Source organism: Hesperophylax consimilis, chromosome 1, assembly GCF_061612785.1.
Source record: "Hesperophylax consimilis isolate HC1 chromosome 1, BYU_Hcon_1.0, whole genome shotgun sequence".
NCBI lineage: Eukaryota > Metazoa > Arthropoda > Insecta > Trichoptera > Limnephilidae > Hesperophylax > Hesperophylax consimilis.
This window is the reverse complement of record NC_142836.1, coordinates 7,421,483-7,709,840: the sequence shown is the minus strand read 5'-3', so window position 1 is coordinate 7,709,840 and position 288,358 is coordinate 7,421,483. Positions and strand designations below refer to the sequence as shown.

The window sequence follows — 288,358 nt, the reverse complement described above, 5'->3', positions numbered from 1 at the left end:
TTGTTTCGGCGCTTTCTGACGTCCTTCCTGTCAAATTCAATAAGTACTTACCCCACTATAGGAGGAGAAGTCATCCAGAATTAGGTTGGAAATTGACTCCGACTGAAACCGTTTGAGCTGACGGAGATCGGATGATTTCAGATTCACGACCTGATGATTCCAGTATCCCTGATCCTTAGCGCCGGAAGTCGAGGATACCAATTTCTACCATTCTTTGATATTTGAAGCGAACGGAGGGTAACAAACGATAGAGCGAATGACCATGACTTTGAAGTGGGGTAAAATCTCCCGTCTAGGGAACATTCGTTATGTCGGATGGACGCCCTCATCCAAATTAAATATTGACATGACTATTTTGAGTGTGGACGAAAGACTTGAAGTATGTTCTGTATTGTACATATGATAAATATGTGTCATTACCTCTACTGGAACGAGAAGCTGTATAGACTGGAGCCAGGAGCTATTTGGAATAGCGTGACTGCAGAGGCGAAGTCGAACAAACTGAAGCTGAATTCATCATTATCCTTACGAGCGTAAACCAGAGGGGTGTTCACGGGACTCCCGAACTCCTGACGTTGCTGATGCAAACCACTTCAGTATATGTTTATGTTTGAGGTTAGTAGAGTGGACTCCTAATTTTCGGCATGCTGGCGAAGCTCAACTCATCATCGATTTGGGGGAGGTTGACGCGACCTAAACCTCGCGCTACCCACGTGGCCCAAATGGTTCCTGACACCAGGCTATCATGCCACCGGACCAGAGCAGCTCCTTGTACCTAACGGTATAAGATGAATCTTCATCATTCATCATCAACATCAACATCAACAGTTACCACCAAGGACCCACATTCCACCTTCATCACCCTCCGGCAGGAGGCAAAACATGTCATTATTTCATCTGTCGCTGAGCGATATTCAATTCATTTCTGGAGGTGTTGGGATTGGACCATCAACTTGGCTGCTCTCGAGCTGGTCACGTTGATGAATGGGATTTTGACGGAGACCAATCGAAAGCAACACATGTTTTGTCTCTAGCTATTCCCGAAAATACCTACTCATAGAAATAACTCACAAAACTAACAATCCATAGTCAAATCATTAACTTAGCATCTTGTGCATCTTGAATTGAATTGTCTATAGTGAATTTAATGTACTTAATTTGTAATTAATTGTCTCATTATATTAGCACATTATCAACTGCAGCAACCGGAAACGTTTGGGCGAGCAAACAAGGTAGGAAAAGGTAGTTAAAATCAGGGTAGTCGGTCATTGTCTTATTTTCAAACCATACAGAATGTAACACGCCTCATCTAAAAAGAACCAAAGTTACCACAACCAATTAAAAGGATCCTTCAATGAATTAATCACTGTCGAAACAAAAAATTACACAACGTGACATATTAATTCGTTAAGATTGAAGGGTTGATAAAACCGCGAGAAGAGCCAAATCAAACGAGAAAAATATTAATCCGTTAGTAAGGAAATAGGGGTGACGGGGAAGACATTACAGTAGAAAGGAATCATGATCCAAAGCTCGTGCTAAAATCGTGAGTGCAATATTTTTGGATTTATTATTATTTACTACAGCCGAGGTGTTTTCAGAAGCGAAAATAACGAGGTGCATCCAACTGTAACATTAACAAAACCAGTTCCGAGATCCCAGGATCGATATTGCTTGTTTTGGTCATGGTAGGAATCTCAAAAAAGTTGTCTAAATACAATAGCTATAAGTTTTAGGAGTACGGCATATCGTCATAACAACAATACTGACCCACCTCTCGCCAACAGTTTTAGTATGTGTCTGGATTAACACTATTTTAAAACGTAAAACTCGGTGAGCCAAAACAAACACAATATTAATTATGATTTTTTTGGTAAACTAATGTTTAAGACGAGATTTTTTATGCATAGCACAAAGGGTAACAATTATTTTATAAGCAATAATTATTAGCCTGAAACACTAATCCACATTGAAAAATCTCCTGATAAAAGATACATGACGCCAACGGGACTTGAATCCGTGTCCTTTCGATTTCCGGTCGACAGCTCTGACCACTGATCTCTCTTATCCGCGAAATAATTCAATATATACTAGTGTTTCATTCAATGATTACTGCTTGTTTCAGGTGAAAAAAATGTAACAAGCAGTAATTATTGAATGAAACACTAGTATAGTTGAATTATTTCGCGGATAAGAGATAAGCCGCCATAGCTCAGTGGTCAGAGCTGTCGACCGGAAATCGAAAGGACACGGGTTCAAGTCCCGTTGGCGACATGTAGGTATATTTTATCAGGAGATTTTTCAATGTGGATGAGTATTTCAGGCTAATAATTATTGCTTATAAAATAATTGAAACACAATATTATATATATTAGCAGTGAAATTGTAATTTTTTTTTATTTTGAGTATGATCTTAGTCAATCCCATATATTCCGTATTTTTCCTGTAATTTATAATTAATTGTCAAGTTGTAAAAAATAAATATTCCGATTGCGTTTTCCACTAGAGAGATTTTTGCATAATATGGCAAGTTTGCAGAAACTTTTGAGCGATTGCTTGCGATATGGGATAAGCGTCGAAATAAATGTGGATTCATTGGCTTTAAACCGCAGTAAGTAGTTCAAATGTTTCAATATTAATATTTTGAGAAATTATATTAATAAGATAATATGGCAATTGCTCGAGTGGTCATAGCGAGCGAGACGCTGCTTCGGTGGCTATATTATATCCGTGGGCAACTTTTTATGGCACCCCAAATTGTGGGGAAATATTTGATAAAAGATTAAACTAAAGGAAACTAGCCACAACAAAATATCTACGGCGTAATAATTATCCTTGCAAACACTGGGTCATTCCTGATAATCCTGACCTAAGAGTATGGATATTAATAGTTCCATGATCCTGACTCGATGTTTTAACAAAATTTAAACCACTATCATGTCAGTAGTTTAGTAATGTTGATTACTCTGACTTGACAGCTTGCAACATTCGCAATGCTCATGCGCATGAAAAATGACATAGAAATTTTATTTATTTTCTGTCCAAGTTACCAATCATCATCATCAAATATACCAATTTCGGTTGTGGGTCTGTCTACGTAACTCTGGTTCAATGGCCTCGAATTTGCTTTGGATATAGTGTCATGTTTTAAAACTGGAACTGATTTCAGACAAGCGATAAAGTACATATCGACAATATAATATTTAACACAAATTTATTTTAAATGTCGAATTTAAAAATTGGATCTGAAATTCGCCAAGAATTCAGACAAGCGGGTACTTACCAATAATGCAATATGTTTTTTATCAGAAACACATTACTATCATCACGGCAGGATTTACCGGATAAGGAATACACAAAAAAATTTACGAAAGACAAAGTGATTGAGTCAAAGTTTCGATTCTGAACAGAAGTAGCTCACCAGGGCGATGCTGAAAGTATATTCCGCTCTGGATCGAAATTTATACGAAGTTTCGCATTGTTTTTTTTTTGTATTACGCGAGATATAAGGCGATTATTAAAAAAAATACACTGAAGGAAAAAAATATATAAAACAAGCGCTATATGAAGATGTGCAATGCAATGATGCAATTACAAAAATATAATAAATTCTTAGCGCGTTTATTCCGACTGCACACAGAGAAAAATAACTCAAATAAAATATTGCTAATTTACAAAAAAACTGGTCAATTTATTCATATTCCTGTTAAAAACAGAATTGCAGGCCTTTAACGAATAAATTGACAGGTATCCTAACAAGATATTGAAACACGTGTCCATAAAGATTCAAAAATTTCGTCCTTATATTTTTAGGAAAAAGATACCTGCATGAACACGTGTTCCGAAATATTCTGAATAGACTAATATTTTATTGGGAAATAGATTACATTCACGTTGTTAACAGGATTTCAATAAATGGCCGTATTTGTTTTTCTCTCTGGACAAGTGATAAATTGCAAATCCTTGTTTTATTTGCATGGTATTATTAATGAAAAAAGTTTTCAAAGATTACTTCATCAAAAATGTCATTGATTAGCTAATGATTTAGGACTGGTTGTTACACAGAATTTTAACAATGCGTCAAACTTCAAAGTTGAATTTCAAGTTCAGTGAAAAGTCTATTAAAGTTCTGTAAATATTTCAGTTTTGTGTAACAACTGGCCTGTAGTAATATAATAACAGAACTAAAATAGAAACTTCACAGATCTTGAAAATCGGAATTTTATGAATTGTTCAAATTCTATGGAACAACCCATCCACAGTCCATCAGCTATCTGAAACAAGTTAGTTTTCAGTGATATCAGCTATCTGAAACAAGTGAGTTTTCAGTGATATCAGCTATCTGAAACAAGTGAGTTTTCAGTGATATCAGCTATCTGAAACAAGTGAGTTTTTAGTGATATCAGCTATCTGAAACAAGTGAGTTTATGGCACCAATATTTGGATATTTTTGGTCAAACAGAAGTCATATAGGAAAGTGACGGAGAAACGGAGAGGAAGATTGGAATGTACCTACGAAATCGATTATTCCTACCTCCTTTCTAAATACAGCTGGATTTATTATTTGAAGCAACAAGTCGACCATTAAGAGAGTTCCCTCACTAGGGAGAAACTGAGTGGAGTTATTTTTATTTATTTATTAATTTTTTTGAACTCAACTACACCAACTTGTGGTGGATTAGTTCCTCTTTGTTATACTTTACTGTGTTCTTCTGGTAGATATTTAGTTGATGATATTTGAGTTATTCGGGACGGATATACTTAATACAAAAAAATAGTGTAGGCACTCTATTTACGGTTTATTGTCGCACTACTGGTTAAAAAAGCTTACCGGTAAAAAGACGAATAAGAAAGTAGATATACCCATTGATACGTTGGCATAATCATGCTATCTTTTTAATCATTTTAGACAAGCGTTAATTACTTTTTCCGATCTGGCGCGCAATTATGCATACATAAAATTCTACGTTATAATTAAAAACATTACAGGATATAAACCTCCACATTGATTACAAGCGATCGATCGAAGTCAAGAAACAATGATGTTAACCCTGTGACACTAAAGGTTGACGTATGACTAATTCAATTTTGTAAATGTTTTCTTTTCAGATTTAAATTATTCTCTTTTCAAAAACCAAAGAATTGCCATGAAATAGGTACATGACATTGAATTTGTACCTATTTTCTGTACAATCATCATCAACACCACCAAAAATACTAATTTCGGTTTTGGGTCTGTCTGTGTAACTCTGGTTCAATGAACTTGGATTTGCTTTGAATTTACGAATCATTTTCCAAATTGGAACTAATTGTGTGAAGAATTCAGTCAAGCGATAAAGTACGTACCCATAATATAATATTTTAACATAAAATTATATTAATTGTAAAATTTCAAAATTGGAACTGATATGGCAAAAACTCGGATAATCGATGCAGTATCTACTACCTATAATATAACATTTTTACTAGAAATATATTTTAATTCTAAACCTGAAATTTAATTTAAAGATCTTGACAAGTGAAATCATATTTTGTGCTTTTAAAGGGTAAACGCTTCTTAGCTAACATGAAATGATTTAGTAAAAATAATAAAACTAGAAATGTTAAGTATGAGAAAGCGAATAATTTACAATACCCTAATATTCATATTTAGGCTAGAAAATAATATGGGCCCGAAATACATGTTTAAAAATGATAATTTTAATTTCGGAATAAATGGCTACCCCACAAGAAAATGTTGAGATTTTAGACTTCCAAAAATAAATTTGTCGGGAACCCAAAATAATCTCTATTTTAAAGGATTTACGATTTTTAATGAATTACCGACAGATGCTAAAGAAGTCTTGTTGCTTTTCGTGGGTTATGCCTAAATACTATAAAGATGAAGTTTTAGATGTATTGTGAAGTGTCTTTAATGTAATAGAAAAAAGTTGTTAAAAGGTTTATACTAGATATTAAAATGTTTTTTTTTTTATAACTAAATAAAACTATCATTACTACAATTATGACGTCATGTGATTTTTCACGGGTTTGTGCCAAAGAAATAAAACGTTTTAAGTTACGTGACTTGAAAACCTCATAACCACACAGCAAAAAAGATGATTTTTCGCTACGGTTCTACCAAAGCAATTGAAAATAAAATAATGTATAGTATGTAACTTGTATAGTATGTGACCAAAGACCAAGTCCAAACAGAGCCGAGCCACCTACCTGGTTTCAACTTTCATAATGGTAGCGGACAAAACCGGGCGTGGCCGATCGACTTATCTCCCCTCGGTTACATCACAGCATCACTGCGGTATCTATTCTCGCATATCTCCGCGGTGCAATGTCTACCGCCTGCGCCTTGCGAAACCACCATTTGCGATATCACCATCTAAAAATTATATGTACAGTCATGTTCAGACGTCTGGAAACCTACATGTAAAGACAGGGAGAAATAATAATATAAATGATAATAATAAGTTTCATAATGTGAATTGACTAGATGATCGTGTGTGGAAGGGTTTAGTTTTTCCTATTGGGAAGATTGGAAAAAAGAAAGAAAATTTACAGATTAAGGAAATGAGCTTAAAAAAATTGGCATTTTCAGATTATAAAAATATAACCATTTGTTATTTCGGCTACCTAGCTATCTCATTCAAAATTTAGGCGTATTAGATCTGTCAAAGAATTTATATATAAAAATACAAAAATCCGTACATATATCCGTAAATACGTGTAGGATTACGAAAGATTTTTAAAATATTTATATTGAAGGATCAGTAGGATTTATAAGTCCAAACTCTGAATCGAGTGAAAAAGGAGAAGAAATGATCTGGGACTGAATGTGACATTTTAGATTAAGGTATAATTCGCACGTTCACTTATTTCTCATCGAATCTGCGAAACTTGATTTCAGGATAATAAACACTTCAACTGTTCACAGGTCAGGATATAAGGGATCACATTCATCAACGGCCCACCATTGTATTTGGCTTGGGTAAATTTTATAGCGACATTTTTAGTGAATTTTTACTTCACGAAGGGCGCTTAAGAAAACAAAAATAACTGGCCTATTGTTGAAGGAAATGCAATTAAAAAAATACGCCAAAAATATCGAAACTAAGGGCGGCTTGCATAAATTAAATTTGGTTTAAATATCATTTTAAACACATTATTTGATTTATGTTGACTTGGCGTCTTGCACCACAAAATTTAAGTCATTAAATGCTTTTAAAGAACTGTCATAGTTAAATACCCAAAAGGGGCTGTTTAAGGCGATGTCATAAGTAGTAATGCAAAATCATGTGTTTTTGGTTTGAAAATTTGGTCGCCTAGAAATGTTTCAGATGCTTTAATTAAATAATGCGAGTAGAATACATTTAGATAAGTCTTTATACAAGCCCAAAAAAAATGTAAAGGCCCATGAAGACTGCTTTAAAGTTCGAAATCTCCTACTTACGAACCCATTTTCGGTTATGATTTTATTGTATAATGTGGAAAATTAAGTTATTTATAAAATGATCGAGAAAAATTTAAATATTTATGCCTGAACATTAACAAATAAAATAAACGGCACTTTTTGGCCATGTTTTTTTCTGGCATAAATCAAAACAGGCGGATGGTGTTTATGTGATGGGAATTTAAACCTTATCGCCATCTACGTAAGGGTTGTTATTGATAGCGGCTTAATTTAAAATATTACACGACGTTGTGCATCGCCTTAACCGAGTTAAACGTGTTTAGCCCTACTCATAAAGAAGTACTAAATTTTAATTTTTTTTAGGTTATCCCTTCGGTTTCTAATTGTGGTTAAAATCGATCTCATTTTAATTTATATTCACAATGAATATTTGGGATTTGTATTCTGACGATGATGAAGAAATTATAGAGTTTATAAATAGACCGTTTATAGTCAGAGAAGTAAACACCAGAACAAATTTATTTGAAACATTCAGTGCCAAGAACTTTTAAAGCAGATTTATTATGATTAGATTATGCTCAAACCAATTATATGACACCCCTTACAGAAGGTACTATACAAACGAGAGGACAAACATTATACCAAGAGTCACAAATAAAGACAAGAAATGTTGTTGAAAGGGCTTTTGGAATATGGAAAAGGATATTTCCAATATTATCTATGGGAATAAGCCTAAACCTATGTAGAGTACCAGGCATTATTGTGGCTACAGCTGTACTTCATAACATAGCCTTTCAACAAAAAGATAATATCCCAGAAGAGGATCCTGAATATCCAGTGCTTGAAGAAGATAGGATTGCTCAATCTTCAACATCAGCACAACTCGGAGCAAACACTCCTTATCGAGGAGTACTTTGCAAGGCTATAAACTTCTAATCATACCTACAGCATTCTTATAATACTTTAAACAATATAATATGTAAAAGAAATAAAAAACAAAATTACTCGGATAATTGTTTATTTTTAATTCCAACAACAGAAGCTCTTTTTGTATTATTTCATCATTATGTCTATTTGCTTTAACTTTTTCTTCATAAAATAAATGAACACACTATTAAACCACACACAATCATAAAATATTTTGACACTTCAAGTAAAATGAAACATCGTAGCAGTTTTAACGACGCGTTAATGGCGGTAACCACGCGGTAACTGTTTTACCGACGCGTTAATGGCGTTTAACTAAAATCGCCACCCAACTGCGTGGTGCAGGACGCAACTAAACGCACTTAAGTTAAATGTATTTAGGGTCTTAAATTCGTTTAGTTGAATAAAATTTAAGATAAAATTTTGCGATAATTGGTGCAAGCCGCCCTTAATCACTAAGCACCTTGAATGTGTGTGAGAAAAAAGAAACTAGTTATTTAAAAGAAAATTATAAAGCCCCTTTCGATAGTTTTATTAGACTTCTGAAGGTAAGAAAAAATTATATTTTTCAAAATTATACTTTACCACTTGGTTCATCCAGACTTCGAAACATCGCTGTAGGTTATTATTAAATTAGACATATAGACATATTATTTAAACAATATACCTATCCAACTGTTACGTGAATAGAGAACTAGAAACACTTGAGTGACTGCTGTTAGAATTAAGCGATCACTTTCGGTTCAATGAGTTCGATTCGGGAAAAAATCATAAACAAAAAAGGCTAATTTATTATCATGCTCGGGTTTTTATACATTTTTTTTTGATGATCGCGTGTCTTATTTGGTTAAGTTTGTATAAATAATATTGAAATTACAACTTTAATGTTGTAATTATGCTAAAAAAAACTGCTTCGATTACACGAAAAAGTGGTATTTAAAATTGTACTATGGAGAATTGCATAATTTAAGCATTAAAATGAATCATCAACATTAAAAAGTGTTTTTTTCAACTTTGAGGATTTAAAAAAAAAAATCGCATGTTGCGCCACAATACGAAGTATGTCAAAGAAATACAAATAAATAGTAGTATATCTGTGTGTTAGGATAGAATGGCCAATCTTATGATTCCAGAGATAGCCTCATTTTTAATGTCAGTGCCATAAAAATTTTTCTTAAAAAAATGATAACTCCTTCATTTGTACACGCAATTGCTTCGTACGAAATTTTATAGCATAGTAATGATCAGCAGAATCCATTTCTAGCCAAAAAAATACCCTAGAAAATTCAAGTCTCTATGTCTATGAAAGGCGATTTTCAGCACACTGTGCGCCGGACAATAGGCAGTTACTCCACGCGCACGTATCTCGGCTCTCGGCACTCGTATTTCGGCTTAAAAATGTCGCTTAAATGGAACACTACAATACATCTTGCTAAAAAAGACCAATAGAAAGGTAATATTTTTTGCGTAACGCGCATCGTCGTTTATCCATTTTGAAAGCGTTGAAACTACGATAGAATTGTTGTATTTTCCCATTGTCCTGCATTGCGTGGTCGATGCTCTTCACAGGATATTATTGAATTGCCTTCTGAATTGTTCTTGTGTGATACTGGCACTACTGAATTAAGTTCAAGCCACACTTTAGTCGTACAACTCAATTTGATCTGTAGTTAAGTTTGTGCATTTTGTTGATACTTTCGTTTCTCTTAAGTCGAACACGTGAATTAGCAGACCCGTGAAAAAATCACGAATACTCTAAATTCTTTTTATTACTATTCAAATATATTTCTCTTAAACATATCATATTACAGGTAGGTAATAACCTTCTTTATCGCGTTTCAAAATTATTCAAACAAAACGTTCAAATTTTGAAAAAGACACTAATTCACATACAACCAGGACAGACACAACCGAAATTAGTATTTTTGATAATTGATAATTTACCGTAAAAAATTTTCGAATTCGGAAAACAAAAATAATCCGTGATGTGAATAAAATGAAATGCGCTAAAAAGACTTAGGCATATTTTTGTTAAATTGTAAGGGACATAAAAGTACATCATGCAAATGGCTTGTGTTATGAATAAATCATTTTTAGCACAACTTGAACGAGTTAATCTTAAAGAGACTGCACTACACAAGCTCGATACAATTAATTAATTGAATGAGGAAATGTATCTCTCGTTTGGGCCGCCGCGATAGGGCCTCGGCTATTTTATCGTCGTTTGTCGTTAAAAATGTTAATGATGTATTTCTCCGCTATCTGGTGCGCTGCGCTGTACCACTGGTACACTGGTCCATTGGTCCATTGGTCCATTGCAAACGTCGTCCCGTACCCCACAGCCTCCGCTACCCGGAGATAAGAAGAGAGAAGTGGTTATTTATGTTCGAGGGATCAGGTGTAATCATGATTTATGAGAAGGAGCTCGAAGAAAGTTTGCGGGCGCAAAGAATTCAGACGGCCAAACAACAAGAGAACGAATAACGTGATGTGCGCAGAATTTGCCACATAATTCGCTCTGAATTCTTTTTTGCACCAATTTTTCAACAGGTTTCATACTTATTTTCAACTTTTTTTGACTGCTTTTGCAACTGCTAGGGACCAACTTACTGCATAATATAATATACAGAGTGTGCGGAGAAAAATGATCCTCTTAAAAAAAAGTGATAGCATGCAAATATCCTGATAAAATATAAGTCATTCAGATTATATAGAGATCATGTGTTCTTTTCCTAATCATAATCATGACGGAATGCGACAGTATCAGAATATCAATATCAATATTTGTATGAACACATGTTCCGCGGTCCTCATAAAACATTCGCTTTAAACTGTTACTTTGTTAGGAACTCAGATTTTTAATAAATAAATAGTACGTTTTCTCTGTGTGTTAGGAGATGTACCTGACTTACTTTAACCAGTAATTCCTGACGTTACTTGTAGTTAAATAATGTAAACGTTTTGTTGTTTTTATATCATTTTTTTTCTCTGCCGAGTAACCACCTAATACCTCACCCCGACTCTAACTATCCAAAACCTAAAGTAACCGGAGACGAAAATATTTTTTGACTCGAAATGACGTCAGGAATCACTGGTTAAATTGAGTCTCTTAACATCCTGTATATTATATTGTCATGAAAAAAATATGTTCAACTTTCATTAAAAAGCAAAATGTGGACGGAGACATATTAATTTTTATTTAATACCACACAAATCTCCCAATAATTGTGTAGAGTCAGCGAAACAATGTCATTCCTAACATTAATCCAAAGTCTCCAATGCAATCAATGTCGAAGTTTTTAAACGTAGATGACTTCTCGTGATCTGCTCAATATGTATTTAAGAATGGTCAATCATATGAAGTAGTGATATTAAATGCAATTCGTAATTTTAATTGGGTATTTTATTATATCTTTCAACTTTCAATAATTATTATAGAAATATCTTTTTATGTGTTTAATTTATAAGTAAGTTTGTAGACCTCTGCGGTAAAATAAGTTTGTGGTAGAAAGAGAGTCTGAAAAACCACACGGAAAAAAATGGTTTTGCTAATTTATTGAGAATCTCTTTCAATTATTCGTAATATGGTTGAAAACGGGATTGTAGGCCGTTTCTTGATAAACTTTTAGTAAATTCATTCCAATTTTCGGTCTCTTTTGTTTGAACAGGAACATGAACCGTTTTAGGTATTTCTTCCAACCATAAACATAACTTTATTGAATTTTTATCATTTATCTATAATAATTATGGACTTATATATTTTTAATACATTTTGAATTTATACTTCATTTCTCATTTATATTTTTACATTAGCTTCACACACGTGGCCCTGAGGAAAATAAATCCTATCGCGGCTTAAGTTTTCTTTGGGGATGCTGTATGGATAGACTTTTTAGGAAAGGAACGAGAGAAATTTTTGGGAAGGAACAAGGTATGAGATAAGAATCTAAGGGTCAGTGTGTCTAGGAGTGACCGTCATGCGTCCATCTCTCCCAATGCGGTGCAAGCCGATGTTCCTAAAGATTCCTGTAATGCCACGCAGTTCGTGGGCAGACACATTCGCCACCAATACCCGGATAAACCTCACCACACGCACCCGGGCTTACCTGCTAAGTCACAAGTCATAAATTTAACAATTATTAAATTATTATATTTAACATTCATAAGATTGTGTGTTTGTTCTCATTGAAATGTCCATCCCACCGATGCCTGATGAATGCTGCCATCGGCGTAAAAAAAGAATGCTAGATAAGATGACGTCCCCATCACAAAAAAAGGCCTCGGGAATGATTTCTCCAATGGTTGAAGATGAGGAATCTGACGGAGCATCGGACTATTCCGACGTGTTTGAAAATGAGAGTGAAATCCCAGTGTCCTCAGTCCAGATACTGAACGACACTGAAGCAAGTCTAAGAGCACTCCAAGATGTCCTTGCTGAAAAGCAGTCAAGAGTCTCAAAGGATCAACAACTGCGGATAAGCGCATATGTATCCGCTGTATTCAGATCAGTTTCACAGCTGTTATTGGAACGAGAGGGCTTCAAAGCTGATCTGGCAACAGTCAATGCCAAATTAATAGTGGCAAAGGGAGAGATCGCGATTGAAAAAGCAGAAAACCAACACAGGTTAGAAAAAATATTGCAGTTGGAGTCAGATCTAGGACCAGTGATGCGTAGAGTAGCCGATGCCATGGAAGCAAGCCTATCGTTTGCCGATATTGTGAAAAATGGCCCACAGAAGATGATACCATCAATCAACCGCTCAGGACTTAACGTTGGGACCCCCAAACCTGCTGTATGCATCTTCCCAAAGCTGGATTCTACAAAAGATAGCGACGATACGAAACAGCTACTAAAAGATACATTACGACCATCAGAACTTGGAATCCGTGTGACGGGCATTAGGAGTATCAGAAACAAAGGTGTTGTAATCCATACTGCAACACAAGAAGATCAGGATAAAATACTGAAAACCCCATGTCTAGCAAACTCGGACACTCTAAGCGCTCGATTACCAACAAAACGGCTTCCAAGGGTGATTTTCTTCAACGTTCCTCGTGACCTAACGGACGAGTGCTTCCTAAAAAATGCCTTAGCAGGAGCCCAGGACAAAGCAGGCCTAGATTTCGCAGTAAAATGTTGCAAGCTAAGTCACCTTGCTGGCGCTCGAACTGGATCAACTTGCCACCGGGTCTTCGAGGTTCCTGCCCACATTCGTCACGTGCTGGTGGAGCAGGGGAAAGTCTTTGTGGACTGGAATGTGTGCCGTGTTCGTGACTTCATTGGACTTACAGTGTGCTCCAAGTGCCAAATGATCGGACATTCCTTCAAGTTTTGCAAGGACCAGCAAAGATGTGGACACTGCGCAGGCGAAGGTCACGCCCGGATAAACTGCCCAAAAGCCGCCGCCGAGCCTGTCTGCGCCACCTGTACAAGATTTGGGAAGCCCGCTGCACATCCGACTGGAGACAAGGACTCCTGCCCGGCCTACAAGGCTGCCCTTGCCAAGGACTTTGCAACTATTGATTATGGCGTCTAATTACATTGAAGAAGATGACGAGGTAGATTACGAAAATACTCATAATTTCTGTGATTGGCTAAAGTTTCATAGCAACTACAATATGGAAAATATTAATATTGTTCAGTTGAATGTTAGATCGATTTATAAATACTGGGATACTTTGAATGTCTACTTAAATACTTGTTGGAAGCATATTCATGTGTTAATGTTATGTGAAACGGCTATAACACCGAATCTTGTCTGTCTGTATAATATTCCTGGATTTAATTGTTACAACTATTGCCGAACTAAAAAATCTGGAGGAGGTATATTGCTATATGTTCGAAATGAATTCACATTTCAACAGAAAACAATAGAAACAAATCATTTTGAATGTGTGCTTGGCTCTATGACACTTCCAAACAAGAGTATTTTAAACATCATAGCAATATACCGCCCCCCCAACTCTAGCCAACCACAATTTCTTAATGAAATATCTGCCATTCTGCATACTATAAGCCCCAAAGAAAATGTTTTACTTATAGGAGATATTAATCTAGACTTGTTAAATTGTCAAAACCCTATTATTATGGCATATGAAAATATAATGTCGGATAATTATTTAATCAAATGTATTTGTGACGTAACTAGAGAAGCAGTTTTAGCAGGAAAAGTTACTCGTACTTGTTTAGACCACATATTTGTCCGATTTAACAGTGGATGTAAACAAAGCGATTCTCTTTCCTCATGTGTATGTAATAATATTACTATAGCGGATCACTTTTTAACTGCAGTTAATATTAAATATAGTGCAAGGAAAGAAGCCCCAGAACACGGGGAAAGAATTTCGTTTTTATCGCAAAACAAAATCGACAAAAACATTCATAATTTTAAGTGGCACTCCTTGCTTGAGGAACAAGATTGCAATATACTATATAGTAAAATTAAAAACAACTTTAAGAATTTGTATGAACAGAGTAAAATCGTTATGAATTATAAACCCAAAAAAAGACCTCTGTCAATAAAACCTTGGATAACTTCTAATATCTTAGAAAACATTAAAAAAAAAAGATTCATTGTACAGAAGGTGGAAGAATTTTCCTAGCAATCAATTCTTTGAATTGGAATATAAAACTTTCAGAAATAAGGTGACAAAAGAAATTATTAAATGTAAGTCTACCTTTTTTAACAATAAATTCAAAAATTATTTTGGAAATACAAAAAAAACTTGGGATAAAATAAATAAATTATTAGGACGCAAGTCCAAAAGTAGTTGTGACGAAATAATCTCGAAATATATGTTAAATACGAATAATGAAGAAACCGTAGCAGATAAGTTTGTTGAATATTTTACAAATAGTGTTAACTCTATGATACATAAATGTGATTATTTAGCATCGACCGTCAGGCCAAATGAAGTGCAACATAGTATGTACCTACCCAGAGCTACCTGCCAAGAAATCAATATTATTGTTAGCAAATTAAACAATTCAAAGTCACCAGGGATTGACAACATTCGAATGTTTGACATTAAGACACATATTAATATTTTAGGGCCTGTTATAACACACTTTATCAATTTAATTTTATCGCAAGCAGTAATACCAGATGAACTAAAAAGTAGCATCATTAGGCCAATTTACAAAGGGGGCAGACATACAGATATTCAAAATTATAGGCCAATAAGCATATTGCCAGCCCTAGAAAAAATACTTGAAAAATACATTTCCATAAAACTTAATAAATATCTAGAATCTTTCTCTTTGTTGGATCCCAACCAATATGGATTTCAAAAGAAAAAAAGTACGGAAATGCTGCTTCAGGAATTTTCAAATCACATAAATTATGAATTAAATCTAAAAAAACAAGTTTTGGTTTTATTCATAGATAACTCTAAGGCATTTGATACCATTGATACAAATAAACTATTAGAAACACTGGAGGCAATAGGAATTAGAGGAAAGCTGCTAGTTTTATTAAAAAAATTACTAACTGATCGACAAATAAGAGTAAAAATTCTTAAAAAATTTAGCAAAAGAAAATATATCTCAACAGGTGTTGCACAGGGGTCAATTCTAGGGCCAACCCTTTATATTATTTATGTCTCAATTATGAGAAAATTGTTTTCATTTGTTAAACATTTTGTATATGCAGACGATACGGCGCTCGTAATATCGCACGAAGATCTGGTTACTGCAATGAACCTTATGCAACATGATTTTATTGCCCTACTGAAATGGTCGCATGATGCAGGCCTCTTTATAAACGCCAAAAAAACTAAAATTATGCACATCAGATCTCCACACGCCAGATGTAATGTAATTCCTTCATTATATACACACACATTTGACTGCATACATAAAAATGTTGCACAGCCCTGTTCATGTGAAACCATTGATTTTGTCAAAAGTTATGTATATTTGGGTGTTACTATTGACTGCTACATGAAATGGGATGTACAAATTGCTAATGTTTGTAAACGTCTACGAGCTATTGTGGGTAGGATTTATAAAATAAAATATTTCGTGCCTATAAGTACTTTAAAGTTAATCTACTTATCTCTGGCTGAATCCACTATACGTTATGGAATTACTGCTTGGGGACATTCTTGTAAAACTAATATAAGCTATATACAAACATTACAAAACTCCATTATAAAATTGTTAATCCATAAATATGACAATCAACACAGAAGTAACATTAAATTAATATACAAGTCTCTGAATATTTTACCTGTCAGAGGATTATTGTTTTATAATATTGTAAGTCAACATGTTATATTGTCTGATTCATTGTATAGGGAAAGAGTTTGCCATAAACATAACACAAGATTCACTCAAAATGAAGGACTGGTAGTTCCGAAATGTACTAATAAATATGGTGAAAGAACTTTAAACTATATAGTACCCAAAATGTTTAACTTATTACCAATGACAATTAAAAATAATAACATGTATACTGCTAATGTTAAATATAATCTAAGGAAATGGTTATTGGATAATAATGATCTATACTGATGCCCCTGAAATGGAATTCATATTCTTAGAAAATGGAAAAACAATTATTTTGTAATACCTGACTACCTACCTCTATTTATGAAACTATTGATGTACTTGTTGATAATACTAATTTGTTCATACATTTATTTTTACTTGCTTATTTTATAAGGCTTTTATGTTTTATGTTGATAATACTAATTTGTTCATACATTTATTTTTACTTGCTTATTATATAAGGCTTTTATGCTGCTATTTAAACTTTTCTGCAATGTAACCAATTTATGTAATTATGTACCGTTCAAATTGTATCTTATGAGTGTATAAATGTTGTCTCTATGTCCCTGCTGACAAACTACACAAGTAGTTTAGCGGTTTTAAATGTGAATAAATAAAAAAAAAAAAAAAAAATGATCAGTAGCAAAAATCTTGAGTAAGAAAGACTTATGTTCACAGATTTTTTAAAAATTAATTGTACTAAATACGCTTAAAACAGTGTAAGTACTTACGTAAAAGTATAGGAAATCGTGGCTGTATTATAATACATAGTTGTGTTATAGCCTCATTCATACACGTAGATAGATACACTTTGGTTTTTCTGATACTTGATATGACCCAAATCAAATACCAATTTGATTAACTTGATCTTGCCAGGTCTTCCAAGCAGAAGACAAAGATTCTCAATTAATAATGACGACCGCTTTGCAGGGAGTATGTGGGAAGTTATTTGTGGGTGCACAAAATAAGCTAGAAAACGAATTTCCAATACAAACAACTCGTACATCGTTATAGACATTGTATCGTAAGACGCAACATAACTGGATAAGAGAGAACAGTCGTTCGGGCAACGTCAATTAATCATAGCCTAAGCAAGCTATGATTTTCGTCAATTACAAATAATCTTCTCCGTACATCACAATCAATGATCGTATCAAATTACCTGACAAAACTCTAATAACTTAATTAACCGTTTACCCCGTGGTCCGCTTTGTAACCGTCAAGACATTTCGTCATAGCGCCCATGCGCGATTCTGACAGCTGGCAATATGTCACGTGCAAGTTTTGGCGCGAATTGATAACGTCAGATCGATCGGCTGTCGGGGGGTTCCCCGCAGTGCGCGCGCAGCTCTTCCCGCCTGCTTGATTTGCCGCCATATAAATCTACGCCTGCGCTCATGAGCCTTAATGATTATATTCCAGAATTTAACAGGCTGTGTGTTTTTGTTCTAGCTTTATATAACGCTTTCCAAAGTTTGCCAAAGTGCGTTCTGAGAAAAACTATTTGAAAATATTATTATTTTTTTTACTTCTTCCCAAGGTAATGAATGATGGCATATATTAATACGTCCATCCGGCTATTAAATGCATAGTAGAACTTTGTATTATGATAGGCAGCCTGTGATAAGAGAAGGCATCAGAAGAGTTTTTTTATGTGACTTGTACAATCTGTACAATTCTACTCTAAAAGAGTTCAGCTTAAATTAACTAAGCCTGCAGTCAATGAAATCGATCACGTTTTTGAATAGTTATGAAATAATATTTAGTGGTCTATGAGCGTAAACTCGTGAATTTTTAATGCATTTGACTGGAGGGAAACTGATAAAAAAAAAATTGAAGTCAATTGCCAATTTTCCTCGAAAAACGAATTTATTATGTAGTTTTACATATAACCTGTTAAACCTGTGGTGCTGAACACATTTCTACAGACCCAAACGTGTTTTTTGTTCTTTATAATCTATTTCACTGATCCCTAAATAAAATGTCTACAATAAAATATTATAATTCTATTCTAAAAAATACAAAACTTCTATACTTGTATTTACTTACTGAGCATAAATAAATCTCCTACAGTGTGCCCCAAGGAAGTGTTCTAGGTCCGCTCCTATTTCTCATATATATGAACTCCATATTGAATGTGAACATTGACGGTAATATAATATCTTTTGCAGACGATACGGTTTTAATATTTACAAGTAAAACATGAAAAACATCAATAGAGAAAGCTAATTGTGGACTGAAAAAAATGAAAAAAAAGTAAATAACTAACCTCCTCACACTAAATGTTCAAAAAACTCAATTCATTCATTTTTCGATCCGTAAATTTAAGCTCCCAGAAAACCTTCCAAGACTAATCATTCACACTTGCTCACAAAACGAGACACATCTCCACTATCTCTTAACAATAGTGTGCAATGTGCATGCCAATTTCCATTATTTATATTGAACAGTTGTACCGCCAGAACATTCAACCACCATCTAACCACCCAACCGCCAACCAAGTTGAATAGTCTATAGCGTGGTTGAGAATTGAACCAACAGTCTTCCAAGGGAGCTGTGCGTATTGTGATTTATATTATATTTGTTGAATAATTACATTTATTATTTGTTTTAAAAAATATTACCTCATTATTATTACATAAATCATGTACGACTTCCATAATACGGGCATGAGCCTAGTATGGTAGTTGAGAAAATTTTAATTTATATAATAAAATGAAAATAAATAAAATCACAGGGATGATGATGATCGTGAAGTTTAAACTTGATTGTATGATACTATAATTAATGATATACCAAGAGCGAAGCTCTTGTGATCCTTTTGCAGCAGATCATATTTATTAAAAATGATGCAACGAATGAAACCGTACAGCAATTTTTTTATACTTTTAGTAGCATCAGATGACTGATTTTTTTTTCGTTCCATGAGCCATTTTTTTGTCCAAGTTTGTTTTTTTTTTTAAATTTTAACGTTTAATAGTTAACGATGCTACTAGAGCGATCACAATTTTTAGTTTTTTTATGAAGTAGGATGCACACGGAAAAAAAATAGTATTGCTAATTTATTAAAAATCTCTTCAAATAATTGGTAACGGGAAAAACACAAGATTGCAGGTCTTTAACGAATGAATTAACAGGTTTACCGATAAACTTTTAGTAAAAGACGTATAAATCATCACGATGTCGTAACACGCGTTCGAACCCATGTACGACATCGATTATCAATAATTTTAAGAGATTCTTAATAAATTTTTTTTCGTCCATGCTGCTGGTATTCTCCAGAGATTGAATCAACCATCGCATCGTCTATAGCACTCAACGGTTGAGTGGTCTGTAGGGTGTTTTAAGACCAACAAAGACACAAAAGTGAATGTTCTCTCAGCTTGATGACAACTTATAAAATACTTTTGTAGCGATAAAATATGCATTCCAATTCACTACGAGCGGGATGCATAAGTTTGTTATAATTTATAATCCATGCGTTATTTCCTGGAAGGCTTACGCGGGAAAAATCCTCCATTGCTGGGCGAGGCAATAACTTTCGATTAATGTGAATCAAAATAATAAATTTCGCAGCGGCGGACAGTTCGAGAGCAGTTTATAGACTTGGTGTACAATATCTATGGAACATAGACAAATCCTGCATGTACAGAGATTAGGAGCGTGTCTATGGTTTAGAAATGCGGAGGATTTCTCCGGCCAAACAAGATTTAAAGATGTATCGTGTGTTTCATGACGCAGATACCCTGTATATAATGGCGGAGGTAGGTAGTACTTGATTCATTGTTTATTTTTCGTTCTGTTTTTAAATTAAAAAAATGAAGTATTCTTCATGAACAGAATGAATAAATATAAATTAAAATAAATTAAATGGTTTCTTCGTTATGTGATTTGTACAAATAAGTAGATACTGCCACTAATCAAAAGATGTTTATAATAATAATCAAATGAAAATACCCAATCATATTAAATTAATGCGAAAACCTGTGAAAATGACGTAGGTAAATTCTCGACAAATCAATTCCAATTTTGAAAATAGTGATTAAAATAATGTTCTATTAAAAATTATACTAAGTTAGTTGGGTACTTTAAAACTTGTCTGAATTCTGTAAAAACACCGGAGCTGTATATAGATAGAGTCACATTCAAAATCTGTATTTTAACTTTTTTCCAAGTATCCAAGTATCTTCCTATGCACAACATTTCTACTAATCTGTTTGACTTGATCCTTTTTTTGAGACTAAGTGTAGATACCTACCTACAATATTAAAAAAATTAAGAAACTTATATTTTAAAATCAATTCAAATTCGATGTTTGCTTTCCTGTAATATTTTTCGATAGCGAATATATTTTGTGCTGCTTTTGAATAATTATTTAAAAAAAAAAACTGCTTCATTTAACCTATACCCAGGAAATTACGCCTGATAGTTTTATTGCGTCCCAAAAGTTTTTTTTCCCAACTGTCAAACATATTTTCGTCAGACCTACATAAGTAACTGAACATGAATTTTCAGTAATATTTTAAACTCAAATAACGATTAGCAGCCGAGTAGACAAATGCGTAGGGATCCCACCTAGGCGGCTATCCATCGTTGCATAATAATCATTTATAGTTTATAATGATAGATGTAAGAGCAATAAAAAATTATCATATAAATAGGAATACAATGTTTATTTTGTTTTTTTTTTTAAATTAAAAAAAATACGGTCCTGACCAATGTGAAAATTGCTACTAATTTCGTTTAATTACGGTAAACCCTTAAAGCAACAGCTATTTTCAAATATTTTATTTCCCTATCAGGGCTCAATTAATAAAAATATCTATCTTATAAGCATCGCAATCTGTGCTTCTATTTAATCCAAATAGCTCTCCAAAGAATGCATGTAGTTATTTTCAATCAAAATACATATAATTCGATACATAAATCTGATTGGAACTGCATAGGATCGAACTGGTATTCCAGGCACCTCATCTGTTGCACTCGCCGAGCACTGCAACTTTATCTATGGATATTATTGACATAGAATGGACTAGGCTCCTAGGTGCACGATAGCCTGATGGGTAGGACGTCAGATTTTCGAAAGCTTTGAACATTCTCATTTATATAAAATAATGTTTAAGGTTAATTATAACAGAAAGTGTTTCTTACAAAAATTGCTTGGTTAAAAAAAAACATAAAAAAGTTTTACATACTTTACTAACACAGATATTATCTTTGAAATGTGGTATTTTTTTAATAAAAATCACTGCACATCACTAGTAGGAAGAATCTTTGTACAATAATGTGTGGGGCAACTGCGTCTACTGTATTATTAATCACTATCAGCGGTATTAATTATAAAATCAATACATACATCACAAACTGCAATTCAAAATAAAGGTAGTCACCTAATTACAGCGTCCTAGCAACAGAGGTTATTGAGATATAAGGTGAATTAAAAATACACACTACTCGCATGTTGACGTCAAACAACTGTCATAATTTGAAATTGCGTCGCAGGTCAGCCGATGCTCGGAATAGCACCATCGTTTTGTGGGAACTATTTATAATGTTTTTTTCATAAATCTTAATAGATTGCGACCCTGGAATATAATTTATAACAAAGTTAAGAGGTTTATATGCACTTACCCTATGTGTGCACTTACCCTCAACTTACGTAAATATTAAATTTAAACCATAATAATAATAAATGTAAATAATGAATTAAGGCCGAAAATGGTCGCTTGCGGTAATATATAGGTGACTGAATGAAGAGCTGTAGTGTACGAGGATTATCGGTCCAGCTCGTCAACGCTAAGTCGTCAGTCAACCGACGGCACGCGTAGCACTAACTAAAAGGATCAAAGCCTCAAATAACATAATAGTTGCATAGCCATAGTGCAAAACAGAAAGATATTTACAACATTATTAACAAAATAATAACGGATTTGATACTAAACATTACAGAACAGAAAAAAAAAATATATATATATATATATATCACCTAAAGATACATAGAAGAAATACAATACATTTAAATAGGTTGGTAGGTACAGAGTTGGTTATAAAATTTGTTAACAGCAATCATAGAGCTGGCAATATTGCAAAAAGTAGGTGCTTATTAAATGCAGCAATGTAATGTGATTCTTTCATCTATGCGCCAATGGGTAGATAGGTACTTTTGTATTTTATAAAACAGTAGGTAGTTATGCGTTTTGGTGGATTTGCGTATGTATAGAGCTATAGTAAACATAAACATTGTTGTCATGACTTCAAGTACCGAAAGCGAATGTATGAAAAGGTTTTTTTTTTAATATAATCTATTTTAAAATGTCTTTTAAAACTTTTTTTGGTTTGACTAAAGATTGAACCTTCCTTCCCAGGAACTGAAATCGACAACTCTACCGATATTGCCAAATGCCCATCAGGTAGGACCGAAATTTATTTCATATATTAAAGCAGTAATGTCATCCGATTTTAGAGAAATGCGTATATATTCGCGTGTGTACGTGATTACCACCAAAAGTTGACATAGTGTATTTTTATCTGTAACAAGTCTATCTGCCGAATTTCAACTCGATAAGATGTCGGGCAATGGGTTGGTTTCCACTTCCAAAATTTTAATTAGATTCTATCCTTTCTCCTTCACTTCTCTCATTACCTATATTACAAAAACGACCACCGGAGTGAAATAGTCCATATATGAAACGTGTACAAAATACATTATTGAATCTTACTGAATTTCAAAAACTTGTTACCTACAGATCTCTTCAATTTAACTCTAGTTGTACAAGGCGACTTTTGTTATTCTTTCATCTTAAATTGCATTTACATTGTGATGCGTAGCGAATGCTTTGATTGTAAATGGATTGCAAGATATTATTATAACTGGAACAGGGACGTAGACATTCAAAAGTAATATATGTTAAATAATTAAAAATAATAAAATCATTATAATTTGACGTCACCGAGGTCAGTTGTGAATATTCGGTTACCCCCTGTAGGCAATGTTGACGTCAAAATGAAGTGACAGTGCGAAATCATATGTGCGTGAAGACATTTTTGCATGTCACATTTTTTTTACTATATTACGTAAGTCATTAATGACCAGCTGGTCTAAGCCAATTAAAAATAGAAATAATTTGATTCGTTTGATGGGTTTATGTATTTTCGGTCTAGGATAGCCCGAGAAGCTCAAAAAGCTTGCTAGTATTAATATACTTTGTTCAAGTTGCTTGGGTAAATAATCACTTTTTATATTCAACACAGCATTTATCATTATTAATCGTTACTAAGGATGATAGCAGATTGACTATAGAATATTTATTATCGGAATTTTCAAATGGTTAGAGGTCCAGTTAACTATGTAAAAGTATTAAAATTATGGCTTAATGATTTAGGTGTTAAAAAGCTGTTCGTTTACATTTTTTAATACCTTCATGTTTCATTTTTTACCTAACGTTATCATCACTTCAAAATTTACATTATTTGTATATATTTTATTTTTACTTTCACTTCTTAACAACAAAATTACATTACTAAGCATTATATTTAAAATTTAAATTACAATTTGCTTGATGAATTTTATTTTGTTTAAAAAGTTTTTTTCTTTAAGTAATTTTTTATATTACCCACTCACAGGCGGTGCCTTTTGGGTTCCATTTTTTTTACATTTTATACGTGTGTAACTTTTTATTCTAAAAATGTGTGTGTGTTATAAATTACTGGAAAAAATCCAATAAATGTTGGCACAGTTTGACAAAGTATTGTAGTATGACCGACCCGATCTAAGAAGTAGAGAATTTTCCTTTCTATGCCGGCCCCTTTTGATGCCTACGTATTTTGTTCCAACCCAGAAACAAAAACTAAAATAACGAACCATTTGTTTTATGACTATAAGGGCTCATCTAGCGGATCCTATATCCTTGCCTACGCTATACAGTTGCTGCCCATAGACTATAGATCATCACGCAGCTACGGGCATAGGCTATGGAGCACCGCGTACATCTAGATCCCGTATCGATACTAGTTCAGGTACTAATTAAAGACGAGATACTACGGCCGCATGCTCCGGGTGGTTGCGAAATACCGATCTAGTTTTTTCAATGAGCCCCGCTTCGACATTTTTTTAATGACTGCTCCTACCGCGGGTTGCGTAAGGCTGTCGTCTGCTGGCCGCCGCGACCGCTTATGATTGATTTTAACCCATTGCCGGCGGACGACGAGCCTCAACTGTGCAACTGTTCATTATGTTGTCGCAGAATTACGTAAGTGATTCACATCGACAAAAAAAAACCGTGAAATGGCTTTATAGTATTTTAAATAATGTGAAGTTACTGTATCAAAAAATGGTACAGTGAGAGAGATATAGTGTGACACTTATGGTTTAAATTTTTATTCTTAATTTCTTAGACCAAAATACGTGATTATGCGATTTAGGCATAAAATATACGGACTGCTTCAAGCAGTGCAATCGCGATATGCTGAGTAAAAATCTGAGGGTCAGAGTGTCCAGATTTCAATGACGTATGAATCCATTTCTCCCACTGCGGTGCAGGTCAATAGAGTCCTTTTGGAGAGGTCAAAGGGTCTCGTACTCGTATTTAAAAAATGTTCATTCCACGAGAACTGCAGATCGCCATGCAGTCACTGTCGATGTCGACTGCTGTAGCAGTCTATGTTTTCCCAGCTTTAGAGACATCTCTAATATTATTATCATTGTTATTATCACTGCACTGAATAGACGAATTATTAATTGATAAATAATTTTAAAAACAGAAAAAATTCTTGAATAGATTGTCAATTTATTTTACCTGTGTAAGAGTGTATCTTATTTATTAGATTGCAATGTAGGTGCATTTTTTATGCTAAAAGTTATATTAGATTTTTTAGTAAGATTTAGTAATTTTTAAGCGAAGAATGATGGCATTCATCTTATCGGCGGCGATTGACATTGTGTATTTATTATTATAGTGTCAAAATCAAAACCCTTGTGCAAACCTATCTTTATTCCAATTCACGAGGAAATGGCTCCAGTTTTAGACACATCCACATCCTACGTAAATTGATAGTGACTTTCTCACATATGTTAAAGCTAATAATTACGCTTGAACTGTCTAAATTATGTGAAATCGACCCATTATCTCACTCCAATACAACTAAATATAATATTTTTGCATAGTAAGAAAATAGCTGATTTAATTTTAATTTCCGACCCAAAAAACGCTTCATCCCACTGGAAAGCCTTTAGCAATCCGTAAGCGCGTGTATTACAATGATTAAATGCCGAGAAGTCTGATCCTCACACAACCAGGCGGGAGATTACGATGAAATTGAGACATGGCGATCTGAACTCTGGCGTATATCCGGTAAGGCGCGATGATTGAGTTGGATTATCACGCCCACTGGGGCGGGTTGAGGCTGTTTTTACAAGGGGTTTATCTGCGAAACATGCATCGAAAAGCCAGCTCGATGGTGATAATAAACAGCTTACAGTACTGTTATTTTGATAATATAATAAATTGAGTTGAGATGAGAATTAAATTTCTTTAATAAACGCCCTTTATATTTTTAAATACAGCGTGTTAAGGGACGTATCTGACTTACTTTAACCGGTGATTCCTGACATTACTTGGAGTAAAAATTGTTAATTAAAATTTCCTCTGGTGATATTTATGAAGTTGTTTTCAACTAAAATATTACCGCTTCCAGTTCCAGGGGTAAGGCTCTCGACTAGCAAGCCAGAGGTCAGGAGTTCAAATCCTGGCGTGTGCAAGAAAATTTTATTTGACCACTTTGTGTTATTGTACAATTTAGGTACTTATTTAAAATAATATATACTCCCCCAACTTCTTCTTCTCCATCTCCTTACCCTCCCCACTATCTTCAGTTTCATAACATACCCAAATTGGGGATGCCATAGTCGCACTGGCTCCAGATGATTGGGAGCAGTTGGGTCTCTTGTGCGGTATATATATACCCCGTATAAATATGTTGGATCGGTATAGAATGATATTTTTTAAAGTGCAATAGCAATGTGGGGAAGTGACTGGCGTTAAGATTTGATAAAGGATTTTGTGACCAATTTGTGACCGTCATTCGAAATTTAACTCCTTTAATATGAATTGCAAATATTCCAACATACTATGTTTTCTTAATATACCTAATACATGAATGATTACGCAAGTTACCTTGAATTTCAGCGAACGAGAGTGCAACAATCGGCATTTTGTGTCAAAACTTGTAATCTCTTATACTTATTTTATAAAACAACTCAGTTTCAGAACAAGTTGCCAGCATTCGTATTTGCTCCTTAATTTTATCTGAACCCCTTAGAGGAACGGCCGCACAGTCTTTTTACACAAAACTCAAATTTGGTTTTGAAACCAATATACCCAATCACACTGAATAATATATTTTTTAATCAAAAATATGTGCTAATTTATTGATCTGTGTTTTAAATTATAAAAATATAGGCCTTTAAAAATTTAATTTTTCATGATTTTAGAGGCAACTTTGGCTATTATTTTTGAGTTAATGTTGACTAACTAAAAAATAATAATTTTTCTTCATTTACCATGATAAATGTTAAATTAAAATTATAAAAAAAGGTTTTTGACTGGCGTAAATTTTAATTACAAACCACTGATTTACATAAGAAACAAATTTTTCATATGTAAATTATGGTTCCATAATAATTCAACAAAGTGATATAAAGTCATTAGAAACGATGAAAAAAAAAAAAAACCTAACCTAACCTAACCTACATAACTCTGTTAATAAATTTATTATTTCATCACTTTCCATGAATTTATATAACTGTTTAAAGATGTGATGAATTATCATTTGGATGATTTATTATTTAATTTCCACATTTTTATTATTATTATATTAACACAGTATAAAGGGTAATATCATTTAAAATAATAATATTAAATTACAAAAAAATTACAACTTGTCTCTGAAAACACGTAAATTAGAATTTTTTTAATGGCTATACTAGATGTTTATATACATTAAGATTTAAAAAAAATCATTCAGTTTGGTTGGCTACTTTGGCCACAAATCCAAATTTAAGTTTCGTGTAAAAAGTCAACGCAGCCGATGTGGCATCCTAATCGGGCAGCAATATTATAATCGTTGATTGAACCATGTAAAAGCCAGGAGAGCATTTATAAAGATAAAAAACGACATTGTTAAGAAATGTTTATTTATCCATAAGTCTCAATCGCATACAAGCAGTTAGAAAATTCGCCTGGGCGCTGCTTATGATTGATAGCAGCAGTCTCCGCGCGTATAAGGCAACAGACTCCATTTCGCAATTTCCCAATTGGATGAAATATGCAAGCTGATTATATAACTCGCCTACTTCCTCCTCTTCTATCACAGCCTCTGCACTTGTCTTCTTTGAAGGTATCCATTTCGCAATTGGTTTCATGTAGCTAGACACTTTGATGGCGAAAGAAAGTGGTAGCTAATGGCTAACCAATTGACAGAACTGGAGTAACTGCCTACAGTGCCTACGCCCGACTTATATATCTTAAATATACAGTCCCAAAAACGTTTTAAACATTTAGTACCTAACCAAAAATTGATAGCTTCTGTTTGAAAAATGTTTAGATGATTATGAAAAAACAAGTAAAACAAATTAGTCATTATAGGTACATTTTCACTTATAAGAAACGGTTGCGCAGCCTTTATCATATAAAGTTTCAATTTGGATTTGAGGATAAAATACCCAACCAAATTAAGAAGTTATATTTTTAACCGAAAGATATAGCAAATTTGTAGTACGAATATGAGCTACATTATTTATTTGTGTTATAAATTATAAAGTACAGAAGATTAAAGAATGCTAGCCTACATTTTCAAAAATCTTAGAAACATATTGGACAAAGCTACATTAAAAACTGTATATTATGCTCTTGTTCAATCAATGCTTTCATATAATGTTGTCTGTTGGTGTTCTTGTAACAAGACTACCTTAGAGCCTTTGAATGTTGCGCAAAAATTAATTTTAAAAATAATGTATAAGAGAAATTTTATGTATCCATCAAAGTTATTATATAGTGAAAGCAAAATTATGACAATAAGGCAGTTGTACATAATACAGGCTCTCTGTAAATTTTTCAACAACACTATTACTGCTAAAAGATCTCAACAAGTGCGCAGCACTAGAATGGGTTCTTCTTTAATGTATCAGCCGGTGTATACCAAAACATCCTTCGGACAAAGGAGTTTTTCATATAAAGCTCCGTTGCTATATAATATGCTTGGAGAAAATATAAAAACTATAGGTACGTTAAATTCATTCAAGAAAATGGTCAAAATCTCCGTACTAGCTGAGAGTGATGATTTTGGATCACCCATGTTGTCGCTTATATCATAATTCCTTGTGGAAGCTCTGTTTCGATACAATCCTTATTTACTTACTGCGCATGTACTTATTTACTTCTAAAATAACTTTTGGTTATTTATTATTATGTTACTTATTATTATTATTATCTACTTAATTATCGTATTAATATTTACTTTAATTATTGTCTAGCTAAATTATTTACTAACTTACTTTTTATTATAATATTATCTACTTACCTATCGGTTATTATTTACCTATTTTTATTTAGTTATTTTTATTATTTCTTATAATCTATTATTCATACTATCCATGTTGTAATTGTTAGTATGGTTACCCTATGCTTGTGTCTGATAAGCCAGCACAGGTACCTTGTACTTTAGTTAACAGAAGAATATTATTAATAATAAATAAATAAATAAATTCTTTATTCCAGGATGTGGGGAGGTTAGTGCAATCCCACACATCCCATAGAGGATATAAGTACAGATAATATTTACATAAAGTAAAATAAATAAAAAGGGATTAAAAATTAAAAATTAAATTAAAGATGAAATTAAACCAGAGAGACACGGGAATCCATCGGATCTAAGATTGTGGGAGCAAGTATCTTTCTCCAATGGTCTTCAATGCTCGATCCTGAAGTCAGATGGGATTCTATGATAAGAATGTTTCTGGAATGGTTTATCCTTCCCCTCAGTCCTGCAATCCTGGTTCTTAACAGAGCTGCAAATCCTGGAACTCGCCCTTCTGTAAACATAGAGGAGGCACTGCAGTGCCTGGGGAGTCCGAACATCAATCGGTAAGCGTTGTTATATTGCACCCGAAGCCTTTCTATTGTTCTTTTCTTGAAATTAGCCCAGAGCTCGCATGTGTACAGGGTGGTGCAAAATGCTATGAAGAGCGTCCTTTTCACTCGTGGACTACAGAGCCCAAATCTTCTACTGAGCATGTTACATTTTATACTCAGTACACGCCTCTGCCTGTCAATATCTTCATCATCCGTTAACTTGTTGTTGATGACATGTCCTAGATATTTTGTGGTTTCTACTGTTTTCAGAATCTCACCATTCAAAAAGACAGGGGGAATGTTTTTTGGGCCTTCTCCGTGTTTTATGACCAACAGTGCTGTTTTTTTCGCATTATAGATCATGTTGGTTTCGTGAGCAAATTCTTCACAGATTTTCAGGAGAATTCTCAATCCCCGTATTGACGGTGCCATCAGAACCATATCATCTGCGTAGCTCATATTATTAACACATAGACCTCCGATGTGGCAGCCCACTCCAGCATTGTTTAATCTGTGGGTTAATTCGTCCATGTATAGGTTAAACAGTACTGGGGACATACATCCTCCCTGTCTGACCCCGCTTTTCAAGAAATAGGGTTCTGAGAATCCGTCTTTCCACTTTACAAGGTTTTCTTGCTGACGGTGCCATGATTCGAGAATTTTTACCACTTTCCATGGTATCCCTCTTTCCTTTAGTTTTTTCCATAATAAGGGGTGGGAAACTCTGTCGAATGCCTTACTAAGGTCCAGAAAGCATGCGTAAGTTGTTGTTTTCTTCTTCCTGTAGTATTCTAACGTTCTTTTTACGCAAAATATAGCTGAGTCAGTAGAGCATTCTCTCTTGAAACCCATCTGATTATCTTTCGTTGTCATATGGTATCCGACTTGATCTAAGAGAACTCGTTCAAATATTCTAGCGATGGCCGTGGCGATGGATATCGGTCTGTAGTTTTCCTGTAAAGTTATGTCTGCCAGTTTGGATTTTATTATCGGTATAATAATTGTCTTCGTCATGTCTTTGGGTAGATAGCCACTCTTTATGATGTCGGTGAACAGTGTTGCCAGAAGTCCCATAATCGTTGACCCTGCATGTTTGACGTGTTCGGTGCTTAAACCATCATGTCCTGCAGACGTTCCAGATTTCATGTTACTAATGGCCGATTTTATCATGTTAGTTGTGATGGTGAGATCGATATAATCATAAGCAGTTAAATGTGATTCACTTGAGTCGATAGTCGGTGTAGTAGTTGCAAAATGTTCTTTAAAAATGTTTGCAATTACTTCTGGATTTGTCTCTCCGTGTATGTTGCACGAGATTTTAGAACGCATGTTTAACAGTTTATTTATTTATTGTTGCCAACTTACTTACTAATGCTTCTTTTGTTGACATTTTGTTTTTATTTTTTCATACATTTGTTACTAAAATTTTGTTTATTTTTATCTACCGGTCTCGAAACGTCCGTGTCATAAACTTTTCTTTTTGGTTTAAATTTAATTAATGTTGTTATTATTTTAAATTTACATATATGTATTTTTTTAAAATGATATTATTGTAAAGCAGCACATCTTGATACAGGAATGCCCTAGTGAGATGTGCAGAGTATGCTTTTTATGTAAAAACCGTTTTTTGAATGAAATAAATAAATGAATAAAAAAATAAAAAAAATAATAATAATTTTGATGGTTTTACAGGCAACAATTTTTTGTGAGATAATTAGTTAAAAAAATCATTTAGCCCAACGTACTATATAAATAAGAACGTCATAAAAGACGAATATTTATCGATATTTCAAATTTACGTATGGAAAATTTTTGCTCTGAAATAAAGTTACTTAAATTTAAGCCCATCAAATTGCTTTATGAAATGATTATTTTATTTTCTATATTTTATCATTTCATTTGATTGATTTGTATTATGTATTTCACAATTTAATCATTATATATAATATAAAGTATATAAGCGGCACGTTCCAGAGTGAGAGACACTCTCAGTATCGCCCTGGTGTAAGACCACCCTTCAAAATGGAAACGTAGCTTGAAATGGTTGGTGACCAGATCTGAATAGTCACATTATATTTACTTATAACATTATGATACTTCCCCACCTTTATCTTTCCCATCTCTTTTCCTTTTTCACTGCCTTCAACCGCACCAAATACCCCATCTGGGGATGCTTTAGTCTCAGTTGCACTCTTGTGCGGTGTTGAAATAAAATAAAAATAAAACATTACAGAAGACGGATATATAAAATTTTTTAAGTAAATTTATAGAGTAATTAAATTTATTTTCCGATTTAGAAATTTGATGCAATAGCACTATTTCTTTTGTCATGGTATACTTTATAGTATCTCAAAAAACTTTTTTGACGACTCTGTCTGAATTATTACCACACATGTGAAATACCGTAGATAGTTGATTTTATTTCATTTCTTATTCAAATATGCAGGGAATCCTGAGATTGATTTGTGCAGGATACAAAAACAGATTACGATGTGATGAACACAAAACAAATCTCAAGGGCAGTTTTGTTTTGTAAAATGATATTTTTTGCATCGTCATTGAAGGCGATTAAATTGGAAATCCCCAAAACCCCCGGCTCTGAAATTTCCAAACTTTGCTCTCTTTATTTTTGGATCAAGCGTTACGTAAATGTAACGCCCATCTCGTTGTTCATCACAAGTGAGATGATGAATTGCTTCGAGAAAAAACAATGTTCGAATAAAATTGTAAAAAAAACTTATGCCGATAAAAATACAGTGGATGGTAATCAATTTATTATATGCTTATGGCAAAATAGTTTATAGCTTCAAAAAATTACCCGGACATCCGAGGTTCAACCCACCTTACAGCATATAATTATGACAGCACGGATAGTTAGAATATTTTCGAACTATCGAAAAAGTGATAAAAAAATATTATTTTAGTAATAATATTGTGACTGAAACTGAACAAATTAAACCAGTTAAATTTAGTTTTTAAAAATCACATAATAGTTCACAATAAAAAGAAAAATACAAATTTAAAACTAGTAGTTCTGTGAATAGTAGATTTGATTACTTCGACTTGGCAGTTCTTAAAGTAACAAAGATCAAGCGCTCTGGCAGAATAAAAAATATACTCTTAAACATCACCATAGTGACAGGATTGACAGGACACGGAACGCAGAAACTAATTTACGGCCGTAATAAAGTGGTTGAGTCAAAACAGGACCTCAGCTACGCTCATTCAATTAATTAATCGATATGTGTAAGATATTTTAATTTGTCGATAGCTTTGCTCTGTCGGGATGGCTTTGATTTTAGCTTCGAGCTTTGATTTTGGTAGTTCGATTTCTGAAAGTGAACGACAAACAAAAATATATAAAACAGTGAAATGAAATACACTTTAATTTAATTTTCATGTAAAGGGTCGATGACGTCAAAAGTTATGTACTTGGACGGGTAAATTTCATACATTCCCATTATGAAACACATTTTAATCATTGACGAATATAATAAATATAAATTACTCTCAATGAAAATGTGAAAGAGACAGATACAGAAAATAAACAGGTAACGGTTGTAACTGAGATACGAACACAGATCTTCTAGTCTTATCGGGGTTGGCACTTTACCAACTGAGCTATTGCCACTTTATTACGTTTCGTCATTTTTATCAAATCCATACTTCCATTTATGAATTCTAATATTATCTTCAATTATTTTCCAAATTTTTGGCTTTTACATTTTTTGGTGTGAATGCAAATATTTAAAAAATCTAGATGATGAGAATGTTTGTATTATCTTTTTTGTGTATTATTTTTGCATTAAATACTTGGAATGAAGTCTCTGAACTGTGTGTCCTCTCTTCACCAACAATAATCTCATTAATCTTGTTTGGTGGGCGAGCGGGTTTCGCGCTTTACCTAACGCTCGTTGCAGTCCCCCAACCGACCCAGCTGGACCGGAATGCTGCGCGAGGCATCTCGTAGTGCCGAGCCTGTATTTCAAATATAAAGCAATTCTTCCTGAATTCATAAATATCATATGGCGTATTTGACTTAGTCCTTGTGCAAGAATTGAGTTCAAATTAGTTTATGTTGGCTTATTTTTTTTCAATCACGTGAAACTTATTGTACACCTTATATTATAAATTATACCTATTATATCATAATATTTTATTTTGAGTATGATTAGAATATTGATAGTCACATTCTGATAATTTCAAGTTAACATTTACAAGTATTTAGATTAAACAATATGAACGTTGTGACAATTAAACGGATAGGAAATACATAACTATGACTAATGATGAAAATTACCTGAAAATTTTTGCAAACGCCCATAATAGCGGTCCGCAAACTTTTTGGAGATATGAAACAACAAGCTTTTTTTAGCGACCTTGGAGGAAAAAATCGTCAATGTCATAGATGTATTTTTCATTATTTAATAAAAAATTTTTCAAAAATGATAGGAGAGCGGACGGGAAAACATTACATTTTATATATTTTTGTCAGCAAATACTTCTTAGCAAAAAATTTTGTTGAATTTTTATTAATATTACCATTCGGGACCCCATTTGTGATCGCATCTCCGAGGTTTTCAAAATTTAAAAAAACCCACCTCGGCTAAGCTATGATATGATTCGTAGTCAGATTTTTATATAACAAAATTTGGACTCCACTGCATTGATTGCCCTATGTTTTTTTTTATAAAAAAGCGCTTATATTGCCAATTTGTTATCCTAACATTTTTTGTTTGAAAAGTTTTCTTTTATTTCGACTGAATAATATATTTATAGTACAGACGGTGTAAAGAGAAAACTTATAGAGGTTTAAGTCAAAGAATGTCAAACGGTCGGTGGCTGAGTTGACCAGCCGTTGTGTGTTCAATTCCTCAGCTGGCTAAGTCCTCCATCACAACCCAAACATTTTCCGTTTACTGTGGTGGTGGTAGGAGATTTTCAAATATTGTCAGGTTATTTGTAATCCGGGAATGTTTGTCTTTCTTTTAAAATAAACAAAGGAAGATAAAAATTTGACTTCAATAATGCAGCAGACGAACGCGTTTTATGATTCCAGTTGAATCCCGAGTTTCTATGCAAAACTCAAATGGGACGGACATTATTTCTTTGCAGATTTACGACTTTGAACTCAAGTCTGAGGGATGTCGGGAAGGACATCGATAGTCTGGTGGTATCTCGGATCAACATTGTTTAGGAGACGATTCTACGACTCAAGAGGCAAAGATATTCATCGACTTTATTAGATGCTAGGGCGAAGGACTCAGCAATCGATATTGTGTTATTATTTTAGCTGGTTGGTGGCACTGAGAATGGGGTTAAAATAAAAGTTTTATAATTTGTTGACATAATTTCATAAAAAAATTGCGAAATGAATGTCTTAGCGAGACAATGAAAAATAATATATTTTAATCTATTTATTTTTTCAAACCTTAAAATAAATAAAAAATAGTATTTTTTTAATTTATGCAATTATATTAGTTTTTATTGTTGTGGTAGCTGTTTCAGCGTTCAAGTCCATTATCAAACTGTTGGTATGCAAAACTGAGAAAACTTATTTACACATTATTTTTAGAAAATCAATTTTTTGAGGCACTTACCGTAAAAAATGGTTTTCCACTCTTTTGATGTCAGGTTTGTCTTAATTGTTTTAAAATGACAGGAATACCATTATTTAAGTCAAAAATCATTCGATATTACCCGGAAATTCTGAATTATTTTAAGGAATTATGTTGTTTCGGTTTCTTAAAAATTCTAAAGTGCGGAGAATAGATCATTTTTGTTATTATTGATAAAAGAGATTATCTCTGTTTTATTGGAGAAATAATCCTTCACAGCTTGTTATAACTGCGAAATCAAGATAACCTATTAATTCACGCCATAACCGGTGACACCACCTTATCTCCACGAAAGCATGAATGAAGTATAAACGATTATTTAGGAGTATATCGTTCTACCCGACCACACGGCATATAAATACATCCATCGGGTACCAGACCCGGCGACGGGCAGGGCTCACCTGGTTTATTACCCCGTTTATGCGGAGGATGATGTGATGAATATGCATATCATTCACGGTGACCAGAGTTCATCGCTGATGAAGATTATCCTCCGTCATCGGGGCTGAGATAATCTTCACATCATCGTATATATCAACGCGATACGTGCATGTATGCATTTAATCATTAAGATGTTGCTTTAAAGTTGTACATCTATATAAATTTGATATATTACAAAACATATTAAAAATCATCCCTTATAATCTTTTTTCTGTGCTTCATTCATTTTTATTAAAATATGTTTTTTAATGTTATCAAACCTTCCTCCCTAAGGACTGGCTTTTAACTGCGGTGAACTTTTAAAATGTCTAGCAAAAAAAACAAAAAAATAATAGTTTGACTGAGGATTGAAACTTCCTTCCCAGGGACTGGTGTCAACATCACTAAAAACGGAGACAAACCCCGATTGGGTAGGACCAAATTTTATTTCGTACTACTAAGTGGCAATCATGCATACATGCGTGATTGCCACTAACAGTTGGTAGAATGTTTTGTGTTCGACAACGAGTCTATCTGTTGAGTTTCAGCACGATTTTGGAAAGTGGGTTAATGTCCACTTTCAGGATTTCCATTAATTCTTTCACGAAAACAAAATCAAAATTCAAACAGATGTATTCATAACCAAAATCGCGGATACCTCCGTGTTACAATTTTATTGAAATGTTATTAACTTATAGGGTTTATTAAATATATACGGTTTCACTCACCTTGGGTTAAGTGATTCAGGTGATTCACAGTCCCGCGCATTGTTTTAGTATTAATAAATAATCTCCACGCACATGAAATTAATGCGAACAGGTTACAATCATTTGCAAAAAAATCGTAACATTTTCTCCAGCGTGATTTTTATCTGACATCATCGACAGGCCATTTTTATAGGCTGATAAATCGATGCGTACTTTCACGAAAAATTAACGCCTTTACGTTGAGCACCCACCTTATTTTGTTATTCAGATAAATTAGTCTTTATCTGGAGCAATTATTTTTCGGTGAATTAGATGAAAAAATATAATTCATCTTCCTTTCACCAATCACAAAATATGGTCGCCGTTGTCGTAAGAGACATTTAGCGATGACGTACATGCAGGGCCGCAATAAGGGTTAGAGACAAAAAAGTATGCTACAAAAAGCCTCCTTAAATAAGTACAGAACACAAAAAATTATCCTGATAAATCATTTAACAGTGTATTAATAAAATGAGCTGTGACAAGCCATTAAGATCTGACAGACGTATATAAACGTTATTCGAAAAATTACTTCACGTCAAATTATAACGTATCGATGGCTTATAGTTAAAGTGTTGTATCTGCATATAATATAGTATTGAGAAAACTGAGTTTGAAGGTTTGCAAACCTGGAAACATTACATTTTGTAATATAAAAATTAAAAGTATAGTATCTGTATCTTACGTAAGGACAATATTTTAAGGATAATATTAGTGTTAAGGAGATACAATATACATGCTTTTAAAAACGTTTAAATGAGGATTTCCAATATATTTTAATACTTATGTACCTTAATATATTGCACTTGAAACACTTTACAGTTAATTTTTGATTTCCCTCAAAAAGGGTATGGCGTTCCAAAGGTTAAAATGGTTTTGCAATTTATTTTGATCTTCTTATTCGGTAAGATACAGGCAGCTGAAAAATTTTCGTTCAACGATTTTGAGATGAATCTTCACGGAAACGATGCTACAAAAATCATTAAAATATTATTATTTTTTTAATATCCTTAAGAAATTAAGAGAGTCTGAATAAAGAAACAACAATTTTTTATGAATTCCGACGATAATGTTGCAGCGGGTGCACTGACGAAAATTAAAGTAGCCGCCACTAGGTTCGCCCGCCCACGTGTGCCGCATACATAACATATAAGAATGCGGCGCCCCTGCACATATGGTCCCATGCGATGCGCAATATAAATCAGCCCATAACAGAATAATTCAAGACTGCATTCATAATTATTATTATTCAAAGCGCTGCAATTCGAGAACTGCATATTTTAAGGTCAATCTTCACCAAGTTCAGATGTCACTAAAGATAGCATCAATCCAACGGCCTTGAGTAAAAAAGATTCGTTATCTATCGTATCTGTACACATAAATGTTATGCTTTTTGTAAAGGTGCCATTGGACTAGTAATAAAGTTGGCTATTTACAAGGATCAGGCTAAATGTCCCCTGAGTGCATTCAATTGCCGCAATGCATAAATATTATTTGCATATCGAGAAATAATTACACGTATAATGAGGGTGTTTACACGATATGCCAATAGTCAATATAGGATGCAGCAATAGATGCGATGGTGCTCTATATTAAGACTTGCTTTCGTACCCGGCTTTGCTAGTGTTTTATTACTAGTTGTATCGCAAACGTAAACACAAAGCATAACAGCCATTGACGATGTTTTTGTGTTTTTATTTTGATCTGCCAATTATTGAAAATTAACTTTTTTCATATTAGAGTCGCTTTCCTTGTGACTGCAAAAAGCTACACGAGTTGAAATTGTAGAAGTATATACGCATAGAAAAGTCATGAGAAAAACTCCAACTGAACTTTCCCATCTGAAACGTTGGTTATTACCACCATCAATAAAAAAACTGCCGTATACATGATCCTAGTTTGTGTAAAATGACCAGAAAGAAAAATAAAACAATATTCTTTACAAATAATGATCAATGATACGATATCGTTATTCAAATCCTAATGCTAAATAAACATGAATTCTTTGACAATATTTAATTTGCAATGATGTAGCTAAAACTAACCATCAAGCCATTTCCCCATAGAAGTAGGCAAAAAAAAGGACCGCCGAACAACTCTCTCTTAGTAGAAACTTCTTGCCTCCTTCTGACTCTTGACATGGTCCGACTCAAGTATTTAGTTCACTAAACTTGATCGTGCCGTGTCTTCCTCGGGCGTCCCAGAGTTATTCTATAATTCTCTTTCTCGTCACATATTCTCATGACACTCCTTTCTACATTCGTTTGCTTTACAAATCTAAACCATCTAAGCGCTACTTTTTAATTTTTAATCATTAAACTTATAAATGCCTAGCATTATTTATGAATCTCAACATTTCTCATACGATCATATATGGTTTTTCCACACGCCTCAGGGATCTCATTTCTACAGCATTTTCACGTTTTAACTTCCATTCTTCCTCTGATAATTCAATGCATCACTGCCATACGTCAGGTTAGGTACAAGTACACCATTGTGGACTGTTCGCTTCTTTGAATATTTTTTTGTTAGCGCCAACCGCGATTACTCCTCCATGAATGGAATATCTATCATTTACCGATCCTACAGTTTTAAATTTATATCTACCACAGCTGGATAGATACTTGATAATCCACAGAAAATCATAGTTTTACTGTCAGAATAGTATGAACTTGTTTTGCCACTTTTTGAACTGCATACCATTATGGCTATGGAAGATATAATTGAAATGTGGTTTCAAAGAGTGCGGCTCGTTAGCGAAACTTTTAACGCCAGAATTCTACACTCACCCGACATAGTTTTTGATTTGATCAAGACATAAATGAATCAAACGCCAAACTGAAGTGCTCGCTATTGCCATATAAGTCTTATTCCCAATTAATTAGAGATCTGCATCTGCGTCTCATTACAAATTGCATCACTCGGCTTAGAATCAAAAGAGATCTCTGACATCGAAATCCAATCTCAGATGTCGATGATGTACTCGATAAGAGGCTGGAGTCGGTCATATAATCAAGATCTGTACCGCAGATATGGAAGGGAGTACAGCTTCGTGTAATATGTAACGTGATGCTGAAGGAATGGACTCCAAGACTCTCACATATAATATAACCGACCGTATTGCGTACAGTGCCGGACGTAAAATATTTTGCTCCCTGCAGAATGTAGACCTCTCCCCAACCGAATGTTTAATATAACTCATCATTGAAGAAGAACATAACATTAATAAATCTAAACGAAACATGAAACAGAACAAGACATAGAAAAAAGTAACGGTCGCAACTCGTAACTGGAAATCGAACCTAGGATCTCTGTCTTACATGGAAAAAACTTACTGATATAAAATATTGATAATTTATTAAAAATCTGGTGAAATTATTCGTATTCCTGTTAAAAATGCGATTGCAGGCCTTTAACGAATTTATTGACAGGTTTCCCAATAAACTGTCGGTAAATTACAACATTAATGTGTTATAGGGATGTCGGATCACGTGCTTACATAAATATTGTGATATTTTCGTTTACTTATTATGATAAGTGTAGCTGCGTAATAACGTGTTCGAGTATATTCTGAATATAATGATAGTTTGTTAGGAAAAGGCGTGCCGTTAGGTCTTGTAATGATCTGCCCTTTCTACTTCAAACTTTTTCCTTCTCTTCTTTCTACGATAATTTTTCCTTTAAGTCCCATAGGTAACTTTTCCATAAGGCTTTGGTTATGTATATATCCGGGGTAGGAAGATCCTCCCTGCCGTCTTTCAATCCCTTGCCTCTCTCTTTATTACACACCCCTTCAAGTGTGTACATCCTAGTTTGTCTACGTGACGTACGACCTTGAACGTACTCATTTCACGTGACGGATCAGTATAAAAAGGCTTCACCGAACGTTGTGTTGGTTTTTTGTTTCTCGGTTTAGAAACCTAGTTATCTATGTATGTGTGGTATCCCTTGGTTCTTTTGAGATAGAGTGAGTTGAATTCATTACCGCTGTGTTTTAAAGCCATCTCATAAACCTGATTTTTCTGAGTCGCCTGCTCTTCAAACTAGCTACGTGAGTCTACCTGTCATAGGATTATGTGAGTATAATAAAGTGCTAGATTTTATATATGTGATATACATACGATAAATTTATGGTGTTAGTTGTCGGCGCCATCCATGTATATATTTTGGGAGGGGAAGGAGAGGAAAGGGAATGATTTTTTTTTCAAGCTAAGATTGACTCCTCCTCTTACCAAACAAAACTGATGGATGATAATTTGAGCAAGGCGATCGATATCTGCGTGTCTGGATATCACAACCGGCCGGGTCTCCCCTTGTTCCAAATCGGCAACCTTCACGCCAGAATAAAGAAAACCAGGTCTCATCACCAATTTCAGAACTGCCCCAATCTCATACACCTCCAGGATAACCTACTTTACTGAGTGTAGAAGGGGAAAGCCATGACATCCCTTGTCACGAATCTAGTCGCGAAAATGTGACACGTAAGGTCCTAAGTTACGAGCCACCTCTAGAAAACGTTGTAACTCCCACGCCGTCGGGGATTTACATCCCTTTCTAGGTCAATACATAGATAACACACGACGATCTTGTCGACATTTAGCCTGCTTTTTAACGATAGGTTGTGTGCCTACCCATTCAGCCAATTATCATGTGAGATATATGTAAGGTCTACTCGAAATGCCAAATTTAGGATGAGGACTGTCTGTATTTTAATATTCGGTTCTAGTAATTATTTTATGAGGTTACTAGCATCCTCGTGTATTAGGTATGGGTAACTCCTACTGAATACCTATCCTCTCAGGTAGGTATAACCGGATAATTGGTTTGATTTTTGCATTTAATTTAAAGAGGCTGCCTACCTCTCGAAAGGTACCTGTTGAGAAAAGTTGTTCGGTTGGTAGTTTTATTTCGGAGATTACCATCTCCCTCTTTTGACTTTAGATTTGTTTTTGTGCATCCCAATTCGTAACTTAGAAAGTCAAACAATAGATGAAAAGTATTAAATTAGAAAGCCAAATAACAGAAGAAAAGTTTTCATTTTGTTCCGTCTGGTTGCATCCGATCGCTTTCAATTTGGGACGGCATACGCTAGCAAAACTTCCCCTTTGACTGACTGTACACCGCGCCTCTCGGCCTATATATGAAAAGGTCATTGGCCTGTCTCTCACTCACAGCTGATTGACAATCCGTCTAGGGTATTCCATTTAATGATAACATTATTTGGGCGGCAGGTGTCGTAAACTTAGTTCCTGTACCTCGGTTGTATCCGTCTTTTAAGAGGGGTCCTCTGGAATTTAATAAATAATATAAAAAACTCACCCAGTTAGTCACCTCTCATTCTCAGCGTGAAGCTTACCTGGTTACACTATATAGCTAAATCACTTTAATTTTCGACCTCCTCCCTACGCTTATAAAAGGGTAATTAAATATTCCTGTAAATAAAATTGTACCTCCCTAATCTGTCAGGATTCGAACCCACAGTTAATAATCTATTTGATTCTCTGGTTTTCGGTCTCCGTGGACAGAATGCCATCTCGCCAAATCAATAACCTAGCCCGATTAAACACTTCCTGCCTTTATATGTTCACTCTGTTTTAAAAACGCAATCATTATTTTTATCATTTCCATGTTTTTAAGACAAGTCACTTAGTTTGAACTACATATTTACGAAATCACGTTTAATCTAACACACTTTCACTTCACACAAACACCGGATCAATAATCTTTATCTTTAAAATTAACTGTAATTTCACATATCACTTCTGACTTGTATTGATTTCTTGGAGCTGTCAACGTATCTAAATTCAAGACTCGACTGTCTCTCCGATCTCTCCTTTCCCGTGGGAACATGGCACTTCTAGCCCGCCTGTCAACAAATCCCATCTGTTAGCCCAAACAAAATTTTTTTTTGAGCACGTTCGTTTATTATTTATCGTTTATTTATGTGGATGTTCAAAACATCACAGTCTTTAACACGATTTTCCGTGTACCGGGACAACGCCTGTAAACACACGGCCATTAAAACCCGATTATTTCATATAAATTTCAAACTATTCCTTATGCGATATAAACCTTTTAATCTTTTTTCATTAAAATTATGAATTTTTCATTTATGTCAATGGGAAATAAAAATTTAGAATTTAAATAATATAAATGGTTTTTTACATTGGCTAAAAATTAAGTTGTATCAATATTTTGATTTTATTTTGTTAATTCTCATGTCGTACAAACAGATATTACAAATAAATACCCGGATGCTAGTACTCATGCTTACTGCCCAAGAATAAGACATCAACATGTCAAATTTACTAATTCAAAGCGTAAGAATTTCAAGGAAAACTAATGAAAATTTGGGTATTTATGTGATTGTGATTTGAGTTTTGAGTTTATAGTTAAATTTAATCATAATAAAAGTGTCAATTAATATTTGAATAAAATTTATTTAAATTCCAGAATATCAATGAGTTCTTTTCAGTATTAATGATTTCAATTTAATATTATCTTTGAATTCTTTGAATTCCTTTAAAACCTATCCCCGAGTCCGGCCCCGATTGCAGGTATTTTCCTATACCTGGAAGGAGTCATTGGCGGATGGTGAATGAGGATACATTGTCGATAACCAGGAAGTGATTGACTCCTTGTAACAGGATTAGAAATAAATCTTGTTAAGGTCGGTGTGATTCGGATCTTCTTGTGAACATTCCAGGCTTTTCAATATTTTGCAAAATTCAGTTTTTTCAGTTCAATGAAATAGCAATGTTTATCCACTAGCCGAGACTAAACAAATCATATTTTACACAAAGGAATTACATTTTTAAAATATCCCGGATATCTAGCTGACTAATATAATGGTTCTAGATCGAATGTTAAATATATGCAAAATATATTGGACTTTAAATATTAGAAAACTCCAGTTTAGCATCGAGGGGATAAAATATTTAACAATATCTAACTGGTTTTCTGAATAAACAATTAAATGTCGAATGAAAGATGAAAGACGTGTGTCACGATTATTTCGAAAATTATGTGGCCGGTACTACGAGTCTCGTACTATAAATATTCCAGGCTGAAAATTTTCTCGAGAGGGCACCAGAAATGAATACCTCTAACATTTAAAAAAAGTATAGTTTTAAGTTTATGGTGTCAACGGATCGTAAACGAAGAAAAAAGAGAATTGCTAACTTATTAAAATCTGGTTAGAAGCGGGATTGCAGGCTGTTTCCTGAAACTTTTAATACATTTCTAATACATCGGAATACGTGTTCTTGCACCTGCATTTTCCTTCAAAATTTTTTAACACGAAATACTAAAATATTATGATTATTATAAACACGTGTTCCAATATCGAGATAATACATTCCTTTGTTACTAAAAGTTTAACAGGAGACCTATGAATACATTCTTTAAGAACCTGCAGTCCCCTTTTTAAATGGATTACGAATAATTTGAAGAAATTCTTAATAAAATATTTGAAATCGCTAAGTTTTCTCCGGGTAAATGTGGAGAGGAAATTGTCTTTTTTAATGAAACCTTTAATCTGAAGGAACGTGCTACGCAAACTATGTATGAGAATATAGATGACCCATAATTACTAACTAACGACGGTGTTTGTCCATTAACTGCTTATGGTTTTATTAGAAAACTGATCAGAAGGTTGTTATTAAACCATCCAAACTAAAGTTCTATTTTACTTGATTAAATTTTTAATGCCTATTAACGCGTCCAAAAATGACTATATTTAGAGAAAATGTATTTATGTTTACCAATTCTACTTGAATGTAGGTTTTATTTACATCTCATTATCAATTTGATAATAAATTAATCTGGCACCTACATTGTACCATAATATTCTACTTCTCCGGTAACCCTATTCTTCAAACAGTCAATACGACCATCACCAAACCTTCTTACACCATTTAAGGAAAATGATGATTGCCTCCATGGTCGATGGGTAAGGCTCTCGATTGAATCCGGAGGTTGCGGGTTGGAATCCTGGCGTGCGCAAGTAAATTTAATGAATTTGTGTTGTTTGACGATTAATTCATTAAAAGTAATGTGAAGTTTATTTGCGGCATATTCTTATATTCCAGAGTGGTAGATACTCACCCTAGTTAAAAAAAAGTGATGGTGAACAGATCTAAATAACCAGGCACTTCCCCACCTTCCTCGTCTCAATCTACTTCCCCTCCTAGCTACTTCCAGCCTCACTAAATATCCAATTTATTGGGATGCAGTGGTCTCACAAGCTCAATATTTAAAATAAAGAAGAAAACCATTGAAAAGAAGAAAATGGTTTTTTGCCCAACACTCTAGATATTTTCAAGTCGATATTTTTTCTCCCAGAATATGAATCTAACTTCTTTCACACAAATTCAGATATTTGCCAGAATATTTTTACTTCAGACAACCATTTATTAAAATTTGTATTAATTACACTTATCTTTTTAATACATAAAAATCACGTGTTCACTGTGTTTGTACACGCTAATCTCCGAAACCGCGTTGTGATTGGTTGGTTCTAGCTTGAAATAAAGAATAGTTTTGAACTAGGTGGCGATAGGTGGGATTGTTGTCGAGATCTAAAAAATATAAAATAAAGAAAAAATGTCTTCAGATTTCTTATTCAAAAATACTTACAAACACAATTTTTAACTTACATACATAGAATGCGGTCTGTTGCAGGAAAAAATCTGCCCGGACCCACTAATATATTTGTAAAAGTTAGCTATCTTATGTTACGGAAAAATCTAAAATGCTAAAACATTGAAGCTTAAGCTTTTGCGATAAGATTTATTGAGTTGACGATAAAATGAAATATAGCTACTTCTGCCAAAAGCCTCACATTCACCCTAGGTACCTACGTATTTTCTTCGTTCATTGCTACTATTTGTCTTTTATTATTTTATTTTGGAAAATTAACAGTTATAATATTTTATAATTATTATCTTGTATTGTAACATTCCTCATTGTAAACTTGGTGTAATATGTAATGTTTTGAAATTGGACATGGTCCGTTAGTAAATAAATAGATATTGAATAAGTATAATCATTAAACCACTAAAATATTATGAGTGATGTATCTTAATTAGTGAATATAAAAGAGAGAAGAGTTAAGTAGCATATGGGGATGGAATGGCGGGAGGGAGGGAAAGTGGATGGATCTAGTCTTTATTAAATAAAATGTATTGTGTGAATGTTATTTATTGATTTTAGATTTGAAAAAATGAGGTGCTGTGTTAAACAAATCGAATTTACTGTACGAAGTGTAAAAAATGTAGGAATCAAATACAAGCTTTGTACTGTGTTATTATTGGAGAAAAGTCTGTAAACAAATATAATAAATTGTATAAATATTAGTTAGAAAATTTAATTTGTAGCATGGAGTTAATAAAACGTGAAGGACATAAGATTTAACATTAAGAATATTAATACTTTTAATGCATGGTACCGCTTCTCGATTACTTAATTACCCAATGCCTTATTTGCATAGCAAATTCTAAAACAGTAAGGTGTGTCTTATTTCACTTTACCAATCCCTACAGAATATGGCGTGTTAATAATTTAGTTATTTCTGATTGTAAGGCAACTATCGATTGGCAGGCGGCAAAGCCTTGCCCCGAGGGTAGTCGATCTAGTTGTTCATATCAATTATCCGTGAATTAAAATCTCTGATAACACTACTTAAGATATTATGCAACGCTCTTCGCGACTAGTCTATGGTGTGATAATTATTTTAAGTACGTTATATGGAGACTCGTTTCTTTAGAAGTTAGCAAAACCGATCGATAACGTATGGATTAAAACGTTACCTTTGAGTTGAAATTAATAAGCAAGTGTGTTTATTGATTATTTTGGAAAGTAACTTTCCTGTTTAAATGTGTAATATCACTTTGCATTCGAAAACTTCGTCAATCAATCTAATTTATAATCCATCTATATTTTAACAAGAATTAACGTGACCAACAAGCAAATATTTAGACTTTTGATATTAAGATCTGCTCTGCGTTTAACAACCAAGAAAATATCGTTAAAAGGCATTGAATTAGACCCCCACTAGAAATAATGAAATAAATAATTACGAATATAGTTAATTTTAAATATTAAACATAATAATATATATCTTTTGAAATTAAAATGTCATATTTTGGGACGGTATGTGGAGGGTCTTTTTATTGAAAGGAAGGAGAGGAATTTCCGGGAAGGTAAAAGGTATGAAGGGTGGGTTGGAATCTAGGAGTCAGTGTGTACGGGAGAGACGGACATATGAATTCATCTCTCCGGCTGCGGTGAGAGAGGTCAGAGTCTTCCTAAACTGGCCTCTCTAAAACAGCTTGCGGGCAGGTGCTTCCGCCGCCATGAGCTGAACACATCGCACCCGATGAAACCGATGTTTTTACAAACAATTTAGTTGATTCCGATGCTTTCCCAATAACTTCAACTGCATGTCTATAAACTACCCTTCTGACTTATGGCATAATATATAGTTTTGTAGCGGCTTATCACATCGTAAGTAGTCGTAGAACTTCGTAAGAGCCCTGCGCACATTGCGTTTTGTAAGTATGCCAGTGGAGCTCATCCTCATCTTCACGTCTACTTATCATACTTAATACTTCTTCCTTTACTCCATATCATCATATTGGTTTTTTTGTCGAATGTTAAACTTAATATAAATAGTGTGATAATCTGTCCCTCCAAAACTTTTAATTCACTCCTCTTCTTCATCCCGATGATCACTTTGTATGCCTTATTCAAGTGCTAATAGCTTCCATTCAAAGTTCTGGTAAACCCGTAACTCTGATTTGGATTCCTGGATACGTTGGCACGTGGGAAATGATATTGCGGGTTGCTTGGCAAAACAAAGAGATTCCAACCCTCATAAACCACATTCCCCTATCCGACATTTTTTTCCATCGTCAAAGATAGCAATGTTCGGTCAGAATATTAGCACATTGCTAGTCATTTCAAGGGAGCCTGCTATGCCTCAATACAAAGGACTATCCCGTCAAAATCGTGGTTTCAACAATTCCCCCATTTCTCTAAACAATAAATTTCCTCATTTATTAGAATGAAAATTGGACATTGTTCCGAACCTTCTCATATTTTTAAAATGCACGTGCTTGACTCCTCAGATATACATTCCGTGGTCTAGAAGTGGGAACATTAGATCAAATTTTTTGGCTATCCCGCTCTTATCTAAAATTTCCTCCCCTCCATTCAACATCTCAACTCTTTTAAGTCTGAATTCGACTTCAATCTTCCATAAAATTTTGAAATTTGCCCATTTAAATAAAATTGATAATATAAATTAATTAATTCACATACCCTCACTCCATAATTTGAAATGATGGCCTAGAACACCATTGCAGGGTGGAAGCTAGAAACAATTGAAAAAAAAGATATTCTGTGGTCATGTAATTGAAAATTTAGTCATTTTTAATGATATACAAATATTTATAAGACAAGTTTTTTATGCATTTTACAAGGAACAACAAATTATTAAACTGGTTATTTCAGGTTATCAATTTGAACAATTTGATAATTTTGTCAGCTACCTTGGCCGCTTCAGCTTGTCTCTTACTGGGCACCTCATTTATGTAAATCGGTCTATTTTTACACATCTGCTGGTTGAATTAAATACTTCTCTTTGTTTTAAATACTCTTATTATTCCGACTACACGAGCAAGATGCGCTGATGGTCGGGAACTGTTGAGAACTAGATTAATTGTAGATCTCTTAAGGATATTTAGTAAAAGTTGAACTCCAAAGACTGACGAAGATAAATTTCTTGAAATGTTGATACCTTTTAATTAATATTGTTATAAAGAGATTTATAATTTATCTTACTGCTTATCTTGCTCCATTTCATTCCTCCAATGGTTTTCTGCTTATAATGAAGATCGTGTATCAAATATCAAATCACTGTGATAATAGATTTGATGCTCTCGCTACTTATTTTGCAAATATATTTTAGAAGGTAGAAACTAATTGGAAAGTGATGATTTCACATCAACGATGTGGCTTCTTATAGATCATCAATCAGTAATAAATAATTATTGTTATAAACAGTATCGATTGTACTTTTACTTTAGCAGAAACAGTTCAATAAAATTATACCATTACTCTTGCATATATTATTTGATTTACTGAGTGTAATGTTTTACGATTACTTTCATCAGACTTATAAGGCAGGCCACAGTAATAATACGATGTTTAAGTTTATTGCGTAATGTTTTATTGTTCAATATAAATTCTTCTATATGTTTTGTATAAATGTTTTCTAATCTTTAATCACTTAATAATAATAGTAGTTGGTAACAAACGTTTCGCTTTAAGGCAACATCTTATGTTTATACAACGTAAAAAAATACACATTTGCATTGTTCTTTTTACACATCTTACAGGTATAAATAGGTAGGATTATATTACACTTAATCATAATTTGTTACGTACAAAAGTGTCTCTACGAGACGCCCGCGGGTTCCGCGGCTATAATTAATATAGATTTAATCTGATATAAAATATATTATAACTACGGTGCTCAAATAGGAAGATCGACTTTTATATCTAGGTAAATACACGATAGAGAACAATTCTGGTAAGACCTTGGGTGGTGGGAAACTAAGGTAGCTCGATAGGGCTAGGTGTTGTCAGGCGGGGAGGCGGACGACCGCGTCTGAGAGGGAGTGTGTGCGGGGCGGGCGAGTCGGGCGGCCGTCACCTTCCCCATGAAGGAGCGGATCTCTTCGAAGTAACAGTCGTCAGGGGGTAGTCTCGTGGCCCCACCCGCGCCCTGTCCAACTCCTGCGCCCTCCGCCTCGTGCTTCCGCAAGTGGCGGTCTAGGTTTGTCTGTTGGCCGAAACACCTCTCGCACAGCGCACACTTGAAGGGCTTCTCCTTATTGTGGATATTTCTGACATGGCGCTGTAGGTTGCTCGAAATGGAGAAGGACCTCTCGCAGTACTTGCAGCGGTAGGGCTGCTCGCCCGTGTGGGTGCGCAGGTGCCGCGTCAGGTTGGCGCTCCGGGGGAACACCTTGCCGCAGAACTTGCACGCGTATCTGTCACGGGGCCTGCTGGGGGGCTGCGGCACGGGGGGAGTCGGGGGAGCGGGAGGGGTGCCCATAGGACAGAAAGGGTATCTAGGAGGGAAAGGAGGGTACAGAGACACGGGTAATCTTCTGACGGCCTCCAGCACGGCGGGGTGCAGGGGGGGAGGGACGAACATGCTTCTCGGCGGCGTGAGCATAGTTCTAGTATCTTCCATGTGGTCTTCTGTCTTGTCTGGGGACGGTGATCTGAGAATGAGATTTTGGTTTTCATCTTCCATCCGCCTGCGGATGAGGAGGAGGGAGAGTTTCTTCCTGTCGACGCGCAGGTCGAGGGGCTCGTCGGAGGCGTGCAGGTTGAGTGGCCCGCGGGGGGGCATGTGCGCAGGGGAGAGCGCGGGTGAGCAGCGGTTGATGTCTCGGGGGGCGCGCACCTGCAGCGGGCATGGGGGCGCGGGGGGCCCGGCTCCCGCGCGGGGCGAACAGCGCCCGGACACCATCTTGCGCGGGGAGTGGTCCTTCTCTCGCATGGCGGGCAGCGCTCCGGCCGCCTGGCTCATGGGAACACCTCCTGTGAACAACACAATAACTTTCATTAGCCACTTGAATAACGTTTTATTTGAAACAAAACATACAACTTTAAAGAAATACATATCACAATTAAATCATATTGAATCTCAAAGTAAAAATGGTTCATATATTCTAGAAGACGTTTCGCAAGGGACGTAAAAATGTTACGCGGTTTGTAACGTTTGATTTGAGACCTCTTATAAAATAATTTCGAAGAATAACACCAATGGGATTTCGACTTCCAGACAATTATTTGTGTAACGTAATGTTGCGTGATGACAACTTTAACAACTCGCAACTGCCATTGCGAACATCTACGTGACTCGATCTAGTGAAAATCACACGTTTTGTTGTAGAAGTAATACCATTATTTAGAATAAAACTACTAGACTTTCTAGTACAGCCGTGATCGTTGAAATTACTTGTAAAAGACTGAGAAATATTCGGTTGAAATATATTGCACATTATTTATCGGTTGTTGTTTAATGAAAACGATATGCCATTGAACAATATATACGGTGTTTGAACTTGTCGGTTTTAACAGAATAATAAATTGATACAATCAAAGAAAACTAATTCCTCACACTGAAAATACAACCAACCTGGCTCGTAGATAGTGTATTTAGGAATTGATATCAAACATAATTCATTTAAAAAGACGTTTCAAAATTACTTTACAGCTAACTCAGTGATAATAAAAATCGTAATTTTTCTGATTTTTTTAAATATTTAATATAATATTACATTGTGTAATATCCTTGATATCAGTGTAAGAGCTCAATTATAGATGGCACTAGATTAGTCGAATAGGTTACCCATAGATGGCGCTGTCGAGTATTGTAGAGACCGAGTGTATTATAATTAAGGTGGGAACCTCTAGGGGTCCATATTATTACAACCGCCTGCACGGAGAAAAATGAATAGGGTTTTTTTTTATCAAAATGCTGTTCTGCGTGATCATTTTCCAATAAAGTATTAGTCATTCAGAATATATCTGAACACGTGTTCATGCAGATGCCCTTGTACGATTACATATAATGGACGAGATGCAAAAATATTATTATATTTTTTAGAACACGTGTTCCGACTTCCTCATAACATATTCGTGCTTTCCTGATAGTTTGTTGTGAAATTTTGTCAAATCATTCGTTATATGCCTCTTGTCCCATTTTTTCATAAAACCCGGAGATATAACACATTGTATCAGAGATTTGGTAATATAAGGTACATTTTGTTCATGTTTCAGACATCCTTTTACGTAAATGGCTCTTTTGTAAGGAAAATCGTTAATCCCATTAGCTTCTTTCTTTCACTTCCTGTCCAGTTTCACCGTACGAGATACGCACAATAAATCCTCTGTTTTCACTCTATGAAGGGACTTCCTTGTACTATCGAGAGAGGAGGGTAAGAAAGTGATACCATTGGGTACCGTTTCCAACATGAGCGACAAGTCGTTGTCATTCGTCTTTGCGGTGGCCATTCTGTACGCACGGAGAGCAAATTAGACCATCGATCTGCGGGCACAATGGGCAGCCCGTAATAATGAACCTCTCCTACCTGCTATTCATACTGCGTAAGTAGGTATGAACCACGCTCACTTATTTAGCAAAAGAGCAAACGATACATTGTATGTACAGGATACGATCAAAACTTTGACATAATTATATATTTTTTAGTCGCTGCATTTAAATGGATTCGTTTGGCGTCTTGCAATCTAAAAATCTGTGGGATTACGCCAAGTTTGAAATCTACTGAAGAAAGAACATTATTACTTCTGTAGACTTGTAATAATGGAGTAATTTTATAAGTCATGCTAGTCTTTTGTGGTTATAGGTAAACAATAGGTGTTTATTTGCATTTTCTGATCTAATCAATATTTAAAGTGAGGAACTAAGTAAGTATACGCCAAGAAAGCTGGATGGTCTTTATCATGGCGTTTAAATGATAATTTAATTACACAATTAAATATGCAAAGAGCACATTCACTTAATCAACAATAATTAATTCCGTCAAGTTGAAAGCCAGTCAACAATGCAGAAATAAGTGAATTAACGAAAATGGATACGAAAAAATATCATAAACGTTTTTTGTATAAATATCACAATACTAATTTTAGACAATATAATTTAAATTCATCGATTCAAATGGATCGCGAAATAAAACGCTTTATTTTGACATCTGTAAATATAGGTCAACATCTAAAAGCCCAAATAACGAATTTGGTTTTAGGTGTCCAGTATCCAACACATTCGGAAAAAACTATATAGTTTGCCGAGATGTTATTAGACTAAAAATTAATGCGAGATACATCGATAGTTTAGGAGGTGTCGGTGCACAGAGAAAATGACGTAGAAATGTCACGAAAAAAGTCGTGTCACGAGAACAAGCAATGATACCAAAAACTCCCGAGCTACCAGTCATGGATCAAACAAGAAACAGATAATAATAATAAAAATAATAATAATTGGATAATTTGTAGAGCGCCGTTTTTGTGAAAAATCACCTCAAGGGCGCTGTACAACCCTACATTTGGCGATATTTAAATCACAGCAAAAAGTTAGACATTTATTACGCTGAACAGAGGTAAAACAATATTTGCTCGGTGAAAAGACTTAGAATACCATTTTGATGGTGCATTCGTTGGACATATTCCTTCAGCTACGATACTTACTGTCCAGCAAACATTGTATATTAAACAAAATCTAGAAGGTTAACATTGTTTTCATGCATTAACATATTGAGTTATGACAAGATAAAGCTTGCTTGGTTTCCGCATGAGTTAAACCTCCTTACTTAAAAGCCAATTCAAATAATCACTTTTCAAAATCGTAAAGGCTTTAAACTAATAATAGGTAGTAAAGTATTGATGGGTTGGTACTCAAAATACTCTATAAATTTCTTAAATGCAGAAATAAATGCTTTCAGACAAAGCGGACCGTATTATGTCCATGACGTATGCTTGTACTCAAGGAATGCAACGTATTCATATGCGTAAGAAGAGATAGACATTAAGAGTAATCTTTCTTGAGTCTTGAAGAGACAATGATGTTATTTAAACCACAACCTCTGTCAGGCAGTATGAACAGGGAAAGGTTAATGCCTCCACAATAAATAACTGAGGATTCTCTCAACATTACAAGGATGAACAGTGCTGAAGGCTGCAGAAGGATTTGACAGATTTTTTTGTTTAACTGCAAGTACTACAGGTTAATATAATAATCTCACAAACGGATGAATAATTATGAAAGCCCCTGCTGGGTGTAGGTGAACCGAACTGAACTTAAATTCCCCAAGCTGTTTGTAATAATCCTTCGGAAACATTAACTTTAAGCTTTTGATGCTTTGACAAATGAAAGACATAAATCGCCATAATTGGCCAAAAATTTGCATAGATACAGTAGTTAATTTATTGTTTTGTTGACGGCAGCCGATAGTTTCGATAAATTATCTCATCGAATTTAATTAAGGAAAAACTGTTGATTTACCGTGAGAATATGTTAATGTTTCAAGTATTTTTAATTAATTTTTTAACTTAAGTGTCTTGTACACATGGATACTGGTTTATACAAGTGAGACTTCTGATCGGGGAAATCTGAGAGTTCTTTAGAATTCAGATCAGCTAGTACCTACCGCTCCACGTGAATCTTATATAAGAAACCGATGCACGATGTGATATTTCGATAATTACCTATTATACTACGAGAATCTTGAAAATAATTTTCGTTTAAATAATTTTTGAGACTTTAGGGAAGAGTTTGGGGGACTTTGGGTGTTTCCGTTATGCTTGGGTTACAGAAATCCAAAAATATTACTAAATTTGTTACGTAACTTTCTTGGGACAATACTGTAGTCCTTCATTAGTTAAAATATTTAGTAGATGTCCTTGAGATAGTAAAAGTTATCGCAAATATTAATTGCAAAATAAATGCATGTACGAAATTGAAAATGTGTTCTGTTTGATTAAATCTCATCTCTGGTGTATCGTGGTAGGTATAAGTATCAATTATTTTTGGTAGATTAACCCAATTTCGAATTAAGCTCGTCAATCAAAATGTCAGCAGCAACCAGTATTTTAGTTTTCATCACTTGTCCAATGATACGTAAAGAATTATCACAATTTTTACAAGAGAATTTGCCGCAAATAACCTGGATTTTTTTCCCAAGGAAAGGGCTGATTTCCTCGCTGGTTATCGCTTTCACATATTATACGGACTGGTTCACACTCGTCACATCAACGTCCGCCGATCGGCGTCATCTCCTCGTTGGGTTTGAATGACACTCGGACCGCCCCCCGCCGCAGACCGCCCCCTGCCACCGCCCCCCGCACCCTGACAGTTTCGTAACTTTCATTTTATTACCGATCGTCTAAAGGCCTGCAATTTGTATGAAATATAGTAATCTGCCTGTCCGTCCAGGCCGCCGCACGCAACGTACAATTTGCGGATGTGAAACTGTTTCCCGCAAATCACAGTTGGCGAACATCACAATTGGGGAACACCTGCAAATTCCGTGAGGTGGCCGCTGGATTGTACAAGTACCTACCTAACTGCAGCCTACTTCATATTACAACACATTGTAGTCTATCTTTCAATAGATCTCTTCAATAATATTATTTTACTATGGTATTAAGATTAACATTAATAGTTTTGAAATAACTGTCTTTTAATGGAAGAGTGTTACAGAACAAAATAATTCACAATAAGATGATGAGATTATTCTACCAGTCAATGACATAGGATTTCTAAAAACTTAAATGACGTAGGAAGTCAATTAATTCCGAATAGATGTGCCTCTGGGAAACTTGTGGAGTGGACATTCTACTCAGATAATGAACATACAATTATATTCTGCAGTTTGTATGTTTCAAACTAATTAAACCTAATTCAAACAATTCAGAAACGAGAAACATTAATATTTTCATCATTTTAACTCATAACTCATGACGCTGATATTGTGGGATGGAAATTATACTATTCACCTAGAAGTTCAAGACGATAAAGTTTAACAATTTTTTTGCTGCTTCATAGTAATATAAAACTTTGCATGTTGAAAATCTCAACAATAATTAATTATAAAATTGTCTGTAGAAATGGTTGCTGTGAGATCAACTATTATGTATAAACGTGCACTATTTATTTGATTACTTAGTGATAATACTTTTTTATAGGTTGATAAATTATTTCAAGTAATGATTATTAAAACCTACTTTCCACATAGTGAATATGTGTTTTGCTTTTCAAAGTTTCGTATAATAAACCGTTTAATAACAACGTGTTTAATAGGGTTAAATAATGTTCTACACAAATAACTAGTAGAACATAAATATGATATTTAAAATACATAAAATAATATTAAATACATATCGACTATTGTTAGGTACCCAGTTTTGTATTGCTGGTAATTGCACAACATATAATATTTAGAACCCTAGCAAAAATCGTAAAAATGTTAATTTTTTTTAAACTTCTTTAGAGGTTTTTTGCCCTCTCTATAATATGAATTGCTATGAGATGAAAACACAAGCAAATCAAGCTTGGTCATAAAATTACCATAATTCTATTAAGTGTTCATAAAAGTTATTTACATTTTATGGAAGATGTAGTTTAATTGAAATGCTCTGTGTGTGGTTACATAGAAACAGTAAATATAAGTGATACTTATTCTGTACTTACATATAGATATATATATATATATATATATATATATATATATATATATATATTGAAATTTGTGGTGTGAGGGAACGTAATTCTTTATTTATTATTTATTTATTTCTTGCTAGAGCAAACCCGATGAGTTACAAAATACATTGTAGGACGAGAAGAACTTACAATGCATAGATGGGAGTTAACAGGTACAATTTTACATTGGTATTTCGTTATAAAAAATATAAATTTTACATACAAAACAGTACTCAAATATAAAAAGGGAGGTTAAGTAGAACAAACAAGAAGAAACAAAAAAGGAAACAGACAGGGATATACACATAAGCACAAGGAGCCAAGGTAAGAATTTAGAAGAAGGTACTTACCCACTAATACATTGGTAAAAATAGGTTATGCTCAATTACAAATACAGGGAATCGAAAAGGAGAGAGAAAGAAACAACGCAAAGAACAACACGAAAAGAATTACGTATATTTGTTTTATATGTTTTTGGAAATTTTTAAAGCATCACTTTGAATTTTCGGATTAGGCTGGCTGTTTTTATACATATTCTGGAAGAGAGTTATAGAGTGTGTAGGCACTAAAGTTAAGAGATTTTATTACATATTTTGTAGTGTGTGTTAGAAGAATGCGGATTTGATTGTAATTCCGAGTATTGTGGTTGTGGATGTCTTGATTGTAAAGTAGCTTGATGTTAGTGTGAGTTGATTGTTGGGTAATTTGTAGGTACAATAAATATTAGTGATATTTACACTGCAGGTAAATCTTCAGAGACAACTTTATACATTTGTTTAAAACAAGGACGTCACGTAATTCTATACCTGCTGTTAATTAAATATCCCTAAATTACACATTTTTGTCCATTTAAAAAACGAATCTGTTTAACTTCATGTAAAGCGTCGTAAAATGTATTATACATACTAAAAAAGTTAATAACGACAGTAAACGTATGCCGAATAGAAGGAAGTTACATCAAATGAGTCAAATGTATAGTTTGATGAATTCGAATGTTCCTGGTAATCTGTTTGACAGATTTCAGTGGCCCCAATGGGCAAAATTTGATTTTGAAAATTTGAAATTTGAAAACAAAGAGATGATTTTTAGATGACCAAATTACATCAATGCAGTGTCCTTATGATTACCGTGCACACAACACACGTTAAAGAGATGATTTTACTCGTTCTCCCAGACATAAAACTGATGTATTAGAGGATAGTTATAGCTGTTCATCAATAATAAAACTAGGAGTGTTTATCCGAGACACCATCTAGGTTACAAACCAATTCTTTAGGAAAAGATCCCGGGTTCGTTTCCCAATTGAGAGCGTTATCTTTTAATTTTTCTGTTTCACGTTTCGTTTAGATTTATTAGTATCATTTTCTTTTTCAATGTTATATTATTACATTTAGGTTTATTAGTATTAATTTCTTTTTCAATGTTATATTATTACATTTAGATTTATTAGTATTATTTTCTTTTTTTCAATGTTTTATTATTACATTTAGATTTATTAGTATTATTTTCTTTTTCAATGATATATTATTACTTTTAGATTTATTAGTATTATTTTCTTTTTCAATGATATAGTATTACATTTGGATTTATTAGGATTATTTTCTTTTTCAATGATATATTATTACATTTAGATTTATTAGTATTATTTTATTTTTCAATGATATATTATTACTTTTAGATTTATTAGTATTATTTTCTTTTTCAATGATATATTATTATATTTATGGGTATAACATTCAAAAGACATAAAACATAGAATTTGCTTACGATTTAAATAACTTTTTTGCGTACTTTCAACGAATTGGTATCATAATTCAGTCTAGTTTCGTTTTGAATTATTTGGGAAGAATTGGATCGGGCATTAAGTAGTAGGAGAGGATGGCAAACGCTACCCACATCGCTCGATTCACTCGACTGCGCAACGATACGCTGTAATTTGTAGTGATAAATGATCCTTAAATGCCATTAAGTGTCTGACCAGCCTCCGCCCCAAGGATCCAAGCACAGCCTTAGCTTAAAGCTGTCGTGAGGTTCCAATAGGATAATCGAGGAATTGTTAAGAGGACACGCGAATGCGGAGATGATGAATGGGTAGATGAGTCGTTTATCTGGTTTATTCGTGTGCGCAGTCGGCCGGGTATTCTTGAATTATTACCTCTTGTATTGCATAGTTTATTTGATACTAATCAGGGCCTCTTTATAAAGAGGAAACTGTGAAATTACTGCTTTGATACACAATTTTTTAAATATGTTTTTCTATTTTTAAAACTTTTTATTCATAGTGGAAACCTTATTGTAAATAATCTCGTTTTTTTTTGTATTCGTTCATTTTGACTACCACGAGGAAGCGCATCAATAGAACTACGTAATATTGAAGTGATTATGTTATGTGCAATCGCATAGATGGTATAATAGTTAGTTAATGGTCATAATTTTTATTCCCATGCCTTATTATTCTACAGTACTTTCGCAGCAATTGTAGATGTGTTCAACTGTACGGAATAAAGTTACAAGAAGGCTATAATAACATACAACAATAATAATAATAATTGAGGTTAGTAAGTATTACTATTATTTTAAAAAGGTTCTATATAATTATAAATGCAACTTTTACTTTATGTACATATCACACAAGGGCGTATAATAAAAATGAATAATTACACAACCGCCAAATGGAAAATATGGAAAATTAATGCATACGCCCCTTTGATACTGCACCGATAAAATTAACAGTGTTAAAACGGATTTCATCACTGATGAAAAGTAAAATAGCCATGTTTATACTGAAAAATAAGGTATGGCAAGTATAATACTTTTCTACGGAAAACAAATTTTACAGAAGCTCCAGGTATTTGCTTGAATAGTTCCATGTAATATGTTTACCTTTTTAGATCAAATACGTGTCTAAAAATAAAGCGTTTGATGCAAACAAGACTTTTCTTTACATAATACTAACATTAATACATTGTATCGATCGAAATTTGCTTATATCCATATTTCATCTCGCCATTATTACAACGGTTCAGCGATTATCAAAAGGTGGGCTGGTCTGGACAAAGTGATTATTGTCAGATGGTGGGTCGATAATGAGTCGTCATTACCACAGGAATATGGTGTTTATGGAGCGATATTTAGATGGGTGTATGAACCCACTGATCTTGATGCTGGACCCGATACGGGAGAGTCACTCGGACAAAATAACACGTGCACTGAGTTACTGCCACCTGCTTAGTTTTACCGGAAACTATTGAAGAGTGAAAGTCAGAGAAAGAAAAATGAAGTCATTGATTGAATGCGGGAGAATTCCTTTTGGCGGTTATTTTTATGCGAATTTTTCAATGCCTTTCTTTTGATCTCTTACTGATAGCACAACACAACATTTTTAACATATTATTACCAGTCATAATCGGGCTACTTTTGTATGAAGGAATTCTTTCACCGTCGTTGTAATGTCGAATATTGGCGAAACATGCAACGTAACACATTCTTACATATCTCTTCATTGAGATTCAGTCATCTGTTTACACTTAATATATGACTAGACAGATCAGTCAAGAATCATGAAATATTATAATTTCAATTTTGAAAAAGATGGTTATTATTTTCTATTAAAACATTATTAGAGAAATAAGATAAGTACATATAAAATAGGATTAACACTAGGTTTCTTCATTCAACGAGATTTTAATACTACTCTTCAATGGAAGCGTTACTTTGTGGTTGGAAGAGGAATGTGCAGTACATTATAGTAGTTTTTTAACTGTAATTAATAATATTATAGGTACATGTGCTGTACTAAGTAAATTGCAGTGAGAAAGCAAAAAAATAAATGTTTGGTAAATGTAAGTGGTTTACTACTAATAGTCATAACTTATCTAAATTAATGTAATTAGTAATCGTGTACATATTTTCGGAAGAAACTGTCATTTATTTTATAGGAAATAATATTAATGTTTCTAATTTCTTCCATTTCAATTGGATAAAGTTCTTGCCTAGTACAATATTTTTTGAATACATTTAAGTTGGGTATAGTTTTCGGTAAAGAAGTGTATTCGTCTTTTTTTTAATGATTTTTAATTAATTTTAATTTGAAATTATTGAATTTTGAATGTAAAGAACTTGAATAAGCGATCGCATGGGTAATCGGAAGACTTTTTTTTGAATGATTTTATTTATTATTCTCGGTACAGCTCTCAATTGGGAGAAGTTCTGTATGTGGAGCTTCAACCAATGACAGAATATCTAATTGCTTGTTTAAATTATTGTTCACACGATCAGTTCTAATTTTGAATATAACATACAAAACAAATTAGAGTTCATTGAATGTTAATAATTTGACGATGGAATAACTAATGCATCTCACTCACATGTCTTGTGAAAATTTTGTTTTTATTTTCTTTGAACCGTGTTTGCAAGGAGTTCTTTATAGTACACAAATCAACAGTTTCTCTGAACCGTGTTTGATAGAAGTGCTTTACAGTTAAAAAATCAATAGTTTCTCTGAACCGTGTTCGAAAGAAGTTATTAAATGTACAAATATCAATAATTTCACTGAACCATCTTAAATAGACTTCTTTACAGTTCAAAAATCAACAGTTTGTCTGAACCGTGTTTGAAAGAAGTACAAAAATCAACAGTTTCATTGAATCAATACTAATAATAATAATTTAAAGTATTTGCAACAAAAAGTTCCTCATGCGTTCGCAGCAAGTACATATCTATATATTATGCATAAAAATTGAATTATTAGATCAACGCACATGTGATTCTTGAACATTATGAAATAAGCGCAATTTTTACAAACACAATGTGAAGTATTTGAGCCGTGAGAAAACGGTTCTATCCATATTATTGTTTATTCACTATGTGAAAATCGTTACATTTTTCCATTGAAACTTTCGTTTACGTTTGAATAATTGATACGTTTATCTGAATTGTATCGGAGACTTATGACATGATGTGAACTATCATAACATCTCCAGATGAGCAGGTACTCGTAAGTACTCAGTGGGATATGATATGACGGGAAGGATGCGACACCATGGGGTAAATATTCAATTTGTGGAAGTAATCATTTTTTTAATATTCAGTCTTAAGGTGGCGCACCACGTCGTGATATTTGAAATCGGGATGCTAACAATAAAACTCTTTATGTAGACGGCGATAAGGTTTAAATTCCCGCTTAACACCACCAACATTGACGTATGAAAAAAAAACATCGCCAAAAAGTGTGATTAATTTATTTTGAAAGTTCAGATATAAATAAAAAAAAATCTAATGAAGTTATTTTCCACATTATACAATAAAACAATTAGCGAAAAGGGGTTCGTAAGTAGGAGATTTTGATTTTTAAAGCAGTTTTTATAGGCCTGATACTTATTTTTTTTCATTTTAAAGGTGAATATGTTTTCTACTAGCAGTATTTAATTGAAGCATCAAAAGTATTTCTACGTGATTATATTTTCAAACCAAACACAAATGATTTTGCATTACTTCGTAAAGTTTCGCCTTGAGTAATATTTGTTAAAAAATGCTTCTTCTATCTCATCGCATTTTTAAGACTTCTATAAGTAAGTCAAATTTCAGTCTTGTAATAATGTTTGATATTTTATAATTTTAGTTGCGCAAGATTCTAAATGACATTTTTGTTTAAAAAATACAAAACTATTTCTTTTGCTATTCTATGTATAAGAAAAATAACTTTCAGAGCCATCTGTGTTAATTTTTCCACAGAAAATTATATGACGAAGTTCTAACATCACGTTTATAAAGCTTCCATTTATTATACAAGGTTCTATAACCACTTTGAACCTTTTTTTATTCACATTTTGTTTTTATATGACAGTTGTTTGTTTTTACGATTTTTTAGATAGGGTCAAAAATGATTTCTCATAATCTATTTAACATTATTTGATTTTGAGGTTCAATCAAGTGAAAAGTATTTTAGTTTAACATATTTTAAAGGAAAATATTTAATCAGAATTTACCTTTGTTCTATCTTGAGTCATCATGGAACACATTATTTCTTATTAAATTAAATGCATTTAAAACAGTATGTTTTCATTCACTCTATTGAAGAATGGTCTTCTGTTTAGCTTTCGTGATTGATAGTAGCAGTAATAATTGTAATTGTCTGCTATACCGAGTTTTTTACCTACTTCTCCATTTTTACCTTAAATAAATGAAATCACCATGGCATCGCATACCTGCGCAGGACCGACTACCATCTGTGAGTATAATAATAAGTGGCAGTAGTTACCAAGACGTCAGTCACCGCGGAAGAAGTAGTGCACCTGTTAATGAGTCTGCGACACGCATACGCCATTGCGACACACCTTAAATCTTTCCTCAGAAAACGCTCAATACAAAAACGGGAGAGAAATAACTACCGCAACTTGCATGAAAAGAGTTCACATTACCTTTTGAAATAAGGCCTTTCAATTTACAAATCGCTGCCTTAGTTCTTGTATGTTCAATAGACCATTTAGCAAATTTTACAGGAGACGTTTTTTTTGTTTTTACAGGCAAATTCTAAAAAATTCTCGATTTTGGTCATTTTGTTTAATACATATGTGTAACAGGAAATTATTAAAGATCATTTTTCGAAGATTGAAGCTATAATATGCCCATATTATGACTTTAAAGGTGGACGTTGAACATGGCTTGAAAATGATAAATGATTATTTTGGATATTGAACATATTGTCTGGAGATTGAACAATTCGGCTCCCATAAGTTTGAGGTATTTTTTGTTCAATTAGCCAATTAGTGGTAAATTGCATATACAGGGTGATTTTCAGATTTCGAATACTTTACTTTTATCTTAGTTAGTAGTTGACTTAAAGTATTACTTTAAAATATACAGAGTCCTTGAGTTGATTTTTCACAAAAACTGCTCTATATAAATCATCCAATATTTTGGAAGTTTGAAAACAACGCACAATTACAAAGGTACCTACCGCTAATATACCACTATCAGTTGTCGGTGCATGCGTGATGTGAAATATTCTCACATCATACGTATTACGGCCTCCGTGGTGTAGGGGTACTCTTGACTAGAAATCCGGAGGTCGCGGATTCAAATCCCGGCGTGCGCAAGTAAATTTTATTTTACTCATTTATGTTATTTTCACAAATTATTCATTTAAAAAACATATAGTCTATTTGCAGCATGTTCCAGAGAGGAAGATATGGTGTAAAGACCACCATAAGAATTGAAATGGCTTTAGCCGTGTTTGGTGATCAGATCTGAATCACATACCATCTCTCTTCTCCTTCATCCTTCTTCCTCTCTTTCTCCTCTCCATCTCCTTCCCCTCAGCACTACCTTCAGCCTCACAATATACTAATATACCCCAATTGGGGATTCCATAGTCTCACTGGCTCCAGATGGTTGGGAGCAGTTGAGACTGTGTGCGGAATTCGAGAAAAAAAATTCCGAGTGATGCGTAAAATTATTGAAGTTCAATTTTCACTTGAAAATTTGTTATTTTTACTGTTTCGATACCTACATTTGATAAATGATAATTTTTAAAGTTTACTTACTTTAGAAAGATTTTTTTTTCTTTCGGAAGGTCTTATTTGCCGTGAGCTTTTTTATCTACGTTGATTATCGTGACTAAAATATTATTTTTTTAAATACTTTCAGCTCTTAAAATCCTAAAATTATAATATCCCGCGATTTGGGTTATGGGTGTGCGCTATTTAACATTAAATTTATTGTTGTTAGTAGCGGGCCTAGTTGGTTTTATTGTAGTTCCTACATAAGAATATGTTTATTGTTTTTTATGTGACTAAAAAAAACAAAATCAGAAACTTTTAATTGAATGAATTCAAAATTGTAATATTTGGACTTCGTTTTCATCAGTGATCTCAGCAGTGATAACGGACTAAATATGTGTCGTAGATGTCTTTCAATCAGACTATGAGGACAGTCGACTTTTTGCACATTTCCATGTCCTGGCTCTTTTGTTGTATTTCTTGAATAAAAATAAGTTTTAATGCACTAATATAATTTATTAATTCTCATTTTAGGTAAAAGTCCTAAGTTTGAAAATAAATAATTGAATAAATAAATAATAAATGAAGCATCCTGTATATTTGCCTAGCAAATTCAAGTAGTACATGTAAAATATGGTGAAAAAGCCTATAAATGACATAATTTTAAGACTTACCTTTCTATTTGAGCTACTGTTCTAAGGTTTATTGATTCTGGAGTCGGTGAAGTCATTTTTTAGTTCAATAACAGTATATATTCGCAATTAAACGTATTTTTAGTGGAACAATATCGTTGTTAGAAAACAACTAAAAATCAACATGGCCGCACATTTTAACTAGCCGGCTCCTGATTGGTTGACAGTGGAGATTGAACATTCAAGACCTCAACGTTCGGCGGGATGTTGAACAAATATCTATGAACTTTTTAAAAATATTATATTCATAACTTTGAGTGTTTGAATGTTCAATATCCAAAAGATTGAACAAATAAGAACTGAAACATTATTCCGTGAGTGGATATTGGCACTCGAAAAATGCTTAAAATGTCACTTAAAAACCAAAAAAATTGTTTTTTTTGAGCTTCATTAATGCGCAATAGGCTAATGAACATATTGGCATTCATAACTCAGTTTTGCAAAAAAAGGTCTATTGAACATACAAGAACTAGGACAGCGAAATATCAATGTATATATTTACGCCAGAGTTCAGAAAATGATTAGCAGTACAACGCAGGTAAGACCCATAAACAAGGTGGTGTAAAAGTCATCAGCCTATCGGAAGTTCCTATAATTTTTATAAATGACGTCTTACGTCATCAAAATATTGATATTTGTGAATTAAAGAAAAGCAGAATACGTATTTTTTTTATGTGAATACTGCAAAAGAGTCCTGACTGCTTCTAACCGCTTGGAGCCAGTGATACTCTTTTCAGTGATGGCTTTCACTATTAGGGTATGCTGTTAAGCTGAAGGTAGTAGAGATGGGAATGAAATGGGGAAGAGAAAGTACCTGGTTCTCAGATGTGGTAACCAAAAACAGCTAAACCCATTTCAAACGATATTTTAATTCTGAATGGTTGTCTTACACCAGGGCGATACTGAGAATGTCTTCCACTATGGATAACTTTGATAAACCTTGGACATGCTCTTGGTGAACGCGGAATATTTATAATATGATATATTTTTTTTATTTTCAAATAATAATCTTCATTCTACTGTTTGCTGGCATTTAATGGAATGAAAGATATTTTCCATTTTTTGTTTTTCGTAAAATCACAGAAAAGTCTACTTTACTGCGTGTCATGATTCTACCTTAAGGCTATGCCATGCGTAATAATGCAAATTCATGTTTTTTTGGTTTGAAAATTTGATCACTTAGATATGTTTTAGATGATATAATTAAATACTGCAAGTAGATCACATCTTGGCCTACGTGATTATCTAGTATTTTTCAGATAAGTCTTTTAATAAGCCTAGAAAAAATAATGTATCAGGCCTATAAAAACTGCTTTAAAGTTCAAAATCTCCTACTTACGAACGCATTTTCGGTTAGTTTTTATTGTCTAATGTGGCAAATTAAGTTCTTTATAAAATGATCGTAAAAAAATTAAATATTTGTTCCTGAACGTCCGCAAAATAAAATAAAAGCCACTTTTTTGCGATGTTTTTTTTTGTATTTATCAAAAAAGGCGGATGGTGTTGAACGGGAATTTAAACCTTATCGCCATCTACATAAGGGATGTTATTGTAAGCGGCTTGATTCAAAATGTCGCACGACGTATGGCATCGCCTTAAAACAAAATGAATTATAACGGTACTTTAATCGTTTAGCAGCGACGAATAAGAATATGAGAATATGCTTCATTAGTCGACATCGGATTATTTGCACAAATAAATTCCGAAATATGTATGCAAATGAGCATAAAGAAGAAGGACAATAATTTTCTTAACGAATTTGCCATCTTGGGGGAAGCTTGGTGGAGGGTCTTTTGAAGTAAAGGTAGAAAAAAGGTTTGAGGGGTGGTTAATAATTTGGTGGTCAGTTTGTCTAATTTGGTTTGACAAATGAGAAAGAATTTATCCCTCTCATTGCGATACACTTGAAGGGCGAACGCATCCACTGAGAAGACTTTGACAAACCTCACTCTATAAACTCAGGCACCCCTGCCAAGTTACCAAACGTAGCGAACTGTTTGGAATGATCTGTGGCAGAGTTCTTAGTTATTCCATGAATGGTTCCCTAATAATATGACCATATTATTCATGCTAAAATGTTCGGATTTAATTAATGTTTGACTTCATGGGAATGAGGGTGGGTTTAGTGTGATGGATAATTGTAACAACTTGTAATAACGACCAAAAAGGCTCAACTATTTATCCACGTGCGTGTTAGTAATTTGAAAACTATTATTCAGTAACAAAAATATCAAACTCGAGACGTTAACTTCAGTGCTATATTCGAGAGATAACGTTGTTCACAACAATGTTGATATGCACATCAAATTTTAATGCGTACAGCACATTATAATTTAACTTTATGGTCTTTTCATCTCGTTTAAATCACTCAAATGACCAAAGTTTAACATGCTTAAGTGTGTACAAAATATATGGCCGTATTAAGTATTTATATACGTAGGAAATTATAAGCCGCTGACAATGCAAATGCATGAAGTAAGCAGTTAACAAGGTAAGGATAAATTTAACTATACAGCGTCCTAGGTTCCAAATGTTACTTACTAAAATACATAGTACCTACTCGTATAAACTAAAGCTCACATATTTATTACTTATTTTGATAGACTCTTAATTCAAAGTACGATAAACAAGGTTCTTATTTACTACCCAGACTTAGTGGAAATTCCATACTCTTTTTTGAAAATAATAATTAAACAATTGGAAAATAATGATCAAGAAATATGATCGAACTGAAACTCGGCAGATAAACTCATTGTTGATGAAAATGCTTTCAATCAAAATACACATTTGGACATACACACAAATCCCTTCGAAATTTGTATAGCGCCGTTTTTGTGACAGAACTCCCACCCAACCCCCAATAGGGATTTGACTCAGTTATTAGCGCGGTTGACTCTAGTCTCTCGGGAGGAAGATTGAATCCTCAGTGCAACCATTTTTGAAAATAAAAAATAAAGTTTTAAAAGGCCTTATCAGAGTTCACAGAGTCAGTCCCAGGGGAAGAAGGTTCAATCCTCAGTGAAACATTTTTTTTTGTTAAAATACATCAATTAATAAAAATAGATTTAGTATAGTAAAAATAAGTTGATTTTTACGGGTTGATTTGTCCAGTGACTGAAATAGGTAGTTTTTTTTTCTCTTCGTTCTGTTAACCATCCTCAGTAATTCTGGATATTTACCGCGATATCGTTTTAAAGCTTGATTTAGATGAGCTTATTATTATATAACCTATTTGACAGAATGTACTTTACCTCCAACATGTCCCTTTTATTGGTTTTTTATAAATTTATTAAATCATTCCTCGATCCTTAAAAGTTAAATCAATTATTTTAATTTAGAGCGAGCACGTGTAATACTGGCATGTCTACATGGCGTACTCATTATCATATTCATACATTATATATTTCCACCAATATAATCAAATTTGGAAAAGAGAATTTTAATACGGACAAAATTAAAATGTAAATATCAATTTAACAGTAATTTTGACAATTATTTTACCATATTATGACACAACGCCGGGTGATTTAACGCAGTGGCAACTGAAAAGCTGAAATACAGCTGCGATATCGTCTCAAAATTATGTTTATTAATCAGCTGCCAATGGAGTATTAAGGTAATACCAAAAACAGTTAAGCGACGATAAAAATCAACATATTTATCGGTTCTCTTTTAATTGCCACGTAAGTTATTTGCATTAAAATAATATATGGGAGAACCTACATAGAACGCTCAAATGTATTTTCTCATTAATGGTGCCATAATGAATTAATGAGGCTGAATAGATATTCCTGTGGAATAATAAAGTTCGATACAAACAGTATCAGTTCAAGAGATTCATATGCCGAGTTTGGAAAAACCAAACCGGAAGTAAGAAAACTGTTCATATATATAAACAATAACATCGACTGTACAAAAATTCTGTCCCTTATTAATTTTAACATACCTTTGAGAAGCACATGACATACAGTGATATTCTAAACGCTTAGTTATAAAAAAATGCATCATCTAATTCGCCAATTAACCGAACTCTTCATAATCTAAATGATATTTGTCTAAACTCAAACATTGACATTTTTTCGGATTCACTGCCTAAATTCAAACGTGGCATCATGTCAATAAAATAAAACGTTCAATGCGCATACATTACACACACACACACCTATATACTACACACGTCACCTGGTAATTAAGGAATAAACATACCACTTACCAACATGAAATATAATTTCTGTATATTGTTTCATCACATTACTTCATTTACTGTTAACAATTATTTTTTTTTTTATTTCATGCAAAAAAAAACTGTACGTTTGAAAAGTTTTTTGTATTATTTCACCAGCCATGGTAGAGATGTCCCTCTGTCCCTGGGATGTGTGTAATTTGGCTGGTGAATTATAAAAATTGAAAATTTTCATATTATGCATGTAATATTAATAATTGATATAAAACTATACAATTCCGATTTAGCTATAATTATTTTATACGATAATTTAATCAAGAAAATTGGTTGAGGGCGAGTAGTAAAGATAGATTGGGTGGTTACAAGAAATGTGTTTTATAAATTTTAAATGGAGTTGACGTATATTTAAGACAGTGAGGCAGTGAGTCAGTGGAGGCATATCTTGTCGGTTGCTTGTTCATAACACGTATTACCATTTTTGTACTTTTGTAGTGGATCAAAAATAGTTATAGAGTACAGCCATCCCAAATAACGATACTGTATGCTAATAGAAATTGGCAGAGAGTATAATAAAGTGTTTTAAATGTTGTAGGAGTAAGAATATTTCTAAGTGTTTGAAAACGATAAGAGAGATAGATTGATTTCTCTTTGAAAATTGTAAATTTGAGTGCACTCTGTCTATTTCCGAATAATTATTCTTGTGTAGAGTTTTAACAATGCTACATCCAATAATTATAACATGACCTCTCTTTTATCGCAGTGCGGAAATGCCATCTTGTTGGTAAATGCGATTCTCAGGAACGTGAATATATATATACACTTTTAAAACTATACTTTTCTTTGTCAGGAGATCATTAAATCTCTCGTCTTTCACGTCGTTACATTATGAGTTATGTATGTTTATTTTTTTAAATTAATGAATTTAATCATTGACAGTCAAACAGAGCTCTGCTTTAAACTTGCTTTTCGAGCCCTTAAACATCCAAACATTACGGAACTGACAGATAAAACATGAATGTATTTTTCTTGAGCCTACTTAAATCATTATCACAATTGGTTTACTTTGTGTAAGTATACATCGTAATAACGATAATGATAATAAAGCCAATCTCTGGTGAAATTACACGACCGTCGGTTTGGACGACAAGATCTGTAGTCGTAAGTAAGGCGTCAATGTTTTTCATTAAAGTTTGTCTTGCGTTCTAGAATAAGAGCAAAGAAATATTTTACCAATTAGGTATTTCTGTGTGCTCAAGCGTTTCTGTTCCCTTTCGTACTTTGCAAGTCAGTAAACCAGACTTTGCGATGCTGTACACAGTAATTAAATAGAAATTATAAGAGGCAAAACGGTGTACTGAGAGGCATGCTGGAGGTACGTACAATATTTAACGCATTATATAGCATCATAATATATCGGTATTTTAATGAGTGCAATTCTTAGAAAGTACATCATAGATGATTTTCTTGGGGGTATGAATTGAATTGTAAAGCAATTACAGGTTTCGTGCTTACTTCGTAGTTCATAATCTGGTTTGTAGATATTATAAATGATATCTTTACGATCTGTTAAGATATTTGTGATATTGTATAGTATGTATGCCCCAAAAACGTATAAATCTACTGCTTCTTAAATATAGACTGCCAGGGGATAGTTTTCAATGTAAATCTTCAAAGCAAACTTTACCCCGCGAACTGCAGCTTGAAACAATTCTGCAGAATTGCACTCATACCGTTCAAGCAAGTTTCGTCTTATTCTCTAACTAGCTGACGAATACTCGGCGATGCTCGACTTTTCTATACTTTCTATAAATATAATATGCATTTATTATATTTATAAACCTTCTGGAATAAATTTTCTAAATGATAGTGAAAATCCTATCAAAACTAAGCGCAGAGACAGACGCAGATATCGACTTCATTTTATACTGTTTATTATACATTTTGTTTTAACAAACTGTGAAAAAATACTTCTTTTATCTTAATGAAGTCTACACGTATGATTTCTTATATCTTGAATCCAATTTGTAGTTAACGCAAGTTCCCAAGTATTTATACAGGGTTTTCCAATAAGAGTCGTTATTTTGATATTCAATCATAAAAGATCAATAGTTTCGTTGCTTGTGTGGCATGTAGCGCCGTTTGGTTGAAAATAAACGTTGTCCAGATTAATACCATCCAATTCCGGCCATAAAAAATCATTAATCTCTCGACAACGCAATCCATTCACCTTAACTGTTGCTCCAGCCTCATTTTCAAAAAAGTAAGGTCCAATTACTCCACCAGACCATAAACCGAACCAAACAGTCACACGTTGAGAATAGAGAGGTTTTTAAACAGTAACTCTTGGGTTTTCCGAACCCCAGATGTGACAATTTTGCTTGTTGACGAAGCCACCGAGGTGAAAATGGGCATCATCACTCAAGAAGATTTGCATTCGATTCACTCAAGTGGATTTTAATAATTTCAATGCATTGTTGAAGCGTATATCGTTCTATTTTTATTAACGGCGTGGTTTTTACTTGTCAAATGTCAAAAAATGACAGCTTTAAAAGTAACATCTACCGAAATAGTGGGCTATTCAAAATAACACCTCTTATTGGAAAACCCTGTATTAAATTTTTTGTATGATATTTTGTGCACAGGACTTGTCTAGGAAATACTATAAGTTTTGTTATTGAAACATTTATTTTAAGTATATATTTATTACAAGCTTTTTTAACAATTTCCAATATTTTTACTATTAGCTTAGTTAGATGGCAAATCGACAGAATTAACTGAATATAAGTACCTTTTCTTGTATCTATTATTTGTAGCCAGCAAACGTGGAGTTGAATAATATTACACTGCAGGAAAATAATAAAAAAACACGCGATTAAAACAAAATCCCTTATGTATTTTCCGACGTAATAGATTTCCTATGTAACCAATTGAAACATTATTGACATTTTTTAAATATCAATCATCAACGAGTTATATAGCGGTCTTTGTCCCATACGACGCATCACACAAACTCAACTCCAAACGATTACAATAAAGATTTGGTCAATATTGTTCGCATCTGTCATGGGTTGTTTTCTATCTCTGCTGTGTATGGCCAAACCTCATGGAAAATCTAGACTAGAGCTAGAAGGAATATGGTTTAATGCAAGTAGAATATGGATCGACGTTACATTCCTGGAGTGCCTTTGCTCGTTGGGTTCTCAGCAGAATGTATTAGAGGCAATCTAGCAGTTGAAGCACGCGGTACGACTAGCATACAAAGCAATTAGATCTAGTTAGACGACAGAGTACTGATGATCAGATTCATCGATGGCGTATTACATTAAAAATCAACGTTTATGATGCTTTATTAAGACAGATACATGAGACATGTTTATCTGTGACAAGTGGTTCAAATAGTATATCTGATTTTGGGTATTAATGTTGCTGTCCAATAAGCTTCATAAATATAACAGTTTTCAGAAAGTACGGGATATTTTATAGTCATAATTTTAGCGTTTAAGTTAAATGGAAGTTATGCAGTAACAAAATATTATCTTTTGTTACTTAGCTGATATTTATCATATATAAACTAACGGAAGCGTTGTCAGGGCTTTATGCTGAGTTTTTTGAAATCATATCTAGACAGTAATTTATTTTTATTTTGAACGTCAAGTAGTGTGCAGAATTTCATCAGGAAGGATCAAAAGCTTTAGGGGGTGAGAAAATGGGATAATAGTGGGCGGTGCTTTGTAAAAATATCACGTAGATAATGACCTTCCTCTTGTTTGAAGAAGTGTGCAATTTTTGACCAATCTTGGAATAAAACTTTACAAGTTCCCGCCACAGATAGTCTTCTTTATATAAATAGATTTAATGCATTTTAAACTAAATAAACGTGTTTTAAATTTTACATAGCTGATAAACAACGACTTATGTATCGATAACGGTTGTTGATCAGTTGGGTAAAGTTGAAAACATGTATATTAGTAAGGCTGTCAGAGTTGAATCAATATATATGTAGGTAGAATAGTTATTGGCAAAAATAAAGGCTAATTGTTAGTTGGCAATATTTTCCTAATAACCTAGAATTTTTCGTTAGAGCCTTCAATTCTCGCCTTTCTTCATGGGTTAGGTTAGTAAAGGAAACTGTTACATTGCAAGGTAGGTAAATATAGTGATCTCACTTTATTTGATCGAATATTTGTCTACTAATTAACGATTTACAAAATAATTAATAATATTTTCATTTTAAGCTCTCGACTAGCAAGTTCAAATCCCAGCACGCGCACATAAATTTTATTTGATTAATTTCTGCTATTTCACAAACTATTCATTTAAAATAATTAATTTTATAATAGTGGCATTTTTTTCAGAATTAAATATTCTCTCAGTATCGCCCTGGTGTAAGACCACCACTAAGAATTGAAACTTTGCTTGAAATGGCTTTGTCCGTGTTTGGTGACCAGATCTGAATAGCCAGGTACTTCTCCACCTTCTTCATTCCCATATCCTTCTCCTCCCCCTCCCCGCTACCTTCAGCCACACAACACACCCTAATTGGGGATGCCATATTCTCACTGATTCTGGTTGGAAGCATTTGGCACTCAAGTGCGGATTCACATAAAAAAGAAACACGAGAACGTGATAGCAGAGAAGATACTATTCTTTTCTCCAAAGATAACGTCTCTCGACACTTTCTAATTATTTTGATACATTGGGATCAAATGTGTTTATATATTTTATCAGAGAATCGAAACTTGTAGATACTCTTGTTTAAACACTAAATAAATCATTCCAGTAAGCGGCCATTTGTATCGCCACAGGCGTACAAAAAAAAACAAGTTAAGATTTGTTCACAGAACATCGTTGCTTCTTGAATTAGCCGAAACCGAATTAAAAAAAACTTTGATCTTTGACATATAAATAGTTTATCAGTGTTCTGACAAGAACCTCTCCAATAATTTATTACTGACACTCGTTTTATTCGGTTGCGTAAAGTAAGGAACGAGTCGAAAAACTAATGTACTCGTAATCCTTTTGTGTATTTTTACTGCATATTGGAAAACATCCTAAAACTTTGATGTGTCTCAACAACCAAGGTTGGCATGTAATTCATGTTAACGATGTCATAAAAGCAAATTTAGCTGCAATATCTTTAATTGCATACAAATTTAGTGCTGTTCTAATCATTTTTAAATGAACCTCGTTCTTCACTGACCCAATTACCTGCCCAGTAAAATTTAATTCTTCGAAAACTCTGGCAATACATTATAGCTGATGTAAACAATGCAATGACACAGATTTATGATTCCGCATAACACATTACGAGCTGGTACTTTGACTTAATTAAATTAATGATTTTGTTTAACGAATGGTTACCGTAAAGTCTTGAATGAAACATTATTAATTGATTACAATTAAAATTGGTTTCATTTTGATTCATAATGCGCAAAATTTTGGATGCAGCTCCTTGACATTTAAATTAAATAGTAGAACACAGTTTCTATTGAAGATTACGCTATAACCTTTGGTTTTAGGAGCAAAGCCATTTTAATTAACGTTTTGAAATATAGTTAAAGGTGGATGCCAGTCAGACGGCCCCTTTGCGAAGAGGTTAAGCGCTTGTTTCCCGTTCGGGAGGTCACGGATTCAATTTCCGTCGGATGCAAATTATATTTCTTCGGATAAGATCTTTTTTACATACTGGTTTTAAAGTAAATATCCTCTGAAGTGGCGTAGATAATCGTTTTCCAGTCTATAATCCTGCCATTTTAATTAAAAACTAAACTGTTATTAATAATATTTATGAAATATTGATTAGGTACGTAAACTAACCACATTTAATTGTACATACTGCAAATGACCTAAATAGTGTATGATGAAATATTCATCTTTTAAAATAGTTTTCACCAATTAAACTATGGAACTGAAATTTTGTTTTTTTTTTTTAATTAAGAAGAAAAACCTACTAATAGGTAAGTAAATACCGGTTGTGTTTTTTTTTGTTTCTAGTTAATTATTATCTTACTTATTCAGACCCGTGAAAAGCGACGGTCTGAATTCTTGAAAAATCATTCCAATTTCAAAAATAAAAATCATACCAATTTTCTGTTCAAATTTATGTTATAGGTATCTACTTTATTGGTTGTATAAATTTTTCCAAAAATCTAACTGAATCCATGCCGTGGTCCAAATCGTCAGATTCCAGCCCAGGCGTCGCATGTTCAATCCTCTGAAAGCCAAGTCCTTCATCATACTAGCAACATTTTCCGTATATGTTGATGGAATTAAAATATTGTCAAGTTATTCGCAATCCGATTTTAATTAAAACGAAAGTAAAATTAATTAAAAAGGAAAAGAAAAAAATAGAAGTGTCCAGAAAGTCTAAAGGTATTGAAAATAGCACATCATACAATTATCAAGAAAGGCCCTTTATAAAAGTTCAAAATTTAAAAGAAACATAAGTAATCAAAGTACCTACGCATATTAATAAATAAATTGCCCAAGCATACACGAGCGCCCTTCCAATGCAAACGAAGACATCCAATAAAAACTCCATCGAAACGCTCTCGTAAATAAGCCAGGAAAATGAGAATAAATATGTTACGCACCAGGCACAAAGCACGTACGCAACATCAATGGAAGAAGGCCGTTGAAAATATGCGATAAAAATCTCATTTCTTTTTGGGCTTGATTCAGATATAAAACATTGCTTTAAACTGCTCGCAAACAAAACATTGAAGGCTTATTTAAATGGTCACTATAAATGGAAATATGAAATTGATATACATTTTACAGCAAGAATAAAAAAATAATTTTCTTGTTGGAAATAAAAACAAACGGTGAAATCTTTATTACGAGCACACCGCCATCATCCTTCAATGAACGAACAGTTATCACTGTTCGTTTTAGGGCTAACCTCCGAAACTTTACCTAATCCACTTTCCAGGTTAACTTATAAGTGCCTAATAAGTACATATATTCGGGAATGGTCACATATACTTTTGTATGCTCCAAAAGCGAGGATTGCATCAACCAATAGAGCGACTCAATATTTTGCAGTGACCATCGACATTTTCAACGTAACTTAAAGACAGTTCAAAAGCTTCATTTTATCACAAAATAGTATAGCTTCAACTTATACTGTTAAAAATTGACTTTTGTGCCGATTTTCTGTTAAAATATTAGCTGTTCTGAATATACGGAGAACACGTGTTCTTTTCCCAATAAATATCATGAATGCGACAATTTCAGTATGTAAATATCAATATCAATATTTTTATGAACACGTGTTTCGCCGTCCTCATAAAATATTCGCTTCCGATACTTTGTTGGGACTTCCATCAAGTACTGCAGTCCCGATTTTAACATGAAAAAAAAAAATTGTCTTCATTTTTTATAAATTAATAGTGCTTCATATCAGTGAGTTTTCCCCGTGTATTTAAAAATCAAGTTGCAATTGACCGTAGACAGCTTTAAAATGATATTTACTGATTATATGTCCTACAATGATTCACCTTAAGAAATAGGTTATTGACAAGTACCTATGCGATGATGATTAAATACGTGTGATCAAATCATTACATATAAGAACGATGTAAGACCATTGAGAGATTAAAAACTTTTATAATTTAATTACAATGATGCATAATCTGTGAGATAAATATGAATACCTACCTTTATGAAGCACGTTATCTCTGAGAAAATACGATGCTATAACATTGACTCTCCGTAAATGATGTAGGTATTCGTAAATACATTTCAAAATAAGAGAAGTATGTAAAGAAATAATAAGACTATCATGAAGAAGATACTGAAGGCAACGTGATATGTCCCATTTAAGGCTGTTTCAGAATTCTTTGCTCCAATTAAGGCTGTAATTGATTAATCATAATAGGCAAGTACTGCCGTATTTGATATTTCCGTGGGTCGCACTTAAAGGCTGTGGATACAAAGGTCACCGGTTGATCTTTGTGGCTTGCAATAATCTAATTGCATACCTGATATATACGTAATGAAGATCTGTAAACAAAAGGTGTAAATGAAACACCTCGTGCCAGCTAATCTCTTCGCTTTATGACGGAAAATTGCCAGGTGTTCAATCAATCTGCGCAGAAACGTTACAGTACGTAACCGAGTTAATCGTTTAATGCGATTTTAGTAGTTACTTATGACAGCTGTAACCTTTACTTGGTAGGTTAAAACTTATTTAAAATTTAATGATTTTCAAAAAAATGACAAATTTACTGAATAGGTTATGAATTCAGAACCCAGAGAGTAAAAATATCAATTTTTATTATTTCCCAATTTAATCAGTGAAAAAATATAATTGAAAGGTACGTTTGGAGCACGTTTCGCTGAGGAAGATACTCTCAATATTGCCCTGGTGTAAGACCACCATTCAGAATTGAAACGTTGATTTAAATGGGTTTAGCTGTGTTTACTGACCAGCTCTAAAGAGCCAGGTTCTTCCCCACCTTTCTCTTCTCCATGTATTTACCCTTCCTACTACCTTCAGCCTCAAAAAATACCCTGATTGGGTATGTCGTAGCCTCACTGAATCCAAACGGTTGGGAGCAGTTGAGCCTCTTGTGTGATACACAAATTTTAAAAAATTATATTAATTTTCACGGTACGGAAGAGAATTTTGTATCAGTTCGTAGCGTTTATAATAGTACTAACAATCAGATTAGAACATATTTGTGAAAAAATTGTGTTGCCTCTTTTTACTCCACCATTTCTTACCTCCTTCCAACATTCCCCAATTTGGATTCTCGTAGTTCCAACGCTCCAGTGAATTTGTATTTCTTGTGGTATTTACATAACCTCGACCTCTGAACCAATCTGAAGTTGCTTTAATTGTTTTGTAACGATAAATGCTACAAAAATTCAAATCGTTTTTATTAAAGTTTCTCTTTTGATCATACACCCATTCATTATTTTTCTTGTTTATGGAAAACATCTTCTCAGCTTGTTAGATCTCGTAGTACATAACATCTCACTTAATATTCGTAATTTGCTCCGTAATTGGTTCAGGCAAGTCTCATCGCAATCACGACAATTATTTTCAATAACAACTCAAGGCAAGATGGTCTCCGATCATCGGTTATAGTATGTATATACACTAATAATTAAATAAACCATTTATGTAATTAAACAAACAGGAAAAAAGAGCACCCTCTTGGAGATGGCCAGTTTTTTCAATTGAGGTTAATCAATAAATAAACACAATTTTAAATAAATTTCAAATAAACACGTTTTGTTTGAAGTTAGATTCTGTGAAGACTAAAGCAGGTATGGGTAAACCACCAAAAATTTGACATTGAATCATCAGGATTATTATAGATTTATTGCGTCCAGTTGCTATTGAAATTAGATTGGATTGTCCTGTTGATTGGCAACCTCCGATAGGAGGACACAAGAAGAAGCAGATTCTGGGTTAAAAAAGAAGATTTCTGAAAGAGTAGGTAATTTTAAATGAAAATGCATTGACCGGTTAGTGACAGCGGCATTGCGTTTGGGTCCCATCCAGGCGTCGTGTGTTCAATTCCTCGGCTGGCTAAGTCCTCCATCATAAGTCATAACACAAGCAACATTTATCACTTACTGTGGTGGTAGTAGGAGATTTAAAAAAAATTGTCAGTATTAATAAATACGGGTATTGCATTGAATTTTGAAGATTTAATGCATTGTAAATATTAATACTTCAATCTATATATATCCGAAAATTATTTCTTCTCAGTTTAGAAAGCATACGTAAATAAAAGGTTTATTTTTATTTTTAAATAGGTAGTTAAATAATTGTTTCAAATGTTTGACAGTTTATGGATATTTGAACGTTTCACAGTTCTACGTGGAAATTAGTTTCATTGATTCAGACAGAAAAAGCTGTACAAATTTAATGATGTCTGTTCTCTCTTTCATCATGTTTTGCTTATCGGTAGTTCACTTTATACTGAAGATTATTTCTTGGTTGGATGTTGGATTCGGTATTACTTATACAAAATTGATTTAATAAATACGATTTAATGATACACCAGTGCGTGATTATGAAGAGAGAAGACGTCATGATGATAATTGTGTTGATGTGATAAATCACGTTAATCGTTGATTAAATGATCGACAGATCTTGTTAATCGAGTAAACACTTCACACACTTTAATCGAGTAAACACTTTACACGTAATTTTGATGTTACGTCGCATGTTATTGAATGCAGATCTGATGACAGCATTGATGAATTAAAATAAAATTAAAGGTTTATAATATTAGACTCCAAGTATGTCCATTCACAGGAATTTTTATATGATTAATAATGATAATGTAATTTAAAAAATGCAAAAATCAGTGATTTTAAATACATGTAGGAAAACGAAAGATTTTTTAAATATTTATGTTGAGGGATCAGTAGGATTTATAGGCCCTGTTAGGAGTTCTACCGAGCTGAACCCTCTGATATGAAAATATCTGGAGTCGGTGAATTATTTTCCCATTTAATCTCTGATGAGTTGACGTGTTGTTCTTGTATTTTTATGTATTTATTTTGCTTATATAATGCACTTGCATAATGTTGATTGACTAGATCAGGGGTCTCCAAACTACGGCCCGCGGGCCGCATCCGGCCCGCCAGTGTCTTCCATCCGGCCCGCGACATCTTATGACCAGTGTCATCAAGGACCCGCGACAGCTAATGGCTAAGACCTTGCTCAGAAGGGGCGAAAACTCCGCGAATTTTTTCGTGCGAATAAATAAATATGCTCGTTGGCGAGGTAGGTATTGCGTCCACAAGTGCGCGAATATATCGAGAGGATTTTTTTGAAAAATCTTTATTTGATTCGCAATGAAATCAAGGTCTGAGAAACGAGTATCAAAAATTATCTTCAAAGCTACGTTATCTAAATCTATATTTTCATCCCTGAAAATTCTATTGTCTACCCCCCCCCCCCCCCTAGGACAGAAAATATGGGTGTCTAGAAATTAAAACGGTTTTGGCCCTCTGAACTCACTGGAGTAGTCAATGTGGCCCTCCGGCTGAAAAGTTTGGAGACCCCTGGACTAGATGATCATTTGTGGAAAAGTATGTGGAAGGGTTTAATTTTTCCTATTAACTTCAAAGTGCGTCAGGTACGATTAGACCATATAAATTTGGAATAGCCCTCACAATATCCTGACAAACTTAAAATTGCGTTAGGTACGATTACTCAATATGAATTAGGAATAGCCCTTACAATATCCTGACAAACTTCAAAGTGCGTTAGGTACGATTAGAACATACAAATTATGCCGACAAATTCAACACCTGAATGTCACCCCTGACAAAGGTTTTCTACGTTTGGTGACTTAGCAGTCTAGGTCTTTTGGATCAGTTTGTGTTGGTCTTGGCAGCGGATGTGTTTGACCGCCTAATGCGTGGCGGGCCGGATCGGGAGAGAACCTTCTGTTCTCTCCAGCCGGACTCTATCTCGACACATCGCTTTGCGGTGGGAGGGATGGATTCATACGTCCGTCACTCCTGAAAACATTGACCTCCAGATTCCTACCCAATTCTTCTAGAAAACCTTCCTCTCATTTTACCCAAAAATACCCTCTACGCAGCATCCCAAAAGATGACATAGACCCTAAGAAATTTTTTTTCAGGGCCTGTTGTGTGCAGCAAATGTAAAAAAAATACAAATTTTATGAAAACGAAAAAGCAGAAGAAACTAGAATGATGACGTCACGTTCGACCTCTCTTTGGGACTACTTCTTTCTCCTTTCTGCCACGAGTTCGCCGGCATCTATTTAAATATGATTCTCTACTTGCTACTTAAATTTTAAACAAAATACTTCATTACAAAAACATTCTACCATTCAAAATTTTTATGACAATTTAAATTATGTTAATTTATCTGTTGAATATTGACGATAAAATATTTTAGAAAAAAAAAGTTAATGTCTTTACTATTGATACAATTTAGTGCAATTTTAGTTTATGTAATTTGATTATTATTATCATCGATGTGAATATATTATAAAAAGATTGAAATGTAATTAATATTAAGTATCGAGTGCAATGTGAGGTACGTAGGTACAACGTAATGTGTTTATTTATTTTTCAAGGATGACTTGTATTCTTATTGGCCTACGCCTTCGCCTGAAGCTACTTTGAACGAGTCATCGTAGTCATCAGAAGCCAATAAAATTCAGAACGGAATACCGATCAAGGTCTTGGCAGAATAATTATTATATAGTAGAAACTAGATTGGTGAGAATAATGATAGATAATTGATTTCAAATATGGAAAATATCTTAGCAACTTCCGGATACAAGCAAAAAGCTAGAAACATCCGACCGGTCGATGTATTGAAATGTAAAAAAATAATTATATTATCTTAATGTTCCATTGTTGAAGAAAGTTAATATAAATCAAAGATAAGCGCATCTCTTTTTTTACGTTAGATTCATTGGTAAGGTAAAGCCGGTCTTCAGCCTGGCTTAAGGCCGTTTTAAGCATGCAAACTGTTCTGACATATTCACACCGCGTTTATGAGTAAGGGGTAAGAGTTTAGTAGACGCCGATGTTAAACTAAGACAAAAAACTTCCTGACAAATGCGGTGTAAAGATTAAGAATAGTGAAAAACTTGTATGAGTAAACATGCGTTAAGCCCGGTTTAAGTATACTAATGCTGAACAGGCACGTAAGAAGCACGTTTTAATCGTAAGCAAAATTGTTCTACAATGTCTTTCCTTCGCGCCATATTAAATAACACAATGTCGACAACCGCCTTAATTTTTGCGACCTTGCCATAAAAAATCCACTCTACCCAAAGAGGATCGTTTTTCATGTATTTTTTTGTCATCATACGTTCGCTACACTTCCTACTGCCTAAAACGATCACGAAATTGATAGCCAGTTGAGGAACTGATCACTGCATACGCCCATGCACGAACTGACCATATTATTCTCTCTCATAAACAAAATAATTAACACTCTGAACACTGTAATTGCAAAGCTATAACCCTGATATTTTTTTGGACTTGAAAGTTTTTCACAGAAATACATCATAATAAATTGATGGCCTTTAAAACAGAATATTTATAAAAAAACTAATTTGCTTTGGTTTTGGATTAGAACAAAGTGTTTATTATGTAGAACAGATAAATTATACCAATACAAATATTATCAAAGTAATGAATATTAAAAGGGACAAATTTTCCGTAATATAACGTTTGTCCAAGCCTGTGAACTTAAACATATCTCCGTAATATAAAGTTTGTCCAAACCTGTGAACTTAAGCATATTTCCGTAATATAACGTTTTTCCAAACCTGTGAACTTAAACATATCTCCGTTATATAAAGTTTGTCCAAACCTGTGAACTTAAACATATCTCCGTTATATAAAGTTTGTCCAAACCTGTGAACTTAAGCATATTTCCGTAATATAACGTTTTTCCAAACCTGTGAACTTAAGCATATTTCCGTAATATAAAGTTTGTCTAAACCTGTGAACTTAAGCATATTTCCGTAATATAACGTTTTTCCAAACCGATGAACTTAAGCATATTTTGAAAATCGAATATTTTGTTAATTTCTTGATATCAAAAACCGATTTACGACAGAACTATTCTAAAAAGAACTAATTAAACGAGAATTTTTTTCTTTTTGTCTGTTGAATATAAAAAAAAGATATATATGTTTTTCATTTGTTAAATGGTTATTACTTATTTCACCGAAGAACATAATAAATTCAATGAATATCTACTTTAATAAAATGTGTCCGCAGTAGAAAAAAAACAAAGACATATAATTAATTACTGAAAAAAAGTTCTTTAGTGTGGTTTTGTTGAACTTTAATTTTGGAATTAAAATATTCCGAACAAACAGAGAAAAACGTGTATAAGCTTCTGCATGATACGGCTGTCTCATTAATCGTTAGTTATTTATGGCTTTTTTCAATCAATAAAGATAAAATCACGGTCAAAACCTTAAGTTTATTTCATGCTAATGAAATAATTACACAGCTGATGTGCGTATAAATCCCTTCAACAAACAGTAGCGTGACGTTGTATTTATTTAATGTTTAGTATAATTGAAAATAAAACAATAACTAAAAAAACACTTTCATTTTTTACACCAATTGATTATGAACTTGACAAAAATGACATGACCAAAAATTGTAGACAATTTATTCAGCTGTCAAAGAAGCTGTATACATCGAATAAAAAGCTATGTATAAACAAATATTTAGTGCAAGCGATTCTGGACTTATTCTTCAAAAAGTTCATTTGAACATAAGAGTTAAAATCGCTTGAATTTTGTTGTTGTACGGAGGAAACTGGCGTCCCATATACAGTTGACAGGTTAGTGCCAACCGGGATTTGCTACAACCGTAAATTATTTTAAAATCTAAAATCTACAAGTAACGTGTGTTATACCAATATATGAAGCTTTCACATACATATAGGGTAGTAAAAAATTGGACTGAGCTCCCGTGGAGGAGGTAGTAGAAGTAGTTAGATTAGGGGATTGGAAAGAGAGTCATATTAGACCACTAACGATAAGATGTTATTATAACATTTTCCAAGCAGCTTTAATGAGAAAAACGATAATAATTTATGATAATAATTAATAAATTAACAGTCGAAAAATGCTGTATTAAACAATACTATACCGAATAAAGAGAATGGTTTGTTTTACGAAATTGGTGAGCTTTCTCTATGGAACTCCGTTTATTCGTACTCGTAACCTATCAATTTTTTTAATAATAAACCCCAAAGACGTTTTGAGCGTTATCGATTATGCTGACAACGAGTGACTGGGGAAGATTGTAAACAATCCCGATGTTTGGCAGAGAATTAATAAGTGTTAAAAGCATTGCAAATATTTCTTCGATATTGTTAAAATCGGAATCAGCCATGGAACGCCCCTGACATCCAGTGTAAATACGTATCATGTTCAGGTACAAGGCAGAGATGACATTTTTATACAAAACTCGGTGACTTTCGTATAATTACCTACCCAGCCAGTACAGTAACTGGTAACCTTGCTCCACATCGTTCGCCTTACTAGAATAACACATGTGAGCAAAAAACTCACACTTTATGGCTTAAATGTCACCTCTTCGGTGCGCGAGGCGATATGAATATTTATGAAGCTAAACATCCTGAAATCAAATCAGGCAAAGGCGCGGTGAGACACTATGTCTCAACTGAATCAAAACAGGCAAAGGCGCGTTGGGACACAATGTCTCAACTGAATTTAAATAATAATGTGCAGATATGATTTCTATAATATTAAGCAGATGAAAAATTATAATGCAACATTAATTATCTTCTTCGCATTTCAAATGTCAACTCACTTTATATACCTACCTACAGTTTCCTTTCTAGTGTTGAGAAATGGATTATATTAACAAAAAACTATATAAAATTACTGTTAACAAGTCACATACCATTCTGGATAGTATAACACCGTGATTGAAGATTCCTTATTCTGGTAACTAGATCTTCTCTACTAAAAAAATGCCATTTAATTTTTTTGACTCTTGTAAAAACCAGAGAATGAGGTTATTAGTTAAAAAAAATTTACAGATCGATGTTCAAAAGTGTATTTGCCGACAAAAAGATCTTTAATCTTTATTCAAATTTTCCACAGATCAGTGTTTTTTACATAAATAAATTTATTTTGTTTTCACTGAATATATTTCAGATCAGTTTAGTGCGATGTTTTGTTTTATAGCTTAATGATCCCATCAATTCATTAAATTTTAATACATACTTTTTTTTACTTAATCCGGTAATAAAGCAGGTAATTAAGTCAACAAAACAGACAATATTGCCAGTTTATGTTAATTTTTCCAATACCGGAAGATGCAATCTCGGTTTAACAACGATGAAAAAGTCATCATCAATGCAAAAAATAACAATATATTATCACAAATCAGTTCGGTAAGAAGCTTTGTGGGAATTGACCACACATGATATGCTATTAGCTATAATAGTGATGGCATTAAATAGTGTTGCTTTATTACATTTAAATACATTATATCAACTGTTATGTAGGTACTCATACAACTCTACGTTAATAATTCACGCCTCCTCTAAAAAAACGTTTCTTTTAATTTATCAACATTTCTTACTTTATGTGCTTAGTTTTGTTTTTTTTGCTAATTGATCTGAGGTTATTTTGCAGTGTTTTTCCAACACTTTTTAACACCTCGTATAAGAATCGGAGATTACAGTCCTTGACCTTATAAGCTTGTAGATCGAGATATTGTGATTTATATGTTGTGTTTACGCGGGAACACAGGGAGATAGGGAGATGTAATTAACAGACTTTGTGCACAACCTAAAATGGTGTATTAAAATTTCGGAAAACATAATTAATTTCATTTGGTGAGCGTGATAAAATTCGCTCGCAAATTAAGGTTAATATTTTACCCGCATACAAAGGTTATATTTTCCATTGGGGAAATTCTGTGTCTCATTATTACAATATTTATTTAATTATCAAAGAAGAAGATAATATTAATAAATCTAACCAAAACATGAAACAGAACAAGATACAGAGAAATAAAATCAAATCCAGGATCTCTGTCTTACTGTAACAATCTTATCTTAGTTGATCTCTGTCTTATTTCGTCCCGATAAGACAAAGAACTTGGGTTGATTCCCAGTTGAGACCGTTATTTTTTTCATTTTTTTATTGTGTCTTGTCCTGTTTCATGTTTCATTTAGATTTATATGTATTATCTTCTTCTTCAATGCTATACTACATTTGATGGGTATAACCTTTAAAAATAATTATAGAAATGTTTTTCCAATATTGGAATAATTGTTTATTGTATCAACAAATAAAATAAACTTCATTGTGTAGAATAAAACTCTAGTAAAACAGATGCCGACAAAATCGCAAATTTATTTGATACCGCAACAGATTCAAGAGTCACGGATAATAAACACCTAACTTTAGAAATGTTTAAGATGTTCAGTACAATTTCCGCTCATGTTGCGCGTACGTAAAATGGAAGAGCTTTCAAGCACAAAGTCCCAGTACCTTCACGAGATGTAGGTTCTATTTACGCTCACCGTGTTTTAGAATGCATTAAGGTAATCTCCGTACGTCCGTGTTGTTAGATGTTGAATGTAGATCTCAGTGTTGTTGCAGGTAATTATTTCCGCAAGAAGCAGTTCTCCGTCGGAGGGTAATCCCGGATGATTTATGAATTTTAAATGCCGCATTATGTAGACCCTTCGGGAATTAGTTCTGAACTCGCGTAGCTCCGAGTAACCTCCGCTCCGTGGTGACTACGCGCCTCATTAACGTGGACTCACGTGGCTAACTTGAAATCACTATTCACGTGAGTGACGTGGAATTGCCACTGACGAGTGTAATAACATTAAATTAAAGTAGGGCACACGGATAAATTGAGTAATGCTAATTTATTCAACTTATATTTGAAGAATTAAAAGTACCTAAATTTAATGATCTTATCCGAAAAAACATTATAATTCAAATAATAAAAGAAAAACAAAATCACAGTTTTTCAACTGAAAGACGTACTCGTCAAAAACATATATTTCCAATACAAAAATGTAACACCTAATTTGCACAACATCATTACACATTTCTAGGCAAAAAATACTTTAATAACCTACCTGATAATATCAGAAAAATCGAAGACGACAAAACCCTACTCAAAGCAATCAAAGAACAGTTCAATGTAAAAAAATCTAAATATCGAAATTCGTAAAATAAATAATGTAACGTTACAATTCGTTGAATTGTGCATCGTTGATATACATTTATATTTTTAATGTTCTTAACTCCTTAAATTATTAATAAGAATACTTACATAAATAATGTTCATCTCGATACTAAGCATCTCTTTTAAACACAAGCGTCTGCTTCCATAAAAGAGTAACATCAAAAAATTGTGAAAACTGATTTTTATATTTCATTATTGTTAGCAAATATTATTATTCATTGTAAACTGTTTAATTATTAAATAAATAAAAATTATAATCTGTAAAACAAGTATAATTACGACATTAGAATCAAATAACATTTGAGCTGTCTTAATAATAATAATTTTTCTGATTTCGCTATCCATATCATTGCCATCAATCAAAGTTTTGAAAAAAATGCATGTATAAATATTTTTAATAATGTCCATCATCAATGGTATATTTTTTACTCACTTACTTACTTACTGTCCCACCTTAAACATGTTCCCTTTCACCGTACGTTCCACCCCCTCCCCTGCTCTTCACTAAGTCACGGTCACAACCCCACTCCCTTACTTACTTTATATATATAAATATATATTTTGCCCGGAGAAAGGAACGGTTGTTCCATAACTGGTGGGCGTTTATTAAAAAAATAAATATATAATGGTTCAAACAAAGTTACATTGATTATCTTCAAATTATTCGTAATCCGTTTAAAAACGAAATTGTAGGCCCTTAACAAATAAATTTGTAGTAAAATACGAAAATCCTAATATTTTCGCATTTCGTTATTATATATTATGAAGGCAAATGCAGGTGCATGAACACGTGGTCCGATATACTAGAAGTTTACGAACCGTTTTCAACAGGATTACAAATAATTTGAAGAGTTTCATAATAAATATGCAACACTCATTTGTCTTCGTGCACTGCCCCATTATTATTACTTCTACTTAGTACCTAATTAGATTCTTTCATATGAGTTGTTTGGTATCAAAACTGGTCAGATCCAAAATTTAAAAAAAATAAACTAAGTATTGGACTGTGTTCATTATTAACAAAAGAACAGTTCTTATTTTTCAAAAGCAGTCATATCCGCATATTTTGTAAGAGAAACCGGTTTAAAAAGCGGCTGTGGTATGAAAAATAGTCAAATCCAGCACTTGTTTTAGTGTTTCCTGAAAATTCACCTAAAGTGGAGTTGACCAGTTTTGATACCAATGGTCACATATAATCTTCTTCTCGTTTGTGGATAGGGTTGGTAAGGAATGCTTCATACACATGGTTCGTTTCTATCGTTTTTTTTTTCTAAATGGTTGATTACCTATTAGTCAAACAGAATGGTTTATTCTCAGTTAAAAAAGATAATCGCATTGTTAAAGTATTTCTTGGAAGAAGCTAAGGCTACCACAATATTCACTTCCACACAATTCATCGGCTTCGAAGTAAATAAAAAAAACACTTGCGTGCGTTCAGCATTCCATAAATGCTTTTTCTTAATTGATTCTAGCCGAGAATCGAGTAAGTTACTTTAAAATTTGACGTTTCTTGAAAATAAGCAGTATTTGATTGATGAGATAATTTAAATACGAAAATCAGCAGCATGTGTCATCAAATACCTCCCAAAAATTCAGTATTAAAAAAATGTTAATAAAAATCAGATATGTTTATCCGAGACACTATCTAGGTTACAAATCAATTCTGTAGAACTTTGTAAAATTAATGGCAAGATAATATTTTTAATTCTGAATTTGAAATATGAAATCGACAAAAATGACGTGTAATAATTAGGTCCCAATGGTAAAGTGGTTAAAGACGTTGTCCCTGTAAGAGAGAAATCCTGAATTCACTTCCCAATTGAGACAGTTTTCTATTTTTTTGTTATTCTTATATCTAGTATAAACCTTCTAACATATGTCTATTACATTAAGGACACTTTACAAGACATCTAAAACTTATTGTGTATCGTATTTAGGCATAACCCATTGTTTGTTATGTGTCTTGTTCAGTTTGATGTTTAATTTAGATTTATCATTACTATCTTCTTCTTCAATTAAAAAAGTACATTTTCATATTTTTTCTGGTATCAAAATATATTTAACGCTGTGCGAAGATGGCCAGCACACGGTGCACACCCCAGTCCGCCTTTTGATACACCTATCATGAACGACAGGCGCACGTTCCGCCGCATCAGGCAGAAGCTGTCTATGTTACTGCTGCGGGCACGTGACCGCAGCACCGCACCGCGCTCTGCCTATATTTACCTCCTAGCTCCTAATGAGCTCCTGGTAAACGTGATCTGCCAACTCTACTTCAAAGCCCTGATATAATTATTAAAATTGAATGTATAAACATTAATTTATTATAATAAAACTAGTTGTAACTCGTGAGAAACCACGGGATGCACTTCAAAAATAGAAATAAATTAATCATCTGGTTACATACAGTTATTTACCTACTTTATTGCTAGTCTGTATTTAAAAATAAGTAAAAAATCTTACAAAATTTTTACAGTGGAAAAAATTTTATGAGTAAAACCTCAAATTATAATATTTAGTTATTGAAGACAATATTAATGGTTCTAAAACGAAAAATGTGAAACAGAAAAGGTTTTTCCGAATCTCGGTATTGAACTCAGAACCTCTTCCTTGCCAGGGAAGTGCTCTGTCCACTGAACTAATTCCACCAAATCAAATATGAAAATGAAATAATGATTGAAAAAATAGTTAAACTTAAAATAACAATATTTATTTTTTGGAATAACTTAGTAAAACCTCAAATTGTAATATGTAATTATTGAAGACGATGTTAGCAATTCATAAACGAAAATCTGAAACAGAAAAATTAGAAAAATATACGATCACTTCTATGACTCGAACCTATGACCCTTGCCTTGCTGGGTCACCGCTCTACCAACTGAACTAACGGGACCCTATCTCCAATAAGTTATTCCAAAAAAAAAATTCATCCTCGACTTGCAGAAAAGTCAATAGATGTCGCACATTAAAATAAAAAATAAGGTATGTTTATCTAAAGACGCTGTCTAGATTGCATTTGGTTCGGGTTGAATCTTGCGATCATACATAAAGATAGTTGCCAATAAAAATGTGCGGAGAGAAAAATGAGGACAATGTTGGAAGTTCTTATTCGAAGTATGATATAGTTAAATATGACCGAAGGAGATAGGGTCCCATTAGCTCAGTTGGTAGAGCGGTGCCCCAGCAAGGCAAGGGTTCTGGGTTCGAGTCCAAAATGTGACCGTATCTTTTTCTGATTTTTTTATTTCAGATTTTCGTTTAGGAATCGCTAATATTGTCTTCAATAATTAAATATAACAATATTTCATTTAATCCCTTACAATTTTGAGAATATCTTATCCCTTATCTCGTGCTAAGGGCGCTTTACAATTTATTCAAATGACCTTGTGAAATGAGAAAAAATAAATCCCAATTTAATCTAACATTCTGTAACTTAGAACCCATAGTTGAGAGTTTATAAGGCACTCGTATATGCACACGAAGTAGGAATAGTAGAATAGTACTACTATAGTAGGTAACGTTCTGATTGAATACATAATCTATATGAAATCCTGATAAATTAATGCGTGAATTAAAACGAGTAAAATTTATGATACACATTAATTTATAGGTACTTTGATTATTATTTTTTCTTTTTGCTATTAATATATGCATGCATGAAAAATCATTAAAAATGTATCGCCATAAACATTCTTAATGGCTACTGACGAAATAATTTCAATCTCACTCTAATAATTCATTAGAATTATAAAATTTACATTCAATCAAAACTTTCTAATCGGTAGCTAAAATTAATTTGAAAACAGGAAGAATAACTCATTCTGACCCTATAAGTTATAATTAATCTTGTTTATATAATGATCCGTTATGAATTTGCCAATATATTTAATGAAGAAATCATCTTACTTCATTCAAGAACCCACAACGATAGGTGGAGCAATTACCTACCAAGTGTAATTATTTCATTAACCGCAAACCACACCATTAGTGTTATATTTTATTCGTAAATTTAGTTTATGGCCTCAATATGTTAGGCTTGGATTGCATTAAAAGTGTCACTGTATAATTTCCTGATTAAACCATTTGAAGGCTTCAATCAATTAAAGCAAATAATTTAGCGAGATCGGTGATTCGATTGATGAAGAAGAAATATATGCACAATTTATTGAGTTCAGTTTATTTCTGATGACATAACGAGTTTTGTGCTACTTGTTAAATTGAGTGCATAACTTTTTAGGGTTTTGTCACCTTCGCGTACTTATAAATGTAGATATGAAAAGTATTTTTATTGACTCTCTAAGAGTTAAGGTTTATACATTAGACTAATCTAAAGGTTATAAGTATGCATGTTGCAAAGAAAACATGTTTATTTTCCGTGTAAGTTAACAAAATGATAAGAAAAAGTGTATTTATTAAATTTGTTCGATTGTAAAATCAGGAGAATGGACAAAGAAACGGTTGAATAAAATGTGTTTTTTTTACGTAAAATAACTTAATCATTTTAATCATTGGTTATTTATATCTGATGTAAGAGTTCAAACTTTGGGATGGAGAAGTAGAATATTACAGTTAGGATGTACGTAGTTATTACAAATTCGTAATCAAACGTAGCCAAAGCCAAACGTCAAAATTCTAGACGATGGCGATGCTGAGAGCCTTACTACCTCAATACTACAATACTCATACTACCACGTAATAAAAACCCATAGTCCTATTTTCATCAGATTACTATTTAATGACGCCATTTTTACACGCACTTACAATAAAATGATTTTGTAATTTTGATAAAATTCACATTAAATTAATAATTTATTATTTATGAGGTAATTTTTCAGAACTTCATAGCAGCAAGCGTCTAATGAAACCGTTTGGATGTAAGGCTTTTGAAGGCTCCACCGCCGGGGAAATCAAGTCATCAGCTATCAGCCAACAGCCATCAGGCATCAGACATAAAACATCAGCTGACTCGAGACGAGATTGACACGATTTCTTCAGATGTAAGAAGATACCTCACAATGATTCGTGTACAATTAACGAAGCACTGTCAAACACAGCCTTCATCACGTGTGTCAGATTCATCTCAAAAGGTTCGTTAGAACGCTGACTTATCTCCGCTTATCTAGTGAAATGAACGTTTATTGCATTAGTTATACATGGATAGAATTGGAATTCCAGGAAATTATCTAGTTTGCTGTTATATTAAGCTTCTTAATTGCATTTGTTGATAAAGTGAGCTATAAAAAACGGCAATTCTGACTCATAAACATATGGCTTATTTATTTATTTCTAATTTCACGCCCGGGTGGGCTTTTCCATGTTATTTTTTTATTTATTACAAAGAAAATCTAAATAAGCAGAACAAAAAGGAAGCAAAATAAAAAAAAAAAATCGAAGCAAAATCAAAAATTAAACAAAAAAGAATGTAAGTAACTATCACATATCATAAAGCTTTGCTTACATGTTACTTCCCTGTGACGATAGGCTCGACTCACGAAAGTTTATATTATTTTTATTTCATAAAAGTCCTGGAGTAGATTTCGTAAGATTGATTTCAACATCTTTCAGAACTTAATCATAGTTTTACTTTGACTATTAAATGTATTGGTCAAGGTTTTGGTCACTTATATGAAAGGCGGTTAAAATTGAAAATACTTAAAGCATTAACTTAGAAATTCAATTCAACATAAAACTAGCTGAAGGGCAGAATATAGAAAATTAAATTTATTTCAAAATGCTCCGGCAGATAAAGGATTGTCCTTGATTCATTTGATTTTAAAGGTTTAATTGGGCTTCCGCCGTAGTTATATTTTAAAACGAGTTGTATTAAGATTTTAACGACCGTGTGACATTTGATCAAAGTATCTCCCCGGGTAACTTCATAAAGTTTTTACAGACACACAGAGTGACATCCCGTATGGTTGGCATTTCTCCGGAAAACGAGGCGTGAGACCGTCGCGAATTATAGATCCCTTCGCACCGTGTCATTATATGTTAAATTATTAAACGACTGCTGGAATTGTAATGAGTAACTGAAGAAAGAGACGATTTTCTGATGCCACTAAAGCGATTACAACTATTTCTACTTAAACTTTATATTTCAATGAATAAAAACGATCAGTAGAAACTAGGAACCTTCACTAGAATGAATAGTTTCATTTGCAGTGAGGATTTGAAGGCGAATTAGCCCTTCAAAACCATGGTGTCGAAATTGGATTTTCAGATATACCTCTTTGAAATACGTAACTTTGGGAGAAATCTAAAAATATATTTCATGGAACACAATATAACTATTGAGATAATAGTAAAATGATAGCGAGTAGAATAGAATTTTTATCATAATGAAAAATTAATAATCTCTTGTCCAGTCTATTATTATAGAAAATAATTAGAGAAAATGTTGAACAGAAGGAAGACAAATTGTGATTACTGAGGACTTTAAGGAACTGAACAAGGGTGGAGGTTGGATGTTTTCTTTGTGCTGTAAAATATCTAAGCACTTTAGATGTGACTATCAGAAGTTTAAGGAGGAAATTGGTTTTAATCTTTCTTAGTACACGTTTGATCTTATGTATTAGGCTCTCTCAAATGATGTCTATAGAAGCATTTCATCCAATTATGTCTAATATATGTGAGCTAACTATCAAGTAAAGCTCTTTGACTGCGTAAACGTAACAAGAGGGGATCAACATCTCGTTTTCATCTCTCCATTACCCAAACCACCTTCCTCATTCACCTTTCGATACTTCAATTTGCCCGGCTCGTAAATTACACGGATTCCGTCAGCGATTTCCTGTAGAACGCACTCATGTTGTACAAAACACTCCTCGCTACCGTATTCCATGTTGTGTTTATGTGCTTAGTGAAATATGTATTTATTATTATAGTTAAGAGCGATATACGTGACAGCTCGACTACATATCTCCACTACAAGCGCAGATTGCCTGCAAGAGATCTCAGCTCGAGGAATAGAAGAATCTACAACCGGTTACGACAACTTTCTTCGTTTATTGGACCAACTAATAGAATCTTAGTATGAAATTGTTCGTAAATTATATAAACTTGTTCTTGGGCTCGCGATACGTTGCGGGGAGCGAATACCAACAATAGAAATTGGAGCGATATAAATATTTAATAACCAGCAGTTATATCGCAGGTCGTTTTATAGTGGATAGGTGCTTTTATTATCTCCGCCGCGGGCAGGCCTGGTCGTTTGGTAATCCTAAGAAACTCTGTAAGAATTATTAGTATGTAATTGATTGTTTGTATCCGAAGTTGCTTGCTTTAGAATTGCCGAAATATCTGGCCAGTTTAATGAAAAACTTTCATAAAATAACTAAGATCTTCTATGATAAGTAATAATCACATATGATGTATACCCACGGCAATTGAAATTTTCGGACAGATTACATAATTCGTAAAGTAGTAATAATCACGCTATGCCCATTTTGGTGGTTGAAATAAAATACGGGTCGTTTTGAGGCACCTTTACAAATGTTCGTAAAACACAAAGGTAACTTTAAAATACGAACTAATTTTAATATGACTATACAGGGTGTCCGGAAACTCGTAGTACAAGCGGGAAACTGGTGAATCTACATCACATTTGGAGTCGATTTTGTAGTATATTTTTTTTTATTTGAGCTTTCGTTATCGAGTAAATCGAGTTTAAAGTTGTTTAATTTTTTTTTTTTTAATCAAATTCTTATAAATTATTACTGAAGATCAAAGTACCCAACTAATTAAAACTATTTGAAAGTAAAACAAATGAAGAAACTCGGATTTGAAGCATAATTTTGAAATCACCCTTCATTTAACCCGGTGTAATCATAAAATATTTCTGCTCTGCAGGGTTAAAACATCTGTTATTCAACCCCTTAACACCAGAAAAAACTTTAACCCTAAAATAGCCGAAAAATATTTTTTTTTGGTTTTTTTTTTTTTTTTTTTGAAAATGCTCAAATCAAAAAACTTTATGTTTTTTTGGGTTCCCCATGTGGTGTAGATTCTCCAGTTTCCCGCTTGTACTACGAGTTTCCGGACACCGTGTATATACTAAATACTATATATATACACACCATATGACTATATATACTACGTTAATATACACAGCGCCCTTAGAGTGATTTTTGACGAAAACGGCGCTATATAAATCAGCCAAATATTATGAATTTAAACTTTAACCCTTACTAATAAACGTGTTTAAATTATATTCAATTGACAACCCCGCAACTGATGCAACCCTACACCCCACACATGCTAACCCCACAATTGATATTGATTAACCCCACATTAATAGTTGTTTATCAGTTGGGTAAAATTTAAAACAAGTTTATTAATAAGGCCCTATGTTTTCTCTAAGATTATTTACATAAAACACTAAGCAAATGTTTGCAGCCTCCGTAAACCTTTCTGGTACAAAAAAAGAAAGCGGGCAAGCATGATATTCTGACAATTTGTCCGTTTTAGCGATGACGCGCTATCATGGCTTTATCGAAAATATGGTTTGTCTTACGGCAAAAATGTTTCACATTTATTTAAAATACTTATTTGTTAAACTTAAATAAATATTCGGAAAGTACAGGGAAGCATCAAATGACTGCCCCGCAATAATAAACATGGTATCTTTTATTATCAGATATAAAAACAAAACCGATAAAAATATCAATGGGCCGAATACGGCCCGCGCATTAACCGTCCCGTTAGTCGAGCATACAAGTTGCACCGCGCTCATTGCCCGCCCGCGGCCGTGTACGGCGAGCGGGATTTATGTTACCGACTGGTCGTTGTACTAAAGTGTGTGCGTAGTCGTTAGCGAAACTGCTCAATGGCCAGGGGAGCTGAACTATCCAGAGCAAAGGACTGAAATTTTACATTTTATTTAATTTTTGTCAAATAGTCGAATTAAATTTTGAAAATGAATTTTGTCGAACATTTTAGAAAGCCATTGCTTTTTGGGGGAGGAATTCAAAAATAAATAATGAGTTTCATAAAGGCTCCGCTGGGCAGGACATTTTACAAGGATAAAATTATCATTTAGGTATAAAAATGCTTCCTTATAATAAGATTGTAGTACAAGGAGTATTAGAAGACCTAAAGATAGTTGGCTAGACATTTTGGAGACGAACAAAGCTGGGCATTAGGAACTGGAGGAAGACAGCAGAAAACTGGTAACCAGACAAATTATAACACCTCTGAAAAGTGTAGTAATGATGATAAATGAAACTAGGTTGATTAGGTTAGGTTAGTTAGGTTTTTAGGCAAATAAACTTTTAATGATTTTACACTCACTTTTCAAAAGTTTTCGGATTTGTCATGGAACCCAGAAAACTGGCATTCGTATATAAGCGTTTACTAGATGTGATAAGAACTCTCCAAATGGTATTAAGTCGATAAAGTTGATGATATTCGCATATAACAAAATAAAATATTTGTAAATTGATACATTTTAAAAGTGTATTAAAAACAATACGGTGTATAGAGAATTACAACGAATAATATAATAATAATATATTTTTTTACCACGCAAAGTCTGTTAGTCAACTACCATCCGCCTTTCCTTCTAAATTCCATGTTAGATTGAAGAACACTGGCGAGAGTTTGCATCATAGCTAATGGTCCAGCGAATGCGTGCACTTATCTGCATTGGCAACATGAGGGAAACGGGAATAGGTGATCTCGCTGATTATTTTGTCGCTCTGATTGTGCATGGCCTCTTACTTGTTACTTGTTTCTGTTTGCCTGGTACCTGTCTGTGACGTGCGTTTATCACCTACATCCGGACTAACGCAGTCGTAATCAGGGGAATTAATATCACACTGTCCATTTATGGAACACGACCGTTCGATGATTGTTAATGTGATACGGCAATAAAGCCATCGGTCAATATTTCACGCAAGAGTTCCGTGACAAACCAGAACATCGACAAAGCAGAGCACTTTTGAAAAGTGACGAAAAATAAAATAACTGAAAAACCTAAGTCAACCTAACCAATGACCTAAAAACCTAACCTAGCTAATCTATTGTCAAGAATTTCAACGAAAAGAGAAAAACTCTTTTAGACTGGCCTGGTAATAAGATACATAAATTGGATTTAACTACCAATTTTTTTTTAAAAGATCCTAGAAGCAGTAATTCAGATCTGATTTCTGGATCACAAGATCATTGAAAACTGCCAGAAATTAATAGATTCCATGTTAAAACGAATGTAAAATGTATTTGATGTTAAGGGAGGACATATTATATCCCATTAATTAAATAAAAAGTGTAATTAAATATCACGTTGAACTAAATATATAATAAATAATAATTTATTTTTATTATTTAATACTGTACAAATAAGAGGGTCATGGTTTTTTTGTTTGTTTGTATAAAACTACAGTTTTATTACAAGAACGATGAACATGACTGCACACTCAATCTTCAAAACAAGATATAGGTCAATTTCTACACGAGAGTTTGAAAAAACCGCCCCATCCCCTTCTCTCACCTCTAGAAGATTAAAGCCCGGGAAAGCAGGGTAATTCAGCTAGAACCACAAACCATATACATTGTAGATAGAGTAGATTATTAATATATTTTTATTTTTCGTCAAAACGATTGAACGGCAGAAATTGTTTAAGAGTACCTACAATATTTTAGGGGGATATGATTTTTTTCAATAAATCATCTTAATCGTATTTTGAAAAGAAATAATATTTAAAATACATGATTTGATTTAAATACTGAGGATGTTTTATGAAGAGTCTTATGCTTCCTACTTAGCATAAAATAATTGACCGTCTCGCTTTCCTCGGTGTTAAATTATATGCATTTGTTGAATGAAAGTTTCTACGTCGGTTCGTTGGTACTCTAATATTGATAGGTGTCATTAAGTGTTACTTACCATAATCTTGATTATAATTTGCATTATTAGCTTCATTAAAATACAACGTACAAATCAGATGACACTAGGTACCTACTCGGCGAAACAGTGCCGGATTTACTGATTATAATATTCAGATGACTCTAGGTGCTTATTCGGGGGAATTGTGCCGGATTTGCTGATTATAATAATCTGATGACACTGGTTCCTACTCGGCGGAACAGTGCCGGACTTAGTAATTATAATAATCTAATGACACTATGTAGGTACATTCTCGGCGGAACAGTGCCGGATTTACTGATTATAGTAAACAGATGGCACTAGGAACCTACTTCATTATACATATTATAAACAAATTTCGTTAAAAATTCACCTCTGAAACAATTTGCTAAGGAATCAACAGCTAAGCATTTTGACCCTAAAAATCTTCAATATATCTAACATAATTTGAATAAAACTTTTTAAAAATATTGCTAACTTAAATAGAATGTCCTTATGTTATTTTTCTCCGGGTAAACAGCTTTACGCGACATAAAAAAATAACAGGAACTGGAGTCGATAACTCTACCAATCTCGCCAAATGCCGATCGGGTAGGACTGACATTTATTTCGTATATTTATTAACTACTGTCATGACATCCGATTTCAGAGGAATGCGAATATATCCATTTATTAGTATGCGTGATTGTCACTAAAAGTTGATAGATTGTATTGTTGTCGACGGAGATTCATTTGCCGAGTTTCAGCTCAATCGGATGTCGGAAAGTGAGTTAATTTCGCTTACAAGACTTGCATTAATTACCGAAAACTGAAGTGAGATTCAAATACACGTATTTAAAAATACAAATATTATATACTCTCTCTATTGTGATATTGATATGTGTGTCGAGTTAAGGTACTGTAAAGTGTCGTACAAAGTTTTCATATTTTGAAATTTTCTTAGAAATTTTAAAAGAACCCTATCTTCTTGTCCATCCATTTCCATTTTAAGTCAGAACCTCTGATTTTTCATCTACACTGTGAGCTTCTTCGTTGCAAAAAATCGTGATCGATGCAATTTATTTTTAAACAGCTTTCCTCATGCTGGATGAAGAGGATTATATATGACTATCAACCGTTCTATATAAGAAAAACTTGGTGCAATAATTACTCTTTACACATATTACTAAACGGAAACGATGGTATTGCTTACATTCTAGACGTATCGATAGAATTAGGTATCAATTCACAGCTGCAAAGACACCTGTTTGTGCATAGGTAGGTACAACCGTTGAGTCACTAATAAAATACAATTAAAACAATGCTGAATTTAAATAGCTTTGGGTTATGTAATTAAAACTAAATGATTTTAAAGTGAAGGTGAAAATTTCAACAAGACATTAAAGTGAATTAACGACTGTGATTTGGGTTGGACTTAAATCTTGTTTTTGACGAGGAATTAAACATTGTGTTTTATTTTTTCTTGGTGTTTTTTGTCGGCTATGATTTTCATGAATCATTTAGTTAATTTATGTTTCAGAATTAATTCAGTTTTAAATCGATTTCTGACCATTGTCAAAATTTAAGAGATGGTTCGCCTTAAATTTTTAGTACTAATAAATGGCATATATACGGAGCAAACTTTCTGAGATATTTATCCTGTTAATAATCAGTCAATCTGCGTCCACAAAAATAAAAACAAAACGATAACAGTCGATCATAATCATCAAACCAGAAGTAAGAGCAGAAACGACCTTTCTATTCCAACTAGTAATACTGCGGCTTATCAACAAGTTTTCTCATACCTGGGACCAAAAATATACAACAAAATCCCCTATCAATTTAAACTGTGTGAATTATCAGCCTTCGGTACTAAAATTACTAAATGGTTATTAGACTTAGGTAGGACAGATTCCGAAAAATTATTAAAAAACGTAGTCTGAGTTGATTTCTTCGATTTTGTATTTTATATTTACCTAAAAAATATTTTTTTATTTTTCTTTCTTACATTGATATATTATATTTTTATTTTATATTTTACATGTACCTATCTGGATTTTATTGTTTATTACTGCTAAATTGTGTTTTCCTAAAAAAAATATTTTCTTTCTTACATTTATATGTTATATTTTAATTTTATTTTTATATTTTACATGTACCTACCTGGAATTATGTACACTCAACCTGCCAATTTGACTGTCCTAAAACGGGAAACTTCCTAGTTGGACAGTCAAAGCTTCCTTTTATATTTGTATATCTTGTATGTAATAAATGTAAAAATAAATAAATAAATAAATAAATAAATAAATAATGGGACTACAGGCTCTTAACGAATGAATTGGTACGTTTGATGTTAAACTTTTTTAGTAAAAAAAATATGTATTATCGTGACGTCGGAATACGTTTTCATTCAAATAGGCGTTATGTATATCGACAGGGCAAACGCAGATGCATGAACACGTATTATAATTAGAAAGTACTAATATTTTATTATCTGTTATCCCGTTTTTAACAGAATTTTAATAAATCAGCAATACTAATTTTATATACTAAAGTCAGATTAATAACGAACGTAATGGCTGAACAAATTATATTATACGAGAAACAACTTAATAATAAATGGTAGGCATCGGAAATATTTACAAAATAATAAATAAATAAATAAATTACTTATTGAATTATAAAATAATTCTAAAAGTTGTATACACAAAACTCATTTTAGATGACAAGACTTTTAAAAGCATGTCAAATTCACTAGAATTACTTTTAAAAAGTTCTTTGTTTTAACGCATTAATACAGTAATTTGACTACGACTTGATGTCGAGCCTTACACTAAAAAAATTAGCTTAGTTTATATGTACTTTCATTTTTGACAAATTAACGACGAGAAAGCTCAACTCTCTAGTGACAGGGTTCAAACTGCATTAAAATTAAATAGCGATAAAATGATAAATCATAACATTTCAATGGTATTTACTGATATTTTTGCCTTGGGGTTCTAAGAGGTTAGCGTTATTTTGTATCATTCAAGCTTTAAAAAATTGCGTATGAGAAGATAGAACCTTGTTTTAGTTAGGTCGTGAAAGAATAACGGGTTCCGTTAAATCCGTTCTGTCGTTCGAACCGTTTTTAATTGATCGTATTTATTGCGGGCTTAACGGATGGGCCTCAGGTTTTGTTTCTCGTGACGTTCGTCCATTGAATATACATATAACTTTCTAACGAGTCGATCTGCTTTGGATCGCGGACGTAAATCGATTTTATATCAATTAATCTGATCGGCTCTTAACCATCTCGATTCTCTGGCCATGCGTATTTTTTTGTAATTATGAAAAATTGCTTGTTTATGTGGAGACTCTATGCAACTATGAACAACACTCAATATAAATGGTTAACTGTCGAAGTAACGCCATACTAAGCAAAGTTTGTCATGGGAAATTGTTCTATGTTTTAATTTTAGCAGATTATCGGCCAAAAGATTCCATAAAGAGTGAAAAAAAAACATAATAATTTCATCGAAGAAGATGATAATACTAAAAAATCCAAACAAAATATGAAACAGAACAAGCCAAGGAAAAAAAAGATAACGGTCACAACTAGGAATCGAGCCCAGCAACTCTTGTGTTGCCGGAAGCGCGTATTAACCACTCTTATTGAGACCATTGGGACTAAATTATTAAATGTCACATATGTCGATCTCATATTCGAAATTGAGAATTAATCATCTTGCAAATAATTTTTCTATATTTTTAGCAGCAAGCTTTTTTAAATGATCACAAAGTTAGTGTTAACTTAGATAGTGTTTCGGATAAACATATTAGATCGAAAAATATGATGTTTATCATCATGTTCCCTATAGATTTGTTAATATTTTCTTCTTCTTCAATAATATATAACATAGATTGGTACAATCTTTAAAAAAGTTTTTCCTAAAAATCACTTCATTTGTAATTTATCAAAAACTATCCCTCTTATACTTAGAGTCGAACTTTACGATTTGTTTTGGCTATTTTATATATTTTCTCACTCATAAAGGGGCAACATTTTTTTCTTTGCTAAACCATGTTAATCTATGAGTAAAATTTGATTTATCTATTATTCTAAGTTTTAATTTAAAATATTCTTCAACGTTAGTTAATCAAGTTGCTTTTTGTTATAATGAAAATAATCGAGTAAGGGGCATACGAACTATTAAAAAGCAATCTATTTTCCACTACAAGACTTCTACAATCCCATCTTATTCATTATTGGTTAATTACCCTGCGGATAGAATTTACTATATGCTTCATTACACCTTAATATCCGCTGTTAATATTAAAACCGTCTTCAGATAGGTGTAACAGAAGCCAGTTAAATTTATTTAGTTGTAAATATTTATCCTAAGCAGTTTTGGCGGATATTTCATGGTCTAGGCACGTGGTTATCGATTGGATGGGTCTTCTCAGGGCTGACTAACAACTGAAAGTGATCAAATGGATGATTCCAAATAAAAAAAATATTAAATGTTACTATATATCTCAAACTTTACTAACTAAATAGCCTTTTCTACTCTCATATTATTAAAGAATCTCTTATGGTTAATATTTTGAACTTCATTAAGTGTACGATATTTTTTTAATAACGTTGTGATAGTGATCGTACCCAAGCAGGAACATTTAACTCCTTTATTACTCTTATAAAGGGGTGGTATTTTAACTTTAAAAACTGTACATAGGCACATGTGGAAAGGCAGCATTATTTTTATCGCTCAGTTATGATTATGGTATTATATATTATGTTTATAAATTATTTCGTGATTAATGTGAAGTTTACTATTCTTCCACTTGATACGTACGGCTTTATTAAGTCGTCAGAATTTACCATAATTATTGTTAATAGTAACAATATGATATGCTGGAGGTATTTTACGAGCAGCACAAGAGTCTGAAGACACCGCTGTAATGTCTTAAGCAACATAAATCTAATGCGGTCTTTATTATTTCCACATATTTCAAATCACATAATTTCGTCTAAGTATATTATTAGAAGTAGAAGATCACGCCTAGACTCGAAGCTTAGATTTATGTGGTCGAGGTCGGCAATAGAAGGAGGAGGCACTTATGGTAGAATGTTGAAGACGAATTAATCTCAGGAAGGAGCTGTCAAAATAATCTGGTCCGAAAATGTCGATCACGAAACCGTCGGGCTTTGTGGGACTGCTTGTCGTAGACCGGTTTAATTCTGAGTTCCTTTTCCGGCAGACAGACGCCATTTTTGTAGTAATCTCTCAAAATAAAATATAAATACAGGCCTCGCAAAGTGATGCTAATTATTTTTGACTCCTTGATGCGTAAGGAGAGCACGTCGCAAACCAGTTACAATTGAGAGTGTGTTTCGCATTAATATCTAGGTACCATTCGGGTCGTATTTAACATTATCCCTTGAGAAAGCTCGCTTTTTGCGTAAGTTTATTAAATTTTATTAAAGCTCTCAGTAAAAGATCGCACAGTATTTGAAAAATCTTTAGTTCCTGAAATTTCTTCCAGTGTTCAATTAAAGTTGGCATAACGTTAATTGGAATTCATCTGCCGTGAATGTCATATTTGACCACTTAAATTTAACATTTTTTTAGGTTTTATGTGATAATTAAAGGCCAATTTATATCCAATAATGTTTTTTTAACATTCAGAAGAAAGAAATAATGACGGTTATTGCGATATCCTAATGAGATCAATCAATTCATAGGGATAAGATTTTCAGAACTGTGGACTTTGGAAAACATTCAATTTTACTATATTAAATACCTGGAATCTCAGAAATTATATTTATTAAAATTAATTGATTCAAAAGTATGGAATCAATATTTCTAAGTGTCTAATAATTTTCTAGAAAAGTCAATAGATGTCTCACATTAAAATAAATGATATATTCATTTATCTAATACACAATCTAGATTACATTTAGTTAGGGAAGAATTTTGCAAGCTTATGTAAAGATATAAAAAATATGTGCTAAGAAAATGAAGATAATGTTCGTAGTTCTTAGATAAATATGACCGATGCGGATAGGGTTGAGTTAGCTCAGTGGTAGAGCAAAGCCTCAGAAAAGATTAGGTCCTGGTTTCATTTCCTAGATACAAATAAAGTTTCAAATTTTCGTTTGGGAGTTGATAATATTGTCTAAAATGATTAAATATTATATTTATAGGTTTTACTTATCAATTTATTAAAAAAAAAAAAAAAAATTTCAGTTACAATTTAAGCCCTTTTTTGACAATATTCAGATGAAGTCCAAATGGTTTAAATAAAATTATTCAATAACCACAAAGATTTTACATTTTTTTTAAACTTTATGTCCATCAAATGCCAAAAAAATCAAACGATAAAAGAAAGCACAAATGTTGCAAGAATGCCAAAATGTCGCACTTGAAATGGTTCTTAGTGATTAATTAATATTGTATCTAAAACAGCGACGGTCTCCATGAAAAAATATAATTTCAAAAAACCCGAAAACACGCTGCATTAAAACATTCAATGTTATGAGAACGGACACAAAAATATAATTCAACGACTCTAATAAATAACTTAAAGACGGATTCCTACAGATCAATGTAATGGGTCATCCAAATTTGTGCTAAAGTAGCTTATTTTACATTGGTTAATGTAACATAAATAACGTATGACATCGACATTTGCATATGAATACCTGGACTATTATTCTTCCAACGAAAGTGATATTTTTTCTAGACTACCGGGTAGCACTATTTGGAATTGGTATGTTAATTACCTGTCTGACTTGTATAATTTAAGCCATATTATGCCTGGGATGACAGAAGGATGTATATTTATTAAGAGTATTAAAATGCATAAAATTGGGAAAAAATTAACGTTTAAGAACAATTGAGTCAAATCGTTTCAAAATGACATTTAATGAGATCAATTTGGTATAATTAATTTTGGCAGATTATCTCAAATAAGATTACGTAAAGTGTGTAATGAAAAATAAATAAAATAATTTTGAACCTAATTTATCAAAAATTGTTCCTGTAATACTTATATAGAGGTGAAATTTAAAGTTTTTATTTCTAGATTAGTGTTGTATGTGTCATAGATTTTCTTACAAATAAGAGGTCTTCCTTACTTACTTCAAAACATAGATGGGTTTACTAAATAATATAAGATGTAAAAGGAGTTATGAAAAAATTTGCATATTTTTTCAAAGGATTGACGGTTCAATCTTCTCACTTCATTGTCTGATTAGCATAGTTTTTCAAATTTCGCCTTCAATAATTATTACTTCTGCGTTTAGGAACAATAAACAAAAATTAATAATAAATGGCAAGATTCCCACAAAAATTCGACGATTAGATCACAACGCGTGGAAACGCGAAACCCGATAATATATGAGAACCACTACGCTTATCGGTAGGGCGAATGAGTTGAAAAATTGCTCACTTCATTTTAATTCATTACTCTGCTATTTATTTACCAAATAGCTAAGCGTTTGAGTGGCCGCTCCATCTTCAATTCGCACATTCTCACATAAATCTATTTTTTTACCAGTTCAATGAAAATCAGTGACGCCAACGCTCAAAGCAAGTTAGCTGAAACTTGACACCGAAAAAGAAACGTCTTTAATCACGCAGTTTAGATTAATTCCAACTTGCAAACGTACTTTTTTACATGATCCCCACACAGGAGACGCTGTAATAATTTCTCTATCATCTTTTGGGATGCTGTGTGGAGGATCTTTTTTCAGGAAAGGAAGGACAGGAAGTTATGGGAAGGTAAAAGATATAAAGTTTGGGTAGGAATCTCGGGATCAGTGTGTCTAGGAGTGACAAATATATAAATATATCCCTCGATGCTGGCGATGGGTCAAGAGATCAGTTGGAGAGGTCGAAGGGTCTCCCCAAACCAGCGTCTCCCGATCTGGCATGCCACGCAGGTGGTGGAAAGGAACATCCTTAACACACCTCAACCGATGAACCTGGAAACCCCTGCTAAATCACCAAACGTAGCGAACCACTTGTGTTGACCTATAGCAGAGTTTTCCAATAAATAGTTCCCGGGGCGGCGGTACCCAAACCCACTTGTAAATATACGTCATATTATAAGCTGCCTAAAAGCAAAATCCCCTAGAAATAATCTATAATATTATTATAAATGTTAAAAAACATATATACACTGAGTATTTGAAAAATTTTATGATTTTTTTACTAATTAATCACAAAATCACTTATATTTTAAGTTCTCAAAATGTGATAATTTTTATTTCAAATTTCGTAACCTCACATTTCTCTCATGATAACGAAAGTCGAAACCTGTTAAAAACAGGACCGAGAAAAGTACCAATTATTTTATAAGGATTGCCTGCAAAAGAAAAATGACAACATATTAACATAACATGATAATATAATAGAATCAGAATTCAATTAATTCTACTCTTTCCAAATATTTTGAATTACGAAGTGATGATTACTAAACGTGAGACGAACGATTTCCCTGAAATTAATTTATACTAAGCTACTGCAATAACTTTAACATCCCATTTAAAGCCCACTTAGATTGCGTAGTTTAATCTTCGCTACATATTCAATTCATCATGTATCCAATAAGGAGAGATTTATCTGGACCGCTACCCGGGGAGCAGAAGATAGAAGATATCTTTAATTTCGTCCGGAAACCGCGACTAGTTCGAATAAATCAGCCCAACTCTGGCTTCGATCGTGTGAACTAACTTCGGATGCTGGGTGGGTGATTTATCTACACCAGTTTATTTTTTATCTGAGAGCCTCAAGGACGGGTGACACACAAAAAAAGATTTGTGACACGCTGAAAGTATGACGTGTCAGTTTTTAATACGCCGGGTAATAACTCGTAAATTTAAGCGAGCTTAAGTATTACTAGAAGGGCAAAACTCTTGTATTGCGTAAAGGCAAAACTACATTAAAAAGTTACATTTAAACCAACATAATATGCTTCCTCGTTGAAAAGAAAAGGATTTTCTAATTGGTACACAAGGTACGGTGTACTGTTTATATTCATTATCAATTTTAAGAATACCTGTTCTTAGATATTGTCTTATTTTTATTTCTCTAAATCAATTTCACTAGTTACAACGTCAGTATTTTACAAATCAAAACGTGCAACGTCATAAATTCAACATGTTCAAAATAACTTACCATTTGAGCTGATGTTTGTCTTATTCTAATATATATTTTGATTTTAGCCGCTACGAGGACCGTAGAATTAGCATTACAGCCAGAATAAGTATGAACGTAAAATTATTTACTGTGAGTTTATTGAAACAGAAAAGGCAATAAATTTTATTGATCCGCGAGACTGAAATGCTATTTAAGTTACATACCTTGTAAGATTATGCTTTTTACAGTAAAATGTTACAATTCTAAAATAATTGTGAAGTTGCAAATAGTTTATAAAAATTTAATTAAATATTTATATTTTAATACATGACTAAAACATTGAATCGCAGACATCAGCAGAGAAAAGACTTCAGCCTTTAGAAGTAGTTATCTGAGTTTCATTAGCGTTTAAGTATTTTTTATCTAAAGTGCTGCAAAAAAAATGTGGGAAAAATTCAAATGAATGTCGATTGGAAATGCCACATAAAATAAATGATATTCCACAGATTTCTATTAATCCATTTTGTTATTTTTTATTACATTTTTTGGCCGTCATCGCTGATTTATCTGGCGTATTAATTGTGTTTATCCAATTATTGGCATAAATAATGATGACTGAAAATGCAAGGATTTGTTTTATTTTTTATCAAGCGATATAAAACCTGTTATTTTGAAAGAGCAAACCACAAATTACCATTCTATCAGTTGCAAAAAAATGATCCAATTATGAAGAAAATGTTCTTAAATAAATGACCAAAATTTAAAAGTTATTCCAATAAAAAATATTAATTTAAAAAAAGTCAATAAGTATCATATAAACAAAAATAGGATCAGTTTATCCGACACATTTAGGTTACAAATAAATTCTTTAGAACTTAGAAATCATTCAAAAAGGTTGAAGTTAATATTGTTAATTCTGAATTTGAAATATAAGATCGACAACAACGACGTAAAATAATAAGGTCCCAGTGGTCGAGTTGTTAGAAGCATTGTCCTGGGTTCGATTCCTAGTTGAGACCGTTCCTTTTTTATTTTTCTGTGTTCTGCTTTATGTTTCGTTTAGATTTATTATCCTCTTCTTCAATGATATAAAATTTAAAATACTTAAAAGGATTGTTTGCGCTTTTTATACACTATAATATTGTGACAACAATATGGTATTATGACTTTCGTCCAATAAGTAATTGACATGTGGCATTTTGTTACAGGTATTCAAAGTTAACAATTTATTTAGATAAAATCTTCGTAACTCTTTGACAAAAGATTGATGTGTTTGTGTTTCGCCATCCTCAGGCAGTTACGTCAAATTTCATATTGTCATATTATTAACCACAGACTGTAAACAAGTAGTCAGATTATCAGATGCTCTTCATTTAAGTGTATCGCTAATGTTTCTTCTGCCTTTAAGAAATAAGTAGATTGGTAACAAAGGTCAGTTTGGCTCTTTCGTCAAAGGAAATGTCAAATTTCAACATGATTCTAGTAGCATTTGAAGACGGTTAATGGAAGCGCACCAATCAAAGTGATACTGAAGTACTAATGGTAACGTTGATTCATCCAGGGTTTTTAAAGCTCAATTTGACGAAATGATTAATCACCTGCGATCATTCAAAGTTAATTGAATTTATATTTAAATGGCGATTAAGATTTTAATACAGAGTTTTTAGTAATTTTTAATAAGTTAATAAAGATTTCTAACTAATTATCTACATATCACATCATTATTATTAAATTAAAAATGAATGGGATAAGGAAACTGCATACCTTTTGCAAGTAGAGCCATTGCAGAAACCATGAATATTCGGTAATGAACACTCCAAGTTATAATCACTTTATTTTAAAAACCATTTTTAATGCAGTTCTCCACTGCGGCATTTTCTCAAGTGGAATTCTCCAATATCAATAAGCCCAAACAAAAGTAGCGGTACTCCGATAACAAGCCACTTCTGCCAAAAAGTGATTAATTTTATTGCGAAAAAATGAAGCACCGAGGCAAATATTTACTTTCCGGTTAAGCTTATTATAATTTTTAATTTTCGCTTTGAGTCGATGGAAAAAAGCTATGTATCACATTGGGAAAAAAACTGTTAAGGGCAAGCGGGGGCAATCGACCGGAATCGAAGTCTCACGATAAAAAAGTCTGAGAGAAAAAGTGCGCGTGTCGCGATCGACTTGAAAGAACTAGATCAGTAGTGGTCCAACGCCGCACCACGGAGATATCAGATGTTGCGGGTTCGGTGCAGGGAAGTGGTGCAGTAGCTGCGACGTGATCCTACTTCGGATGTCAACTTGTCGCCCGACGCGGATCGGCAATGGTCGGCAGTGTCGATAGCGGGTCCGGCGATTTCGAAACGAAATAAAAAGTGCGGTAGGTATTTTTCGAACGCGAGAGCGACTTCAGTAGGAGAGTACCGCGGCGAAAACTAGATCGAAAGCAATTTGAATTCCCAGTGAATTTCGAAAAGGGCCGAACATTTAAATATATAATAATAAAATCAATAAACAACTAAGCGCTTTTTTTACCTCAGCCTCTCGACTTGTAAGTGAAATAGTAGTAGTTAATCCAGATCCGAAGAGAGTAAAACTGTAACAAGGCGCACGCTGCGGTTCTATATCTTTACAAAAGAAAAAGCTCAGATTTGTGGCTTCTTATGAAAGGGGAGCTCTTATTTGGATTTAAATCTTCGGCTCAATCGAGCAAGAGATGAGTATATTTTACTCATTTGCTTAATTTATATGCAGCTTGCATAGCAGTTGCGGGATGAGGACTGACTGTGTACGGAAATTGTTTTAGGCCGCAGGCTACGAGCGATGTCCACGCCATCTTACACCAACGGCTACTTAGACACTGCGCCAATATTTATAATCTTATTTCAGTTGGGTAAATTATTAGAATTAAAGAAACATAACATAACAAAGTATTGACCTCGATAAAAGCGTTTCGTATTTAACTAGTCTTCAAAAACATACTGATTTATGACAAAAATTTTCAGACTCCGAAATCCGTCCAAACAACTCGACTTTGAATAAAATCTTTAAATATGTTTCAGTTTGTTCCATCAATCAAAAATATTTACTGCTTCTTCTACGTAATTTACGAGCTACCGAATATATGCATTAGTAGAATTCATAATGACTATAGAAAATTTAATATCTCGTCCAGTTAAAGTCTCGCGAACAGCACAACGTGTTTGAAATGATTTAATCGTCGATACCATAAAAGACAAATTAATTATTGACATAAAAATAATGAGACAGAACCAGTTTGTCTTGTAAGATTTGAAATTTATGGCGCCAATAAAAGAAGCCCCCGTAGTTATAAATTCTGCTGGAAAATCTGCATGTTTTATTTTTTTATTAATAAAAAAGAACACAAAATTGAGTCATTTGACTAAATGAGGCGGAACACTGAAAAGTAATTAAAATTATGATTTACTCTTATCATAAAATTTTAAAGCTTTATTTTTTCAACCACGTTAAAATATTAGATTTATTGTGTGAATTTCGCCAATATGAAGGTTGCAATCTAGTGCCCCTGAATTATTTTATCGGCAATTAATGTTGCAAAGTGTGATAAAGGGAAGATGACTTCACTATAACATATTTATAACGACTATAACTTTTACACTAGCGCAACCGATACCCATATATGTTCAAAATTAATAATGAATAATCAAAACAATATTTGAAATACCTTATTATTAGCAGACACGACATTTTGTTTTATTATTGTTTATATTAACCCTTCAGCCTTCAAGTCTATGGCATATTCTCCGTTATTTTTCTTAAATATACTGTTAAAAAGTCGGATTTCTATGAGACCTTATTAACTGTTCCGAAAAGCGAACAAAATTACTATACGGGTTGTGAGATGATTTTTGTCCCAAAACCGAACAAATTAGCTCGTGGAGAAAATATATTATTTAAATAAATTAAATAATAATTTTGATCTAGTTCCGTCAGCGCAGTGTTCCACGCCTGTCAAAGCTACCTACGCCGCGCGCGCCGATATTATAAATATCGTAAGGCCATTTCACCATTTTAAAGTAAATGTTCCGTTTTAAATTATACCCAGCCGCCTTCGTAGTGGCATAAACTTGTAGCGGCCGTACTTTCATATCGCGGGATGCCCTCACAGAGAATCTGGTGCAAAGTCGATAAAACTTATCCACGAAACACGACGCGAGAGCTGAATACCGATTGAAGTCGGAGCAGATATAATATTGTGAGTCTACGCAACTAAAGTAAAATTTATTATTTTTGATAATGAAATATTTATCACGTCCATATGTTCAACAAATCCGCGGTCGAGGAGTAAGGCTCCCGATTAGCAATCCGAAGGTCTTATCTCCAGAAAAAAGTATTATTTTCACATGCCTTTAATCTGAATGCTTGCACCAATAAAGACTTGTAACAATAATATATGTTGCTTAAGTTAGCACTTGCTCAAATCATTCTGTTGATATTATTTACGACACAAAAAATTTAACTTTAATTGTTTTCTATTTCACTTACCTCAACATTATTATTATCATTTCATGATATTAAATACGAAGCCATTCAAGCTTATAGGTTTATATTTTAATTATTACAATATAAAAGTCCCAATGAAAGGAGAATTTCTTGATAAAAGTGCCTTTATGGTACCCTGTTGTTATAGTGTCGCATGCCTGGTTTAATGGGTAATTAAATATAAAACATAAGGAAATATAAAATAATATGAAGGAAAAATATAACTAAAAGTTATTAGTACGTAATGGTTGGTTGCTTAGTAAAACTTTTAAACAATTGGAATTTGCCTTGATTTATAATACTATTTTTTGTTTGTCACGTAAATACAAAATCTTAGTACGATACTTTTGTACGCACTGTTTTGTAGCTTTTTTATTTTAGTTACAATGAATATTTAATGGTTTTATCTATGGGATTAGTAGGCAATAAGTTTAACCTGTAGACTTTGGGTGGGACACCGGTATCCTCCATACTAAAATCGATGATTTTTTCAAAAGTGATTTTAACCCTTATTAACAAAGGAACTGTACGGAGAATAAGTTCAGAATCGCTTATGCTAAATATTGCTTTACAAAACATTTTTTTATTTGATGTACGCAGCTGCAGCTTCTCTGACTGCTTTGGAAAATATTTTCTCATAAATAATTCTCTTCGATAAATCTAACTAGTATATTAACACCTGAAACGGTAAACATCTCCAGGCTCACAATGTAAATTTAAACATTGATACGTAAGAGTGGGGTTAACATATTTTTATTAAATATTTTATAAAGTAATTGGAAAGAAATACAAAATATTTGTTGTTTTGTGAAATGTTCGAATAGTGTGGACAATATGAACATGTTTGAATTGATCCCGAAATGCACTTGTTAAGCCTTCACCGTAAAGCCTTTATAATAAAGATTCAATGGTTTTATCAAGTCTCAATGGTCTGAGAGACCTTTCAAGAGGTTAAATATTTTATTGAGACTACGACAATGTAAAGATTACCTTTGTTTATGATATTATTGCTACAGTACTTGAAATTCAGGAATTTGCAGTTATGGGTATTCAATAATTTATTTGGCCATTGAATTAAAAACAACGAAGTGCAATTAAAACGAATTAATAAAACGCTTTCCAAGACATTATTATTGAGATTATTGCGTTATCAGTTGAGCTGATTTAAACACTTTGGAGTGCGTATTTATTACTATTTCCCGTCCCGCCTATCTAAATGGTTTTGTCAACTTTAATGCTTAAAATAAAATTAAAAAAACGAATATTCAAATTCAGCCCATATTTTTTTGAAAACAGCATAACATCATTCCTAGGAAAATAGGGCTGTCTCGAATATCTATCTTCTATTTATATAAATAAAAATGTAAATTATGGTTTGTTCAAAATCTTAAATCTCCGAAATTTCTTCACCGATTGCTTTGAAATTTCTATTCAAAGTTGCATTCAAATACGCATATGTTTTTATATTATAAATTAAATAATAAATATTATAAAGATGTCACCTATAGCAGGTAAAAACATACTTTTTTGAAAAATATCATCAAACAGTCATATGTTGGACATAAATGAAACACACGCTATTGTTTCTATATCTGCATACACAGACTGAGCTAGAGAAACGCATAGCGTGGGTACAGCCAGTAAACAAATATTCACCGTACACTCTAATTCGCTGCAAATCAGTTTTTTTCATCAAAACATTTTTATTGGGTTTTATGTACACTAAACGCAGCCAATGCCGAATAGAGTACAGGTCCTAACAAAACTTCACCGTTTAAAATAGTTTAATAATCATCCTTATGTGTTTTGGTAAAAGAATATCAGCGGTAACAACTGGTGTCAACAACAATCGCCGGCGTTTGCAAACTGTCGTTGCTCGATGGCACTGACTAGATCATGTGACACTTCAAAATCTACCGCGCGCCAATACGTGAAACACTGTTGTAGTTGACCTTGTCTACAGCGCATAGACGCTTGGTTCTATATTATTTCTAACAATAATAATTGTATTCTACTCAACAGAATGTTTATTAGCATACCTATATTTGGTTACACTTGCGCCTTTGCATAAGAACCAAGAAGCAACATTACAGGTGTCGATCGGTGTCATATTCATCAGTGGCCGTCGGCATTCGATTCAAGTCTCGCTCGGGGCAGTTTCAGAAACAAATTTGTTCATTTCTCTGAGGATACCGACGAAATAGAAAGGCGAGGAACTAGCCCCACACCATCAATCAACTTCGCACTGGCACTTCCGATGAGCCAAGAACATCTGACCATAAAGACTAAATAAACGAAACCAAACAAACACGTGCAGTAGGTATCATGAATGGCATGTAAAAAAACGCCCGGAGACAGGAAAGAAACGTATTGGACGCTAGGATTAAATATTTGATCAGAGCATCCGTAATTTGTATGATAGATGGTTTGATGCTGCGCTCAAGCAAGATGAGAAAAGTGATAATATGTTATGAATAAGACAAGATGGAAGCGTTGCCATCTTAGAATTATTATCGGATGCTGTTTGAGAAACGTTCAAGAGGTAGCCGTAACTGTAATATAGATACGACGTTGTTCAAAACTTGGTATTATTTAGAGATCAGCTTTTATTATTATATTTGATAAACTATTGGTATTTAATCTGAAGTGATGTGAATGATGATACCGTTTTATTTTAACTGACCTGTATTTGTACATGCTACACAACGTTTTAATATCAGTCTGCAATGGAATATATAGTGAGGTGTGTGTAAATATTATGTGATTTAAATGATTGCTCCATTTCCAAATCGTTTTAGTTTTTTTCTTAAACTTTTTGACCCTCTTTGTCAGAGGTTCCCTTTAGCAGATTACATCTCATTAAGCAAAATTTCAAAATAAGTAAAAATGTGTGTTAACTTTAAGATTAATTCACTGCAATATGTTTGCCGAACAGCTCAGTACTGTTCTCCGGCATCTAACATATCATTGCTATTGCAAAATCATAGGTCTAAGAACAATAAAACGTTTCGTAATATTTAAAATACCTACTTTTAATAACAAAGGCTATTAATAAAAATCATAGAAAATGATTAGTGTTATATTCAAAACCTTGGCAATATATCACTAATCATTCAATGTTTAACGATACTCTAGATTAAAGACTGAGAATTTTACCACGTAATTAACATCAAAGAGTACAAAACAATGAGTATCCTCTTATAAATGCAGCATTTTAATAATCTTCGCCTTTTTTTAAAGAACTGCTCTTGTGAAATAATTTCCACGCCAAGTCAGAGTGTAATTTATCTCAGTGGCCAGCCTTTTCTGGTCCGAAGTCGAAACAAAGGCTTCTATTTAGTTTAAATAATTGAAGCCGCCAAAAAACGGCAAACAATTTCATTGGAAAAGTGCAAAGTTCAGTAAGCTTCCTGCGAGGCATTGGGGCATTTGCTAGACAAAATTAGATCATCGGAAGATGGCCTGCACCACATTTAGTCTTACCGTGAGCCGGACACAGAAATGAAACTAAACTTTAGGTCGTTAATTATCAAGGTTTTGGGGTTGAAATATGGTTAAAAGACGTCACTTTAGTGAGTCATGAGTCATGATCAAAAGATAACCTTTGTGCAAGTTTTGCAACAACAATTAGTTTAAATGTATTTTTACAACGAAATTAATTTATCGTTCACCCAAGAAAAAGGACGTGACGGAGCAAGGATTTGAACCCGGATTATTTTAATATGAGATAAATAATTATTCGCCTAATTTTATCTCAATCTATATAATAGTATTAATTAACAAAAACACTAATGAGATAAGAAGTAGGCGAGTAGGTAGTGCAAAAAAATTAATGTTGACAATTTACACGATAGGAACATCGCGAATCCTAGGCTCTCGAGAGGCCAATACAATTGTTTTTCCAATTTTTGCAATATTTGACATATATTTGATTAATTTCTCCAAAAGTAAGGAATCTAATGTGCTTAATTTGGGCACACGGACTTTCCCTCAACACACTTTATCGATTCTTATCTTCATTTAATAAAAAATATTTTTTTGATTATATTCGATTGATCCTCCCTTTGTAAATACTACAGCAAGCGCTTCAAACAAAAAACACATTAATGTTATTGCATAAATGTGGCACAAAATAATTAGATTTTTTATTAAAGGAAGTTAAATTGAAAGTTAAAAACTTTTTGTTTTTTTGATAATAAAACAATTAACAACATTAATATTAAAATACCCACAAAAATGTATTACAAATTAAAAATTCGTCATCATTTAGAACAGATCCATCGCCAAATTTTGGAGTAAAAGAAAGTATACCGCACAGAGTTTTGGCGGCCGGGCGGAAAGAGCCGATGAGTCACGAGGCTGGCCTAATAAAGATAGTTCGGTGCAAGAGCGTCGTCCTGTCTTGCCACGATTGCTACGCAAGAGTCGGTTCCACTCCAAAAAGACGTTTCACATAAAAAATGTAATCCTATCTTGTAAAACATATTTTCATATATACTCGTATGTTATTGGCACAGCCCTGTATTTACGGGTTACTTGTGTTAAGTGCCTCACAAAAGAAAATTGATGAGTTTTTGTATAATTTTTATCGGCTGTTTCGCTGGCCAAATATTTAAATCCAATAGACAAATCGGTGTCGACATTCCCTATTATGCTGACTAATAGAAGTGAACCGAAAGCCAAATTACTTATTAGGCATGTTATTAGCTGCCAGTAGAGAAATGGACAAGTTGGTAAACTTTTTCACGTACTATCTCGCACAAGTCTAGAATAGGTTTGGCTATGACGAATGGGATTGGTTCCAAAGCGATTTGTCCATGATTTAAGCGAGAAATGAAGTATGCTGTCATGATATGATTATTATGTATTATATTAGTCTGTTTGTTATTTGTAAGTAATTTAACATGCGATTGCGATATTTTACGATTATACAACTACTAACTTCTAAAAATTAGTTTGCGGGATCTTTTAAATTTTTAATCTGCAGCTTATTTTTGATTTTATCGAAAAATGACAAATTACATTTTCAGGTCTTTACTCGTGATTGTGATGTTGATCTAAAAAAATAACTGCGGCGATTCTAACACAAATTTGTAAATAAGTAATGTTCAATATAGCAAAACAATTACAGAGTCGCAAATTTTAACCAGTTTTAGGTTTATTGCGTAGAATACGTATGAAAGTAAAAACAATAAAAAAATTAAAAAAACTTTCGATAAAACGAATTTCGATAATTTAATGATGAACTAATGTTTAAGAGACAAGGTGTTTTATGCATAGTACAAAGGAAAAAAAATATTTTCAACAGTAATTATTAGCCTGAAACACTTATATACATTGAAAAAATATTGCTTTACAAGCGCAGACTCGTGAAAAGTGTATTTTTTTTAAATAAAAATCATATTTTTAATTAAAACGTACCTAAATATTTAAATTGGAAATGCTTGTAAGTCAACTACGCTGGCCATTACACCACCAAATTCTATATGAATAGCGGCGTAAATAAATTATTTATACTAATAATTTTAAATTGATTTTTAGAATGTTACGTGATCACACCACATCACAACCGAAATCATACCAATAGTTTAATAAGATAGAACTTGTTCAATCAATATACAATTATTCTTTTGATGACTACGTAAATAAGTCTTACTTGTTTTCTAATATAGCGCAGGCACTTCAAGAATTTACATGAGAAGTGTCTCTGCTTCGTGTTATAATTAAGAATGCAGTTTTGAAAAAAATATTTTTCATTATTCAAATATAGCAAAGAAGATGGCAATATTACATTCCCAACAATTAAATGTACATATTATCAAGTTAAAGTAGGTATTTTCAATCCCACCATTTGGCGATGCGCCTACACTTGTACGGAACCTCAACCACTGTATAATTTTTTCGATAAACACGTTACAATTTAATTTGTACATTGTGCGCGCAAGTTAATGCCCCCTCTGGGACCAACCAGTACCACTTTCCAAGAGTCGCCTTTGGTCATCCAATCATAGAATTCCATTCACCGGTGATAGAGTAACTGCATGTAAAATGTGTATCCGCCATAATGAGAGCGCGGGGCATGTGTAACAGGCGGAATAGGAAGTCATCATTGAGTTACAGAGGCGGCGAGCAAAGGATAGGAAAAGGGTCAGCCGTGGACCGGATTCAAGAAACAATATATATTCAGTATGTATTTTAATTTTTTGAAGTAGGTCTCTTTTCCTGGAAATTCAGTTTTTGTTAGAAAAGAATGTCGTTCATTGAAATTAAAAGCAACAAAATTACAAAAATTATAACATTAAGAATGTACAATTAATTCAATTCAATTTTTTATGAGTGATAATTATGTGGAGATCCGGAAAAGTGTCAGACTAATGTTAACGTTGCGCAATGGAACATATAAAGAAAGAAAAAGATAAGGTTTTGAGGAGATTTTTAGAACTGGGAATGTAGAGCGTATGAATAAATACAGGAATATAAGGATAACTTATGAAAGTGGATAATATACGGAAGTGAAAGGTAGAAGCTAAAACCTCATGTATATGGTTAAAGCAGTCGAGGATGCCCGAAGAACACATGACATCAAGTAAATCAAATTCTTTTGCCGGACCATGGCAAGAGTTAGAATAATAAAATATTAGGTTTGAGACAATGATGTTATTATTGAAAAGAAAAAATATAGGCACAAAAATTGTCAGAAAGCATTATAAATTAACAGAATCCTTTTTAAATTGATTACATTTCTAAAACTTCTATAAAACGTCTTACACTTACTGATATCAAAGGATATTAAAACAAAAAATAATCTCTACTAAAAAAAAACTTATTAGAACTAAACTTTGTAACAAAAGCGAGTGAAATACAAAAAAAATAAAAACGATATTTAAATTTAATAAATAAAATTGATGAAACATAGCTTCTAGTTCGTCTCTGGTCTTGGATTGGAGCCCTGAGGCACTCCGGCAAACCTAACGCCGGACTTTGCGTGAGGTCAGTATATTAAAACGGGATCCAGGGCCCTGTAATAAGTGCCTGTTCGAGACCAGGGGTGAAATATAGGAAATAATACAGTATAAGTAAAATGAGAAGGATCATTTATAGGTCAGGAATTTGCTGCCGTAATGGTAGCAGAACTGTTAGATATTCATTTCACGTTTATAAATGACACTTACATAATAATATAGTTCTACGATTTACGTTTTATATGGACACGTAGTAAAAATATCAGATTAAAAAATCATCAATATAGTAACAGGTACCTTTGTACTATTTTTGACTTATTTGTATATACTGTATATGTATGTGAATCATTTCAATCGATTTGTACGAACGGATTGTGAGTACTATAATTTTGTGTCCAGGCACTAACAAAATCAAAATCAATACAAGGATTAATCTATTGGATCAAAAAACATTGTAGAAAAAACAAGATGGTATCTAAAAAAAGCTCCTCAGCTAGTGATGCAAATGACACTGCTAGCTGAAAATAGTTGTACTTCTTAACCAACACATTTCGCACAGAAATAAAAAAAATTGTGAAAGATCTGTGAAAGTTCTGTTATTATTTCAGTTCTGCAAAGCAACTAATCCCTAATGATATAAAAACAGAACTTGAATAGGACTTTCACAGAACTTGAAAATTAGCGTTGAAATTTGATGATTTGTTTAAAATTTCTGAAACAACCGGTCCTTAAAGTTTGTTTTTCTGATCCTAATAATGACACTGAAATTTATTCATTCAAATTTTCATTTGAAAACACCACACATTCTGAAATGGTTCCAACTGTCTACAACGTAAGAATGACATAGTACTGCAAATTTCTAGTATGACGGCTGTCACCAACGTAGCCCGGCGTGAAGTCAACGCCACCGAATTCACGAATAAAAACGAACACATCGTTTTGAAAATGGTAGGTACTTATTAAATCGTCATAGAAAATTTATTCGTCAACACAAAAATACCCACAATATCGTAATTTTTTCTTAATATTTTTCAAGACTAAAAAAAGAAAATTCTCTACGACATATTATCCTACTCTAAAATGTTTGTTTTCAACTATTGATGTTTTGACAATTTAGTAAAATAACCAATTATTACGAGACTCTGTCCATGGTTGAGTGGCCGCCCGAGGTAAGATACCTACAAATTCTTACAGCCTCCGCAAACGGCCGCTGTTTTATGACCCATTGATCTGTGCCTGGCAAGGTTTGATTAGCGTTTTGAAATCCCTTTGATGTCTTGTAAACTAAACATGTGCTTCAAAATAATCAAAATGTTATCAATTTTGAGGTTAAATTACATACTTGGGAGTACAGTTTACATACAGTTTTATAAGAAAACGGTAAATCTTTCTTGAAGGCAAATCATATAGAGATTCAATTAAATTTTACGTTGGATCGTATATCTAACATGCTGTATAAGTAAAACACATAATACCTAATTGATTTCAGTATTACTTAGCCTGACAGTAGCATCATTTAACTTCACAGCTATTTTATTACTTCCTTATAGGATGCATAAAAGGCAACACACAACGATTTATTTTGATGAATTTTCAATTTTAGTGAGCATTTTTATAATGCTTCCTTGTCTCGTGAAAATATACCGTAACTCAAACTTTATTATCATTCCGCCGCAAATTCACGGAGAGTAAATAACACGAAGCTTAAGCCTGTCAGACTATTATCGTCAATGATTTCTAAACTGTTTACATCACACTGATATATTTCGCAGGTAAGAATTTTGCAGAGCTTGCAAATTTTCCGAAATGATATTGTATACTATAAATGCTGCATTTCGCAAATCAGTTAATCTAGTACAAAGATTTTTTCTGTGGTCGTTGCAGGCACCGCAGATGTGTAAGGTAAACATGAAACGCAATTGTGTTCAATCAACTGGAAAATGGAGAAATCATAAATATTCCATGGGCGAAGTTACTTCTGCACGCAGTCATAGACAGGACAGCTGGTGTCGGAGAGAAGGGTTACGCAGGGATCGTAATTGAGTCCTGCAATAAACTTCTTTTAAAAACAAGCCCGTAACTTAAACTATGTGCTTATTGAGTGAAATAAAATACAAATCCACATTTATAAATTATGTTTTTTAATTTGATATTTATCTCAGTCATACAGGAGCGCTTACACTCATCAAACAAAAACCGTCAAATTGTTTGATCATCAAAATATTTTCAGAATGTGTACATTATATAAGTTTTGTATTCCATATTCAAGAACATAACAAGATACATACAAAACATGAAAACTTTTCCTATTTATCGTAGATCATATTACCTACTCTACCAAAGATATAGTGGCAAGTATTTTATCTTTCATCTAATCTGATATCTCTAATATTGCGCGTCCGCAACAACTAATGATTAATGTTCTGCCACTCCGTATAAAGAATGCAAGCCTTATTATCGAGCCCATTGGCACCGAAGGGGTCAAACAAAATAGTCCATTTATTTAGGATCAGACGTCACGCGGCGTTACGGTAACGGTACGATAACATTTGGCCCCAGTAGCCGCGGGGCTGCCACGGACGCCGGACGTATAGAGCACAGAGTCTGATCCTACAGCAGCCTGCCGGACCGTTCCCGGACACGAACCCGCCATTACCGACTCCGGAGATATTGTCAGCGGATGGGCGGGCCCCGGAGCTGACACGACGCTAAACGGCTGGCTGCATAGAGTTTCTGCGTAAAAAACAGTTTTGAGTTGCGAATCTGAATCTTCTCAACAACCGATTCGCTTCAGTCGATGTAGAAACTATAATAATAAAATTTTTGAAAGTCTCACAAATTTAGGCGATGTGATCACAATAATATTGTTAGATGTTGAATTGGCCATACCGATTATTTGAAGGGCCGTTAATCACAATCTGAGATGGCAGTGGAGCAAGAATGGAGCATAGCTGACGCTCTGATTAATTTAACCTACACACTACACATCTTTAATAATAATAATAATAATTGGATAACTTGAATAGCGTCGGTTTTATGAAAAACCACCTCAAGAGCACTAGACGTAATGAACTTGTAGGACACAGTAGGGAATACAAAAAAGTCAAGGACATGTCATGACGAGAAATGCAAAACACCTAAGATTATCCAGAACGAAAAAAATGTTACAAATTTATACCTACTGAACAAAAAAAATCGTAAAATAAATCAAATTTATAGATACCCACGCACAGGATGTGGGGCAGAAGTAATGAACCGGCTTTGAGGAGGTATAAAAAAAACTAATAAACTTAGAGACTAAAAACATTTTTATTATGATCTGTAGTGTATATAATAGAATTGTGTGGCTTAAATTTTGAATTCCACTATCGCAAGATGGTGATCACCAGCAACTACACTGATGTAGTTTATTTCTGAAGTTTTAGGCTGCTTTTCTGGACGTCATTACATGGGGGGTATGGCGGGTTTCTAAATTGCGTGTGCTCTAGCCCCATCTTGTTGGAACCACAGATATCCCAAATTAGTTTCATCATTTATTTGTTGCAATTTGTTGCTGTAAGAAAAACAGCGCAAAAACTTCAGAGACAGACTACATCAGTTTATTCTTAGTAATAATTAGTGTATTAAGTACTTCAGTGTATATTTTGTACTTATTAGTGTATTATGTTAGCAATTTCATAAACCTGTGTAGGCATGCTTACTGTTTATAACAGTCTACTCTATAATCCATTATAGCTAATATGATTACTAGATGTTGTAACTTTATGATATCTGATATAGCAAAAAACATATGTAACATTAATGAAAAATGTAAAGCTTATACAATGCAGATAGCCTGGCGTTTCGTTTATCTGCCAAACTCAGCCAAGTTCCGAACCACCAAGAGCTATCGTACTTTGTAACGAGGCGGAACGTAATAGCGGGCCGAGACGTTTATTACGCAGTAAAATCGCTTTATTCCTACGGCACCTCGGGCCGCCGTGACACCCAGAGTTTACGACGAAGCTTTGCAAATAAATTGACAATCCAATCTGCCCCTGGCTAAATCATATTATATTAATTACGACGTATGTTTGTTTATATTCGTAAAGCTTTTATCTGATTGGACATTCATATGGTGTTCGGCGTGATCAAGTTGTGCATCGGCTAATTTGACAAGATGCATCTTAAGAGAGTTGTTTAAGGTTAAACGTGATGATCGCTATATTTTAAGTATTCATAGATGGCGTTAATTCATTTATTTAATTAAAATACGCTTTTTGCAAGGTATTGATTTACAATTTTAAGACAAATTATTTGTTTGCACCTGTACATACCCAATATGAATAAATAGTTTTGTTTATAAAAAAAGTCAATTTTTTCAAGAAAGGCATACAAATACAATATTGGATTAAATCATCCGTACAATATTGTATTTGTATGCCTTTCTCGAAAGAATTGAGTTTTTAAACGAACAAAACCATTAATTCTTATTCATATTGTGTATATACGAGCGCAAACAAATAATTTGTCTCAATATTGTAAGGAATTACCTTGCAAAAATCGTATTTTACTAAAATAAATAAATTAACGCTATCTATGAACACGTAGAATATAACGAGCGTCCCTTAATATGCGAATATGCAATTCAATACAAGGAATACGAAGTGCAATTCTTTTTTGTCTTTGAATCGTAATGTTTTTGGCAAACGTCTTATTATAATTGCAAAAACACTCAGAGATCCTTTTTTCATATATTCGAGTACAAATTTTTTAAACTCATTTTTTTAAATAACAGAACAAAAACCAATATATTACAAAAGCGATAAATAAAATTAAAGAAAAAATATACAAGGTTACATGTGGGACAAAAAGGTTACACCCAGTTCTAGGTTAAAAAATAATTCTAGCTTAAATTCATTTAAAGGCATTTAATTAAACTGCTAAGTTTTCCCAAGGGAATCACCATTTGCAAGTTATTTCTGCACCTGAATCAAAAACTTTAGAATTTATCCGGGACGTAGAATCATATTTTAGCCGGAAAATTTGGTATTGTTTAAACCGTTAAGAAGCTTACAAGATCAAAGCAGTAATGAGACATTCATCCCGTAGATACCTAGCATTCCCGAGTTAAAAGCTTTTGGAAACAGCCAAGTGTAAAAAAACGATCTCTTGTAGAGGTACCGTAGAAAAATATTTTGTATTTTCTCGACCATTATTAATACATAGATGGTGTCCTCTGGCTTCCATACCCGAAATCCACTATCGAGAATGCTATGCACTAAAGTAAAGCAGCCTTGTAACTGCAAGCTTGTTTAAATCCTTTGAATCGTGTGTAACATCTTTGTGACTGTTTACTTGGCTTTGGGGAGTTATGAAGCAGCCAACAGATTTTTTTCTGATGTGATTTTGTAAAACTTACGTTCAAATAAAATTATTTGTTGTCTTTACTGTCAAGTGACGTCCAAGAATTAGATTAAAAAACAACCTAATTCGATTGCTTCTCCGATTTATAATAGTCTAAATGATGTTTTAAAGCTCTACGGTAATTGTAATGACATTGATAGATGTTGAAATAGCAAATAAATGTTTGCATGGAGCCATAAATTTCAGAGAGACTTAGGTGTTTCATGACGCTAGATTTCACGGTATTAAAGTTTTGTTGCATCATACTGGCAAATCAGATTTACGAGAAGTAATCCATCATTTTGGTAGTGATAAAATTGATTTTTGAAAAAAGTTAAAAATTAATGTGGTCGCACAAATTTAAATACTTGACCAAAAAGGCATAAAATAACAATGCCATTGCAAAACTATCTCATAGGGGCTGACTTTACGTCTACATGTAGGTAGGTACACCGATAAAATAACGAGATCACATTCTTATCGTATAAAATCCCCGTCATGAGAACCGTCCACGATCGGAATTTTCCAGTGCCGTTCCCAATGTTTATTTGGCGGCCTGCGCAATTTGAATAAGTTATTCGCTCGGAATAATCGGACCGACAAAAAGAGCCAGAAGTCAGAAGATGTCGGAAACCACCTGTTTTATTTTTGGGAGTACCGATGCTTTATTGTCGGACCAGTTGAGGGAATATCGGGTGATTGACTGTTAACGTATGTGATTTATTGTTTCGGAAGGCATATCCAATTTCACAACGAATAAAGTAAACCGTAGGATTATTTACAAAGATATAATTTAAATTTTCTGCGTGTGCAGAGGTTCTCTCTTAGCCAATTTACGACGGCAAATACAAATATTTGCATAAAAAGTCAATATCTTGTTAATATTAAACTGATTTTGTTCGAGATGATTTCAGGAATTATTTATAATAAGCTACGTGACTACTGGAGATTTTAACAAATTATATAGCTTGAGTAATGCTGGAATAATAAGACTACCGCAAGAATTAAAACGCGCAAATATAATACCTTTAAACATTTTTAAAATTTCGATTAAGAGCTATAAGTAATTATGGGAAAGATAATTATTAATTTTGCAGTGGATCAAAACATAATTTGAAAATACTTTTAACGTAAGATTTTAAGAAAATAGCCAAATAAACTGGGTTACTGGAAAATAAATAAGATCATGTTTTTATTTGATTGACAAGGATGAATTCAATTTTACTACCAGAATATAGGAATCGTAAAGTGACTAGTTATATTCCTATAGATATTTAAGTAGATATCCAGTAGTGATTGGTATCTGTCATTGTTTAAAAATGTTAAATTATGATTTCAAAGCCGTTCAGAAAATGCTAGTTGAAAATAGTTGCATTTACCAAGAAGCTTAACAGAAAACAAAACTACGCATATTCAACCCCTCCAGCGTTTTAGGGTCTTATATGACCGGGCGTCTATATTTTATAAAATTATTTTTTATCTTGCCGTAAAAATAATAATTCTTGCTAGTTTGTCTCAGATATTTATAATAAAATCATAAGAATAGCAAAATTAAATAATTGATATTTCGCACCCTAAAGATTTTTCGATTTAACATATATATTTTTTTTTATATATGAACTAGATAACCAGTGAAATTACAGTATTCATTCGAATTCTCTGATTTTTTCTACGTTTGGATTCAAAATTAAGTAAAAATGTGGTAAAGGTTTTTGACAAAATTTATAATTTAGAATAAATTTTTTTATTTGTACTACGCACACGGAAAGGTAATGTTGTCTAGTTTCTAAAACAATATTTGTTTTATCGGAAAAAAAAATAAATAGAAATACAAAGAAAACGTTGCAAACTAAGCAAAAATGTTGAAAGAACTGAAGGATTTTAAAATAACAAATATTGGAAAGATCAAGAAGAAAAGTAAAATGTCGCTAAAAGGCTAAATATTGAGGACAAAAAAATAATTAAAACTGAGAACAGGAATGATTAATACTCATATTTAAAGCAAAAAATGAAGTAGGTATTATACGGTAACGTCTGCAAGGTATCATAAAAATAACAATCATCCATCCAAATAATTTCTTTTGACGAGTGATAATTGCCTAGAATCACGGATGCGGCATAAATGAAAGTGTACGTACGCAAGTTATTATTTTAAATACGAAGAATTAAATGCGTAATAAACGGTCATGTTTCGGAGGTCATGACAACCATGGTGGGCAACATCAATTACATTGGAAACGCAGGCATAAGTCAAAAAACAGAGTGCTTCGAGTGCAAGCCGAGACGTGTGCATTCAAAAAGGTTTGTAATGAGGCTCTTACGGCTGGTAGTATTGCAATCTGTGGCGGTTTATTGCTGTGGAAGTGTCCGTTTTAATACTTTTATTATGTGCAAAGGTGTGGAGAAAAATATAAAAATAAGAAATGTTTGTGACACGTGTAAAAGTTTATATTTATTTATGATACTATGATTTGCTTGAGTTTCAACACTCAATATCCCTTTTGAGCAATGATTAAAAAATATATTATGAACCAGTCATCTTTTTAATATTTGAGTGAGTATAAATACTTCGTAACTCATTGTGTAAATGAAATTGTGAAGTAAAAATAGTTGCATTGTCCAAGACACAACGGGCAAAAGAGGCTGTCAAAATATTATGCAAGAGTTCAACATTAGAGAGTTTTTGCTGTTTTAGCACAAAAATATTATGTTTTACAGTTTGGATACCATCAAGGGCTTTTATAAAGTCATTGATGATTAAAGGTCTCAATTGGTTTCTACCACCCATTATTGCCTTGCTGACAAATATATCAAGGGTTGCTTACAAGGGTTTTGAATGCAGCCTTCTGCAGAAGAAAAAATGCTTATTTATTTCCATAATTTACAAAAATCATCTGATTTTTTATTTTTCTTAGTTAGCCATTGATCCCTCAGTAATTGGTTGCTCTTATAATTCCTCATCTGTCGTCGTATAGAATAAAGCGTATCCGTAACCGGATATCTCAATACAATAACTTCTAAAAACACGTAAAAAAATTATATAAAGTCATGTAAAATGATGGAACAAAATTTACGCTAAATCGGTTACGTAGGTTATATGAATGGATTAGTTGTTTTCATGACTTTTGAGTTATAACGTACATTACGTTCGAATTTTCTGTAATTTTAAATTGTAAAAGAACTGTGTATAACTTTTGATCGGATTATTTTCGCAGGTTTACATACCTATCTTTCTGAAAACAGTTTGTAATTGTATATGATTGTGTCACTTAATATGTCTTTTCGTTTGCCGTACAAATCTTAATCAGATTATTTGAAAGGCTTCATCTCGAATCTCGCTACAGCTTTTGCATAAAGAATATTTAAATGTGCACTTCTTGGGAACTGTGACTTGACGTGAAGTGAACCACGGCTTGGGTGTAAAGGAACATGTTGTCAAGATCTGTCATAATTCACAAAGCCAGATAGGGAGGTCCTTTAGATTTATTCATTCAAGCAAGGTAGGTTTGCTTTAAGAACTTGATACGGTGGGAACGTCAAGTAAATTACTCAATATGTGACCTATTTTGATATGCATTTATTAAGAAATATTTCGTTACCAAGCAAAACAAGAACGATTTTAAGCAGAACGCACTACTTTATTGAAATAATATGGATATCTAAAATCTAAAAGTAAAATGCCGCCATTTCACCGACACCGTGTGTATTTTTTATTATTATTTAAGTTTAGGTACATAATATATTTTTGACTGAGCGTTGCGAAGTCCTGTTTTGACTCTTATAACTTAGAATTTTATTTGTCTGTAAATTTATTGTGTTTTCCGTATCCGGCCAATTATGTCAAGATGGTACCTTTTGATAGTACATTTTAATTCCGCCAGAGCGCATAAGCGTTGCGACTGTTACGAGTTATGAAATCGACATTACAGAACTACTAGTTAAATTTAACGTCACTAATTTGGTAGAAATATATATATTTTTATTTTTTATTTATTTTTATTTTTTTTTTTAAACATACAACAAACAATGTTGTATTCCCATGAGTTATTAAACTCATTAAGGGATCGCCAATCGGTAGTTTTGAAATAGAAGAGTAAAAAAAAAAAAAAGAGTTTTGTACAGAAAAATTAGATTAAAAATTAAAAATTAAAAATAACCAACCCAACCCAATGTGCAGACACAATGTATGAAGAAAACATTTCACAGAAGCAACATACAGACACAACATATGAAGAATCACTTTACAGATATGTCACAAAAAAAAATTGTCTTATAAGACTTTATGAATTATTATAATCATTCATTTGATTTATGTACTGTTGGTGTCAAAAAGTTGAAAAAGTATCCTCAATGATGGACTATATAAATGCATAAAAACAAAATCAGGAAAATACATTAAAAAGTACGGGGTCAAAAATAAACAGACCTAATACAAGATGTTTTACATTCAAAATACATGAGAAGATTAAAAAAGCTCATCATCTCTGGATGTACAAAGTTTGGTATTTGGAGATAATTAGGACGGCTATCAGAACAGAGTTTGCGCACACAGAAAATAGGCTTACATTGAAGGGTTTATTTATTTCTCTGATCATAAATCACAGTTATTTCTCTCTAGGTCTAGCCAAATCTGTATTTTAAATCCGAAGAACGCAAGTTCAAACTGAAAGCTTTACAACATTAAGGAGATATCGATAGTGCGTATCCATCTGTAATCTTAAAGTGGCCTCTTTCGAGAAATATATGAAGCGTGCTTTCTTTTACAAGCTGTCAGGATTTTTTTCCGAAACCGTAACACAATGCTTAAAAACCGCATTTTAAAACAATCCGCTATTTTTCGTAGGTACTTTATTGAGTCAGTCTAGATTGAAAGCGACCGGTTGCAAAACCCGAGAAAAATCTGAGTCGTTGAAAAATCCATGACTTATGCATGAGGTGATTTTTTAATCCAGATGAAACTGCCTGATTTTCTTGGAGGTTGCGGAGACTGCACAAGAGCGAACGTGATGATCGGACTTGCCTGATTGTCACCAAAATTGGTCAGCGATCCACTTGGCAAAGGTTCAGCCATAAATCCTTGTCATTGCAGAACACTTCAAAATAAGGGAAAACATCGCGGCGTCTCTATAAATGGGACTTTAACGCATAATGCGACGTGGCCCGGAGTAAGAAAACAGAGTTCTCGGAGAAATTACGTCAAAGTCAACTGCGGTGAAAGTGGGTGGTAAAAATAACTTTTCAAAAATATTAAATATTTTTCAAAGGACATTCCAATCAGCTTTTACTTTGAACGACACTAACTTCGGACGAATAAATCAGAGACCAGAGTGTTTATTCAAACAAATTTGAATTTGTTGTTTAGATCAATTTGGGAGGGGGGTATGGGTACCATTTGATGGATTATGGATAACCAACACCCTTGTATCACGGCACCCCAAGTGGTTCGCTACGTTTGGTGACTTATCAGGGGTGACCTAAGTACTTAGAGTGAGATTTGTCTAGGTCTTGTCTGAGGATACGTTTGTCCACCTAGTGCGTGGCGGGTCGGATCGGGAGACTGGTTGAGAGAGACCTAGCCGGACGCTCTCGACCCATCGCCTTGAACTGCAGTGCTAGGGATGGGTTCATACATCCATCACTTCTGGTCACATTGACCCTCAGAATCCAACACATTCCTCATACATTTTTCCTTCCCAGAACTTACTCTCCTTCCTTTCCCGAAAAGACTCTCCACAGATGACATAGGTCATGGGGGGGGGGAATTTTTTCCTCAGGGCTTCCTGTTTGGAGCTAATGTAAAAAAATATATAAATTTCGAATGTTCGTAGAAATTATGAAATGGAAACCTAATTTCTTGATTATGTCCATCGTTTGTACCCATTACATAATGTTTATTAAATAAATAAAAAATTTAAACACATTTCCAATTGATGTAATCAAACGCTCTAATAAATAAAGGTATCAAGTGTAATTTCACAGTCATTACCGCGTATTTTATCATTCTTGCTACATTTCCATTGCGTTTTTTTACCACTTAGCCATCCATCGTGTGACATTTCCAAAAGTCGATGACAAACCTTGGATTTAATGCTGCGTTTCAATCAATCAATAGTCATTATTATTTCATTATAATTTAGTTAACCTGCTTTACACGCATCGATAATTCACCCATAAACTGCGCAAGATTTACCACATTTATTTCTTAACGCATTATAACTATGTATTCTCCCTTCCTAAGCCAATGCTGAGGACACCATTTTCAGTAAAATTGTAATCCGTTTTTGAGTTATTATGCTGTGTTACGCTTCCTACTTCTTTAGTCAACATTTCCAACAGCGTTCAGTGTCCAAATTCTGGGCAGATTGTGTTACGATAATATGTAAGCCTAAGTTATATTGTGTTACAAGCATTACTTCTCTTGGGGCCGTTATATCAGTATAATGATTAATTAAATTAACGTGGTTTTTGGCGTTTAGTTTTGGTGTAGTCATCATGTACCGAATTCCGAAAATCAATCATGATAATACTTTTGGCCGTGAAAATCTCAAAACATATCCAGCATTTGGAGCGTCTATTGGTTTAGAATGATGAGGTAGAAAATCTCGGCCAAACATGTCAAAAATCAACAAACATACCGTTGTTCCTAAGGACCCTCAATCATATTCAAATTGATGTGATTTTACTGTTAACCAGTCAAAGTTTAGGTCCATTTTATGTTGCATTGTCCGCGTACTAGAGACCAATGTCTTAAAGTTATTCCGATCATGTTATTAGCCATTGGCTGGTTTAGTTCATTATGATGGAACAAATGAGTTTTGGCTGTAAAGCTTGACTGACATTGTAAACGAATATCCAATTTAGAGGGATGCCGCTTTGCAATGCTGTAGGTAGAGGCATTAAACAAGATGCGCAAGCATTTGAAAATCATCAATTTCATCATGAAAGATCACCAGCCTTTAAATTAATTACTAATGTGTATAGATGAGAGCGACATAAAAAATAGTATAAAATTGAACCCAATTGAAAATCACATGATGTGAGGATAACACGGTATCTTGGTTAAGGTATAAATCTTGTATTAAAATTAAAAAAATATATATTAAAACAATCATTATATTAAAAAAATCCATGTATTCAAAATATTAATGCATCATAAAAAAATGGTTTTTAAAAATATTTCTTCAATTGTCATTAGTTTTTATTAACGTTTTATGCATTGAATTCAATCAAACAGAACTATAAATAAATACAAATATTTTTGAAATTTTATCTATCCATTTCAAAATCACATAAATGCGTCGTTAAAACGATGATATTTTCTATCAAGATTCTATATATGCATGCTTTATGAACCCAGTGTTAAATTTGTATTAATTTGCATTAAAGTCTTACGAATAATGCGTTCAAAATAAGTAGGTGATATAAAATGTAGACACTCGTCCTTTCTAATTATTGTACATTTCATTAACATAAGAAATATGTATTTTCCTTATTTAAATCATTCATTTATATACTCTTCACTTATTTTTTTATTTATTTTATTACACTTATTTCACATTTTCCAGCTTTGCGAGAAAAAAAAACGAATAACAGGAGCTGATAATTTGCTGTACCAAAATACCAGTAATTGCAGAGAGCTAATTTCAATTCTACAATACCCCATTGAAATGCTGAACCAATCCCCAATATTGCACCAATATTCAGAAATTTACGTTTAAAAACGGTTTATTAATGTTAATTAACCAGTAATTTATTGTAATTCTTGAAATTTGGATCGACGCTTACAAGTGTGAAGTAAAACGAGCTTAAAAAATAAATGAGAAAGGAATGTTAATTTACCGTGAAAACTCTTTTTACTATCCTTTTCCGGTTACGATTTTGGGCAGTTTTATTTGCTGCAATGGATGGCGCCGGTTTGTCAATGGTTATTTTATTTTTACAAAATATCATCACTTTTGCCTTTCAGCATGACGGTGGTAAATTTACAAATTCTTTGCTCATGCGGTAAGTGCAAGATCACGAAGGCACAGACAAAAGAATGTTTGGTTAAATCTGTAAAAAAAAACTGCAATTTGGCGAAAATATCTTCTTCAGAGCAACTACCGCTACGCTCTTAATAAACATGTCCAATTTACAGCAAATACCTATAGTATAATATATTTTACTTCGGTAAAGTTTGGTTTCCGAATATCGTACTCATATTCGTATGTACCACTTACTCGCTGGAGTAATATTCTGGCATATTTTGCAATTTTGAAAAAATGTGACCTTGAGATCGCTTGTCATAAATGTGCCATATTTATAAAACTTAAAATATTTGACAAGCGGAGAAATCTAGGTGAATTTATTGGCTTTAAACCGCAGTAAGCAGTTTAACATGTGTCGATATTAATATTTTGAAGAATGGTAATATGGTAAATGTATATTTATCACAATTTTCCCTTTTTTTAAACAAAAATTAAGTTAATTGATAAAAAAATTTAATGTCACAAAGAACAAAAGATTTACTTAATTTTTTTATTTGAATGTGTAAGGAAATTTTCTGTTCACTAAGAATTGTACTTTTTCTTTTGTTTTATTTTTTTATTTAAAAAAAAAAAAGTTGAAATAGCTGAGTTTCTGTGAAAATAGTGTTATGTTACTATTCATTAAATCTAATCCAAACGCTGCCCAACCAGGTAGCGACATGGCTCCCCCGTTTTAAAACTGTATAGACAGGGGTAATCTTGTGAGGTGTCACATAAAAAGTTAAGTTTCAATTGTATTTTTAATTATACTAGTTTTCGCTTATGTTGAGGGGAAGGATTTAGTTGCTTAAAGTGCATTTAATGAAAACCAAATTTGCTAAATTATATGTTATGAATAGGGGTAGGTACTTACGTTTATTCCTTCCTGGGTAAGATTCTTGGTTTGTCTCATTTGGAGACGGTAACCGTCAACTGTACCAACACGGTCTGCAAAAAGAAAAAAAAAACAATGAATAACAAAGCAATAACCATCACTCGGCTGAGCCTCTCCTCAGGTTCCGATCAAGGGCAACAAACAATTTCCATCTTAAGCGGAACAATATATATTTATAATTTACAACAAATACCGCGAAGCCAGTTCAATAAAATAATCGGCAATAACAATAACATCGACCCATATAAGAATTTAAGTGGGTAAAGACTCGTTTGTACGACTGCAGATGCATTATGCATGGTCTTGCATGTTTTTATCCGAGAGCATACTGATACTGAGAAAAATGCAACTCTTTCTCAGTTTAAAGTGATCTAATTAATCATTTTCCTTCACGAAGAAATTATATATTTCTACAATGGATGATTTGCACATTTTTGAAAGAAAAAAACGTTGGCATACCAAAGAGCTACAAAAAGTATTTCACAAACTTTCTGATATAAAATTATATGATAATTTATTTTACATGACAACAAACAAGAGTCGTACTGCAACAACTTTTGGCACTCTCTAACACGGAATTCATAATACAGGATTATATATAAGATTTATGAAAGTGAGTTTATTTAAACTTTTATTAAAATTGGGATGATTGTGAGATTTTAATACTACTCTTCCATGAAAGTTTTAGCTTGTGGTTGGACTAGGAGTGTACAGTACTTTGTTGTAGTTATTTATGACTTATTAATAATATGGTAGGTGCATGTAATAATATATATGTAATATAAAATACACAAATAAAAGGTTTTCTCTTTTAATAAATTTTTATTATCTATATTGTAGATCATTCGATTACTAGAGACAGAGGATATACTTGAAAAATATAGTGACTTTTCTTACTAGACGTTTTGTGTATAACCACGAAACATTTGAAATTTTTGGAAGCAAAAAAAACATAGACCAATCAAAACTACGATGTAATTTATAAGGAGTTACACACTTTAACCAAATGAACGATTAAATACACATTACTCACGGATAAGTGTACACAATGTGAAAGTGTTTCCCCTCCGTCAATAGAATACAAGCGATTACATTACAAAATCATCTCCTTAAAGAGATCTAATGTTTACACATAAAAGGCAGTGTTTAAAATGCAATTATTCCTTCATAAAATCCAAACCCGCCCACAGGGGAGATGTGCAACAGAGTAATTGAATAATTCACTATTGGATGTGGGAGATTTTTCTATTGTATCGAAATAATTCAAAAATAATCTTTATAACTGACTCAGCATCTCAGCACCAAGTAACAATGGTTATTATTTAAAAACAGTATTGCCACATGAGCAATATTTACATGGAACGCGCATCATAATAACGTTCACAAATTATTAACAATACGTTCTTCTGAATAATGAATAACAATTACTTGAATGTGATGAAAAGGAATTTAAAATACTTAAATATGAATACCGCAATACTCCCTTATAACCAAAGCTAGTGAGACTATGGCATCCCCAATCGAGATATGTTGTGAGGTAAGACTGTAAGGTGTGGGTGGGGGAGAGGGTGAGGAATGTCAAGAAATTCTGAATGGTGGTCTTTCACCAAGGCTATACAGAGACGATTTACCTCTCTGGCATTTGCCTTAGTCGTGGTGAAGTAGTGCTGCAAAAACTCGCTAGACCAAAACATACGGGTGAAATATAATGGAACTGTGATATTAAAAAAAATGTTTCCTGTTTAGAATGCAGTTGGATTCAACCTAGTATATATCATCCAGCATATGTTTTACCTTCCCCAATATTTTTAAAGAATTCTGTCACCATTTCAAATAGGAACAACTCTATTTCATCCACTCTAGCTATTGTTTCGCATGTTATGCCAAGTTTGCAAAAAAATATTTAGCGATCGCTTGCAATAATGTGTCAAATTTATAGAACCTAAAAATATGATATAAACGGTGAAATCTAGGTGGATTCATTGGCTTTAAACCGCAGTAAGCAGTTTCAGATGTTTCCATGTTAATATTTTGAGAAATGGTTTTAATTAAATAATATGGTGAATATATATATACCTATGTGTATGACCGGTCGGTGGCTGAGTTGACTGAGCTGAGCTCAATCCTGTTTTAACTCGACCGTTTTGCATTTTATCTTTCTGTAAATGTGTTCGTTCCGTTTATGTTTCAATAAATAGTGGCCATTTTAAAGTTTCAGTAAAGGTAATTTTTATTAACGTGAAATTGTTTTGTTTTTACATATTTCCACACAAAAGTTTTGTTTTCTTCGTTTTATATTTTAACCGGTCAGTGGCTAGGTTGGCATCGCGTTTAGGTCCCACCCAGGTAGCGTGTTCACTTCCTTGGCTGGCTAAGTCCTCCATCACAACACAAGCAACATTTTGCGCTTAGTGTAGTAGTAGTAGGAGATTTTCAAATATTATCAGGTTATTCGTAACCCGGGAATGTAATATATACATTCTATTATATTTGTACAGCGCCCTTGAGGTGATTTTGTACAAAAACTGCGCTATACGAATCATCCAAATATTGTTATTATTATTTGTTTCGAGTTTTTTTTCGAAATCATTTTTCAACGTTTCCAAAAGCGTGCAAGCAGTTCTATTATGAATGTAGGTACACATTATAAGGTTTCATCTGCAAGAAAGTCAGTCTGCCTACACGTCAAATCTTACTACAGTGAAAAGGAGAAATTAAGGACTTTCAATTCATTACAACTGCTCCCAATATCCACATACGCCCAATTCGCATTAAATCGTAACAATTAGCTACAGAAATCTGGCGTCTTGTAATACGGCTACTCCTTCTTGTCCATTAGTCTTCTTAGCAATGTATGCAACGAACATATTTTTCCATGTTAAGTGTTTAAAAATAAGCGAGATTTCTCCTTAACGAAGAATAATTATAGTCCTGCCACTTCGACTTGGTTCACTTCACCTTATTTGCAGCCCGGAGTGACACGAGAGAGTCAAAACATTTTGCAATGCGAAATTGCTACAGTTAAAAAAAAGTAATCCAAATAATCATTCAAAATATGCGCCTTAAAAATTTAAAAATTGACTCGGTAACACTCAATCCGCACATCAATTTATGAAGTTCCTTTAAAGTGTTATAACAATATTGACAAATATTGCAATGTTCTTCTATCCAGATTTCTTTTTGTTTTTTAAACGAGCACTTTGGCAATGCATTTGTACATTTATTTGCATTGTTTTGTAAGAGATTGATGTCACACTATTGATTGTTGAATAGAAAAGTTTCACTTCGTAAAAAGAGAAGCCACGTGGCGGTTCGATGCGGCTGTACTTTTTGCATTAATTTATTGCGAGAACTTAATTTGCGACACACTAAGTGAGTTGATGGTTGACTAATGATTGTAATTGGATTTGAATTAGTATGAAGCACTGCAGGTTAGAACTCAAATTTAAAAAACACTTAATTCATCAACATAACAAACAACTTAAGTATCTACATCGAAAGATGAAGAGCAACTTTAACAACCTTAACCTTCAAGTAACAGGAAAATACATGTAATAGGAAGTTTGATACGTGTCACGATATATTAGGTATGTGACATTCTATTCGAATGTTCATACAATGGACTTAATTATGTATTTCCAGCAACACTGTTTAGTACTGACTTAAAAATAAAATAATAAACTCATCCATCATTGTGTTCACGAGTTGTCGACTTTTTGAGAAGTGACAAGCTTTATCTATATATGTATTGAAATAGTGTTGTGTATAATATAATGGGCCAGTAATTATTATGAATTATTACCAATACGAAAGCTCTATTGTTTCTCTTGTAATAAATCTACTCTGGAAGTAGCTGTATAATTACTTATTGTTTTTAATCCGAATATACAGCCTCCGTGGTTGGGGGGTAATGTTCTCGACTAGCAAGACGGAGGTCGAGGGCTCAAATCACACTGTGCGCAAGTAATTTTTGTTTTATTAATTTTTGTTATAACAAAATTTTCTCATTTGAAATAATATATTGTATTTTTACAATAAGTTATAGACTGGAAGATACTCTCAGTATCGCCCTGATGGAAAAAAAATGTGATGGTTATTTGAAATCTTGACTTCACCACCTTCCTCGTCTCAATCTCCTTCCCTTCCTCTCTACTTTCAGCTTCACAACTTACCCCATTTATGAATGCGTTGCTTGAAATTACTTTGGCCGTGTTTGGTGACCAGATCTGAATAGCCATGTACTTACCCACCTTCATCTTCCCATTCCCCCTACCTTCATCTCCACAACATACCCCAATTGGGGATGCGGTAGTCTTACTGTTCCAGACGGTTGGGAGCAGTTAGGACTCTTGTGTGGTTTCACGTAATATTTATTCCAAAAATACCTTGATAAATTTTGGAACTCATATATACTTATACTATATTTAACTTTAAACTCTTTCATCAAAGTTGCACACTTCCTTGTATGAGATATTTCGGCAAATGGCTTAATTTTTAAGAAGTTTTCTCAATTTATGGGTCATGATATATTGTTTTGAATTTATGGTTAAAAACTGCATTCAACTCGTCACTGCACCAAAGGCATTCAGGAACAAGGGCCATTCCTTATTTAGTAGTGCAGCGCATATGCGTTTCTGGGGCTGTCAATCAGACGCGGAATTCCTTAATGCACCTCGGATGTGATAAATGGTATTGTAATTTCATATTGAGCTTTATTTTCAGACGAGCCATCTATCAGAACGTTCTTGGATATAAAATTTGTGAAGTTAGTTCATATACTTAACTACAAGCACAGCTTTCTTCTTATACTTCTATCAAATAAAATGTTGTTAATTCTATGGTTCAATTAAAAATTAATAAGAATATTTCACAATTAGTGAATAATCTTTAGATATAAGTACGTTTCACTTAGTAGTAATATTATTTTTTTATTAACGTGTTAACACCGTTTTCACCTGTCGAAAGGAGAGCTAGCTATTCCTGCGATGTTTTTGCTTCAATTAATTACAATTAAATGTATATAATGAGATTGTTATGAGAATACTAATAAAATTATAAAAAAAAGATAATTACAATGATAATGATAGTAAAAAACGAAAAGATAAAATGGAATAGCAGAATCTGAGAAGAAACCGTGAAAGACTATTATGATTAGAACATAACAAAAGAAAACAAAACAAATAATAATTGGGAATTCGGTAGAGATAAAGTTTTAATTTATTTAAGCACCACAACATTTAGTAACTTGTAAAGTGATATTGTAATCAGCAAAAGACTAATCATTATTTCTTTTATTTGAAATATAACTATTAAAACCGATTAAAACATTCAATATTAAATTAATTCATTGCCAAAGTTCTGCATTTTTCCCCCCTTATTTATTATATCATACTATTACAATGGAATCCAACAATGAATCAACAATTTCATGAGTAGGTAGATATAGCCAAATCATTTTATAAAGGGTATGTTTGAATGTATTTGTGCACACTGCTATCGAACTTTAGGACGAGAGAATACCCTAAAATAAAGCCAGAATCTTAACGACGTAAGTGAAGCAGCCGTGCACAAATATATGCGACGTGCGGTTTTGATGTATTGAACAGACCTGTGGTTGAATTTTCTCTATCAAATAAAAAAAGTGGGAATCTTAACGGCATAAATGATAAAGTCGTGTAAATATAATATTTGACGCGCGGCCCGGCGTAATGTATCTACTGTCAACTTTGCCCTAGCAGGACTTGAAATTCGATCTTTCCATGTTTATTTAAAGTATTTCTGCTGAAAATATTATTAACATCTCCCTCTAGAAATATTTGAGATTTAAGTAATACGTTAATCAGAAATAATTAAAATGTGAGCGTCGAGCAAACCCCCGTTTTTAAAGTCTTACGTTCTCGTAATAAGCGATTCAATACGATAATGTCCTTTTTATGTGTTTTTGTTTCAATCGTCAGGTTGAAACAATTATAATTAAATAAAATTATAATTTGATACGTTCTGTACACGACAACACTAATTAAGGGTCCTTAAAAATAATTTACGTGTACATATATTATTATAATTGATTGCGTATTTCGCAAATAAAGAAGCAATGAAGTTAGCTCACGAGCAATGGTCCAACACCCACCACTAATCCACGAGCTCTGATCATCGGAGAGCGAATTCCAATGCATCATTACCGAGGCTGCGCAGAAAGGAGATACTCTCCGCTGATAAGGGATCATTAGCTCCAACGAGGAATGCCAGAGAGGCTGTGTGTTGTAATGATTTTTGACTCGGAAACCTACATTCTCATTTTTGATTGCTCTCCGTCGTTTGGGCTGGAGATCATTAATATTGTGATAAAACAAACAAGTCTAATACCTACTGAAGACAGTAATAATTATTGTTACTTGTTGCATAAGATTTTTGTATTACGCTGTGGTTATTGATACTTGTTATTGCATTGTTATATTCGAATAGGACCTGAGGCAATTTGTTGCAAACAGTGCGATTGCTAAGCACAATGTAAAAATAACATTTTTTGTTGATAACAAGCTATTTTTTTTTATTTAAAAATAAATATTCCTTAAGGGGTGACAATTCCGTGTCTTATTTCGAACAAAAAATAAGTTAGGTAAGTTTTTAGATTCTCACGGCCAAAAGCATTTTTGTTGTTTGTTTTTGGGGTGTTATGCCGTGTTGCGCTAACTCCTTCTTTAGCCGACATCTTCGGATCTACCGGATCTGCCCTGATGATGGACACTGCAACGCTGTCCGAAACGTCGGCTAAAGAAGGAGTTAGCGCAACACAGCATAACACCCCAAAAACAAAAACAAAAAAAATAAGTTAAATGAATACTCAAAGTTGGTTTGAAAATAAACACCTTAAGTTAATTTCTTGAATACGCTTTTTCGGTGCGTGTTTTGCACCATTGCTTTTGTGTTTTTTTATATTTTTTTTTGTATTAGGCAATTCACCAAGTGCAATTGATAATGTCACTATTGTAAGAGGTGATACTTATTGAAGAAAAAACATTTTTTTTCATCAAAGTTATTTTTGTTTTAATGTTAAACCCCACAAGAGTCCCAACTGCTCCAAACTGTTCCCAACTATGTTGAGCCAGTGAGAATATGGCATCCCCGATTTAAGTACGTTGTAAGGCTGAAGGTAGTGGGAAGGCGAAAAAAATGGAAAAAAGGAACGTGGAAAATTATTTGGCTATTTAAATCTGGTACCAAATTCGACTAAACCCATTTCAAGCAACGTTCAATTCTGTACAATTCAGAATTATACCAAGGCGATACTAAGAGTATCTTCCACTATGGAATGTGCCACTATTATACGATATATTATTTTCAATGAATAATTTGTGAAATAACAAAAATAAATTAAATAATATATATACCTGCGCACCTCAGGATTTAAACTCGCAACCTCCAACTTGCGGCCTTAACCCTCGACCGCGGAGGCCGCTAAATCAAAAAATGTGTTGAGCGTTACGTATATCTTAAATTAATTGTAAATTCATATCAAAAGTAAGATAGTAGTTTTAATTAATTAAAAATAAATCAATTTTATAGAGTCACTATTATTGAGAATGGAAATCAAAATTTGGCCATAACTAGAACATTTTATGTGTATCATTTTCAACAAAACCATCCGTTTAAAACGTGGTTGCGTTTATTTTTGGGATTGCATCTTTTCTTTAACCTCAAACAGTTAGGACTTCCCAACTCAACGGCGATGTCATTTTTTGTTGCAACTTATACAATGATCTGTAAATGGCCAGCGAAACGTTTTATTATCGCGAATCTGACGACGTTTGAATAAAGATACCTTTAAATGTTTTGTAAGTGGATGAGAAAAACCGACTAAAAACACAATTGCCAAAATGTGTAATCTCAAATTGCCGGCGAATATTTTAGTTCAATGTCGAAATTTAATTGAGTTCACCACCAGTTGAGAAAGATTCTCTTTTTGCAACAATGAAGCATCGATGCCGAGACCCCGAGTGGTCCAGTTTCCAGATGAAGGTTGCTCGCTGACCCGCTCGTCTCGATCTCTTTTCGTCATTTCAGATATATGTATAAATTTGGGCACTTGTACATTGCATACCTCTAGACAATGAAAATTGAAGCGGCAGTCAATGAATTGCCACATTCTAAATCAATCATTGTATTTAATTTAATTTAATAATATTTGAAAGATTTGCCAAGGGATGTTTGTTGCGTATCTACCATTGAACAATTTAAAAGATACCTACGAGAATTTAAATGAATTTAATGAACTTCTTGAACTCTGAACATTCATCACCAAACATATTAATATCGGTTCCCTTTGTGTCCTGTGAAACGGTGGTTCCATGAACTCGGATTTGCTTTGAAATTAAGTGTTGTTTTTAAGCTGATGTGCGAAGAATTCAGACAATCGGTAAAGTATATAATTATATAATAATATTTTATATATATATATATCTTATGATTGAGTTTTTAATAATTTTTTGTTTGGTTTTCGTGTTTACATTATATTTTTTTTTAATCACATTCAATGCCTGTAAAAATAATTTACAAAGAAAATGAGATATCTTAACTTAAGTAAAAATAGGTTCACTCATTTAACTACTGATTATTTTTGATTTAAAGAAAATGGTTACTAACTTTGAGATCGAAGGGAAAAATCACTAAGAATCTGCTGATGCTTGCTCTACCCACTTGCAGAATATAGCGTTTCTATGGAAAATTGGGAAAACTGAAATGCTTCTTGCAGTCACAAATCATAAATCTCACATTTACTCAACATCACAAATCTCAAAATTCTGGATTGCAGACGGTTTTTGTGTGACTTGTTCTTTATTTCCCAACGATGTTTAGCGACTCGGGCTGGCTATTGTTGCTGCCATCTTACCAAACTAATCTCGGGCATCGTGCGCATTGCCTGAATTTCTCAATACCTATAATAATTATAAAAGAAAAATCTCTGGCTTCTTGTTGTGATTTATGTGGTTTTCAGGCAAGTTTCCCAACCATTGGCAACTTATCAATTGGCTCTCCAAGGTGCTTTGGTCGTGCTCCCTACAAGGGAGATCTTGATTAAGGTATAAATTAAATTCTCTATAAATTAAATTATAATGAACAAATAGATTGAATAACAAAGTCATGGAAAAATTACTATCGGAGATCTTTTAGTTTCTGCCAAAGTGCCTATTTGCTTTTATTCAAGTTATTTAGTTCTGTTGTGTCCTGATTTGATCATTGCTTGGAAGGGGAACTCTGATGTAAGAAATATAACAAGATAAAAACAATTGAAATAACAGACCTGTCGTGCTTTTACAAAATATTAAACAATATAACGGAATCAGAATTAAAACAAATCTCAAAATAAGAACTAGACTACAAAGAAAATATGAATAATTGAGATTAGAAATATAAGTCCCTAGTTATTAATCTTTGTTGTAGGTCACTAGTAATAAGTTTATATTAACTGTAAGGAGTTATTATAAGACTAAGTGGTAGGGGATAGGTTATATACATTTATAAATTAAGATGTAAATCGTTATTATGGTGGCTATCTCATAGAAAAGCGAGAGTGTAGAACTGTAGCATTCATTATTATTATTTAAAAATGAAGAAGAGGATAATACGTGAGACAGAAAAAGACTCACAATAGATAATAAACACAGCTGGGAATCGAACTCAGGATCTCTTTCTCGTCGGGAAAACGCTTCTAACCACTTAACATTTTTTCTCAATTTGTCAAAAAAGTCTTAAAAAATAGTATCTTTATGACATCCTTATATTGCGAGTATTGTGAGAAATGGGAATATATGGAAAGCATTGTGACGCAGAAATTTGGTTTAATCAAATCTGTTTACGATCAAATAAAGTTTTAAATAAGAATATCTTCCCACTTGGGAACAACTGTTTTATAACAATGGTTTTATGAACGCGTCAATCACGTAGGCACTTCAATGTTATAATTTTAGATTCAAACCATCACATCAGAATATTGCCTGCATGCACTCAACGCATTAATCAAAAAAACATATCTAATGATTTTTAGTTGAAAAATTTAACCTTAACTAATCGACTCGCAACCCAACTGTCATAGTAAGAAATTAACTACTTATCAAGGTGAGATAGGGAGAGGATTGAATGCCACCAATATCAACCTTGGAACTTGGCACACTTCCTTGACATCCATATAAAATCGCATTATTATTCCATAGATATTGAAGAGCCTAACTGAAGTATCCAAACACTAAAGTCATGCATTTTAATGTTAGCACATAAGTCAATAGTGCTTATTAATAATATATTATATGCTCTCAGTCATCCCCTAAGGCATGACAACATGACAATCTAACAGTACTTGAACTGGTATCGCCGCGCCAAACATAAATAAAACATGAACTCTTATTTAATTTTCTAACCTGTGACCTTTCGGCCGTAATATGCAATGCGAGATTACCCAATTACCGAACTTGTGGTCACGAACAACACATCTCAATGCGTCCCGGTGGTTACATAATGACGGGCGCTGCACGTCGTGAATACGTTGAATGCTGAGCGTGCCCGTGCGGCCACGTGCCGAGAACAAAACACCACATGACGCGTGCCCGTGTGACGCGCCTTCGAGACGGTGACGGCGTTACCTACTGATGACGTTCCTCTATGCTAATCTCCTACAATATGTTAATGGCGATGTTACATTATGTAGCGCTATGCTAATTTTGACGCGTTTACAGTATTTGTATTACGTTTGACACTTGGATGTTTAATCCGAGATGACATTGTTTTAAGAGCAAGGTGATGATTGCATTGTAAAAAATATCTGAAAGGTTCGATGTTATTGTTTGAATAAGTTAGTTCATGAAGTATGTATTAATCTAATTTATTTTGTAGGCGTCTGCATTTTTTTTTATTATTTTTTTTTATTAGGTACAATATTTTTTACAATTCAAGTTTTCCAGTAATGTAGGCCTCACTGGGTGGCTTGCCCGTGCTGAGGCCTTCATTTTATAATATGAAAATATAAACTACATAGTACATTTAAAGAGAAAAATTATACATTTGAAATTAAAAATACATAATAATATATTTCAAATTTAAAAAAAAAACATTGAAAATAATCTTGTGTGTTTGTGAGTGATGTGTGTTTATAATGGTTTTGTGTGTTACGTGTAGGTTTTATTTTTATTTTTTACTCTATGAAATTTTGGTAATATTGTCTTTTTTGTTCTTTAATCCATTTTGTAATTTTGTGTGTGAATTTATTTTTACTTTCCTCAATTTCAATTTCAAGTTTTAAACTGTTGAAAGCTTTTATTGCATGGTATTGGTAGTGTCTTTGTCCAAAGCTTGAATTTACCGTCGGAGTTTTTATGTTTTCTTTGTACGTTTGTCTAACTGGTCTGTTAGTGTTATTTTGTGTATGTTGAAATTTTTTTTTTGTCAAAAATGTAGTTTAGTAGTGTTTTAACGTATAATTGGCGTATATCTAGTACGTCACAGCTGTTGAATATTTGGTCTGTATCAGTCAGTATATGTTTTTTTAGTATTACCTTTAAGATCGTTTTCTGTGCGGTTTCTATGTAATTGATAGCCGAGTTTTTTTGCTCCTGCCCAAGCAATAATTCCATATTCTATTATTGATTGGCAAAGTGCAAAAAATATTGTTTTCAATTGTTTTATTTTATATATGTTTCTGATGTTTAGGAAAATGTGTATTGTTTTGAGAAGTTTATTTGTGATTTGCTTGATGTGAGGTATCCATCTAAGGTTATAGTCAATTACGATTCCTAGATACTTTATTTGTTCTGTTTTTTTTAGAGAAGGGTAATCGCAGATGTTGGTGTTTAAAAATTCAAAAAACAAATGGTTTAAATAAGATTTTATTGGCTTGTTTTTTTAAAAAAAATTAATTGAATTATTTTAGGATGAGGTTTGTACTGTAGGAAATTGGTGTTTAAATTAATGTTCGTCTATTTTACCCTAGATTAACTTGAACTGATAAGATCTTTTTTTTATTTATTGTCAATTTTTTTGATACATACAGGTATATATATAATTATACAAAATATAAGGAGTAACAAAAAAATCCCACAAAGGCGAAGCCTGTGCGTGGGCATTATAAGGTGAAAATCGAAACAGTGGTGGTTATATTATCTATGGTTTAAATGAAAAAAGAGATATGAATAAAGAAAAAAAAACATATAGTACATTTGGTAATTTTAATAAAAAAACAGTTTAAAAGAAGTTAAACTTTTTTTTTTAAATTTAGATGGTAACATATTATCATATATAGGTATCATATTAGTATAACTTATAGAAAATCTTCTCTCACTATCTAAAATTCACCTTATTTCCATGTTGATTTCGATATCAATCGAACTGAACAACCTATTTAAATCTGGTAAGTGGCCGATTTAGCATCGAGTCTAATTCCCACCCAGGCGTCGTGAGTTCAATTCTTCGGCTGGCTAAGTCATCCATCAAGACGTGAACAAAAATTTTCAGCGGACTTGTGTTGGTATTAAAAGTTTTTCAAACAGTTTCAGGTTAATTCTTTAATTAATTAATTATTCTTTTCTTTTTTAAAGTCAGGTTGTGTTGACATGAAGCGCTTTTATACGATTTTGTCGACATTCAAAGGTAAAATTATGAGCCAATTTGTGACAAAAAATATAATTGTTTTACATCATAAAAATCTTTTTATAAAACGCTGTGTGGGTAGGTGTGTCATCGGTAAATATGTAGGTACGTTGAATTGTACAATTTCAAACATACATCGTATCGTGCGTCGTATCGAAAGGTTATACGTTTTTTATATAAGATTTAAAAAAATGCGGATCAGATGGTTGTCCTCCTTGAAGACAATGTAAAAAACGCATTCCAACCTATTGATATAGGCATAATGTCAACAATACGTTCCTATTCTTCGCCAGCGAATCATGGGACGACCCAGTACTAAGTGACATTTCATTGTAAGCAAATTCGTACCAGAATATGATTTAGCTCAAATCCAAAATGGACACGCCTCGCGATAAAGCAATGTCTGAAGCGATAAAGATTTATTGGACACACGTGTTGGTGCTCGATGACATTTACTTTAAAACAAGAGTTAGATTTGAGATAAATTAGAGGTGTGACTAGACCGGGTAAACCGCATCGTGACAACAAACTGCAAGTCGTCCAAATGCTTTTTTTGTTGGATAGATTTTGAAGGATTGTAATCACAGAACAAAGTAAGGATTTACTTGAACTAAATAAATTGTGCGCTCCAATATTCACGGCAAAAAGGTTCTACAAAATATCTACATATTATATAAACAATGACATTACGTAAAACTAGTAATTCTGTAAACAATAAGATCGCATCCAAAAAAAACTTTTCTCTAATTTTCTATTATTTAATAAATCATAACTAAAATTTTCGCGGAAACTAAATAAGTTTTAAGTAAAAACCTTATATTTTATGTGGCTTTTATACGATTTATCCAAGGTTTGTACAAATTTTTTTCAAACTTTTGTCGTACAACATACGGCAGAAATTCATCTAATTTTCTGTGTTAAAATTAGGAAACTGTTCATTCTTATGAACACAATGTGACAAAAATCTGTAAAAAGGTAAAGTGTGTAAGGGTCTTAAGGAAATTTTAAAATATGACCGTGTCTTTACAAGATTCACAAGTTTTTCTTCGGATTTACAATTTTTGAACAATAGAATTAAAAAAAAATAATGAACGGCAATTTGGATGTACCTAGGTATATAATTATTTATCCTTCTTTCTTTTACTGTGCCATCTAATTTGATTATGGCCATTAGAAAACAAAATACCCAATGCGATACATAGGTTATTCATCTACTAATGATTTAATTTGACGGACAAAATATGTTTTCACTAAAGCGATCCTTACATATTTCAAGAAAACAACAACTTAGTTTTGATTGCCAAAAAAACTCTCCCATTCAGATCAACGCACACCTAAAAAAGCACTGGAAAAAAACTATTAGCTCTCGAACGCAATTTTTCATTTAGGAGTGTTTTGACATAGGATCAAACGAATTATTGTATTCCCATTTATTAAATCCATAAGAAGAGTAATGATTTTCGCATCAATCAATCACGGACACACGGCACTCGCACGTAATTTTAAATAATTGTATCGATTTCAAGGCATGATCGCCGCTTTATTAATACAAATACGACTTTAGAAATGTTGCAATTCAAGATGAAAATTGATGGTGCCGTTATTCGATGCGTTATACAACTCGGCATCACTGTAATGATCTCATCATGCATTATCTACTGAAGTATGGTAACGGATTATTAATAATACTGCTTGACGATTATTCATACTACCATTTTTCTTAAATATTATCTTAAGGCTAAAAATAACCTTTAACTATTGTTAAATTTGCTTTGACTAACAAATCTACACGAATGACTCAAACATACTCAATAAGACAGTAATAAATACACAAAATATTGCATTTACGTAGGCTGTCTAAAGGTTTGACTTTAGAGTAAGGAAAGAGAAGAAGAAAACGATAGTTAAATAAGATTTAAAGGTAAGTAGATAAATGTATCTAATAAACCATGGTACAAATTCAATACGTGAAAACATATAGTTTTGTTTAGTTATGATGTAGGTATCTGTTTTCAAACAAAAAAAAAATAGATAATTTATGGTCTCTGAGTCTAAAACTCTTTCAACCTTGCAAATTCCGATCGGGTAAGACTGAAATTTACTTCATATATTACCTGCGATAATGTCATCCGATTTCCGAGAAATGCATATATATGTCCGCGTTCGTACGTGATTACCACCAAAACTTGATAGAATGGGTAATCATCGACAGCGAGTATATCTACCAAGTTTCAGCTACATCGAATTTCAAGAAGTGGGTTTATATTCCATTCCAATAAACAAAAGTAATATTCAAATAGATTTTAAAAAAATGATTTCAAAGCTCAAAAAATCTTTTCTAGGAAAAAAAAGTGAACTTAAAAATTAGCTCATGGCTCGATGGAAGATGCGAATGACTGCTTATATTAATTATTATTCTAAACAAATTAGGTCACAATAATGATATAGATACAAGCGCGAAAATGGTATGTTATATAATTTAAAAATTCTAAAACTTTCTTAAATTTGATCATGTATTAGAATTTCTGAAAACTTTCATAAATTACATTTACAGATGAAGCCCTTGTTTGCAGTATCCTGGAATACAGCTCCATTAAAGGAAAGGTAAAGCTCGATTTTAACACCTTAGAAGCAAGTGATACTTTTAGGCAAACATTTTTTTTATTTTTCGGAATAACTTTATTGAGTAATACCTCAAATTGTAATATTTAATTATTGAAGACAATATTAGCGATTTCTAAACGAAAATCTGAAACAGAAAAATCAGAAAAAGATACGGTAACATCTAGGACTGTCCCGGCAAGACAAGGGTTCTGGGTTCGAGTCCTAGATGTGACCGTATCCTTTTCTGATTTTTCTGTTTCAGATTTTCGTTTAGAAATCGCTAATATTGTCTTCAATAATTAAACATTTTTTTAACTTATCTTTGGAACTTTAAATAATTCACTTATATTAAAAGAGGTTAACTTATCTGTCGCTAACAAGTATACTCGTGGGAGATCCCATTCACTTTTTCATACTTCAAAGGTGAGGACTTCTGCCTATCAGAACGCGCCAAACAACTACGCGACTCAATAGCTTAGCGATTTTGCATTGACCATCGACATTTTCAACGTCACCCTCAGACAGTTCAGCAACTATCTTTTGACATATGTCACAAAACAGTAAAAATAAATGAGTTCTGCCACCGTAGACAAATAATTTACTACGTTATGTGTGTACCATTCAATTTCTCATCAATACAAGAAGCTCATATAGCTATTACATATTATAAGATTGCAAAGAACACATTGCTACCAACTCAGTCCTAAGGATTCGGTAGATGGTTGTTTTTTCACCGGCAATATTAAGTCGAGGTGAAAAATAGGCAACGATCTGTTATCCGTTTGGTTTCGATTCGTAGCGCAAACACCTTGAGCGGCCCGTTATTATACTTATTTGCTTTTATTTATATAACGACTTCGGAAATTATCAAAACATTGATTTGGGCGCGGAGGCTGGGAAATAAAACACACTAAAATGTTTACAACAACAAACAACGATAACAAAATGTAAAAATAATGGAATAAATAGTAATTATGATATAATGAACGTTTAAAAAAGAGCGGTAATAGAATAATAATTTTGTGAATGGCGAAAAAAAACCTGTAAATAATTATTTTGACTGGACACTTCAGTTCTTTTTTTAACTTAACCCTACATTGGAGACCCCGATAAATTAATTTCCCTCCAGGGCCATGTCATCTTTGGTGATGCTATGTGGAGGGTTTTCTTAAGGCAAAGAAGGTAAGGATTTTCTGAGAAGGAAAATGGTATGATGGATAGGTAGGAATCTAGGGATCAGAGTGTTCAGGAGTGACGAACTAACTGACTTGCTAACCAATTTTATTTATTAAGTATTGTAAAAGGCTGAATGTGTCCATAATTTATATTCAAATTTAATGAAGACGAATATATTTACTATCCATAGTTAGATACCTATGAACACACGGAAAAAATCAGTACTGCTAAATGATTAAGAATCGCTTCAAATTATTGTAAATCAAATTAAAAACGGGATTGGCTTTAACGAATGATTTAACAGGTTTTCTGATAAACTTTCAGTAAAATACGAATATATTATCACGATTTTGGAACACGTTTTCATGAAAATCAGAATATTTTCGCATTTCGCCATTATATATTATCAAGGCAAATGCACGTGTATTTTCCTTGATAATTTACTCATTGTGTTATATATTATGTTAAATATGTTTTGTCATTCAGGTTTCCTCGAATTCGATGTTTAACTAAACCATTATTTCCATCGATATCAAATACATATTTAAAATAAATTACTTTGTGATTGAACATTATTAAATGCATCCTACTACTGCTGAAGACATGGTCGTGCCAACATTAGTTTGGAATGTTGTAAAACACAATTCTGTTTCATTTACGTAGGTATTTCAACTTTAATTTTCTAACCCATCAATTTTATGATGATGTTAAGTTAAGTACATATCTACAGATGTAAATAGATGTTTAAACCGATTAATTTTATTTTTAGTAGGTAAGTAACTACACTATAACTATTAACTGATATCCTCTTTTTTTGGTTGAATAATTTATTATTTAAAAAATCTCGCTTATGAAAAAAACCCAACCAAAAAGAGCCATAGAGCAGGATACGCCCATGGCGTGTGGCGATAGAAAAACGCCTCAAATAGGAAACCACTCAAACCTTGAAGAGTACAATCTCCGCTAACCTTAGAGATCACATTCTCCGTGGCCGAGCCTTGCAGCCAGCTAACACTTTATCATTCTCCCTCACACAGTGGACCGGCGCCGGACAGGGGAAGAAAGAGAGAGAGCATCCAGGTGTCGGTGGTTGGGCAAGGCACACTTTATATATTATAAACATTCTATTACAAAGTACGGACTGGCTTCAAGTTATCAAGTCTGTTTTCCGCAGGAATGTAGAATGTTCTAATGTTGGTGATGTTAGATTCCAGATGTAGGCAGGAATAACGATTTATTTAAATCATTTGTTGTAACGCAACTAAATTTTATTTTAACCATCGTAATGATTTTGGCTTATTGAAAAAAATTCCTGAAACATTTATTTTTGCACTGGAAATCAATCGTGGTAATGATTTTGTCAATTTAAAAGAAAAATAAACATTAGAGATAAAAATAAAATACTGTATAGTAAATTACGTAAAATCATAAAAAAAACTTTAAATTTAGGCCTTTTTTGAACAATTCATAAAATATCGAAATAAATGTTCGATTTCTGAGAAAGTTCTATTCAAGTTCTGTTTGATATTATGAACTGAAATAATAATAGGACTTGAGTGAAATTTTCACAGAACTTGAAAATTAACTTTTAAATTTTATGAATTCTGTGGAACAATCCATCCTTAGACTATAAGATTAAAAAAATAAATAAAAATCAGCATCATAGTCATACGTTTATAAAAATACTAGCGCAAACCTCTGAAAATTCACAATCAAATACAATTGTTTGATTTGTGAAGCTGAAAGTTATGTAAACATAATGTTTCCCCAAGTATATTTAGGAATTTTTTTTAAATCCTTACAAAATAAGAAATTTACCTTTCGAATGTTAATTAACTTGAAAAACTAAGATATTTATTAAATATTTCAACAATAGAAATACACATTTCAAATAAAGAATGAATTAATTCTCAATAATTATTTATTAAAAAAAAAAAATTTTCGCAAGTACCTACCAACATTATCTCTTGTCTGAAATGATTTATATATATATTAATACTTTATCAGTTCAAATTTTGTAAATATAAAGTTTATTGAACTTGAAAACTTTCACGCAATACGTAGGAAAAATCAGTTAATACATGGACCAATACAGTGCAGTTAGTGTTTATATATTTTTTTTCCTAGAAATCCTTGTTCTCACCACTCCTCCCAGTTAACATCTTTCCATCACAGTTCCCGTTCTGGTCGCCTCGTTGCCTTGTTCGGAGTAAACCCATTGTCCGTGGCTGGTAGTTGCTGGTAGTCGCTGCAGCCAACTCTGGTGGCGGGGTCAGGGGGCGCCCGCTATCCATTACTAGTCGCCGCGGCAGCTGGAGACTAGAGCTGGCTAGCTGTAGGGGACACGCCCTACCACCATTACTACACGGGTATACTGCTCGGGTACACTAGCAAATAATGCAACCAGGGGCGCACAAATTTAAGTAATACTTATAAAATTAATAATTTTAAATTAGTGGATATTAATAACATTATGGTGTTTTATAAATTGTAAGAACACGTTTATTAAATCCTTTTTATGATGGGTTCTTTGTAAATTAAAACTCCTGCTTAGTTTAAAAGTTATATTTTAATCGTCGAAGTAGATTTTGTTGCTTTTGCCGATGGGAGTTGTTTGTAACATCAAATGTAAGCATTTGAAGAATGTTAATCCCATTTTAATGTGACTTAGGACGGATTTTCACGGAATTTAAACAATTCCTGAAATTTAAAAGATTTGTTAGTTCTGTGAAGGTTCTATTCAAGGACTCTTATTATTATTATTATTATATGTATGCATATATTATTTTGGCCAATTTTGAAATTATTATTATTATCATTATTTGCCAATTGCTTCACAAAACTTAAATCATGACAGAACTTGAATAGAACCTTCACTGAACTTGAAAATCAACTTTGAAATTTGACCAATTGTTCAAATTCTGTGAAACACCCCATTCTTAATATCCTAAACTAAGAATTTCAACCTAAATATTATTAAAAAACAATTTCAGTGGTGTATAACTAAGTTTCAATGACCTCTAGAACTTCAATTGGGATTTGCTTTGATTTTCAAAATTGCAACTGAATTCGTCATAACGATTCGATTGTGCAAAAAATATTTTCTTACTTAATATTTCAATATGTAAAATGTGTATTTCTTTTGTTCAAATTTTTGACAGATGTCGTAATTTTTCAAGTTTACTAACGGTGTTCATTCGCAATGTTCATTTCTGATCGTCTTTGAGAGGCAAAGATCACACCAAAACTAAACTCCGAAAACCTCATTAATTTAAATAGTTATTATACTGAAATACCGAAGCGTCTTTCAACGGCTGATTAGCACCATTTCCCCTGTGGGTCTGCCTCTGGCGACCTTTGCCGACGACGGGATTTGACCCCAGAGCCATAAGCGTCCGCAATTTAAACCGGCCAAGCCAACCACGGCCATTTTGCCATCTCATAAATTATATAATTATCTCAATTATTCCGTAGCAGATAAGATTATGGTCCATTTAAAACGCCTAGGACATGGATAATATCTCTTTTACCCTCTGCTACAGAATTCATAAGGCTGACCTTTTGTATAGTTATATATGACCGACACTAAGGAATGTGTTCGGTTATGCTACCGACTACCATTACCATTTGGTGGATAACTGAATTGTGTTGATGGCTAAGTATTGGATAGAACTGATTTTGTGAAGAAAATCCAGTTACATAAACACGCAACATTAGAACAAGACATAACAAATATAAATACCTACCTAGCAACTCTAATAAGTTCTTCTGTCAAAAACGTGTTTCCAATTATTCTACATTACATCTTTATAAATCGGAAGGTTTGTATTTATTGAACACAATCGGAAACGAAATGAGAACACAGCAGGCCGTTGCAACCTTGAATGTAATACACCCTTATATTGTTTTTATGCTTCCAATTAAAACTAATTAAAAAACTTGAAAAAATCGGCATCACGGACAAAGAGCTAAACTTCTTTAAAAGCTACCTGAATGGACGCAAACAACAGGTTAAAATACATAATACCCTCAGTAACCAGCGCTCAACTGACTATGGAATTCCACAAGGAAGCGTATTGGGACCAACTCTGTTCTTACTCTATATAAACAACTTTTGCAACCTTGAAATTGAGGGAAGCATTGTTAGCTTTGCCGACGATACTGTCTTACTGTTTGAAGGCAACAATTGGTCAGCTGTATTTAAAAAAGCTGAAAAAAATATTAACTTAGTTAAAAAATGGTTAGATATAAACACGCTTACCCTTAACACGAAAAAAACAAAATATATCACTTCAAGCATCAATACTGCAGGCCAACCTAATGATGATTACTCCATAAAAATACATAACTGTACGAATTCCAATGTATGCAATGAGTGCCCCTGTATAGAGCGAACTCCACAGATGAAGTACCTCGGCCTCACCATTGACCCACACCTCAAATGGAATATACATACTCAGATCATTGCGAATAAAATTAGGAAAACAATAGATTTCTTCAGATCCGTAAGGAACTTCCTTAACTTACAAATTCTAAAAACGATTTATTTTGCATTAACCCAATCTATCATTGAGTATGGTATCATTGCATGGGGAGGGGGTACTTCATCAGCTCTAGATCCTGTTGAAAAGGCGCAGAAAACAATTATGAAAATTATTCTCAAACTTCCTCAAACTGCAAACAGTAACTTAATTTTCAACATAATGAGAGTATTTGATGTTCGACAGATGTATGTAAAAACTATCCTCATGCATCTCTTTAAAAACAAACATGTGCTTTACGAAAAAAAAACTAACTTTAGATTTACACGTAATTCAAACAAAGACATGTTGCAAGTTTCAGCACTTTCTTCCACCTTTGGTCAACGTAGCTTTGGCTACTTTGCCACAAAGATCTTCAACATGCTCCCGGAAAATATTAAAGAGAGTCAAACACGGAAAGAGTTTAAAAAAAATGTCAAAATTTGGATTTATTCAAATGATCGAGCCTACACTGGTGCCCTCACCCAAACGCCTTGTCATTGACAGTTATTGCAGTATGTACGGTGCTAAAACTTACTATATACGTATTGTGTAAACGCAAACAATAATGAAAAGTAACCAAATGCCTTGTCACAGTGAGTTATTATAGTATGTATTGTGTTTAAATTTATTCTATCTGTATCTTCAATATGTAAACAATAATGTAACCTAAAATAATGGATTGCTGTATGGGAACCCATATTAAACATTTACATATTAGCAAACCATAGACAAAATGGAGAAATAATTAACTAAAAATTCTGCCTCAATACAGGTTCGCCTAGTGAGGCAGGTTATGCACAACCTAAAATATAGTATATTATGCCATTTCTATATAACACTCTTACATTCATATATATTTTTCTTATATTAGAAACTGCCGTATTATTGTAACATTATTCTTCCAACAATTTCATTGTTTCTAACTTACATATAATTATACAACTTACTAATGATATATTATATATATTCTGTTATTTTTTGATGAAATAAATAAATTTAAAAAAAAAAAAAAAAAAGCTAAAAGCCTTGCTGCTTTTCGTGGTTTATGCCTAAATACGATAAGAATAAGTTTAAGATGTATTGTAAAGTGTCCTAAATGTAATAGAAATAAGTTAAAAAGGTTTATACAAGATATAAAAATGTTATTTTATAACTAAATAATAAACATATAGTATAAATTTGGATATGCCTTCTAATTGATACGTGCTATGAGTGATTTATACTTTGTTGAGAAATCCTAAGTGATTTCGGTAGCAACTGAATGTTTTGGATCGTTAAGGGATTTTTTTGGCTTAGTGCTATCAGCCAAAATAAAAAAAATGTTTTTTTAGTGTTGCCACATTGAATATATTTTCTGGAGTTGTATTATAGTAATAATGTCGAAGTACAGCAGGACAGCGATAACCAGGACAAGGGGATGAAGATGAAATGAGATTATCACACCCAGTGAAAAAACGTTGCTATGTAAGTTAATATTATAACCTACGGTAGAATTAAGCAGTTAGTTGTGAATAAATAAAAAATGGCATTTAAAGATTCACATTTTCAAAAGTGTGATCCTTTGTATTCTCAACATTTTGTTAAATCAAAAGAAAAGTCAATAAGGTAAACAGAAAACATTATCACAGATGGCGAAAAGATGTCACAATTTGACATTATAAAAACATGGAAAATGATTTATCTTCTCAAAGATGATCAATCTTTTTAATGTTATATTTACTAATGGTAGCTAAATTGGTCTCCTCGATTGTTCAGTGTATAAACAGATAATAAAATTAATGTGTGCTTCCATCAAACTACATAAGTGTAAGTACCCTTGTAGGCTTCCGACAATTTGTACAAGTCATTAATATTCAAACATATAAGTTACTCAAACGAAAAAACAGATTCGAACAAAGATAAAACCATAATATTTATTTGTCTAGAATTTGTACTTGAACAATAAAGTCACGTTTTAAAGACTATTATTCAAGTTTATAGTGTATTAGTGCCTTGAAACTTACACATTGATTGGTATATTTGTACCTGCATATAAGTGCAACATTTTTTTAGTAAAATAATTGATTCTTTTTAATCATAAAGTCCGATATATCCAAACCACGTCCAGACAAATAACAAAGGGAGATGGTGTTCTGGTGTGGTGAAGTAAGATTAATTAAATGGAAATTCATTTTATGTTAATTTTAAATGTTATTTAATGTAATGTGACTATGTGTAAAAAGCTTTTTGTTCGAATAATTAAATTAATTAATTGAAAAGACCTTCGCTCGAATTCGTCCTTGCAAATATTCTGAAATAAACTGTTTATCTTAACGATGTAAGTGAAGAAGTCGTGTAAAAAGTATTCGGCGGACTGCCCGGCGTATTGGATGTACCTACGGTCGAATTTGCCCTAGCAAATTGATCTTTCCGCGGGGTTTGTTTTAATTATTTCTGATAAACTCTACTAAAATCTCAGAAGTTTCTAAATGAATATCTCAGGAATTAACTTATTCATCGAAAAAAATATAATCTGAAGCTTACCGCTAATTTCATAGTTTAAAAACCATGAATAACGTTTTCAAACCGTTTTACGTAATATGTTTTAATAGTAAAGTACTGTTCTAATTAATCTTAAATATAAATAAGTTGAAAAATAAAGACTAAATACAAAACCAACCCAACAGATAATAATTGTGCTCTAAAATGTCAAACCAACTGATCGCGTCGTTGAAGTCACATGTCACTGAGTCACGTGTTATTTGTCACGTGGGATACTTCCAAGTAGCGGAGACCGTTTGATATTTTTGGCCGCACCAGGTTGCGTCGTTGACATCGACTTCATCGATTCAATAGATTTCACCCACGTAAAACGCAGCGTTTAAAAAAGCTTATGCAGTGGTATTCTTAGTATTTTTAATAGAATTCCCAGCCATATGTAATTTAAAAAGACAGGCTACTTAAAACCATTTTGAAATATTTTATATAGCCCAGGGTAGGCTTCATCAAAGGCAATTATAGAAGGTATTACACCATGAAAGCATAATCGAATCAGCTTAGGTTAGAACAAAAATATAAAGGGAAACTACAAGACGTCCTACAAAAAATGATAAACACAATAAGGAGAGTGATGAAACTTGTTGTTCTTTTTTGTTTTTTAAATGGTGGTAAAAAATGCGTTGTTCAATTAATCGGATCTATAATTTGCAGAGAGCACTATCGGATCGCATTGTCCGCGGTGCCTAACGGGCGCATGCGCAGAACGATGATTGCCTATTAAATATTTAATTATCTACTCGCAGTGGGGAGCCTCCGCGAAAGTCGATGAAGGGCACTCGGTGAAGAATTAAAAATAAAAATATATAAATACATGCCTTTTATGCGAATCAAATACGACTGAAAAATCCGAAGCGCCATCTTGCTTGTTCTTATATAATTTTATATATACCTACTAGATTTTGAGAACAATTAGTACTGGAACAGGAACGAAATATAAACCTCCAGTATTTTTGTCTTATACAGATCCAGGGAAAGGTTGGTGAAGTCGTAGTATAGGAAGACGTTGCACGGCATGTCTTAGAAACCTACGTGATTTGTACGAGAGCAATTTTACTGAGTTTCAAACGTGAGTTTTTTCACAAGGCTGCATCCTGCAGGGTGAATAGTGCAGTTTACAGGGTGAATAATTTCCCGATAATAGGGATAGCAAGAAGACATCAGAAAACGTTAAGATAAATCGGTTTGTAGGTAGTTATTGTTTTGATATGAGAAAATTATACCCTGATATATGGCAGTGAGGCATAAAACTGGCAAAGGAAGGGTGAAAATTTGATTGAATGCTGTGGACATAATATCCCTGATGCGCATGTCTAGTCAAACCATGACGTATGACCGGGTAAGATCCAAAAAAAATGGAAGACTGATTTAAGCGTAATGAGTAAGATTTAGAAAGGGACGCATGTAGAGCGGATGAATGAAAAAAGGAGAGTAAGGAAAATATCTATTGCGAATGCGAATGGTAGAAAAATTTGGAGACGCCTGCGGAAGACATGGAAAGGTCAAGTTGACCAAATACTTGAGTCGTGTCATGTCAAGACTCAAAATAACATCGGAAGATGTATGAGGCAATTTATAAATATGTATACATCAAGGAACGGGCGCCAAGACCGAGCTGTTTGGCGGCCCTTCTGCAGATAATCAGTTATTTTATACATACAACGGATTAACTGTTCTTCATATAATATGATATAATAACTGATTTAGGTTCAATTTCATCATAGGCTTATGAAAATAAATTATTTTTTAATACAAAAATGTGTCGCTATGTCGTATACACGTTCGAGAAACCCTATCAAATTCGATTATTGCATCAAAAATGATATATTGTCAAAAGTAAAATCCATCAAGGACCTTGGGGTAGTCTTTGATCCCAAACTTACGTTTTTGGACCATATATTGCAGTTGACATGCATCATGCTACAAGCTTCTCGGATTTGCCATAAGACTCTGCAAACAATTTTCCAATCCCGAGGCAATGATGACTTTGTACTACTGCATTATAAGGTCTAAAATTGAATACGCCTCTGCTGTATGGGCCCCATACCGACAAAAATACATTGAAAAATTAGAACAGATTCAAAAAAAGTTTTTGAGATACATGTATTTGAGAATGCACGGAGAGTACCCGCGATTCATGCATCACGAAGATTTGCTTGCCGAAACGCGCTACCAAAGTCTCCACTCGAGGAGGAGTGGGGCCCTTGCAGTAACGGCGTACAAAATTCTTAATAATTTAATAGATAGCCCATACCTTCTGGAATGCTATAAGTTGTTCGTACCGTACAACTACAGCCACGGACGGCACCATGATCTGCTTTGTATCCCACGTGGCAGAACGGACGTACTGGCTCGGCATAGCATGACACGAGGTATGGCGCTGTTAAACAACGCCTCCAAGACTATCGATATTTTTAATAGTAGCCTTGAAGAATTCAAGAGGCATGTCAATGCCAAAAATCTCTATTTATAACTTGTTATTTCTATTATTTTTTCTTTAATTGTTTCGTATCATCTATATGTAGTTAATGATACAAGTGTATTGTAAATGGACACACAGTCTGTAATACAAAAAAAGAAGCTTTAGTAAAATTGATTCATTCTTCCGGATATCAGAAAACAGCATATTTTTCTCCACCGTCTTCAAAGTTTAAACCATCAAAGTTCAAGCAAAAACGGAAAGCAACAGTGTATTTCAATTTAATTTTCAAGATTAATGATACCTCATCAACAAAAATTTACGGGAATGTAAAAATAGATTGATACCGTAATCATTTTTTAAATAACAATCTGCGTGAAAGATAACGTATAATAAAGAGTGATATAATTAACAATAATTCACCTTTGATACACTAATGTAGGTACACCTTTGTTCTTGAAAAATCATTAACTAAAACGTGTCCATCAAAAAAACTTGGAATCATTGATGAATGAACTCATTATTCTTAATGCAATATAATTATTTAAGTGATCGCTGGCTCGCGATCAAAAGTTCCATACACCAAGCAATTCATCGTCCAACACGTCCGTCAAACTATTTATCTATTTTATTCTATTAGGTAGGTCGAATAGCCTGAAGGTTATAAAAATACAAATTTTGTATAAACTTAAACTTGATGACGTCCTCAGCGTTGTCCGTGTGTTTTGATTTTGAGAGGTGAGAAAAATGACAGTGCAAAAATACAAAAATTACAATTGTTTGTTGTCCACTATTCAAAATACACCATAACGCAAATAATATTAGTACAACACACTTTTAAGATACTTTCGGTTATGTTCAAACATGTTGAACGACATATGGCTATGTGTGTGGCCGTCTTTACGGTCAGTTCAGTGAACAGGCACATTTTTATTTTCATGAATCACTTTGGAGTACAAAAACTCGAGTCGAATGCTCGAGTGACCTTGTAACCGATTATTGCGGTTCGCCCGATCCGTATTATGGTGATGGATCTAATCAAAATATGGCCGGGGTGGAAAGGTCAACTCTTTTAAGGAATAATCGGTTGTAATGCAAGCTAGATCGAACACATAATTTAATGATTGTATGTGTTAGTGTACACCATATTTGTTTTTTAATGATCCTAATTCAACACTTATACGATGCCATTAGCACCGATGAAGTGTAAGTATCATAATATTATAATAATTTCAATTTATTTTTCTTTGTTAATGATTCAGTTAAAATAATTTAAAGTTCATAACCATGAATTAGATATTGATAATAGTGAACATTCTTACGAGTAAAATACTGAAACAATTTTAAACTTTTCTTGGCCATTTTCAGATTGGTCTTACGAGTAACGAGTACCTACAATAATTTAATTTGTAAGACTTCTGGGCTTGCAGTTTTGGGTTCGGTTCTTGATGAATTTAATAAAATAGTCAGGTAACCAAATAAATATTTTGTTTCGCTTACAAAGAGAATTTGCATATAAAATTACACATGACAATTTTACAGCATTAATCGTTCTCTTTTTCTATTCCTATTTTAAATTCAACCACCATCAAACATACATACTAATTTCGGTTACGGGTATGTCTGTGAGTGATTGTAATTCTTGTTCAATGAACTCGCATTTATTTTGAATTTATGTTCTATTTTCGAAATATGAATTGATTGTGTAAATATTATAATTGTCATTTTCAAAATTGTTGGTGATGTGTCAAGAATACATACAGGTGGTAATTGTAACTATGTACCTACAATATTATATTAATACCAGAAAATTATTTTAATTCTATATTTGAAAAGCGTAGTTTTTTTGGATAAATTTCTTACGGTTAATATTGACAAGTAAAGACAGATTTCGTAACTTTTCAGGAATCTGCGTTATTAAGCTAACATGCAATTATTATTAAGGGTAAACGTAACGTACGTTTTAATCTACGAGTTCAAATATATATATGTTAATTTAATTATTAGATAAAAATACACTTTTTGCAAGTTACAATAAGACGAATTATTTATTTTTGTCCGTACATACGCATACGTATAAAAACTCAATTCTTCCAAGAAAGTCATACGAATATAATGTAGTATCGGTGATTCAAACCAGTCAATGGAACGCGCTTGCATCCCAGTGTGGCGACTAACAAAATCTTGCTAGTATCTAAAATTAATAGTTCTTACAATTATAACATACAGCAATTTTTCACATGTCTGTTATAGTAACATAATATTTATTTGTCTAGTCAGTATGAAACAAATATTTCCAATACATTTAATTTATACCTGTAAGTTATTTTGTTGGTTACTTTGTTTATCAGTGTTCTATGCCTAAGAGTGACCAGATGTTTAGGTTGTTCGACTGGTCGACTGGTCGCGAATGTCTCGAATGCCTTGCGGTACAATGCGAAGCATTCACCGCTTACAAAGGCTTTTGGAATAACATGTTAAGAAGTTTCACAAGAAGACAATATACTTTTCGGACGTTTAGAATATTGAATGTGAAAATTTGAGCTGATCCACCAATCATTTGGAATTCACAGGTTTTGAAAAAAATCCATTGGAGCAATTTTGCACCGAATGCAAATTGTATAACTGTTGTATTAATTGTAAAAATAACCCTAAACAACTAAAAAGATTTTTCGTATATTCTTACAGTTGGCGACAATTATTTTTGGTATTTTGCACCAGAAAAAATGGAGGGACATTCATCAAAGTTTTTTTTTATCTCATTGTATTCAGCTTTGTATTGATCTAACTTTACGTAAAACCAGATCAGCTTCTTCCAAAATATATATATAATATCTACCTATTTATCTGTACCTCAGAAGTCAAAGGTCGGTTGTCACATTTTTTAAATTATTCAGAAAAGAGGAAATAGTAAAATTTCTCCTTTGACCATTGTGGGGATACCAGACCTTTTATGTTTACCTAACTTAGTTTTACATTGTCGTAGGACAACCGTCTTTATACATCTGTATAGATACTGAAATAACTAAAAAGTTCTCATGCATAACTCATTTAAAAAAAAAACTGGACAACCGACCTTTGACTTCTGAGGTACAGTTATTAGGTACATTAAAGCCAAACAGTATTTTCTGTTATCGTGATTTATTTTTGTGGTACTATGCCGTGTTGAGCTACTTCCTTCTTTAGCCAACGTTTCGGACATCAATTTCAAATGTTATTTTGTTATATTTATTAACCACTCCAATAACGCCATCAATGAAATTGGAATTATTATATTCTATCATAAACTTAATCAAAACTGATGTGAGTGATGCGTCAGCTCCTTGCAATATCGTATTTACTCTGATGATGAATGTATCTCACAATCGGGTCGCCCTATCGCCTATCGCGCATCTCGGGTCAGGTGTTACGCAAGGCTCTGACTCGGAGCCTGTTCTATAATACATAAGACAATGCATGTGAAGGCTTTAATCTTCCTTCCATCAGCCAGGTTCCCAATGAGATGAATGGACAAGATAAGGCCCAAAATCTGAATGCTAAGTGATCGCGGAGATGGCTTTCTATTTTGCGATGACATATTCGACAAATGCTAAGATAATTTTTTGTTTACCCTTTATGGTGTGTTACTAACGTGTGTGAAATTTTTAAATTTATTTATATAACAATTTTGTTATGTATATTATTTGATATGCTTAGATTTTTAGAAAACTCTAATATCGTAGTAATAATATTAAATTTTTCATTTAATACAGATAAATGCTTTACACACTTATATAGATAGGTACTTATTCAGTTAATAATACATACATTTATCGAAATAACCAAAGCTTTCTCCCAAAAATATTTTAACGATGTTAAATAGGTTTCGTTCTACAATAGACACAGAGGAAGACAGTTAAATGATTCTTGGGTAAATCAATTACAGTTTACAACCAAATTAAGTTCCGTCTGCGGCCATTGGAGGATAAAACTCACAAGGAAATAGTGTGAATTTCCAGAATAATTACAATTAACACGGCTTGGAAGAGAGCCAAGTCATGATTGAAGATGAGGATTAATAATTCAAATGTTGCTGGTTATTTCTGCATGGGTAGGCTTGCAGGTAATCACAATGCAACTCCTTTAGTAAATTATCACTCTTCAATACTTAACATTGCCATTGGAAAACTTTACTTTGTTCTCAAAACAATTGATTTATAATTTAAGAGCAGCTTAATTAAAAAAAAATGTTTTTACAAAAAAATATTATAGATTAATCTTTTTTACAGAACCATTCGATGTATTACAATTTTTCGTTTTGGGATTAATGGACATTGGAAATACGCCTGCATATTGTTTGCATTTTCAAACTTTTAAAGGAGACATAATTGTGCAAACATTTTTTTTTAAATAATGGAATAAGAATTTGTATAGGAAGGTATATCCTGTACGAATTCTGCCAACGAAATTATAAAAGTAAAAATAGTCGTTGAATTATCAAAAAATAAATAAATAATTCTTGTAAATTTTTACCACCCCTGTTTTTCTACTTCCTGGCTGCATGCAATATTCCATCTAAGTGTGTTAAACTCTGTGCAAAACACACATCGCCCAGTTTTTGTTCACCTCTGACGTTTGTGACCTTTGCAACGGTACCAACTCCGTGGCGCGGGCACACCGCTAACAGCACGCCGCTAACAGCACGCCGCACTCCGTACACCGCACGGCGGACAATAGGCTGCAACATTCATACCTTCATCTCTGGATGCTTGCTATAATATAAAGATACGTTTTAGAGGCAAAAACAATATTTTCTTTTGTCCACTGATGAACAATAACAATGAAATAACATGAATGAAACCTTATATTTTTCAATATATATTTCTAAACAATAAAGATACAAGATGAACGGGTCGATTTATAATTCCAAAAGCGTGAACTCTGATTGTAAAAATCTTGAATGACTAATTTCACGTAATCCAATAGCATAGAACTCTTTTGAAGAGTGGAAATCAGAAACGTTTTAATTTAAAAAAAATACCTATCCAAAAGCTGGCCAACTTTAACGTAGATACTGACAAAGCTTATTTTAGAAGCTTTTGTCCAAAAAATACAAGAAAAATTTCAACTCGTATTTTCGCAACAATTTGAGCCAATTTGACAATGTTTTTTAGGTAAATGTCCATGTATATATATAAATATATAACAAAAACGATAAACAAAGGAGTGTATTCATACAACTGATCTACTTGTTCATTGATTTTTGAGAGTGGTAGAGATTATCCACAGTAATGTAACATTAAATCTTGTCAGTAGTAGAGATACACAATGCGACCGGCACGATGAGCGGTGGAAAGTGGCGTCATATGATGCGCCGGTGTCGGGCCGGCACGCGCCCGGGGCACGGGCCAACCATCCAGCAAACCCAGCCATCGTCTATTAGTATTAGACGGACATAGCGCTTCTAAAGCGCTTCCACGTATCTTCTCCAGCGCTCCTACAGCGCTTCTTCAACGCCTAGTTGCTCCGTGATTAATAAAAACACATTACCGGGGGAGCAGAAGTGACGAGGCGTACTATGTTCTAAAGAAATTGTGTTTGGTAATTCAATTGGAAGCGAACAGTTGTCGAAATCGGAAATTGAAGAAAAGTCTACAGGTTTGGCTTATTTTCTTCAAAGTGATTGCTCCACGTTTTTTTACTAATATAAATATGAAATTTAAATATAATACAGAAATTTTGGGAGAAGAAACAAACCAAATCTCTGAACGGTGAACGATGTGGAAAATTTCCGTGGTTTTTTATTGGTTTATAGATCCAAACCAATTTAAATATAAGAAAGTGGATACTATTTGTTGTTTTTTCAACTGAAAATTCAACGATTAAAAAAATCCTAAAAAACATTTCGAAATCTCGGAAAAAAGAGTAAAGAATGAATGGAAATCAATTGAATGCGCTAGAATGTGACAAATGATTTAGGGGAGCTTAATATTCCTGCAAAATATATTCTACACATTTAGAAGCACATTATTTACACAGTCTAAATTCTTTATTGAAGCGATGAGCAAAACCTTGACTTCGACTTTCTATAAAATCACAGCATCAGATATTGGCCGACCACATTAATCGAATAAAACAATGCCGGTGTTTTAAAAAATTCTAGTTATAACCGGTTTCTGATCGAAATGACGAATCAAATAATTGAAAGCTTCTGGAGATCTAATAATATATCGATAGGCTTTAAACATGGGACATCTAGTTTCTTGGGGCAAGCTCGAGTTAAAATTTCTCATAAATATATTTACATTTTTAAAGGTTATTTAACTTACAACTCACAATCGGATAACATGTTCTTGAATAAAATGATAAACCAAAAATAATAAGTCGCTATCCCTCAGCGATGGGAAAGAGGATGGTGAAAAGTGTCTGGCTATTCAGATTTGGTCATTTAACACGACAAACGCAATTTTGACAACGTTTAAATGCATAAGATGGTCTCTCACGGAGACTCTCAATTCTATTTGTTCCCTGTTTTCCTAAAAGATATGAGGAATTATGCCTTTTTAAAATAAGCTTTGTACTGTATATTTACTGTTCTATGTTTAAATAAATATTCCAGTCTTCATAAAATAAAATAAAACCAACAACCTTGGGAATGAGGTTAAGCATAAAATTAATTTTTTTTGAGATGTAAGAATCTATTTGCAAGCATCTTATAATACGTTGAGTATGAGTTTTCAATCAGGGTTCATCTAATGTCAAAATCAAGTTTGGGTGACTGAATTGAATTCCATCGTGAATTAACAGTTTATACATCAGAATATGCGAATTACATATATTTTTTGTGTATTCCGATAGAGTGACAAATTTAAAGCATCTCAAATCTGAACCAAGTTTGAGTGAGTGGCGGATGAAATATATATTTTGTTATATTTCCGCGTAAAATAATACGGAATCAACTTGAAAACATCTGTTAAGAGCTTTAAATCAAGGCGCATCGGAGTCCGGGGCAAGTTTGAGTGACTTATAGGAAATTGAAAACCGTTCTAAATTTAATGCAACTGCGCTGCATGGTGCAGAGTGCAGAACGTAGAGTTCGGGGCCTCGGCGAGGAACCCGCCTCGGGCCGGGGCCGGTGGTGGCGGTAATATCACCCGACAAAACAATACACGGAGTAGCAACCGAGGTGTATATTGTACCCGGCAAGGTGTACCCGCCATACCCGGCCTCACGATCTCATCTTCAGCTAATAAACACCAGCGGGGCGAGAGATTCTTTGTTCAATGCATGGTGATTTTGCTAGATTCCTAGTGGAGATTTTCTTCCGTCAGTGTTAACAGTCAGCGAACTGGAGAAGTCATGATTTTAATTTGCGTTCATGACTTATTTGATGTGAGTAAATGCAGTTATTTAACAACGTAATAGAAAACCTTTAAATGCAGATATAATAATTCGTAAATCAAAAAAGCTGATTACAGAGCATTTTTTATTGTACCTAATGTCTACGTTCGGGGAATTCCCGTGAGGAGAAAAAACATGTTTTTCTGCTAATCTTAAGAAGTTTTATTTACTCTGTGTTTCGTTAGTTATTAGACATATCATTCTTCTTAAACGTTATAAATATGTTGTGACAAAATTTTCGTCTATTAAACGCAGTAAGATAGTTATTCATATACCCTAAATATCCTAAATATTTACGTTATTTATGGTAAAAGGCAATCAATGTAATTGTTACTACCCTTAGCCAAAATAGAATAATCATGATTTCCTAAAAAGCTGACAAATTTTCTTACTCAGTAGTAATATAACGAACGATAATATTTTCTTAACATTCGTATAAAAAATCACAGCATATGAAAAAGTTCATTTAATCAGGCTATTGTAACTCTTGCAACGATAATTGATATGCACACGTGACATTAAATCTATTTAATTTTTTTCCTTAGGGTTGATATTTCCGAGTTTTCACAGCAGTTGGATAAAATATTACGGGCGAGCTGCTACTCCCCCGTAAAGCAATGAGTACCTATGCATGGGGTATTGCAGAAATTTGTAAATATTTCGTCCGCCTTTCAACAAAGCAATGGTCATTTCGCTGCGCTCTGACAGTCGCAATAAACAATGTATTGATTCAGCAATCAACCATTGTTGTGGCGTCATCAGTGTTACCAGTCCCCGAATACGCATTGTCAATCGGTTTAATTCGAAGGTAAATTACGCGTAAAGATATCCCTTACGAAACGTGTTTGCCAAGCGGTGAGTGGAAGAAATCAATGAGAAAAACTACTGCGAAACGCCGGTATTTGAACAAGAAGCGATTCGTCGTGCGTTTCACTTACTAGCACCGTCTGACGGCGATTTTCTTTTTTTTTCTTCTGTCCGCACGAAGAAAAATTATCGCAAGACGGTCATAAAAAAAACAACGAGAAATAGTAGGTATTTGGAGAAGAATCGTTTTTCTCGACATTTTATTTTTTATTTTATTTTTATTTTATTTTATTTGGACATTTTTGATCAGACTGGAATAATTGACCCAGTAACACAAATTAATCATTTGATGATAATCAATGTAATTATGAATCTAGATGAGTATTTATGGATTATTTAAATGGGTGACGAATTGTTCCATTTTCTATATTGGCTATCATTTTTTTTTAGATTTTGTTCTCAATCCAGTGAAAAGAGAAATTCTGTGTTAAAATGTAGTATCATTTACGAAAGCATTTTGACTGTTTTTATGGTGTTCCCTTCTTAACACAACTTATAAATACGATATATTAAGTACGAATCGGGAGATTTGTATCAAAATTCGTTCAAATAGAGAAATTCGTACTATTCATAAAATACCATACATATAATTAATTTTTAGGTCAGTAAACTCTTAGGGCTTTACTAATAACAGTTTTTTTTCACTACGTTTGGTGACTTAGCAGGGGTGCCCGTGTTGATTGGGTGAGGTTTGTCTAGGTCTTGGCGGCGGATGCTTTTGCCCACCTACTGCGTGGCAGGTCGGATCGGGAGAGACTGGTTGACCTTTTGACCTATCCAGCCGGACTCTTTAAACCCATTGTCTTGCACCGCAGTGAGAGGGATGGATTCATACTTCCGTCACTCTTGGACGCGTCCTAGATTCCTACCCACCCCTCATACCATTTACTTCCCAGAACTTCCGCTCCGCAGCATCCCCAAAGATGACAAAGGTACTGAAGGATTTTTTAATTCCTCAGGACCTCCGGTGTGAAGCTAATATAAAAAATGATTGTTTATCAGTTTAAAATTAAAAACACGTTTTTTAGTAAGGGGTTAACTATGCTAGATGAACGTGCTTACGAAAAGAATGTCCTATAAGGTAACGCTACCAACAATAATTTATTATTGATATAAACCAAATTTGCGTCATACTTCGCAAGAATGCGTATTGTTAGATCTTAAATTTTCTTGCAATTTCAAATTGAAAGTGCCTTAAAAAAATTATGAAAGAAAAAATTTCTTGCAAAGCGTGTCAGAGAAATATTGCCATATCTGACCCATAAAACGACATCAATGATGCTTCGTGGTCGACTTTTTACTCTTCCATTGTCGAGGAAAAATTTAATTTCACGGATCCAGCGTTTCGATATGCAGCGAACGTTTCACCACGATATTACACTTTGAATTTACTTAGGAACTCCGTTAAATAAACTTAATAAACAAAGCTGTAACAAGAAATTTTGTCACCTTATCCAAAACGCGTCTAGCAAATAATACGTGAATGTTAAAAAATATTCCGCTTTTAATAAAAATATACAAAAAGTTTTAATTACAGGAGTGCATCTTAAGGTCCCGATAATGAATAGAACTTGATATTCTACTCTATTTTATTAAATAAAAGACAAACAGTAATTTATTTTTAAATGGAAAAAATGATACAATATTTGTTTCGACATTTCCGTCACTTATTGATCTCTGGAACAATCTGCTAAACAGGTAAATGCTCTGAATTACTGTGGTAGGTAGATAGAAAATGCATTAAAAACATTACACCCTTGAAACACGTACAACGTATGCCCTAATGAAAATCAACCTCCAAAATAAGAGGGCAATAATAGAAAAAATAATCAAATATACTCACTTAGGTTGTGGGTCAGTCTATAAGCGATTGTATTTCTGTATCAATGAATTCAGATTTGTTTAAAATTTAATCATTTTAAAATTGGGGCTGATTGTCAATAATTCAGACAAGTGATAAAATACCTGCGTACATACAATATAATATTTGAACAGAAAATTCTTTTAACAAACATTTTCAAAATTGGAGCTGATGTATCAATAAAAAGTACCTGCGTACCTAAATTATCATTATTTTAATAGACAATTATTTTAAGTAACATTTTCAAAATTGGAGCTAATCGGTCAATAATTCAAACAAGTCATAGAGTACCCGCGTACCTACTAAATAATATTTCAACATATATTTTTTTAATGAACATTTTCAGAAAATTATTAATTGTATATTTGAATTGTTTTTTCTTGTTTAAAATTCTTACTGTTAATGTTGACAAAGTCAGACTCAGATTTTTTAAAGGTCTACACTTTTTTTCCATTTTCAAGAAAGCGTTATTTACCAACTAACTAGATTAACTAACATAGTATCCTGTTATTTTTTCACGGGTCTTCTCTAGTAATTATACTATTCTTGCAAGTATTGCATCATAAAATTTAATTTAAAAAACGTATTTTTCTTATTAGATTATTTATATATTTCTCTTTTACAAGCTGATTGCTCATTGGGTAGGGTAAGTACCAGTGGTAAGTTCAGTTGCCCCACCCTTGTCCCGGTTCTGCTATATAGTTTTGTGATTAGGTCAGCTCAAAAACGTTATTTTTTTCATCGTCTCGTGAAAATGCAATTAATGCATGACGCAGGCTCCTAGCGAGATTCGTTTACCCGATGTTTCAATTTCGTGAGGAAAAGTTGTGATTCGATAGAATTTCAAAATGTCAATATTTAAAAGAGTACATCAAAATTCTTATAAGTTATCTCCTGGCATAATTACACAAAAGGCATGTCTAAACAGTACATCTTGAACGTGATAACATGGTTTTTGCTGATAAACAATGTATTTATAATGAATTTTGTAAAAAAACTTACCTAAATAACATTGTGTTTTGGTAGTAATCCATTCAAAGTCAATTTGTGGTTTGGTATGCGATCTTTTCTTTCAAGTCAGGAACTGTAAAATAAATAAAACAATGGAATTATGCTAAAACTCGATGTAATATTATTGAGGCACAAATATGCATACATGCATGTGTGCCATGTGTGTCTAATGTAGGAAGAACAAAATTGGTGATTTAGTGACATTTGAAAACTAAGAACAAAATTGTGGAAAGTGATTAATCTTGATAGTTACGTAGGTAGCATCATTATAATATATTTTTTACTGAGTTGGGTGGTTTAGTTTTTTGAACACCTTCACCTTTAATAGTTAGGTACTTGTTTTATTTTTTGACTGTAGGCAATAGCTCATTCGTATCCATTTTCAGATATCGCGATTAAAAAAAGGTATTAGACAAAGTTAAAAGTTTTTTTTTCTGGCATTGATTTCCTTTTCAAATCGTGTTCATGCAGATATCTGTTTCCTGATAATTATAATGACAAAATGTCACAATATAAGCATTTTTACGAACACGTGGTCCGCCGTCCTCATAACACATTCGCGTTTGTTAGAAAATCTGTCGATTCATTAGTTAAAGCCTTGCAGTTCCATTTTCAACGGGAATATGAAAAATTTAACTAGATTTTTAATAAATTAACAATATTTATTATCAGTAAGTTTTCTCCGTGCTTCCAACTAATTTATTATATATTGTAACTAATTATTAAAAAAACGCTTATTAGGTTTTCTATGAAGGTGCCTCCTTAATGCAGTTTTCTCAAAGCTAAATAAGTAAAGCTTTTGGTCACTTTGTAAACCTTCAGACAGCATCATTTCATGAAAAAATTAGGCCAGTTTCACAACAGGGGGTTTCCTATGATTTATCGCCGGCATTCAAGAATTTTTTGAGATGAGCCAGTGATGTTCGCTCTGAGCTCGCATCATATATCATAACGTTTAGTTGCGCCACGTCTTTTACTAAACAATCAACTCTTTAATGTGGTGAACGTGAAACGTGCGCTCGATCACAAGGTGAACTGAATAAAATTGATCCCTAAAAAAAAACCACAAAATTACAAATGATTTTACAAAGAATTAGACCGATTGTTGAACGGCCTTCTTGTAACAGTCTAATGGTTTGAATTTATTTAGGAAGGTTGAAATTAGATTCCTAAATTCAATAGTAAAATAAACAAGAAATGAATCAGTTTATTTCCATTAAAGCTGTCAATAGGGTGATATGATATTAATTATTTTTGAACCTTGACGTTAAAAATAGCTATTCAGCTGTGGTAAATATAAATGTAACGATTTGCAAATTTCTAAATAAAATTCATAGAGGTACTTACTATATTGTTGTTTTACTACACAGTCAAAAAAATAATATTAGAAATTTATAAAATATTTATATTCAAAAATATCTTCAATGTATTGATAATCCAGTTAAAACGGGATTGACGGTCGTTTCCTAATAAACTTTTGTAAATTCCTAATAAAAGTGTTAATGCACTTGCATTTGCCTTGAAAATATTATGATTTTTACGAACACGTGTTCCGAAATCGTGATAATACATTGATATTTTACTAAAAGTTTAAAAGGAAACCAATTCATTCGTCAAGGGCCTGCTATCTCGTTTTTAACCGGATTACGCATAATTTGAAGAGACTCTTAATAAATTAGCAATACTTATTTTTCTCCGTGTACACAAACCGAGGAAAAAGATTTTATTTTATATAATAAAATAACACTACGAATGGTACTGAAACAGTATGTCCCCATTGAAATCATCGACCAACTGATATTTTGATGATTGCAATAGATTTTTGTAAATTTTCTATTGCAAAACTTATCCTTAAAACCAACCTTTAAAAAATAATATACAAACTAGTGATAGTTTACAGAATGTATGTAGCCGAGACGTATAAGAGTATGTAACCGTTTAGAAAAAACTTATTTTGTTCTGTACTTAAATACATCATTTCTTTTTCTACTCAAAATGTAAAAACATTTATAAACCAATCATTCTCCAAACCAAGTTTATAGAAAACATTGTAATAATGTTTTATATAAATCTCGCCCTAGTTCATTCGCAGAAAATATAAACAATGATGTATACTTTATGGTAAAACGTCCTTGTGAAAATAAATGAAAGAATATAGTAAATTTATTGTGGAGCACTTTATTTGAAACACACTGTGCGGTACAGACGGGTCGCGTGGCGAAAACGGTAAAATAATAATTGATGTGTAACATTACAATGTTAACAACGATGGTTCGGGATACATCTTTACGTTTGAACAATGTAGGAGATGAATATGATCATAGATATTGTTTCTTTGTTTTTTTCATGATTTGGATGTGTAGTCATTAATTATAAATAAAAATATAAATTATTTAAAGTTTTGCTTGGTCCAGAGTAGCTTAATTGCTGAGTATACTTATTAGAGATGGATACCATGTAATTAAAATTCATATTAATTTTTAAAATAGCTGCTTTGTCTCTATCTGCAAGCTTTCTCTACAGACAAATTTGAATAGAGACTAACGGAGTGATTTGTTAATTTTCTTTGAAATGATAATTAGATACACGGAGAAAAATGAGTAATGATAATTTATTTTTAAAAATCTATTAAAATTATTGGCGATCTGGTTAAAAACGGGATTGCAGGCGGTTTTTCTGTTAACTTTTAGTAAACTCCTGGTATATTGGAACACGTGTTCATACACCTGCATTTGTCTGCATTGGACGAAATGCGAATACTAGAATTTTTATGAACAAAATAATAAAGTGTTTCGACGTCTTGATAATACAATCGTATTTTACTAAAAGTTTATTAGAAAACCTATTAATTCATTCGTTAAGGGCCCGCAATCCCGTTTTTAATTGCATAACGAATAGTTTGAAGAGATTTTTGATAAACAAGCAATTTTCGATGTTAGTCATTTTTCTCAGGGAGATTATAATCGGTAGAACCATAAGAGTGGGTTCCATGTGCTACAAATAAAATTAGTTTTTTTACCGGCGCCAACGATTCCTAAATCAAGTTAGACGTGTTCATATTTCACACCTAAATGGTTTACATGAAAAAACTGAAAAAGCTGTTTTTTTGCATTCACCTTATCAAATTACAAAGGTCTTCGTGTTTATTTATTGTAGTTTAATAGTGTATACTCGACACTTGCAAAAGGTAACCACATAAATAGTAAAATTATGGCCATAAAACATAGTAATCAGTACAAACACATGCTAAAAAGAATTAGATAAATACGAGTAAAAATAATAGCAAATGCCAATGGACAAATTTCACGCGAGGATGGGCAAAATGAACAATCGCTGGATACCGATCAAGTTAGACGGAAAAGTGCATAGTTCAAAACATGGTCCTGTAAAACAAGAAAATTAATTCATCTGAGCTATAATTGTTTTTTGTTCCTAGAGAAAACTCTAATATATAGATTATACTACATCTATTTAGTAACTTACAATTGTCCTAATCCATCACCTTGCACTTTGAACTGATATAATAACTATTGAGAATGATCCATAGGTAATATTTCATGTCATAGATTACCAATATTCCAAAGATGTTTCTAAGACAAGAAAAGCATCTCTTCATACGTAATATTTTCTCAGGGAGCTCATCAAACAGTTTCAAAGCGGCTGCCGACATTCTGCAACAAGAGGTTGCGGGGTCAACCTAGGAACAGAATATTCATTGTCTTCCTTTACAGAAGCGATGCCGTGTGTTGAGTCAGATCTACTGTGATTGTTTAAACAAATAATATCTGCTAAAAACAAGCGTTACACAAATCCCTGTCTTTTACTAAGTGCAAAAGTGTATTTGAGCGCCGCCGGCTTAACTGTAAAGATTTTACAACTTTTGAAAAAAAGTGATAATAATTATAATAAACATGCTTTTAGCAGGTTTAGAATTTACAAGTAAGATATTTTCAAAACATTGTTTTAATTTTCCCTGGTAGCTTTCAAGGAACTGTTCGGGTCAATACACAGTGAAAACATTCCGGATTTTGCAAATAAGTTAGGCAACTGTAACTAAAAACTAACCAATAGATACAAACATACATTTTTTTAGGTACAATATCATGCAAACAGCACAGTTGATGGCAATAAAAAATAAAAAAAAACATTAAAATTGTTAAAAAAAACTTAATTTACGTTTATAAAAAAATTATTAAAATTAAAAAAAAAAATAATTTACGTTTATAAAAAAGTTATTCAAATTGTTAAAAAAAACTTAATTTACGTTTATAAAAAAGTGTGTGTATCTACAAATTATAAAAACTGCATCAGAGTGGCAGCAGTTTCCTTGAAATGACGCTATGAATCAGAAGTATGCCCGAAGTTAATAAGAAAAAAAACTGATTGAATGTCAGTTGTGCCGTATAAAATTTTTTTAAGTTAAATAGAATTATTAACCAGTTTCAAAAAAGAAATATAACATTTAAATAATTTACTGTTTATTTAATAAAGCTGGTACACATCATCAAATCAAAATTTAGGAAGATACCTGCACAATAAAATAAGTTTTTCAATAATAATAAATATTACAGAACGCGAATTACACATACAATTTATGGCCGAAGCAGTATTTAATTCTGAAGAGCACTCAGGCTGGGTAGCTTATGGATATTTTAATTGCATCCTTACTGTTTCGATTACCAATCGTCTGATCATCCACCGGAAATTGATAAAAAAGTGTATATTTTTATATAAATGAAAACGCCCTGATCCGGTGAAGTTAATAATAATAATTATTAAGTATAGCCTTATTTACATCTAGTGGATATATCGGAATGTATGCGTGTATTATTAACAAACTGGTTACTGAGTCTGCGGTATTAATGCAGCTAAATTGAAACTGATCCGTATTTAATGTGAAGTCAATAATTTACGATTACAGTGCCAATATAATCGTAAGTATTAAAGTATTCAACACTGAAATACATAATTAATTATGATAATCGGAACACGAAGGGACTGATCTTTTCATTTAAATACATTGGTTTGTTTACATAATTCAATCAGAGCCGGAAAAAAATGTGTTATGAAAATTGTTTCGGGAACAGGTAAAACAATTGATTTTCCTCTGATTCACCGTCTCTCACTGGATATAATAATTTATTTATTTATACTGGGTTGCGTGAGAAGAATTCAGTTATAAAAACTCAGTTAATATACGAATAGGTACAACAATTACAAAAATCTACTCAGACATGGGATTCATTAATTTTCATATATCTTAATAAAGATTAAAAATACAAAACAAATAAAAATAAAAATACGAAATTATAAGATAATATGAAATACAAACAGTACAAAAAAGAAAGTGACCAAAGAGTGACAAATATAGACGCAATCAATACATAAATAATTACAATACACAACTAATTACATTATACAGTCATAATATAATTAATTTATAATCTGCCTAACTGCATAAAAGCAAGCTTTCGTTTTAATATAATATACAGCGCCTTCGAGGTGATTTTTCACAAAAACGGCGCTATACAAGTTATCCAATTATTATTAATAATGTAAGAAATTCCTGTTATTGAAAAAAACTAAAAAAATCTTCTACTTTAAATATCTGTAATTTTTTTACAAATCACAGATGAAATAATTTTCAAGGTTTGCATTTTTCGAAAACGCCAAAACTATCGAAATTTGGCGGGGTACACGTGACGTCATACGTACCTCAGTTTCATCGGTTAACAGTAAAGTCATTCCCGTTCGGGTCGGTATGAAACCAACAAATCCTAAGTTAAAAATTTAGCCAGATTTCCAAACAACATCAATTGTTTTGTGATAATGTGTAGGTATACCGCAGTGGTCAACAGTGTGCGAGTATACGCGACGCAAGTTGACAGAAAGTTTTGTCCGCATTCTTAATGCACGCGGCCGGCCGACTCGTGAGGTAGCCGTGTAAGTTCTGTCAGAAACGGCCAAATCGACAGTTAAAAATGGCGTTTAAGGCCAAATCGTTTTTCAATGACGATGTATTAATTCTACGCAGAATTATATATCATAAAACTTATAAAATCAGAATCAGCGTTTCCTTTCTGACAATCGAAGATATTGATTTGATCATCATCCTGATCATTATGAGGTTATAGAGACACAGTTTGCAGTTTTTCCAACAGTCTTGACAAGCGTGCTAAATAATATGTGCTAAAGTATGTTTAAGGCTGGAAATAATGCCAAACCTACGTCGTTTGCTTGTGGTAATATATATTTGAATGAATGAAGAGCTGTAGTACCTTGCGATTGGCCAAGCGCTGCGCACGAGGACCATCGGTCTAGCTCGTCAGCGGTACTTCGTCAGTCAACCGGCGCGTACGCGTGGCTCTATTTATAGCATAAAGGTTGTCGAATTCCGAGTTTTATTTATTCTTTTTCACAATTCTTGCGACCTTCGAATACCGCATATCGGTTGTTTTACCTTGATTCAGCTCTGCCTTCAACTCTGTTATTTCTCTGACTATGCTAATGAGGTGGGTGGGTATGGAAAATAAACAATTTACGTTTCATAAATCCAAATCTTATGATCTGGATTGCAGTTTCAACTATTTTAGGTAATGGCCAGAAAGCTTGACTGGACTTCTGACAGATCAAGGATGAATACATTAATATGCCATTCGTGGGCGGAACAAAGATAGCATCAGAATATTAAACATTTTTTTGTAAAGAGTATTTGAAAGAAGAATTTGTCCTAGGGCCTTTTTTGATGCATGAAACGTCATCGATGGGAAATGAAATGATGAATATATGTGGTTTAAATGCCAAACGGTCAATAAATTCGTTTAGTATTTTGGTTGCCTAATAATTATTGATAATTTATTAATCTTTTTAAAAACAGGTTTGATATTCCCGATGAATCAATTTGCACTGTTTCTCAAAAGTAGGGACTAGAAAGCGCTTGTTAGAGAGTCGGAAATATTTCTGTAGTAAATAAATTTTACACTTTTTTCATAACTCCGTTGTCGAAAATTACTGTAACTGATTTTCGACATATTACGGCAAGTTGGCAAAAACGTTTTGATCAATCTTTTGCCATAATGTGCCAAATTTATAGAACTAAAAAATGTGGGGCCAACCGTGAAATCTAGATGGATTCATTGGCTTTAAGCGGCAGTAAGCTGTGTTCATATGTTTTTAGCTGTGTTTATGTATAAATTTTCGAATTATCACATTAATTTTTTTTATGCTGTGTATTACTATCTTTTTTAATTTGCATTATCCCTGCGTACCTTTGGGAATAAAAAAGTGGGTGTGTCAAGCCTACGCAAGACAGAAGTGAAACTTCTAGTTTCAGCTGATGCTTGGCGTGGCGCAGTTCGCTGGTGTCTGAGAGAGAGGAAAGAAGAGAAGAGAGAGAACGTTCGTGAGCGGCTCCCCCACCTCAACAAGGTTTCACTTCAAAAATGCCACAGCCGAGAATCGAACCTCGCTTAACTGATTGAAAGCCAACCACGCTGAGCACCAACTGTAAGCAAAGCCGCATAAATTGATTATATTATGTAGGTTCTGAAAATATGAGAGCTTGTTATGTTTTATAATGTTACCTACATCACACCCAAAATATAATATATTTTTAAAAATAATGTTCAATGTACAGAAATAGAATCCCACACAAGATCGCGTAGTGCGCTCTAGCGAACGGATATTTTATCAGAGGGAGATAGTTTTAATTTTTTTTTCTGTAAATTATTACATATTATCAAAATAAATAAATTAATTAAATAAATGTAATACAATTATCATAATATACGGATTAGATAATAATTTTAATCCAACACAATAACGCAAAGCGCGCTCTAGCGGAGTAATGTTTTATCACAGTGAGATAAGTGTTTTTATTATTTTGCAATATTATTTTCTTTTAAAAAATGTTCTGACCTACTAAAAAATAAGATATTGAATGAAAAAGGCGTTAAAAACAAAAAAATAATGTGCGATGGCCGAGAATCGAACTCGGATCAACTGCTTGGAAGGCAACTATGCTGACCATTACACCACCAACGCCAGTTGTCGGGATGAGCTAAGAAGCATTTATATGTTACTTCAAAACTTTGAAAATTATTACATATTATCAAAATAAATAAATTAATTAAATAAATGTAATACAATTATCATAATATACGGATTAGATAATAATTTTAATCCAACACAATAACGCAAAGCGCGCTCTAGCGGAGTAATGTTTTATCACAGTGAGATAAGTGTTTTTATTATTTTGCAATATTATTTTCTTTTAAAAAATGTTCTGACCTACTAAAAAATAAGATATTGAATGAAAAAGGCGTTAAAAACAAAAAAATAATGTGCGATGGCCGAGAATCGAACTCGGATCAACTGCTTGGAAGGCAACTATGCTGACCATTACACCACCAACGCCAGTTGTCGGGATGAGCTAAGAAGCATTTATATGTTACTTCAAAACTTTGACTAGATCAAATGAACTTTAATCGGTGGTGGGGGTACCCGCATTTTCGTTTCGGTCATGAGTCGGTTTTACTCCGGTCCTCGAAATTGCATGACGCGCGTAAAGAAGTTTCACTTCAAAAATCTGTAATAATTGTATTACTATAAGAAATGTTTTTAATGTATTCGTTTAATTTTCTACCCTTTTATACAAATAATTACCGAATACATATCATATTACAATATTTGCTTATCACTTCACCTATGATCTTTGGTTCCTCTCTTATACAAATTACACAAATACCAAGAATACTGAACGGTATTTGGTGGGATGAATTTCTCTCTTATACAGATTTTATAGGTTTTATTTTGATGAACAAGTTTGAAAAGTCCTGTATTTATAATGCTCCAATAACTTTCGATTGCGTGAGTCACCTGAGTAGCGACTGCTGCAGTGCGGAGTGAGTCCTCCAAGTAGAAGCATTCCGTCATCGAGACAATTGTTCGCTATTTTAATGTGCACTCTAATCGGCCCAGTACTCGGCTTTATCTTATGCGAAATGCAAACAGTGATAATATGCAAGAGGAAAAAAGCACACACATTACGCCACAGACAATAGAACCGCGCTACAATACAGCCGTATATAATTTGACAATAGGTGATAATGGCCGATCCTCATTATCCATGACTGTACGAAGGCGGGAATGCATAATGTACATAGTCGGTTAACTATCTCACTAAGCTTTCTGACACTTTGTAAAAATAATGGTTTCATAAGTATCCGATCAAACGTTCGAGACTAACAATTGAAGCGGTCTTTCAACACTGAGGTCTCAAATAACAAGACTCTGTGGTTTTTATTGGCCGAGTGTTATTGTGCTGAAAATTCACAGAATCTGGATCGTGGGTACTGCGGTAAATGCCAATTGAACAATCGTCATTTTTCTCGTTTTGTGCATTTGATATGTTGCAGTTTCTTCCCATTTTGTTTCGAAATTTTGTAAATTGAATGTAGACACGCAAAATAATACTGAATCATCGTTTTTATAAATGCATTAAAAAGTAAACCAATGAATTAGTGATATGGTCTAAAAGAAGTTAACAAGAATTTCGATAAAAAAATCTTGGGCGTCCTTGTGCCTAAGTATCAAATATCAAGAAGGATGTAATACGATATGTGTATATCACAGTATATAACAGTTGAGCTTTAAGCTCACCAATTAACCAAATCAACTACGGACACAGAACATAATCCATTTTGATGAAAAACGAATTCAAATTATTTGATGACTTTTTTCAAAGACCACCGCAAAAAAAAACGAAACAATGAAATCAAAATACCACCACGATATTAAGAAATTGCACAAAAGGCAAGGATTTAAAACAGTAAATTATAAATCAGAAAAACAAATAATAGTTACACCCTTTTGTCAAAATTATTGATAACAGTGATTTTTGTATTTCAAAACATATTATTGTGTTAGGTCAAAATTGTTTCAGTTATAAAATTAGTATTTTGTTAAATTACTTAAAATGTTATTTTTTTAGCTATGTGTGACAAATTAACGAAGATTGCATTCTTTAACACAACACATAATTTGACCATCATAAAGAATGAAACACACCAGAAGCAACCGTGGTTAAAAATCTTCCAAAGATAACTATATAAATAATAACTGCCGTGGAACATTTTTTCATCTGACCGTCAAGGTAAGCCGGCAAGCTATGGGAAGCGGACAAAAAGTCATTCCCAATAAAATTCCGCTGTCAAAACGTCAATTTTTCTTCTGTCGGCTTCCATTATGCGATTTTCATTTTTCATGTTTTGCCTATGAATTGCAAAGAACTATCGCAACTAGGCCTTGGTCCTATTGTGAAGATTTTCCCGCGCATTTCGCTCCGTTTCCCATAACTTATGGCTCCATTTCAAATATGATTTTTACGTCAAATATTCCGCAAGTGGTTGATTTCGCCACTAGTACGAAGTAGTGGTACCCACATCAAAGCCGGCTGCAAATTAATAAACAACTAGTTTCCGATGTTTTATAGTTTTGCTGGAATTCTTTAAAGTTGAACGGACACCTCTAATTATTATTACCGACAGTCAATCACCCATAGAACCATCGGTTAAGAGAAAATACATCGAGTTTTTATGGATATTTTCATCACTGTTGATTTTAATGATTATTGTTTGGTTTTGGCAGACGGGTCTCGCGGATGTGGTTATAGTTTTTCGGAGTTAGTGCAATAAATCGAAATGATTACTTGCTCTTGCGTTTGTTCGTTGAAAACTTGTAGTCAAAAATCAAATCTACAGAGAAAATGATTATCTTTTGTATAGAAAAATGGAAAGGTTCATCGTGGATCTAATTTCAGTCACATAGATATTTTCTATTGCTTTTTTGTAGTATCCGACGATAAACTACAGGATTGCAGACAATTATTACTATTGCCATAAAAGTGGTTTAAATTTAAAATAACTGTCAGCTGTTATGGTGATCTAGTCTCCGACCGGTCATGTTAAAAATGGGCAAGTAATGAAGACTGCAATCGAAGGAATTTGTCTTTACTTTGAACGGATTAATTAATATTGAAATATCCTGTTATGTTATAAATCAGTTATTTGAAGAAACTTCATTAACTCCAAAAAAATCTTGATCCAACGTTTATGATATATTGGTGTATGGACTGTAATTATTTAATGCTTTATAATATTTGTACTGTATTGTATTTATTCTGAAAATGGCGTCTTGCTTCACAAATAAATATCTTACCCACAACTGAAAAACATTATTTATCTTTTAAGTTTTTTTTTATTTATTTAAATTATTGTAATTAATCATCCATTTTTATGTTTTTATTGGAAAAGTTTTTTGATACAATAGGTACATATAATAACATAAACTATAAGACAATACCAAAAAAAATCATTGTTAAAATTTGTTAAAATTATTCGTTTTCCTGTTAAAAACTGTAGGATTATGAATCGACAAATGTCATGACAAACAATCAGTAAAATACGAATATGTTACGAGGAAGAAACACGTGTTCTTAAAAATTATAATATTTTTGCATCTCGTCACGTGGTCAGATATATTCTAAATGACTAATATTTTTCTAGGAAATGGGCATGCAGTTACATTTTTACAGTATTTTGATTAAAAAAAGCCTTATTCATTTTTCTCCGTGTGGGCGTAATATTTACTTACATAAAAAAGTTGTGGTTATTAAAAAAAAATCAGTACCTAAAGATAAATCAATATGATAAAATGATTTTAGAAAAGTTACTTCTATGAATAAAAAAGTGTATTTATATAGACATTATAAAATTTCTTATTTTAAAATTCTTAACTTTTGTGAAGATGTGTGGATAATTTTTAAGGTTATTTAAATAGTTAATTTATATGTCTAATGTTTTAGAATATTGATTCGGGGCAGCATCGTTCCTCTTGTCATGCTATTCTATGCAAAACATCAGTTCTGGCATGTGGTATCTTAAACAAGTCGTGGTGACGGCCACGGTTGAAGTTTTATGACACATATTAGCCATTACAAGAGGAATGAGTTTTTGCATTATATTAAAAGTAAGTATTGTAAGATAGGCATTACTTCTGATTTCTAGGATAAAGTCTAAACCCTTTTCACTGTAAAAGAAACGAATCTTTAGGATGCGTATTTTTTCGATTATTTATTCTATGGATACCCTCTATTTATTGAGGGTCTTTAAAAATGCAACTTTCCTAGTCGAATCTAAAATGAATTAAATGGTTCCACCAAATTTGGGCTCTGAAGTAGTTATAAATTTATCTTTTCCCAGCCTACTCTCTCCTCACTTTAACACGATTTATCTTCCCTGAGAATATTCAAAGTTAAAAAAAACTATTAAAACTATATAAAACAGGTTTTTCCAATAAGAGGTGTTATTTTGATATTCAATCGTAAAAGATCAATGGTTTCGTTGCTTGTGTGGCACGTAGCGCCGTCTTGTTGAAAGTATACGTTGTCCAGATAGCGCAATCCATTCACCGTAACTGTTGCTCCAGCCTCATTTTCAAAAAAATAAGGTCCGATGACTCCGCCGGATCATAAACCGCACCAAACATTCACACGTTGAGGATAAAGAGGCTTTTCAACAATTCTTGGGTTTTTCGAGCCCCAGATGCGACAATTTTGCTTGTTGACGAAGCCACCGAGGTGGAAAGGGCCTCATTACTCAAGGTGATTTGCATTTGATTCACTCAAGTGAATTTTAATAATTTCAATGCATTGTAGAATCGTGTATCGTTCCATTTTTATTATCTATTGGCGTAGTTTTTACTTGTCAAATGTCAAAAAATGACAGCTTCAAAAGGAACATCTACCGAAATAGCGGGCTATTCAAAATAACACCTCTTATTGGAAAATCCTGAAGAATAATTCTATTCTTTCTTTAGAATGATTGGAAATAAATTCCATAAGAACTTAATGCCGTATTATTTATATAATTTTTTTTTAAATTCTTTAAGCGTTAATAAATAACAAAAAGTCATAAGAATATGATAAATTAATATAAAGCGGAGAAAACCGACATGAAACAGTAGGTGATTTAGGCTTAACCTCATTCCGAGATGGCATTAGATGGCCACCTCTGGTTAATTTGTCACATTGGGTAACAAAAATCTCTAAAAACAATGCCTATTTTATGCTTAATTCTCGTGCACTTTACTAAATGTCATTAATCTTGTTTTATATTGTAGACCTGACGTGTGTGGGAATTCTATAAAATGTATTTTGTGGATTATATTTCTTTTAAAGAAAGAACGAGTTTGTCAAAGGTAGTTATAATTTTTTAACGATGTCATAAAAACTAGTTTAATAAAGCACAGCGTGATCATAAAAAATACTTCCTTTTTCGTTAGTTTAAATACTTCAAATAACTTTGTTTTTATACGTGAAAATGGAAAGTTTACATTAAAATATAGAAAATTTAACCCACTTACTTAAATATAGGGATGTAATCAAAATTAATATGTGTGTAAATCCCACATTTTTATGTTACCTTTAAAAAAATATGTCGGGTATTAACATCATTTTAAAGAGTCTTTTTTTTTAGAAAACTTTGTCTTGTGCGCCCTCGTGGTGAGTAGATATTTACGATCTTGGCTATGCATCCTGAGGTCGCCGGTTCAAATCCGTGCGTGTGAAAGTAATTTTTCTTAGATACATTTGTGTAATTTCACAATTGACACCGGTTGGTGGCCGAGTTGACATCGCGTTTGGGTCCCACCCAGGCGTAGTGTGCTCAATTCCTCGGCTGGCTAAGTCTTCCATCACAACATAAGCAACATTTTCAGCTTACTGTGATGGTAGTAGGAGGTTTTAAAATATTGTCAGGTTATTTGTAACCCGGGAATGTTTGTCTTTCTTTAAAAAAAAAAAAAAAACAAATAATATATTACAGTTCTATAGTGGTAGACACTTTCAGTATCGCTCTGGTAAAATAAATGGCTTTAGCCGTGTTTGGGGATGAGATCTGAAGGGCCAGGCATCTCCTTCCCTCCCCATAACCTACAGCCTTACAACACAACCCAATTATTGGAGATTCTCAATGCCTACAAATGGTTAAAAAAAAGTCTAAAGAAAAATGTTTAAATTGATACAGAGTAAAAATTACTAGCGTGAAGTTCAAACAATGCTATAAGATATTATGCCGACGTTGAGAAAACCGCTGATTTCATCAAAAATCAGCGATACTGAAGACCTCCAGAATAGGGCAATGTTCACCGTAGGCTGAGACCTACAAGTAAATACATACAATGATGGGACATGTAGCATATGAGCTCTTGTAGGTATTTGTGTTAAATGTTTCCCATGCATTCCTCCCCTCCTTAAAAGAAAACCGGCAAAATACTAGAGCAATCGATTATTAATTAAGAGTTCTTAAAAGTGATGTTAATTAATTTGTTGACTGAACGTTGCTCTGTAGACATTTTTTTTTTTTTTTTTAAATTTATTTAATATTTGTACGTTTTTTACAATAAATATACAATTATACATATTTTACAGTGTTATCAAGGTAAATAATAATAGCTTTTCCTCACCATAAAGAGACGAGGCTCTTGTGTTTGGTGAGTGAATCCTAGCTCAATTATATGGAATCATGTAAGTAAGTAAATAATATATTTGCAAGACCAAAGGGATAAGTAAGAAATAGGCAAGATTTATCAATAATACAGTTTCAAGATTTGAAGGAAATAATAATAAGAGTAAGATATGGACTTTTATAGTAGTTTTAGGTAATTTTTTAATTTTATTTTAAATTCCTGAATATCTTCAATATTTTTTATATATAATGGAAGGATGTTAAAATATGTTATACCTAGATAGATAGGTATTTTGTGTGTGCTTTGTATTAAATTTTGGGATTTTGATAGTTTTTTGATATCTTGCTGATGAATTGAATTGTAAGTTATTTAACTGTATTTCTTTATAAATTTGTAGAATTGAATATTTTTATATATATATGTTATAACATAAGTTAAGTTATAATTGAATATTTTTTATATATTTATGTTACAACATAAGTTATGTTGTAACATAAAATCAAACGGAGGGTTATTAGTATTATGAAAGTGTTACATATAGTTATAACATGTTTTCTGCAAAATTATTTTTTTTGGCTTCTGTCCTGTTCCTTCAAAACAAATACTTCGTCGTTTATACAACTGTTCAAATTTAGACATTTATTTAGTCCATTCTTTCAATGTTGACGTTTCGTCCCACATGTTTGAACAATATTAACAGTTAGTCAGCGAACATTAACATTTGAAAATACACCCGAATGTGTGTGTTTTACTGATTTTCTTCTACTAATTTTTATTTAATACAATGAGGGTAATTTTATCACAAATCATTCATGAATCAAAGTTTTACAAGCATAGCGTTTCTAAGTATTTCCATTATCACAAGTTATTGAATGCTGTTAAAACATGTAATTTTTTTTCTAGATAGAATAAAGAGGACCTCAAAGTCTATAAGAGCATGAAAATACATACCTAAGATTATGATATTAATATAAAGTACAAGTAGAGTTTATTGCAGAAAATTTAAATGATTCCCACTTTATTGCAAACAAGAATCTAGAAAAAATTATACATTCATTTGTAGTTATGCTTGAAATATGTAGTCTTGTGTATTAAATTTACTATCATTATTGCGATCTTTGTAAAATATTACGCATGATACAGTTATCTGGATAAGAAATGATAACTTACTTAGTATCGATCAATCAATAATATTGTTAAGGCCTGACGTAAAGTGAATAGTGTTCAAAGACCAAGATTGATCGCATAGCTTATAACCCGTAACAGATTGGGCGCCTGTTCATGATGAATGCCATCATAATACATAATAATATCATGAATTCATATAAAATGTATCGCAATGATAATAGCCGCCCTTTTCAGGCCGTATACAATGCCATGCAAATAAGATAATGGATCACTCGCATAAATAAATGATCACAAGAGAATAGTTAATGCAGTTGAATCGATGACCCAATTACAGGCTCGTGTCAATCATGTGTGTGAACTTTTTATCCGATGTCAGCGATTAGTTAAACGTCATTTTCAGAGTGCAAGTAAATAAATAATATTCCAATGGCTCTAGCCAGGAGTGTATCATATCCTAAATTAATGTTGGAATCTTAACTACGAAAGTAAAGAAGCCATGTACAAAAATATGCGGTGTATTGGACAGACATGCAATTGAATTCGCCCTAGCAAATCTCTAATTATATAGTGGGAATCTTAAAAACATAAGTTTTGGAGTGATGGAAGAACAATGTAATGGAAGGACCTATGGTCGAATTTGCTCTAGCAGGCCTAGAAAATTGATATTACCGTGGGTTTTATTTTAATTATTTCTGATGAACGTATTACTAAAATCTATGTTGTTTCTAGAGGAATGCCCAGGGAAGTTACTAATTCATAGTCTAGAAAAATAAAATCTGGTGCTTACCGCTAATTTTATAGTTGAGAAACGTTTTATAAAATTTTCAATCCGTTTAATATGAAATATTTATATTTTAGGAACTGCTTTGATTAATCTTAAATATAAATAACTTACACCCGTATGGACCGAATTCGTCGGAATAAATTAAAATGAGAGCCTAGAGCAAAACCTCGTTATTAAAGTCTAGGGTCGGCTAGGTTTTACTATCTGTGTTTTATGTTAATTTATTAAGTTTTGCTAATACTAAGTATGCATGTTATTAGCCCCTCATTAGACACGATCAAGCTATTACTCAGTTAAGTCGATGTGAAGAAGATTTAATTATTAATGGATATCAACTTTAACTGTGTTCAATATGCCATGATTTCCTAATACAATTTTATCGATATGGAAGGAAGATTAGTTATTTAACCCCAGAATACTGGAGAAAACAATATTTGTAGAAGCTATGCGAGAATATAAACAGTGCTTATGGAGGTTATTGAATTAACACAATTTTATGACAATTGAATATGTTTTTTGTTCATGAAAAATGTTTAATCAGCCCAAACAATGAGGAGAAAAATATAAGTAATAACAACTGTTAGAAAAAAAACTCGTGAAGGCAAGGAAACTTATTTGTGTATTAGTCATTTTCACAGAATCAACGCTATGTTTGTAGTTTTTGGTGGCCATTGTTACAGTGTACTTTATTTATGCAGATTCATAACATTGAAAATTCTGGAACGTCATGTAAATCATTATGCATGTCTTATGTAGGAACCTATATCCATGCAACAAGTGTGAATTTACAGTAAGGTCATTTTCGTAAAATCCAAAAAAATGTGTACCTTTTAAGAAGAGAAATATTATCTCTGAAGGCCAGTGTCATTTTGTAGACTATTCGAACACTGGAAACAAATAAAATGTTCAATAAATTCATATAAATGTTATCGTTATTTCTAATTTAGTTGAATAAACAAACAAACAACCGCAAGCACATGGACTGATTTATCCATTACAAAGCAAATCTTTTTTCAGGCGGTTGTGTAGATTCTAAATCGTTTATGTTTGAGTTTAGTATAGCCTTGCTTGATTCTGTGAAATGACGCACTCCAGGACATGGCGCAGACGAAGCATAGGAATCTCGTGAACAAACCCCACATGTGTGTAGTTGTCTTCCCTGCCTTCCCATAGTGGTGCTGTTCAGTATAGCTGGCGTGATGGTATCTGTGTTTTTAGTGTTTATTGGATCGGCTGATTCCAGTGCGTGTCAGGACTGTCGCAAGAGCCGCGCTACAGTTTCACACTCTGATGGCGTGTGTTGTTTTATGTTCACATTGTGCTCGGTTACTGTTTTATGTTAGTGTTCGTTACAAGTCAGTCCGTGGGAGGCTATTGCAACACGACTATGGGACTCCCATTGTTCCTCTACCTCCCAGAGTAGAGTTACGTCAGCTTGCATTCCAAAACATCCTGCACTCATAAGCGAAAAGGATTATAGACTAATACTAGATGATTGCAGACTGCAGACTCAAACTGAAATCTTTGCCTTGCTCTAAAACCACCGATTCGATAGAGCAATCATCATTAATTTTGTATTAAAAACATGAGACACAATTTAAATCGGCGGATATAGCGTTTATTTTTCATGTTTGCCCACGGGCAAGTTGTATGGAACACCCTACAAAGCATTCAAACAAAAACGGTATCATTACAAAATCAATCAGATTTCAAAACACTCTGTGATAAATAAGCCAATAATGCCCTCGTCTATGATCTCTGATGAAGAAGGCTTAGAAATGTTCTTCGCACAATTAACACGCACAGAACTAGAGCCCATAGATCTAATAATTAATACAATGATACCACTTCAATACAACTTGAGGTGATGTATTGTGCTAACGAATCAAGCATCCATAGACGATACGGCCAATGAAAACTCTCAACTGTCATCTCGAAGGTACTCATTCATCAGTAATATATGAGACTCCCGTCAGACAATGTGTAATGCGTGTTGCATCATTTTCTGAATCAATCGAACGTAATGTGTGATGAGTGAACTGAGGTACCTATCACTTATCTAGTCTAAGAACTGAAACATTGATCAATTTAATCAACTTTAAGTCAGGTAATGCAGCGCACAACTGCAGATCTAATTAGCACACGATGAAATCTAAACGCACACCTTTTAGTGGGAAAAAGCTATCGATGGCTATTAGATGCATATTTTCCCACAGGTAAGTACTAAATAATAATTTACAAAGTAGTTTGTACAGTAACACCTTCGATGTTTAACATTTTTAGTTTTTACCTCTTTTTATCATACTTTTGGTAATGATATTTTTTTATGTTAGATAATAGATGCTAGTACCTAGTAGCGTATTGGACAAGCTGAGGGGATGCTACAAAAACGCATACATGCAAGTACCAAGGTTCTTAAGTGTCTCCACAATGTTCACAAAATGAAGGGTGCACTCATTCCCCGCCTTACTTTGCTACCAACCAGCCAGCTTCTGGGGCAGGACACAAAAATCAACAAACATCATTGTTGTGGCTGCTTTCCTGTGCCTTAGCTCTACACAATGAGCAATAGATGCAGACGACGAAGTGGTGACCTCCCAGATGGACCATTCTATAATTTAACTTAATTATATCATGTGTTTATTTTGATATTTTACCGTTCTTATTTTTAAGATGACACAATTTTCGATATATGAACTTTTAATACAGAAGAACACCTAAAACTTAAAGTAAAGCTACATGGGATATAAATATGCATGAAAGACATGAATTGAGTAAAACGGGAAAACAAATACAAAACAATCAAGAAAATTGATGTAAATGGCAATGGATGGAACACGTCGTTTGGAGAACGGACAATCGGTGGTCGTCTTAACATCTTATTCTCAAGACCTTGATTTTTAACGCGTCTGTTAAATAAATGATTTCAATTTCATTAAACAGCGCTATGAGATGCAGTCGATATTGAAATATGAATATAATTACAAATAATTTATAGATAGAAACTTGTCGACAGATCGATTCACATGATAATTTTTTTTACTTAGTTTATTGAACTAAAATGAAATTTATTATTATGAACACAATAAAAATAACACATTTCACGTATCATAAAGCTTGACGTAACAAATATCCCAAATATGTAAATATTAGGCCATTATCATAAAATGGAGCCGGCGTCTCTTGTGACCTTGTCATAAATGTTCAGAAGGATAAATATCATATAATTTTAATGAAAACGATACAATTAGCATCTTGTTAGCGATAAACAAGATGATTCGCCTGTCCCAATAAATATCTGATGATGTTAGCCATTGATGTTCTTCATCACCATAATGATAAATGCCGTAATCATCCGGTCGCGCTTTACGTAAAATTGAGAAAGATCCCTCCATAAATTACCCAAAAACCATATTGAAATTCAGATATCTTATTTGGAATAACATTCGATTGTTAACGTTATGAAGTATTGGGATTCGTATGATTTAAAAAAAAGTTCATGTAAGAAAAATCTGTTTTATTGTAGATTTAGATACTGACATTGGTACTATGCGTTATGCTTTTGTTGCATAATCTGCAGTTGGAAACACTTCTCTGTCAAGGCATTGAATGGCAAATTCAACATCAAATGTAGATCTCCAAAGATACATCACTCGTTTACATCTTGCATCACAAGGATGCTGGGATTTAACCTCTGGGTTGCAGTGAAAATCAATGAAATAAAAATATAATTTTCACCTCAATCGATTGGTTCACCATGTTATAGGAATATAATTATTACTAAATTGTTAACTAACTTAACTTACTATTAAACACGAATTATTTTCAAATGGTTTTGCATACCGGTTTCGTTTATTTAATTAAGATAACTTTTCGACGAATTTTTATTCAGTTTTTATTTTTCCCCAAGGAATGAATAATGAACAAAACACCTATAAAATTACATATTGTTTTGTGATCCTACCGGTGAGAGCTCAATCGTGCCCTATCTTTCTGTTAAGTGTGTCGTTTGTTAGAAAGAGAGGACGGTTACAACGAAACTATTAGAATTATGCCTGAAATGATGGTTGCATTTTGAGATGCAAGGAATTTGAATAAGTTCTAGACTGAATGCTGTAGAAATGGGATTCCTGACTAAACCATGTATGATCATGTGAGAAATGTGGAGATTCGCAAAGAATGCAAGGTTGATATAGGAATAAGATTAAGAAAGGGACGACTATAAGGTTTAGACAAAGGGCACGTAGAGCAAATGCACGAAGAAAATAGTGTAAGGACAATATATTGTGACGTGAATGTAAATGGTAAATAAAATCATGAGCCGGGCCATATCAAGAGTCACAAGGGTCCATGAGTAGTAAGTATAATGGAATACGAAATAATCTATAGCTCACTTAAGACTAAGAAATCTGGAGAATGAAAAATAAGAAAACTTTTTTTTTTTAAAGAAAATAATCAACTTATTTTCCATTGAGTTGCAAGAGGTTGAACGAAGGTATCTACTTATGCATCTGTCACTCGAGTGCGTCCGCGGTAACATTTCATAATGCATCGAGGAAGCAAAAAAATATTTCCATTTGATTGAAAAGCGACCTCGAACTGCGAACTGCGAACACGGGTTTGTCGCTTCGGATAATCTATTCCTGTTTAAAACATTTTAAACAAATCCTTTCCGATGGAATTAACATTTGCATCAATGAGGCGTTGACATGCCTATAATATGTGCAATTGCAAAATCCATTAATGCAATCTCCATCGTACTGGAGAACGACAATGATAAATCTATATCCCTGCTATGCAAAATAAGAAATGCGGTTTTTACCAGGTTGGTTTGTACCTTTGTTTGTATTAGCCATAAGGTTATGTTTATTTAATAAATGAGGCATGATTAGTGTCGATAACAGCTAAGAGTTTACTAAACCGATTGAAGGGATGAACGATGGTGAACAAAAAAAAAAGTGAATTCCGCACAACTGTCCGAAGACAGTGAGACTACGACATCAGACAAACAATAGTTATACCAGGAAGGGTATTTTTGATCTAATTGAAACGAATCGTGTTTAGAAAAATATTTTCATAATTTTCTTAATTATTATCGTTTTATTATATAGGCGCACTCCCCTCCCTCGCCTCCATTTCAAACTATCTTCTTCTTCTTTTTGATCGCTCACTACGGAACCTTAAGGAACGTTTCGATTCTGAAAGGTGTTCTTTCACCGAGGGGTATAATGGGAATATTTATCACTCTACCACCAAAATCAATATTGCAAAATTGAAAACTATTTTCATGTCAAAATGTAGTCTTCATTTAGTTTTGTCAACAAATTTATAATCGTACAACGGAATTAACAAATAGTTTTTTTTTATTTCGAAAACATAATATAATAAAAAGTCGTTGGTTATATTTTAAATTCTGGCAGTAACAACTTGTCGTTGTCGTATTTTAACCGTGTGCAATTTATTTATATGAGATACAAAAAATAGTTTACCATATTCTAATAATGAGCAGTTTCTCTTTGAGTGATTACTACACCATACAAATAATAATAATAAAAACGTTTCTTCCCACGCGACATTTATTTACAGTACGATGAGAATCTTCTTCCCATACTAAAAGGCCACGCCAATTGTATTCTATTACACAAAGCTTCTGTACCGGAGGATAATGTGTAATAAAAGTATCATTTATGGTGTAGATAATTATAACCCTTTCAGATCCGAATTACAGTTTGTTTATTTTATTTATTTATATGCCCGTATATACAGTTTACAGGTAAACAGATTTGTAGTAGAGTGTAAAATAATGATTAACTGTATATAAATACTTTAATGGTAATGTTTTGTGAACACCTCACTAGTAAAGGTGCGGAGTGCTGAGGTGTTCGCATATTGTATATTGAGTTAGTAGTAGTAAAAGTACATCGTAATACTATACAATATTGATTTAAGAATTGCCTATTTAAAGAAAAAAAGTGAGTGTGTCAAGCCTACGCAAGACAGAAGTGAAACTTCTAGTATTCCTCTCTCTCTATTTTCAAATTTAATTTATTCCTCTCTCTCTATTTTCAAATTAACCGTATGAACCACAATCAATTACGTATTTCACTCGTATTACACTCACGACGCAGTATACTAACCAAGCAGCTGATGCTTGGCGTGGCGCAGTTCGCTGGTGTCTGAGAGAGAGGAAAGAAGAGAAGAGAGAGAACGTTCGTGAGCGGCTCCCCCACCTCAACAAGCGCATATGGTGAGAGAGGGACAGTGAACGGTGAGCGGTGGTGGGGGTACCCGCATTTTCGTGTCGATTCTGACTCGGTTTTACTCCGTCCCCGAAAATCCATTACGCGCCTAAAGAAGTTTCACTTCAAAAACAATATTTTTAGCGACCTCACTCCGTTTTGAATGTTTAAGTAGATGAACAATATATTTGAAACATTTTTGATAAATTTGTGTGACAGCATTGGTATATTATCATTTTTAGTTTATTATATTAGCTTTTTTGTGTGTGTTTGTTTATGGGTGTGTTTTTAAACGGTATACAGGTATTATTTATTTGGTTATTATATATTTTTTTAATTCGACACTGTCAAAATCTATAAAATTTTGGTAAAATCTCCAAAATATATATAAAGGTTTCTAAAACTTGAAAAGTACCCGAAATGAACACGTAGTATTTAATATTTATTTATGTTTCTGATTGGTAAAGGGTTAGTAAAAATAATTTGTATTGCAGGTGCTTGGAACACCAACACCCAAAGGCATCCGAAAGAATAATGGACTCATTACAAGTTTTAAAAGATCTTCTTGGAATGACGAGCACAATCGTGTTTTATGAGCATTTATGTCAGGTACAAGAATAATCACATAATAAAATAACATGGTTTTATCGTATGGCGGAAAGGCTACCTGACCCGGACCGAATATTCAGAAACTTGAGTTGAAAAATGAAGTCACACAAAATAAACCAATTTTTATTTTTTATATTCGACCCCTCATGAAGTGACATTTTTGCAAGTTGAATCGGCGTCATAAGTAGGTACCACGTTGTGTATAAAATAATTGTTTTACAAACTGCTTCGCTCAGAATTCATATTTCTCTCATTCAAATATTGACACTGTTTTTTCTAAATATGAAACAACCAAAATATTTGGATGGTGTTTTTTGGTGTCAACTAGATAATCTACACAAAATATACAAAACAATGAGTTGAGTGACAGAGTTCACGTTGCAAGAGTTTCTGAGCCATCAGACAGAAAAATAGATTGCTACTGCGTCACGTATCACAATTAGCTATTAGCATTGCATCTGGTCCATGTTTCATAGCAATACATTTGTATTGAAGATTATGGGTATTTCATAGCTTATTTTAAGATGGATATTCCAGAAAAAACAAGCGCTCGCCAGATCTCAGCATTAAATAATAAACAAGCTTGCAACCATTCCGTCAGATGAATAATGCATGGCTGCAGTGAATTTAAAAGTGCGGACGAAACCTTGACAGGAGTTGGTGACATGCTTTATCTGCATCTCGGGCATACGAACCACAAACTAAACGAATAAACATAAATAATATTAAGCGTTTGCTCAGTTTTTACGGAAACCAAGGATGGACAAATCGCAACTTGAAGGAACATGCATTAAATGATGCAAACAAATAAAATATCAAAGATTCCCAATGCACTGAGAACGGAGGTACTTCCCAGAGTTCTGTTACCTTCTTCGATATTATTTTTTTAAGCTTGGCTATAATGGAACGGTGACCGGATAAATCGTCACAATGATAATTCATCACATCTTTAAAAAGTTATATAAAGTCATGGAAAGTGATGAAACAAAAACTTTACTAACTGAGTTAAGTAGGTTAGGTTAGGTTAGGTAAGGATAGGTTAAAAAAAAATTTCATCGTTTCTAATGACTTTATATCACTTTTTAAAAGTGTGTGTCATTGTGTTGAGTTATCTATAACAGAGAATCGATGCCATTGACTTAGAAGAGTAAATGGGACCTTGGAGTAGAAGGATTTTTCAAATTATTTGACTCCCTAGGTAACAATTAACTTAACAGTAAGGCAGTCAAATAATTTTTAACAGTAATGTTAAGTTAATTTTTACCTAATACGTATTGTAAAATCTTTTATAAACAAGTGGTTCTGTTTGTAGCGAACATGAAAGACAAACATTTCTGGGTTACGAATAATCTGACAATATTTGAAAATCTCGTACTACCACCACAGTAAGCAGAAAATGTTCTTTGTGTTGTGATGAAGGACGTAGCCAGCCGAGGAATTGAACACACTACGTCTGGATGGAACCCAAATGCGATGCCAACTCAGCCAATGACCGGTCAAAATGTAAGACGAAAAAAAGAAAAATGTGTATGAGGATATACCTACGTAAAAACAGGACGATTTCACATTTCAAAAAAATTATCTTTACTGAAACATTAAAATGGCCAAAATTTATTGAAACGACAGATAAAATGCAAAAAGGTCCAGCTAAAACAAGATTGTGCTACGCTCAGTAAATGATGAGCTATTGTTGTTGTATTTTATTACTTTAACTTCACACAGGAAGTCGTGAGGAAAATATTCTATTTTTATTTTTGGGGATCCTATGCGGTGGGTCTTTTTTAAGAAATGGAAGGAGAAGTTTAGGAAAGGGATTTGAGGGGTGTGTAGAAATCTGGGGGCATTGTATCTAGAAGTGATGGACGTATGAATCCATCGCTCTCACTGCAGTGCATGGCAATGAATCTAGAAAGTCCAGCTGATGAGGTCAAAATGTCTGCCTCAACCAGTTTCTTCCAATCCGGGCGCTACGCAGTAGGTGGGTAAAAACGCATCCTCCGCCAAGACCTAGACAAATTTCACTCCATGAACCCGATTTTTAAATAAACTTGCCAGGTGTGTAATATTTTAATGGGAATGGTCTGTTTCATATTCAGCTATTAGACAAAATACACAGGCAATGCGAGATTATGACTTGATATCGGGAACCATTTATTGGATAACCAACACCTCTGTTATAGGTTACCTCTGTTATAGGTTACCTCTGTTATAGGTTACCTCTGTTATAGGTTACCTCTGTTATAGGTTACCTCTGTTATAGGTTACCTCAAGTGGTTCACTACATTTGGTGATTTAGCAGTTCAGAGTGCCCGGGTTCTTTGGGTGAGGTGCGCTCAGGATGCGCCTGCCCTTCAGCTGCGTAGCGTGCCAGATCGTGTGAGTCTGGTTTGGGAAGACCCCTTGACCTCTCCAACTCGTCTCTCCACTCATGGCATCATATATATATGTAGGTACCGTGCAGAAGAGAGAACAAAATATATTTCTAGAATATAGTTGGTACGTACTACTTTGTTATAAATATATTGGCCTGCATAAAGATTTAACCCTGTGGCTTACGAAAACCGTAACGTTGATGGACGTATAATACACACTTAATTACGTGTAATATTGCAGATCTTTTTACACCAAATTAGGTTCTGACCAGGCGAACAAAACTGGCAATAATCATCAAAATAAATGTCTCACTAAAGTAGGTTAATGAGTCTAATCGGTCCAATATGCGGCACAATGTTTTCGGTTACACAAATTTGGTTCTGGGACGCGTTATAATTACTTCTGTTTCAACACGGCGAAGAGGCTTGCACGTGGGAGGATCTATGGCATCCCATTGTGGAGGCAATTACAACACTTGCACTTGTATTGTTTCAACCATATTCTTCTGTCACAATATTCCCATCGAGCTAAACTAGACAGTGATGGTCGTCTCGAATGGCCAGAACCGTCTTATGAGCAAACGCTTAAGAACTAATTATTTTATAAATTCCAACCGCAATATGTACAAGCAACACTGAAAATGGTTTCCAGTAATAATAAGATAATTAACTAACCATCACGTCATTATCGCAGGAGTAGGCAGAGAGGATGGAGCGCCAAATAACTAGGTCTTGGCACACACTCCTTGCTTCACTCAAATTCATACATATAAACAATGCATTTATTTCCAAAGGTGCGCTTCTTTTATAAAAAATGGAACTTTTAAAATTGGAAGAGGTTGTTCTCATCAGTACATAAAAAATAGCAAATAACACTAAAATCGAAAAAAAAAAATTTTGCACTTCATAAAATTGTTCCTGGTGAAATTTTGGACCTTATGTGTTTAATTCATCGATTATATGTATGAATTAATTACTAGTATTTAATGTTACTCCATCCCTGGTCAGTGTGAAATCATGAGAAGACTCTAAACTCTAAAGTATCAGCATTTTTTTCACAGCATGATATTTTTAAACGCTAGTTGCTTACATTTTCAACACACACCAAAATATAGAGCAACAAAATTTAAGAAAAATCTCAGAGCTAAATATCTATCCAAGACAGAGATCTAGTTTTAACGAAAATTCGCAGCAAATCTTATAATTGAAAACATACTGAATTTCTCATCCAACCATTTTAATTATTACTGACTTAAAATCTATAACTGTGAAGAAAATATGATGTCTTAAAAATATTAACCTGGTTCAACTTTTGCTTACATTACCTACTATGGGCACGTGCAAAATAAATACTGGACACTCGTGGAGTTTCTGAAAATAACCAGTAAGTATAAAAAGTGTCACCTTAAGACCTTATTAAAAGATCTTCTGGTGACTAACATTAACTCCAGATCCAGAAGAGGTTCTGCTGTGTTTGTATATAATTACTTTCCCCCTTACAACAGAAAAAATATGAATACAAGAAGAGGCAGTTCATAATTCTATAAACTGGGAAAAAAATAGCTCAAAGCGTCACTCGTTGATTTATAATGAATTCGTTGCTTACAGCAAACAAATAATTCAAATGGCTTATTTGTTCGTCTCACAGCATCACCATTCCACTTATTGTAATAATTTGTACTCAGATACATAATTCAACACTTCTTTAAATAAAATTTTCTAACCCCCAAAAATATCACATAATTTTTTTTTTGTTTCGTTCCGTCGATATTGATTTCGAATATTATATAATTATGCTATATCGTATCTTTGTTGTACAGTGCCAATTTTGTTGATTTCCTGATTTGATTAATTAGATACCCACGAAATGTTAAAAGATTTGAAGAATCAATTAGCGTAAAAGTTAAAACCCAAGTTTAGTGAATTCGTTTGATGAGGTTTATGTTTTGTTCTGTTCGGGCATATAACCAATTGTTATTTTAGGAGACGGGAAGTACAACCAGTACAATTTTTACACCGCCTCTGATAACAGGTTGTTAGGTTGCAATTCTGGGTTAAGTGCAATTACGCCGTGGAGTTTTTTTTACGTACTGGCAGATAGATGGAACATTGAGGACACCCGGACCAAAGGTAGGACTTTCATTATTCTAGTAGCATCTTCTCATAGTTCCATTTCGTTCCCCTTTCGATAATCTATATTTTATATAAATATATCCGGTAAATTCCAAGAGCTATCGAAACATATAGTGAGACATAAATATTGTATTCTACCCCGTTCACCAAAGTTTTTCAACTCGCTTTGGTCTGTAAGTGTTTTTCTAAGTGGACAGCAAAGCTTTCCAATATTATACCACAACTTTTACCAAACCAACCAGCCTCCAAAAATATGAAAATCATTTATAATTTCTGCCTTTCACAAAAAAAACGGGCCGAAAACATTTTCAAGACTTTATTAATTAACGATTCATGAATATTTATATTCCCATTCGATGAATTGCTCTTGCAAACTTGTATTTAGTTGAAAAAAAATATACGTTGTAACTTATTAATGTTAACTGTATATGATGAATTCCTTTGAAATTCTTCACCCTCTTAAGGCGAGAATCAGTTATTAAGTTCCATGTAGAGTTTGCAGAAGGAGTTTATTAAACGACAGAGAAATATTCAGTAAGTACCTACCACATTTCATAAAGACTACTGTCCGAAATTTTCCAATTATGAAAAAATGAGTTTTGATACTTTATTAAGAAACTGTTAAAATTATTGGTACTCGGGTTCAAAATCGGATTGCCGGCCATTTCCCGATAAATGAATTATATGTGTTCGTCATTTATTCAAAGATTGTCAGGAAACCTATTAATTCATTTCTTAAGGGCCTGAAATCTTGTTTTTAATCGGATTGCCAATTATTTGAAAAGATTCTTAATAAATTAGCAATTTTTATTTTTCTCCGTGCATGTACACTTTTATATAAGTATCATATGTCAGTGCCATAATTTTTTCAAAGGAAGCCATCGTATTATATTATCTTCCTTACATGTAAAATATGTGAATGTCAAATAAAATACCAAATAATTGATATAATACAATATTTTTGTGCTAAACTTATTTTTATAGTGTTTACTTTGACTTTTTCGAACACTTTCATTACAAAATCACATTTGAACGGTAAATATTCTTTCTGAAAAATAATCATGAATTATAACTTCAACAATAATTGCAGATTCTCTTTGTATCTATTTAAATAGTGGTGTGCGTGAAGTGATTTATTTTCATTAAATCATTAAATAATTTTATTTAATGTAATTAAAAATGGTCACGTGGGCTGTGTAGGTATCTACGACATCTACGTTGTTGTTTTTTTCAAGATACAAAATTAAAAAAAATTCTGTTCTTACAGACCGACTCAATAAGCAAAACTGTTCCAAAAGGAAAGTAAGATATCAGTTATAAGTATAGAACTCCATCTGCATACATTTATATACATAGTATTGCAGAATTAACTTGTAAAAAAAACTAGGGCAGCTTAAATCTGAGGATAAAAATGAATATATTTTTTATTTCCATTTTCTCAAACATTGAATTATGTAAACGTAGAGTGTAAGTATTAATCAGAGGTGTTATTAGTTCTTAATAAGTAGATTTCTTCTTATTATGTCTTGCATAAGAAAGCGATAAAACGGTAACCGATTGATTGAATAAACCTAACGCGAGATTTATTACAACGATTAAGTTGGAAATTCTGCTTTTAGATAATACTAGGATTATTTTTCATTCAGTTTATCTGTAAATATCGGTACTAAACAATAATGATGTGGTGATTGGGCTAGTGCCTAAAGGCTATTAGAAAGCAAAGAGAAAACACAAAAATTAAAACAATAAAAAAAATGCAAGATGAATAATTCTGTGTACTATCTCCAATTCACCAATCGTTTCCTTTTAGTTGTACCTACTTTATTTCGTTACACTTGCTAAAAATTATTTTATAATTTCCAACGGTCTTCACCACCCCATCAAAAGTGGATAAGCAAAATTGGTAATTTATACGCTAAATTCAATTGACATCTCTTGAAGTCTGTGTTATTGGCAATTCGCGATTATTTTAAACCATTTAAACGAGTAGCAAGTAGCAGTCTGTTTTTTATTTTTTATTTACATACATTTGTTAACATGTAATGTCGGGTTATGTAATATAATGTTAGCTGAAAGAAATAGGATGTAACCTGTAAGCTATACCCTTTGTACTCTTTTTGTGAAATAAATATTTTTTGAATTTTGAATATTTAATAAAGACATTATTAACGATTCTAAAACTGAAATTTCAAACAGAAAAAGATACGGTCACTAAAGCTCTGGAAAGCTTAAGGTCCTGGGTTAAGTTCTTAGATGCGACCCCTACCCTTTTCTGTTTTAAATTTTGGTTCAATGATTAAATATTACATTTTGATGTTATATACTCATTAAGTTATTAAAAAAAGAATAATAGTATAAAATTACCATTGTAAAATATTTGATTACACAATTTTGTCTAAGATCTAATATATTTTTTAATCAATTAAATTCTGTAGTTTATTGCCATAAACAAACAGTGCGCAACTTAGCTAGCAAACTAGGCATTTTTTTGAAAGGAACCCACTGAAAATTGTCACAAAACTAAAATGTTTTCGACCACTTTAGAGAAAGGAAGACACATTGTATTTTTTTTTTGTTTTTCAGTATAAGTAGACATTCTCCGTAGCAGCCTTCTCGTCTCTTTAAATACTTGGCCAGTTACGGATTAGACAGGTTTAGAAAAGAAGACGAAAAAACCTTGTAAGAACGCAACGGAATACCATACCTTTTCTGTGTGATATTTCTTTAGACATACGATGTTTTTTAATGTAACTGCGATCCTTCGTATCATTGACGTTACGTTTTATATGAACATAAACACTTGTTCAGCTGTTATTTAGTGTTAATATCCATGTATCTTCGTTAGCCAGTAACGAAGAGGTAAATAAATTGCTTAGTTTACCTCAGACACATAAATAACTAAGACTCTTGTCGTAAACGTTTATCGGTCTCCATAGAATAAAAAAAAAAATATTGAAAGGTGTGTGGAATTCTTTAATGATCGAGAGAATTCATATGCGTCAATGTCAAGATCCTTATCAGTGATTAACGAATTATTTTTTAAAATAATGGAAAATTTATTTATTAGTGTGTAAAAAGCGAAATAACTCTTCACTATAGGTGGCATTTCAAAAGATACACTGAATTTAAAATCGCTAGATGATTTACATCGATTTGAAAGAAAACTGACTTCGCCATACATAATACCTACCTATCGACTGCTAGGCCTCACGCAGGCTAATGGGATCATTTATCTGCACAATAAATAATTCAAGTATTTTAAAATTTGCAGCAGAAGAAAGCAAACATTTAGTTTTCTTTGGGCATACGAACACGCCTACTACATACTTCTATCGGCGTATCTATTTGTCGCCTGTACCCCATGCAATAGTCCCAACCGTTTGGAACCAGTGAGTCTATGGCATTCCCAATTTGGGTATGTTGCAAGGCTGGAGGGTATGGAGAGGGGAATTAGACATTGAAGAGGAAGGCGGGGAAGTATCTGGCTGTTTAGATGTGGCAAACATGGTTAAAGCCATTTAATGAAAGGTTTCGATTGTTAATGGCTATGTTTCACCAGGGCGATACTGAAAGTATCTAGTACTACGAATAAAATGTAATATAACACAAAATTAATCAAATGAAATTTAATTACTCACTACGGGATTTTAACCCGCGTCCACTCAACCACGGAAACTATCAACTGGAGTTAAAAATGTGGATGAAAACAAGAGGAGTAAGAGGAAGGTTTTGATGTTTTGGGCTATTCAGAACTAGTCAATTAACACAGCTTAAGCCATTTCAAGCAAAGTTTCTATTCTGAATGGCGGTCTTTTACCAGGGTGATACTGATATTATCTACCTCTCTCAACTTTGTAGAAAACTTTGAAAAGCTCTGACGCAACTTTCACAAACCATTTTAAGGCTTCATTGTAAATCAACGCCACCATCCGTACAAGGCAAGGCGTGCAGTATAAAGTACAAAGTCCATACTACATCTACAGCTTGATTCAGTTATGATTTGAATTAAATCTCCTCGCCCATAAATTGCGGGGGATGATAAATATTACGATCGCACCTACTCTGCAAACCGTCACCTACACACGACTGCACTTTGCATACTGTTATATCAAAGAAAAGTTCCCTCGATGTGAAATTGAATCAATTATGCATGTAAATTATTACGTCCATATAAACCTGAATTGATGATGTCACAATTTAAATGTCGAGTGCGATACAAGGCCGCCTTTCTATGCAAGTTTAGACAGAAAGGACAATATAAATAAATGTGAAAAAGGCGTCAATTCATGTTCTAATTTTACCCTACTAGAAACAAATGAACCAAATCACTGAATACCACAAAAAGAGTCCCAACTGCTCCCAACCGTCCGGAGCCAACGAGACTATTCCATCCCCAATTGGGGTTTGACGTGAGGCTGAAGATAGCTGGGAGGGAAAGGAAATGAGAAAGAGGAATGTGGGGGAAAAAACTGGCTATTCAGATTTGGGCACCAAACACGACCAAAGCCATTTTAAGCAACGTATTTTCATCGTTCCTTCTTTGAGTATCTTCCACACTGGAACTTTTCTCAAATATACTATTTTAAATGAATAAATTGTGAAAAAACACAAATGCATTGAAAATTTTTACTTGCGCACGGTAGGATTTGAACCCGTGACCTTCGAATTGCTATTCTAGAGAAATAGCTGTAATTTAAAATTCATTTTAAATTACAGCTACTGAAATTACGCTCGTCAAATTTGTTTACGTGTATGTTATACTGAAGAAATTTTATATTGGAAAAAAATAATGTTAGGTTAGGTTAGGTTTTTTTGGCGTTTGTAATTCTAGTTGATGTTATTCCGTCCATGTGTAATTCCGAGATCGCATAATTCTGGCAGCAGGTAAGCGAAATTCAGGCCCGAATAATTTCGTATATCAATTTATTGAAAAGAAAGATAAATTACAGAAAAATTATAAAATATACCTTACAAATTACAAATTTACATTAAGTACATGATATAATTTTGCGTCTTTATAGGTCGACTAATTGTCATAGACATCATTAGAAAAAATACAAACTACATAAATAAAATATCGATACATTGAGTCATATCGACTGTGGTTTGGTAAAACCCTTCAAACCACAAATAACAGGCGTCCCGTCAAGTTATTATGTAAACGAGACTTTTAATATTTTATCCAAAATGAAATTATTGGCATTCCCTTAAAGAAATATCTAAAAGATTTTAACTTAAATAAATGATTTTCTTCTTCTCCCAAAACAAGAAAATTCCTTATAATCAAATCCAGCGCTTCCAGATTAAATTATTCCCTCATTTAGATGTCTCACATTGGCTATATAAGAATATATAAACAAGGCCGACCACATTATACACGATAAAAAAATAATATATGAATATAACGTGCGAGCATCTCTAATCTTTAAATACATGTCAACAGTGTCGGTAACCCAAGTAGCAAACGAAGATAAGAAATAGATTATTATTCTATTTTCATTATCGTACTGGGAATGTCGGTTTTACAATGTCGCGTTTTGTGAAAGCAGATTAATATTTTCGACGCTGCTAACACCGGCGCCGTGGCTTAGTTGGTTAAAGCGCCTGTCTAGTAAACAGGAGATCACGAGTTCGACTCTCGTCGGGGCCTTGTGTCATACGATAACACGCCGTAATTTTTTTTTATTATTATTTAATGAAATAATTTAATGTAATGTAAATAATTGACATAACATTCCGTAACCATTTAGTAATTTATCACATATTTTTTTTTAATCAAATAAATCTTAGGAAAGAATAAAAATAACCTATTGTTTGTTTGCATGTTATTTATTATTTTAATTTAATTTTTATTAATTTTCATATTTTTTTCTAATTTTTATCTTTTTCTGTAATTTGTTTTTTGTTTTTGTTTTTTTAACACGCCGTAATTTTTTTTATTCTTATTTAATGAAATAATTTAATGTAATGTAAATAATTGACATAACATTCCGTAACCATTTAGTAATTTATCACTTTTTTTTTTGAATCAAATAAATCTTAGGAATGAATAAAAATAACCTATTGTTTGTTTTCATGTTATTTATTATTTTACTTTTAATTTTTATTAATTTTCATATTTTTTTCTTATTTTTATCTTTTTCTGTAATTTGTTTTTTGTTTTTGTTTTTTTAACACGTCGTAATTTTTTTTTATTCTTATTTAATGAAATAATTTAATGTAATGCAAATAATTGACATAACATTCCGTAACCATTTAGTAATTTATCACATATTTTTTTTAATCAAATAAATCTTAGGAAAGAATAAAAATAACCTATTGTTTGTTTGCATGTTATTTATTATTTTAATATAATTTTCATATTTTTTTCTTATTTTTATCTTTTTCTGTCATTTGTTTTTTGTCTTTTTAACACGCCGTAATTTTTTTTTATTCTTATTTAATGAAATAATTTAATGTAATGTAAATAATTGACATAACATTCCGTAACCATTTAGTAATTTATCACATATTTTTTTTAATCAAATAAATCTTAGGAAAGAATAAAAATAACCTATTGTTTGTTTGCATGTTATTTATTATTTTAATTTAATTTCTATTAATTTTCATATTTTTTTCTTATATTAATATTTTTCTGTTATTTGTTTTTTGGTTTTGTTTTTTTATCATACTACTTTGAAGTAAGTACCTACAGACATATCAAAAAACTATATCATACTCAAATAAGTTATGCATGTAAAATAACATAGTAATTAATAAAATTATAACCTTATTTAATTATAATTTTACTGATATAAAATATTGCTACTTTCTAAAAATCTCTTCAAATTATTCGTAATCCTGTTAAAAACGGGATTGCAGGCCCTAAACGATTGAATTAATTTTTGTAATTAATTTATTCATATTAAACTTTTTGTAAAAAAACACGTGTTTCGCATTTCGTCACTATTTACAAGTCAAATGCAGGTGCATGATCAAGTGTTCCGATAATATATATATATATATAAATAAATATTTTTTTTTTAAGAAAGACATACATTCTCAGATTACGCATAGCCCGACAATATATGAAAAATTCCTGCTAACATGCCAAAAATGTTTCATGTGTTGTGATGGAGGAGCCAGACGAGGAATTGAACACACGACGCCTGGGTGGAATCCAAACGCGATGCCAACTCAGCCACTCAATTCGGAAAGTACTTTTACATTTTATTATGAAGCGGCTTGCTGTCCCGTTTTTAACAGAATTTTATTAAAACAGCATTACTCATTTTTCTATATCTTTAACGACGAAAACGAATAATTTTCACCGAATTTCCTGTGCCATTATCTTACAGTAGACAGTGAGACTTTAAAGTGGTGTTAACCATTAAAAAATATGAAATATTTTACTCTGTCTGATTTCTCAATGAAGCATGGAAAACACTTTTTACCCTACGAATAAACTGGTTTTCAGGACTGGATTCCCATGCAATAATTTCAAAGAAGGCATTCCTTTGTGAGTGCAGTAAACCGATTATAAAGTTTGGACGACATAAATAAGTCAATCACTTTCTTCTGAATCGTCAATTGCCGCACATACGTCAGGTTGAATAATACGATATATAATTGGATTCAATACAGGTGTACCGCAGACATAATTGGCAAGAGCTGAGGAAATTAACACGCACGAAGGAAGTATGGAATTGGCTTGGAAAGCGTGGAATGAATCGAAGAATCTGTAAGACGAGTTGTCATATTTTAAATGAGATTGTTATCAATATAAATAATGGAACGGTGGGTAATGAAGCCTAAAGTAGAATATTTTTTTTATTAATCGAGGTGAGATTTAAAGGCGCCTCCTAAAGGTTTACTAGCGAATTTTGAGTAGGTAAAACCATAAAAATTTCTTAAAATATATCCATTCAGCTTCATAACAAATGTAGGTTTTTTATCTTCATTTGGGAGGTGAGAATGGGTACCACCGCCCCGGGTACCATTTATTGGATAACCAAAACCCCTGCCATAGTGGTTCATTACATTTGGTGACTTAGCACTGGTGCCCGGTTTCATGGGGTGAGGTTTCTCCAGATCTTGACGGCGGATGCATTTGCCCACCTTCTGTGAGGCGGATCGGGAGAGACTGGTTGAGGGAGACCTTTCGATCTCTCCAGCCGGACTCTCGCGACTCATCATTTTGAACTGCAGTGGTAGGTATGGATCCATACGTCTTTCACTCCTGGACACATTGACCCCTAGGTACCTACCCACTCCTTATACCTTTTTCCTTCCCATAACGTCTTCTCCTTTATTTCCTATTATTTCTCAAGCAATAATTATTAGCCTGAAACACTCATCCACATTGAAAAATTTCCTGATAAAAGATACATGACGCCAACGGGTCTTGAACCCGTGACCTTTCGATTTCCGGTCGACAGCTCTGACCACTGAGCTATGGCGGCTTATCTCTTATCCGCGAAATAATTCAACATATACTAGTGTTTCATTCAACAATTACTGCTTGTTACATTTTTTCACCTGAAAACAACCTACTTTATTTTATATGAGAAAGGCATTGTAAGTGCTAACTCTCTCACTAGATGGCGTCGAGACAAATTGTCTACATTTTTTGGTGAAGATACAAGAACTTGTCAAATATTAATTATTATTTTTTTGGTAAACTAATGTTTAAGACAAGATGTTTTATGAATAGCACAAAGGGTAACAATAATAATAATTTTTTTTTTTTTCAAGCAATAATTATTAGCCTGAAACACTCATCCACATTGAAAAATCTCCTGATAAAAGATACATGACGCCAACGGGACTTGAACCCGTGTCCTTTCGATTTCCGGTTGACAGCTCTGACCACTGAGCTATGGCGGCTTATCTTTTATCCGCGAAATAATTCAATATTTGAAATATTTCAATTCTTGCTTGATGTGGCTCCTACACAACATCTTGAACTTTCCAATTGGGGCAGACTTAAGGTTTTCCGGTAGCGCGTTATAGTATTTCATCCCTTTATATAATATACTATTCTGAGTGTTCGCCTTGTCCTTTTTTGGTAGCCTGATTTCATTGGACGTCCTAGTTTTATGTTTGTGTATGTTCTTGTTGTATACAATTTTATTTGAAAAATGTTTTGTTAGCAGGTTGTTTACTATTTTGTGTAAAAATATCATCGTGTTCAAGATCAACATCTGTTTCACCGTTAGCCAATTTAGTTCTTTTAACATTTTATTTATTTTTGAATATCTATTACGTCTGAGTATTGTTCTCATTGCCCTATCTTGGAGAATTTGAAATTTATTTTGCTCTCGATCGTTACATAGGAAAAGGATAATTGAGCAATAATTAAAATGTGGAGCAATGTTATTGAGTTATGTTATTTAATTGAGAAATGCAGTTATAAATGGTGATTGCAGTTTTTTCGGACAGTTTTTGGAGAATTTTTCCCAAAAAAGATATCTTTTTTAATTTTCTTTTGGGTATATTTAGCATGTTTGTTAAAGTTGAGTTTGGAATCTATTAAAACTCCTAAGTATTTTATATCGGTAACATTTTCAATAATTTCTTTGTGACTATAAGTTGGAGAAACCTCGAATAACATAATATTTCTACGAGAAATTTTAAACAGTGTTAGACTATTGGGGTTTGAACTCTGCTTACATTAGACTGACCGCTCAAAATCACTATGTTTTTCTACAAAATTGCATTATTAGTTAACCATGGTTTTAATGTATTTATCTCACAAAATACCATTGATCTGAAACTTTCAACAAAATGATTGCCATAATCGTGATTCGTCAAGTCTTGTCAATTCATTTATTCATATACGAACAAGCCCAGTTAAATTATTGGAGAGCGTAACCTTATGTCGAGTGCGAGTATTTGAGGACATGAATAATTCAAGATCGTTATGAGGACAATCATATGAAACCCGACGGAGAGAAGAGGCTGCAATCTGTGATGACGCATCAGACAATGATGAATAATATGCAAAACGAACCTGCCTACCTTCATGCATATATTGCGAAATTTTATATATTTAAAATATTTGTAAAATTCCATAACTTATAACTTTCTTATTATGACGAGGATATGTATGACCTCCGATGATATTCCACTTTCTATGGGCTAAACTCAGAGAAAGAGGAATATCATCGGAGGTCATATGTATCCTCGACTCGTGGCACAGACAGAAGGAAAACCTAGTAAGATGGAAGGATGATTTTTCCGAAACTTTCCTCCTAAAGAGTGGCGTCAGACAGGGAGGATGCATGTCATCGATACTGTTCAATCTGTACATGGACGAACTCACCGAAAGGCTAAACAATGTAGGAGTAGGCTGCCACATCGGAGGACAGTGTCTGAATAACGTCAGTTATGCGGACGATATGGTCCTGATGGCACCATCTATAAGGGGACTGCGCATTCTTCTGAAAATCTGTGAAGAGTATGCTGAAGAAACAAATATGTTATATAACCCCGCTAAAACGGCTATATTGGTCATAAAACATGGGCAAGGCCCGGAAAATATTCCTCCAGCTACTTTGAATGGTGTGAACTTGAAGGTGACCGAAGGAACTAAATATCTTGGACACATTATCACCAGTAATCTGATGGACGATGATGATATCGATAGACAAAGGCGAGCTCTCAGCGTTAAAGCAAACATGCTCAGTAGAAGATTTCGCCTTTGCAGTACCGCAGTAAAAAGGACGCTCTTCCTTTCCTTCTGCGCAACGTTGTACACGTGCGAACTATGGGCAAACTACAAAAAGAGTAGTATAGAAAGATTACGGGTCCAATACAACAACGCCTTCCGCACAATGTTTTGTCTCCCCAGATACTGCAGCGCTTCCCGTATGTTCACGGAGGGGCGAGTTCCCGGATATGCAGCCCTTATTAGATCCAGGGTGGCAGGAATGAGGGAAAGGATAAGAAGCTCTGGAAATATCCTCACTATGGAAGCCCGCCTCACTCTATCCTCCAGCATTGACGCACACTGGAGAAAAATACTAGCGCCTAACATAGTCACGGCTCCCTAAAGGCTTCAACTTTCTATTATTCTATTTATTTTATCATTTTATTCTATTTTATTTTCAATCTATTCTGTTTTCTTTTCTTTGTTTTTCTGTTCTATCTTTTTGTTTTTGATTATATATTTTTTTGTATCTCTATATGGAATGTGTGGGACTGAACTAACCTCCCCACATACCGGAATAAACACTTTTATTTATTATTATTATTATTATGAAATTTAACTTTAAAATATTCTAATGAAATTTTATCGCCGTGAGAGTTTTATTTTTACACAGCTTAAAAAAAGTCCCGGAGACATTACGACTGTAGCATCCCAAATTTGGGGAATGTTGTAAGGCAGAAGAAATGAGAGAGTAATGAAATGAGACGAGGTATTAGAAGGTTCGATAGTTAGTTAGCTATTCGGATACGATCAATAAATACGGCTAAAGCCATTTCTAGCAAAGTTTTGATTCTGTGCGTTGGTCTCTCACCAGGGCACCTCCCTCCCGTTAATCCGTTAAAACTCTGACGATTCTCCGCTTAAATTTCATATTCAAAACTGTGTTTCAATATCATTATGTAATTAACAAAAAACGGGGTGGCCATGTACGATACAGGCGAATGGAAAAGAGACAGAGCGCGTGATAAAAGGGAAGGAATCAGCTGGTGGCAACTTACTTTCCATTTTAATATATATAAGAAAGGCATTTCTAGTGTTCTTCTCAATTATATGCTTAGTAACTACATAAAAATGCATAAATTATTTTAGATTTCTTTAGAATTATTAAACATTCCACACATTCAGCACGGTTTTCTTGGGTTGGTAGTTTTCAAGTCAGATTGTTTAAATTATTTTTTTCTAATCCTTATGCAATTTGGCTTGGAAACGCTTACCAAATATTTTTTGCATTAAATTAGTGTTGAAAAAAAATACCACCAAAATCAATTGATTTTAAATTAACCAAGTGCATCGAATAAAACCTTGAGATATATTTAACTAAGCATTCATACTTATCGACACATTGGATCTGCATACCAAGAGAATTAGATCATATTATTTTAATTAATAAGTATGTAAATTATATACTTCTTTTATTTTGGTTAATGAATTTATAATTGTTTAGTTGCGCAGTTTTTTATGGGTATCAAAATATTAATTGATTATCTTTACCTTCCGGCAGGTAAATGCTGTATTTATTTATAATGAACGGGATCTCGATTTATAAAATCCAAATAAGTAATGGACAGTGAGAAAAATCTGCATAACATCAATCGTTTTAATCGGTAGGTACATACAATTTTTTTTTCCATTTGATCAGCTTATGACTCATGACACTGACGTGAAAAAGTAATTGCCTTTGGGTGACAAACTCGAATTTTTAATTAACTATTTCATATCAAAACTGAAGCCCACAGCTGTCCGATTCTGGATATTGACAAGAAGATAATATGCAATTACATAATATAGTTTTATTACCATTGATTATAACCAGAGATGTACAAAATGGGTACCCAAAACCATTTGAAATGCAAAATGGAAATGGGTCAAAACTTTTCCATTTGAAAATGCAAAATGCAAAATGGTTTTTAGAAAAGCATTTCAAATGCAAAATACCTATTTTCAAAATGCATTGAAAATGCAAAATGGTTTCTCAGGTCAAACAATCAAAATAATTATAGAATTTTTAAACAATTTTGTCATTTAATAATGGACATCAATGTAGAACAAACATATTACATGATGGTAAATCCAAAAAAAAAATTGTTTCATGTGACTACAGATTATGAAACAACAAAAAATTTGCGCGGGACTAATGTTGCCAACGTAAAAATATAGAAATTGATATCTAACATTTAATATTACAGCGTCATGGCCCCATGTTCAGTATTTGAATCAGTATTTTTTGTAATGGTATCACTCAATTGCCAGGGCTCCTACCAGGGAGCAACTTGACAAATGTAAATTATCTCTCATAGCGAGGTTGAGGACCGACTGATATTTGGGGCTTATGAAAAAAAGATGAGTGGAGATAGTAGGAAGAATGTTGCAAAAAAGCATTTAAAATGCAAAATGGAAAATACCCATTTTGCATTTTGCATTTCCATTTGAAATGGATTTATTTGAAATAAAGCACATCTCTGATTATAACATGACCCTGGATAAGTGCAATCACAACAAAACAAATCTCTATTGTATCCTTTTTTGTCAATGATAATCGTGAGGTTTCTTGAACGTAGTTTCTGATTTTGTTGTTTTATAATTTAACAAGATAAGTTTAAGTATAGATTGGTAGGCTGAGGTTAAGCTAGGTAAGTAGACATTAAGAAAGGGTTGTAATTTGATTGAAATAAGAATTTTAATTAATTTAAAATATATATATGTATTTCTTGCTAGAGCAATCCCGATGAGTTACGAAACTCATTGTAAGACGAAAGGAACTAACAATACACAGGTGGAAGTTAATAGGTACAATTTTACATTAGTGTTTTGATATCAAAATTATAAGTATCACATACGAAACAGGTACAAAAGTAGAAAGGAGAGGTTAAGTATAACAAACAAGAAGAAACAAAAAAGAAACAGACAGGGATATACACATAAGCACTAAGCCAAGGTAGGAATTTACAAGAAGGTACTTACCTACACAGACGAATACAGGGGATAGGAAAGGAGAGAGAAAGAAAAAAGACAAAATACCACACGACAAGATTGTGTGTGTTGATAGGAAGTTGGTACCAGAGACAACTGAACGAGACTGAACGAACCAATAGCTATTTTTTTACTAATAGGGAAATCATTTACTAAATCGGCTAGATATTAATGCGCATCATTTTGAGAACTGGCTAAACTAACCTATCCACATTTTTATCTTCTCTCTTTGCACTAATTATAGAGACATGACTGGATGGTAAGAATTAATATATTATGAAGTGTTGCTTCAGTGAGATTGAACCAAAGGCGTCAACTTTTACTTTTATCAAGCCGTTTGATATGTGTCATTTTTTTGTGACCAGGTTGACAGGTGTGACATTAATTCATACGCTGGTGATCTTAATATTACCGGCATTGGATGTGTACCGCAAGGCTGTCTAAAATGTAACAGCAGATTTCATTCTTATATTATAAGGCTTTTTGAAAAATGAAAGTGTTCTAAAGAAGATGTTTGTTGAGGTGCTATTACATTGAATAAAAATGGATACTTTTTTATGATACAAAAAAAAAAAAGAAAAAAAGGTTACGAACTAGGAAGATAAAAGCATGATTATAAAGGCAATGGGGTGAAAAGTACTGAAAAATCACGCTAAGGCATGTGTTTTTGATTTGAAAATATTTGTGCCAAAACCAATCAAAACATAACGTTTATTTTGGAGACGTTTTTTGCGTTTTTGTAAAAACTGACGGCCGATATTAATCGAGATTAGGAGTATGTGATTTTGTCCTATTCGGAATGTTACACGCCGAGGTGGTCAAGAGTCGAAATAGTATACGAATACCTACTTAATTACTTATGAAAGAATTATAGATAAATAAAAAGATTATTTCAGAACAGCGCGGAAAGAATTAAAAAATAACCCAATAAATTACATATAATTTTTTTTGTATATATAACCAACTTTTCCTTTCTTAGCCTATAGTTAGGCATAACCGGATATGACATGTCAGCGATTAAGTTCTTCCGGTATAAAAAATTGCGAGAAGTTATAATAATTACTGACTTCTTTGAAAACCACGTACCGTGCTCCACTCTTCTCAGAAAAAATGTAACAGTCCTGAATTATTTCTACGAGAAAAGATGCATAGCAATTTAAACGAGCAGAAAAACAGTTTCTTCCACGAAAGCATTCAATGATGCTCAAATAATGAGAATGATCACTGAATTCTTTAAGAGTCGCATCGAGTTGTACAGAAAAAACAAAGTACAATCGCTTGGGACACGTCAAGATTGAATTGCATTAAATTGTGCATGATGATGTAAGGGGCGCTTCAACAATACAGAGTGCATAAAAATCACGTAAAATTCAGGAACCTTGTAAAAAAGTACAGTGTCCGAAATAAATATTTTTAAGGGATGTTTGGAAATGATTTGACTTCTTTTTCAAAATTAGTTTTTGCTAGTTTTGTAAGTGAGGATCAGATACTACACGTGCTGCCGGTCATCGCTGCATGAATATTTTCCAAATGCAGTGGTTTATTTGTATCGCCTTGTTTACATTAGTTCAGTGCAGTCGCTCGCAATTTGGATTACTTTGCATTCACCTATTGATGCAATTCAAAATAACAAACACGAGCAAGAGAACAAATAGATTGTCGATCTATTTATTCCGTTCTGAGTTATTAGGATAACTGAGGTCACGTGTCTCCAAATCATTACGAATTCGTAAGTGGGCATTGTAAAGCTACCTAAACTGTCACTTCACCTTAGGTCAAGATTATGAAGTATCCAGAACTCGTTAAAGACTTCATCGACTTCATGGCGATGAAATGAATTTATTTCCAATTCTATGACGCTTGATCTTTTGATAGTTGATTCGCGGGACAGTTGATCTCTATGCTAGTTGATCCTTGGACGCTTGATTCCCAAATGGATTTTTACCTACTTACAGTTCTCTAGTAACATACCTATACAGCTAAGTTATACGACCCCTAACAAAATACGGGCAGACGTTTTGGTAAAAATTCCACATCCAAATATTTTGCTATCAATAATGACATAATTATATGTGCAGTTGCGCTAAACACCATAGGTATACCTACTTGCATTATAACTCAAGTATCCTCGACGAGTTATTCAGAGAAGATATAATAATAATAATAATAATAAAAAAATTATTTCACATAATCATACAATAAAACATGCGGAAACTTTGACTAGCCAACTAGGAATGGATCCTGTTTTAGGCCAGTCAATATACTGCCGAATAATAAAATATGACATACTCATATTAGCAGTCTGGTCAGCGGAAATACTAAAAACTACCTACACATAATATAACCTCGTCCCGATGGATCAACTGTCCCAGGAACGAATTGTCCGGGTATCAACTATCCGGGGAATAAACTGTCCGGGAAATCAACTATCCGGGAAATCAACTATCCGGGGAATCCACCATAACAGAAATATAAGTTACCACATAGAAAGTGACCCGCAAAAATATGGAGAACATACAAAAAAAATCTGATTCGTAAAACACGAGCAAATATTAATTGGTCTTTTTAAAAAACCTTACCGCGAATAATGAATTTTCTTTCGTCGAAGAGACTTTTCTTTGGAGGCATTAAAAATAATTATTATTACGAGGCATCAAAGAGTTATAACGGCGTGTTTTCGAAAGCGAACAAAAGCAGTATTTGCGATTTATTTTATATAACTGTCAATAATAATTTCTTTATGAACGATCATTCGAAAGCAAATGTCCATTAATACAGAAATAATAATAATAGTTTAAAAAATGTTTTTATTATTAAAATTCCCGTGTTGTTAAAAGCTTCGCGCAATAATAGGTGCTTCGGATTAGAAAATATCGAAGACCGTATTAAATAGCGTTATTTGACATGAAATGATTCGGTTCTTACTTATTTATTGGTATATTTCCTTTATAATCAGATTTAGATTTTTTGCTCTTTTTCACAGAGCGCACGTAGGTACTTACTTGTACGTGCAATCTAAAATTCCTAACTGCATAAGAATTTATAGTTGCTCGTTACTCGCATTTCCAGAGTATTTTCTTTGTTTGCAGTAGCCATTAAAAAGGTTTGGTCAACGGCTTTTATATTGTAAATAAATAGTTTAAAAAATCATAACTGGCATCGCTTATTCACGGAGACAACTTATTGATATTAAATACTGTTAATTTATTAAAAATCTGGCCAAATTATTTGTTTTCCTGATAAAAATCGGACTGCAGGCCTATAACGAACGAATTAAAAAAATTCTAACAAAGTATCAGTCAAATGCAAATATTTTATGAGGACGGCGGAACACGTGTTCATACAAATACTGATATTGATATGGACACATTCCGTCATGATACTTATTAGAAAAAGAACACGTTTTATCGAAATATTCTCAAAGACTAATATTTTTTATCAGGAAGTTGCATGCTGTCACTTTTTTAACAGGATCATTTTTCTCGGTGTAAACTGTATAATGGCGGAAGGAAAGTAAAAACCTTCTCAAGAAAGTTTTTATGATAGCCTCAAAAAGCTTGTGTTGTGATGTATTATTAAAATAGGTAAGTTCGTTTAAATGATGATGTATTTTTGTTACACGTTTTTGCTTAATTAGAGTTACAATGAAGCAAGTTCCCTCCTGATTAGCAGTATTTTTCATGAATCGTTTGGTATCCACAAACCATAGATTGTAAGTTAAATCTGCTAAAGTTAATTGTTATTTAATGTAAACCAAAAGTCACTCTTGGCACTTTTTCTAGGATTTGTCGTAAATGATATAGTATTGGTTGAAAGAGATTTTTTCAAAACTGAGAGTTCTTCTCATCTGAAATATTGCAGTCAATAAAAATGCTCCCCGACATCAAAGGCGTAGAACTCTACAAAGGACGTCATCGAATCAATGTTATTTGTTTATCAGACTGATGAATGGCTATATACATTATGATTTAAAGCCTTGTCAAATACTGCTCCAAATAACAACATTTCTCAATAACCGGATTGGCCGTTTCTTGTCTTTCCGATTTCACAATTTTTAATGAGTTTTTTTTTTAATTCGCAAATTAAATAAAAACATAGGTGTTATCAAAAAGTAAAAAAAATTAAAAACATTTTCTAAAGACATGTAGGGAGTCATAAATGTTTGACACTAAAACAAATTTGATTTAAATTGTTCTGCATATATTGTAGACAGAAACACGTATAATGTGGGTATATTCTTTGTATGATAATTGCACACGTTTGTTTATCCAACGTGTATGAGATTGACCAGTTCATTACTTTTGCTGGAACGGTTCTTTACAAAGATGCTGACAAAAGCAAAGCATAACTAGACTACTTTTTTATCACCCGCCTATCAAGCAGGTAGATCTTATAGACGCGCCAACGAGAGATGACGTTAATTCACTCATAAAATAAAATCACAATTTTTAACAAGGTGTTACTTAGGTACGTTTTATTATCAACTTTAACAGGAGATATTTAATATATCTGCAGCAAAATTATAGTTTTTTTGTTTGTTTGTGATATTCTTACTTTGTCTTAAATTTACTCTGAATATTTGACACGTTTTCTCTAAACGGTCTAATTTTTCAATCGCTACCTGTTTATGTGTACTTTTATCTGAGTATCACATAAGAGTTTTTCAGCATACAGCCATTGTGGTACCCTAAATTGGGACGATAGGCGAAAAAACATACGAGAAAGTAGTCAAGAGGAGGGTATGAAAGCTTTTAAATTCTCTGACCATTAAAGAATGTTGGCACCATTTCAAGGAAGCTTGTGATTCTGATATTCATTCTCAATAAACTGCCCGAAAGTATTTTTATTCACAAATTGACATGGTTGATTACCAAATACGTACCAACCAATGCTAAATATATTTTGTTTCATTGTCCCAAGAAATAAGTAAAGGCTAACACTTCACCTAATCATACAACCAAAATAAATCAAACAGACAAGCACAATAAACCTAAACATCATAAAAATATGCTACCTTTGACAAAGCTTTGAACCATAAAAGTCGCTGAAAACCCTTTATTAAATAAAAAGCCTCAGCACAGGATCTCCTAGTGAGGAGAACTAAGAAAATAAGATATTTTATATGGTATAAATATTTCACGTTACTTATATCTTGCATATTATCTTCATCAAGCCTCAAAATTATAAAGCAATTATGTAATTTTAACGAACGTAATTTGAATGTTTTTTGATAAATCATGATGAATCTTCAGTTGGCAGTCGCATAGAGCCAAGAAGGTACGTGGTGGATAGATAAGTAGGTGTGGTCTGGGAGTGGACAGAGGCTGCGGTCACTTTTACCACCGCCCGGACGTCCATCTGACAGGTTGTCACTAACTGGTTCACTCACTTTCCATGTCATAATGACAACGGCCACGGCTGCTCGTGCGTTTGAAACACTACACCACCAAACAAAGTACCAGCAAACATATACAATTAATATACTTATTACTAGAGTTGCAGTTATTGGGTGGAGCACATCTTTGGTTCCCGGGCCTTAAAGATATTACATTATATATGTTATTATTAAATCAACTCATTGTTTAACCATGTTGCTAACAAATGAAACTATGAAAGATTAATGTACAAGATAACATCATTTATCAAATCCGACAGTTATATGTATTGTACATACTAATACTACCTACCATTTAGTAGGATTTCTTTTATTTATAAAATTATAACGGTTCGTTTCTACGACTGTTTCTTGAGTTCAACAGCTCGACAGTGGAAGGATTTGCCGGTATTTGGGTTTCCTTCCTCTTACAACTTGAGTCTGTTCATCACCCATATTCACTTCTTCTACTTAAAAAGTCCCTCCACACAGCATCTCCAAACATGAAATAGGTCCTGAGAGAAATTATTTTCCTTAAGGCCTCTTGTGTTAATGATAAAAAACATTTGTTTTCTCCAATACACAAAAAAGGTTAATTTATTGTAAAACTTTAAGATATTAAAATATTCAATTGGTGAAAATGCAATCGCATTTACTCAGATAGTGCAACTTCTAATTAATAATGTTTAGGAAAAAAATATTTCCAATCCCAGAAAATGAAATGTTAAAGATACCATTTTATAAATTGTCACTTATAAAATAAAACAACGTGACTTTGATGATCACGAAGTATTAATAAGTTACCTGTTATCCTGAAAACCCTTGAAAATCATTACTGTGCATTACTCGAGGAAGCCTTATTCAATAATAACAATATTTTGATAATTTCTTTTTTATTACGTTTTGATAAATACTGCGAAGATTTTGGTTCCACCTCTCAATGGTTCGTTTCCCCTGATTATCAATAATGATAACTGATGATTCAGATTTATCACTTTCTGTCTTGCTGCCGATGTAGAGTAACGGCAAGTTTGATGCGGTTCGGAGATAGCCAAAGGAAAAGTCAATAATGCGTATCTCAAATGGTGACGTGAATAAGACTGATTGTGGTACGGTATTTTATCCGTCCGGTCAATTTAAAATGATTTCAAATTTCAGCGTTTACTCATCGCAAGAAACAAAAAAGATTCAGATTTTTTCAGCCCAGGTAATAAAATAAGCACTAGCAGTTAAAAACCCGCTAGGCCCTGCGGGCGGCTCTTGATTGGGCTTCGCCCATTTTAAGTGATATTAAAAACAGTTACATTTAATAGATAGATATTAGGACATTCACAGAGAGAGGGTAAGTATATATATTGCTAAACACGGAACAGGAAGGAGTTAATTAATAATAACATGCTAAATTTACGCATAATAAGAATGACAGTTGTTCGAATAAATGAAATTTTACTTATTTGTGATGGATTATTTCAAATAAAACACTATTATTGACTACATGTCTACAACTGATATTAACTGTTATCGTACCTAATATAATTAGCTCACAGACTTGCAGTGCTTAAATATGTGTTACAACCGTCAATGTCTATAAGTTGAATCAATATCGTTTAGTTTGTCACAATTAAAGATAGTTATAACAAAGTTGACTTAAATAATAGATTATTACATATTGATTAATTGTACCCGTGTTTATGAATAAAAGGAGGGTAATTGTGCGATGAGATTATCAGGCGGTTTAATTAAAAGGTGTTAATTTTACTCCAACAGGTGGTAATTCTTTACCTACAGCTGTTACTGTATCTAATAAAGTTTAAAGTTAGATTATATATACACCTTCATCAGGAGAGTAAAAATCTATTTATAAAGGTAGATTATTACAATATAGCGCCCCTGAGGTGATATCTCACAAAAGCGGCGCTATGCAAATTGTCCAATAAATAAATCAATATAATGTTTAAATTTTATTGTGTATACACCGAAGTCAAAAATTAAATATAGATTGCAATTAGGAAAGAAGAAGTGGAAGAAGGGGGGGGGGTAAGAGTAGGCTGGGTTTATAATAATTAGGAATTACAATATCGTTAGACGGGAAAGACCAGTTAAGTGGGAAAATATTTAAAAGAAAGTTTATAAAAAAATTCTTGTTAATTATATCTGCTTTTATATTAACATGTTTCCTCATTTCTAAGATTCCAAAACTATTTATAGTCAAGTTTTTTAAGACCTGAAAAAAAACAAATAGCATATAACCATAAAAGAATATATTTATAAGACAAATAGCATTTAATAACGGTTATTCTAATAAATTGATAGTTGAAATACTAAATAAAAAAATTAAACATATTCTCTTCAAACGGTCTTTCTAAAGATAGAAATAAACAATAGCGTAGAATTCTGTTTGTGGATAACGATACTTCTAAAATTATATATAAAAACAATCCTGGTACTATTCAACTGGCGTTTTACACTAATAACAATGAAGAAATATATTCTTCATAATAAAGATAGCAAAATTCAAACAAAAAAATCAGGAGTTTAAAAACTCAATTGGGATGAATATAATTTCTTTTACAAAGGTAGAACCAATAGAAACTTTGAAGTCAGAACTAAAGAATATCGCAGGGCTCTAAATGGAAATATTGAATCTGAGTTTGAATAATGATCACACTTTCGATAAAAAATTCAGGTCTTAAAATACTTCACTCAGGATATAAAGCATCGCAAATAAATAATTTTGAAATTTTAGAAATTAGAAAACATGTCAATATAACATCAGATATAATTAATAAACAAAAAAAATATAAATAATACTAAAAAATGCCATTACAAAGTGATAAGCTTCCAGAAGAAATCTTCTTATTAAACGCTTGTTGTAGTCAAATATTGTGAGCTGCATATTTAAATATTCGCGCCATTCATTTGGTTGGGTTTTAGACCGCCAGAGGTCCGCTCTGTCGGCCATCTAATCTATAGCCGTGCGTATCGGCCATTGAAGGATGGCGTGATTTTTTTATAAACGTCAAACATAATCACGTAACTGTGGATAATTTTCACTGTAATGTAATTAATCCAATGGATTATGAACTTTCTAAAACATATTTTCTTCGATATTATCCAAAAATTATATGAGCAGAAACGATGCTTTTGAAGAAATCTCGTATTGTTATGAGGCGATCCTATTTTAGTATGAAATCGTGTCTTAATTTTCAATTTACCCGAAACAGACAATTTTAACTTGACCAATCCGAGGTCCTACATCGTCCAGACGCTGGGACAATAATACTATCAGATGTTAAAAAATAGGACAAACATATCTATTTAGTCAACAAATAAATAAATACATTTTATCAGTGGTGATCATGTGTATAACAAATGGTTAAAATTATTTATAACAATAAGGATGGAATCATAGAATTTGCACAATTGATAAATATATAATAATATTTATAAATCGCTGAAAATTATTGAAAAACCATGCGAAATATGTAAAATCGTCATAAACCCTGAAAAATATGTAAAAACCTTATTTTTGTGTTAAAAAATCAAAAATTGTCTAAAACATGGTAAATCGTCGTGAATCAATGAAAATTATCGGAAAACCATGCAAAATAAGTCAAATTGTCATCAAACCTGAAAAATTATAGATAAACCGAATTAATATGATAAATCGTCGTAAAACCTGAAAAATTGTAGAATAACCTTATTTTTGTGTTAAATTGTGGGAAAACATGAAAAATGGAAAAAAAAAAACATGATCAAATTTAAACGTTCATTTTCGAGTTCTTTGAATGTCCTATTAAGATATCTTATTATATCATTATTGGCCAGTTACTTAAGAATAACAGAACTTGAAAATAAACTTTTAAATTTGAAGAATTGTTCAAATTATCTGAAACAACCCTTCCTAAGACAGTATCGCAGTAGCAGTGGAGTGAATAAACGCGTCTGTTTTCCACCCAGGCGTTTCGAGATCAATCCTTAGCTAACTATGTAAGCCTTTTATCGTTGGACAAGCACCATTTTCAGCGTATATTTTTTTGTAATACAAGTATACTGACAATATTTTGTAATTTTAAATACATTATATTTTTTTAAATATAATATAATTTGCATAAGGATTGTATTAGGACATAGGTAACTATGTACCTATTTAAAACACCATAAACAAAGTTAAATAATTTAATAAAATATCATAAGCTTATGCATAACCCGTGAATGCATGTCTGGTGGATTGAGAAAAAAAGTTGATATGCAAAAAAAATGTCGCTCTCTAAAATGTCACGTAACTAAATAAATATGTTGCGATTTCAAATGTATTTTCCCTGGAAAGATGAGTAATTTCAAGTGCATGGAAGTTTTCTGTACTCTTTTACTCAAATATCATAATAGATCAGTAATGTAAATAATTCAGAGCATGTAATGTTCTTTTAAAAAATGTAAACAGAATGAACACGTTTAACAAAAGAAGACAATGTTTTATGAATATTAATTAATATTACTCGTGATAATAATGGAGGAACAAAAAGTAATGTTTTCTTTTGAGTTTAAGTTTGCTGGGTCAAAGAAAACGTGATGATCCATGAATACTAAATTTATCTTTCATGCATTTTTTGTAAACGGCTTTGTGTTTTCAAAGAATTGCAACGATTGTTGGCAAAACGGTCTTTCGATTTGAAAATAACAAGCGAACTATAAAAGCTTTTTAGAAGGCAAATAACGGTTGTTGCTGCATTGTTTTTACTGGTGTAAAATGATGAACAGAATATCAAATTGCAGACTTTGGGAAACAACTAGAACATCTAAAAAAAAAATTATTACGGTAGAGCGAATAATTTTTTACTTTCCTTTTAAACTCAATTTTTTTTAGTTAACTAAGTTTCGAGAGGGATACCAAGCCAATTAAAAAATATGTATTTAATTATTTTGTACATGAAACGCATTGGACATGCTTCGAAATGTTCACAGCCAATAGTACTTATTATCGTTATTCATTTTTTGGTTACTATGCCGTGTGGCGCTTCCTACTTCACAAAGAAAAATGATAATTGCTAATTTATTAAGAATCTCTTAAAATTATTATCAATCCAGTTAAAAACGGTATTGCAGGTCGTTTTCTGGAAAACTTTTAGTAAATTCCTAAAATATTGGGACACGTGCATGATCATGCATTTCTTGACAATATGCAATGACCAAAATTTTAGATTTTTTTATGAACATGTGTTTGTATCGTTATAATATATTTGTGTTTTACTCAAAGTTTATTAAGAAACCTATCAATTCATTCGTTTAGGGCCTGTAATCCCGTTTTTAACTGGATTTTCAATAACTTAAGAGATTCGTAATAAATTATCAATATTCAATATTAGTCATTTTTCTCCGTGTTCTTGAGTCAATATTTTGAACAATATTACAGTGCCCTGATGATAGTCACCCCACTGTAAGGGGTCCGTAACGTTGGTAATGAAAGAGGAAGCGCGGTATTGTACAATAACTCAAAAATTATTCACTATAATTACGAAACATGTTATTCGACAATTGTAAGAAATAATAGCTAGAAAAAAACGTTGTTAAGAATCTCCCGTTTTATGAAAGTCATTTATTTCTAGTACTTATAAATAAATAATACTTATTTATATTTCTATCAAAATTGATCATTAAAACTATTGGACCAGAGAGATTGAAATAAATAAAATGATTAAATCCTTGAATAAATCAACGCGTATACCAATCGTTTAAACTATTTAATAAATAATCAATGCCCTGGTGATTCCATCACAATTCATTCTTGCAGACAATTTCAGTTATGGGCGATAAAATCACAGTAATAGCCATTCTGCGAAAAGCAAAGGAATATTTGAAGCACCTAGTTATACTAGACACTCGCCAATTCAATATCCTTTGTGTTCAATCGAAGAAACACCACAAATATTCTATGACTAGCTGCTTTTCCTTAGAGAAGCTGTTGAATTAAATACAAGTGGGACTTTACTGAATATGTAATGATCATAAAGTAGAGGTACCAATTGGATTCGGGTTTTATTGATCATTACGTGAACTATGCAGTCATACAAATTTGCTGTGTTTAACAACGAATTTACCATTTACCACAATGTACCTGAACGATGATTTGTCAAAATAGTATTGATATTTTAATGCAAACGCTTAGATGCTATTATAATTTATGTAGTAGGGTGAAGTCAAAATCAAAAAGAGATTTACGACGGGTTGATTCACAGTATTTAGACAGTTAATCAAATCTCTAAATTGATTTGCAATTTCTGTGAAGGTTTCATTCAAGTTTTATTAGTACCTAGGTATATCATTATTGGCCAGTTGCTTCACAAAACTGAAATTACAACAGAACTTGAATAGAACCTTCACAGAACTTGAAAATCAAATTTGAAATTTGTTGAATTGTCTAAATTCTGTGAAAAAAACAGTTCTAAGGCACTTTTTGCTTTTGGCTTCACGACTGTGTTAAAAATATGATAAATTCAACAGAGTTTCAATGTCATCATAAAAAGTATAGCGGTAAATAAATTATTTTGCGAAACTGAAAACCTTAGCCGTTTTCCTAAAAAAAAAATCACATTTAAAAGATCGAGCACTCCTCCACAAAGATATAATTTTTTTTTTAAGTGAATACCGCACAAGAGTCCCAACATCTCCTAATTGTCTGGAGCCAGTGAGACTATGGCATCCTTAAGTAGAATATATTACAAGGCTTAAATTAAAGATGAGGGAAAATAAATGGATAAGAGAAAGATGAGGGAGTATCTGGCTATTCAGATCTTGTCATAAAATATAGCTAAAGCTATTTCAAGCAGCTATTAACGCTGAATAGCAATCTTACACTAGGGTTATACTGAGAGTATCTTCTACTCCGGGAAGTACCGCAAGTATGCTATATATTATTTTTATTGAATAAATTGTGAAATAACACAAATTGAATTTTTCTTGCGCACGCCGGGGTTTGAACCCGCGACTAGTCACGCTAGTAGAGAGTCTAACTCCATCAAGCACGGAGGCCGTCAAATTATCAAGAGGAGGCTATCAAAAACATATTAAAAATATTGTATAAATGTTGCTATTACATTGTAATATTACCTATTTAACTACTTATATTTAAAAAAAATTCAAATACCTTTAAAAGTTTATGTGTAACGCGTAAAAACACCACAATCAAATGGATTCATATCGAATTTACAATGCAATATAATTTCAAAAACTTGTTTTTTTTTATTTACTATTTTTTGATAGGTATTTTTAGCGCGTACATTTTTAAGTAGCTTCAGCTTTTTGTGTGAAATTTAACGTGTTTTGGATGAAACAATGAAGCAAGCTGAAACCGATTAATTATTCACGACCTAATTTACTGAACATTTTATAGTTATATTTGCAAAAGAAACATTGTTAAAGCAACTAAAGTGTTGCCATTCAATGCATTTTCCATAGTTCCGGGATGTTGTGACTTGGGAGCACTTTCTTATAGAAACGGATCTCTTTTCTATCGATGACAATGTTGAGAGGAACCGTTTATAATGATGTATCGAATTGGACAATGCCCTACAGTAAATTGTTGTCGGTATTTTAGTAATATTATATACAATTTATTTTAAACTTTTTGTGGCTAAATTGATCATATTCTTATTTTCTGTGATTTCAAAAGTCGCCTTTCTTATAACAGCTTGCTTTGGTTAGGTTACCCATTAAAATAATCATTGCTTAACTAAACCAACATAAAAATTATTGTTCTTTTAAGTACCTACAAGTTTTATTTATGATATACTTTATTTTTGAGAGGTTGTGTTTTTGTGAAGCACACTGGAATTTCATGTAATGAACTTTTTCAATGGTTATTCCCAATTAATTTAAAATAGTTTAAATATGTAGGTATTATTTTTAAATAAATCGTTAGATTTCTACGCTTATAAATGAAACATGTTTTGGATTTCACATCTTTAACCCCCAAAAAAATATTATTACTCCACTAAGTTCTTATGGGTTAAGGGTTTGGTGTTCATCCGTGCGTTGATGTTTTCTCGGCAAAATTCCAGTGCTTAAATATGTTATGTCACGCAAAACTACACGGCAAAACCTTCCAAAATTATTTGAAACACTTCTTTAAAAATATTCACAGATTGTGGAATATATTTAACTTTAAATTAAAATACCTAAACTGTTATTATCGACAAAACTATCCAGTTCCGCGGCCTTTAAAGAAGTTTTGAAAGAAATTAATAATATTTTTTTATCACCAAAAGGATTAATAACTTAATGATTGATAACATATTCTTTATTTTAATTGCATTTAGAGTTGGTTTAGTTTTATCAATTTTATTATTAAATACCTATTCTCGTCACCTTTAAATGAAGTTTAAAGTTAATTTTGAAATTTAAACCATAAAAGAGTCAATAATTTAATATTGATAAAATGTTCCTTATTTAACAGATTAAAATAGTAGTTACGCACTTAAGCCACTAATTTATGCAGATGAAATAGTGAGGTAAATAAAACTGACCTAAACTAACAGGAACAACCGTTGCAAGCGCGCAGGAAACAGGATGCGTGCCGTAACGCGTAACACGTAACACGTGAAGGAACTGGTCCGTAGGCCGGGGATGTTATTTTTACTTAACACCTCACTATGGAGCTATTACGCAACCCCGTATCTACGATAGCACATAAAAATCAAAAGTTTTCACACACTAAATTGTCTTTGTATTGTCTTAACCGAGAACAATGGAACTAAGGTTGAAATCTGTGCCATAAGTATGAAAAACGACGCGTTTGAGTCTTACTTATCCGTCGCCGGATTGCATCATAACGATACAATATTAAAAGTAAATGTTACAATAATATTTAAATAAATAAATAATTATTATTTCGATTTTTTCAAATTAATTTTACCTTTGGGCACTGCCACCGAGAAGTGCTGACTGTAACATCCGCCGGAAACAAAACTTGAAACAAAAAATTGTTGTTAAAGTATTTAACACTTTCAGCGTTTTCCAATCAAGTTTTTAAAGCACTTAGATACAGGAATGTCGATCAAGTTACGCAGATAAATTATTCACCGTTTTTATTACAAAGTTTTTCTTTTAAAACAATTGTCTTTATCTTTTCATGGAATAAAAATTCCAATCACTCACAATATTTTAATTTTAATTAAAACACTTTTATAAATATTTGAAAAAATAAAGTCATGAACACAATGGGTATATTATAATTTTTATTGTAGAAATTATTATAATCTGTTTGATTGCGCACAAAATTATTGTTTATTTTCACAAGTGGTATTTAGATATTTTAATAAATTTAAATCACAATAGTTGTATTTTATTTTGTTTCACTTGAATTAAGATTTTATTTTTGTCACAGTGAGTTAAAACACCAATACGTATGCAAACCGAATTTGCAAAAAAAACTTTTTAAAATTTGCGTCAATTGTCTACGAATATTTTGTTTTTGCGTTATCAAAAATGGTACGTTTTGAGCGCGTTTTCCAGTAGGAAATTAAAAATTTGGACGCGGAGAACGCGTCACCCCCGTTGGACGTCGCGCACCGCTCTGAGGCGTTATCAGCCCGCTGTGGCCGCAGTGGTACCTACGTACGTAACGTAACGGCAGGCAAGAACGTCGCTAACGAAAAGCTCCGCTAACCCGAGTGAGAGTGGCCGTTATCGCGGCGATACACCTACTGGACTAATTCCCGCACGAGCCCAGGTACAGACTCCCGGAAGACGGAGAGTTTAACTGGAGCGGCGTGGTCCATCGCAGCATCCCTGTCTGGCGGCCGGCGGACGCGAGCTGCGTCCCGCTCCCGCGCCGCGCGCCGGACCACGGATGATTCAATAAAAATCGATATCGCGACACTAGGCGCATGGCTGCGCGGGAGAACGGTCGTGCGCACCAAGCGCAGACATTGCGCATTGCGCTTAAGTTCTCGCGATGCCTTCATCTCTAGGATTTTTTTGATATCACACAGGAACTTGTGCGATCTTAAATTATAAATCACAAATTAAATTACTAGGTAATTCAATAAAAACACCTCTATTCTTTACTAAAAAGCACAGAATATCTACATTATATAATTCAAATATATTTCGAAAATTTTATCGTACTCGTATATTTATAATGTAGATAACATAAATATGAAAGAAAATATAATTTTGACATTAATGTTTTTTTAAAATTTAGGCGTTTCATGCAAATAAAATAAAATGTTTGCACTTTTCATCGTTTTTTTTCAGAAAAAAAAAACAGAAAGTTGGGTATTTTTATTTTAGTATTGCAGCGTGAATATTTTAAAAGGATATTCATATTGTCTCCGTATTATGTATTAATAAAAAAACAAATCGGCAGAAATTTTATATTGTAAGGTGATATTCGCAATAGACGTGTTCATTTTGCAATTTGAAAATTAATTTACATTGCAGTAAGTAAGATACATGTAATTATATTTTTTTTTTGATCTTGACATTTTGTGATGAATTTGGTACAAAAAAATTAAGCGTGAAGACTTTCAAATACGCGCCTTGCGATGAGAAACTTAATACCCCATGTTTGTTATTTAAGATAAAATTAAATCTGATCCATATACAATGTGATACTTAAGCAAATCTTGTGAAGTTACGACATTCATTTTATGAATAATATTATTATAACATTTTGAAAAATTATTACATGAGTAGGTACTTACTTATCCGAAATGTGTGAAACGGACAAGTTTCATCTTCAATATGAATTTCATAATAATATATACGTAACGTTAGATGAATTAAAACATTTTATTATTAAAATTCAACATTTACCTACTTGTTTTACTACCAAAAATAACAACAGTTTTTGTCTTTATTATGTTTCAAACCTGCTAAACTATATATCTATCTGTATAAAAATGATTATGATAAATTCACAGTTAGAAGAATAGTTTGAATTAACAGAAAACCTGGTATTAAAAATATAAATATAACAAATAAATTAAAGTGAACAGTCGCATCAATATGTGTAGGTAGGTATTACGAGAGGTTTTGAAAAATAATAAACAAAACCATCTAAAAATAAAACTAACAGTAACAGTTCGGAAGAAATATTTCAACGAGTGGTAAAACGAAAATCAAGATATTTTGCAAAAATGGTCTTGGTTCTAATAAAAAACGAAAAACTTTGTCAATCTGTTACAAATCAGAAAGCATTAAAAATTTACTTGTAAAATTATGACGTCATTAATAAATTAATTTCGATTATCGGTGCGTTAAGTGAAATATTCCTGTGTGAAAATATTCACATTCAATGAACTCAAATTTGCATTGATTTTTTCAAAATTGTGTGAATTTAGACAAGCGATAAAGTAGGTAGGTAACTATCTGTAATAGACGGTGTCTGGAAAATCGTAGAAAAACTTGGAAGCTGGTGTATCTAAATCACATCTGGAGTCGATTTTGAGGTTAATTTGTTTTGAGCTTTCGTTTTCGAGTAAATCAAGTCCGAAGTTGGAATTTTACGTAAAAATTGAAAAACAATTCGGTCACTATGGGCTTAATATCAGCTGTTTAATGTATTTTTAAATTCATCGAAACGATATATAGATTCTGCTCCGAAAGTTTTTAACCTCTTAGATAAATTTTAAAAAAATCGAAAAAAAATTTTTTTGGTTCTTGGGGATGTAAATTCACCAGTTGTTAACTTGAACAGCGAGAATATTTTACGATGCAATTATTTTAATTGTTTCAGTCTATTTATATCATTTAGTACCACATAAAAATTATAATATATGATATATATAATATAGCTTTTATTCCTTTGAACGACCGTTGAACGTGTAATTTTTCTTTTATTTCTTATCGACTTTCATATTGGAAAATTCTGGTGAGGGACTATCTGTACGTTTATGAAATTAATTCACATTAAAGTACGATGGTAAAGACGAGAAACAAAACAGTCATGCGCATATTCACTAACATGATGTCTCATTCATATCTACTCGGTTGTCTCTTTCATACATTTAGATATACGTTTCTTTACCTTAATATTCACCAAATCAAATCACTTCCCAAATACGATATCATATTACAAAAAAAAATTGCATTTAGTCAAAATTTTGCAAAAATAATTAACAGGTATCTTAACAGATTCTAATTTCGACGGCTTCTTTATAAAATACTGACACACCATGTTCATTCACCCTTTATCATATCGATACACTCGCTATTCAAGTACCTACTTACTGATGGCCTGATCTTGACATAAATTTCCATAAAGGAATCCCTAGTAACGAGCGAAGAAGCAATTGACTTTAAAGACCGCTTGTTCTCGGCTGCGTGAATCACCGGGCGCATCGGACCTCAATAAATAATATTAACGGACCCGCAATACGGCTGTGGCTGTGTCGCTGAGACCAGAGCTTTTTTGGGAACCAATTGAGTAAGGTCGCGGTTCGTTATCACGACATTTGAGTCGAGATCAGAACCTTAACAGGCTTGGAGCTTAGAGACCGATGTTTTTTGTAACATAAATATATTTGTTTAAGGATCATTTGGTTCTTTTATATTATTGAACTCAAATGAGTTCAATGAAGACTTTACCCAAATAACTTGAAATAAATCACTTACAATTACCATAGAATTAATGTTAGAATAGATAGTATTAGTTTTCTCATACTTATCTTTATTTATTGTTATTGTTGTTGTTTATTTCTTTTTTAGTTTGTATATTTTCTTGATACTAATTTTCTGTCTTCTTTTTATGCATTGGAGTGTGCTTGTGAAATTTATAATTTTCTTTTAATAAAAATTTGTTGATAAAATTAGGTGTGTACCTCCTACTTACGTTTTGTTAATTTCTCTCATCCATAAATGAGATAAATCATCGGAATTGCTATGTATCATGAAATAAATTGATAAAAATAATAGTTCCATATTCAGATATATGCAATTTTATTCAATCCATTTTAACAAATTATTATCAACAATAATAATTAATAGGCCAAAAAACCCACACTAATTTAAAAATGTGTTCAATCGGAAATACTAGTATATATTGAATTATTTTTTGGGATCCAAATAAACCGACGTAGCTCAATAGTAGAGCAGCTGACCGGCAATTAGAAGGCTACGGGTTCAATTCCCGTCGGCGGCATTTTTTTTTCTCAGAAGATTTTATTTTATTTGTATGGGTGTATCAGGCTTATATTATTTGCTCGTAATAATTTGTTATCCTTTGAGCTATACATAAAAACCTTGTCTTATAAACATTAGTTTATAATAAAAAATAATTAATCTCTATTGCTAGTAACGTATACAATAGGATATAAAAAATAAGAGGGAAGAGAGAAATTTGAAAAGTATACCTCGGTCAACTAGGTACCTATAGTAAATAGTAAAAACCAACAGAAAATAAAATTAAAAGTTTAAAATTTACATAAAAAAAGTGAGTTACAGATTACGTAATTAGTGAAAAAAAAAAGAAATTTCTAATGCACATTTAAGTATCACAGGAATTGAATTTATTAAAAAAAATCTTTTATCTCCATAAAAATTGAGATACAACGTAGTAGATCCCAACCTCGAAAAGTTTAAGAACCCGTGGTTGACCACATATACACTTCAGAGATTTTATTTATTCTAAACTATAATTTTATTTTACGTTCTTCCTCTTACAAAACCGTGGAACACTGCGATACTTCAGGGTTTGTATTAAAACTTCTTTGCAGATCTCTAGTCTCCTCAAAGTTTTTGATTCTGTAGTTTATGAAAATCCTTTGCAGTCACTGTAAATGAATTTAATAATGTAAAACTAATTTGGTGCGGTTTGTCATCAATATATCTCCATTAACCTTGTTGTAAATAAATCAAATTAAATGTTAATGATCCCGCAGAGGCGCTTAATTTAATGTAATTTATTAGAGCGATCAACATACACAAGCATAATATTGTATTTCACACTGACCAGTGATGATTTCAGTTCAATTAAAGCAGCAAACGATGATCTTCAAGTTCGTAACAAAAATATATGTGGTGATTACTTTTCAATTACAGTGGCGAATAAAGCTTCAATTGCAACACTCTTCTATTTAGCCTCGGTGCTGTGTGTAATTAATAAAGATATACTAATCCGACATATCGTAATTTATTACTTGTGATTCGCTGCTTCATCGTGCCCGGGTTATTAGTGGCACATCAATAATGTCAGATAATAAATCATAATCAAAAAACGGAGCCTCGCACGAGATTCAAATTTATCAAGTTATTGGAAAACGCTCTAGAAATGTTATGGCCGGTTTTTCAAACCGATTTGGACTAAACCGGCCGCTTTTCTACTTCCTTATGAAAGTCAGTCGGTAGCGATAAAAAATCGCTGTTTTTGATAATTAAAAAAAAAGTTATGGAATATCTCATAACAAACCTACAGAAAAAAATCTCCCGGTTAAATAAGAACACATAAAAATATTACGGTAGTTACCTCTAGTGATAATAATTTTATTTAATTTTTGGGAAGGCATATTCTATTTTAACAAATCAAATTAATACAATTTAAGAAGTATGTTTTTTTGTGCAATGGTGGAAATAAAACTAAAAACATATTTTTAATTCTCAAGTTTATCCTAACTTAACCTAATATTTTATACACAATATTAAAATCATTGCCACTTAATTATTTAAATAATATTAATCCAATCCTTACCGATCAAAAAAACATAATTTAAAAAATGTTATCTATGTACCTTTCGATATTCGACCTATTTATTTATTTAGTGATGAAAAAATAATTTTCTTGAATTCTTTGAAAATTTATTTTCAAAATTCGAATCAGATAGCAAAACCGTGCCGCCATTATAATAAATGTTATTATAATCCCACTTTGCGCATGCGCGAGACATGCCTACCTCACATTCCTCGGCGGTGCGACCAATCAAATGCCTCCATACAATGCGCAAGTGGGGGGATCCACTCAGAAGCAAAACGATGAACAATCCTTCCTTATTATTTGTGCCTTATTAGACGCTAACTATAAGCAAACTAAAACACCTCACACTCCCCCACACTAGTAAAACGTAGCCACTGATAAAAAAATCCGAACATACATTCTCATTTCAAACACATCTTTCGAAGAACGCTCAATCCTTTTTATTAAGTTCTATTATTATACTTAACATGAATATCTAGTTTGAAGCTGTTACTATGAGATGGTATAATGATGTTTAGCTGTCTTGAATATGGAAGCACAATGTACAGAAAAACAGCATTTAGTTAGAAAGTCATTTCTTAACACTAGTCAAATCTACACGCCCCAATGTTAAATGGTTTTTTTTATGAAAGTTGCAAACTTCCTTGTAGGAATGTAAGATTTGATGTTTTGTTGGTATGAAATGTAGGATTTTTTGCACTGTTAAGTCGCTTCAGACCATCCAACACTCGACAGTGGAGGACTACTAGAAAGTGTTGGAGGCTAGTTAGATGGGACTTGACCGCGTAAAGCCAACGCAAATAGTAAATGTCGTGTCATAGGCGGCAATAAACACGCATTTGTTTACCTTATCCGAGTGTCGTTTTAATGGATCTTATGGCCGAAGGATTTTTATGACAGCGCTAAGGCTCTCACGGATAAAATGTCCGTACAGTTAAATATAATTAACGTCAACTGGAGTAATAACAAAATGATAGGAAAATTTAATTAAAACATAAACACAATTAAAAAGAAATTAACCCCTTTGGCAATTTTGGGAGATATTCTTTAACAGACATAGAATCTTTTTAGGAGATATAGGTATATCCCAGTTGAACAAGTCTCATAAAATTATATTATCTCTTTTTTTATTACTCTGAGAAATAATTTAAACCATGTTAGAAATAGAAAATAGAGAGAATACTGCGCTTTCAGTTTACATTAAATAAAATCCATAAACGCTTCACAATAATTGAGAATAATTCTATGAAACAACATTGAGCATTCGAAAAATATTTATCAAATTTTCAATAATGAGCGAAAAAAATTAAAGTGACAACATTTTTATAATACCTTAGTGTAAATAAATATCTTTTCAGTTTCGTTATAGTAGTAATTACAGTTTACACGATAAAAACCACCGGTATTTAAACTTTATCTTTGTTCAAATTTGTAATGTTTGTATTTGCACATGTCGATTTGTAATATCAAACTCTGCTTTTATCAAAAACAGCGAATTTTTCATAAATCGAATATAATGTGAAAATATTTTATGAGCAATCTGTATTCTGACAGTTCTAATACGAGACGTCCATTGCAAAATTTCGGAGGCTTTAGGCGATTAAAACAAAAAAACTGTATTAAGTAAATCAAATCTTGGCATAAGAAAATATCGGAAAAAGACTACTTGGACTTTTTTAATATCTTCATAGAAGTTACAAAAAAAAACCATACCCAAACCTTGAATTTCTACCATAGAAGTTGCTGAAAACCCTCTATTCAAAGCCTAGTCTTCCTCAAAACAGGAACTCCAGCTAGTGATGAGTACTAAGAAAAATGTCTACAGGTCTGTATATATATATATATCATAAATATATCGTATGAAAATTATAATCTAGTAATAAAAAACAATTAAATAGTAAGTTGTTATATCGAATTTGCTTCTTGGAAAAATCTATGGTAGAAAAAATTTCATATTTTTGTGATGTTTTGGTTATGCAAAAGCAGTTATTTCATTATTATTTTTAATTAGATACCACAGGAAAAAAATCGTCATTGGTTGGGCTATATTGTAAGTAAGGTGGGTTAAGTTGAGAACTGAGGAAGAAATTTTCTGACCGATCTCAAAGGAACACGGATTAATAAAATGAAGATGATACGTTTATCGGCAGGTAGCTCATTTCACAAGCTTACCTACTCATTTCCTTGCTGTCGATATACTGTGAGTGGGTGTTCCATGATCCTTGCTTCAATTAAATCCCTTTTCAAATTTTAGTTAAGGTACCTTAATAATTTATTTATTTTATTTTTATTTATTTTATATATATAAATTACTAACAATACATAATAAAATGAACCTTTGTCTGTCCAACTGGGAAGGATTCCCGTTTCAGGACAGCCAAATGTGTATTTAGTACATAATATTTTTACAATGGAATCACGATGCTCTCAAAACAAATTTTGGGAACATTGTTGATTGCATTCGAAGTGACAGGATGGTTTCTTTATCCTTGAAAGTATCGCAAAGATGTAATTTATTACCAGGGTCAATTTGGATAACATTAGTAGAGTCACGTGGGGTAACCGTGCGCAATTTTTACATTGGGATTTTTGTATTAAAAAGCTTTAGGTATTTTACTCAATTTTTTTGTTTATTAATATGATCGATTATTTAGGCACCTCAAACAACCATAAAAACCTCATATGGTTCATAAATCAAACAGTTATATAAAAAAGTTTACATGCATGTCGATTGCGTACACTTACCCCGTGTGCGGGGTTGTTGTATGCCCCATTGTAATTATCACACTTAAATTGCCCCTTATCGTAGTCTGTGCAGTTCTCATGCCAACATGCTTTACACACAATACATTCTATCCAGTCTTCTGTTAGTGGATCTCGATATTTCTCATTGCACTGTGGGCAAAAATAGTTCTTAGAAGCCTGTTTTTGTGCGCTCTTTAAACAGTTATGCACGCTGGAATTTCCCGCCTTATGCTTTGTGGTGATTCTTTGTGGTGTGACTTTCTTGAAAAGAGGTGGTCGTCAGATTTCCATAGGTTTTAAATATTGGTTTTCGGACGATTTTTGCATCTGCGTCTGTCTGCTTCTGCTGAAGTTTCTTTTTATAGGGACTTGAGATAATTATTTCAGACTTGCAAGCATTTTTCAGTTTGCTTAAAACAGCCGAACTTGAACAACGTTAAACCCAATAGCTCTCGCAATACTTGTGGGAGTAGTCTGTCTTAAAGCTAAAACAGGGTTGCGTTTTAGAAATCCATACACCCAATCCTTGCCAGCCGTTTTTCTAATGTTGTCAAATCTGTTCTCAATCTTGTTGATTTCTGCATACTCGTAAACAATTTTTCTCATTGTCTGCATAGTTAGGCCGTAGAACATTTCGTCAGTTTTTTTACAATAATCAACGATTTCGGCCTGAAAATAAATGAATAATTATGACCTTATATATATATGATATTAATGATACCCGCTGACTCTTCCCCTCTTTCATAAGCCTTTTTGCAGTTTCTTTTTGCTCTTGAGTGCAAACTGACCTCTTCGGGTGCTTTCTCACGTACACACGCGGCATATTTCACTGTAAAAAAATAACGAGAGTTGAAATATTATGCTATAAAATCAATTTTATCTATCGGGGTAAGTGTTCGCACTCGTCCAACTGCGAACGCTTACCCCAGCACACTTACCCCATCACACCAAAATTCAATAAACTTTAAAAATCAGATTAGTGGTTATCTTTATTAGAATTATCACTTTGCACCCGTCTAACTAACAATATTTCACTAAAAATTATCATAGACCACGTCGTTCTAACACAGCTGGTTACACAATAGCACACATCGGTAACAGAGATGAAAAATTTAAGAAAAGCACGAAAAAAAGTAATTTACCTACCAGTTTTTACTGACAAATCAGCATCCACTGTACACATGTCCTGCTTCGGTGCGATCCAGAAGGCTAATGAATTAAGGAACGCGCGGGCGTTTAACAGGCACAATCTTGTCGGAAACATCACTGCGAACACTTACACTCCGCGTACGGTTACCCCACGCGACTCTAATTGCATTCAGAATAGATGATTGTTTTCTTTCGGGACATCACAAGTCTGAGATTCTTTCCAGGGCATTTTGGAGAACATTTACAATTGTATAGTTAGAATTTCCACATTTATAAATGTGGAAATTATGTAACTAGTTTTTTTTAAATGTATTATATTTAAGAAGTTAAAGAGAACGACATTAAAATTAGATTTTCGACATTAGTTTCTCGTGACGTACCATTCACAATTCAACATGCAGTACAATTCACAATTCAAATGGCAGTGTTGCATTACAACACATGTACGCTTTTTGGCCGTCCTAAAAGAGTTATTTATTTAAATTTTGGGTACGGTCGCACGGAAACCATTTATTGGTTAAGTAACACTTCTGCCGTGGGTCATCTCAAGTTTTTCGCTACGTTTGGTAACTTAGCAGGGGGGCCGGATTCATGGGGTGAGTTTTGTCCGGGTCTCAGCGGCGGATGCGTCTGTTCACCAACCGCGTGGAAGGCCGAATCGGGAGAGACTGGTTGAAAGAGACCTTTTGAACTCTCCAGCAGGAATGATTGGAGGGGTGAATTTGTCCGTCACACCCGCAGATTCTTACGCACTCCTCCATATATTTTTCCTTCCCAGAACTTCTTCTCCTTCTTTTCCTAAAAAGACCCTTCACACAGCTTCCCCAAATATGACTTTGGCCTTGAGAGGAATTATTTTTGAGCTGTGTGTAGCTAATATGCTTAGTTAGGTACTCTTACCATAGTCTGGCAATATTATTTATCCGACGAGTCTGTTTTTTTTTTTACTTCAATTAGTTCTGATTAGGTACTGATTTATTAATGCATTCACTTCGCTACCGAAGTTACCCACATACCGGCCGATGTTTGTGCACGTAGACTGACTGATTAAACATTTATTTGAATTTGTTTAAAGTTGATAAGTAGATTTGCCACGACCATCACGAGGAGCACGACGCATGCGCGCGCCGAGCAGCACGCCAAACTCATACTTCGACATTAGATTCATATTACATCGAACCATAAATTACTCTTATAAAAAGCATTACTATTTTCCATGTGCTATTCAGAAGTCACTTGTACACAAATGATACTATATTTGATTCCGATCAAAGATTAAAAACGTGATTTTTTTTAATTATTAGTATTCCAGTAAAAACGGGATTGTTGGTCATTTCCTGATAAAATTTTAATAAATTCTCAATGTATCAGAACATGTCTTCCATGCACCTGCATTTGCCTTGAAAAAATATAAAATGACGAAATGCGAATATATTAGGATTTTCATGATCACGTGTTCCGATTCCGTGATAATATCTTCGTCATTTGCTTAAAATTTAACAGAAAAACATTTAATATATTTAAGGACTGCAATCAAATTTTTAACCGGATTACCAATAATGTGAAGAGATTCTTAATAAAATAGCAGTACTCATTTTTCTCCGTGTGGAGAGAATTATATCTACTTGTATGAAATACGCCAAAAAACCTACCCTCGCTTAATCTATCCTAACTTTATTATATCCTAAATTTATTTATTACACACTTAAAAAAATCTTAAATTATACACTTTTATATATTATAGCAAATAATGTTGAAGATGCGTTGTCAAAAATACAAAATGAACTTAATGAATTATCTAAGTGGTTAAACATAAATAAATTGAAATTAAATGTAACTAAAAGTAAATTCATGGTATTAGGGAAAAAACTAAACGTACATACTGTCCTAAATATAGACAATCAAAATATGGAAGAAGTAAAAGAAATTAAATACCTGGGAATCATAATAGATAACAAGTTAAAATTTAACACTAACTTTGAAATTTTAAATAAAAAAATGGCGAAAAAGGTTAATTTCTTAAGTAGGATAAAAGGAAAATTGGACATTAAAACAAGGATATTGGTCTACAATACCACTGTAGTATCCCATCTAAATTATTGTACAAGTGTAATATTTCTAAGTAACAAAACCCAAATTAAGAGAATGGAAGTAATCCAGAACAGAAGCATGAGGTCAATACTGTGTTGTAGCAGGTACACCAGAATAAAAACCATGCAACGTCAACTCAATATTTTAAGTGTGTGGCAACGATTAGTTTATTATACCTTAGTGTTTATTTATAAGCTAAAAAATAAAATGTTACCTGACTATATGTCAAAGAATGTTAGAATTAATAGTGCAGTTCATTTATATCCTACGAGAAACTGCAACGATTTTAGGCTTCCTAAAACACACTTATCAGAAACACAAAACAATATTTATTATAAAGGTTTTAAAATGTTCAATGAACTCAACTCCCGGTAATTGTTAAGGAAGCTAAAAGTCTTGCAGTTTTTCGTGGATTATGTCTCAATGTTGTGAAATCTAAATTTTAGTATGTAAGAAGTAAATAATATTGTAGTAGTCATAGAAAATAATATATTAGGTATAAGATGTAAACTCTTATAACTAAATAAAATATACATAAAAAAAAAAAAAAAATTAAAACCATAAAAAAAAATTACCTACTTATAATTTCCTTCACTTATTTTTTTCGACTTTATGTCTGGGTTTTTCCCCAAAGGAAAAACTAAACCCTTCCACACATTTTCCACAAATGATCAAAAATGTTTTATTATTAGATACTATTAATTTGTATTTTTTTCCATCTATAATTCCGAACATATAGATTTATCCCTTTATTTCATTCCTCTTCTAGTTAAAAGTATAAATACATTTTTTAATCTTTAAGTATAGGTATCTACTAGAAAAAAATTTTCAACCTGTTTATTTTCTTACATAATATAAGTATAACAATAATTTTTCAATAAGAGATTTAATTTATTTTTTATTTTAATTATTGGACGGTGATTGGGAAGATAGATACACGAAAAGTTAAGTTAAGTTAGTAGGTGATTATATATTTACTCTTTTAGAAATTTCATTCCTTTTGGCATTCTATGCTGTGCTAGAAAATCTGTTCTGCCGTGTTATCGTGTATCGTGTTGTCGACTAAGCTCGTCTAGGTGTAAGGCATCCAGAGTGGAATTTTGGTACTTTCAGAGTAAATATTCTGACAGGCGACAACCACCAATTGAAACGTGCTCATGAAATTATACAATGATTGTATTGAAAAGTCCATATTTTCCATTCTCCTTTCCCTTAACTCCTTACAATATTTCAAAAATTTTGGGCGCCGTAGTATTTTTTGCTGGTTTTTTGCTTCGTATGGTTATGAAAATAAAACTTGTTGGGATGCTTGCAGTCAAAGAAGATAACTGGTATTTTTACATTTAATATACGAGTGCCAAAACACGTAGCATATACATCAGCAAAAAGAAATTTCTTGACAGATCCTTCGGAGATTCTTAATTACACCACATATAAAATATTTTCATGAGAAAGATTCGAAATTATTCCCGTTAAACACAGTGAAATAACCATTTCCAGAGAACACGTACACAGCTTCTGATGAGAACACAATCGATAGTTAAATTTTATTGATTTAATTACTACTTTAATGTGTGTACGTTTATCATTAATGGATACGAAAATTCGCATTTAAAACGATCTTACCTCTCACCGTGGAACTGAGAAGATAGCGATGGAGGTTACAGTAGAGAGTACTTATATTTATGCCAGTGGTGTGCAGTAATATTTTAACATACATTTGAGCCTTTGCTTAAACAAAAATCTCATGTGGTTTGTATTGTATACCTTCCCAAAAAACATTTTACAACACTGTATAAAGAAAACTGTCATTTTATCAGTCTAAAGCATTTTTATTAAATTCAGTAAGTACCTTATTATTAGGTTTTAATTCGAATTAACATTTTTTTTATATACAGTCAAAGTATACTGCCCGTAGTTACATTGTAACTTCTTACTGCGCCAGCAATTTAAAAAATAGTTACAACGGAGCTCTTAATTGCAGGAACACATGAAAACTTTTTATAGAAAAAGCTCAATAGGTACTCGAATACAAAACACTAACCCTCTTCCCAAAAACGTGTTTTAAATTTTACGCGTTGACCATTTACTCTACATTAATGGTTGTCTATCAATTGTGTAAAATTTAAAGCACGTATATTATTACGGTCCCAAATATGTTGAAAATTGAAGGTGCAATTGTCAAATTTATGGGAAAGTATTTCAAGGGGAATACCAAAAACCAAGAAGTTTTCTATCCATCATCATCGCGTTACAGCTAAACTTGGTCAAAATGGTCATCTTCGGGAAACACATTCACTCCTAACGGTTTTTTATTGTTTTGCTCCAATTCTTTATGCCTAAGGTTATGGTATTTGCATCGACAAAGCCAACTACTCCAAACCTTCAACACTCCGTCCTGATTGGCTTTCTTCCATTCTTCGTGTCATGCAATAATGATATCAATTCCACTTCAGGTCAGTTATTAATGCTTTAATAAGACACCAAAGTACCCTATCATTGACTCGAAAAACGCCACCATTCACACAAATAATACTAAAAACAACAAACTTATAGTCGAACGATGTCTATTTTAACATACGTCGTCCGCATCTCAACGAGTAACTTAACGATGAAAAACCAATAAAAGCACGGTACCGTAATCTGATACATTTTTAATTATTTCTTTCCCCAACGGTTGACAATTAATTGAAACATTAACATTGTGCTTGGATACGAGACCTTTTAGTCACAGGCGTGAGTGCTTGTTTGAGTGCATAAAAATCCACAAAAATAAACATTTTAAATCTACTGCAGGAAATGAATGAATAAGCTCCCTTATAAGTTGTTTAGGTGAATTGTTTATTTTGATATAATTGTTAATGTCACATTTTGTGTTGATTTTTAATTAAAACATTTTTTCCCAAAATATTATCTTTCTAGGGATATATTGTATTAGTTCTCAAGCATATCTTTAAGAATCCATCTTCTTTAGAAGAATTTAAAAGTATTTCGGATTAAATTTCATAATTATAAATCTGGATTTATTTCAGTGAAGATATTTTCGGATAAATTACCGTAATCTACTCCTCATTGTCCAGAATACGTAGTTGATTCTGTGGACATCTTGAGTTTACGTTGTGAAGATAAATAACATGTAATAAAATAAAATAAATACAAACGTTCGTTGTTGGGGTAGTTATCTATAAAAAACATAAAAACCTGTGTAATTTTTACTATTCCTACGTAAAATCCCCAATAAAGAATGTTAATAATTAAATAGCTGACTAGCTAACCATTACTAATTAATTTAACCATCATTGGTACCAATTTTTTTTTTTTTTTTTTTTTTTTCTTTATTCATGAAATATTAATGTGTACAGTTTTTACATGCTTTTCGACTACCACACTAGACACACGCCCGTATTATGGTAGTCGAAATTTATATACATAGGTTTATATAAATTTTTTTTTTTTTTTTTTTCCATTATTTCTGGCTTTCACCCTTCAAGGGTGTTCTTGGCCATCATTTAAAATTATTGAGAAATGTGTATTGAAAGGTGAATTTAAATATTAATTTTATTTAAATAGGCAAATTTCAAAATTATAATGAAAATTGGAGTCGAGTTCAGACTTAAAAGAGATGAAATGTTGAATGGAGGGGAGGCAATTTTAGTTAAGGCTTGATAGAAGAGAGGATATTTGTTTAGAGAGGGACAACCAAAAAATATGTGATTTCCCACTTCTAGACCACAGAATGTACAATCTGGGGAGTCAAGGACGTGAATTTTAAAAAGATGGGAAGGAACGGAACAATGACCGATCCTCATTCGAATGAGTGAAGAAATTTCTTTTTTGGAAAAATGAGGAATTATATAAATGTAATATTTGATAACTTGTTAATCTAAGTATTTTTTTTCTTACATGCAATGTATGTGTATAATAGGTGACACTTTTACTGGTTCCCAGTTCAGTAGATTGCTCAAGTGTACATCAACCGTATTTTAAACTGTTGATATTAATGAGATAAAATGAACACAATCAGCAAATAAATAGGTTACTTTACTTGTTAAAATAATGAAAATAAAGTAGAAATTATGAAAATGAACTTGTTGAAATAATGAAAATAAAGATTAATTAATTAATTATTAAACTTTTTTCTTTACAGAATTGAATGAAAAACAAAAATGACTAATAAAGAAAATGAGCTTAATTTAATAATGGCAAGCATTCCTTGAAAAAGTTCCTTCCCTTTATATATAACCAATTTTTAACACTTATGACATACAAATTATTATACTAACTTTTATAACTTTGTAACTATTGTCATCTATGTAATTATGTACTGTTTGTTTCTGCAATAAACAAAAATAAAATAATAATAATTACGCCATTTTTCAAAGGATAGGCAGATAGGATAGACTACCTCACAACTCTGTCTCTGTCACACACTATTTGCGTTGTTCACTTTTACACATCGTCTCATACATACTCTTTTGTTATTTTGACTCTTGACATGAATCGACTCAAGCGTTTGATTTACTTGATCGTGCCATTCTTTCATCGGGCACTTACGATTACGATTAATAATATAGGTAAATGAATACATTGTTTTTATTTAACGTTGTTTTTTTGGTATTACAGTTAGTTAGATAGCTTCGAAGTACGTTTTGTATCCACGCACTTACATATTATACAATATTCAGTTAGATTGCTTATGTTGATAAACTATATAATTATTGCCATTGGTGTTTTAATCATAAGCAATCTCTTAAGGCGCCGTAGTACGCGTTCAAAGATGTTTTGAAAGGGAGATATGTAAATACGAATATTAGAGGGAGCGCGCTAATATTAAAAAACATAATACTTAAGAGAACATGGTGAAAATACTAAAACACGACTGTTTTTAATAATTTTCGAGTTAATTTTGCTTTTTTTTCTACCATGGGAATTTCATATAATCAACGCTTCGGTATAACACATGTATAGATATTATCATTTAATTTTTATTTGGAACTTAAAAACTTAAAGTTAGCGAGAAACCTGTCTAAAAAATATTCATGTGCATTCTTAGAAAAATATACTTAAATATCTGTATTATTAATAAATTCTGAGAAAAATACGTGACAAAACCAGGAATTCTATGCGGAACCATTTTTAATCTAGTTAATTTCTGTTCTAATCAATAAGCTGATCCGCTTGTTTATCTACGACATGTTGTTAGAGGGCATAAAAATACACATGCCTCTATAACATTCTTGAGGTAATTTTTCGTAAAAACGGCGTTGTACCAATTGTTTAAGGCGACGCACTACGTCGTGTAATATTTTAAATTGAGCCGCTATCAATAACAACTCTTACGCATATGGCAATAAGTTTTAAATTCCCACTAAACACCATCCGCCTGTTTTGATTTATACAAGAAAAAAACATGGCCAAAAAGTGACTTTTATTTTATTTTGTGGAAGTTCAGGCATAAATATTATTTTTTTTTTAATCATTTTATAAATAACTTAATTTTCCACATTATACAATAAAATCATAACCGAAAATGGGTTCGTAAGTAGGAAATTTTGAACTTTAAAGAAGTTATCATAGGCCTTATACATTATTTTTTTCTGGGCTTATAAAAATACTTATCTAAAAAATACTAGATTATTTCAAAGGCCAAGATGTATTCTACTCGCAGTATTTAATTAAAGCATCTGGAACATTTCTAGGTGACCAAATTTACAAACCAAAAACACATGATTTTGCATTACTGCGTATGGCATCGCTTTAAATATAAATATTAATGTTGAGGCTCGATGGATAAGATTTTAAACTAAATACTGTTCAAAGAATAATACTGTAGTTTCCTACCTACATTACAACTGGAACTAGTCTAACCAAACCGCGTTAAAAATACTCGTTTCAAACGAAATCAAGTCTCTATATTTTTTTTATTTCATGCAACAACAAAAAATTGTACAGTCGACATTTTTTAGTACTCCTTAGTAATCCCTGATTATCGCGGGTGAAGTTTACAGAAATGAAATTATTATAATTAAGTTATTTAATTATATAATTTAGATTGAGTGATAAATATTTTATATGATAATTAAATTAAGAATTTTGCATAATGAATGTGAGAGTGAATGATGATTGATGCATAATTAAGTGGTTACAATGTATAAACATATTGCAGATCTTAAGATCCATGGCATTATTTGTGTTTTTAAGATTTCGGTTTTTAAGTTGTCAAGGAGAAGTTAGAAGATTTTAGGATCTAGGTAGATGAATTGTCTTTAAGCTGATGTTGATTGGGTATGTGTAGTGACATTTCTCTTTGAGACATTTCTATAAAAGCTGTGTATAATTATTTGCCTCAATTTCGACTTGACGGCTGGAGGAGCAATTTAACTCAATTGAATCATAATATAATATTTTATATTAGGTTAGTTATGTATATACTATCTCTATGAATCCAAAATTAGGTTATATACTATCTCTACGACTCCAAAAGACGATCCATATTTTTTTTATAATAATCTCTCGCTTTCGTATTTTAAGAGCCTGTGTTAGCAAAAAAGGACAACTACTGTCTATAGCGCTGAACAGTGTACGCATTTGTGGGTAAGTATGAAGTACGTGTCTGTATATAGCTGGTACCTACAGGCAGATAGCGGACAACGTCAGGAGAAAGTGATCTGGTTCTAAGAGACGCTATTTGCTATTGAAACAGGTAAGTAAAGTGACCAGTGCAAACAGATAGCCATTGCATTATTCCAACAAAAGGAGAGCAAATCTAAACCACTTCATAAAAAGATTCAACACAATACAAAGATAGAAAATTTAGTTCATTATTTGATATAAATTTTGGGCGAGGTGTCGATTTCAAGATGCTATCTTTTCTTTACAATGACCGCATCGACATTTCATCTACATCAAACAAGGATTTTATAATGTTTTAGTAAAATAACACCCTTGCATAAAAATGTTGCATCAAAACCTTCTAAAAATTCTCAAATCTCGAGTGAGGAAATGTACTATTTTACTGGTGGTTGTTTTTGATATCGTGGTTTTTGGCTGCGGTGAAGACCGGTCCCTACCTAAACAAGAGTACTTTAATTGTAGCAAGGTACCTACTGTGGAAACGTGTGGAATTATTGATAAAGAATATACAAGATTGGCCACGTCTTGAATTGATCACCGCTAATCGTGTGGCGATGACAATGAGCTTTTATTATAAAACGTGGCCGAATATACGAGATGGGTCAAGAGTGTTTTCATACCGGAAAATATTTTTAATTCGAATTCCCACCGAGAAAAAGGTTAATTTTTCAGATGTTATTTTTGCTCTCCATACAACACTGCACACTTCTTATTTTCTACCTAATTAACTTTTTTAACAAGTAAATATTACGTTATTGAATAAAAAAGTGTTTTTTTAATAATTGTTCGTAGTTGATTGAATGGACGTTACTAGCATTTTGATCTTTTTGAAAATATAATTAATTCATAAAATATGTTAAATAACATTTTAAGTTAATTAATTTAATTACCCAGTTGTAGAGAACTATTCAACGGGTCTAACTAGGTAGCTAGGAAATTTGGGAGGCGGGAATATGTACTGCCACCCCGGGAAGCATTTATTGAATAACCGACAACTCTGTAATAGGTCACCCCGAGTGGTTCGCTACGTTTGGTGACTTAGCAGGAGCGCCCGGGTTCATGGGTGAAGCTTGTCTTGGCGGCGGTTGCGTGTGCCCATGCGTTGTGCCGAGCTGGTTTTGGAGAGACTTGTTGAGGAGATCTTTTTACCTCTCCAGCAGGACTCTCTCGACCGCAGTGGGGGGGATGAATTCATACGTTCGTCGGATTCCTACCCACCCCTTATACCTTTTCTTCTAGCTAATTTAAAAAAATGAACGCAATGCGGTTATCTTTGTTCCTTTCTCATTATGGTTTTTTATTTGCTAATATTGTCTCGTTTATAAGCACCCCTAGGTTCACCACCAAAATCTTTATTTATGGGCATGGTACAAGAACATTGCTTTTATTTTGTGTAGGTATTTATTTTTACCGTTGGGATATCTCGTCAAATCAAGTTCAATGGTTGTACCTTAACTATAACAAATGAAGGCTTCGCGTGTACCGCAATCGGAAATCGCAGGAACTGGATTTCTTATCAGTACGTGCTCCATATACCTACCTAGTTAGTTATCAAGCAAAGGTTCAGTTAAGTCGATCTAAAACCTATCATGCATTGGAAAGTTGATATGTAAATCCATATAGGAACTAGCTTTATTGATAAAAATAATAATCTTTTGTATGCCCTCAAATGTCCAATGCTATACCTTATAATCTGTGGTTGAAACATTAATAAAAAAATTTATTGAAGGTTGTTTTAACTCATGTAAAATTAGTTTTTTAAAGTACGAAAAATTTTCAACGTTAATCATAGAAGCGGAATAAAATATTATTGAAATAATTTCTCGTCGGAAGAAAACTGACCTAAAAATTTATATTAATAAAAGGTTGGTAAATAATTTACATTATTCTGCGGTTAAGGTTTTACGAGCATTTTCTAAGCCACAAGATTACCTAGAAACCTAGGTAAATGTAGATAGGTTGCGATTATCTATGTAATTGTAAAAGTATATTATGAATATTTATTATCTATGGTCACTATAAAATATAAATGGAAAATAGATCTATGGGAAACAAATTAGTTTTGCATACGCATTGAGTATTATTAATATCCATAAATTTTAATGACTATTATCTTGTAAAAATAATCAATTAACCTGCAAATGTATATAATTACCGGAATCTGTATTTTCACAGAAAAAAATAGCGGGAAACTCATAGTACAGGGCATTCCAATAAGAGGTGTTATTTTTAATAGCACGCTATTTCGGTAGATGTTACTTTTGAAGCTGTCATTTTTTGACATTTGACAAGTAGAAATTACGCCATTAATAAAAATGGAACGATACACGCTTCAACAATGCATTGAAATTATTAAAATTCACAGAGTGAATCAAATGCAAATCATCTTGAGTGATGAGGCCCATTTCCATCTCGGTGGCTTCGTTAACAAGTAAAATTGTCGCATCTGGGGCTCGGAAAACCCAATAGTTATTGTTGAAAAGCCTCTCTATTTTCAACGTGTGACTGTTTGGTGCGGTTTATGGTCCGGCGGAGTCATTGGACCTTAATTTTTCGAAAATGAGGCTGGAGCAACAGTTACGGTGAATGGATTGCGCTATCGAGAGATTATTAATGATTTTTTATGGCCGCAACTGGATGATATTGATCTGAACAACGTTTACTTTCAACAAGACGGCGCTACGTGCCACACAAGCAACGAAACTATTGATCTTGCGATTGAATATCAAAATAACACCTCTTATTGGAAAACCCTGTATAAGCTGGATTTTAATCTGAATTACATTTAAAAGCAATTTTGTTGTGTATTTTTTTTTTTGTTTTGAGCATGTTTTTGAGTATATAGAGCTTACGTTGTAAAGTTCAGGCAAAATTTGTCCGTTAAGCGGATTTAACACAGTTTTTTTTAAAATATATCGAAGCTTATACCCGGTTTCGCATTTTTTTATCAAGAAAGAAACGTTAAAACTAAAAAAAACGAAATGCTCAAATTGAAAAAAAAAGTTTTTTGGTTCTCTATTTGATGCAGATTTATCAGTTTCCCGATCTTACTACGAGTTTCCGAACACTTAATGGTCTATAATTAATTAGTGTGATCTATTAACTAATAATTTCTCAAATTTTTCATCTTCTAATAATTCTCTAACTTCTCCATTCTCTTCTTGCAACCCAAACTAGCTATACAATATTTTTCTTTTTCATATTATAATAATGTATACATTCTATGTCCGCAAACTGTAAAATTCACCCGCCATAACACAGGGTTATCCCTAGCATGGAGGGTAAAATATCACAAAAATCACATGTACCCTCCAAATCATGTATTAATAAAAATAAAAATAAATAAAATAAGAAATTTTAAAACAATATTTTAAACGAGGATATACAAATAAAAAATTGCTTAAAGAAATTTACCTCTTTTTATTTTTCCACGCAATACGGAAAAAATTTAAAAAAAAATTGCATCAAAAATAATTTAATATAGTCAATTTTGTGTCGGAAGACAACTATTTCATCAAGTCCAATCATAATAAGAATCATTATCATTAAAAAAATCAACTGATAAAAAATGATACAATCTAATGTTTGTATAAATATTATTATGATTGTTCGCAGTTCCTATCTTCAATTTGTATTATGTCCATTGTCCAACTAAAGATTAAACTGGTGTACAATCGCGAAACCAGTTAAATATCATGAAAAAACACTTCTCTGTATGAACCACAAAAGAATTGAGCTATTTTGATAAATCAAAAAACTTGCCACTTTTTCAAGTTGAATTCTGCTTAAAGCACCTGGCTATAAATAATAAAAACAATAAAGTTAACACGCGTTAGGTTAATCTTATAAATTAATCTTTACATTGATACCAATTTACAAGACGTAATTTAAATTGTAATCAATGGGTAGGTATTACTGTCACTTTCTAAACAGGCTTTAAAACATCTAGAGAAGGTTGTGTGTATTTTAGTAACCCCTCAGGGTAATTTGTTCGGTTTTGCGAACAAATGGATATTACCTGTAGAGCCAATCTGTTCGCTTTTGGGAGCAGCTCACATGGTCTCTTAAAAATCGTTGCGTCTCTTCCTGTCGTTGTGAGAAATATAATTATATCTAGAAAGAAAAAAAACGAAAAAAAAGGTGAGGTGGTTGTAAAGTTTATAATACATTTTTCGAATAAAATCCGTGTTCTTTTTTCATTCATCAATTTTTTTGTTTGGTGCTTAGACGAAAAAACGTAGGGTGAACCATTTTTTTTATTTTTATGTTTGTATTAAAATTTAATAATTTAAAAATTATATGTTTATTCTTAACAATACAATTTAAAAGCTTTTTTCATCACATTTCAAAATCAAATTTAAGTATTTGGAAACGTTAAGAAATATTCCGTTAATTTGGATTTTATTGCATAGCAGATATACACCCAAATTCGAAGAAATATTATGGTCAATACGCCAATACGAGATCTGTAATACTGAGACCAATACTGAGGGGTTAATTAATCTTAGTTTACAATGTTTCAATCAGACCCACAGATCAAAAATTTAACTATATACAAAACATACATAGTTTTGCGACAGAAACTTATTTTATACGGCAAAATAAACTTGCCTAAAAAATACAGGTACCGAATAAGCTAAATATTTACAAACTGAGTTTACCAGATTTATATATTTATTTTTCTAAAGCACAAAATGATTATTTAGTAATTACAGCAGATTATGATACATTATGTTGACCGTATAAAAGTACTAATTAAACTGCGAAACTGAAGGATATTAATTAGCCCGACTTCAGTGATTGATTGTTATTTTTTTAACATTGTGTCTTGTCGCATAATTTGTTTTTTTTACAAATACATTCTGTAAATAGTAAAATTAGCTGAACGTTACCCGGATGGTAAAGGTTCCGGGTTCTGAGGCTAATTCCTGGATCTACCACATATTTTTCTGCGTAATCGATGACTCACTATTATTTAAGAATAATTATAATTTTTTCAACCTTGATCGTTTTATCACCCAGCTCAATCTTCCGCCTTAAGTCAAGAATCATTTAGCTCACTGGTCACTTGACAATCAAAATCTTAAATCAAAAACAATAATTATAAATTAATCAGACTATGTCTTGAATTCAGATGTCAGACCACTACTTGCATTATGTGTGAGATGGTACATTATATTATTGTACCAAAATTAAATTAATGGAACTGAAACATTTAAATGTGAACAATTCAAAAAGTTAATTAAATCCCTAAAATTGGATAATGATATATTATACCCGTACTTACTTTGTTTTACAGAATTTGAACAATTCTACAAATTTTAAAGTTCTGTAAGGTTTTATTCGAATTCTGTCATTATTTAAGTTTTGTGAAACATCTGGACAATAATGATGTAACAGAACTTGAATACAAACTTCACGGAACTTGAAAATGAAAAGTTCAGAATTATTCAAATACTGTGAAACAAACCATCCAAAATCTATACAATCAAGCATTTAAAAATCTTTGGCTAATGTTGTATATATTTAGTTTTTTTGAAAATTGTATTATGTTAATTTGTACGTTGAATTAAGTTTGTAGTTATTTAATGAGTCTTTGAATTCTTCTTCTTTCGTATGGCGGGGGGTCAGAGGGGGACATCTAGGTCTGTGAGCCTGTATAGGGCCTCAGGCGTCGCCATGTGAACCTCATCGATCCCGCTGGGGAATGAATGGAGCGTGCATTCGTGGACATGTTCGGTGGACTGCACCGCACCACATTCACACATCACCGACTCTTTAAGGCCCCATCTGTGCATCATGTGGGCACAGCGGCTAAGGGAGCACCTTAACTTATTGATGGCGGACCAGGTTTTGCGAGGCAATGAAAACCCATGGTGGGGTCCTATATTAGATGGGCATTTCCCACGTTGGCCGTATGCCACTCAAGTTTCCACCTATCTTCTGAGGTGAGAGGTAATCGGAGGAGCCTCTCTCCTTCCGTCCACAACGGCTTTCGGGACTTCAAGCGGCATGCCGAGTGGGAGATAACATCTTCGTTCAAAGGTATTGCGCTTTTTTGCAGCGCTTTATTGTATTCCCTCAGTGTTGCGATTTCTCGCCTGATGTTTGGTGGGGTTATGTTTGCAAGTACGGGGAGCCTAAAGAGAGGAGTAGATTTTAAAGTCCCGCTGATGGTTCGCATTATTGCATTAAGCTGAACGTCTACATCCCCAGTTAGTTCCAGCTAGCTTATTAACTAAGTTAAGCCTTGTCCTAGTTTTTTTACCTACTGTTTCCAAGTGTTGCCGGTAGTTCAAGCTCCTGTCCAAAGTAACTCCAAGATAGCGGGGGTGGGGGTCATGGTAAATATTTGATATAATAAATATCAAATTGAACACAGAGTTTGGTATTCGTTTGTGAATTGCTAAGATGGAAAGCTGTCGCAACTGTTTTCGACCCATTTGGCTTTAGTCGCCAATTTAGGCAATATTCTTCCATAACTTTTAGGTCAGATTGAGGATATTTTCTGCTGCTTTAAGGGTTTTGGCTTCAGCTGTGACGGCGATGTCATCTGCATAAGCAAATTTTCTGCCTTCAGTGTGAAAATAGTTTTCACATATCCTTTTAAACATTATTTTCTGTTCGTATGTAAATACTCATTCTATAAACACGAGCTCCTAGAGCTCACCTTATTAGATAGTAGAATAATTAGGATTTTTTAAATTTTTATATTGAATACTGTTATAATTTGAAATGTTTTATTATTTTGTAATAATTCAAAAAAAGCTATCATCTGTATCTATTTTATGGCTTTTCGTTATATGTGTGAAGTAGTGTTATGATTAATATTGTTAACATGAACTGCTTACAAACTGCTTTGGCAGTTTAGCGGGTGCTTATTATGAAAAAAAATGGATGGTGTTAAAGTTAAGTAAGGAAACTTTCCACTGTAAGAACCTAGCTTCGATTCGTTGCAGTTAAAACATCATTAAAAATACCTGTTTAAATTTTGTTTATCTACATTTAATTTAAATTAAAGTGCCCGGTGATAGACCTAGAGAATCTTCGGCAATTTGTTAAAGCACGATCGAATTCGGAAATTGAACAGCTATTTGATAAGATTAAATATTAAGCCATTCATTATATGGAGAGGAAGCCTCGTTCTGTAATTATAATACTTAACGTTTGTGTACTTGATTTTGATTAGATATTTTTAACGAGGTGGTTAAGTGCCGTTGTGATAAAAGGATGGAAAGTGGTTTAAATTAATCTTAGACAAATAAAAATGTTTTCGAAAGTATAGTGTAAAACTAATTTAAAAAATTGTTACTACTTTATAATATTATAATCATCATTTTAAAAATCTGTACAGATGATTAAATTCGTGTAGTGGTATTTTTTTAGGCTTAATTCTCCTTATGAACAATTCCATAGTATCTCAGTGGTAATGAAATTATATTGTATTTTCTGCACAAAATGTAGGTACGTACCAAATATATTTTTAAGGGGAGAACGGGTTATTAAATTAATTTAAATAAATCGAACAATTAATTCTACTTTTTGTAATACAGCGTCATTACAAACATATTCTTTTAATTTTTTTCAACATCAACTGGTGGATGCACAATTGCAAATTTATTACTCGACCGGCTACCTCCACTGTAGAGTCAAATCCGATGAAGTGAAAAATAGATATATCAATCGAAAAGTTTGTAAATAATGTAGAATATAGGTATTACGTATGTAGACTAATACAAGTATAAATTCCCCTTTTTTAGCAGTCCCCCTCACTATGGATTCCTGTTCTGAGGAGTCCTGCGGTTTTTTAAACTTTAGTTTCAAGTTTTATTTACATCGTCTTCAGAATGTTTGTAAGCAGATCACTTTGTTCTTTCAGCCATGTTTTTACTTTTGTTTAAATATATTCATTTATTTTATTTTTTGTTTTCTTTATATTTTATATGATAGAGTATTGCACTTACCGTACTGTTCAGCTGAAATAAAAAACATCCTCTATCATTGCAATCAAATGAATATTATTGACTTTAACCACTTCAATTTTCTTTGATCAAATTTATCAACATTTTTGAAAACCTCAAGTTTTTTAATTAATTCAATTTTCTACTTTGTAGGCCTCCTAATGAAGAAACCGTTGATCAAAACCTTTTGAAACATGTTAATTTTGGTTTAGTTAAGCTTATTATTTAAATTTACCCGCAAATTCTATATAAATATTAGTTCATGCACTTAAACATCCTAAAACATTACAAATTTATCAACATTTTTGAAAACCTCATGTTTTTTAATTAATTCAATTTTCTACTTTGTAGGCCTCCTAATGAAGAAACCGTTGATCAAAACCTTTTGAAACATGTTAATTTTGGTTTAATTCTATATAAATATTAGTTCATGCACTTAAACATCCTAAAAAATTACAAATTTGTGTATTTTAAAATACGAATTTGAATTACATTTTAATTTTCGGTAATGAATGAATAAAAATCCTGAAAGCGGAAATTAACCCATTTCCCGACACCTAGTCAAGCTGAAACTAGACCGATAGACTCGTTAAACTTTTCGTTCATGCATTCACTCATTTGGTGCCAATCACGCACACACACGAGAACATATACCCATTTCTCTGAAATCGGATAATACAGCAGTTAATATACGAAATAAATGTCAGTCATCAGTTTTTTTGCAATTTTTTTTATTATTTTAATTTTTTCAATGTTTTTAAAAATACTCATATTCATTTCTCTGCACAGTGGAAAGTAGACTCACTATCGCCCCGGTGAGAGACAACCAATCAGAGTCGAAAGAAAATTTGATTGGCTTAAGCATTTTCTTATATGATTACCATATGAGTCCCAGCGGTCAAAGGGCGGGACATAGAGGAAAATTGCGAGGAAATGGGGAAGGAAAGGAAATAGTAAAGAAGAAGATTTGAAAGAAACCATTTATCGAAGGCTCCCAGCAAATAAAAAAAAATAATAAGCTAAAAAAAATAATCATTTCATACGTGCCAAGCACAACCTCAATGATATCTCTAACCCTGTTAATGACCTTGCAACTAATCGTCCATAACCATAGTCGCCTAGAATAAGTATGGTCACCCTCCTAAGAACTTCTCCGTTATCTTAACAATACCAGACTTTTGTTCTTCATTGTTTCTTTGATTAAACGAATTAAATATGTATCTCACGAAGTATCTTCCATGCAAAGATTGCATGTAAGAAGCTTTGCATAAAACACCCCCAACGAAACTAAAACAGCACAAGACACAACATAAAACCACGCGAAAGCTCACCGTATTATTTCTTAGAATAATAGTTAATTTTGCATGAATGAATAATTGGATTAGGTTGGGTTATTGGATTTTCTCAAAAGGGATTCACCTCTGTTCAAATAGAGTTTGGATTACCTTAGTTGAGTAAGGTTCTAATTGGGAAATTCTCTTGGAGTACCGAGGTAGACCCGGCGAGTGCTGATTGTATGGTCACCCATTGTCCGATATTATCTGAAGTTTAGTTTATTGTATGGTTCTCGGCGACCACCGTGTTGATACTAAGGTAGCCACTGCACTTGGAAGCTTTTATACTGAATTAATTAGTGAGGCAACGATTATGCATACGATTAATCGTAACGGTAAATTAATTTTTAAAAAGTTATATCAATTCCAATGCCGTAAAGGAAGCCATATATGTTGGCACTTCGTTGGTACTTCGTTTTACTTTTTGTATCTCCGTATATAATATTTATTTTTATTACTAGAGGCACGATTTTTTTGCATACCTTAATTGGTTATTCTGTGAACAGTAGATATCGCGTCCAAAAAAGTATGCTTCTAATGTTCCCTCGCTTAATAAATCAAAACCAAAATTTCCTCTGAAATCATAAGATTTATACTCAAAGTACTCAAATACCTCTGGAATCATAAGATTCATACTCTTAGTATTAAGTACAAAGTTGGTACTCAAATACATAATTATAAACCGTAAATTAAAACTACCCGAAATGTTTTTAAATTTCAAATAATGAATCATAAAACATGTTAACAGAAATGTCACCATCTCAATAACAATTCCTTTTTTGTACTTTTTCATTCTTTATATTGAATATTTGATTTGACATCTGAGCTAATTTAAGGTAACCAAAACCTTATTTTATTATACACATACGATTTGCTTATAACCTGAGAAATGGAGCCCTTAGACAGGTAAAAAAGGGTTCATTTGTCTGACGGATTCTACTCTTTTAAATAATCCCAGATAGAGATAAAATTGTGTCGGCTTAATCAGTTTTTGATAGATATCCCTGCATGAGAACGGGTGGTTTTGGTTTTTTGAATCACTTCTTTTCTCCTACAATAACGAATTTTGTCTAATTTAAAAAAGCGACTCACAAACCAATAACACCACAGAGTAGTTTGGCTTTAATTTTACCGCCATCAGTATTCAGCACAATCGAATATTGAACTGAACCAAAATTTGTTCGTTTTTTCCGTGATATTTTTTCACTAATCGTAATAGCACGATTATTGATAAATCGCAATCGTGGCATCACCGTAATAATTTCGAACGTTAATAAATTTACTTAATTCCAAGTTAATTTGTAAATTCATTATACAGCGACATTAGATGACTCCCGTGGTTGAGGAGTAAGACTCTTGACTAGCAATCCGGAGGTCACGGGTTCAAATTTTGGTAAATATAAAACATGTTCCAGAGTGGAAGATAATCTGAGTATCGCCCTGGAGAACGACCGACCTTCATAATTGAGACCTTGCTTAAAATGGCTTTAGCCGTGTTGGTGAACAGACTTGAAAAGCCAGTTACTTTCTCAACTGCATCTCCTTCCCCTTGAAAAAAATCGAAACTTTAAGCCCAACAAGTTAATATTTATTTTTTTTTTAATAAAAATTTAAGAGCTTTTTTCCTGAATATCAAACTGTTAAAAGATCAACACATGACAATAAATAGTGCGGAATTTATTGAAATATTATGTTAATTTAATAAACACGTGATTAAACAGAAAACTGTCTAGCTTTACATATTACTTCAAATAACCTATATTTACTCGCAGTTAAATCGCAATCTCGGTCCATATTTTGAATATTGATGTAAAAAAACAGTAGCCATTATTATATAATTTCATTACTTTATCGCCTTTGTATCCCGAAGCGATTCGCGTTTACTTACTGTCAATAATCCAATGTTTCCTCACAATGCAATACCGGTAGTGTCGCAAGTCGCAGTTGGTGGCGATAGGACTCTGTGATTCTAGGCCCACCGACAGGGATGAACTTGCAACCGATCCGTTCCAAGAAATATAGATCTCTAAGGATATTTGTTTTTTGAAATTTATTACATTATCAACGGCCCAAGCCAATATTCAATTTTTCATTCGCACTCTCACCAATCTTTCAAATGATAAACCGAGGAGAATACATGAAAGAAATTGAGTTCAAATGGAGTATGCTCTGCTGTAAGTTCGTATTTCACATGATCTTCCAATATCAAAGAAAGAGAACAGATATGTTGAACAAACCGTGTTTAGCAAAAACGACAACATTCTGTCAAAATCAGTTAACGTTGATAAGGTTGACGAATATGCAATATGCCCCAATTACAAGAATAGTGACCATGAAATTTTTTAAATTTTTTACACGAATGATAATTTTAAATATACGAATAAGAATAAATTTATTTTATTATTTTGAATATTAACTCTGTTATGTACCAAGAAATCTTTACCAAGCCGTCAAACTATTTAACCAAATTCAAAAAGAAATAACAGATTAAAAATATGTTTAGTTAAAAAAAAATGAATTAAGAAAGCACGTCTTCCTCAAGTATTGACGTTTAGTTTGTAATTGCACTTAAATTTTAAAATATTTAACGACATTGAGTTTGCAAAATAATTATTAGTACGCATCATGATAAACAAATATAAAATTAATAAATTTTAAAAAATATATTAACAGTGATGCATATTTGTACTATCACGTATAGGGTTTCTTTTTGGAGAACATTTTGCCGATTGAGGTTTTTAGATTTAGGATGCTAGAATTTCTACAGAAAATGGCCAGCTTAATACAATCAGACGACTTAAGTAAATGTGTTTGATATTTCATGACAAACGAACTTTACTGTCAATATAATGTTTTGTTTGCAATGAGATTTTGGAAGTTTTCTTTAAATTTGATATACTTATGCTTAGCGTACGTACGAGTGAAATATGAACTTTACAAATTTGGGCCTAATCTAACTTCGGCCTTCGGGACCTCGTTCCGGCCCTGTCCTGGCACGCCCAAGTCCCTACCGGGCCGCCATTACCGATTCGTCCCGGCCGAGAAGCATGATGTCCCGCGGCCATATTCTTCACCGAGCGTTAATGTATCGCTTGGGCCGATTCGCATCGCGGCCCGCTTAACGGGTTAACGCGGATGTTGCGTTGCTCGCTTTTACTAAGTGACCGAACACTGAACGTCAAATGTCGCTTTGGGGCTGCGGGAAAATAATAGCAACGTTGCCTATTAATATGCACAGCTTTCGAATGGGGTAAGTTTAGTTGTTTTTTGTAAAATTAATCAAAAGTCATGATATTCATCGTTCAAATCACATTTCCAGTATGTATTAGTATTAGATGTACACGAGAAATATAAGAAAATTGATGCAATAGTGGTTCAAAATCTAATAAAAATTATTTCCATTTGAAGTAATATTCTAATGAATGTTCCCGTTTATATTTTGCCTTTCAAATTGTTTTAAATTGCTCCTAAAAGATCCTAATATTTTTGACAGCTGCGCACGGAAATAAACGAATATTGCTAATTTACTAAAAAAAAATTCAAATTTTTGGTTATCTGGTTAGAAACGGGATAGCAGACCGCAAATTTGTAATATACCGTAACATGTGTTTATGTATCTTCGTTTGCCTTGATAATATATAATGACAAAACGCTAAATATTAGGTTCCGTGTTCCTACATGGTGATAATACATTCGTGTTTTACGAAAAGTTTATCAGGAAACTAATCAATTCAATCGTTAAGGGCCTGCAATACAGTTTTTAACCGGATTACGAAAAATTTGATGGGACTCGTAAGAAAAGCTGTCAAGCAAAATCATTTTTTTCGATTCGATTTTATGCACGTCTTTTGATAATTTTATTTTCTATAATATTTTATTTATAAAATTGAGCTATGATAATAAATCACACTGAAGAAAAATTTGAAAGAGATAAATATTTTTTCATCTAGACAATTTATTTATGCTATATTTTTAATCTGCAAAGTAATAAATGGCATTCACCAATTGAATTTCTAAGAAAATTTGAAAATGCAGCACAGAAATACACATGAGACGAGGGAAAGTAATGATATAAGACTTCCATTCAGAAAAAAACCCAGAGTAAAAAATCCTTGATATATCTACCGAGCAATTAATCAAAATTACCAAAGGAAATAAAAATGGAAAAAAATATATAACAAAACTTTAAACTTAAATTGCACATTAAGTGATTAATTTACACTTAAAAATATATATTTGAATAAGAATTGTATTAGTACATGGGTAACTATGTAACTGTTAAAATCACAAATAATTTAACAAATTTATTTGTGTTAAAAACAGTTTTTGTTCTTATTTGGCAGAGTTGGGTTAGGGTTAATCATTGAGAAATAAAATAAAGTAATTTTTAATTGAAGATAAAAATAATTTAAAAAAAAATGAGAATAACAGTAATATACAGTATAAAACAGTTCTAATTCTAATTAAGTATCTACAAACAGTGCCAAATTATAAAATACCACCTATGTTGGGTACAGGGTATCGATAATAATAACAAAAAAGTAATTTTATTCAATTCAAATACTGGAAGCAATAATATCGTAATATGTTTGGATTTCGTCATTATATATTATCGGGGCAAATGCAGATGCATGAACACGTGTACCGACGTATAAGGAATTTACCCTACAGTTTATCAGGAAACAGCTTGCAATCCCGGACTGGATAACAAATTTTTTTAAATAAATCAGCAATACTCATTTTACACCGTCAAGAATAGAAACATTGCTAGAAATGGTTTTTGCCGTGTTTGGTGATCAGATCTGAATACCCAAGAACTTCCTCACCTTCCTCTCCCACATCTCCTTCCCTCACCACCAGTGGCTGCTAGTTACTTTTTTACTGCTAATATTAAAAAATAGGGATTACCGATGTTTTTGTAGCTGAAAATTATTTTTTTTGAAAATTCGGCGCTTTGACTGAAGATTTTCAGCAAATCGGTGCAAAAGTGAAATTTCCTGAAAAAATTCAATCTAAAAACTGAATTTTCTAAAAAAACCAATTTTTTTTTATTTTATGGATTAAACACATAAGTGTTTTTTTAAACTTAGCACTCTGTCACACTCAAAAGTTACGAGCCGCCACCGCTCCCTACTAACTTCAGCCTCACAACATATCTACCCCAATTGCATACAGCAGTTGGGAGTCTTGTGCGGTTTAACTTAAAAATATGAATTTAAAAAATGAAAGTATTTGATCGAATTTTATTTTTTTTGTACGCTAGAAATTTTGACAGATTCGTGTGAAATACATAAATATATAAATACATAGTCTGTGGATTATTTATGAAATATTACCCCTCAAAGTATCACATCAATAAGTTTACTAAAAAAATCAAAATTTGTGGATCGAATTTTGCATATGAAGCTTGAAATACAACCATTACAACAGATTTTTTTTCGGATATCGCATAATCATTTTGCGTCGACTATAAAATGATCATTTATACCCAGTCACTTGATCGTTTCCAAACTGTAATAGGTACATGCTGTGTCGTAAGTCGGCGACATGAACTGTCATACGTTTGATGAGGTGATCGGGTTGTTAGAAGGTCTTCGCGTGCTCTATATAACATAACACAGAAATCTATACCACTTCTCTTAACTGTCAATCTTCTAATTAAAATATACGTTTTTATAATGCTGTGACAACATATTTCTTTATTATGTGTAACGTGTGCAATAGGTAAAATATTGCGCACACTTAATTTAACTAACAATATTTTCGCGATGACTACAAAAGAGCCCAATATAAAACGTTGATTTACTTATTGTATTTATTTATTGACTATTTGTTTCTTCGTTCCGTTTCCGTTTCAAGATGGAAGTTATTTTAATGGTTTATTTAAGATTTATTTCCGAATATGAAAACTTCGCATCGTGTTATACTAGTTTTTTTTTCGCATTATTTCAATATCATGGTACCAAGCAGAAGGCTTAAAAAATAATTGTTTTTGAGATAGTGACGCTTTTTTGGAAAAATTGTATAGTTTTTTATTTGAGAAAAAAATCATAAAATATATGGTTTAGAATTAAGTACCTACTTTAAAGTCTTATGATTTCAGAGGAAATTTGATTTTTTATTAATTAAATAAGAGAAAATTAGAAACGTACGTTTTTGGACGCGATGTCTACTTGTTTGCCGAACTACTAGTTTATTTGTTTTCAGGATGTTTTCCAATAATAACACAACCTTTCTATAATACGAACTTAGGAAACAATAGAAATGAGAGAGGAAATTGGTTCCGACAAACTACTTGAATATAGCTATGACAAACTGCACAAAAACACAGGTTGATAATTGGTTGGATAATAATAGTTTGAAAACATATCTGTCTAAACAAAAACTAGGTGTCGCGTCAGTTGGTAATGATGCCCTTGTTTTACCAGTATTTCAATGGAAAATGCACAGAGGAACTACCGTCATTGATACTTTCGGCACCGGTACATAGTCGGTAAACACACCATACGCGCTCCCAACATATTTGTACACATGTTACCACAGAAATCCTTCTACAGTCGACGTTCTGAACACAAAAATGAATCGTAAAAGCGACCCTTTATCGTGTGTCGAATGTCAGTCGTGTACAATAGGTGAACGTGCGTATTGCGTGTTTCTAGGCTTTGTACCAGTGATGAAGAGATCAGCAACGCATTTAGTCGAAGCATCTTATATTGAAAAAACTATTAGAACAAAAACCCATTCCCATCTGACGTCCGTGCTTCAAAGACTGAAATCCGTTTGTTAACGCAGCTTGGGAAACACTCACCTGAATAATGACAAAATATAAGAAATAAAGAGCGTGCGTCTGCATAAACGCAAATTGTTTTAAATGGATTAACATATTATTGTAATAGATATCGTATTTAATTTAAATACCAGCCCCACTCTACATGGGGTCAACATGATCAGCATTTATTATCTGCCTTATCTCCGGAGAGGTAAGTAACATTTACATGTGATAATAATACCGTGTAAAGGTGGGCAATGTAAAAACTGACTTGTCCTCGAGGTATATGTTAACAGTCTCAGTCCGGGATCCTCCCTTTGCACGTGATTCTCGTAATTTGTACATATGTTACAAGGTTGACAGCTTTAACAGGGTGCTCGTGAAACAATTTACCAATTAAATATAACCTTTTTTCGAAACACTGTTCTATTCGTATGCCCTGTAAACGATGATTATTATTTCAATGTATTTTGATAGTGGTTCTCGGAAATAAACATAGACACAAGACAAGTTGTGTCTACTTACAATGAGACACATGAGGCTGAGTACCAAGTTCAAAAGTTCAATAGAACTCTCCAAAATAGTAAATATATATACACCTATTGTAATAAAGCGTATCTAAAAATAATCAAAGAACAATACAATAACGCGTACCGAATGCTTTTTGGGTTGGTCCGGTGCTGCAGACTGCAGTACCACTGAGATGTTCGAAGAAAGGCGCGTTCCCGGATTCCGAGCACTAATCAGAAAACTGATCACCAGCTACGGAACGCAACTAGCCACGAGCAAAGACAGTCTTGTGATGGCAGCACTAGACTTCTGGCAGGGACCCATTACAAGCGATGGAGCCAATTCCTGATGTTATTTACTATTGATATGTTTATTTTCTTTTCATTATATTTTACAATATTTTTAAAGTTTACTGTACTTTCCATGTATTATATGAATCGTCCCCGAGAAAAACGGTGCCAAGCAATAACTTCAAACCCTGAAACCGAATAATTCGGAACCTATTAACTAGTAAAAACCCGTTTTTCACGGCTTCGCCGAAATGAGTAAAGGTCCAGTAAAGTTTTTCACGCTTTGTACGTTACAACAGCATTGAAATATACTCAAAAAATACTAATTTTACGCAAATTATCGTCAAATTTGTTCATTTGGCCAATTCTAGTTTATGAAATATATACAAGAAATATGGGATGAACGATGAAATCCGGCTTTAAACCGTAGTTTCATATGTTCATTATTAATATTTTGAGGAATGGTAATCAATATGGTAAATGTATGAATAGTGCGGTTCCTGGGAGATTAACACTGTTTATTGTTTATTATTAAATAAGATAGTTGGAAACACAGTTAATTGGAAATGCTATGATTTAATTCTGGTATTTATTTTAATAATATATATGTTCCGTCACGCCGAATTGCGTTTGACAGGCCGTGTGCTGACCAATAGTATGGTCAGATTTTGAACTGTACAGTTTGAAATCACACACGTCAACTATAATCACTGTGTGCCGTGAGCCGTACAATCGCATCAAAACTTTCATCTTGTCAAAACCAATGTATGTACTATCGCCGGTTATTTATCGGAATAATCCCTTAAACGTATTTTATCGCAATTATCGCAATCCAATTCAACATAACGAGTGCTACCGTACAACCAAAGATATTAGAAGAACGAGATATGCTATGTTGGCCGCCGGACCGTAGGCGGAGTACTACCTAATTAGGGTACTTTGAATACTATCGGGACGTGTACGCACAGAAATCTGTTCTATGTAATAGTGCCAACTGAAAAGATACGTCCTTAGCGTAAACGAAGGTGTGCAGTAGTATTGGTGAACAAAACCGGCGACACTGGGCAAAACAATTCCACACAGTATGAACTGCTCATAGCACATCTCGTTCTTCTAATATCTTTGCGTACAACGATCACCGTTCCAGTGCTGATAGATAATTCTCGGGATGCAGATTTCGTTCGCCACCCGGTAAGCTGACTGTGAATTAACCTTACAAATTGTGTTATCGCATTTGCCTGTCATAAGCCATTGGCGTTATCTTCTAATTTGCGGCTTGGCTAGCGGAAATTTTTTCGTCTTTGTATGTAGCATAAGGCTTTGAAAAATGTTAATCCAATACAAGAATGCTACTCCCGTGTAGGTAATTTAACAGTATGAGATACTAAAAAATATAAGTTTTTAGTTTGTACTTGAATTTTGTTGGGTTTGTTATGCACCTTAGTTCCGGAGAAGTTTATTCCAAGCCTCAGGCCCAGGTATTCTGAAAGCACTCCGGCTCAATGAACTCTAGAGCTTTAGCTTTGAAATTAAGTGTCATTTTCAAAATCTAAAGTGTTTGTTCAAGATGAGAATTCAACCAAGCGATAAAGTACCTACCAATATAATTTAATGTTTTTAACAGAAAAATATTTCAATTATTTTTCATATTCAGAACTGAAATCACTATTGCAATTAATAAATACTAATTTTTTTTCCACTTCATTCGCCTGTACATATTTTTCAGATCGAAGAACGACGCTATACCTATAACTTATCATCTGAATTTTTGTTAATTATGATTAAATAAAGCGTAATAAAATCAGGTTTTATTGACCCTGTAGTACTGTACTCTAATGTCACACACGCAAGATGCAACAACACAGGTGATGCAATTTCCAGCCATAAGGTCAGGTAAAGATCAAACTGATTCCCTTACCTTTCAAATTAACTGGATTAAATTTTATTTATGCACATGATTTAATCAGGCAATTAGCTAATCGACGATATGTACTCACCTACATAAATATCTATATTACTACGAGGGTCCGCCCTTGAAGGCTTTCGCAGGAAACTTAAGTCGCACATAAAACGTTGTGTTTATTCGCCTGGTCGGCGTGAGTATAAGATATGGGTTTATTTTATGATGGCAAGATACTGCCTTAATACGTTTATCGAATGCAAATGGCATCGAAATGTTTCAATTCAGAGCGTTGGTCGAAATGAGTGCACTCACGTGGATATTTTCAAAGTAACATTACTCGTTACTCGTTGACTTACGCCATGTATAATATGATATTTGGGCTGAGTGTAAGAATGCTTTTAACTCGTATCAATTTACAACCGTTCTTTAGATCGAATATAAATAAATTGGTTTCTTTTGTGTATTCAAGGATATCATCACGATACTTAAATATCCATTTGTGATCTTTCTCTTTCTGACTATCATTTTTCACGCTATCGCAAGTTTTCTTACTCTAATTTTGTTGTAATACTGTAGCAAAACTGCGGGCTGCGCTCCTACAGCCTGGAAACTTTTGAATTTACGACGAGAACCCGCCCTCTTTCCCACAATTTCTAGAACAACCGGGACCGCTCCTCTAAGATCCGTTCCTATATAAACGCGTCGTCTGCCACCGACTACTCAGTCTAGTCTAGTAATCAAACACATGCAGTAATTCACCATTCACCTCAACCATCCACGGTATCGAGCAGTGGTCTGGAGTAACTCGCCAACATTCATCTCCACCACCCACGATGTCCAGCAACTTACTGAAGGACAAAGAAGATCCATGATTTTCGCCACCAGCTGACCACAATGTCGCTGAGCACGGATCCAAATACCGACGTGATGTAACCTAGCCGACACTCATCCCTACATGATATATACACCAATACTGTCTACATAATAAAATGATACAAATATAACATTTTTCATTGTTACCTACCATTACCTTACATTACATTTGGTAACCGTTGATTCCCAAGCCTCAATAGATGGTTTAAAAGTGATATTATTTATTATCTCTCTACCATCTGAATTTCTTAAACTCCGAAGTTAAAGTTAACGTATGATTACTTTTATGTGAATACCGTAAAAGAGTCTTTACTGCTCCCAACCGTCTTAAGCCAGTGAAACTATTGCATCATGTGCAGGGGAAAGAGATGGGGAAGAGGACGGTGGGGCAGTACCTGGCTACTCAGATCTGGTGACCAATCACGGCTAAAACAATTTTAGGCAACATTTCAATTCTGAATGTGTTGTATTACACCAGGGCTTTACTGAGAGTATCTCCCACTCGTGGAACATGCCGCAAGTATACTGTATATGATTTTAAATTAATTCAATGTATATAAATAAAATAAAATTTACTTGCGCACGTCGGGATTTGAACCTGCGACCTGCCATTTACAAGAGCACGAGAGCAAGAATACAATTCTTCAACGACACACAGTGGGCTGAAAATCGCTTTTCATAGACATAGAGACTTGAATTTTCAAGGGTATTTTTTTGGCTAGAAATGGATTCTGCTGATCATTACTATGCTATAAAATTTCGCACGAAGCAATTGCGTGTACAAATGAAGGAGTTATCAATGTTTTAAGAAAAAGTGGGTGTGTCAAGCCTACGCAAGACAGAAGTGAAACTTCTAGTATTCCTCTCTCTCTATTTTCATTTCATCATCTCTATTTTCTCTCTTAGGTTAGTTTGAAAATTAGAGGTTAAATAATTCAACGACGAAGCATGGATTTGCTTTTTCTAATATTTTCTTATAGATGAATGACGTTCGATTAATGTATAGTTCCAAAAATTTTCAATTTATTCACAAGTATACAATATTACATAAATAACAATATTACAATTAAAAATTACAAAGAAATTACAATGACAATTTACCAATCATGTGCCATTTTCATTGTCAATTTCATGAATATCATTTCCTAATGTCGTGATAATTGGGTTATGGTAACTAAAGTGCGAGATATATACATGAGCACTTAAATCCTTAATGAATCGTGCAAAAACTGCATCGATTGTTGTCCCGTGTCGGGAGAGAACGTTCGTGAGCGGCTCCCCCACCTCAACAAGCGCATATGGTGAGAGAGGGACAGTGAACGGTGAGCGGTGGTGGGGGTACCCGCATTTTCGTGTCGATCCTGACTCGGTTTTACTCCGTCCCCGAAAATTCATTACGCGCCTAAAGAAGTTTCACTTCAAAAATTGTATGGCACTGACATTAAAAATGAGGCTATCTCTGGAATCATAAGTTTGGCCATTCTATCCTTACACACAGATATATTACTATTTATTTGTAATTTTTTGACATACTTCGAATTGTGGCGCAACGTGCGGTTTTTTTTTTAAATCCTCAAGTTGAAAAAAAAACTTATAAATGTGGATGATTCATTTTAATGCTTAAATGCTTTACATATGAGTAGGCTTGCAGTGTTAAAATATTGTTAACTAGACAAAGATAAAGCATACAAGATGCATTTAAGCATTAAAATAACTAAAAATAAAAATACGTTTTATAAGTATGGGCGTGGTGACGATAAGCGCTGTGATTTGTGTGCAGGCTATATTTTAAAATTATGCCACCCCTCTTCCTACCTACGGCAGGCGAAATGGTCAGAAAAATTTACGGAGTGCTGTAATTACGCGGCTGTCATCTGTCAAAGTGACAGATCCCATACAAAGAAATGATATTCCGCAGCAGTTTCCCAATTGATCTGACCCCCTCTCCTGAGTAAGATTATAGCGTAGTGTGTCACCCCAACATATGTATACGCCAAATTTTGCGCGCATAATATAGCATACTGTGTCTAAGGCTTAAAATACGCAATATTATCTGATTATACGCATTAGATAAAAATATCGTCGTCGTGATTGCTTTATACTTTAAATCTTTATAGTGTTGAAATATCACGGCAATTTGTGTGTCATGATTAACCAAATTAACGTATATTGAATACGTAATGATTACCGACTACTGTCTCTAATATGTATAATTTATGATTAAAATTTGGTTTGGTTGCCTGATTTTGACTGAAGCGTTCTCGTAATAACTTTGTTTCTGAATCATTATAAAGTAGACTCTTACAAAGATAAATGGAAATTGAACATAAATAATACAAAATTTATGAACATTGGAAAACGAATTTCACTTACAAATGAGACATTTTACTTTCGGATCGGACATTTCCAATGTCCGATCGTACATTTCCTATGTAAAATACGTTATCAAGAAGATTTTCCAACGTTTGGTAGGACATTTCCAATGTTCGATCGTACATTTCCTATGTAAAATACGTTATCAAGAAGATTTTCCAACGTTTGGTAGGACATTTCCAATGTTCGATCGTACATTTCCTATGTAAAATACGTTATCAAGAAGATTTTCCAACGTTTGGTAGGACATTTCCAATGTTCGATCGTACATTTCCTATGTAAAATACGTTATCAAGAAGATTTTCCAACGTTTGGTAGGACATTTCCAATGTTCGATCGTACATTTCCTATGTAAAATACGTTATCAAGAAGATTTTCCAACGTTTGGTAGGACATTTCCAATGTCCGATCGTACATTTCCTATGTAAAATACGTTATCAAGAAGATTTTCCAACGTTTGGTAGGACATTTCCAATGTTCGATCGTACATTTCCTATGTAAAATACGTTATCAAGAAGATTTTCCAACGTTTGGTAGGACATTTCCAATGTTCGATCGTACATTTCCTATATAAAATACGTTATCAAGAAGATTTTCCAACGTTTGGTAGGACATTTCCAATGTTCGATCGTACATTTCCTATATAAAATACGTTATCAAGAAGATTTTCCAACGTTTGGTAGGACATTTCCAATGTTCGATCGTACATTTCCTATATAAAATACGTTATCAAGAAGATTTTACAAAGTCTGGTAGGACATTTCCAAAGATATTAGAAGAACGAGATGTGCTATGCGCAGTTCGTACTGAGTGGAATTGTTTTGCCGAGTGTAGCCGGTTTTGTTCACCAATACTACTGCACACCTTCGCTTGCGCTAAGGTATCCGCACTAATACATAGAACAGATTTCTGTGCGTACACGTCCCGATACCGTTCAAAGTACCCTAATTAGGTAGTACTCCGGCTACGGTCCGGCGGCCAACATAGCATATCTCGTTCTTCTAATATCTTTGGACATTTCCAATGTCCGATCGGACAAAATAAGTGTTTTATTTTTATAAAAAAAATATTTCGAATGTTTAAAATATTTATAAGTGTACATTTTTTGACGGAAATGTTTTTAGAGATTCGAATTTGTGTATCTCAAAAACAGTGTTAGTAAAATACTTGGCTCCTAAAATCGTCCTCACAGTTATTTAAAAAAATTGTAGCATTTAATTTATCTAAGAAATCTTCTTCCTCCGCCGCTAGTCAATAACATGATCGTCGTCATAATTTTTTAATGGATTTCAAATACAGTTTCACAATTTTTATTATTATTTTAACTACAAATGCTCTTATTTATTTAGGTCTTAGCGGACCCCATATGAGGATATTGGGGACCCCTGGGGTCACGTCGAGAGTTGCTGATTTAACGCATTGAATTTAATTTGTTCAATATGAGGAATGGGGGGAACAAATCAATTTGGCTAACTTTATTACCTTCTGATGAGTTAACATATGTGTTGACAGTTATAATAGTTTTAAAAAGTAAGTTATTTTAATTAAAGAAATAAAGTAATTACATATTAAATCGAATTTAAATTGACTTTTTACATATTATGAGATTTGAATACAACTCTTTCATAGATGCGTTAGCTTGTGTTTGGAAGAGGAGTGCACAGTACATTATTGTAGTTATTTATACGTAATTAATAGTATGATAGATACTACTTGCTGTAGTATGTAAATTACAGTGAGAAAGTAAAAATAGTTATATTATATGTTTGGTAGATGTGATATAAGTGTAAGTAGTTAAAGTAGATTAGTAAAATACAGAAAATAGGTGACACGAGTTATTGTAGGAATTTTTAGTAATTCCTGTGGAAATTACTTACTAAATTAAAGTGATTTCTTGATGTGCCAGAATGAATCATTTAAAAGAAACAAGATAAAACGCAATGTCGACTTAATCAATGCAGATTCAATTATGCAAATTGAATTGTCGTATTTGGATATCAGGCATGTAGAACTTTTAAATACTGGTGGACATTCGACCTTTTGACATGGTCTTTCTTCGTTAATCGCTGTCGCAGGATAACGGTTAAGGTCTTTATACCCATGGCTCGATACGTAACATCTAAAAAGACCTCAATATTTTCGAAAAAAGTAGAAAGCTGACCGGAGTACTGAAGTATTTTGTTGTCAAGAAAATTCAAACATATAAGGCCTTGGCTAAGGCCCTACATATTATTACAAAATAAAAATAAAATATGAAAGTAACGAGAAAATTTTAAAATATTAAATATTACGAAATAAAAACAAAATATAAAAGCAACGCGAAAATTTTCTGAAAAAGGGGATAAAACAAAAACCTTAAAAAATTCTCTTTTACATATTTTAACTGGTTTATTTTGCATTTCGTCTGTCTGTACCTTCCCTTTCCATTTCGAGAAGTGAATTTTCTTTTTTCAAATGTGAAATTAGACTTTCTTATTCTCTTTTTTTTCAATATTGCGGTACCTATTTTTGTGTGAATACTGCACAAAAGTTCCAACTGTTCCCTACTGTTTACAGCTGTCTGGAGCCAGTGAGACTATGGTATCTCTAATTGGGGAATGTTGTGAGGGGAAGGAGATGAGGAAGAGACCGATCGGTGGCCGAGTTGACATCGCGTTTGGATCCCACCCGGGCGTAGTGTGTTCAATTCCTCTGCTGGCTAAGTCCTCCATCACAACACAAGCAACATTTTCCGCTTACTCTGGTGGTAGTAGGAGATTTTCAAATATTGTCAGATTATTCGTAATCCGGGAATGTATGTCTTTCTTTTTTAAAAAAAGAGGAATACTGGGAGTACCTGGCTATTCAGATCTGGTCAAAAACACGTATAAAGCCATCGCTTCAATTTTGAATGGTGGTCTTATACCACGGCAACACTGGGTGTATCTTGGAACGTGTCGCAAGTATACTTTATTTTTTTTCATTTAAATAACAAAAATTAATGGATTTGAAACCTTGACCTTTGGCTTGCTAGTCGAGAGTCTTACCCCACGACAACGGAGGCCGTCGAACCTATCTACCTGAAGAAAGTTAAAAAAAATAATTGAGAAACTTTTTACCTGATTTCAAAGAAAATTTTGATTTTGATTAATTAATAAGAAACAAGTGAAACATACTTTTTTGGAGGCGAGATCTCTTTACAAAACTACTAGTAAATGTGCTGGCAAAACCACTTCTTTTATATATAAAACGTCAATCTTCCTAGTTAGTATTCTAAAAAAAGTGGTCAACCGACCTTTGACTTGTAGTCTACCGAACTAGTTTCTCAGAACTCGAACGTACAAGATCTCAAGTCTTGTAAATATGTTGCCATGCCTAATTCAACGTATTAATAATACGTCTGCCTTAGTCAAGGAGGTAAGAAGTAACCAGATGACAAATGGGCAGCATAAAACCAAATGAGCGGACAACATCTTTGACATAGCACGACCGCGCGTTGCAACACGTCCGCCGCGCGGAGACACGCGCGGTGCAAATAGTGCCCGTTTTTTTAAATGTCACAAGCACGCGACACGGGATTGCCCCTATTAATGCCGGGTGACATTTGGATACCGGCCGAGCTAACATTATCAGGGGATATTTATCAACGGTGTCTAAAGGAAAAGCAGTCCAATATTTTGTGTGGTCAATTATACACCTTTATTTAGTTGAACTTTAATGCTAACTAACTATCTTGTAATTTTTCTAAAGGGATTGGTTGAGATAAAGTAACACCACGCTACTTTGTCCTGATACAGAACATGTTTCATTCATTCATATTCGTATCTTTTCTCCTTGTTCAATTGACAGTTTTGGGACTATTACATATTTCGAGGTCCTGCTCAAAATATTTTCATCTCCCTTGTTCCTTTTATTTTTTTATGATAAACTAATGTTTATAAGACAAGGATGCATGGCATAAAGGATAGCAAATAATTAGTCGCCTGAAATATCAATTCAAATTAAAAATATCTCCCGAGTAAAAATAAATGCCGCCAACGGGAAATGAACCCGTACCTTCTGATGTGCGGTCAGGTGCTCTGAATCACTGAGCTATGTCGGCTTATTTCCAAACCGCCAAATAATTAGTACCTCAATCAACAATTACTGATTATTATATTTTTTTACCTGTAAACACCTTTTTCACCTGTAAACACATTTTTTCATCTGTAAACCTGTTTTTATTCTGATATTTATAGATATTTTCAATTTGTATCGATATTTCGGGCGACTAATTATTGCTTATAATTATTTGTTATCCTTTACGCTATGCATAAAAACCTTGTTTTGTAAACATTAGTTTATCATTAAAAAAATTATAATAATATTTCACCCAACAAATGTAGATATAATATGTCTCGACGCCATCTAGTGGGAAATTTAGCATCAACAAAGCCTTTCCTATAAAAATTAAGTTGGTTGTGGAAGTTGTTGTACACACATTTTGTTCTAACACACATGTTTTATGGTTTGTCAAAATATTGTCTTGGCAAAAACTATGATTATCACCGCATCTCTCCCATATTCGTCTTTGAACTCAAATCAATTTTTTGAATCGTGCAGCACTCGTAATACGTGTTGATTAGTGGTTTGACGCCACCCTTTCCTTTGCTAACTTTTGACGTGCCCCGACTCGATTGATTCAGTTGATCGTTCCTTCATAAGGCGTCCTATAAATCTTCAAAACAATTTCGTCCACTTGCATACATATATATTTTTTATTTTTCGAATGGTGAAGGATAGTTGTTGGAGGGCAAAGTGGAAAGCTAAGATAGTTTACTTCAGCCAGTCGACGGCATCAGGATTCACTTATTTGATGAATGGGGACATTTCTCTATAATGCGTTCTGTTGTTTGAGTATTTACACAGTTCACACTGCACTGGACGCGGATTAACGATGTTAACTTCGTCCAAGAGAGAGAGGAACCCTGGCAGTTTAATATGGATCCATAATAAGGTGTTTGTTTTTACGTCCTGTCTACTAAAAAAAAGTGGGTGTGTCAAGCCTACGCAAGACAGAAGTGAAACTTCTAGTATTCCTCTCTCTCTATTTTCATTTCATCAAAAAATAAATGAATTAATTAAATGAACTACAACTATAAATGTAAATGTAAACGCAACACAAAACGCGAACACAACTTATCACAGCGGGAGCACGCTGCTAACTGATTCACTGGCCGTGGTGGGCGTGGCCGCGCAAGTGCGCTACCGGCCGACCTGCTAAACCGAACTCGTATCTCGCTCGTAACTCAAAGCAAAACGTTCGTGAGCGGCTCCCCCACCTCAACAAGCGCATATGGTGAGAGAGGGACAGTGAACGGTGAGCGGTGGTGGGGGTACCCGCATTTTCGTGTCGATCCTGACTCGGTTTTACTCCGTCCCCGAAAATCCATTACGCGCCTAAAGAAGTTTCACTTCAAAAATATTTGGTAATATGAACCTAATTAGGTGCTTACACGTGTTGAGGCCTAAATTAAAAAAAATTATAATACAAAATATGTACGAAAATAAAATGGACGGTATTGAAATTGTGTTAATTTAAACGAACTTAAATGAAATATTAATACATAAAACAAAATAAAGTAATACAATATTAAACGCAGTAATAAAAAATTGGGCAACAGGTATGTTATTGTTAGTTACTATCATCTCCATAAAAAAGCGATTCTAAAACGAAAATTTGACACAGAAAAATCAGAAAAAGATACGGTCACATCTAGGACTTGAACCCAGGACCCTCGTCTTTCCGGGACGCGGCTCAACCAACTGAGCTAATGGGACCCTATCTCCTTCGTCATATTTAACTGTATTATGCTTCGAATAAGAACTACCACTATCATTTTCATTTTCTTATCGCACATTTTTATTGGCTGCTATCTTTATCTTTCAACTCAAACTAAATGCAATCTAGACAGTGTCTTTATCCAATTTTTACTTTAATGTGCGACGTCTATTGACTTTTTCTAAGTCTAGGATGATAATTATTTTTTGGAATAACTTAACGAGTAAAACATCAAATTGTAATTTTTAATTATTGAAGACAATATTAGCGATTCTAAAACGAAAATTTGTTATGAAAAGTTATTCTAAATAATAAACATTCATACGTTACAACAGTCAAAAATCAACCTGCCTCAGAATGCATATAAAATGAAGACTAAAGGTACCTACCTACATCTTCATTCAAACATTATTTTATGTTTAAAACTTGCTCGCATACATAACATGGAAAAACATAATCATTATTCGAGCAAGCTGGATTGTATTTTTTGACGATGGCCTTAAGTAAAAATTTATTGGCATTTTTGAAAAGATATATCCTGATTGAAAACACGAATTGCTTCTGGCAAGGTAGATCTTTTCAATGCGTTGAAATTGATTAATTTTCCTAAACAAGAAGAAGCAATCTAACGAACATTAATGGCTTCGATAAACATCTCTTCCTAGATAGATTTCACAAATGGCGAAGGTACTGGTATTTCAGTTAGAAATCATCTCTAAATTGGCCCGAGGAAATGAACACTTTGTACGATCAAATTTTTAATCTCGCCATATAATAAATAAATCGGACAGTTTCGTACCGACGAACATTAAAACGAGAATAAAACACATTTTTTATGGGCATCGACTCACGTGTTTATATACAAATTAATGGCCATCATTTCCACGTTTATTACTTACAATACAATTGTTTTCACGATTCCGCGTCTTCGTTTATATAAATCAACACGATGGGCGTTTGTCAATACGCAATCTTCGACGGTCAAACTAGAATAATATATTATGACCAAAACATGCGAAATCGCAATAGAGATCGGACTTAGCCACACCCCGAAAATTCGTATTCACAAGAATTCAAACAAAATAGAAAGCACAACGGCACTTTGTAAACGTGTAACAATAGGTATATTTATAGTTAAATTGATTTTCGGTAGTAATGTGGCTTTTTGTGAGTGGTTTGAATTTGTGGCGTTCTGTTTGAGAGATTGATCGATCTTGGATTCAGTTTAGAACAATGAGGCAATCCATCACGGCGAAAGTCCTGGAATGCCGATCTCCGTTCGGGTGGAATCGGTAGTTGTCGGCTCTTTAATTTCGCCGACTGTCGCTGGGCAGGGCATTCATCACGCCTAGATAAAAATCCGTCTAAAGACACCGCTAATGATGTAATAACCGAGGCGATCCACTCGCTCCCGCCCGCGGCTCCCCGCGAACATAATCTATTGCCCGGCACTGTACTTAGCTGGGGTGTCCATGGCCGGTTCTCTGATGGATGCTGATAGTAATGCACCAACCTGGAGAGCGCTGGGGAGATTCATCTTACGCGTGACCAACACTCGGTATAACTGTATACACATAAATCTGTTGTTTATTCCGAAGATCGCATCTTCGAAACACCTTTCACGAATTAAAAAATTAAGAGGTGTGCATTTTTTTCATGCCTACAATAAAGATTTTTACTAAAAAAATATAATTTATCGATCTGAAAATGACGTGTTTAACCTTGGAAATGAGGGTTTAATGAAACCAGATTAAAATTTAAAGGGGCTGATTAAAGTATGTACAAATGTATCTCGTTGATACAAGGAGAAAATGAATATTTATTTATTAATCAATACGTCAAATAAAATATCCGGTTAAAAACGGGATTATCTTATTGGCAGGCCATTTCCTATTAAACTTTTAGTTTATTCCTAATTTCTCCTAATAATATGCAATGACAAAATGCCAAAACATTAGAATTTATCTGAACACATTTTATATCAGTTTTCTCCGTGCACAGCATTTTATTCTTAAAATATAATACGTTAAAACTATAATATGTTTTTAGTCGTAAATGTGTGATTCTTCCATGTTATCCTCCCCATAACACTCTACTTCCTTCCTTCTCTAAATATCTGACCTCCTCTGAGATGCTTTCTCTCTCTATCATTATTTTTTTACCCTTATAATTCGTAATAATACTTTCCTGATGAAGGTTAGAATATAACGAAATTTTATTGATACAATTTATAAACTAACAAAATGATGGTTACTAACAAAATAACAGAGGAGAAGATGCTCACAGTACCGCCCTGGTGCACCATTCAGTCGACCATTCAAAATTGAAACATGGCTTGAAATAGCTTTAGACATGTTTTGTGACCAGATCTGACTAGCTAGGTAATTTCCCATCTGCCTCTTCCCCATCCCTTTCATCTTCCTACTACTGCTTTCATCCACACAACATACATTTACCAAATTTGGGATGCCGTCGTTCCATAGGCTCCAGACGGTTAAAAGCGGTATTCACATAAAAAAACTTTTCATTTAAGTGTAAGCTTTCTTCGATTAGTAAACTTTCACTTTCAATAGCACATTAAACTATGGTCACCCCATAAAAGAGTGGCCGATAGCGCCCACGCGCCCAAATAAAAATCTGATTGCAAATGAGGCGCGCTGGACTAAAGGACAAGAAGCGCCCCGAGGAGACCCCTGCGCTAATACCATCTCTAAACCCTCTTCAACCAACACTTGCGCCAGATCTTCATCAGCGAGGAACACGATGGACATAGGTTAAAATAAAGATGAAGACGAAACAAAAGGTTGATTTTTTACTCACACAAATAAATTAAAAAAAAAAAATATATGGCATCTTAGCCGGGGAAGAAAATAGAAGTAACTAAAAAGTTAAATGATAATAATATCAAACATACCATTTGTGGTTGTGGGTCTGTCTGTGAGTGTTTGTAACTCTGGTACCCATCATATTTAAAACAAATTGATATATATACACCTCGACAAAGGAAAATGCTAGCAGAACTTTACCAATTTGTTGATAACCACCAAAACAGTAAGATCCTTGATTATCGGACCTTGAAATAAATACAAATTATATAGTATGAAGTCCCCGGCGTTTGCCCGGACCTTACACAGAGTTTTTCAAAATCAAATGTAATAGTAATTTTCAAATTTTGAATTTCAAGTGTGCGAAATTTCCTCAAGTATCGAAATTTTGCTTTAAGGGGTGGGAAAACTGGTTGGGTGGTTTTTTAAAATCTCGTGAAGACAGTGGCCATCCTCCTGTTTTGAAGGTCAAGTGTGCAACATTTTCTCGTTCTCGGAATAAGATTCTAGATTTGTTTAAAAAAAAACCACAAGCCCGCGGGTTACAGTGGAAGATACCTACGTTCAGTATTTACCTGGTGTGAGGCCATAATTTATTTTTTAAATACATATATTTAAACACATGAACAGCTAGGTTTTTCTCTTTCACTTTTCAAAATAAGAAATTGACTCTTCCATCCTTATGGCTATCTCGTAGCAGGCATCACATCTTGCACTAATGGACAGCGTGCTTACGGTTATGGAACTGTTGGGATAGAAGTCCTAGGGTCAAAAACTTACCGATCGCTATAAGTGAAATGGAATCATGTAGGAGGTTTAAGAGACAATACCCTAAAATAAAGCCAGAATATTAACGACGTAAGTGAAGCAGACGTGCAAAAAAATATGCAATTCGCGGCTCTGATGTATTGCACAAACCTGTGTTTCAATTTACCTAATCTCTTAAATAAAGTGGGAATCTTAAAAACATAAGTGTAAAAAAAAGAGTCCCGGCATAATGGACCTATGGTCGATTTATGGGCCTAGAAAATCGATATTTCCGTGGGGTTTATTTTAATAATTTATTTTGAAAAATTTCAAATGTTTCTAGAGAGATCCCACGAGAAGTTACGAGTTCATCGTCCAGAAAAAGAAAATCTGGTGCTTACCGCTAATTTTATAGTTGAAAAATGTTTTATAAAATTTTCAAACCATTTTACATTAAATATTTTTATCGAAAGGTTCTGTATTTATTATTCTTTATTATAAATAACTTACATCCGTAGGAAAATCCCTGTAAAAACATTTGAGATGTTAGTAATACGTTCATCAGAAATAATCTAAATGTGAGCCTCGATCAAACACCTGTTAATAGAGTCGTATGTCGCCTTAAGCTTTTTATAGACTTAATAGCCATCAAGAACAAGTGTCATAGTTAGGTTATCGGAATAATAATAAAGGAAAAATATTCTTTACTGAAGCAGCAACTTGCAGCAGAGCTGACATAACTATATACGGGTATCTTTTTCTATCTGAAAATACTTACGGATGGGAGGAATTACTGTCGGATGGCAATGTTATTTGTATTAGGGTTAATGGGGCTTTGCAAACTACCTTAAATAAAATATAAGCCTTAACCAACACTGTTTGATCAATAAATCTCATTTATGGAAACGATTTTGGTAAAATAGTATTGAATCCTGGAAATATCTGTAAATATTTTTTGGTTTTTAAATAGATTCATTATGTACCTATGGCCTAATAGTAAATATATTTTTTAAATTTATAAAACAAACAGAAAACAGTTCTCGCAAATCCAGGCAGGCATGCGGTCTACATGGTCAGTAGCGCGTCGCTTATCACACGTTTTAGTAATTATAAATAAATTTATATTTATTTAGTTTTTCTTCTAATTTAATTTCCTCAAGTAATTTGACAAATATCTTCAGTTATCCATTTATTAACATATTTATATTCATTTTCATAAAAAATGTCATAAATTTTCAATAATTCACGATCAATAAATTTATTGCGCTACCTTGCTATTTCCCCATTTTCTTAAGGGCCTTCCTACTAACTACATTGATTTTAGAATCTAATAAAGCAGACATATTTAAGTGCCCACTTCCTCGATAAATAAACACAAGGCACTGGCACTCCGTCCATTTGAAAAAAAGCACAAATGCACCATGTTAACATTTCATGCGGCCTACCGTAGGAATATCCTTTGATTCATCTCTTGTAGAGTCCGAGGCGAGGGGCCCACGCGTCCAAACACCAACAGGCAGTGCTGGAAATGCAGCCTTATCAATGCTTTTGCATATTTCTAAATGGTTTATTACCTTCAGCTTATAAATCTTCAACTAAAAGCTCACCAAATCTTAAATCTGTGAATCCTGGATGGAAAATAATGCACTTATAATAAAAATCTATTTAAAAGCCCATTAAAAGCTTTCGTAGTATTTTACAATCATATTGAATTCTCAAAGTCAAACTGTAAATATAAACGCAATCGTCATTGATTCTGAACTCTGAACTGTTGTGGTAAATAACAATCTTAAACTGTGAAAGTCAGAATGTTTTTAAATTAAGTGTTTTTGTATACCAATGAGATGAAAGTAACAAAAATAAATGTTTTCCATGACAAGATGAAATATATTGTTCGATTTTCAGTGAGCTGTAGGTACTTGAGCTAAATGCACAATGACGTATTCTGTGTTAAGTAGTGTAATTCTGTAACTTCACAGTCAAGGATTATGTTTATTATAAGTGCTGTTTTTAACGTTCATTACGTTTACTGACCATCAATAGTTAACACACCCATCGCTTGTTCGTAAAGAACAAACATGTTGAAGTCTTTAACAAAAATGATTTAAACAATTATCACAGTTTTATACGTAGGTATTTTGAATTTCTATAAAATTATAGAGTTCACGTCTAGGTATTATAGAAAAAAGTTTCAGTCCTGACCGCAACAAATTTTAAGAAATTCTTGACTATATTTTTGAAGAGAGACGACAAAGGCATTAATTATTACTAGCAGTTAAAAACCCGCTCCGCGCTCCATACTACACATCCTACAAGCAAACGCGTATTATGCGCGAACTTCATATCGTAGGTCTGTCAAAATAGTGCGAAATTATTATTTACGTAAATAATATTAAATATCAATATTTTTATAGCAAATAAATTCTAGCAATGAAAAATAAAAAATATATTCTAGCAAATACAAAGAGTTGTTGTTTATTGTTATTAAGTTGAATCAAATGTTTGTTTTCTTTTTAAATGCGTATTAAAACGATAGTTTGGTAGTTTGAATGGATGAAATTGTACTATTTGCTATGGATTATTCAAATGATTCGCTACTATGCCGCCAGAGATGCGCTCTGTCGGCCAATAGGGAAACTACTCCAGCGGCCGGTAAAGGAGAGATTGAAATTTTCAAGGGACGAATGTATGATATTTTGCGCGAACGCTATGCGGAATTTACCCGAAACAAAAGATTTGAATTCGACCAATCAGAGGGCCGAAACCGTCCAGACGTTGGCGTAATAATCAGGTTACTGAAATGAAATGTTCTGGCAGCTTACTTGAAATAATAAACACTGTGAAATAAAAATGTCTCCAATTGAATTAATCTTAAGAATAACTCATCTCAATTAGTTTCCTTAAGTAACATTCCATCCTTCAAATAAGTTTAAAATCATTTTATTTTAATTACCTACATACTGTAATAAAACAATGTACACTCCATTTCCAGCCACAAGCTAATGCTTCTATGGAAGAGGGGTCTTGAAATATTTGATCATATATTGTAACAAATAAACAAAAATGTACTTATATAATAAAAAAAAATAAATAAAAAAATAAAAAATAAATAAGACAGCAGACGTAGTTTTGGTTTATCGTATTGATTTACTCCGCTTCTCACAAACGCCCTTCGCCCTATATTGGCTGAGATAACAAAAGCCTCGAACAAAACGTCGGATTTAGAACGTAAAAAAAGTGTTAAAATAAATAAATGGTTTTTTTACATTAACTCTACACGAGTAGCATTGAAGAAAATAATTTCCCTTACGTGCTATGTCATTTTTGGGCAACCTAAGTGAAGGTCTTTTTGATGAGAGGAAGGAGTGAACAGGAGTTTTGAAGATACCCATGTTGTTGGAGAGAGAAAACACAGAAGCCAGAAAATCTTTTTACAGCAGAGATTTCGAACTCCTGAGTCGTAGAAACGATCCGTTCTAAGTGACAACATGTTAACCATGAAGAATTGTCGTGCACGCGTATGGAATATTTGCCAACTACGCACCGATGCCAAAAGGATCAACGACGCTAGCTCGTCGAAGCATCTTCCATTTAAACATCGATAGAACAAAGACAGATTTCCGACCTGACTCCTGTGCTCTAAAGATTGCAATCGGTATGACAAGACAGGGGAATGAGGGGTTTTTGGATTTCATGTGATTTAATTTTTTAATGGATTTTATGGTTTCCACTTCCACATTGAGTTAAAGGTTGGCCCCCACATACCCACATGTGCAGAGACCGGGCCCTTGTTGTGTTGCTACAAGCAGCCGCAGCACAGCCTCCGCGGCGGCCGCAATCTGCGCAATCGTCCCCGGGGCTCGCCCCCAACCATTGTTCCCTGGTGCGGGGGAGGCTGCCAGAACGCTTCCTGTCCGATCCGCTCGTTGCGCACTTTATTGCCGGGGAGCCTCCGTTTCTCATGCTGTAATGTGTAAAGCCTAACTGATAATTATTATATGTTTGCTGGAGAGACAGCAGCCAGATAATGTGAAGCTTTATGTTTATTAGAAAATAATAAAAGGAACTATGATTTTTTTATCTCTTGGGTTAAAGTGTTTTGAAATCTCGTCACATGACCAACAAATCGACAATTATGACAGTTTTACAACTGAAACCTTTCCAAGCATAAGTTGATCCCGAAAATCTTCATTGTGATCTGTAAAGGTTGTCAATGTGTGACATGAATGTATTTCGTTACGACTCGTTTTTATACCTACTTTGGATGACCATTCAGCTCTTGTAGAGATTTTACTCTTAGTGGTGCTCTTCAACTTAAGACGATCCTTAATCTATTTTTGCTCCTGGCAAATTCTCTCTCCAGATTTTCCATCACTTTGTTCATGAAGTGTTCTGCCCAAAGCCTTACGAACCTTAGTTTCATTTACAGGCATTATGTCTCTATTATTCTTATGATGTTGGAAATAAAAAAGGGGAAACTTCAGAAAATAATTAAATCACATGCAATCATGATACGTTCGCTGTACATAAATACTAAATACCTACTGAAAGACGCTAAAAGTAAAGGTTTCAGGAAACTTTCTATTGATAACAGAGCATTGAATTTAAAAAGATTTTTTTTTGTCGATGTGTATGTACATGTTTCAAGATTACATAGACTTTGAAATGTCAAAGTTTGCCAAAATTAAGTAGATTTAGTACTAATTCGATCCTCGTAATGACGGATTCTTATTTATAGTGCCGTTTCCAGATAGAATGAGGTTCCTAGTTTACGCACTAGTAACTTCACTTTTTTATCGTGAAACCGTCTTTGAGATCGATGCTGAATGTGTGGAGACAATCACGCACAAAACGAGAAACAGTTTCTGTTGAGGTAATTTCAAGTTTCAATAAGTCTGCTTAAAATAAATATAGCGCTGCCATCGTTGAGTCTCGTTTTAAAGAGGTAAGACGGAAGTTTATGCCAGTACAACTCAAAAATTGGACGAATGATTTGAACTAACCAACTGCGCAAGGGGGAAACTTGGATAAATTTAAAATTATTTGCAAAGGTGTGCAAATAATTTAAAAGCCACTATGTGTCCTACTTATCGCGCCACTACCCTGTATTCAATTACAAGTGAATTAAATTTAACACAAAATTATTTCTATTTATGACATACCTCCATTTAGACCATGCCCGATTGACATATATCCATTTAGACCATACCCGATTGACATACATCCATTTAGACCGTACCCGATTGACATACACCCATTTAGACCGTACCCAAATGAACTACATCCATAGACCACACCCGATTGACCTACATCCATTTAGAACGTACCCGATTGACATACATCCATTTAGACCGTACCCGATTGACATACATCCATTTAGACCATACCCAATTGACAAACATCCATTTAGACCATACCCGGTTTTTACGAATATAACTGCGGCAGTGTCCAACACTGCGTATTTACAAGGTGTTAAACAAATTGTTCTACCATTAGGTTTAAATTTTTTCAGTTCCATTGATTATTCATAATTATTTCCAAAATATTTTTTCAGTTTTCATCAATATGATGAAAATTCGGTCGTCCAACGGTTGGCATAATCAGACCTCGCGGAGGCTGTCTACTGTCTGCAGACCGTGTTGCAGAGAGATGAGATAAGGCCGGGAAGCTGCCCGCTGCTGACGTCCGGCAGGTTGATGCTGTGGCTGCGGGCATTGCTGATGAATGGACTGGCCAACGTGCGATTGTTTTATTCTGCGCCATTCTTAATGTCTCGGAGATGCATTTTATGCATCGCAAGTGGCCATTATGCTGAGTTCCGCACTTCAGCGGAGTAATACGTTTTGATTATCGATGTACCTACCGATTTCATCGTTGCGTATGAAATTATAGCTATCTTTGGTTTTGTTTGAAATATGAAATGATTGCCGTATAAATTCTGATATAACACACTGACACCAAATTAATCCAGACTGAAACAGAAACCACATTACGTAATACATTTGTAATTCTCTCAGTAACTTCAAACTCATTATTTAAATAATTAAATTTTAATATGTTAATTAAATCCTCAGCACGGAGGATGCCAGTGATGAAATCAATTTCTTTAATAATAACAAAAAAGGAAGATAATTAAAAAAATGTTATTTTGTACATTTACTATCTCTAAATAGTATAAAATAAAGTCGCTATCGGTGTCTTTTTGTTTGTGCCCTTAGTTCTTCTAAACTACGCAATGGATTTTAATAGAGTTTTCACTAGCATTTAGAAAATTTCTTCCGAAAGGTTCACATATATGATAAATGCATATTTTATTTATAGAAAGAAGAGAAAAGTCGACGTTTTGTGATCAAGTCGTTAAAATATATTTTCGGACACTTGCTACACATTGCTAACGCTGTTATAATAACTGATTTTACTCTATACCGGGTTTGGGCCATCTTTTCAAAATTATAAAATATTTTAATTCAACAAATATTGTCTAACTAATTTTATCTAAAACATAACTACTGTATATATTTATTATAATAAAATTAACTGTTATAATGCGTATTAAGACCAAAAAAATGATAATTTTAAATAATAGATCTCTGAAATTCATTACAAAACTAATATCATTCGCACTATGAATGTTGGCAATTAAATGGCTCCAAGTGCAAAGTAATTTCATTATTAAATCTTATTATTGATAGAGCACAGTGGACACTGGACCGGGCAGCCTATAAACCTACGGCCGAGTCAAGGAGATCGACCACGCCTTGCGGATGCTGCGCAGAGGGTCATTCTCCAATATTACCAGCCTTTATCTGGCCGAAGCTGTATTATACTTATTTACATATTTGCATCGCGAGCATATAATTAGTGAATGGTGTTACACAATCACTTTAGGCTGAGTTGGCATATTGTACAGGTTGTATAAAGTGGTCTAATCGGAGCATGATCATTATTTTTTATGTGCATACCGCAAGAGATTTTCAACAACTGGGCCAGTAGAACTATGGGTTACCGTTGGTGTTAACCAATTGAGTTATATTGTGAGGATGAAGAGAAATGAAGATGAAAGAAGATGGAGCCATTTTAATCAGCTAACTCCATAATTTCAATAATTCTGAATGTTATGTTTTACAAAATATGAACGAAACATCAAATTTCAAAGTTAAAATTCATGTTCAAGTTCTGTAATGATTTCATCAAAAGAGGGTTGTTTCACAGTACTTGGATATTAACTTAACAGAAATAGAAAATTTTACTTTGAAATTTGATGAATTGTTAAAATTCTTTGATAGAACCCCTCGTTATGTCATAGTACTAAAGAGACAATATTTTTTGTGACCAAAAATGTAAATGTACTTCTTAATGCACACAAAAAACTTCCATCAGAAATAAGGCAGACTTTCCATATAAATAATAAGTTAGGCAAACTTTTAATTAACAATTTTATAACAAGATATTATACTAAGCCATTTTGGAATCTAAAAACTTAATTGCAACAATTGCCCGGCTTTCTATATAGGTAAAATTGCGAGGAGCTCAAAATATATCAGAGTACAGGAACAATTCAGATTTTTTACAAGTATGTATAGGTTTTCAGAAATTACCGAACACTTAATAATACATTAATACTGAATAGTGGCCATACAATAATACAGCTGTGTATGTACTAGATATATATATATATATGCAAGAGGTTTGCGCCTTAATAATTTGGAAGCGAAAATATAAAATGTTAAATATTAAATACACAAAAATAATTATCCAAAAGTAAACATTTTAAAGATGTCTCTCCCCCCCACCCCCCTCTGATGCTCTATCCTCATCTAATTATTCTCTTTCACTCTTTATTTTTACCTTATTTATAATGTTTAAGTCTGTTTTCAGATGGGTTTAAAATTACACTTTCCCGAGGATAAATACTAGTTAACACAATGTATACATTAAAATAAAGTGACTAAAAACATTATATTGCGTATCTACCGTCATAAATAAATAATTCATCTTAAAATTTCAAAGCATAAAACGTATTTTCGTTAAAATTAAATTAACGGCATCTTTGAAGGCGTAGATTATAAGGGACGTTATGTTTATACGTTTTACTTTGGTTTTCTCAGAAATAACGTTTGGGAACAAAGTTTTGGAACATGAAACCAATGTGGTTAGAAAAAGAATTTGACGAAAGTTAGATGAAAGAGTCTTAGATAAGAAAATTTAAGAACGGTAACATAATTTTATTTATTTCTTAGAGACATATGAGACAACCTGTACAGAATCACCTCTAACAATTGATTGGTTGGTCCTGGTCGTTACCTCATGAAAGTTGTTACAGTTTGTGCGTAGCAGTAATTACTACCAATAATATGCTAGTGGCAATAATTACAGTCGAGCTATTTTCAACAAGTTTAAGTGTTTTTATTTAATTTCACACCGTAAATCAGGAAAACAATCAAATAATTAACTAATAAATAAATAATAATAATAAATTGTATATTTAATTCAAGTATCTTTCACCTTCGCAACAAGTCTTTTCTTCATATATGAAACTCAACGTAATAAAAAACAATGATTGATATAATAAAGAAAGCATATAATCAAAGATACAAATCAAATAGATGATTTGTGTAGAAAATGTTTGGCTTTTCCGGAAACTATAGAACATATTATATCGGGATGTTATATATTAGCACCGTCCGAGTATACATTTAGGCACAATCAAGTTTTAAAAACAATTCACCAAAATTTGGTAATTAAACATAACTTGATTGACTGCCGTAATATAGTACCATATTATGAATACGAACCAAATTCATTTTTAGAAAACGAATTTTATAAAATATATTATGATAAAACTATACTAACAGACCGAAAGATTAGTCATAATAGACCCGATATAGTTTTACATGATAAAATTTAAAAAATAACTTATATCATTGATGTCGCTATTCCAAATTCCTGTAACATTCAAAAATCTGTTAATGAAAAAATAAGAAAATACACAGATTTAGGAAACGAAATAAAAAGAATTTGGCATTCTCAGACTATAAAAATATTACCATTCGTTATTTCGGCTACTGGCATTATACCTAACTCTCTCATTAAAAATTTAGGCGTATTAGATCTATCAAAAAAATTATATATAAAGATGCAAAAGTCGGTCATTTTGAATACATGTAGGATAATGAAAGATTTTTTAAATATTTATGTTGGGGGATCAGTAGGATTTATAGGCCCTGTTAGAAGTTCTACCGAGCCGAACCCTCTGATATGAAAATATCTGGAGTCGGTGAATTTTTTTCCCCATTTGATCTCTGGTGAGTTGACGTGTTGTTGTTCTTGTATTGTTTTGTATTTATTTTACTTATATAATACACTCACATAGTGTTGATTGACTAGCAGATCATTTGTGGAAAACTGAGTGGAAGGGTTTAGTTTTTCCTATGGGGAAGATTTAACCCGGACAACAAAATCGGAAGCATAAAAAAAATCAATTAAATGAGTGTAATTTTAAGTTAATTAATCGTCGGAAGCTTTTTAAAAACAGGCATTTTACGCCCTATGGGTACATAAGATAACGAAGGTATTAGTTATTTTTTTAGTGCTATGTCGTTTCAAACTATTATTACCGATTTCAACAACTCTTCTTCACGTTCATCAAAATCCCTAAAAATCCTTCACACAGCATCTTTAGGTGACACGGCCCTGCAAAATGTCTTTTTTATAGCGTACCTACATGTGGCGTGCACAAAGTTTTTAATCAGGGTAAGCAGTATGTAAAATAGTGAACTAATCGATATAAAAAAACTAACCTCGTCTGTGGTAAGGTGGTTAAGTTTGGCTTAGCTGCTGGGTTTAGCCAATGTGGGTTTAAAATTTTAAGCACTCCATTGAGGCATAGTAAGAGCCAATTCCTGTATTATAATGTAAAATTTCATTTTTTCCACTACAAAATTGCATGATAAAAACCAACAGAATAGATAATTATTTCGTTACTAAAGTTGTGCTCCTTAATAGAGATACAAAGAGATGGCACAGATTACTTCATTCGTGATATGCACCAAAAGGCACGGCCTTTTCCCGACACCATTGAATAAGCATTGCACATACATGTACATTTTCGTGTCGAATGAAGACAACATTTTAAAAATATTACATATGGTCGTTTGCGTGTTTAGGTCCTGCGTTTGATATCTTATAATAAAGTAAATTGAAACCTTTTCAAAGGGTAGATTGATTTATTGCAAATTTTTTATAGTTGTTGAATTTTTATATTTTTATGCGATTAAGGTAGGGAAGGCAGTGCTTGTGTGCCTATATGAACTTCACTACCTACGTGATTTCCGGAGTACGATTCTCTCAGGTTATTGAAATACTGAGCGATGATCGGGAATACTTGCATTCGTCTTTCCTCCCCCATTTAATTCGAGATTCTATTAGACCTTCATTCAGAACCCCACTCCCCCGTAGCTCTTTCTCTAACGCGCCTCATATTGTTACTGAAATATATCCCGGCCTCAAACAAAGCAGAGAGAAGATCTCTTGCTATCGTCACAAAAAAAACTTGAAAACTTTTTTTTTTTTTTTTTTTTTTTTTTTTTCTTTATTCATGAAATATTAATGTGTACAGTTTTTACATGCTTTTCGACTACCACACTAGACACACGCCCGTATTATGGTAGTCGAAATTTATATACATAGGTTTATATAATTATATAAATGTAATATTTGATAACTTGTTAATCTAAGTATTTTTTTTTACATGCAATGTATGTGTATAATAGGTGACACTTTTACTGGTTCCCAGTTCAGTAGATTGCTCAAGTGTACATCAACCGTATTTTAAACTGTTGATATTAATGAGATAAAATGAACACAATCAGCAAATAAATAGGTTACTTTACTTGTTAAAATAATGAAAATAAAGTAGAAATTATGAAAATGAACTTGTTGAAATAATGAAAATAAAGATTAATTAATTAATTATTAAACTTTTTTCTTTACAGAATTGAATGAAAAAACAAAAATGACTAATAAAGAAAATGAGCTTAATTTAATGATGGCAGGCATTCCTTGAAAAAGTTCCTTCCCTTTATAAATAACCAATTTTGAACACTTATGACATACAAATTGTGAGTTTTTGATTTTCTGATATCAATACTCAGCGAGTTGAATATTTTGGGAGCAATATAAGAAAACTGCCGCTGGGCGAAAGCTGTTTTCGTTTGGGGAATTTTACAATTTAGGTGTGACGAGTAACGGGTGTTAATTTTTTGTTGTGTTTTATTCACCAAGTCATTTTTCCGTATGTATATGAGAATGGTCTTAACATATAATTGTCGAATATCTAATATTTTGAGTTTTCTAAAAAGTGGTTCTGATGGGTTTGTTGGCTTACATTTGAATATTATCCTTAGTAACAGTTTTTGAATTAAAACCATGGGATGAAGAATCGTTTTTGCACAACCTCCCCATCCCACTATACCATATGTAGTAATTGATTGAAAAAGTGCAAAGTATACACATCTTAGTGTTTGTAGGTTAAGGATAGATCTGAGAGAGTAGAAAATGTAGCATAATTTGCGAAGCCTTTTTGTTGTAGAATTTATATGGGCCTCCCATCGCAGTTGATTGTCTATAATGACCCCCAAGTACTTAATTTCGTTTGATATTATAAGGTTATCGCATGAACAATTTTTGTGAGGTGATGTAGCCATGTTGAATTTCTGTGAACATGAATGTATGGTAAGTTTATGATAGTTTTGAGGGAGATTAGGTTTGCGTATGGAAAAAAGTAAGTATTTAGTTTTCTCAATATTTAGAGTGAGGAGGTTGGAATCTAACCAGTGTTTTATTTCATTTATACCATGATTTGCTTTTTCAAATGTTGAATTCAAATTATCATCTGCAAATATTATAACCGTATCATCGGCAAAAGATATTATAGTGCCACCAGTATCCAAATTGCATAACGAGTTAATGTATATTAGAAACAGAAGTGGGCCCAACACACTGCCTTGGGGCACGCCATATGTGATTGGCAAACTTGTACTTCTATACTCTTTAGCGGAGTTAATAATAGTTGACTGGGACCTATTTGTTAGATAGCTCTCAAACCATTTAAGAGGAACACCTTTTATTCCTATCTGTGAGAGTTTTTTCAAAAGTATGTGGTGAGATACAGTGTCAAAGGCTTTAGCCAGATCCAAGAATACAGCGAGGGGCTTGCGACTTTTATCGAGGTTATCAGAAATTAATTTAGTAAAAGCTGCAATTGCATCTGATGCACTAAGACCTTTGCGGAAGCCGTATTGGTTTTTTGACAGGAACTGCCACGTTGTATCCAATGGCCGGTTCATATGCTTGAAATGTGGACGGCCTGCGTAGCGATATGGTTAACGCAGTTGACATGAGTCGTGGAGTTACGGTTTCAGTTCCCACGGCAGCGCAAAAACACATAATGTTTTTTTCCGGAATGTGCGTATATGGAAGACTCCAGTCATGCGTTGCAATGTGTTCTTAACAGATAATGGTTTTATGGCTGTCGTAAGACATGTTGAGAAGAAATTCATTGAAGTAAAGGTGAAACAAAGTATTGAAAAATATCAAGATAACCCTAACAAAAAAGAAAAATGGAAAAACAGAGAAAAACGAAAAAAAAACAAACTTAAAAAAGCTTTAGGCAAGCTAAGCAAATATAATAATTTATTTAATTTGATTAAATTTTAATCTTTAAAATTGTAACTGATTGGATAATTCAGACAAGCGATAAAGTACCTACTATTTATCTTATATAATTTTGTTTAAAAGAGTAACATACATTCCCGGGTTATATAATAATCTGAAAATATTTGAAAATCTCCTACTACCACCACAGTAAATGTTGTGATGGGGGACTTAACCAGCTAGATGAATTGAACACACTACGCCTGGGTGGGACCCAAACGCGATGATAACACGACCACTAACCGGTCTAATATTATATCGTATAATATCTATTATAAATATAAATATATATTTTTTAAATTATATACTCGTATGTTGCCATTTTAAAAATTGGAAAAGCCGAGAATTCAGAGATTTCAAGGGTCTACGGAATTAAAAAAAATATTAATTTCGTTTGTCTGTGAGTGAAATTTTTATTATTCCGGTCTGACAATTTTCACGTTCAATTAACTCAAATTTGCTTTGAATTTAAGATTCATTTTCAAAATTGGAACTGATTGTTCAGACAATTGATAAAGTGAGTACCTACCTACCTATGGTATATATATTATTTTATAATTCTATTTTTCTGTATTTGAGAAATGTATTACTTTTGTTTAAATATTTGAGAGATTTCGTGATTTTTCAAGTTTACTACCCGTGCTCATTCAAAGATGAATTTCTCTCGATAAAGGTCATGAAATAAAATAAAATAAAAATTTTAAAGAGAATTGACAATATTTGTGATTGAAATTCTGTGATTCAATATTTTCATCATTATAATATTATACCTTACGATGGCAACACGTAGTTGGGATGTAATCGAACAATAATATATTTAAAGTGAATACCTATCTTGTAATCGATTCTTAAGAGTTTGACATATTATTATTTATATTATTTTGAGTAATGACAACCACGGCGTCATAACAATATCAACTTTCCCCAAAGAGTTTTACGCATTATTTATATTATTTTGATCAATGATAACCACGGCGTCTTATCAATATCTACTTTCCCCATAAAGTTTTACGCGTTATTTATATTATTTTGATCAATGATAACTACGGCGTCTTATCAATATCTACTTTCCCCATAAAGTTTTACGCGTTATTTATATTATTTTGATCAATGATAACCACGGCGTCTTATCAATATCTACTTTCCCCATAGAGTTTTAGGCGTTATTTATATTATTTTGATCAATGATAACCACGGCGTCTTATCAATATCTACTTTTCCCAGAGAGTTTTACGCATTATTTATATTATTTTGAGCAATGACAACCACGACGTCATAACAATATCAACATTCCCCAATAAGTTTTACAAATAATTTATATTATTTTGAGCAATGACAACCACGGCGTCATAGCAATATCAACTTTGCCCAAAGAGTTTAACACATTATTTTGAGCAATGACAACCACGGCGTCATAACTATATCAACTATCCCTAAATGTTTTTTTATAAACTTTCCAATCAGCTAAAACCTA

General features: G+C 33.0%; 1 protein-coding gene and 2 non-coding genes across 5 annotated transcripts; 2 read left to right on the top strand and 1 right to left on the bottom strand.

Moving 5' to 3' along the window:
- The first annotated feature begins 2,201 nt into the window (after positions 1–2,201).
- TRNAS-GGA (transfer RNA serine (anticodon GGA)) lies at positions 2,202–2,274 on the top strand. The gene has a single exon. It is a non-coding gene; the product is annotated as a tRNA-Ser (tRNA).
- Positions 2,275–48,743: 46,469 nt separating this feature from the next.
- On the bottom strand, positions 48,744–225,155 carry LOC149426207 (uncharacterized). 3 transcript variants are annotated; one of them, XM_089636009.1, is made up of 4 exons: positions 224,001–225,155; positions 168,645–168,726; positions 131,621–131,694; positions 48,744–50,132 (listed from the first exon to the last, which is right to left on the bottom strand). In XM_089636009.1, exon 4 carries the CDS (start codon positions 50,119–50,121, stop codon positions 49,153–49,155), a length of 969 nt encoding a protein of 322 aa, XP_089492135.1. In that variant the 5' UTR covers positions 50,122–50,132; positions 131,621–131,694; positions 168,645–168,726; positions 224,001–225,155; the 3' UTR covers positions 48,744–49,152. The 3 variants fall into 3 exon arrangements, with proteins under 3 accessions (XP_089492135.1, XP_089492129.1, XP_089492120.1); XM_089636003.1 differs by having other exon boundaries at positions 224,390–225,155; XM_089635994.1 differs by lacking the exons at positions 131,621–131,694; positions 168,645–168,726; positions 224,001–225,155 and adding an exon at positions 107,646–107,908.
- On the top strand, positions 202,021–202,094 carry TRNAT-AGU (transfer RNA threonine (anticodon AGU)). Its single transcript has one exon. It is a non-coding gene; the product is annotated as a tRNA-Thr (tRNA).
- Positions 225,156–288,358: the final 63,203 nt, after the last annotated feature.

What these genes read in the sequence shown, in the direction of transcription:
- LOC149426207 (XM_089635994.1), bottom strand. Translation starts at nt 107,676, where the DNA reads ATGGTTTCTGCAATGGCTCTACTTGCAAAAG. An exon ending in AATGGCTCTACTTGCAAAAG is followed by an intron (nt 50,133 to 107,645) that starts GTATGCAGTTTC and finishes TGTTGTTCACAG; the next exon opens with GAGGTGTTCCCATGAGCCAG.